The sequence below is a fragment of the Sus scrofa genome, chromosome 6 (genome assembly GCF_054392235.1).
Source record: "Sus scrofa isolate SSC_HxYL_T2T_F1_AM1 chromosome 6, Sscrofa_HxYL_maternal_Yorkshire_Landrace_v2.0, whole genome shotgun sequence".
Taxonomy (NCBI): domain Eukaryota; kingdom Metazoa; phylum Chordata; class Mammalia; order Artiodactyla; family Suidae; genus Sus; species Sus scrofa.
The window spans coordinates 167825386-168041756 of NC_139388.1; the positions used below are offsets into that span (position 1 = coordinate 167825386).

The 216371-nt window shown below is 47.6% G+C and overlaps 1 protein-coding gene, 2 long non-coding RNA genes and 1 pseudogene across 14 annotated transcripts; 2 read left to right on the forward strand and 2 right to left on the reverse strand.

Moving 5' to 3' along the window:
- The first annotated feature begins 11818 nt into the window (after positions 1–11818).
- LOC146402980 (uncharacterized) lies at positions 11819–29769 on the forward strand. Of its 2 annotated transcripts, XR_014805183.1 has the most exons (3): positions 11819–17054; positions 26644–29422; positions 29594–29769. It is a non-coding gene; the product is annotated as an uncharacterized LOC146402980 (long non-coding RNA). The 2 variants fall into 2 exon arrangements; XR_014805184.1 differs by lacking the exon at positions 29594–29769 and having other exon boundaries at positions 12149–17054; positions 26691–27017.
- LOC146402981 (uncharacterized) lies at positions 28921–34755 on the reverse strand. The gene is made up of 2 exons (XR_014805185.1): positions 29576–34755; positions 28921–29404 (listed from the first exon to the last, which is right to left on the reverse strand). It is a non-coding gene; the product is annotated as an uncharacterized LOC146402981 (long non-coding RNA).
- Positions 34756–35494: 739 nt separating this feature from the next.
- On the reverse strand, positions 35495–135888 carry SLC5A9 (solute carrier family 5 member 9). Of its 11 annotated transcripts, XM_084959082.1 has the most exons (22): positions 135116–135888; positions 122094–122322; positions 112692–112794; positions 108157–108232; positions 95973–96094; positions 66269–66358; positions 55396–55657; positions 54308–54634; positions 53970–54188; positions 51732–51803; positions 50131–50235; positions 49667–49831; positions 47525–47630; positions 46625–46705; positions 46113–46318; positions 45798–45933; positions 45067–45174; positions 43658–43808; positions 41691–41859; positions 40059–40274; positions 37758–37917; positions 35495–37021 (listed from the first exon to the last, which is right to left on the reverse strand). In XM_084959082.1, exons 9-22 carry the CDS (start codon positions 54144–54146, stop codon positions 36813–36815), a joined length of 2061 nt encoding a protein of 686 aa, XP_084815208.1. In that variant the 5' UTR covers positions 54147–54188; positions 54308–54634; positions 55396–55657; positions 66269–66358; positions 95973–96094; positions 108157–108232; positions 112692–112794; positions 122094–122322; positions 135116–135888; the 3' UTR covers positions 35495–36812. The 11 variants fall into 11 exon arrangements, 6 of the variants coding, with proteins under 6 accessions (XP_084815208.1, XP_084815204.1, XP_084815206.1 ...); XR_014805181.1 differs by lacking the exons at positions 54308–54634; positions 122094–122322 and adding an exon at positions 101294–101397 and having other exon boundaries at positions 43658–43738; positions 112692–112797; XM_084959078.1 differs by lacking the exons at positions 112692–112794; positions 122094–122322.
- Positions 78750–106004, forward strand: LOC146402982 (putative selection and upkeep of intraepithelial T-cells protein 1 homolog; annotated as a pseudogene).
- Positions 135889–216371: the final 80483 nt, after the last annotated feature.

The following is a 216371-nucleotide window of genomic DNA, read 5'->3' on the forward strand; positions in this document are numbered from 1 at the left end:
GATTTGATGATTATTATTAATATTATTATTAACTCCCCTTTCTTGGTCATGAGCCAAAATATATAGTGTACAAAGATGAATTTCCCACTTTTTCCTCCCTCGGAAAAGGCTATTGATATGTCTTAGTTCATAAGATATAGCTTTCTTTTTAAAGTTTCTATAATCATTCACTCCCTCTTCTCTAAAAAGAACTATACCTAAGTTACCTAAAAGCCTAATGGCTAGAAATAGCAGTGGCCTTGTGTGACCCAAAATGTGAATTGCTGATTTTTAAAATAGAATTATTTGCATGATTTTCTTCTAGAGCCATATCTTTTGGTGCAACCAGAATCAGAAAATAGCCTTTGTTAATAAGTATATAGAAACTCAGAAAGAATAAGAGACTTACATTGTAATTTAATCTCTTTAGAGTTTTCATAGGTATCAAATCGCCTAAGAAAGTAGCATCCTTACTTTAAAGGACGCTTGGAACCATAAAAGGGAGTAAAATATTAGAGTGTAACTCTTTGTGCTGGAAAGATCTGTTGGTTGATAAAATTAGCTTCTCTCCTACCCCCTGAACACACCTGTGAGGCCAGTGATGGTTTTGAAGAGATGAAGAAATAAATTACCTCATATTTCCCAGAGAGTGAGTAGAGGAAAAGCAGAGACTAGGAGATGGTAAACTTGGCTTATCAAGAGTTGACTACAAGGTAAGGTTTTCTTAGGAATTCCATCTTTGGTTAGTTTTATAGGGATGATTTTAAAAGGAAAAATTTGAATTGAACTCTTTACATTGAAGTTAACATATAAAACCGAGTGATTTATTTTTGTAGTAGGAGAAAATATATACTTCTTGTTATCTAATAATACGACTTTTTAAGACTTTTTAACGTCATGGTAAGAGTGTTTTATCTGCCGCGACCTGCGATGTATTGCTACATTAGAAAGCACATCAAAGATAGGGGTCAGGTGTCCTAGGCTTTACTCTCTGGTCCTTCGTTCCCTCGGCTGTCAGTGAAGAGGAAGGAGTAGTTCAGCATTTCCTGAATCGTACTCTGTAGACCTCTGTTCTTAGCGATGCCTTTAAGAATATAGATATAAGTATTTCACTGGTCATGTAGGTTTGGGAAAAGTCTATGCACTGCATTCATGCCCCTCAAACTTAGAGAGTTGTGGTGCTGGTGACAAAGGTGCCAGGGGTACTGCTGATGCTTCAACTAGTTGTAAACTGGAGCTGTCCAGTCAGACTAGGACGCTGCCTCTGATCGACACTAGTGTGTTAGAGGCTGCAAGAAATCCTGGCATATACCTGTGTCACTGTAGCATCTATAGCGAGTCTGACACAGAGTAGGTGCTCATTAAACATTTATTGAATTAACCCAGAATTTCCTGAACTAAATCGAGTGCATAACAGTATTTGCTGTTAAGGCTATCTTTTCTCTCCCGTCCTGCTCCCCCAGCTCTCCACACTCCCTCTCCATTGTCATCTGCAGGTTCGTTTGGTCACAGTTGGGGAGACACTGGCCTCCACAACACTGAGCTGCCCTTTGGCTATAGTGGCGCAGTGGTTAACGAATCCGACTAGGAACCATGAGGTTGCGGGTTCGGTCCCTGCTCTTGCTCAGTGGGTTAACGATCCGGCGTTGCCGTGAGCTGTGGTGTAGGTTGCAGACGCGGCTCGGATCCCGCGTTGCTGTGGCTCTGGCGTAGGCCGGTGGCTACAGCTCCGATTCAACCCCTAGCCTGGGAACCTCCATATGCCGCGGGAGCGGCCCAAGAAATAGCAACAACAACAACAACAACAAAAAGACAGAAAGACAAAAAAAAAAAAAAATCCTATGTTCAGCGAAGCTTCGTATTTTTAGCCCCTTTGGTGGAAACTAATGAAAAGTTCCTCCATTTAAAAGTTGCTTCTTGGTGAAAAGAACAAATATGAACTTCCAAGAAAATATTTGCTATCATAGAAAATCTCCTGCGAGAGTAAGTAGCACATAAATTACGTATTGCACCTGTATCTGCCATTGGCTCTGGTCACAAAGATGGGTCTCAAAGGGCCACTTTAGAATGTGGTATTCTGAAAGACATTTTCCTCCTGATTACATTTGGTATCTTTCTGAAATATCAAGTATTATATTTGATATCTGATGACATATGTGATCAGATGCAAAGTTCCACACACGTAGCATTTTGATAAGAGTCTATTTCTGTTCCCTAAGGGACATGGTCTTTACTGCTGTCCCTGTTACTGCGAATTCTTCTATTGTATTATCTTTCACGAGTAAAACACTTAAATCCTAATTGTTGCCTTTTATCATTGAAAGAAGCAGAAAGGTGCAGTCGTTTATTCCTTTAGCCTTTTTAAAATATTCCCTATAATCTAGCAATAGTTTTTAGACTTAGTATGAAATGGATCTTCTTCTTTTTAATGTAATTTTTCCTTTAAATTAAAAAAAAAACACACTGAGAATTTTAGGAAGGAAAACATTAATTCAGCTAAGAAAAAAGATGAATCAGGTGTTCCCATTGTGGCTAAGCATTAACGAACCTGACTAGTATCCATGAGGCCCCACTCAGTGGGTTAAGGATCCAGCATTGCCGTGAGCTGTGGTGTAGGTTGCAGACACAGTTCAGATCTGGCGTTGCTGTGGCTGTGGCTGTAGGCCTGCAGCTGCAGCTCTGATTTGACCCCTAGCCTGGGAACTTCCGTATGCCACAGGTGCGGCCCTTAAAAGACAAAAAAAAAAAAAAAAAAAAAAAAAGAAAGAAAGAAAGAAAGAAAAGAGAAGAAAAAAAAAAAAAAAGGTGAATCCCTGGACTGAGATTGAGTCCTCCCTGGTTTCACTCCTGGTTACATAACCTTGTTTAAGTCGCTTATCTCTCTTGGAGCCCAGTTTCCTAACCTGTTAAGTAATGAAGGGGTTATTTAAAACGGTCTTTTAATGTTCCAGCAGTTTTATAATTGTATAATTGATCAATGTAGAAGATTAAGAAGTTCTAGGCAGCAGAGTTGTGTTGTGATTTCAAAGATTAAACCCTTGGTTAAAAATCTGGACCAAATAGAAAGTGCTCATTATTGTGCTCACTTTCTCATAACAGCTTTGTTGCGATAACTCACATGCTGTAAGGTTCATCCTTAAGTACGCAATGAGTGGGTTTTGGTGTATTCATAGAGTCGTGCAACCATAACAAGCTGATTATAAAATATTTCATCACTCCAAAAAGAAATCCTGTTCCCATTAGCAATCAGTCCTCATTCCCTTCTCCCCTAGGCTCCTGGCAACCACTGATCTGCTTTTGTTTCTGGGTCTATTCAGGACATTTAACATACAAGGGATCGTATAATATTTGACCTTTGTGTCTGGCTTCTTTCACTTAGCATAATGTTTTCAGGGCTCGTCCATGTTGTAACACATACCAGTACTTCATTTATTATCAAAAAATAATCCACTGTATGGATATATCACATTTTGTTTATCCATTCAGTTAATGGTCACTTTCATTTTTTCCACTTTGGGGATCTTATGAAGAATGCTGGTACGAGGGACATCTGTGTACAGGGTTTTGTGAGGCCATTCCTTTCTTATTTCTCTTGGGGATACACCTAGGAATGGAATTGTTGGGTCATGTGGAAACTCTACGTTTAATATTTTGAAGAACTGCCAAGCTATTTTCCAAAGTGACTCAACCATTTCATAATCGTTATGTTAATTCATATCTTACCTAGGCTATTAGGCTAGTTACACATTCAAGCATGCATTCATCCATTTATCACATACTTACTGAGTGTTAGATGTAGAGTATACAATTTTTAAATGTATCTTCCCACAAGCATGAAGAGTCTACTGAGGGAGACAAACATTTATAGTGGTTTGGTAACTTCTGTGATGGGAGAATGCAAGAATGGGGATAGGGCATGCTAGCCTCATGCAGCAGAACTTGCAAAAGCATGAACATGGGAGCGAGCATGATTGCTCAGGCAACCCCAAGTGCTTTAGCTGGAGATGGCGTGCAAGGATGCAGGTGCTTTGGTGGGATGTAATGAGTGCAGTAAGAGGACCACAAAGGGAACGGCAGGCCCCAGGAGCCTTGGAGGAGGTAGCCTTTGAGCTGGACATTGAAAGACGCGAAGGACTTTTGAGACCAGGAAATCAGGTAGAATAAACTAAATATTGATCAGCTTTTATAAGAGTGGAGGTGGGATTGAGGAAAAGTAATCAGTGAAAAATAAAGATCTAGAACTTATGAGAACTCAAGAATAGAAAATGCATTTTTGAAGTCCGATCAAAATAATAAAGTCAGATCAAAACAAACAAAAGTTCTCTGTTGTTCTTGTCCTGACTTGCCTGTGCCCTGAGATGACTGGATCCCAGGCCATTGTGCTTTTTGCTTATTAGTGAGGCCCTAGTGGTGACAAATGAATTTGAGGGCCACCTTTTAGAAATTAAAAAGATATTCTCCTCCCAGTCCCAGATTTTCTAACTAGCTAGAAAATTAGGTACAAAATGAAGTGAGAGAAAACTCACCGTTTTTGTTATTGAGTTATGAAAGTATTATTTATCTCTGAATAATATACTTTAATTGTGTAATGTTCCTTAGGCAACAAGAACTTGTGACTTTTCATCCATTTAACAAATGTTACTGGAAGTCTACTCTCTTTCAAGCCATCAGCAAGGCACTGAGTGACATCCAGAAATAAACAAAAATCTGACCTAAGTGGGGTTTTTTTGGCGGGGGGGGGGGCTGACATTTACCTATTACAGTGAGAGAAGTACTATAATAGATGATAGAAATGCTATAAGGACAAGAAGCAAGTCCTAATTAGTTCTTAGAGAGAGGGAAGCTAATTGAGATTAGTTGATATTCTGTCTAGCTGACCTAGATAGCATAAGCCTTAGAAAATCACTTATTAGGATTTGTAAAAGTAGGAGGGAAATAGCCCAACCCAGACAGCTAGAGCTTAGATACTGCCAACCTACTTTTTTCTCTAAAGGTTAGGAATATTAAGAAGCCCTTAATTTCTTTACCAAACTACAAGAAAAAAAGTTGTGTTTTAATATATTCAAGAAAGTACATTTTGCTGTATGTCTATAGATCAGCTCCAGAAAAGCACTAAGCATGAGTTAGCAAGATACTTCATCCTGAATGTCAGGAGCTTACCTTGCCTATTGATGGAGGGTCAAAGAGCTATGATACAATATCTATGGATTTCCTCGTTTTCACTCTGTTATGCTCTGTGTAGGCTCTTCTAGAACAGGTGTATTTCTTTACCTTTTCTGTATTCGCAGCGTCACAATCTGTGCTATCTTTATTACAGCACTTGATAAGTGGAAGCGTTGATGGCTTTTTTATGTGTCTTTTTCTACTGGTCTAGGACAAGTTTGCATCTAGAGCACACAGTAGATGTACAATGTTTGTTGAATGATTGCAAGAAAGGAACAATACATGGAGGGCCACTAAAAACAATGCAGTTCGGCTTACCTCTGTTTGAATATAAGACATAAAAAATACCTGACGACACTGTGGTGATCAGCTAGTTGGCCTACACCTGTAGCCAAGAGAGAAAAAAATGAAAATATGAGAGAAAAATCTTAGTTGTACCATGGTTCTCAGGAAGAAATAAATGGTTCCTCAGTTGAAAGAATTTGTATTTCTATAATGAAATCGCTTTTTCAAAAGAGTTCTCATCTATGCAGCTTTGGGCTGGTTCTGCTTTTACACAAGCAGGAGACGAGGGGGAACCGGAACAATAACGAGGAAGTCCAGCAACTTCAGCTGAATTGGGAGCTGTGTATCCCATCTTACTGACAAAGACCAAGGAACAAGAATGGGGATGAGGATCCTGCAGAACACTTCAAGCGCCAGGGGAAGCTCAGTGACAATGTGGAAGCCCCCTGTGTTGGATTTTGTCAATATTAGGTTAAAAGTTCACTGCTCATGAGTCGATCAAGATGCTCGGGTGGGACAGTGGAGCTGACTTCCTCCCACAAACATATCAAAAACTCATCTACGTATGGAACAATTCTCACCAAAAACTAACTGGAAACTGGCAGAGAGGCCCCTGTACAACCAAGTCTGAAAGAAAGACCCATGGGGAATTGGATTGGAAGGAAAGAGAAGGGATCAGATCAGGACCTGTGCCCCTGGGAGGACACTCAGGGGAAAGGGGGAGAATACAGAGACAGAGATTCCCCCCGGGGGGTGAGCAGATGGAGGCACATATTGGGCACCTAGAGCTCCCTGGCTGGTTGGAGGGCTGATGGGACTATCAGGATTGTGTGAAGCCTGGACTCTGCTTGGAAGGACCATGTGTTCTTGCTTACTCCCCAAACCGAGTGGAGAGAGTGACTGAAACAGTGCAAGTGGCTGACTCGTTTCCCACAACTGCCCTGGCGGGCACCCAGCTTGAGTGAGCAAATGCTCCGGCCCCACTTCACATCGCAGCTCCACACTAGAGCAAGGGCTGCTATAACCAAGGAAAGAGCTCAGCCTTGAGACACAGAGGCAGCTCAGACTGGAGGCAGCATCTGAGTGGGACCCTTGCACAGGCAGCATATCAGAAGCAGCCCTGAAATCTGTCAGCATCTGGCCAGCCACAGCTCGTGCCCTGACACACACCCAGGGCACACATGGCCCTGCCTGCTCTGCAGGGCAGCCCCGCATTAGGGTGGGGTGGCAGAGACCGAGGGGAAGCATCAATTATAAGGGACGAAGGAGACTCAGACCTGAGATGGTGTCAAGCAGAGCAGGGCTAACCATTACTGGTGCTTGTACAGTAATGCTTGCACATCCGAAATAGCCCTGACCTCTGTCTATAGCTGGGCTATCACAGTTTGAGCCTGTCACACGTAGAGAGCCTGCATGGGCCCCTCTTGCTCCAGTTCTGCTCTGCTCTGCGGCAAGAGTGCCAGCGCTGGAAGGGGGAGAGTTCACATTTAAGGGGAATAGAGCCAGCTTGGACTTGACCCTCAGGGCTCCTGCCCTAGCAACTTGGGACCTGGTGCTGCCCCAAGTACAGTGTTGATGGCTGCTGAACAGAGGGAGAGCCCCAGCTTACACTTGGCTTCAGCACTAGCTCCTCCTCCTCCAGTCCCACCTGCTATTAAGGTGATAGCTGCCGGCACACCCTAGAGAAAGATGTGACTTGTGTTCATGTCAAATCCAGCTGTCCCACCAAAGCCACTGGGGATACTACAAAGCTGGAGGTATCATGCTTCTTGATTTCAAACTACTATAAAACTACAGGAATTAAAATAGCATGCACAAAAACAGACACATAGATCAATGGAACAGAATAGAGAGCCCAGAAGTAGACAAACACACATGGACAATCTATGACAAAGGAAACAAGAATATGGAATAAAGACTGTCTCTTCAATAAAAAGTGCTGGGAAAACTAGACAGCTACAGCTACATGTAAAAGAATGAGATTAGAACATTCCCTCATGCTATATACAAAATAAACTCAAATCGGATTAAAGACCTAAAAAGACCTGAAATCATAAAACTCCTAGCAGAGAACATAGGCAGAACACCCTTTAACATAAATCGTAGCAGTAATTGTTTGGATCTGTTTCCAAAGGCAAAAGAAGTAAAGGCAAAAATAAATGGGACCTCATTAAACTTAAAAGCTCTTGCACAGCAAAGGAAACTATCCATAAAACAAAAAGACAGCCTACTTACTGAATAGAAAATACTTGCGAATGTCTGATAAGGGGGCGATATCCGATATACATATAAACAACTCATAGAGCTCAACATAAAAAAAAAATAAATGTGCAGAAGACCTGAATAGACATTTTTTTCAGAGAGGCCGCACCGATAGCTAACAGGCACAGAAAAATACCCTCAGCATGCTGATCATCTGGGAAATGCAAATCAGAGCCACAGTGAGATACCATCTCACACCTGTCAGAAGGGCTATCATCAAAAAGTCTATGAAAAAAGAATCTTGGCGAGGGTGTGGAGAAAAGGGAACGAACCCCTGTGCTCTGTCGGTGGGGATGTAAACTGGTGCAACCACTGTGGAAACAGTATGGAGGGATCTCAAAAACCCTAAAAAAAGCACTATCATATGATTCAGCAATTTTACGCCTGCATATGTCCACAGAAGACCAAACACTACTTTGAAAAGATATATGCATCTCAGTGTTCACAGCAGCATTATTTCCAATAGACAAGATATGGAAACAACCTAAATGTCTGTCGACTGATGAATGAATAGTAGACTACAATGGAATATTAGTCATAAAAAAGAATGACATTCTGCCATTTGCACCCGAGTGGATGGACCTCAGGAGCAGCATACTTAGTGAAGTAAGTCAGAGAAAGAAAAACGTTCTATGTTATCACTCATATGTGGAATCTAAAAAATAAAGGAATGTATGTAACAAAACAAATACAGAGAACAAACTAGTGGTTACCAGTGGGAATGGAGAGGGCCAGACAGAGGTAGGAGATCAAGAGGTGCAACGACTATGTATAAAATAGATAAGCAACAAGGATACACTGTACAACACGGGGTTAAAGCCACTGTTTTGTATAATCCATAAAAATCTTGAATTGCTGTGTTGTACACCTGATACGAAGAGAATATTGTAAATCGACTATACTTCAATATAAATAGAGTTTACTGCTGTTTGAAAAAATAGAGTACTCCTATATTAAGATAAAAGAGGCCTCATAATATGATGACCTGCCTGCCTTGTGTTTGTCTGTTACTTGGCTAACCAGTAACATACAGTGTTCAGGTGACTATCCAGCTGCTGAACTGCTACTGCAAGGGGCGATACGTATAGGGTTAGGCACTGGGCCAAGGAAGCAGTTGCCTGTGATGATTTTGCGCACCTTATATTCCAGCGGAGTTGAAATTCTTTCCATGAGATGCAAATTCCTTTGCTCCCAAGAAGAGCCTTACATACATCATGAGTCAAAGAAAGTCACTGCAAAAATACACAAAGCACAGAAGAAGACAGCAAGAAAGGAATAGAGGGGAAAATTAACTATGAAACAGAAAACCAAAAAAAAAAAATTGGCAAAAGTAAATCCTTTCCTATCAATGATTACCTTAAATGTAAATGAATTAAACTTTCCAATCAAAAGGCATAAAGTGGCTGAATGAATAAGAAAGCAAGATCCAACTATATGCCACCTACAAGAGATTCACTTTATATTGAGGACACACAGGCTAAAAGTGAAGGAATGGAAAAACACTATTGCATGCAAATATTAAACAAGAGTGCATAGAGGCCTGTGTTCATATCAGAAAAAGTAGACTTTAAATCTATCACAAGCATTACTACACTTCTGTTGCAGTATAAGTTTACAGAAGCTTAGCTTTCTGAGTTAATATAATTCAGAAACAAAGTGAGAGAAAATCTTTAATACCTTGAACACATAATAGAGTTTAGAATAAGTATGTCCTATTAGAGGCTTCCTTTTATCAGTGAACCCATTCTTCACTGGAGTTTTTGTTTGTGTGTTTGGTTTTTTTTTTTTTTTTGTAAAATTGATGATATATGCAAACAAAATATTGAAGAAGGATTTATGTACATATGTCTTCAGAAAGTTCTATTTCCGGAGATTGACAACAATATTACATGGTAGAAAAAGCACTTTTTCACAACTTTTCTGAACCTCACTTTTTTAACCTCTGAAATCAAATATTAATAAACATCGCCCTCCATTCCTCATAGAAGTATTAGAATTAAGTAGGAAAATAAATGTGGACATTCTTTGACATATGACACTATTCTAATTACTTTTTGAAGTGATCTGGAAGAAGAAATTTGCGACTTGTAAAATACTCCATCTGGCAGAATAGCAATATTGTTGGTTGTAGAGGGTTTTTGTTTGTTTGTTTTGGCTTTTTTTTTTTTTTTTTTTGTCTTTTTGCCATTTCTTGGGCCACTCCCGCGGCATATGGAGATTCCCAGGCTAGGGGTCTAATCGGAGCTGTAGCTGCCAGCCTATGCCAGAGCCACAGCAACGCGGGATCTGAGCCCCGTCTGTGACCTACACCACAGCTCACAGCAACGCCAGATCGTTAACCCACTGAGCAAGGGCAGGGATTGAACCCGCAACCTCATGATTCCCAGTCAGATTCATTAACCACTGCGCCACAGCAGGAACTCCTGTTTTGGCTTTTTAAGGCTGCACCTGCGGCATATGGAGGTTCCCAGGTTAGGGGTCAAATCGGAGGTACAACTGCAGGCCTACACCACAGCCACAGCAATGAAGGATCCGAGCTGCATCTGAGCCCTACACCACAGCTCACTGCAGTGCCAGATCCTTAACCCATTGAGTGAGGTCAGGGATTGAACCCACAATCTCATGGTTCCTAGTCAGATTCATTTCCACTGCGCCACTACGGGAACTCTGTGTTGGTTGTAGAGTTGAACAGACCTTTCTTTCTCTGTGTTCCCTTGGCTCTGTGTTAATGTTTCTGAACTTGTTTTCTCACTTGTAAAATGGAAGATATTTTCATAGGGTTTTTGTGATCATTTGAAAAGTTAATGCAATTTAAATGAACACATATCATTTGGTCTAGCTATTCTATTCCTATTATTTATCCAAAAGAAATGAAATCATGCATCCAAAGACATGTATACAAATGTCATACCAGTGTTATTTGTAATAGCCAAAATTAGCAGTAGCCCAAATGTCCATCAACTTGTGAGTAGGTAAACAAATTGTGGTATATCCATTCAATGGAATACTACTCAGCAATATAAAGGAATAATGTTGATAATGTTGATACGTGTTATAATGTAGGTGAATTTCATCATAATTATGCTGAGTGAAGCCAGTCAAAAATAGAGTACATACTGTATGATACTATTTATGTAAAACTTCAGAAATTGCAATCTGAAGTATTATAATAGAAAGAAGATCTGTGGTTGTGAGGGATGGGGTGAGAGGTGTGGAGAGGAAGAAGGGTGGGATTGAAAAAGGTGGTAAAGATTCTTTTAATGGCACTGGGTATGTTCATTATCTTGATTGAGGTGAGGATTTCCCAGGTGAACATATGTCAAAATTCATCAAATTGTATAATTTAAATATTTAAAGTTTGTTGTGTGTCAATTATATTTCAATTGAGCTGTTGAAAATAAAGACAATAAAATATAGTAGAGAAAAGCATTAATTCATGTGGAACACCTCACACAGTGCATGATGCTTAATAAAGCAAAACTGTAATAACTAAAATTCCAAGTCATTATAATAAGTAGTGTTCTGAAAGATCCTGAGGATCTGATAAGGGGAAAATGAGATAAATGTAACAATTTTCAAAATTACTTTAAGACATGAGACTAAATTACTCTGATTTCTTTGATATGGCTCTGAAAATGACTGGTTATTTAATTTATGTAAGTTGTATAGTATTATGAGAAAAGTCTTCTATACCTGGGTTTGTATTCTGTATCGTGGTGCTATCTGAAGATATTAGACCTTACTTTTTGTTTATAAAATGGGAATGATATCTACCTAGGATGGTTACTGTGAAGCATGTATTAGGTAAGTGATGCTGAGTGACGAGCATTGTACCCGACATACAGTAGAGGCTTCAAATTGGTTTAATACCTTTTCCCTTTCATTAGCTTCATCATTTTGTGCCTAAATCTACCCAGGCATGGACAGCTCCCTTATCATCCATTATTTCTTTTATTTAAAATTCTGTTAACCTTGCAGATAGACGTTTTACATAGATTTCACAAGTGAAACTAAACACATGACTTTAGTCTTTGGGAATATTTTCCGCTTAAACTTTATATGTGACTTCTCTTATTTTTTAAGGTATTATTTTTTAAATAAAAATAAATTTAGTTTGAGGGTGTGTCCTGTAAACAAGTTTTGATCCTAGGAAGTTTATTTCATCCTTTGTTTATTGTGGATTTAGCACAATTATGTTTTGTAAATTAACCATATTCTTTGATTTAGGGGGATATTAGAGGTAGAAGTTAGAGTAAATTACCCCAATTCAATAGAAAAAACCCTGGATCGTCTTAGCCAGATGAACATCCCTGTAGGTCCCAAGCATTTGTAATGAATATGATTGAGCAATCATCTTTTTCTGAAAACTCTCCTGTATGACACTAGTCACAGAAGTATATGTATGTGTGTGTGTGTGTGTGTGCATGCACTTCCATACATACCCACATGCACACAAAACATTTTTAAGTAGACCCATCTCAAGTTCACCAGGTGATTCTTTAGAGGTTTTAAATTAAAAAAATTAATTATAAAGATTTCCTTTAGTGCTATCAACCTAAAATACAAATAAAATAAAAATTAAAATGTATTTGTATATTTTTGGAAATTGTTGACCAGTGAGTGTTATATTTTAGCTATTGCATCTTATAATATGCATATGAATTATTCTCTGTTCAAAAAAAATAGCCTAGTGGTTAAATACATAGCCTCTGGAGCCACACTGCTAGATTCCAATCCTACTTCAACCATTTAATAACTGTGTGACCTTACACAAAATTACCTGATTCCTTTGTGTCTCGGTTTTCTCATCTGTAAAATGAAGATACTAATCTCATGAGGTCATTATGAATGTTAAATCAGTTAACAAACAATGCCTTGCACAGGGTAAGGGCTCTATCAATGGTATTATTTGCTACTGTTTTTATTGTTCCTGATGTGTACCTGACTGATTATCAATTGGACTCCTCTGAAACATGTATATTTTCTGAAACGATGATTTAGTATAGCTGCCTTTCCCCCCGTTTGTAATAATATTCTGTTGCTAAATAAAAAATTGTATTTAAAAGGAATCTGCCACTCAACAAGGACATATTAAAAATGTTTTGCATTATCCTGAAGGACAGAAAAAAACGTGCTATCCTAACTCTCCTTCGTGGCCCAGCAGCTGTTCACTTATGATACATTCCTACAATGATGCCGCATAAAGAATGTGTTTTGGCATAGAAACGGCATAATTTGGAGAGGTTTTTGTTGATAATCTTAAAAACAGCAAACTAATTTCAGTTCCACTGGAAACCCACGGGGGTAATTGTTGTTGCCAAATGAGAGAAAAGTTGCCAACTTTTGAATGGGAAAGTATTTTCAAGTGTTTATGTTGGGAAAATGGAAGAAAAAGAACATTTGACTTTAGCGAATTTTTATCTACCAAACATTTAAAGTCTTGGAAAAACTATTTCCACTAAACTTTTATGATAAATAATAACTTGTGTGTTATATAGCCCATTGCTATTTTTAAGCATTTTTACCTAAGTTATTTTATTGTATTTCTCCATAATATGTTCAAAAATTAGGTTGGGCAGAGGTTATAATCTACACATCTACAAAGGAGAAAACAATTTTGGGTTAAGTGTCTCTTGCAGTTCACACAATAGGAGTATACATGGCTGAATGAGGACTTAAACCCAGATATTGGTATTTTCTTATAAATATCCTATAGCACTCTTTCCTACCATGGCTTGATTTTCCATAAGTATTGGATTTAATATTTGATTTTAAGAGATGATACTTGATTCCCAGTGATTGATCACTTCTGTATTTGGAAGAGGCTTATTTACTGTTACTGAGGTTTTTTGTTTTTTGTTTTTTGTTTTTTGGCTTTTTAGGGCCGCACTCACCGTGTATGGAGGTTCCCAGGTCCAGTCAGAGCTACAGCTGCCAGCCTGCATCACAGGAACCCCAGATCCGAGCGGCGTCTGCCACCTACACCAGAGCTCATGGCACCATGAGATCCTTAACCCACTGAGTGGGGCCAGGGATCGAACCCACAACCTCACGATTCCTAGTCAGATTGTTTCCCCTGCGGCACTCCTATTGCTATTCAGATTTTTAAACTTTGTTTGTGAATAGCTCCAACCATTTGTTTTTTTCAGGATCCCTGCTCTGTCCCCACCTGTTGGCCAGTTCACCTATTTTATTAACACACCTCCACCCCGCCGAACAGCGTGGGAAATTAAACTGGCCAGCTTATAACTTCTTAGCAACTCTACTAGAAAGGGTTAAAGAGTTCCATGGGCTTTAAAGGATTCAGTGATCTAGCTACCACAAATTATTGGAAATTCTCATAATTTGGAAGTACCTTTTCCTTAGGTATAGGGTGCAGAAGAGGAGTATCTGAGACATAGCCGATATTCATCTCATTAGCGGAATACGCGTGACCATGCAGCATCCGTGTCTACAGCTGGTAGAGCTTTTGTTTGTGTTCCAGTTTAGTATTTCCAAATCCTTGCTGGTCAGAATCACTCAGGCAGCAGTTTTAAAAATAGTTTCCTCATCTCAATCTCTGGAGATCCTTATGCAGTAAATTTGACTTGTTTAAAGAGCCTTTAAGAGGTGTTTGTTTTTTTTTTTAAATGGTTGGCTCTTTTAGGATTTATTGAAGTATAGTTGATTTACAGTGTTGTGTGACTTGCTGCTGGACAGCCACGTGATTCAGTTGTGTATATACACACATTCTTTTTCAAAGTCTTTTCCGTTATGCTTTATCACAGGATACTGAATGTAGTTCCCTGGGCTATACAGTAGGACCTCGTTGTTCGTCCATCCCTAACACGTATTTAAGACTTTCTAAGAGCCTCTCTAGCTTTGTTGTGATGTTTGGCCAGGTTGGTGAACCATGGGTCTATCACCTCTTCACGGCTTCCTCTGTATTGAGGAAAATGAAAGTCTTTTTCAGGCGGATTTGATTTTCTCCTTCTTTAAAACATGGCCATTTTGTTAACCTCTTAATCATCGGAATGTTTTTGTGCTGTAGGCACAAAACACCTTGGGCTCTGAGAAGGACAATGGATGGCTCTTGATTTCCATGTAAATTGCATACTTGGAGGTTATCCATGGCTCATCTTCAGATACTAGGTTTTTTATTCCTTCATCTAATCAGTTAACAAGCTCATATATTTACTTATGCATTCATTAAGCAAACATCAAGTGCCTGTTAGGAACCAAATATTGTGAATGGCATTGGGCACATATAAAATAAGACACACCCTGACCTCTGACAAATGCATTATAGTACAGTGTGTTGTAACATGTTAAGTGTTTTGTGGATATGCATACGATATGCGTAAGTGACTGAAGGAGGTGTTTGGGTAGGTATTTTAGGAGCATGGAAGGGGAAGCAACCACGTCTTTAATGAGTGAAGGAAGACGTCACAAAGGAACCAGCCGCTCCTCTTGACGCTGGTGGATGACGATGTCAGAAGAGGAGAGGCAGAGCCTCGCGGACCCGAAAGAGGCCCAGCATCTTCAGAGCCCTGCAAGTCCGGTTGGGGCACGAGGGTATGTGGTGAGACTGCGGCCCGAAATGAGGGTGAAATGCATGTTGCAATTATATCAAGGCCCCTCTTCATATGCCTTATCGCAGAATTTGAATCCTGTCCTCGTACCAAAGTAATAGTAATCATCATAGGGGCTCAAGTAATTCCATTCCATTCTCGTAGTGCCATTAGCTGATATATTTGACATCCCAAAGTTCATCTGGAAGGTCTTTACCAAAGGTGAGAGTTTCGCAGCTCGTGTTTCTCTAGCCATTTTTCGTCTTTCAGCGCATTTATTGAGCACTTGTGTGTCCAAAACTTTGGATGACATAAAAAACTATACACTTCTTAAATGTTCTCACTGAATTTTCAGTCTAACTTATCAGATGACATAAATTCTTGAAAAGACCACAGTAAACTGAGACGGGAATCTGAAATGGCTGAAGTGTCCACGAATAATAAGGGTTCAGAAGAGAGAGAGAATTAGTCATTTATCGAAAAAGCTTTCGTGAGTACAGAGAAGGGACACGGTTCCGTCTGCAGCATGGGTTGGATTGGAAGTGGTGGGAATGGAGAAAAAGTACCTTAAGTGGGAAAAAACTGAGCCGTGGTAAGAAGGTGTGGAAATAAGGGCTCTAACAACGTGTGTTTGGGGACAGAAAGTTGATCACTTGCCTGGAGCTGGAGTTTCCTGTAGAGAAGCACCGACCATAAATAAATAACTGCTTCGAAATGAAATGAAACCTTCAGAAACCCTCGTAAGAAAGGCTATTCCTGAATTGACTCGATCCGTCTTAAAGATCTCACATAAACCTCGAACCTCAGCTGAACTTTAAAGAAATACATATTTCGTAACAGAAGAGTATTTCCTGGCATTAAGATACTTTCAAACACTACAACCATTGCCAGAGATGTTCCAGCTTAAACTCAAGCTGTTTAAATGCATGGGAAAGAGCTGTAGATAGCTTTTTATGTTTGGTTTGGACTTTTTTTTTTCCCCCGAGGAAAGAAAGAGGAAAGTGTACCCATTGGTCCTGTGTACGAAAGAGCACAATTGTCACATCTTCCTGCGCTAGTGATCTGTGTTTCATCCATTGTTTGACCATAACCAGCGAACCTTAAGGTATGATTCCTTCTTGAGTTGGACCAAGAATGCAACTCTGCAGATAAGGGCCGCAACGCAGACATCAAAGGTGGCTATAAAAACATTTTCTGATAAATGTAGAATCATTGCTATTTTACATCAGTTTTTCTAGGAAGATATTTCAACTTGAATTGGTCTTTTAAAATGTTAATTATTTCCTGGTTTTAAAAAGTAATACTGCATAAAAATTGGAAGACATAAAGAACTCAACATGAAAGTTAACACTTAAGATAACTTGCGATATTCTTGCATACCTTATTGCAATAGTCTGTGCATTCTTATGAAGTTACTAGTTTTGGGTTTTGAGGGGGCCATACGCACATCATGTGGAAGTTCCCAGGCCAGGGATCAAGCCCATAACACGGCAGTGACCCAACCTTCTGCAGTAACAACACCAGATCCTTAACCACTGCACCATAAGAGAACTCCAAACGTCATTAGTTTTTTAAGACAAATTTTGTATGTTACTACTTTAATGGTAACATACTCATTTCTTAATTTTTCCAAAATGATGTATAAATATATTTTTAATGATTCTCTAATACTGCACTGATGTACAGTGAAGTAATTTAATCATTCCTCTGTGTCTGGACATTTAGGTTCTTTTCTCATTGTGCGTGTCTACGATATGTTTAAACTGAGCAGAAATGTATTTGCACCAAAGGCAAGTTATAGGATCTGCGTACGCGGTGTACAAGCAGAAGATTCAGAGCGGGTTATAGGATCTGCGTACGCAGTGTACAAGCAGAAGATGCAGAGCGGGTTATAGGATCTGCGTACGCGGTGTACAAGCAGAAGATGCAGAGCAGGTTATAGGATCTGCGTACGCAGTGTACAAGCAGAAGATGCAGAGCGGGTTATAGGATCTGCGTACGCGGTGTACAAGCAGAAGATGGAGAGCAGGTTATAGGATCTGCGTACGCAGTGTACAAGCAGAAGATGCAGAGCGGGTTATAGGATCTGCGTATGCGGTGTACAAGCAGAAGATGGAGAGCAGGTTATAGGATCTGCGTACGCAGTGTACAAGCAGAAGATGCAGAGCGGGTTATAGGATCTGCGTACGCAGTGTACAAGCAGAAGATGCAGAGCGGGTTATAGGATCTGCGTACGCGGTGTACAAGCAGAAGATGGAGAGCAGGTTATAGGATCTGCGTACGCAGTGTACAAGCAGAAGATGCAGAGCGGGTTATAGGATCTGCGTACGCAGTGTACAAGCAGAAGATGCAGAGCGGGTTATAGGATCTGCTTACGCAGTGTACAAGCAGAAGATGCAGAGCAGGTTATAGGATCTGCGTACGCGGCGTACAAGCAGAAGATGGAGAGCGGGTTATAGGATCTGCGTACGCGGCGTACAAGCAGAAGATGGAGAGCAGGTTATAGGATCTGCTTACGCGGTGTACAAGCAGAAGATGGAGAGCGGGTTATAGGATCTGCATACGCAGTGTACAAGCAGAAGATGCAGAGCGGGTTATAGGATCTGCGTATGCGGTGTACAAGCAGAAGATGCAGAGCGGGTTATAGGATCTGCGTACGCAGTGTACAAGCAGAAGATGCAGGGCAGGTTATAGGATCTGCGTACGCGGTGTACAAGCAGAAGATTCAGAGCAGGTTATAGGATCTGCATACGCAGTGTACAAGCAGAAGATGGAGAGCGGGTTATAGGATCTGCGTACGCAGCGTACAAGCAGAAGATGGAGAGCGGGTTATAGGATCTGCGTACGCAGTGTACAAGCAGAAGATGCAGAGCGGGTTATAGGATCTGCATACGCAGCGTACAAGCAGAAGATGCAGAGCGGGTTATAGGATCTGCGTACGCAGTGTACAAGCAGAAGATGCAGAGCGGGTTATAGGATCTGCGTACGCGGTGTACAAGCAGAAGATGCAGAGCGGGTTATAGGATCTGCGTACGCAGTGTACAAGCAGAAGATGCAGAGCGGGTTATAGGATCTGCGTACGCAGTGTACAAGCAGAAGATGGAGAGCGGGTTATAGGATCTGCGTACGCAGTGTACAAGCAGAAGATGCAGAGCGGGTTATAGGATCTGCGTACGCAGTGTACAAGCAGAAGATGCAGAGCGGGTTATAGGATCTGCATACGCAGCGTACAAGCAGAAGATGCAGAGCGGGTTATAGGATCTGCTTATGCAGTGTACAAGCAGAAGATGCAGAGCGGGTTATAGGATCTGCGTGCGCGGTGTACAAGCAGAAGATGGAGAGCAGGTTATAGGATCTGCTTACGCAGCGTACAAGCAGAAGATGCAGAGCGGGTTATAGGATCTGCGTACGCAGTGTACAAGCAGAAGATGCAGAGCGGGTTATAGGATCTGCATACGCAGTGTACAAGCAGAAGATGGAGGGCAGGTTATAGGATCTGCTTATGCAGTGTACAAGCAGAAGATGCAGAGCGGGTTATAGGATCTGCATACGCAGTGTACAAGCAGAAGATGGAGGGCAGGTTATAGGATCTGCATACGCAGCGTACAAGCAGAAGATGCAGAGCGGGTTATAGGATCTGCTTATGCAGTGTACAAGCAGAAGATGCAGAGCGGGTTATAGGATCTGCATACGCAGTGTACAAGCAGAAGATGGAGGGCAGGTTATAGGATCTGCTTACGCAGCGTACAAGCAGAAGATGCAGAGCGGGTTATAGGATCTGCGTACGCAGTGTACAAGCAGAAGATGCAGAGCGGGTTATAGGATCTGCGTGCGCGGTGTACAAGCAGAAGATGGAGAGCAGGTTATAGGATCTGCTTACGCGGTGTACAAGCAGAAGATGCAGAGCGGGTTATAGGATCTGCATACGCAGCGTACAAGCAGAAGATGCAGAGCGGGTTATAGGATCTGCTTATGCAGTGTACAAGCAGAAGATGGAGAGCGGGTTATAGGATCTGCGTACGCGGTGTACAAGCAGAAGATGCAGAGCGGGTTATAGGATCTGCGTACGCAGTGTACAAGCAGAAGATGCAGAGCGGGTTATAGGATCTGCGTACGCAGCGTACAAGCAGAAGATGGAGAGCGGGTTATAGGATCTGCTTACGCAGCGTACAAGCAGAAGATGCAGAGCGGGTTATAGGATCTGCGTACGCGGTGTACAAGCAGAAGATGCAGAGCGGGTTATAGGATCTGCGTACGCAGTGTACAAGCAGAAGATGCAGAGCGGGTTATAGGATCTGCGTACGCAGTGTACAAGCAGAAGATGCAGAGCGGGTTATAGGATCTGCGTACGCGGTGTACAAGCAGAAGATGCAGAGCGGGTTATAGGATCTGCGTACGCAGTGTACAAGCAGAAGATGCAGAGCGGGTTATAGGATCTGCTTACGCAGCGTACAAGCAGAAGATGCAGAGCGGGTTATAGGATCTGCTTATGCAGTGTACAAGCAGAAGATGCAGAGCGGGTTATAGGATCTGCGTGCGCGGTGTACAAGCAGAAGATGGAGAGCAGGTTATAGGATCTGCTTACGCAGTGTACAAGCAGAAGATGGAGAGCGGGTTATAGGATCTGCATACGCAGTGTACAAGCAGAAGATGGAGGGCAGGTTATAGGATCTGCTTACGCAGCGTACAAGCAGAAGATGCAGAGCGGGTTATAGGATCTGCGTACGCAGTGTACAAGCAGAAGATGCAGAGCGGGTTATAGGATCTGCGTGCGCGGTGTACAAGCAGAAGATGGAGAGCAGGTTATAGGATCTGCTTACGCGGTGTACAAGCAGAAGATGCAGAGCGGGTTATAGGATCTGCATACGCAGCGTACAAGCAGAAGATGCAGAGCGGGTTATAGGATCTGCTTATGCAGTGTACAAGCAGAAGATGGAGAGCGGGTTATAGGATCTGCGTACGCGGTGTACAAGCAGAAGATGCAGAGCGGGTTATAGGATCTGCGTACGCAGTGTACAAGCAGAAGATGCAGAGCGGGTTATAGGATCTGCGTACACAGTGTACAAGCAGAAGATGCAGAGCGGGTTATAGGATCTGCGTGCGCGGTGTACAAGCAGAAGATGGAGAGCAGGTTATAGGATCTGCTTACGCGGTGTACAAGCAGAAGATGCAGAGCGGGTTATAGGATCTGCATACGCAGCGTACAAGCAGAAGATGCAGAGCGGGTTATAGGATCTGCTTATGCAGTGTACAAGCAGAAGATGCAGAGCGGGTTATAGGATCTGCGTACGCAGTGTACAAGCAGAAGATGCAGAGCGGGTTATAGGATCTGCGTACGCGGTGTACAAGCAGAAGATGCAGAGCGGGTTATAGGATCTGCGTACGCAGTGTACAAGCAGAAGATGCAGAGCGGGTTATAGGATCTGCGTACGCGGTGTACAAGCAGAAGATGCAGAGCGGGTTATAGGATCTGCGTACGCAGCGTACAAGCAGAAGATGGAGAGCGGGTTATAGGATCTGCGTACGCGGCGTACAAGCAGAAGATGCAGAGCGGGTTATAGGATCTGCGTACACGGTGTATAAGCAGAAGATGCAGAGCGGGTTATAGGATCTGCGTACGCAGTGTACAAGCAGAAGATGGAGAGCGGGTTATAGGATCTGCGTACGCAGTGTACAAGCAGAAGATGCAGAGCGGGTTATAGGATCTGCGTACGCGGTGTACAAGCAGAAGATGCAGAGCGGGTTATAGGATCTGCGTACGCAGTGTACAAGCAGAAGATGCAGAGCGGGTTATAGGATCTGCTTACGCAGCGTACAAGCAGAAGATGCAGAGCGGGTTATAGGATCTGCGTACGCAGTGTACAAGCAGAAGATGGAGAGCGGGTTATAGGATCTGCGTATGCAGTGTACAAGCAGAAGATGCAGGGCAGGTTATAGGATCTGCTTACGCAGTGTACAAGCAGAAGATGGAGAGCGGGTTATAGGATCTGCTTACGCAGTGTACAAGCAGAAGATGCAGGGCAGGTTATAGGATCTGCGTACGCAGTGTACAAGCAGAAGATGCAGGGCAGGTTATAGGATCTGCGTACGCAGTGTACAAGCAGAAGATGCAGGGCAGGTTATAGGATCTGCGTACGCAGTGTACAAGCAGAAGATGCAGAGCGGGTTATAGGATCTGCATACGCAGTGTACAAGCAGAAGATGGAGAGCGGGTTATAGGATCTGCGTACGCGGTGTACAAGCAGAAGATTCAGAGCGGGTTATAGGATCTGCGTATACGGTGTATAAGCAGAAGATGCAGAGCGGGTTATAGGATCTGCTTATGCAGTGTACAAGCAGAAGATGGAGAGCGGGTTATAGGATCTGCGTACGCAGTGTACAAGCAGAAGATGCAGGGCGGGTTATAGGATCTGCGTACGCAGTGTACAAGCAGAAGATGCAGAGCGGGTTATAGGATCTGCGTACGCGGTGTACAAGCAGAAGATGCAGAGCGGGTTATAGGATCTGCATACGCAGCGTACAAGCAGAAGATGCAGAGCGGGTTATAGGATCTGCTTATGCAGTGTACAAGCAGAAGATGGAGAGCGGGTTATAGGATCTGCGTACGCGGTGTACAAGCAGAAGATGCAGAGCGGGTTATAGGATCTGCGTACGCAGTGTACAAGCAGAAGATGCAGAGCGGGTTATAGGATCTGCGTACGCAGCGTACAAGCAGAAGATGGAGAGCGGGTTATAGGATCTGCTTACGCAGCGTACAAGCAGAAGATGCAGAGCGGGTTATAGGATCTGCGTACGCGGTGTACAAGCAGAAGATGCAGAGCGGGTTATAGGATCTGCGTACGCAGTGTACAAGCAGAAGATGCAGAGCGGGTTATAGGATCTGCTTACGCAGTGTACAAGCAGAAGATGCAGAGCGGGTTATAGGATCTGCGTACGCAGTGTACAAGCAGAAGATGGAGAGCGGGTTATAGGATCTGCGTATGCAGTGTACAAGCAGAAGATGCAGGGCAGGTTATAGGATCTGCTTACGCAGTGTACAAGCAGAAGATGCAGAGCGGGTTATAGGATCTGCGTATACGGTGTATAAGCAGAAGATGGAGAGCGGGTTATAGGATCTGCTTACGCAGTGTACAAGCAGAAGATGCAGGGCAGGTTATAGGATCTGCGTACGCAGTGTACAAGCAGAAGATGCAGGGCAGGTTATAGGATCTGCGTACGCAGTGTACAAGCAGAAGATGCAGGGCAGGTTATAGGATCTGCGTACGCAGTGTACAAGCAGAAGATGCAGGGCGGGTTATAGGATCTGCGTATGCAGTGTACAAGCAGAAGATGCAGAGCGGGTTATAGGATCTGCATACGCAGTGTACAAGCAGAAGATGGAGAGCGGGTTATAGGATCTGCGTACGCGGTGTACAAGCAGAAGATTCAGAGCGGGTTATAGGATCTGCGTATACGGTGTATAAGCAGAAGATGCAGAGCGGGTTATAGGATCTGCGTACGCAGTGTACAAGCAGAAGATGCAGGGCAGGTTATAGGATCTGCGTACGCAGTGTACAAGCAGAAGATGCAGGGCAGGTTATAGGATCTGCGTACGCAGTGTACAAGCAGAAGATGCAGGGCAGGTTATAGGATCTGCGTACGCAGTGTACAAGCAGAAGATGCAGAGCGGGTTATAGGATCTGCTTACGCAGTGTACAAGCAGAAGATGCAGAGCGGGTTATAGGATCTGCGTACGCAGTGTACAAGCAGAAGATGGAGAGCGGGTTATAGGATCTGCGTACGCGGTGTACAAGCAGAAGATGGAGAGCAGGTTATAGGATCTGCTTACGCAGTGTACAAGCAGAAGATGCAGAGCGGGTTATAGGATCTGCTTACGCAGTGTACAAGCAGAAGATGCAGAGCGGGTTATAGGATCTGCGTACGCAGTGTACAAGCAGAAGATGCAGAGCGGGTTATAGGATCTGCTTACGCGGTGTACAAGCAGAAGATGCAGAGCGGGTTATAGGATCTGCGTACGCAGTGTACAAGCAGAAGATGCAGAGCGGGTTATAGGATCTGCGTACGCAGCGTACAAGCAGAAGATGGAGAGCGGGTTATAGGATCTGCGTACGCAGCGTACAAGCAGAAGATGGAGAGCAGGTTATAGGATCTGCGTACGCAGCGTACAAGCAGAAGATGGAGAGCGGGTTATAGGATCTGCGTACGCAGCGTACAAGCAGAAGATGCAGGGCAGGTTATAGGATCTGCGTACGCAGCGTACAAGCAGAAGATGCAGAGCGGGTTATAGGATCTGCGTACGCGGTGTACAAGCAGAAGATGCAGAGCGGGTTATAGGATCTGCGTACGCAGTGTACAAGCAGAAGATGCAGAGCGGGTTATAGGATCTGCGTACGCGGTGTACAAGCAGAAGATGCAGAGCGGGTTATAGGATCTGCGTACGCAGCGTACAAGCAGAAGATGGAGAGCGGGTTATAGGATCTGCGTACGCGGCGTACAAGCAGAAGATGCAGAGCGGGTTATAGGATCTGCGTACACGGTGTATAAGCAGAAGATGCAGAGCGGGTTATAGGATCTGCGTACGCAGTGTACAAGCAGAAGATGGAGAGCGGGTTATAGGATCTGCGTACGCAGTGTACAAGCAGAAGATGCAGAGCGGGTTATAGGATCTGCGTACGCGGTGTACAAGCAGAAGATGCAGAGCGGGTTATAGGATCTGCGTACGCAGTGTACAAGCAGAAGATGCAGAGCGGGTTATAGGATCTGCTTACGCAGCGTACAAGCAGAAGATGCAGAGCGGGTTATAGGATCTGCGTACGCAGTGTACAAGCAGAAGATGGAGAGCGGGTTATAGGATCTGCGTATGCAGTGTACAAGCAGAAGATGCAGGGCAGGTTATAGGATCTGCTTACGCAGTGTACAAGCAGAAGATGGAGAGCGGGTTATAGGATCTGCTTACGCAGTGTACAAGCAGAAGATGCAGGGCAGGTTATAGGATCTGCGTACGCAGTGTACAAGCAGAAGATGCAGGGCAGGTTATAGGATCTGCGTACGCAGTGTACAAGCAGAAGATGCAGGGCAGGTTATAGGATCTGCGTACGCAGTGTACAAGCAGAAGATGCAGAGCGGGTTATAGGATCTGCATACGCAGTGTACAAGCAGAAGATGGAGAGCGGGTTATAGGATCTGCGTACGCGGTGTACAAGCAGAAGATTCAGAGCGGGTTATAGGATCTGCGTATACGGTGTATAAGCAGAAGATGCAGAGCGGGTTATAGGATCTGCTTATGCAGTGTACAAGCAGAAGATGGAGAGCGGGTTATAGGATCTGCGTACGCAGTGTACAAGCAGAAGATGCAGGGCGGGTTATAGGATCTGCGTACGCAGTGTACAAGCAGAAGATGCAGAGCGGGTTATAGGATCTGCGTACGCGGTGTACAAGCAGAAGATTCAGAGCGGGTTATAGGATCTGCGTATACGGTGTACAAGCAGAAGATGCAGAGCGGGTTATAGGATCTGGGTACACAGCGTACAAGCAGAAGATGGAGAGCGGGTTATAGGATCTGCGTACGCAGTGTACAAGCAGAAGATGCAGAGCGGGTTATAGGATCTGCGTACGCAGCGTACAAGCAGAAGATGCAGAGCGGGTTATAGGATCTGCGTACGCAGTGTACAAGCAGAAGATGGAGAGCGGGTTATAGGATCTGCGTACGCAGTGTACAAGCAGAAGATGCAGGGCAGGTTAGAGGATCTGCGTACGCAGTGTACAAGCAGAAGATGGAGAGCGGGTTATAGGATCTGCTTACGCAGTGTACAAGCAGAAGATGCAGAGCGGGTTATAGGATCTGCTTACGCAGTGTACAAGCAGAAGATGCAGAGCGGGTTATAGGATCTGCGTACGCAGTGTACAAGCAGAAGATGGAGAGCGGGTTATAGGATCTGCGTACGCAGTGTACAAGCAGAAGATGCAGAGCGGGTTATAGGATCTGCTTACGCAGTGTACCAGCAGAAGATGCAGAGCGGGTTATAGGATCTGCGTACGCAGTGTACAAGCAGAAGATGCAGAGCGGGTTATAGGATCTGCGTACGCAGTGTACAAGCAGAAGATGCAGAGCGGGTTATAGGATCTGCGTACGCAGCGTACAAGCAGAAGATGGAGAGCAGGTTATAGGATCTGCTTACGCAGCGTACAAGCAGAAGATGGAGAGCAGGTTATAGGATCTGCGTACGCAGCGTACAAGCAGAAGATGGAGAGCGGGTTATAGGATCTGCGTACGCAGCGTACAAGCAGAAGATGCAGGGCAGGTTATAGGATCTGCGTACGCAGCGTACAAGCAGAAGATGCAGAGCGGGTTATAGGATCTGCGTACGCGGCGTACAAGCAGAAGATGCAGAGCGGGTTATAGGATCTGCGTACGCAGTGTACAAGCAGAAGATGCAGAGCGGGTTATAGGATCTGCGTACGCGGTGTACAAGCAGAAGATGCAGAGCGGGTTATAGGATCTGCGTACGCAGTGTACAAGCAGAAGATGCAGAGCGGGTTATAGGATCTGCGTACGCAGCGTACAAGCAGAAGATGGAGAGCGGGTTATAGGATCTGCGTACGCAGCGTACAAGCAGAAGATGGAGAGCAGGTTATAGGATCTGCGTACGCAGCGTACAAGCAGAAGATGGAGAGCGGGTTATAGGATCTGCGTACGCAGCGTACAAGCAGAAGATGGAGAGCAGGTTATAGGATCTGCGTACGCAGTGTACAAGCAGAAGATGGAGAGCGGGTTATAGGATCTGCGTACGCAGTGTACAAGCAGAAGATGCAGGGCAGGTTATAGGATCTGCGTACGCAGTGTACAAGCAGAAGATGCAGAGCGGGTTATAGGATCTGCGTACGCGGTGTACAAGCAGAAGATGCAGAGCGGGTTATAGGATCTGCGTATACGGTGTATAAGCAGAAGATGCAGAGCGGGTTATAGGATCTGCATACGCAGTGTACAAGCAGAAGATGCAGAGCGGGTTATAGGATCTGCGTACGCAGTGTACAAGCAGAAGATGCAGAGCGGGTTATAAGATCTGCATACGCAGTGTACAAGCAGAAGATGCAGGGCAGGTTATAGGATCTGCGTATACGGTGTATAAGCAGAAGATGGAGAGCGGGTTATAGGATCTGCTTACGCAGTGTACAAGCAGAAGATGCAGAGCGGGTTATAGGATCTGCGTACGCAGTGTACAAGCAGAAGATGCAGAGCGGGTTATAGGATCTGCGTATACGGTGTATAAGCAGAAGATGGAGAGCGGGTTATAGGATCTGCTTACGCAGTGTACAAGCAGAAGATGCAGAGCGGGTTATAGGATCTGCGTACGCAGTGTACAAGCAGAAGATGGAGAGCGGGTTATAGGATCTGCGTACGCAGTGTACAAGCAGAAGATGCAGAGCGGGTTATAGGATCTGCTTACGCAGTGTACAAGCAGAAGATGCAGGGCGGGTTATAGGATCTGCGTACGCAGTGTACAAGCAGAAGATGCAGAGCGGGTTATAGGATCTGCGTACGCGGTGTACAAGCAGAAGATGCAGAGCAGAAGGATTGTTCTTCCGTCCTTGTTTGTTTGTACCAGAATTCTCTATTGTTTGCATACATTTTAGCCTCTGTGCCATTTTCAGAAGCTTTATTTTTCTCACTTACTTTTTGGTTTGGATAAGACTTAAATATAAAATCCATCTGTGAAGCATATTGTATACTCTCATTGGAGGCTAAAAACCCATTTTTAATTAAAACTTTATCCAGCACTCATGGTTCACTTTGTCCTGTCTTTATTATGAAACACTTCAGCCTTCTCCCTAAAACACATATGTCTTATACATTTCAAGATGTTCCTAGCTGCTCATGCAGAACCAGTTTCTTTATCCTGTTAGCTCACGCCATATGTTCTGGCTGTGCACTTCGCTTCCCTTTCTGGCATTTGTGTGGGCAGCATCTTGTATGTAAGGCAAGTTAGTTTTATTCCTGTCTCTTTCATAAAACTTGTCAGAAGGTAAACCAGCAAACTGGAAACACTGACGGATTCTCCGACATGTTGTTAGGTTATACAGGACGATAAAGATGTAGCCTTCCCTAAGGTCCTAATAATTAATGGATTAATTAATAAGATATGAAGAGAAAATGTGTCTAGTGAGATTTGAAGTCTTCCCAGATACGAGTAGTAATAATTAAGATACTGTGGGTGCTCATTGGCAAGAGCCTGTGTTACATACACTGTAATTCTTGAGTGGTTATTTTTAAACCAAAAGTAAGGATGGCGGTGAGGGGAGAGGAAGCATAAAAATCAGATTTTTTTCAGCCACACACTATCATGCTCTCATCTGAAAGTGTCTTTGCAGGATGGCCCACACCATACAAGTGGTTTTTGAGATAACTGGTCTTACACTTCAAGTTAGGGATAGTCAGAGATAAACTAGCTTAAAAAGCAATGATGCTTCAAGTTGACTCTGAATTGGAAAAAGGATTAGCTCTGACGGCGGCATAGAGCTAGAAAGTTTTCTTTGCCTTTAAAGGGAGCTATCAGTCGGGATAGGCTTTATATTCTTTATTCTTTATAAAGTCCCCAAATAAAAAGAACTCTACCCTTTGAACCCTAATGTGTGGATTCTGAATATCTGAATTTTTCCAATAGTTCTGTTATACTTTAACTAAAATGTTTTCTTAACTATTGACTGAAACATCTAAATTTTTCACATCCTTCCTAACCTCTTTAAAACAAAGGCTACTGGATGTATTTTAATATATATATTTTTTTCTTTTTAGGCCCACACGCATGGCATTTGGAAGTGCCCAGGCTAGGGGTCGAATCGGAGCTGTACCTGCCAGGCTCCACCAGAGCCACAGCAACGTGGGATCTAAGCGACACCTGGGACCTACACCACGGCTCACAGCAAGGCCGGATCCTTAACCCACTGAGTGAGGTGAGGGATCGAACCTACGTCCTCATGAATGCTAGTCGGTTTTGCTACTGCTGAGCCACCACAGGAACTCCCTATTTTAATGCATTCTTGCAGGTTTTGGCTTATGAATCTGAACATCAGTTACCGTATCAGCCAATGTAAATGCAGGGCGATGGAGGTGGAGGAGAATGCTGCGTGCCAGCAGTGACTGCATTTTCAGCATTTATGCTGCTTGAGTGTCAGTCCTTCCCTGGCTGACCGTTCATCTCATTATTCCAGAGTTTCCTTCCTTTTCATATTGTCTGTGTATGATGTAGAGTGGGCTTGGGGACCCGGTTACCAGTTTATGCGCTTGTCTAAAAGAAGACTGCAAGGGTCCTCTTAGAGAGGTTTTAGGTACTGGCCTTTTGTTATTAATTTGGACTGTTACGAGGAGTTTTCATTTGCTTCTTGTTCCGTCTGGGTGGATGATCCTGCTGGGTCCACAGAGTGTAGGTGTTAGTGGAAGTGTTAACAGTCTCTCCAAATCCAGTGTAACAGTTAAGGATAAAATTACTTGGGCCCAAAGTTCTAACGTCATATAAATTTTAATATGAGAGACGCCTAAGTGCATTTGGACCACACTGAGCTTATTTCAGATGATGGTTTACTGTATCATACACCGTCCACCCCCAGATGGACCAGAATGCATGTCTTTAATTCTAGCATCGCAGAACTGATGGTGCAAAAGATTTACCATTAACTCAATACGGACGTGACGGTACATTTTATTTACCCCATGGTGTTTCCTCGCTGAAATGCAAACCTGTCTTCAATGACAACGCAAATGAAAGAGCACAAGCATAGGGCTTTGTGTATTCTGTGCTGCCATCCTGAAATGGGCTAATACATTTTTTATTCCTTCAGTAACATTTCACCTTAATTTCAGTAAAGACATTCAGAAGTGTATAGATTTATACAGTTGATAAAAGATTTCCTCTCACTGGACTAAGACATAGAGAACTACACCTCCCATAGACAACGTTAGTTGGTCAGAGAAGGATTTCTTTGACCTTTATTGAGCAGTTATTTGCTGGGGAAAGCGCCAGGTGCCAAGGAAAGGGGGTCCAGTGATGAGAGGAACCCCATCCCTGCTCCGGGGGAACTTAGAGTCCTAAGGAGAAAGGGACGAGCTAGTGGGTTACACTTCAGCCTGGAAAATCCTATGGTGAGTATAACTGAGACAGTCACGAACTCTAGAGGCTAAAGGAAGAGTGGAAAAGGAGAGGAAGGCGGGTGGGGTGGGTAAAGGGACAAGTGGGTAAAGGGACAGTCACGAACTCTAGAGGCTAAAGGAAGAGTGGAAAAGGAGAGGAAGGCGGGTGGGGTGGGTAAAGGGACAAGTGGGTAAAGGGACAGTCACGAACTCTAGAGGCTAAAGGAAGAGTGGAAAAGGAGAGGAAGGCGGGTGGGGTGGGTAAAGGGACAAGAGGACGTGCCCCTTCCTCGTCTCAAGGAACAAGATAAATACATGTCCCCAACTCAGTGCTGCAAATACTAGCGCTGTATTTGTTACACATTTTTAAATGCTGTGATGAGTCTATCTTGGAAAACCAGAAAATATCCAGGTATGGAGTACTCTGCGGACAAAGGGAAGATGAGGTTAATTCTGCTAGAGGAAGAAGGGGTGCAGGGAAATTTTTATGTGGACTTTCACGGATGCCTGGGATGTGGGGAGGCAGAGATGTGCAAAAGGATAGTAGAGCCAAAGGGAGCCGCTAGAACCAAAAGAAGTCCTGGTAATAGGACACTGTCACTCTGCCCCAGTGAGCTCTTGTGTCTTACAGCAGAGGCGTGGGGTAGTAAGTTAGAGTCCTGGCTTGATTCAATCAGCCTGGTTTGAGTCCTGTTTGTATTATGTGCCGACTATGTGAGTTGGTGGCAAAGTGCTGAATCATTCTATGCCTGCACGACTCCCTTCCTCACCTGAAAAAGAGAAAACAAACCCATCCCAGGGCTGCCATGTTGCCCCAACTGTGGGTGGTGTCATTCACATGGTGCCCAGGGGCCCTATTGTGCCAGGTTGGGAGGACAAAGCAAGACAATACACACTAAACATTTAGCACAGTGGCTGGCACACGGTCCGTGCCCGATTAACTTGAGCTACTGCTAATCAGGCAGCCACAATTTTAAAGAATGAATCCATTTGAAATCCCTTTTATTTATAAAGCCTTATATATCTACAACCTTGTTAATCAATCTATGTATTCTGGAGATTAGTTTAAATACAATGCAGGATATACTTTGCTTAATTTTATGGGGCTTTAAAATATATTGTGACAGAGGTGACCAAAGACCAAAGCAAAACAAACAAAACAAAAAAATAAATCCCTCTGAAAGGTTGCGAGTGAGCAATTATTGTCTTCAGTCTTGGTTCATTTGATTCATGGCAATGCATAAACATCTCAACTATACTGATCATTACGAATAAAACCTATAATCTGTGACCATCCAGTGTTTTCACTGGGGAGTTTTTCTAGCGCAATTTTGTGACCCTGAAATTTAAAGAGGTTTATTTTCTTCTTCCTTCTTTGTACCCAGAAGCAAGTCTGTTTAGAATAGATTAGTTGATTAGAACATCTGACTCAGAAAATAGGACAGACATAAATTTGCCTGAAGATTCAGAAACAGGGCTGGGGGACAGTAATTATTATCAGACTTCGAATGTCAGCAAACACTTGAGGGTTGCAGGAGAGAAAATAAAACACATTAAGCTTTAATGGCTTATGCTGTGGGAATCTTTGGGGCAGCCAGTGTGGAATTACTTGCTGAACACCTGATAGACTTTGTGTTACTCGTCCACTTGGATTAATTGAAAACTGTTAACACTCTATCGTATAAAACAAAAAATTGCCATTTGCTCCTCACCAGTGCATGTGGAGAATCCAGAAGTTAGGGGCTGCCTTTGGGGATCTAGGCAGCGTAGTGTGGGATTACACCAGGTAACGTCGAAGGAGCTGGGTTGGCTGTTTACACCCCTGTCACAGGTGAGATTAGACTCTCAGATGGGAGTTCGGCCAGCAGGGTGTTTATTAGGGAGCACCCTAGGTCCATACCAGTGTAAGGGAGCAGTCTTTGAGCTGTGATGTAGACCTGATAGCAGCCCCACTGGGAGGGGGACAGACGGGGGGCTCTAGAACAAAATGACCCATCAGGGTTTTCTCTCGTTGGGCTGACATGGCTGAAATGGCCGTGTCTTTGTGCGTATTAATCCCTGGATATGGGCTGCCTTCTGAAGGGTGGGATCTCGGGCACAGTGGGTTTGCAGCTGAGGCCGTCCCTGGTGGGGGTGCCTGTTGAAAGCTGCATCTCCACGGAACTGCCAGCCTCTGGGCAACAAGCCCTATCTTTGTCTTCCCCTGCATCTCTGGTCTCGTATAAGATGTGAACCAGATGGTTCCAGAAGCCAGGGAAGGACAGAGTGAGGCTCCACCCTCTCCCAGTTTCCCCCACAAAATAAAGTCTCAAGGAACTCGCTCTCCTGAACTCATTTTATGCCACTGAGCAGTGTCACCCCAACCCCCCAAGAGAAAACAAAAGCAAAGATTGAATACAAGTTCTGTGATGTAGGTTGCATTTTTTCCCAAGCAAGAAATGTTTAAGGGAGTTTTAAATCTCTTCACCAAGCTCCAGATGCACAAACACAAAAAGCTGTAGAGTTTATGTAAGATCACGGTTGAAAAAAAAAGAAAAAATGTGACATTTCTACTTTGGGAGTCCTGGCTAAAGCTGGGATTTAATCTTGAAATATGAAAGTAAACTCTAACGGCCTCAATGTAAGTCTCTAGGATTTATATTTATATATAACTTTTAAAGTTCTCCCAACTTTTCAGCCTGGAGAAAAGGAGAAATTACAGTCATCTTACTTGGGGCTCCAAGTCTAGAGAGACACTAGTTCTAGGTTAATGGAAACCTGACACTGTTTTGCCTGGGCTTCCGGCAGTTTCTACCCCCGTCTAAGGGATGTGATCTCTCCCATCCAGGAACAAAGTTAGGAGTCTCACATATCAAGCTGAGTGCTTTGGGGATCTAAGCGCAATTGCAAATTGCTGTAAGAAACATTTTTTTTCATGGTGTTTTTAAGAACGCCTGTTTGTTTTTAAACATTGTCCTTTCACCATCCAAAGCTGCTGCTTAATGGTATTGTTGCTCATGGCAAATCCATTTCAATTCTCTGAAAACCACTTCTCAGTTTTTCTAGTGGGCTGTTTCCACTCAAGTGCTCATGTGTGACTTGCTGTCCCCGGGCCCCCTCCACTGCCGTTCACCCCTCCGCCTCCCCGCCCCAAGGAAACCACTGTGAAATTGAATCAGAAGCACACGGAGTCAGCATTAGAAGGCTCCCAAACATTCATTTCAACTAATTCGAAACTTTCTACCTCCCTGATTAAAGACGAAGAAACTGAGGCATCTCAAAGCAAGCATCCAAGTTAAGCTAGGCCATGAGGACGGCAAGTCCTTAAATACGCTCTTAGTTTGGTCTCCCCAGAGGTAGCACCTAAAACCAGGGGCAAGGAGGTGATCCCAGGAGACACAGCAGGGGTAGAGGAATGAGACAGGGAAAGGAAGGCAGCTCTTCGGGGTGTGGTAATGAGCACCCTTACTCTGTGAGCAGCTGGGGCTCCCTCTCCTTGAGAATCTCCAGGGATGGGGTGGGACAAGCCTCCGAGTTGTTGCCCTGGAGGGGCAAGGAACCAGTGGTTCCATAGTCACCTACGAACCCTGTTTGTCCTGGGATGAAGGCTGCTCCGGGCCTTCCAGTTCATTCTCTGCAGGAGCCAAGCATTTTTCTGCAGCTGGAGAAAGCCCCCAGCAGACTTGCAGGGTCTTTCAGTGGAAGTCACCCAGCAAACAGGCCTAGGGAATATGGGTGGGACAGTGCCATCAGAGGCTTACGGCAGCCAGACGCTCATTCTCTCCTGTGCCTGGTCAATAACCGTGACTGCTTTAGAGGCGAGAGGCTGAAGACATGAAGGGGGAATGAAATGCAGAGGGTTGGTAGTTGCAGAGGAGTATTATCCCCTTTTTACAGAGCCCAGGATGACCTTTTGCAAATTACCAACTGGGCACAGGTTGTCCCTTTACCTTGTACGACCTCCTAGAAAACTCCTACTCATTCTCCAAAGTCCAGATCCAATAAATTTCTGTGCCGTCTTTCCTGGTACTTCAGGAAGAATGAATGTCTCTCCCACTTTGCTCTGACAGCACAGGTTGCACCAGCTCTAACCTGACTGTGTAGCTTCCTGTGTCCCTGTGTGTCCGTCTCACCTGCTACTACTGGTAGTAAGAGTAGCTAATGTTTAGTGACCTTAATTATGTGCCAGGCACTACTTTAGAAAATGTACATTAACTCATTTAATCCTTTCAACATCTCTATGAAGTACCTGCAATGACCATCTCCGTTTCGCAAAATGAAAACTAAGACAGGGATTAGCAGCTTTCCCAATATCATGTAATTAGCAAGTGCCGTAGCTAAGATTTAGTTCCAGAAAGTCAGGCCTCCGAGTCTCCTGGCACGTGGAAATTCCTGGGCCAGGGACTGATCCTGTGCCACAGCAGCAACGGGAGCCACCACGGGGACAATGCCAGATCCTTAACCTGCTGCACCACACAGAGCTCCCCAAGCCCCTGCTCTTAACCATTGCCCAGAGTAGGCGCTCTTTGGCCGGAGGAGAGAAGGGGGCTCAATGACTGAACCCCGGGGGTGTTTCTGGCAGTTTTGTTGGCGCCTCATGCCAGGCTAGGAAACATTGTCTGTAGGAATCTTCAACAGGTAGGTGACACAGATTTGCATTTTACAAGGATCGCGGTGGCCATCACCGCGGCATGGGGCGGATACAGGAGCAGAGACAGGGAGCACAGATAAGAGACGATGCAGTCGCAAGGTCACAGGGATCCTCCTCCCTCGCCAACCCCTGCTGCCCTCTCCAGCCGCTCCCCCGCGTGGGGGGCTCCTGTCCTAGAGGCGCAGGGGTCCTGCACAAATGCAGCTGGCAGAGGGGCATGTAGTGCAGAAATGCAGCCTGGGCTCTGGCCGCCACCATGAGCCCTGGTGAGGAGGCACACACCCCAAGAGGAGAGGGTGCCTTTTGCTCGCTTGCACAGAGAAGCCATGTGGACTAGCAGTGGCCCTGCCCCATCTTCCCTCCAATCCAGGTATTTAAATATACTTTTTGTTTCCTAATTATGTCCTGATTTTCCCTGCTTCTGTGGGTTTTTTTGTTTCTGTTTTTGTTTTGTCTTTTTAGGGCTGCACCCGTGGCATATGGAGGTTCCACGGCTAGGGCTAGCTAGCTACAGCGCCGGCTTATGCCACAGCCACAGCAACGCCAGATCCATAACCCACCGAGAGAGGCCAGGGATGGAACCCACACCCTCGTGGATACTAGCGGGGTTTGTTAACCTCTGAGCCATGACGGGGACTCCCCTGCTTCTGTGTTTTGATTATTTGATTTCCCCTGAGAAGGATACTCTTTCACTCATTCATTAATTCACTGTTCACTTATTCACAGCACATTATTTTAGCACCGGACATGGGCCGGGACCTTTCTAGGTGGTGGAGACGTTACAATCTAGGGGATGAGATAATTGTTAATAGAGTCATTATACAAAGATGTCACGCTGACACTTAATTTGAAGGTGAGACTATTTATGGGTGCTGGGGACTTCTCTGCTCTGGGATGCAGGTGGCCAAGGTACAGCTGGGACTGGGACACATGGCTCTTACGATGAACATGACTTGTATGCCGAGATGTAAGGGAAGCGTAGGACTTAACCAGGCAAAGAGGGTGGGGAAGCAGAGCGGCCACTCTTCCTGCATTCCTGCTGTTTGATGGCCTTGGGTTAGAGCAGATAGGTCTGGAGCCTGGGAGAAATCTCAGCATAAGAAACCGAAGAGCAACGAGGCCCCCAGGAGACAAAGGAGAGGTGCACCTGAGAAAGCTGCAGGGAGAGGGGGCTGGGGACCACAGCAGGCAGTGGGAGGCTGGGCACAGAGACCCCTGGGAAGTTCTCCTGGCAGGCAGCTGACGGGCTCTGGGAAATAGGGACATTTCATATTTAATTTTCAATTGTGCTTCTGTGGTTTACAGTTTTTCCCTCCCCAAATATTCAGCATAATTGGCTGTACACAAATGCCTTGTGTAGATAACGGGGGGAAAAAAACAGCTGAGTTCCCAGTAAAGGGCCCTGGGGACAGTGAGAAGAGCACAGCCACGTGAGGTGACACAGATGAGGAGAGGTTGGTGGCCACAGAAATGTGGAGGCAGCAGCAACAGGAACTATTATTCATAGACTTAGTTGTATTTAACCCCCCAACAAGAATTTTCTTTGTATTTAATTACGATGAGCGATCAGTAGAAAGTGAGGCTCGAAGGCAGCATTAAAGAGGCTCCCATGAGAACAGCGACGGCCCAGATGGAGAGCTGGGAAAGGAAGGGACATTCTCAAGGTGCCTTTGGCAACGGGACGGGGAGGTGGTCTAGACAACTGAGACTCGGCGTGTAAACTCCAGCTGAAGGAGATTCTTCCTCACTAGCTGGCTCAGGACCCTCCAGTGCAAAGCCTACCAGGACCCTGGAGAAGTGCTCATCCAACATTTACTGTTGCTAAAGCCATGCCTGTTACGTTCTGGGTGCCAAGTCACAACCCTTGGTCCCCGGCCCCCGGCAGGCTCCATCTGATCAAGGAGGAACACCTTACAGCACAGGGATCCGTGGCTACACAGAAGCGGGTCCAGAGGATGCGGGAGAGGGGGTGGGGCCTCCACCCCGTCGTGGGCACGGGGCAGCTTCCTGGGTGGAGAGACACCCAGGCGAGGTGGTGGTGTGTCCTAGGGTAGGTGGTTGCCGGGCAGGCAGAGCAAGAGGTGGGCATGGGCCCAGCTGCGGGGGCTTCTCAACCGGGCGGCTCCTGGCACAGGGCGGCCCGTCTTGATTCCTCTTGACTCCAACAAGTCATGTCTCTCCAGCTGGTCTCCACGTTCCTCAAGGCCTGAGACTTGTGTATTTAGATTTGAGGGGAGAAGAGGCAGATCCGAGAGCGCCCGGCCCTTGTGCTCACCCTCCACCGGGCCCCTCCTGCCTTCTGCTCTGACAGCCCCCACCGCTGAGCCGCCAAGACGAGGACAAGCCCTCCTTGGGCGATTCCGTCTGGAAATCGATGGCCGGGCTCGGGAGCCAGAGAGTGGAGGAGGGAGAAGGCGGGTGGGGAAGGGACACCGGTGAGCAGAGGCACGAGGATTTCTGCAGCTTTCTTGCCTCTTCTTGTAGCTTCTACTTTTTTCACCTCACGATGCTGGTAAAGTAAAACCACCTGAACAGACCCGCCAGGAGGCGGAAGCGGTGTTTTGAGGTAGGCGTGAAAGGTCCTATGGTGGAGAGAGCTGGAGCCAGGGGACCAAGGGCGAGTCCTGCAGTGTGGCCCCCGGAAGGCCCAGGGCCCTCTCTGGGCCTCAAGGCTCCCCCGTCCATGTGCGGCCTGGCTGGGGACCGTACCGGGGTCCTGCAGTCTGGTCTCTGGGGTCTCAGTTTGGACAGCGAGGTGGAGGGAAAGCGTGTCTCTGGCCGGCCAGGCCTGGCTGTCGAGTTTGTCCCGGCTTTGGAGTCACGCAAAGTAGCCCCAGAGGAAGATGTTGACGGCCAGCAGGAGCACGGCGTTGATGTCGCAGACGCTTCTCCAGAGAGGCTGCTCCTCAATGCTGCTCAGCTTCTGCTCCAGGGCGGCCTGCTCGGCGGGGCTCAGCGCTTGTTCCGGGGTCCCCGAGAGCCCACACAGCCAGCCCCAGAGCAGCTGTCCCCAGGACCTGCGTGGGGCTGAGGGGCAGGAGCCAGAGGGGAGGAGAGCCGGGGAGCGGCAAGGCCGGGTTGGAGAAAGGGGATGAGGAGAGAACGGGGGTTGAGGGGGGAGATGGTGGGAAACCCAAGAAGGGAAGGGGGTGCACAGAAGGGGGAGGGGCCAACAGTCAGCCCAGCCTGGTGCCAGCCGCAGGCTGGGCGCCCAGCCCCCAAACCATCCTCCAGCAGGAGCGGCCCCATGGTGCAGGGGGCAGGGCGCTAAGGGAAGGGGGGTGGGGAGGGCAGAGGGTTGGGCAGGGGGTGTGGATAAGGCTGTTCATTCTGTTCAGAGCAAGGAGGGGGGCACAGGCCCCGAATGAGGCGGTGAGGACCCCGGGGCTCAGTATCAGGGTGTATATATATATATGTGTGTGTATAACTGGGTCACTTCGCTGTACAGCAAAAATAGACAGAACAGTGTAAATCAACTATAATAAAATTTTTTAAAAAACATGATGGAGCAGGAAGACCAAAAAATGGAACAAACAAAAGGTCCCCATGCTATGGACCACATTTTTCTCCTACACGTCATCCGTAATGGGGGGGGTCATTCTTGGTTCCCATCTCCCTTACTAGGAGAGGTGATATTTTGGGGACTCCCTTGGAGACCCCAGCCCCTGTGACACCTGCTAGGGCTTTGGGAACCCATGACCTGGGGTCTGACCCCACTGCTTCTAGGAGCTGTGCCCCCCCTCCCCGGGTGCTCTCAGCCTACCTCCAAGCTGCTCCAGGCCCTGGCTGGGGTCGCCTGCCCCTCCAGCTTCTGCAGGGCCCTCGCCGGACGGCACGGCCGCTGTCCCTGCTGTGTTCTCCTGGGCCTCCTTCTCCAGCTCCAAGGAGGGCTGGTGCCGCGTCCACCACGTCAGGCGAGCCAGCTGGAGGGAAAGAAAAGTCTCTGCTCAGGTGCCTTTGGAGGGAAGTCCGGCTGTAGAAAGAGAGCACAGCCTCTGCAGGGGACGCAGAGCAGAGAATGAGGAAGGTGCACAGGGCTGGCGGAGGAGGCCTGGCCCTGAGCCCCGATGGCTCGACGGCTCGTCCTTGGAAAATCTGAACACCCTGCCCGCTCTCCAAGCAAGGCTCGTGAGGGGCTGGAGAAGAGAGCCAGTCAGCCCCGGCCCTGCCCTCACTGGAGCTTGTGATGGGAGAAGCGTGGCTGGACGGGAGGGCAAGCGCCTCACAGCAACGGCCCCTAAAGGCAGGCTGAGGAGCGGATGCCAAAGGGAACTACAGGCGGTGGGGAGTCCACACTGGAGGCAGAGGAAAGAGGCTAAGTTCTGGGCTTCGGAAAGATCTCTCGAGTGAACTGATGGGGTCCAGCCAGGAGCAGGCTGCGGAAGTGATAAGGGACAATGACATTTAAGGGACAGGAAGAAAATCCCCTGAAGATGGGTAGAGAACATACAGTGAGAACGGTGGTGGGAAGTAAATGGGTACATTTACTATAAAAACCAGTAGGGAGCTTCCTCAAGAAATGAAAGGAGAATTACCATGTGATCCAGTCACCCCACTTCCAGATCTATATCCCCAAAACTGAAATTAATCTATCAAAGAGATAGCTGCTACTCCCATGTCCACTGTAGCTTTATTCACAAAAGCCGAGACAAGGAAACATCCTAAGTGCCTGTCAAGGGGTGAATGAATTGAAAAAAAAAAAAATTTTTTTAAATACAGTGAGAGGGAGAGAGGGCTCTAGGGTATAGGAGGTGGGCCGTAGTGTCTGGTTCTCCTCAGAATTCACTTAAGATAATGATGGGGAAGTGACATTGATTTTTCGCAGCAAGATTGTTGGGGATCTTGGTGTGAGCAATGCCAGGGGGACGCCAGCCAGACTGTGGTGGGTTGAGAAGAAGATGAGAACAAAGTGGAGACTGGGGGTGGAGACATTCTTTGCAAAGTTTGCTTCTGAGGATCAGAGAGGGAGACAACGGTACCTAAGGGAGAACAGCAGCCAGGGAGGGGATTTTTAACTGGGAAGGACTTCACCGTGGGAGTGAGACAGAGGACAAAGGGGAAGTTGAAGGGTCAAGCAGCAGGAGGAGATGAGGTCCAGAGCGAGCCTCTGGGGAGGTCAGCCTTTTGGCTCCTCTGCAGATAGCCTGCTTGTTTGTAGGAATTCGTGACACCGAGGGTATTGGTTGGTTTGCGAACTCTAAAGGTAAGGGGTGTTGTTACTTCCACCCAATGTTTCAGGGACCAGCTTCTTGCCTGGGCTCTGTTTCGGGCAGAATACTGGCCCCCCCGCCCAGATTTGTATGTTGAAGTCTTACCGCCCCCCCACCCCGCCCCGCCACCCCAAACTTCAGAATGTAACTGTATTTGGAGCAAGGCTCTTTAAAGAGGCCTTTAGGTTGAATGAGGTCTTGGGAGGAGGCCTGAATCCAGGGCTTAGAAGAGGTGATTAGGGCCCAGGGAGGCCCAGGGGAAAGAACAGGTGAAGACAGGGAGAAGACGGCCCTCTACGAGCCCGGGACAGAGGCTTCAAAGGAAGGGACTCTGTTGACACCTTGACATCTGGCCTCCAGAAGTGCGATGAAATCAGTGTCTGCTGTTCAGGCCCCGAGTCTGCTGCACTTTGTCACGGCAGCCTGAGCAAACGAACGCCCTTTTGCGCTAAAGAAAAAACCCTTTCAAAAGGCGGGGCATCCATGTCTGAGGACTGGCAAATCCATCAGCAAGGGAGGGGTGAGGCTACCAACTGAGCTCAAACTCAGCTAGACAGTTTCTCTGCTCATACACCTGTTTCTTCAAGGTCTGACTCAAAGGGGCCGCCTCCGGGAGCCCCCCCTTTCCCTTCTTCTGGTCTCAGCCTCTCCCTGTGAGCTGGGTCCTTCTGCACTTTCTCCGGGTGGAGTAACTGTTGGTGTTGGGGTCTCCCTCCTCCCCCCATCCCTGCTCCCCAGGGACAGTCACGGGCAGGGACCACTCGTCTTGGTCAGAAAACTCACGGGTGGCGCGTTCCAGGCACCGGGGTCAGGGAGCATTGGTGGGGGGGCTCATCCTCAGCACATGCACTTGCCTTTTCCTCGGGGATGGGGGTCGTGCAGAGGCTGACGGCGACGATGACGAGGGCGGTGAGCCCGCAGAGGAGGAGGGCAAAGTAGAGGTAGTGGAAGTCCTTCAGCACGGCCGGCCTCCGGTCCGCCTCCCCGCAGGCTGGGGCTGGGAAGCAGAACTCCAGGACCATGCGCAGAACCCCCACCGCCAGGCCGAATAGGAGGCCCCAGAAGGCGCCCTGCGGAGAGAAGGCGGACCGGGGATGCAGCCAGGTGGGAGCTCCTGGGACGCGAAAGGCCTGGGTTTGCGTCAGGGTCTGCACATCTGCCCGAGTGGGTGCCCCCTGGCTGCTGAGGCTGAGTCTTGAAGGCAGGCAGGCTGGTGTGTTGGAAACGTCCCGGCTCCAAGTCAGACAAACTAGGCTCCGTGGCAGAGCAGTGGCTCAAGCGGGGACTCGACCTCACTATGTGCAGTAAGGAGCTAATGAATAACGACGAAGCATCGACGCTTATTCAGCCAGAACGGAATCGGCAGGGAAAACCAGGATCTTCCTCCCCAACTTTCTGCTACGATAACTCAGAAGTCAGCCTTCGAGCTCTTCCTTGCCCATTTTTTAAAGAAAATACCTGGCACCTCCCATCTTTTCTTTATGGCACTGCTGGATCCTAACCTTAGACCCGCTCCCCACATAGAAAGGTCGGACAACGTCTACTTTGCAAAATGAGTTACTGGCCAGATTTCAAAAATCCTGGAATGGATAGAAACCTCCGGAATTCCCCTGAGTCCTGCTGTGCACCCTGGTTAGCAGCAGCAGTAGACCCAGCAGAGGCCGGGCTCAGCCGCTCCCGGGGGGCGGGTTTCTGTGGGCTCCTTTGCCGGGACCCTGGGCGGTCACGTGGCCCCCGTGCAGTCGTGTCCGTGACATCTGTCATCGCCCCAAGGTACAGCCAGCAGACCAGGGCCTGCCTTTTCTAGCTGTCCTGGGGAGTGACCAAGGCTCCCGTCCTGGAACCTCCCAGGGTCTGTCGGGTTTCAGGGCAGTTTGATGAATGGAGCAAGGACAGGCGCCCCTGTAAGTTCACACGTTGTTTCATCATCCTCTTTGCTGTTGTTTTGCCAACAGGTGGACCCCTGTAGTGCCAGGGATGGGACAGATGCTATACATCTCCCAGAGTGCCTGGGCTGTCTCTCTCTCTCTCTCTCTCTCTCTCTCTCTCTCTCTCACACACACACACACACACACTGTGCCTCAAAACTCTTCCCTCTCCCATTAAGCCTTCGGGTCTCGGCTCAGATCTCACTTCCTGACCCCCTCCCAGGCATCCCAGGGTCAGCTGCTCCTGCTCTTTGCTCTCCTGACAGCCATCGTGCTTTGCTATTATGGCTGATTGAGTCATCTTTCCTCCCGCTGGCCCAGTGATAGCAGACCCACGTGATGTGTAAACCATTGCCTCCCCAGAGCCTCCAGAATAGGACTGATTGATGTTTGTCGAGTGAATGAATAACTCCAGACCTGATGCTGTGGACGGGGAGATGGAAGCCCGGCGGGGGCAATCTGTGAGCCCAAGGACACAGAGAGAGACCGGCTTAGGGACAGACTAGCTCTCCCGACCCCCTGATGTTCTGGGAGAGACAGGTGCCCTGCTCAACTCACAGGCTCTGTGACCCTCTTGCAGAAGATGGCCAGCAGGAAGAGGGCGGTGATGGGCGGGGCCAGGTAGCTGGTGATGGACTGGATGTAGATGAAGAGCTGCCCGCTGTTGGAGCGTTGGATGACGGGGATCCAGAGGATGCTGATGACGGCCAGGAGCACCACAAACACTCTGCAGGAAGGGAGGGCACCGGGCACTGTGATGGCGGCATGGCATGGCGGGGGGTGGGTGAAGGTGCTGCCCAGGAACCAGGAAGAGGGAAAGGAGGGCTATGAACTGAACTGGAGAATGTTAGAAGCCCAAGAATGCAAATATTCTGGGAGTTTAGACTCCTAAACCCCCAAAATAGCTGAATTACAGAATCCACGAGAGCCAGAATATGAAATGAGATGTCTTTGCGGTCATGAAGCCCACCTGCTCTTCAGGAAGAAGTCCGTACCTTTCTCCTTCACGGCCCACCCCAGTAAATGGCCTCTGGTCTTGGCTCAGGATGCCTTTCGTTCTCTTTCACATCCAAACCCTGTGCGGCTTAGCCCCCTTTGCAGGACAGCTCCAGCCTCCAGAGGCTTCTCTAGGCTCCTCCAGCGCTAACCTTCTTCCCCTTACACTGGCATTTGCTCAGGGGAGGAACCCCACTTTCTCCTCCTGATTCCTCCCGCCCCCCTCCACTTCGCCTGGCTCGGGCTCAAGTCCTCAAGGCTCCTTGTATGATTTTGCAGGTGTGTGAAAAAGTTGAAAAACTTTCCTGAATGTTTTATAGACAATAATGCATATGGCCAGGAGATGGCGCCCAGACCCCGCTGGTTGATGAAAGACGTGGCGCTAAAACTGGGCAGTTACCTGAGCCAAGACAGCAAAGGACTCTGCACACCTGTCCTCTCCTCTCCTTTCCCTCCCACTCTCTCTCTCTCAGGCCCCACTAGAGCAGCAGCTACCAAATGGCTCCATGCCGTTCCCTCCCCAGCCCCTGCCCCTGTGCGATTTGCCCTGCATTCAGATCCTTCCATGGTCAGTCCCTGTGGGCAGCCGGGGCACACAGAGGAGTGGGCAGCAGGAACGCACGAGGCAGCCATGCGCAGAAGGCATAATGATGGAAACGACAGTGAGCGCGAAGGCAGGGAGGCGGAAAAAGGAAGTTATCTGAACTCAAGTACCATCTACCAAAGGGAAGGAGGAACACAGTCCAGAAGCCTGCATGACGGAGCCTTAAATTATGAAGCAAAGACTTCAGAAAGGGCCTCTCCACCTCATGTAAATGAGAAATCCTCAGCCTATGGAGACAAAGAAAAACGAGCCACCCAGGCATATATTGAAAAACATACAATGGATGCCTACGAGATAAAGTTTGAAATTTTCAGCTTCGTGTTCAAAGCTAAGCACCCTTTGAAGACAACCTTCCCATGAACACCTCCACTCATGCAGGTCCCTCACCGCATCACCTGTATCTCTGCCTTTCTCATTAAACTGGTGCAACTCTCAGGGTGGGACCGTAGACGTTGCCCCTGTGTCCCCTGTGCAAAGATGCAGGATGGATGGATGCTTAGGGCGGGTCTGATGGAGTCAATGAATAGTCTTTCTGTTTATCTGGGATGACAGCCAGCCCGTGATGGGCTGGAAGAGATTGGGGGTGAGCTGCCCGCTAACTTCCTCACATCTATACGGTCCAACTTTCACTGGTTAAATGTTCTGTCAGCTTCTCTCATTTACCTACTTGATCAGTTTCAAGGTAAAATCCAACAGGCAAGGGAGAGATTTTATCCTCCTCATTCTGGATGGGAAGGTGTGGTCCAGAGCTGGGGTGGAACTTATCTGAGGTCATAGAGAAACCTGGCCCCGGGACCCAGCTGCTCTCCCTGCCGGGGCAGACCTTGACCCAGCCACATCTCCTGGGGTCACCCAGGGCAGTGGGGAGAGGGGAGAGGGCTCTGCCTATAGGGCAGGGGTGCCCCGGAAGGATGGGCCAGCGCACCTGCCCACCACCATCAGCTCCTGCTCTGTCGCCTTCTTGCGGAAGCGCTGCCACACGTCAATGGTGAACAGGGTGCTGCTGCTGTTGAAGATGGAGGTGAGTGAGCTCATGAGGGCGGCCATGATCACGGCAACCATCAGGCCCCGCAGACCTGGGGGGAGATGAGGTCTCTGTGGACAGCTGGCTGGCTTGGCCCGCACCCATGGAGACTGCAGGGTCCAGCAAAGTCAGGAGGTTAGGGGAGGGGTAGTGAGTGGAGGCACTGAGTGAGGCTCCCACCCAGGACTCCAGGAGACCCATAGATCGAGAGGCTGGGTTTGGCCACGCTCTGCCTCTGCCTTTCTCTGCAGCTTTGGCTGAGTCCTCTGCCCTTCCTGAGCCTTTTCCCTCATCTGCACCATTAAGGGATGAAGACCGGGTGATCTTCAAAGTTCCCTGTAGCCTTGACACCTCAGTCTGAGTTTTAACCCTTGCAGATACTTGGTTCGTGGGGCCTGAAGGAGAGGTGGATGACTTAATAATTGAGTGTGTTTTTCAGTGTTTTGTACCTTTCTCATTGATACCGTGGTGCCAGGCTGAAGCCTCAGCTTGGGAGGCAGAAGCCTTGAGATTTTTTTTAGGTTTTAATTAGTCAATTGATTAATTTTAATCTAATTTTAAAAGGTTATTTTCCACTCAGTTACAACAAGATATTGGCTATATTCCCTGTCTCGGACAATACACATTTGAGCCTATCTTATACCAGCAGTTTGTACCTCCCAGGCCCCTGCGCCTCTCACTGGGAACTATTAGGTTGTTCCCTATAACTTTGAATCTGCTTCTTTTTCGTTACATTCACTAGTTTGTTGTATTTTTTAGATTCCACATGTAAGTGATAGCATATAGTATTTGTCTTTGTCTGACTTCACTTAGTATGATAACCTCTAGGTCCATCCATGTTGCTGCAAATGGGAAAATTGTCATTCTTTTTTATGGCTGAGTAGTATTCCATTGTATAGACATCTATACTAATCTTCTTTATCCATTCATCTGTGGATGGACACTTAGGTTGCTTCCATGTCTTGGCGATTATAAATAATCCTGCTATGAACATTGAGGTGTGTGTATCTTTTCAAATTAGTGTTTTTGTTTTTTTCAGATATGTAGCCAGGAGCGGAATTGCCAGGTCATATGGTAGTCCTATTTTTAGTTTTTTGAGAAACTTCCATACTGTTTTCTACAGTCAGAAGCCCTGGATTTGTTTCCTGGTTCTTCAGGAACTAGGTGTGTGATCTTTGGATCAGACCTGACCCTTTCTGGGCCTGTTTTCCACCTGAAGCTGGGGAGGGTGGGGCCACTGATATCTGAAGTTTATGCTATTCTGATGATGAAGCATCTAGAAACACGACTGCCAACCCCCAGGGACTCACCCACGGGCATGAGACCCATGACCAGCCTGGGGTAGGCGATGTTGGAACACCCCACACGGGCTCCACAGATTCTTTGGCAGACGTCAGGGTCCACACAGCCCACCTCATCTGCAGGAGAAATGAGGCAGTTAGACCAATCATCTCGTGCCTTCTCCAGGGGGCCCCACACCTGCTCTCTGACCCTCCAGGGAAAGCGTTCATTGGGGACTCTGGCAGGGGCCAGCATCTAGAGGGTCAAAGGGCAGAGGTGTTGGGTACTATGATTTAGTGGCCTCTGATATACATCTCAGCCACATACTACTCTGCAAAGCCTGACAGAGTCTTTCGGGGTTTAGGCCTTGTATTTTCATAAAAGGCAAATAGCCTTATAAGGCACCCAAAAGACCTGAATTGGTCTTTGTCTTATAAAGAGAATGCAGGGGGTTATTTTCTTTTTGATTTTTATCTTTTTCGATCATGCCCATGGCATGCAGAAGTTCCCAGGCCAGGGACTGAACCCGTGCCACAGTAGTGATTTGAGCCACAGCAGGGATGACACTGGATCTTTAACCCGCTAGGCCACCAGGGAACTCCTTTTTTTTTTTTTTTTCCAGGAGTTAAAAAATGACAGACACAAATTTCTTCTACCGAAACACAGTCTCTGCCTGGCCCACAAAGCCTCCCGTAACTGCTCCGTGTTCTTAATAGAAAGGTTGGGACCCGCTCTTGCCCGGAAGGAGGCCGGCTCTTACCTGGGTACAGGGCCCGGCTGATCATGCCAGGCATGACGATGAAGAACATGGGCAGGACCTTCAGGTAGCCCCCCAGCACAGAGCCTCCCTTGGCGTGGGACAGACTCTTGGCGGAGAGAGACCTCTGCACAATGACCTGAAAAGGCAGCGCCATCGGAAGCCTGCGCTCAGGCCGGCTCAGCTCAGCACAGGCGAGCCCCGTGTGGCCACGGACGGTTCCCCACACCTGCGCCCACCCCTCCCCAGCCCGCCGCGCAGCCACACACCCGGCTGGCCCGCAGGAGCCACCCCCGTTGGTGGTGGGCCGGGCATCACCTGGTCCGTGCACCAGCACCAGGTGGCCAGCACCGTGAGCCCGAAAATGAGGCCCGGCCACGGGATGTCCCCATTCACAGGGTCCCGGAGCATGTGGAAGGCGTCAGGCCGGGGGAGGTGACAGGTGGTATTGGGAACAGTGACATTAGGGATGGCCTGCTGGTACCGCTGCTCCAGGCCTGGGTACCAGCCCACCTCCTGAAAGCCTATGTGGAGAGACCACGGTGAGTGAAATAGCCCCACTGGGCCTGTCACCCCCCCGCCCCAAGATCCCAGTCGTGTGTGGGTCCCCTGGGCTTGGGGCTGGTATAGGACTTGGGGATGAGAGAGGGATGTGGGGTTCAGGCCCCTGGTGTGCAGGTGAGAATCCTGCTCCTCGGGATCCCTGGCCTGCAAGGGGGGACATGGCTCTGTGCTCTGGAACCTTCTTGTCAAACTACGGAGGTGACAGCCAGACAGATCGGAGAAGAGCTTAGAGAAGAGGGTGGGGTGTAGTCAAGCTGCTTCCTTACCCAGAAACATGAGGACCAGGGCTCCCCCCACCATGATCACCGTTTGCAGGGCGTCTGTGTAGATGACGGCCATGAGGCCCCCTGCGGACCCAAGGAGAGGGCCCGTCAACACCAGCAGGGGGTTCCTGGCGGGGCGCCCGCCCTGGGCTTGGCCGTACGGGGAGACCAGAGAAGACACGGAGCCCTCAGCAGGGGACCTCTGGCTGCTGCTCTGGTCCCTACCTCATGCTCTCTCTGGCCCGCCTGGCAGATGGGCTGGTCACAAGCCCTCAGGGCTCGCTCTTTCTGTCCCCCGCGGCCTCTGGCGGGTGTTCTATGCTGTCCCGAGTTCTTTCCTTTGCTGTCCCATTAGCTCCTCGGGAGACCCCTTCCCCTCAACCCCAACTCAACACCTATTTAAACCGCCCCTCATCTTTCCAGGTGCCCCCACCAGGAGTCAGTCTGCCCTGCGCTGTGACAGGTGCCCAGGCCCGCTTGAGGGGCTCTGGAGGAGGCAGAAGGCAGGCTTGTGGCTCTTGTCTAGAGCAGCCTGTCGCAACTCTCGTCCTGGTGACGGCCCCCCATCCACCACCCTATTCCCTGTTGGGGGTCATTCTCCGCATCTCCTGGCATCTCTCCTCTCCCAGGGTCTCTCCGGCTGCTCTGTTTCCTCCCGTTTCCGCCTTTTCTGACTCCCCTTTCTCTGTGGCACTGAGTCGTTCCTCCTCTCCCTCCGATTCTGCATCTCCGCCTGCCTCTCTCCGTGTCCCTCCTGTTTCTCATCCTCACCCACCTGCCAGTCTTCACTCTGCCCTCTCTGGACCTGTCTCCTCCAGTCCTAGCCTTTGTGTCCCTGTCATCCTCGCCCATCTCAGCCTCTGCTTCCAGAGCCTGCATCCACAGATCTCCCCGCAGCCCTACCTGTGATGGTGTAGACGGCTGTTACCACCAGCAGGATCGCCGTGGAGAGGTAAAGGTTCCAGCCCAGGGCCATCTGGATGAAGAGGGCTCCAGAGAAGAGGTCGGTCTGCAGGGACCGGGGCCCAGGAGTCCAGGTCACCCGAGGCCCCCTGTGTGCCACTAGGGTATGTAACCTTCCCCCTCAACGGTACCAGGGCCCCTCAGCCCTCACAGCATGTGCCACACTCAGAGGATGGGCTTGGTCTTGAGCCACTGAGGAGCCATGGGGGTTGCACAGCAGAGGAGAACCTGGACCTGAGAGCCATGCCACAGACAGGGTCGTGTGCTGGGTGACGGGGCCAAGGGACACACTGAGGACGGGAGGCAGGAGCTGGGGCTGGAGAGGAAGAAGCCCCTGGGGAGAGGCCAGGACCTCAGAGGGTCCCTGACTGCTCCCTGAAGGAGCACGGGCCCACTCAGCTGCCAGATGGGCCCATGGGAACTGATGGGCAGGAGCCCTAGTGCCGAGGACACGGGTCCTGGGTCCCCACGTGCTTGGACTTGTTGGAGGACTTGGGGTCACGGCCTTTGCCCAAGCTGACTTAGGGGTGTTTACAAGCATCGGTGGAACAAGAGACTATACCATTTTGCCAGCCCTGGGCCTAGTGAATGAATGGTTCTTTCAGGGCACACCTGCTGGTCCCTTTCCGTGAGTGTTTTATGACCCATGACAGGGGCTACAGCATGACAGAGTCACAGGAGGCTCAGACTGGGCCCCAGGACCCAAACATTAGTTCCAGCCCCAGAGCTAGTGCTCAGTGTGGACCTGGGCAAGTCATTTGACCTGGGTTTGTCTTCTGAGTTTACGTCAACAGAGGAAGAATAGGCTTTTTCTCACGGCAGCATTCTAGGCAACCTAATGCTCAGTGCTGAATGAAGAATCAATGAACGGGAAGATAAATGAGTGAATGAACTTTACAGTGCGAATTCTTTGGATGGAGGGGCTGCTGTTCACTCAGCAAACATTCATTACCCATCTCTAATTACTGCTCTGCTCAGGGGGGCATGCAATGAAGGGATGTGGAGTCATCCTCCCTTTCTCTTATCCTTCCTCCATCCATCCATCCATCCATCCATCCCCATCCATCCATCCATCCCCATCCATCCATCCATCCCCATCCATCCATCCATCCATCCCCATCCATCCATCATCCATTCCTCCATCCATCCCCATCCATCCATCCATCCCCATCCATCCATCATCCATTCCTCCATCCATCCCCCATCCATCCATCCATCCATTCATCCATCCCCATCCATCCATCCATCCCCCATCCATCCATTCATCCCCCCATCCATCCATCCATCCATCCATCCCCATCCATCCATCCATCCACCCATCCCCCATCCATCCATCCATCCATCCACCCATCCCCCATCCATCCATCCATCCCCCATCCATCCATTCATCCCCCCATCCATCCATCCATCCATCCATCCATTCATCCATCCATCCCCATCCATCCATCCCCATCCATCCATCCATCCCCCATCCATCCATTCATCCCCCCATCCATCCATCCATCCATCCATCCCCATCCATCCATCCATCCACCCATCCCCCATCCATCCATCCATCCATCCACCCATCCCCCATCCATCCATCCATCCATCCATCCATTCATCCATCCATCCCCATCCATCCATCATCCATTCCTCCATCCATCCCCATCCATGTACATGTACACTTGGATCCTCTGGCCCCCAAATCGCTTTTTCAGGTACTGAGGCATTGTGACCACTCCAGCTGCAATGTACATCCATCCCCCATCCATCCACCCATCCCCCATCCATCCATCCATCCATCCATTCCCCATCCATCATCCATCCATCCATCCATCCATCCATCCATCCATCCCCATCCATCCCCCATCCATCCATCCCCCATCCATCCATCCCCATCCATCCATCCATTCATTCATCCATCCATCCATCCCCATCCATCCATCCATCCCCATCCATCCATCCATACCCCATCCATCCATTCCCCCATCCATCCTTTCATCCATCCATCCATCCCCCCATCACCCCATCCATCACCCCATTCCCATCCCCCATCCATCCCATCACCTGGTCCACCCATCCATTGCAGCAGGTACTCACCGAAATCTTGGTGAAGATGTAGAGGATGAGAGAAAGGACAGACATGTACACTTGGATCCTCTGGCCCCCAAATCGCTTCTTCAGGTACTGAGGCATTGTGACCACTCCAGCTGCAATGTACACGGGAACAAAGATCCAGCCGAGGGCCAGAAGCAGCCAGGTTGCCTGGGAGAGTGGGGAGAAGAAGGCGTCCATGTTCTAGATGCAGATGGAGGGGTGGTCTGTGCAGAGGAGAGCCCCGGGCAGGGAGGTAAGGGACCAGGGGACTGGTCTCAGTCCTGCGTGACCTCTGATGAGGTCCTCCAGGCCTTGCTTTACTCGTCTGTAAAACGGGGTCTCAATTCACCATACAGCCTCCCCAAGCACCTCTGAGGTTCCCCTTAGCACTGAGGCCAGGGATGGGGTGGGGTGGGGTGGGTTCAGGTCCCCTTTATCGCTGACGAGTCTTGAGGCCGCTTCCTTACATTCCACTCAAAGCCGCCCACAGCAAGGCCTCCGGCGGCCCCTGTCCCAGCCAGGCCGATGAACAAGCCACTGCCCACATTGCTGGACATCAGAGATGCTCCGATCTGCAAGGCACAAGTGGGGTCAAGGGTCAGGGGTCAGTTTTCATCTGAATCAATCTAGAAGCAGCACTATGAGCTTCAGGAGCTGGGAAGGAGGCAGAGAGAGAACAGGACCTGAACTCAGGAAATGTGAGACCAGAAGGAGGAGCGGAAGTGGGGGAGCAGGTGGCCAGGGGCTCTAGGACCCTGGGCTTAGCCCGCAGCCCTGCCCTTGGAGGAGGGCACTGCCACATTCCTTTCCCATGGGGCGCGTGTCCCCAAGCCCTGAGCCATGTCCATTTGGGGGCACCCCCCCCCGGCCTTGGGCTTCCTGATGCCCGCAGGGAGACCCAGAGCTCCGCTGTCTGCACACGGCCGGGGACCCCTGCTCACTCTCCTGGACGGACCCGAGGAGACTGTCCTGCTTCTGTCCCTCGGACTGACTCATTCCCAGGGCTGTGATCTGGGGGCGGGGGGAGACCAGCTGAGTAGAACAGCCCCCCCCAAGGGGTTTGCTTCCTTCTGTCCCTGCCCCTGTGAGCTGCCAGGCCCTTGGTCCCCCACATCTCTGGCGGGGGGGTGTCTGTCAGGCTGAGGGGGTGAAAGCTCCTTGCGCTCACCCTGTCCCAGGTACACGAATCTTCCAGAGAGCCCTGCAGGCTTCCTGCTTCCTCTGCTCTCCGGGGAGTCTCTTACCAGCAGTGTGCCGGGAGGATGGTGAGAACCCAGATGGGTTCACCCTCACTTTCTGTCACCCAGCACCGTGGCTTCATTAAGGTGACACAGGGTACAAGACTCCACCGCTGGTGGAGTGTGGGAGTGTGCAGGTGCGTGTGGGAGTGTGCAGGTGCGTGCGTGCACACACATGCTGTGTGGGAGGCAGGTGTGCCCCCAGCTTCAGCCGCCCCGGAGCCGATGACTCCACTCTTAGTTTTGAGGCAGGGCTCACCTGCCTCCATCCTAGTTTAAGAAGAGGAAGTTAGCCTTGGACCAAGAGGAACAAGGGGGTGGCCCCGGGGTAGCGGGGAGCCTGGGGTTCACAAAGGCTTCGGGACGATTACTCTACTCGGTGGGGTTTTACCTCTATGGTGTCCCCCATTCACGAGGAACTGCTCTTCAATGTCAGGCTCATGCGTCACCTTCCCAAGAAAACCCTTCCTCATCCCACATCCGCCCTCTGGAGGTCAGAGGCCACCTCCAAGTGCTCACACGCCCAGTGCCTCCACCCAGCTCAGCAGGAGCAGGTGGTTTCTGAGCCTGCCCTGCTCAGCTCTGAGCTTCTCTAGGACGGCACACTCTGGTGGGCTCTGTAGGGCCAGCGTCCAGCCGGGGGCCCACAAGTAAGAGGCCAGTCCCAGGTGTGCGTTTGCAAGATCTCTCAGGGTGTCTCGCGCATCTGGACCAGAAAGAAGGGGCCCAGAGCCAGGAGACCCCTGGGGGGCTGTAGCCTTGGTCCAGATGGGAGAAGGTGAGGAGGAGGCTGGGAGGTGAGAGGAGGGGAGGGGGGAAGGCCAACTCACCGGCCACCAGCTCATGGACCTCCCGGCCAGGAAGTAGCCGCCGACGGTCCCTCGGCTGGCACGAATGGACGACTGGAAAAGAAACGGAGACAGTGAGGATTTCTGGAGCCTCCCCAAGCTCTGCCCTTGGCCCCAGGCTCCCTGCCCTCCGTGCACGTGCCACGGGGATGCGGGGTGGGGACGGGGGCAGAAGGAGTCACCATCTTTCAGTCCCTGTCCTTGGTGAGTCAGCTCCTCCTTGGGGCTCCTTGGGGCTGGTGTGAAGAGCAAAGGAGCCGTCGGGGGTGAAAGGCCCTCATGAAGGCACAGCCCTGAGCACGTGCCCTAGGCCCCTGCCACTGTGCTGCCATGCCCCATCCTGCCCTCTGTCCAAAGGTTGCTTCCGCAAAGGCCACGACCACAAGGAAAGTTTAAAGCTTGTTTTCAACCTTCTTGGATACTCTTTAGCCCAAGGTTAGAAAGCAGGGATTATAGTGTCTACAGAATTATTGAGGTTTCTTTATAGATTTTAACATTTCGAAATATTGTTCTCCATACCTATTGAATCTAATCCTAGGTTAGTATTATACCATAACTGTTGTATATTTAACTTTTATAACATTGTAAAAAATGCATAAGATGACATTATAAACACAAATGTGCTGGGGGCTCTCAAGCTACCATGGCAGGAAGACCCCCTTGGCCCCTGGCCCAGCCAGCCCCTAACTTGGGGCTGGGAGGTCTCTGCTCCCAGGTGTCCGGTGCTGGCCTGAAGTCAGACCCCACACCGCTGGGGCCCAGCCTGGACCCTGGAGCAAACCCTGTCCTGTACTGGGAGGTGTGATCAGGTAGCAGCCTGTTTGAGGAATTTCTCTGAAGCCTGAAGCAGGGGGGGGGGGGCAGAAGAAGTTTCTCTCAAGATGCAGGGGCCGAGTCCAGCACAGCCCATGGGGAAAGATAAATTTGAAGCCCTTATTAAGATGCCCACGGGTGTCTGATGGGGTCTGCAGACAGGAGAAATACCTGGAAGAGGGGAAGGGAAGAGGGAAATTGAACGAAGCTTCTCTTCCCCAAGAGAAAGCCATTGATTAGTCACTAGGTGTGGCCAGTGTGCAGGGCCGGCTGCGGGTCAAGCCTTTGCTTGGACTCCCCTGTGTCATCTGTGGTCCTTAAGGAGAACAGATGAACAGAAAGCATTTTCGTTACAGACGAGGAAATCAGGGCCCCCAGCGGGGAGCAACGTGGCCAAAGTCACGGAGGAGCCGGTGCATTTCATGGCCCTCCGCCTCTCGGGAGCCAGCGAGCCTCTGTCTCCCCATCTCGTCCTCACGCCGGCATGAGAAGCAGGCAGTGTTTATCCCTCTTCACAGATGAGCCGATTGAGGCCCAGAGAGGGTTCGTGACCTTGCCGTAGGCTCCTAAGTGACCCTCCCCTTCGCCGCCCCGGGCTCAGATCACTCTCTGCCTCAAAGTGGAATCTAAAGGTGTTGGCCTGTCCCTCACATGCCACCGAGAGCAGCCATCACTGACCCCAGCAGGCTGTGTGCTGGGCACTGTGCAGGATGCTTAAATGCCTCGCGTTCCTGAATGAACACTCTGTAGGGCAGTCCTTTTTATTTTCACTGTCCAGGTGAGAAAACGGAGGCTCCGTGTGTTCCCAGGACCACGTGGCCCTAAGGGTTGGAGCTGGCATCTGAACACCAGGCTCCCTGACCTCCAAGCCTGGCCCCCTGTCCTGGGCACCAAGATGCCAGTAAACAATGGAGAACAGAAGCACCTTGGCATCTGCCTGGCTCCCTTCCTGTGGGTGCACAGTCCTCGGCAGCTTTAGAGAGCATGGCTCCTTGCCAGGATGCTGTCTAGTGGAGGGTGCGGTGGGGCCAGGAGCCCTGCATTCTCCTGGATCTTGGCAAGCGGAAGAGGGCAGGAAGGGGACTCCTGGAGGCCAGGGGTGGGTGGGGCCGAAGGCAGCAGGTGCCCAGACACAGGGAGGCAGGAGAGGGGGGTCCCAGCCTGGTGTGCCTCTGGCTCGCTGGGTGACCTCAGGCAAGTCACACCCCTCTCTGGGCCTCAGTGGCCCATTTCTAAAGGGAGGGGTTGGGGAGGATGATGCCTGAAGGTCCTCCCGCCTCAGCCCCTGTGCTTCCTGAAGACGCCTTCCTGCTGCGCTCCCTGACCCCAGCTCCACGCCCAGCCACTGATGAGCGCCTCCTCTGCCTCCCCTGCCAGCCCCCCACCCCGCCCCGCGGGCCCACTCACCCAGACCCCCACGGCGATGACGAAGACAAAGTAGACGACCAGCACTGCAATGTCATAGGCGTGCAGGCTGACTCCGGAGCCCAGGGCCGAGCGTGAGGCTGTCGCAGTGCTGCCCGAGTTTCCCGAAGCCCCAGGCCCCATGGCTGCCAGCTCCAGGCTCTTCTGCAGCTCGGGCATCACCAGGCTGGACTTTGAGGCTCTCCTGGCTTCATTCCTTTCCTTTAATGATTAAACAGCTCCGAGGGCCGTGGCCACGGGGGAAGTCCTGAAAGTCTCGGCCCCACGTCTCCCAACTGCTGCCGCCCCCATCCCTGCCCCCTCCCCCTGCACGTGCATACCTACACACGCTCACACGTGGATACACACGCTCACACGTGCACCCTCCACCCCTGAGAGGAGCAGAAGGAAGGGAGCCGAGTCGGGGCATCCTGGACGGGGAAGGACTTCAGAATCAAGGTGTTCAAGCTCCTGCGTGCGTGGAGGGGAGACGGAAGCCCGGGGAGGGGAGGGCGGAGCTGGGCCTGGAGCCAGGGTTTCCCAATGGTCGGATCCGTGCACTCCCCCTTTGCTCTTTTTCACAGCGTAGGAAACCGGCCTGGGCAGAGCCATGGTTTGTGCAAGCACAGAGCAAAGCCAGCATTCCCATGTGCTGGGCCACGCCCCTGCTGTGACAAACAAATGCTCCTGAAAGGGACACGGAGCACCCTGGGCCCAGGGCAGACATCTGCCCCAAATGCCCAATGCACCGAGACGGGGAGTCAGGAGTGGGGGTTCAGGCCCAGGCAGCCCACTTTCAGTTTCAACTGCTCCCTCCCGCAACAGCAGGTGGGTAGGCAGGTCGCTAAGCAATTCTGAGCCCGGTGTCCTCCTCAGTGTGGCCTCACGGGGCCACTGAGGTTGGGATGAGGTCGGGGTGAGTTCCTGAGACCCTGACTGTGAGCTCAGCGGCTACCACAGAGAAGTGACCCCGCCAGCCAAGGGGTCCAGACAGCAGGCCCACAGGTGTGCCTGCTCACACCCTCCTTCTAAGTAGCTGAACTTGGGACACTTCAGTTTTGTGAGTACCTGTTTGCATCCAGCTGCACACGTAGGCCGGGGGCCAGGTCGGAGCTGCAGGTAAGGGGGCCCTGCTGCCTGCTCTCCCTCCAGCATCCTAGGGTTCCAGGCCTGTCCAGTCTGTCCAGAGGGGCCCTCTTTGCCAATAGGCTATGTTCTTCCCTGCCAGGCCATCCCGGGGTCCCAGGAATTTACCCTTAATCAAGAGACGATGAGTGGATAAGCACACCTACTCATAAACCTCAAAGGAGCTGGGACTTCTCACCGGCGGGATTCTCAGGTAAGCTCTGCCTCTTATGCCTCAAGCCATAAATCTCGATAAATCTCTTTATAGAGAAAACTAAATGCAAGCGTCCACTTGGCTACTTACCAGTTGTGTGAGTTCAAACAATCCTGTTTTTTCTCCTTTCCTCTGTCAAGTGGTGTTATAATAATAGTTTCCATGTCATTGGGCGGCAGGGCGTTTACATCAAAATACAGCTTCTAAAGCACTGGGCACCAGTCTTGTCTCACTGGCTTGACGCATCAAAGTTTCTGTCTTGCTTATACCGCCGGACAGCGCCCTGATGCGCGGTGGCGGGGCGGGGGTGGGGGGAGTATAATTCTCTGCATCCTCTCTGGCCAATTGGAATCTGCGAATGAAAAATGTTAAATTATGAGCCCAGTCATCACACACTCCTAGGAGTTATTTCTAGCCAAATAACCAGAGACACAGATACCACAGCTGATGCAAGGGGATATCCACTCTCACCCGTTTGCAAGGACGGGCCCCTCGAGATGACCTAAGTGCTTAATGGTGCGGGGGCGGGGGGTGTAAAGGGGCTGCGTTTCTCCCAACTGCTGTGGTTTATTTCCTTGTGGAAGGAGCTTTTTATATACAGGAGCTTTTTATTCCCGTCTCCTCACTTACTCCTCGCATGCTTTTGTGATAGAAATTTGGGGCGAGAACTGACTGTAGGGTCCTGCAACTTCTTTCCGTCTAAGGAATAGGCAACCCACAGGAGACGTGTTCTCAGTGGGGTTCAGTCTTGAAGTCAGTTTGGCAGTGAGGGCTCCGTCCCTGTGGGCAGAGACTCTCCGTACCTGTAACAAGCAAATGAAACAGCCTAATAGTGGAATTCCTCACCGGGTTATCCAGGCACCCACTCACGTAGGCTAACTTTATCTTACAAAATGATTTACAAAGGTGAAATTGAACGCACCGTCTGCCTTAATCCTTCGTATTATTTCTCAATTAGTTTAGCCGTATTTAAGGGGATGCAATTGCGGTGTCTATCAATCATTCTGAAAGTGTAGTCTCTGCAGCAGTGGCATCAGCATTACCTGGGAACATCTTAAAAATGCAAATTGGACTCTACCCAGATCGACCGAATCAGAAACTCTGTGGGTGGTGCCCAGGGGGTGGTGTTTGAACAAGTTCTCCAGGTGGTACCCATGCATGCGGAATTGGCAAGCACGCATTCTTTGGCACACACACACAATACTGGATGATGAAAATATACTAACATGTAACTAGTAATTGTCTTGGAGAGGTGGGGCTGTAGATGTGTGTGTGTATGTTTCAGTGTTAGTTAATGTTAAATTATCCCATTTTTCAGGTATTTTTGTGGATTTCTTGGCTTATGTTCATCAATAAATCCCATAGGTTGGAGCAGCAATTCTTGCTGTCTTTTGGGGTGAATTATCAGCTTTAAATTTATCACAGCTAGGCAGGGTTAGAGATATTTGTAGTTTAGGAGCATAGATACATGTTTCCATTTAAGAATTTCTTTATTTTTAAATAATTACCAATTTACAGGAAATTGCAAAGATAGAATCGAAAGCAATCAATTTTTGAATATTATCCAGATATCTTGCAACCTCGATCTAACTGCTTATCAATTCCTGGAGTTTCTGTTTTGTTTTGTTTGTTTTGTTTTACAATTCCTGGGGATTTTCTTTATAGAGAATCTCTTCCTATAGGAACAGCCTGTCATGTTTTACTCTTGCTGCAGGCCGATGTTCAGAAATAAAATTTCCTAAGATTTCTCCTAGTTAATATTTTCCTCTTTAGCCTCTGTCTCTTTTTCGCTTATACCTCAGGACAGGGCTCTGGTGATTGTCAAGGAAGTTGTGATGCAGCATAGAGACAGGTAAACATGCCCAAGGGAAGGAAAAAGTTTGTGGGAGGTGAAAAAATTCCCAACTTGGGCCAACCGATAATCAACTAATTTATCTATCCCCAGCCCTGAAAAAGGGGGAGGCATAATCAGTAGAATCATCCCCTGGTTTATATTCAAGGTAAAATGTCATATTACAGTGAAACAGAAAATAAGCCTACAGTTCAACCAATTTTGAAAAATGCACATGTCTGTTAATTGTGCCCTGGGCACGTTTCTATCATTCGAGAGGGTTCTTCTACCCTCTTCTCGTCAACCCCTCCTCTGACTACTATTCTACTATTTTACAGCGTAGATCAGCTTTGCCTGTTGTAGACATGCACACACACGGAGTCGCACTGTGCATATTTTTTGGTGTCTTGCCTCTTTTATTAGCATAATGTTTTGAGATTCACCGACAATGTTGCATGTATCATGCGTTTTTGTTTTTGCTGCCAAATGGTATTCCAAGGTCAGAATACACCACCAGTTTAGCCATTTGCTTGGTGATGGGCACCTGGACTATTTCTAGTTTTTGGCTATTATGAATAAGACCATTATGGACATTCTGATACAAAGAGATTTGTGGATATGATGTCATTTCTCTCGGAGTAGAGTTGTTGTGTCATTGGGTAGATGTGTCCTTTATAAGGAACTGCCAGTCCTTAGACACAACAGCAGTACAGCAGTGTGAGGGGGTTTTTCTGCTATCACAACCCTGCCAACATAGAGTGTTGCCAAGAGTCTAAAGGTCTTGATGAAAAAGTTATTAGTCTTGATAAGCCAACTACCTTTGTTGGTTCACTGTCTTAATTTTAGGAGCAAGGATTTTCTGAAGCACATAGCTAAGTTATTTTTATCTGGCCTCAGTATTCCTTAGCATAGCACAGAAACGTCTTCCCAACCCCTCTATCATTTGGGTCAGGGAGAGGTAATTATATTAATTTCCATTGTTGACAGAGTATTGGGCAGTCTGTCTATCCATCTATCTCTCTATCATGCATTCAAATATGTACACGTAAATGTACGTGTATAAATTATACACTAGAGGAATTGAATCACGAGATTGTTGTGGGAATGGCAAGTTCAAAATCTGTGTGGCAAAAGCCAGCAGCCTGGAGATTCGGGGAAGGGCAGACATCATGAGTCCAAAATCTGCAGGACAGGCCAGCAAACTGGAAACAGAGGCAGGGTTTCTATTTCAGAGCCTTGAGCCAGAATTGCTTCTTCTTTGGGAAACTTCGGTCTTTGTTCTTAAGGTTTTCGATTGATTGACTGAGGCCCACCCACATTGTGGAGGGTATTCTGCTTTTCTTAAGTCTACTGATTTAAACACCAGTCACATCTAAAAATTACCTTCATAGCGGCATATACATTGCTGTTTCACCAAATAATTTGGGGCCAGAGCCTGGCCAAGCTTGCACATATAATTAACCATCCAGATGGACACAGAATCGCTGTTAAATCCTGTTTACTTCTAGCTATAAATAATATTAATCCAAGCATAAATTTATTTTTAAGACTAATCTAGTCATCTTATTAAGAGATTTGTTTCTAACAGGAGTTCTTCTGTAGTGCGGTGGGTTATGGAACTAGCATTGTCGCTGCTGTGGCTCAGGTCACCACCGTGGCATGGGTTTGATCCCTGGCCCGGGAACTTCCACAGGCTGTGGGCATGGCCCGAAAAAATGAAGAGATTTATTTCTAATAAAACTTGACTTTCTATATTTGATATTGTTTATCAAAATTGATAATATATTTACAATGTTTTCTCAACTGTTCTGATAAAAATCATCATAACAAATGAATAAAGGAACATTTTAAAACTTATGGGTGCCAGCATAAAACTGATTTATGATTTCGTTGTAGAAAATGATAATAGGGTTATCAATAAAATATTTTCAAACCTAATGTTTCATATTGATATAAAATCTGGGGAAGCTTTATTTTAAAATGTCAGTACTTACAAAGGTCTGGAAATTATACCTTTTGCAACTATTTTAATAAGTATAAAATTTTAGGTATTAATAAAAATGTTTAAGGGATTACATTGTTACTCAAGTTCTTTTGGAAGATACTGATGCAAAATATTGAAGGTGACAAGGATTAAGCCCCATACTCTCTCCCTAAGGGAAGCCATCATGGTACAAGGAAAAATATACAATGATGTTTGTTAAAAATGTCAGACAGACTTTATTCAGGACCTTCATTATAAGTAGAGGGGCCACTGCAATGGGATGTTACAGAGGAGGAGAGACATGGGGCTCAGATCCAAATGCAGCGTGAGCAACGTGGGGATTCAGTGGGAATTCACAGCCGAGCAGCAGGGGGAAGTCGGCGAAAATCACCAGGACGAAACGTCAGCAGGAAGGGGATCCTGGCTACACCAGCCTAACAGGATTTTTGCGGAATGAAGGCAGGTCGGGGTGAGCAGACGCCACATGGGAGGTGATGGAGGATGAGGATCCTGGTCAGACACTGCGGATACCAGGTATCGAGGCGGGGGATTCTGATTAAACGGATCTCGCAGGGTTCCCGCTAACACTGGATTTTATTAGGGACGTCCACAGATGGGCCTGGGAGAAGGCTCGATCCCCTGACTAAACTCTGATCAAGCACAAGAATCTTCGTCCGTGTCAAGAGACAACATTCTGTCAACAGCTGAGGAGAAAGAGCACTTGTATCTTCTTATCTCTTTTTTTAAAAAAGACCTTCATCGAGGTTTAATTACATGCAAAGCACTGAACATATGGAATGTGTACAATCTGATGAGTTTGAACACATGCAAATTCCTGTGATACCATCACCACAATCAAGGTAGCAGACTATCCAATACTTTCCAGAGGTTCCCTGTGTTCCTTTGTTTTTTTGGGGGGGGTATGTGTGTGTGTGTGTGTGTGTTAAAAACACTTAACATAAGGTCTCTCTATCCTTTGAACAAATTTTGAAGAACACACTTGTACATTGCTCCCTAGGTCCTATGCCGAAGATGTGGAAACAACCCCACCCAAGTTCCCTCAACAAATACCTGGATGAGGAATAAGGGTGCATACATACAACGTAGTCATAACACTTTAACTGGATTATGTTGGTGGAACTTTGTGCAGCCATCTTCCTGCATTGCCATATTTTTTATATTATCAGGAGTTGCTTCATTTGCATCTATTGTTCTAGGGAATCTAGTTTCCTAAGAAAATACTTGACGTTCTTTCCTCTCCACTTCGGGAGATTCCAGCTGAGTAAGTCCGGAAAAGGACCTGGGCCCCTGTACTTTCATGTATACAGAGGCTTGACTCTAAGTCACTGTCTCCATCCCTACGAGGAAAATAAGGAAACACACTCGAAGGCAGAATGTTTTGTTCCTGATCACACGATGGAATTCTAGACACAGATGCTCAGACTCTTGAGGTCTGCGTGGTCTTTCTTATTCTGTAGAGACCTGGGATTCTCCCTAACATCTTTTGGTTAATGCTGTTCACTGCGAATGATATTTTCTATAGTTTTGTGCCAATAGGTTTCGCAAGTGTGAATTTATAACCTGTTTAACAGACTCTATTTTTTCAGTTGCTGGGTAAGCTCCCCTTCTCCTTAGTAAATAAATAGTCTGAGATTTGGATTTCAAAGAAAACTCCTAGATAGACATTATACGTATTAAGTGGGAAAATGTGTGTTGAGTGATATGTTGAGTGTTGTGTGTGTGTGTGTGAGATCCACTGTTGTTACCTACATGATTGTTGGTGGATGGAAGATAAAAAGGGATGTATACCCTGTGGAAACATTTATGAATAAGCAGGGGAGAGATACTTAAGAGTTTTTATTTATTTATTTATTTTTGGCCACCATAGGGAGTTCCCGGGCCAGGGATCAGATCCAAGGCACAGGTGTGACCTCAGCTGCAGGTGTAGCAACACCAGATCCTTAAGCCACTGTGCCCGCTTGGGACCTAACCTGTATCCCAGTGCCCCCAAGATACTGCTGATCTCATTTCAGAACTCCTAAGTGTGATTTTTTTAAAAAGAGGAAGTCAGGTGCTGCGGAAAGAGCACAGAATTGAGTCATACAGACCTTGAATTTTAATCCTGATTCTTCTGTTTACTGGCTGTGTGACCATGGGCACAATACCTAGCAAACAGTAGGGCCTGGGTATATTTGGATGCTGTTATTCTTTTAAAGAGCTTGCAGGATATTTAGGAGGCATGTATGCATTTGAGTGTACGACTTCTCAACTGTATCACACTAACAGTCTCCTGCTATTTATGTAGAAAATAGTCTCTCTAAGAATTTGCCAACCTCATCACATAATCCAACATCTTCACAGTGACAAGTGAGCGTTATCTAAAATTTATAATGATTATAGCTACCATTTATTGGCACTGGCTATTTTTCTGATTCCATGTTATTTCTGACATAAAAATCTTGCTTGGACTTCCTCAGTGGTTTAGTGGGTTAAGGATCTGGTATTGTCACTGCTGTGGCTCTGGTTACTGCTATGGCACGGGTTTGATCCCTGACCCAGGAACTTCTGCTTGCCATGGGTGTGGCCAAAACAAAACAAACCTTTCTGGGGAGACACCATACCGTTTTTCACAGAAGCATTACCATATTACATTCTCATCAACACTGCACAAGAGTTCTAGTAGCTCCACATTCTTGCCAACACTTCTTTCCTGTGTTTTCTTAAATTATTCTTTAAATGTTTATAATAGCTATCCTGATGGGGTGAGGTGGTATCCCATTGCCTTTTTTTTTTTTTTTTTCTTTTTAGGGCCACATCTGCAGCATATGGAAGTTCCCAGGCTAGAGGTCGAATCAGAGCCACAGCTACAGGCCTAGGTCGCAGCCACAGCAACCCCAGATCCAAGCTGCATCTTTGGCCTACACCGCAGCTCACAGCCACGCCAGATCCTTCACCCACTGAGAGAGGCCAGGGATCGAACCTCCATCCTCGTGGACACTATGTCTGGTTCTCAACTTGCTGAGCCACAACAGGCACTACCCCCACTGTGTTTCTGATTTGCATCTTCTTAATGATTAGTGATGTTGAGCATCATTTCACGTGCTTACGGGCTATTCGTGTATCTTCTACGAAGAAGCATCTGTTCAACTTTTTTTGCCACTTTTGAATGGGGTGCGTTTATTTTTTTGTTTGTGAGCTTTAGGTGTTCTTTATATAATCTGGATATTAATCTTTATCCATATATGATCAGCAAATATTTTCTCCCATTACATAGGTTGCCTTTTCATTCTGTTTTGATGTAGTTAAATTTATTTCCCTTTTTGCCTGTGCTTTTGGTTTTATATCCAAATCATTGCCAAGTCCAATATCATGAAAAATTTCCCCGTGTTTTCTTCTAAGAGTTTTCTATTTTCAGCTGTTATACTTAGGCCTTTGACCCATTTTGAGTTACTTTTTTTCCGTACGGTGTAAAGTGAAGGTCTAACTTCGTCACTTTGCATGCGGATATCCATTCCCAGCAGTGTTATTCAAAGGACTCTCTCCATTGAGTGGTCTTGGTGGTCCTTCTGAAGATCATTTAACCCCAGACACGAGGGTTTATTTCTCGGCTCTATTCTATTCATTTGGTCTGAATGTCTATCTTTATGTCAGTATCATATTCTTATGATTGCTCTCGCTTTGTAGTAAGTTTTGAAATCACGAAGTATGAGTCTTTCAGTTTTCTTTTTTCCCCCCAATATTGTTTGGGTTATTCAAAGTACTTTGAAGTTCTATATGAATTTTAGGTGTTTTTTTTTTTTAAATCATTGAATTTTTTCATGCTGTTGTTTTGCTTTGTTTTACTTTTTAGGGCCACACCTGTGGCATATGTACGTTCCCAGGCTAGGGGTCCATTTGGCCCTGCAGCTGCCAACCTACACCACATCTCACAGCAACACTGGAACTTTAACCCACTGATCAAGGCCGGAGATTGAACCCAGGTCCTTATGGATACTAGTTGGGTTCATTACCCCTGAGCCATGATATGGGAACACTTTTTTTTAAAAAAATAGGAATTTCATTGATTCTGTTCCTTCCCTTGGGTAGAATTTACATCTTAATGACATTAAGTCTCTCAATCCATGAACATGGGGTGTGTTTCCATTTATTTATGTCTTTAATTTCTTTCAGAAATGTTTTATGGTTTTCATTGAGCAAATTATTCACTTCCCTGATTCATTCCTGAGTGTTTTTACTTTCTGATACCATTGTAAATCGATTTGTTGTTGTTGTTGTCCTTTTAGGGCCACACCCACGGCATATGGAGGTTCCCAGGCTAGGGGTCTAATCCGAGCGGTAGCCGCCGGCCTACGCCAGAGCCACAGCAACTCCGGATCCTTAACCCCCTGAGCGAGGCCAGGGATCGAACCGCAACCTCATGGTTCCCAGTCAGATTCGTTTCCACCGTGCCACGATGGGAACTCGGGAATATTTTTTTTTAATTTCCTTTTTAGGTTGTTCATTGTTAATGTATAGAAATGGAATGATTTTTCTTTTCTTTTCTTTTTTTTTTTTTTTTTTTGCTTTTTAGGGCTGCACTTGCAGCATATGGAGGTTCCCAGGCTAGGGGTCCAACTGGAGCTACAGCTGCTGGCCTATGCCACAGCCACAGCAACATCAGATCCAAGCCGTGTCTGTGACCTACACCACAGCTCACAGAAACGCTGGATCCTTAAGCTACTGAGCGAGGCCAGGGATTGAACCAGCAACTTCATGGTTCCTAGTCGGATTTGTTTCCACTGCGCCATGATGGGAACTTCCCCAAAATGCAATGATTTTTGTGTGTTGATTTTGCATTCTGCTACTTGGCTGAATTCATTTATCAGTTCAAACAGGGTTTTTTTTGCAGACTCTTTAGAATTTTCTATGTACAGGATTATACACTCTGTGAACAGAGATGATCTTACTTCCTTTCCAATAGGGATGTCTTTTATTTATCTTTCTTGCCTAATTCTGCTGGTCAGAACTTTCGGTGTTAGGCTGCATAGAAGTGGCCAAAATGAACCTCCTGACCTTGTTGCTGATGGTTGAGGAAAGGTTTTCCCTCTTTCACCACTGAGTATGATGTTCCTTCTGGGTTTTCATAAATGGCTTTTATTATGTTGACATAGTTTTTCCTCTGTTCTTAGTTGCTGAGTGTCTTTATCATGTGAGGATTTTGAATTTTGTCATTTTTTGGGGGGGTCTTTTGTCTTTTTCTTTTAGGGCCACACCCATGGCACATGAGGTTCCCAGGCTAGGGGTCCAATCGGAGCTACAGCCACAGGCCTACACTAGAGCCACAGCAAACGTGGGATCCGAGCCATGTCTGCAACCTACACCACAGCTCACGGCAACACCGGATCCTTAACCCCCTGAGCGAGGGCAGGGATTGAACCCGCAACTTCACGGCTCCTAGTCGGATTTGTTTCCACTGCGCCATGACAGAAACTCTGTCCTGTGTTTTTTTTTCTGCATCAGTTGAGATGGGCCTGTGGTTTTCCTCCTTTCATTTTACCAATGTGATATATTATTTTGATCAATTTTTATGTTGAAACATTCTTTCAATCCAGGAATCAATCCTGGTTCATGCTATATAATGCTTTTAATGTGCTACCGAATCCTGTTTGCTGATATTTTGCTGAGGATTTTGCATCAGTGTTCATGGAGGAAACTGGTCCTCGGTTTCCTTTTCTCGCAGCGTCTTTGGTGTCGGTATTAAGGCAGCGTTAATCAGTCTTTGCCTAGCAGTGCAGAGTTTCTCTCTTCACATGCGCTATTTAATAGTCAGAGCATTTTCAAGGGGCTTAATTCGACGATTGTGGAGCTCTTTTCCTTCATAGTTCCCTTCCTTCTGGAGCTTAGCCTTTCATCTTCATGCCACCTGATCCTCCTGAAAGTTTTCATGTCTTCTCAACCGGCTTTTTTGGGTTTTGTGTGTGTTCTCTGCCGACAGTTAAAAAATTTGTCTCCTAGGTGATTGTAGGGCTTGCCTCATTAATTTTATGGTGTTTATTTCCTAAGATTTGTAAGATGTTATTTCACATATTTTTCTTATCACTGCTTATTGATGTTGGGTCCTATCTTTGTTACTTCATCACAGCTGGAATCAGAAGTTTCATCCATTGTTTGAATTTCTCATGCCAAGAAAATAGCAGGTGAGTAAAGTTGCTTCTATCTTAGCAGGAGTAATCTATGCTTATCTTCAGGAAGCGGGAGAGCTAACGTCACACAGAGGAGGTAGGGAAGAAAATGTTTGTTTATAGCATCAGTTAATCTCAGCTGGTCGGGTTGACTGAAGGCTTATCTCCAGAGCTATTTGAGCCTTGGTAAATTAGGTGGAATCTATCAGCCGAAGATATATGACGTTCTGAAACCATGGGTCTGTGCGTTGTTACAGAGCAAGAAGTATCAGGCTGTCTTCACTGCTTAGGAACGATACTTTTATTTAAGATTAGCAGCAGATTGTGGTGGCAGCTGAATGTAGGGGATGTCAGGATTCAAAGATTAAGTCTGGTCACATAGCAAGAAGAGATACATGTGAACAGCTCAGCACGAGACCCCTGCTATAGGGAGATTTGGGGCTTCTTAGCACTAGGGTGCTTCACGGAACAGTCCTGGTGGTTTGAGATCTGAAGACAATGTATACCCTGTGTGATGCACCCTGTGGGTAGACCAAGAAGCCTGTTCCTCAGAGCTGCAACCCCCTCTTAATACTTAACCTTCTTCTGTCATTATTGTACTATGTCCTTTGTAATAAAGCTATTTTTAAGTATAAACTAAGTCTTCTGAGTCATTTCAACAAATATGGAAAGTTCTTAGTATGTAATTTACACAGTTTGGCACTTAGATGATCCATTAGGATTTCACTTGTTGCTCCATTTCTCTGTTTAAGGAACACTTCAGTGATACATTACTTACGTCTAATAAAATATATAGTCAAAGTATAGTTTGATGCATTTTTAGAAACGTCCACAATGTAATCATGCCACATTCAAGAGAGAACCTTTGCATGGCCTCCAAAACCTCCCTCTTGTCCCCTGATGTCCCCTTTGTGAAATATTAACAGCAAATGGGAAAACGCAGCATCCATGGTTTGAGGAGGCCTTGGTGATAAAAATTGTACCTACCTCAGGGACAAGGATCTCAGTCATCATGTGAGTTTAGCTACACAGGTTCACAGAGATGCTGTGACAGGAAGAGCTGAAAGCTTGAGGAATCTAGAGTAAATAGGAGACGAGGGAGAAGGTTAAGGTTAGCCGTGGTCTTAAGATCTGCTGTGAGGTCACCAGGAAAAGACAGCTTGCAGGCGTCTAGATTCGTTTACTCTTCAATGCACACGCAGCAAGCAGTGCACGGGGCGGTGTACAGCTGATGCTCTGGTGGCCCCCAGATCTCCCTTCAAGACTGAGTCACCCACTCCCCAAGTTGCCAAGAGCATCAGTGGTTACGATTTCTTAGCTAAGTGTCTTTATGGGAATTGTGTGCAGCCAAAGCAAGCTCCTCGTCAAAGGTCCTGCATCCCTGTCAGGGAGACGGGCAGCCCGTACTGATGGCTGGCCTGCAGGGTATGAAGGTCTGCACCCCACCTCCCCATCTCTAGCCCCCGTTTCCTGGTAGAAAAACCCTAAGGGACCATTCCTCGCACCCACTTTTGTTGTTGCTCCATTACAGTTCAACAATTCTTCCTGCTAAATCCTGCTTCATTCATTTGCCCATTGGCGTTGATCCCAAGTCTATACCCCGATAAACTTCCCATATGCAGTTCTACATCTTAGAGACAGTTTCTCAGACGCCTCATCTAAGACAGCATTTTATTCTGTGCTTTCCACAAAGGGAAAAATCCCCTAATGTCTAACAAAAAGTGATTACATTTGCTAGTAAGTTAGGTAAATTAAACACAACCTAAATGAATTGAGCAACACCTATAATCATGGATCAGAAGTCTCAATATATCAGTTGTCTTTAATCAAAATCCCGACAGGTTTTTTTAAAACTGAAAATTGTTAGGTGAGTCTAAAGTTGATGTAGGTGAAGGAATAACAACGTTTGAATCCTGTAAAACTCTTTGCTCTGGTCCAGGAACAGATTGATCCGGACAGTTGCATACAATGGAAAAAATATTTACTAAACCTCCAAGTGTTAGAGATGTACTGAGGGAAAAAATCTGGATGGCCCTGGAGGCTCATTTCTTTTCTTTTCTTTTTTTTTTTTTTTTGTCTTTTTACGGCCGCACCTGGGGCACAGGGAAGTTCCCGGGCTAGGGGTCGAATCGGAGCTGTAGCTGCCGGCCACAGCCACAGTCACAGCCACGCAGGATCAGAGCTGTATCTGCGACCTACACCACAGCTCACGGCAAGGCCGGATCCTTAACCCACCGAGCGAGGCCAGGGATCGAACCTGCAACCTCATGGTTCCTAGTCGGATTCATTAACCACTGAGCCACAACAGGGACTCCAGCATCTCTTGATATTTTAGAATTATTCACCTTTCCATCTAAGTTACTTCATTAATCTTTCTGTTTCTGTAAAAGAAGCCATAGTAAAAAGCCAAAAACAAAGAGGTCGGTTGCCTTGTTTGGAGTGTATCAAGGAGGAAAAGAGCTGAGCGTAGGCACAGCAACGCGGGGTGGGGATGGGAGCACCTGGAGGACGGGGAGGCAGCCTTGGGCCTTGGGGCCTGCAGGGGAGGGCGAAGGCCCCGGGGAGGCTTCCTGGGGCCTTCCCACTGAAAAGGCCTGACCCTTGCTGAAGCTCTCAAACGGAAGAACAAATCATGAGCTCCACACCCAACCAACCACGGGCCCCTTGAATGCTAGCACTCCAAAGGTCCTTTCAAATCAATCTGCTCCAAACCAAATTCATCCACGCCCAGCCACCACGTTCCACCCTCATGCATCAAAATTACTCTTCTGCCCTTCAGCCATACCGCAAATCATGTTCTCTACAATCACCTAGCCAGTGGAATGCTGAAATCTGGGAGACATTTTCCAAGTCTTCAGTTTCCTCAATTTCTTCATTTTTATCAGTTTTACATCCCAAATAGATTTCAAATCTTTCCAATTACGCATTGCCTGCTCTGCTACTACTTTAGGTTCCCATCGTACTCCTCCCTGATGATATGTATGTATCATTATATTTTTACGTTAACATATATCCATATGGTCTATGTATTTGAGCATAAATAGACATAATCATGCATATAAGTCGATAAAATCATGCATGCATATACGCTCACTTACACATACACATGCCCTGTGCATGTACACATGATTAGGCTGTGCATGCGTGTTTATATACACACGCATATGGACATATATTTCAATGCATATAAGCACACAGACATAAATATGTACAATAATTTATAAATATATGCACATATATTTGTGCATACATATATTTTTATATACATAGCTATGTATTATAACACACATGTATTATATGAGATTTAAGTATATAGATGTGTGTATGCATATATACACTAAAGTATATATTACAGATATTCCTTGAAATAACAAACTTCATAATTTTGCCTTTGTTTCTCTCTATAGCTCATTTTCCATCATTTTCTCACCATGGCTCCCATTCTAGTCGCAGTAGTAAACTATTCCAAGTTTTCCGCATGGACCTTCCTCTCTCATATCTCTTTCCAGCAGTTGGTCCCTCAACCTGGAAAACCTACTCTGCTCCTTTTCTTAAGTGGGCTAACTGTTCATTTTTTTTCCCAATTCGTTTACTTATGTCTTTTTTTTTTTTTTTTTTGCCTTTTCTAGGGCCACTCCCATGGCATATGGAGGTTCCCAGGCTAGGGGTCCAGTCGGAGCTGTAGCTGCCAGCCTACGCCAGAGCCACAGCAACACAGGTTGCACGTCTGCAACCTACACCACAGCTCACGGCAACGTTGGATCCTTAATCCACTGGGCAAGGTTGGGGATTGAACCCGCAACCTCATGGTTCCTAGTCAGATTCGTTAATCACTGAGCCACGACGGGAACTCCCCTTTTTTTCATTTTATTATTATTATTTTTTAATAGTTATTTCCCCAATACAATTTTTTTTCTACTGTACAGCATGGTGACCCAGTTACACATACATGTACACATTCTATTTTCGCACATTGTCATGCTCCATCCTAAGTGACTAGACATAGTTTCCAGTGCTACATAGCTGGATCTCATTGCTAATCCATTCTAAAGGCAATAGTTTGTATCTATTAACCCCAAGCTCCCCAACCACCCCACTCCCTCCCCCTCCCCCTTGGTCATTTTGTTTTAAGACTCCTCCTGGCCATTGGCATCTCACAGGAGCCTTCCTTGAATGCCTGATCCAAATGTAGCGCCTCTTGTTTGTGCTCAGCATTCAAAACAAACGTCTTTATCACAGCCCTTTTCCTTTGCACGGATGGCATGCAATGTACAAATCAGATCACATGCTGCTGCCTTTCAGAGCAAGTCATGTTAGTGCTTGCGACGTTAGCCCAGTGATGCTGGGTGCATCACCAAAGGTGAACAACCCTCCTACCCACAGGGTGAAACAGCCCGTCTCCTTGGAACTTCCCTCGGAAAGAACCATAAGATCAGGTGGCAAAGCCAGGTGCTCGGAGCGGGGTGGCTCCCGAGAGAAGGGACTTTGGTAGGTAGCTGTCGGATCGCCATCAGACGCCTGCACTGTGGGAACATCAGGTGACTCAGCTGGAGCTCACTTTTGGGGACAACAAAGGGCTGACTTGGGAACCCAGGCTCAAGTAAGTCTAAGATTCAGGGGCACAGTTCTCTCTTCATAGATGGCCTCCCTTCTTCCACCCTCCCTCTTCCTGTCCCGGCATTTCCAGGATCTTGACAGACCTATATTTGAAGATTATGAGACTTCTGAGTTTCCAAAGAATGGGGTGAACTGAGAAGTCTCATTCACCTTCAGGGAAAATCTTTTCTCCATTTTTCTTTGTTGGTCATTTGCAACTCAGTCTGCCGTGTGTGTCACAGCACATGTTGGGCTTAATGTCTGGAGTCTGGCTGGATCAAGAAAATATGATTCTCATGCCTGCTGCTCCCCAGTCACATAGTTGTAGTGTGACAGGTTCCTGTTGTACAAGAATCATTGCAACCCAGGGTTCGGGTTCCTCTTCTCTGATGTGGCTAGCCGAGATTGACAAAAACAGAGATAAAGAGAAATGCCTCCCTGTGCGATAGATAGTTACGGTGAGTTTTAAATTGCCATACTTGCAAAGTCGTTGGCTTTCAAAATGTAACATCAATGACCTTCATAAAAAATGTTTTAACTCAGTCACTCTCGACAGACAAGCAGTGTGTAACAGAAACACTTTAATTTTGCTTAAAAAAAAAAACCCATAATTAACAGAATAGGTGTAGATTAGGCACTATTGTTTCCCTGATACAGGGAAATTGCTGTGATCACACTGGTTTAAAGATGTGCATCTAGAAGTTCCCATCGTGGTGCAGCAGAAACAAACGAATAGGAACCATGAGGTTTCAGGTTTGATCCCTGGCCTCACTCAGTGGGTTAAGGATCTGGTGTTGCCATGAGCTGTGGTGTAGGTTGAAGACGCAGCTCAGATCCCGTGTTGCTGTGGCTGTGGTGTAGGCTGGCACCTGCAGCTCCAATTCAACCCCTAGCCTGGGGCCCTCCATATGCCCCAAGTGCAGCCCTAAAAAGCCAGAAACAAATAAATAAATTAAGAGAGAAGGAGAGAGTAGAGTTGCCAGGTTAGTAAATAAAAATTACGGGATGCCAAATACCGCAGAGAAGATATGTGTACTAAAAATCATCACTCTTTGATATTAAAATATAACCAGGAGTCTCACACCTTATCGGGCCACACGACTTGATGGTTCATGACGGCGTCAAAAAGATGGGGCGAGATGTGTGATTTCTGCAACTTCTTACTCCTGTTACCACGGTTTCAGTCTCATTTCTTATCACGGAAACTATAGGACAATCTTTCTCCAGCTACGTCATTGTTATGCTCCTCCTTCAAAGGATGAAATCAGGGTCAGGTATGAACTTTTCTGCTTCTAAGCGATGCCAATGCCAGCGAAAGCAAGAGGCAAACGAGAGGCACAAGCCCGTTTGACCACGGTTTCGACACTAACACACAGTCATGTAACGAGGACGTGTGCTCTCAGATCCGGCTTGTGGTTGGGAAAAGTGAATGATTTCCAACCAGCACGTCTTCTTGATCGTGTCCTCAGATTTGTGTGAGGTTCCAGGAAGAAGAAACAATGAGAAGACCTAATGCTTGTCCTTGGGAACCAGGACACGTATGAGTGAGACAAATATCTTTCAGAAAAATTTTGCATTTCTTTTTCTCGGAACTGCCTGTTTTATGTCTTTACTCCAGGTCCCCTTTGCACCATTGGTCTTCCCCTCATTGCTTTTTAAGAACTCAAATATCGGGAATTCCTTTTTTATCGGTTATACCTATTTTGCATATTTCTGATCAGTTCAAAATTCAGTCTATTGATGCGTTCATTATATGTTGAATACACAGAGGGTTTTTTTTTATTCTGACTTTTTATTTTGTGAATTATGAAATTTCCCAAGTCCCCCCTTTATTTTGTCCTTCTTTTTATCCTCATTGACTTTTTTAACATTTACTGCTTTATTTTCTAGAGCGGTTTTAGATTTACAGAAAAACTGTGTAGAAAGTACATAGAGTTTCCACGTAACCCCATCCTCCCTTTTTCCCGCGAACCCCTAAAGTTTCCTCTTCTATAAATGTCTTCTATGATGTGGTGCATTTATTGTAATTGATGAACCAATATTGGTAGATTATTATTTTAAAAATGTTTACAATAGGGCTCACATTTTGTGCTGTTAGGTTCTCTGGGTTTTAACAAATTGCTATATAAATGAGCTCAAAAGGCCTCTGTAAATTGGTCCCATGTTGCTTACTTTTTGTGTATGTGTTTTTTTTTTTTTTTTTTTTTGTCTTTTGTCTTTTTCAGGCCACACCCGTGGCATATGGAAGTTATCAGGCTAGGAGTCGCATCGGAGCTGTAGCCACTGGCCTACACCACAGCCACAGCAACGTGGAATTCGAGCCGCATCTGCGACCTACACCACAGCTCACGGGAATACCGGATCTTTAACCCACTGGGCATGGCCTGAGGTCGAACCCGCGTCCTCATGGATGCTAGTGGGGTTCGTTAACCACTGAGCCACGACGGGGACTCCAGTGTTGCTTACTTTTTTGCAACAGGCTGAGACCCTTAGCTCAGAAGCCTGTCAGTGTCATACTCAATTTTTTACACATCCAACAGTTTTAAATATATGCCCAATAAGCATACTTGTAGCTGTGCAATGCCTGTCTGGTTTGTGTGCGCTGTGAAACGGCTCCCAACCTCTGCCAACCATCGGAAAGGTAAAGCCTATGGCTACAGAGACCCTAAGCCACGGCTGCCCTGCAGACCGCTGACTCCCCACTGTCCGCACTGCTAGACACTCACGCCCTCTCCAACCCCTCTCTGCCCAGGAGCTCCCCTGCCTTCCTGCCCTTCTGGATGGTGTTCCCTGCGCCTCCAAACAAATGGCCTCATCCTATGAGGCGTATGCAACCCTGTCAAATTCTGCTCCATTAAAGGCTTGCTGTGTGATACCGCCACCACCTCCACGGGGTCAGACCATTGTCCTCCCTCAGCCCTGAAATCCCTCAAATGACATTCATCCTACAGAGTCATTTTACTGCTCTAAAAATACCCTATACGCCACGTATCCCTCCCTCCCCTGCAGCCCTAGCCACGACTGCTCTTTTCACGGTTTCCATAATTCTGCCTTTTCCAGCATGTCACGCAGTGGGGATCACAGGACGTGACCTTTGCAGACTGGCCTCTTTACTTAGCAGTATTCACTTAAGCTGCTTCCATGTCTCTTCGTGGCTTCGTGGCTCATTTCTTTTTATCATGGAAAAATATTCCACTGTCTGGTGGTGCCCCAGTTTGTTTATTCGTTTATCTAGGGAAGGGCGTCTTGACGGCTTCCAATTTGGGGACCAGTGTGAATAAAGATGCTGGGAACATTTATGCGCAGGTTTTTGCGTGGATGTTGTTTTCAACTCATTTGCGTTGTACCTAGAAGCCTTCCTGCTAGAATATATGCATGGCAAGCACTCATTTAGCTTTGTAAGAGACTGTCCAACCGTTTTCCAAAGTGGCTGTACCATTTTGCATTCCCACCGGCAACGAATGAGAGGTTTTTGTTTTTGTTTTTGTTTTTTTTTTTGGTCTTTTTGCTATTTCTTTGGGGCCGCTCCCACGGCATATGGAGGTTCCCAGGCTAGGGGTCCAATCGGAACTGTAGCCACCAGCCTACGCCAGAGCCACAGCAACGCAGGATCCGAGCCGCGTCTGCGACCTACACCACAGCTCACGGCAACGCCGGATCGTTAACCCACTGAGCAAGGGCAGGGACCGAACCCGCAACCTCATGGTTCCAATTCGGATTCATTAACCACTGTGCCACGGCGGGAACTCCCGAATGAGAGGTTTTGATCCACACCTTTGTCAGTATTTGGTGTGTGTTTGAATTTCAGTCACTCTACTAGGCTTTTGGTGGCATCGCACTGCCTTAATTTGTAATCTCTAATGATGCATGATGTTGCGTTCCTTTGTGTGTGTGTGTGTGTGTGTGTGTGTTTACCTTCCATATATCTTCTGTGGTGATGTGTCTGTTCAGATCTTCTGTCCATTTTTTTAATTGGTTTTTTTTTTTTTTTTAAATTGTTGAGTTCATCCATGCTTTTGCCTTCCACGGTGTCAGTTACCCAAGATCAACCATCATTTGAAAAAATTAAATGGGAAATTTTAGAAATAATTTATAAGTTTTAAATTGCTAGCCATTCTGAGGAGCTTGAGGAAATCTCGCACTGTCCTGCTCTGTCCTGTCCAGGACGTGAGTTATTCCTTTATCCAGCATTTTCTACCCATGAGGCACTTAGTAGACATTTTGGTTATCACCACAACTGTCCCAGGATCTCAGTGCTTGTGCTCTATTAACCCTTATTTTACTTAAAAACGACCCCAAAGCACAAAAAGTAGTAATATTGGCAATTTGGATATTCTCTTACGTGCCTAACTTATAAAATAAAGTCCATCAAAGGTATGTCTGTAGGGGAGAAATCTTAGCATGTATAGTGTTCAGTGCTACCTGTGGTTTCAAGAATCCACTGGCAGTCTTGGATTTTGGATACAAATCCTTTCGCCGATATATTTTTTGCATATATATTTTTTCTCAGCCTGTAGCTTGTCTTTTCTTTCACTTAACAAAATTTTGCTGAGCTTTTTTATTTTAATTCATTAAATTTTAATTTTAATTTTAATTTAATGAATTAATGCTTGATCTGGTAAATCCTTTGTTGACCAGATTACAGTTCAACTTATTTACTTGTTTTTAAGTTGCATAATTCAATAATTTCTTCTATTCATTGCTTCTAGATGGTGTATTTGCTTAGAAAGTTTTCTAGGCCACGATCCAAGATTATGACAGACACTTTTATTATTTATTTTATATTTGCAAATTAATCTACCCAAAATTATTTTTATTATAAGGACTGTGACAGAAATCTAATTTTTCCCCCCCAAAAAAATCCAGCTGTTCTTTCATGTATTAAGTAATCCATCTTTCTATACTGATATCAGATTTCATATTTATCATAAGCTAAATCCTCTACATATTTGAATTTCTAAACAGTTTCATTGAATTCTCTTCCCTTGGGCCAATTTCTGATTTTTTTAAAATGGTAATATTTATATAGCACATGTTAATGTCTTGTATATGGGAGTTCCCATTGTGGCTCAGCAATGTAGGCTGCAGCTGTGGCTCCACTTCAGTCCCTGGCCCAGGAACTTGCATATGCTACAGATGCAACAGTAAAAAAAAAAAAGGAAAGAAAGAAAGAAAAAGAAAAAAATATCTCGTATAGATAATCCAGGGTCAGTACACTTTTTTTTTTTTTTTTTTTTTTTGGTCTTTGTCTTTTGTCTTTTAAGGGCCATACCCACAGCATGTGGAAGTTCCCAGGCTAGGGGTCTAATCGGAGCTGTAGCTGCCGGCCTATGTCAGAGCCACAGCAATGCCACATCCTAGCCACATCTTCGACCTACACCACAGCTCACAGCAACCTGGGATCCTTAATCCACTGAGCGAGGCCAGGGATCAAACCTGCAACCTCATGATTTTAATCGGATTCATTTCTACTGCGCCATAACGGGAAATCCTGTTACACTTTTTTTAAAAAGATTTTTTTTCCATAAAAATTTATAGACATGTTTTGTTCTCTGAAATAGTTTGAAGGTATTTTTATATTGATGATCTCAAATTGCCATGCTAAGTTAATCTTGCCTTACTGTTAGTTAATAGAAAATGCTCTAATATTTTCCATATTTTTAAGAAAGTTTTTTCACTTTTTTCTTTGTTTCCTGTTAAGATTGTTATACTCCTGAACTTTTGTTAAAATAAGCATTATGCAATCTTAAAATGTATCAAATTACACATCTAGTTAGATATATAAACCAGTAAAGAAGAATGGTAAAATGATTTTACCTCACATCATTATTATTTTAAAATGGATAGAGAAGTCCTCTTTGTGGTCCAGTGGTAACAAACCCGACTATTATCCATGAGGACGCGGGTTCCATCTCTGGCCTCCATCAGTGGGTTAAATGATCATGCATTGCTGTGGCTGTGGCATAGGCCAGCTACTACAGCTCTGACTCAACCCCCAGCCTGGGAACTTCCATGTGCCCCGCGTGCAGCCCTGGAAAAAAAAAAAAAAGAAAGACAAAAAAAATTAAAATTGACATAAAATAAATGTGGTAATAAGCTTGTAATTATTGTATTTGTGATTATTTGTTACATAATGCACTTAAAATACACTCAAATATAATCAGTGTTTTGCATCCGTAATTCGAGTTTAATTGTTTAAGAGAATAAAATTAACCTCATTGATAGTGTACAGATAGCTCGAATTATTTTCAGAGACATATACTATAAACATTTGACGAAATGGGAATAAACGATTTATGCTTAAAATAGTATTCCTTTCTGCACACAAAGTAATTTTCAATATTTTAAATATTAATGGATTAGTCGATCCGTTAATTGACACATTGGTACTGAGACTCCTTAGCTCCCAGGGGTGAGAAAACCTAAGCTTGGAAGCTCTTTTCCAAGGGGCAATGTAGCAGGAGGGGCTGGGGGAGACAAGAAGGCCACCGCGTGGACGGAACAGAGAGCCAAGGGTTTCAATGATTTCTCATCCTCCCGTCAATGAGTGGGGGTGGGGTGGGGGTGGGGGGAACAAAAATGAGAGGGTGTGAAACGTCTCCCACTCCCACTTCTTACTCTAGTCAGGGACTAGATGTCAACTTCAAGAGTTTCTGACTCTCTAAACTGAAAACATCTGTAGTAGCCCAGGTGCATCCAGAGGGTGAAACAAAAGATGAACTATCTTAATACTCGGACACCCGTAGGAGGCGGCAGTGGTGGTTGAAGACGTCCTACTGGTGATGCTTTAGAGACATGAGAGCCTTTGTGTTGAACATAAAACTTTGATAAGAAGAAACCAGAGAGACTAGAAGAAATTCAAAAAATTAAAATGTAGGAGTTCCTGTTGTGGTGCAGCAGAAACTAATCCGACTAGGACCACAAGGTTTCACGGGTTCGATCCCTGACCTCGCTCAGTGGGTTAAGGATCTGGTGAGCTGTGGTGTAGGTCGCAGATGTGGCTCAGATTCTGCGTGCCTGTGGCTGTGGCGTAGGCCAGCAGCTGTAGCTCCAATTCGACCCCTAACCTGGGAACCTCCATATGCTGTGGGTGTGGCCCTAAAAAGCCAAAAAAAAAAAAAAAAAATTACACTTGTACTTGGTGAGAATTTTCTATACTTGAAGAAAGGTGCGAATTATCCAATGCAAGAAGCACTACAGTGCTTAAGCCAGAAAAAGGAACATACATTGGTACATAGATTTGGTAGAAAGAGAGTCCAGTTAATCTTAAAAGTTGTCTGAGAGAAAGGCTGTTTATCAATCAAGGAACAACTATCAGAGTAGTAGAGATTTTCTTAACAGCAGCAATGGAAACCATGTGTGATATTTCTTAAGGGAAATAATTGGATGAACTGTAATTCAAGTAAAGTACAAAATGAAGGCGTCTTCAGGAAAAATAAGAGAAGTCATCCTCAAAAAAGGAAGATTAAAATGGATATAATCTCAAAAACTTAATAGTGCCTGCTTAGCACAGAGATGTTTTACTAAATTAGGTAATGTTAGTAAATTGGACAGCTTACTGTAAAAACAAGAATAGTTACCAAATTTTGCTCAAGAAAACTATTTTGCTTTATTTTATTTTATTTATTTATTATTTTGTCCTTTTGCCTTTTCTGGGGCCACTCCTGCGGCATATGGAGGTTCCCAGGCTAGGTTCACCAGCCTACGCCAGAGCCACAGCTACTCGGGACCCAAGCCGCATCTGCCACCTACACCACAGCTCACAGCAATGCCAGATCCTTAACCCACTGAACAAGGCCAGGGATTGAACCCGCAACCTCACGGTTCCTAGTCGGATTCATTAACCACTGCGCCACGACGGGAACTCCAAGAAAACTATTTTATCTCAATGTTCATTTGAGTTTGTAAAAGGGAAAAATCTTATCGAATAACTATCCCCAAACAATTTTGAATCTAAATGTATTGTTGCCCTTTTCAAAATTTTACAGTTAAACTTCATGTTTTATTAGGACCTCGAGATGATAAAGAAAAATATGATGGATTTTAAATGATGTAACACTGACTAGGTAATTCTGACATCACATTCTAACAAACGAATGCTTTAAAAAAGGTAAATTTCACTTATGGGTATAAATTTAAAGTTATTAAATAAAATATTATTAAACCAAATTCAACAACTTGTTTAAAGTAATATCTACAAATTATTATATCATGCTAATGTCCAAATTGCTAAATTTTACTGCTAGAAAAGTTATGAGGTAACACTTTTAATCAACGATCTTAACTAGAAAAAAAATGAATTCTATTAAAGATGTGTTTTATACATTGTCTCCATTATATTTTTCCTCTTCTCATCCACTCTGCTTCCATACTGCTTATTTTCATGCATCCCCCTCTCTCCCTCTTCTTCATTTGTGACTTGGCAACTCATCCTTTGCACAGCCACATTGATTTGTGTCCATTTGTCAATTTTTATGGAAAAAAAAAAAAGTCGAAGTATTGGAACTGTCCTGAAATTATACTTTAGTGAGGGAGAACTATTTGAAACTTTTAAAGGAATGATTCTCTCCATTTATGAACATGGTATATCATTTTTCATTTATTTAATATTTTCATGCCCAGAATATTGCCATGAATATTCGTATAAGTTCTCAATATGTTTTAGCAGCTATTGCAATCCTAGCGGTATCTGAACTTACCTTTAATTTCTTCCCTCTGTTATTGGATGACACAGGTTCTGATGTGAGAAATAGTTCCCTGTGGTGCAAATTTGGGACATTTTTACTTTATATAAATAATTCTGTACTTTAAAGTCTCTCAACATGGATCTGTAATACTGCATAATTACTAAAAATAAATTTGAAATGCGTACATGAAAGAGTGCCTGTCGTGGTTCAACGGTAAAGAACCCGACTAGTATCCATGAGGACCCGGGTTTGATCCCTGGCCCCACTCAGTGGGTTAAGGGTCTGGGGCTGCCGTGAACTGTGGGGTGGGTGGAAGATGTGGCTCAGATGTTGTGTTGCTGTGGCTGTGGCATAGCGCCAATTCTACCCCTAGCTTGGAAGCTTCCACATGCCGTGTGTGTGGCCCTAAAAAAAAAGACAAATAAAATAAAATAAAGTAAAATGCACACATGAATAAAGGCAGATTTTGTTCCTTGTCACATAAAGGTTTATCACACATTAAAGTCTTGTTTCCCCTTCAGTGAGTGTTATGGTATGTGTCTTTCTACTCCAGGGAAAGACAATCTCAACGACTCATTTGGAAGAAATAAATTAATAACTTAGGCAAACTTCTATTTTTCTCTGAGTCTGAGCGAAAAGGAAAGAGCAACGATTGCAAATATCTTTTGGAGAAAGACTGTATTTGCCTGTGCAAATCAGTCAGTCCAATTATTTGATTAAGCACTCAGGGAGCACAGAGACCTTCGTTAAGGGCTGAACCTGGTGGAATAGCTCCTTTTAACTGCTCTTTGCTTTTACATTTCCGTGAAACTTCTTTTTTTTTTTTTTTTTGTCTTTTGAGGGCCCCACCCGAAGCATATGGAGCTTCCCAGGCTAGGGGGTCAAAGTGGAGCTCTAGCTGCTGGCCTACGCCACAGCCACGTGGGATTTGAGTCGCGTCTGTGACCTACACCACAGCTCCCGGCAACACCGGACCCTTAACCCACAGAGCGAGGCCAGGAATCAAACCCGCATCCTCATGGATGCTAGTCTGGTTCGTTAACCACTGAGCCACGATGGGAATTCTGAAACTTCTATCTTGATCCTACTTAAAGAGAAGGAAATAAAAGGGAAATAGTAGAAGTCTCTGGAAAAACATGAAACCAGTAAGGCAGGCTTAGAGGTGGTATTTGGAGGGAATGATAAGGACCCATGGATACCTAGAAAGGTAGGGACCCATCATGTACTTATCTAAATCAAATCAAGGTGTGTCCTGGCGCCGACTCCTACCTTTTGGTTACTGTCTCCCTTCCCAGAGCAGTTCACAGTGAATGGCTTACAGGGGCCAATCTTAGCTCCTTTGGGTGGAGACGTTGAGCTCAGCTGCCAGCTGTCCCCACTACAGAGTGCAGAGCGCATGGAGGCACACTGGTTCCGGAACCTCTACTGACCACCTGTCCACCTGTATCAGCATGGTAGACGTGTATTGAGAAATCATCTCCAGATTTGTGGAGCAGACAGAGCTCCTGAAAGATGCCATGGGAGAGGGTAAGGTGGCCCCCAGGATCCTCAATGTGAACGCTGACGATGACAGGCTGGGTGGTACCACTGTTTCTTCAAAGACGGTGATTTCTAGGAAGAGGCCGTCACAGAAGTGAAGGTCACAGCTAAGGATGGATCCCGCTGAGCCTGCTATGCAGCCATGACTCCATCTGAGGCGGAGTATTAGGCAAACTCTCAGTGTTTCTGACCATTTTCGTATTACAGAGCTTACCAACCAAGTTCAAATTCATGCATTTCGTCTTTCAACAGGGAAGAGTGGAGGATTCCGAAGGCAAATTGTTTCTGCGCGCACATTACCTTCATCAGCAAGAACTGTATGTTTCCCACGTCCAGATATACCCCGTTAGATATAAAGTAGCAACAAATATAAACCATCGACAGAAGCCTTTCAGGATGTTTGCTGTTTTTTCCATTATTTTTGACAACACTTTAGAAAAAGCTGGCTCTATAAACCACCTACATCTTTACAAATTTCTCCTTAGTGGTCATTCTTTTTTTTTTTTTGTCTTTTGTCTTTTGTTGTTGTTGTTGTTGTTGTTATTGTTGCTATTTCTTGGGCCGCTCCCGCGGCATATGGAGGTTCCCAGGCTAGGGGTTGAATCGGAGCTGTAGCCACCGGCCTATGCCAGAGCCACAGCAACGTGGGATCCGAGCCGCGTCTGCAACCTACACTACAGCTCACGGCAACGCCAGATCGTTAACCCACTGAGCAAGGGCAGGGATCGAACCCGCAACCTCATGGTTCCTAGTCGGATTCGTCAACCACTGCACCACGACGGGAACTCCCTTAGTGGTCATTCTTATTCCCATTTCTCCCTGACTCAATTCACAACTACTGATTTGCAGACTCATCTTCCTAAATATATTTCAGAAAGCCTTCATCTGTCATTTTCCATGTCCTCCAATTCTGCCTCAGTGTCCAACTTTCCTGAATAGCAAAGAAATGGTGGGGAGATGGAAGACTTGAAGTAACCCAAAGGGCTTCCAAAATATGAGGGCCCAAGACCAGACTTAGCGTTTTCACTGGATATCGCAACACTCCTCTGTGTTACCTAGAACCAAGCTTCCAGAATGATAGCCACTAACTACATGTGGCTACTTAAATTTACATTTAAATCAAATAAAATTTAAAATTAAAATGAAAGTAAAAATTAAATAAAATGGAAAATGGAGTTATTTAGTCTCCCTGACCATAGCTTAGGCTAATAGTCTCATGTTGCAAAAAGCCACTGTTTCAGCTTGCACAGACACGGAATATTTCCATCATTGCAGAGTTTTTTTTTTTTTTTAAGATAAATTCACATACTTCTTTTATTCATTTATTTATTTATTTATTTATTTATTTATTTTTTTTGTCTTTTGTTGTTGTTGTTGTTGTTGGTGGTGGTGGTGGTGGTGGTATTTCTAAGGCCGCTCCTGCGGCATATGGAGGTTCCCAGGCTAGGGGTCGAATCGGAGCTGTAGCCTCCGGCCTACGCCAGAGCCACAGCAACGTGGGATCCGAGCTGCGTCTGCAACCTATACCACAGCTCACGGCAACGCTGGATCCTTAACCCACTGAGCAGGGCCAGGGATCGAACCCGCAACCTCATGGTTCCTAGTCGGATTCGTTAACCACTGCGCCACTACGGGTACTCCATTGCGGAGATTTTTATCAGGCAAGGCTGCTCTAGAGAAACTCTTTAAATCTCTGCTCATTCTTTCTTTGCTCACACATTAGGCAAGTCTCGCACCCCCAGCATTGTCCTGAGAAGTTTCCAACACGTGTTCCTTTTCTCTAAACTAACATGTACTGCTTTATTTTGATGATAGCAGTGCATTACCTATTTCATGCAGAGCCCATAAGTAAGTTTCAACCAAAGTACATGGACCTTTATGTTGTTTACTGTTCACTAATAAATTATGGCAGCTCTTATGTGACTCATGATGAAGACAGAAGAAAAAACATTAAGCAATAAATTCTATGAGGACTGGGACCTTGATTGTTTGGGTTCGTTATTACTTCCACGGGCCTAGCCCAGTCGCCCAGATTTAGCAAATCATCAATAAATACCTTGACTGACTGAATGAATCAATGAAACAAAGAGGCTTTTCCTCTCCTGACTTTTTTGGACCAGGTGTTGATCTGTGTATCACAACCCTTCAGTCTGGCTTCGCCCGCTTCCCTTTAGATGAGCTCACAGCAGCAACCAGAGCTTCATGGTGCTTGGCCATCCGTACATCTACCAGCATAAGGTTTAAAGTGGAAGAAGGGGGCTTGCCTTTCTCGCTTTTGTTTCCCCTTCCTCTCACCTAAAATATAGCTTTCCCCTTTCTTTCCGACCAGCTACCCGCTTAGAAACGCAGAGCGTTATGCATCCTCCTAATACAAAAGGGCTTTTAATAGAGGGAAATTCAGGAGGTTGGGTCCCACGGCCGGAGATGGAGTGAAGGGACAGTAGGGGAGAGACCATCCCACGTTCATCAAAATCGAATTCACAAGACACAGACAAATTGTTCAACAGGAAGACGACCCTTCTCCTAAGACAGTCCCAGATTGTCACTTGCTGCCTCTGAAACCCTATAACTAGTCAAGAGGAAAGGGCAAGCATTATCCCCTCAGGTGAGTTCTGTGTGTTTGTTCTTCAAATGATGGCCATTGTCATCAAATGTATAAACTAAGGAGAAAAATCAATATACCTCTTCACTTGGTTTCTAGCAGATTATATTCTCTTGGCTTCATTCACCGTCTTGCTTGTTTTCTTTCTTATTCTCTTCTGCTACTTCATCTTTTTCACTCTGCCTTCTTGATATACGGGTTCCCCAGGGTATAGTCTTTGAGTCTTTTTCTCATTTGTGACTTAATTCTATCTCCTGGCTTTATGTAAAATCAGTAAGACAATAACTCTTCAAATGATATCTTCTACCCAGACCTCTCTCCCAAACTCTAGTCTCATCTCTAAACCCACATCTCAATGTGGAAATCTAGTAAATATCCCAAGCCACACAAATAAAAACCTACACTCTTAATCACCTGTGACTTGTGTAATTTATGGCCTTCCCAATCACCCTTCCTACTTTTAGTTCCTTGAAACAAAATCCTTGAAGCTGTCCTTGACTCCCTTCTTTCTCATATTCTCCATCACGTGTGCCAAGAGATAATACTAGCTTTACCTTTAGCATATACCCAGCGTCTCGCCACGTCTGACTGCCTCTGCTGCCGTCCACGTCTGATATACCATCACCCACGATCTGAACGTCGGCAATAGACTCTGAAAAGTCCTTCCTATCTCTTGTTCACTGTGGGGTGTTCTCAACATGTGGGTAGGAGGACCCATCTGAAACCTGAGACGTATGTCACCCTTTGTTCAAGACCCTGCAGTCGCTCCCCGTCATATTCGACGTAAAATCCCCCCCCGCCGAGTCCTGCGTTCTCGTTCCCCTATAACTTATCTGACCGCGTCCCCTAAGGTTCCCTTTGGTCTCCTCCAGTCTCTCACGCAGCTCACCTCGCTGTTCCCCAGCCCCAAGAGAGGTGCTGCTGCCTTGGGGTCTTTCTCTAGTTGCTCCCTCTTCCCGGAATGCAGCCATTCCAATAAGTTCCCTTATCTCCTTCAAGTCTATGGTCCACCCTCACCTTTTAAATAAGGTTGACTTTGACAAACTAGCTTGAAAAAATGCAGCTTCTACCACCCTCTCTACCTGAGAATCCCTATCTCCTTACCCTCTTTCAATTTTTCTTTTCTATATACTAGAATCACTTTTTAACCTACAGTGTAACGTATTTATTATGTTTATTGTCCCTTATGTAGCCCCCTTTCTAAAACAGGAAGGTGGAGATCTTTGTTGTGCGTGCTATACCCCAGATTCTTCAAATATCGTAGGGCACAGAGCAGGTAAGCAATAAATACTCTGTACTTGAATGACTGCAGTCAACAGAAGAAGTGCCTTGGAAACTGTCACATAAAAGCATCTGTATAAGTATTGGCTTAGGTCTGTGAAATTAATGTTGGAGTCAGATGTTGAGAGGGATATTTCAATTCAAGATTATTGTAGTAGGAATAAGTCCCAAACAGGTTTAGTAATTTACTATTTTTTTTAGAACTTCTTTTCTTTCTTTCTTCTTCTTTTTTTTTTTTTAATGGCCACACCTGCAGCATTTGGAAGTTCCCAGGCTGGGGGTCAAATTGGAGCTGCAGCTGCTGGCCTACACCACAGCCACAGCAACACCAGATCTAAGCCACATCTGCACCCTACACTGCAGCTTCAGGCAAGGTGGATCCTTAACCTACTGAGCAAGGCCGGGGATCCAACCCGCATCCTCAAGGACACTATGTTGGATTCTTAACCCACTGAGCCACAACGGGAACTTCCTCGAACATTTTTGTATTTATTCCTCTGGGGAGAAAGACATCACATTCCCAGACAAAATGACAACCGTCTATGCCCAGGATGTGCAAACCAGCAAACCAAAGCAGTCGCTTTTTCGCGTGAATAGGAGAGAAGGAACGTTTATATAAACTTAGGTCTCTAAGTGTGTGCAAGAGGAAGAATGCCAGGCCCAGTGAATGCATTGGCCAAGTCTGCACATATCCTGGTTGCTTAGACAGAAAGACTGAAGGACTGAGGTGGCCTGAGGCTTGGTGGGAAGAACCTAGCTCTGCCTTGGGGAGAACGGGACACAGAATGGATGGGAAGAAATGGGGTCCGCAGCCTCCACTCACCTTTGCCCCAGTCTCAAACCAAATCACGCTTGGCTCAGTCCCACTCCAGACCCTTCGTCACTTTTCATTCACCCAGTTATAACTGGCTCCCCAAACTGCCTTCGGTCTACCAGCCCAGAGTCAGAGGGTCTTGAGTGCGTTGGACGAATCTATTTCAGACAAACTGTTTCCATGGAGCGCAATTTGGAGATTGATTCTGGCCATAATTCTGCTTCTGCTGCTGACCTTTATCAGAGAGCTCAGGCTCAGTCTGCACTTCGGATTGCAAGGCAAGTGGGTTCCAAGGGTGGGAGATGGGGGGCTAAAGCTGCATGACCCTTGATGCCCAAGCCTGTCTGCCTCCGGAAGTTCCACACGCTTGGGTCATACCCAGAGAAAAGAACGAGAAGTTCCTAACTGGCTCATGCTCCCGAGGAGGCACACTGATGGAGGGACGAGAGGGAGGGAAGAACCATGAGCTGCTTTCCTCTGGGCCTGCTCAGCCTCAGCCCGAAACCCACCCCACTCTAGAAACAGCTCTGCTTCTCGTCCCAGTGACCAACCACTCAGCCCTGAGCCTTGAGCTCCTCGGGATCCCCTCGTCCTAAGCCTTAGCCCTATTTTCTGCCTCAGTCCTGTTCTAAATAAATACAAAAGGAGGGCATTAAAACATAACTCTTGCTTTCCTGATGCCTTTCTCCCTAATCTGAAGTCTCTCCATAGAGACGGATGATTAAATCTCTTTTTATTCAGGTGGCTTCCACAGTCAGCTCTCTCCGTGGTCGGGGGAGCCGATACTCTTCACTTCAATATGTGTGATTGTCTCTCTCGTTATCTATTTGCATCACACACAAAAAAAGAGATATGTGGACCAAAAAGAGGAGAACTTCCTCCAAATATGTCTTTTCCCAAGTGCTCCATCTCTGGTAAAGCGTTTAAGCCAAAGAAGAGTCATATTTGTTTGAAATACAGGAACAACCAACTTTGGGCAGATGGCTTTACAAGACTGATACAAAGCAAGGTCTCTTTTAGCTCTTCTCAAAAGGGTTCCTACGTCCACAGATATTTTGCTTCATTTCAGGGTGTGCACGGACACCTGTAACTGATCCGTCTCCTCTTGGACTCGCTTTGAGGGTGAAGTTGAAAAGGTGATTATGAAAGGTTGAGGAAAGCTACACCTGAGCTATTTAAAAAACGCATCTTCGGCTCTATCTAAAAATGAGCTTATCTCCATGGAAACTGTGCATACAGGGCAATGATCATCAAAATATGATAATTTTTATCCTGAGCTTGGATTTATAGCTATAGCCCCAAATCACAAGCTAGAACTGAACTATTCAGAGGCTCTTATTTATTAATTATCTCCTATGAAATAGAGAAAAAAATAGCCCCAGCCCAGACTGAAAATGCTTTTATATCTTACTAAGAAAGCCCACGCCTGGCTCTAGCTTATTAAGCATGTTTGCAGACTAAATACCATGTCCACCAGTGCTGGGGGAAAGAAGTAAGATGCTAGGATAATCACTGGTAAATATTAAATACTAATTATGTACCAAATGGATTTTATGTAGATTAATCCATTTACTCTTGAGTGAATTAAACATTATCAGTGGCAAAATCTGGCCCCCAAAGAAGCTGAATAACAATCCACACAGCTAAGTGATGGTGGTGCCAGGACCCCAACTCAGGCACCTTGACTCTTTAGCCCTTTGTTTCAATAATTATAGTGTGTACTGTTCCTCTACAAAAAGTCATACAAATAAAATAAAAAAGAAAGAGCTATTTAGTCAGAGCTGCCTTGTGAAAAGGAATTGATCTTTGCAGGGAAATATAGCCTGGGCACGTGGTAATTTACAAGCCTTCCACTGGATATAACCAAAAGCCCCAAGGATCGTTTGCAGGTCACTGTCATTGTCAGAGCAGACCTGAAATCCTCAAGAACGAATCTGGGGATTAAAACTTTATTTCTGTTTGCTCTCCCCGGAGGACCTAAAACTGGGCCACCGATTGCAGAGTCCTCTACCCATACTGCTCACGGCTCCTGGTAATTAGGCAGATGCACCCATCCACGAGCCTCGTTTCTAATTGCTACTGACCTTTCTTCTCCTTTCTTCAAATGGGCTTTTCCCTCGAGGACACGGCCTCCTCTATAGGCATCTCATCCAGCAGTCTCCTTCCTTATCCAGGCAAGTTTCTATTTGCCCTGCCTTTCTGGCCTAATTTTTCTGCTTTTTATGGCTGCACCTGCGACATATGGATGTTCCCAGGCTAGGGGTCGAATTGGAGCTGCAGCTGCCGGCCTACATACACCACAGCCACAGCCATGGCAATACTGGATCCTAGCAGCATCTGTGACCTATGCTGCAGCTTGCGGCAACACTGGATCCTTAACCCACTGAAGGAGGCCAGGGATCAAACCTACATCCTCATGGATACTATGTTGGGCTCTTAATCCACTGTGCCACAGTGGAAATGCCCTGATTTTTTTTTTTTCTTCTCTTGAGGTTTATAAATTCAGAAATCACTCATCAATTCATTTAACAAACAGGAATTTCCGGGAAATCCCACAAGTTGTATACATATACACATCCAAGAGGCAATCAGAGGGAGAGGACCAGAAGTGGTCAGATTCTACCCCCAGTGCAATCTGCCTCTTCCCCTCTGCTTCTGTATCTCTTCAAACATCGACTTCTACTGCCTCTCATGGTCTCTGCCTGTTCTCTCAAAATCTCAGAGTTATTAGCCGATGTCACTGAAAAGAAATACACACGGTATAGAAAAATAAGGGAAAGGAGAAAAAGAAAGGGGGAGAAAGGGAGAGAGGAAAGAAGGAGGGGAGGAAGGAAGGGAAGACGTATGCCCTGCATGAGAGCATTTTAACTGTAGCCTTTTTGAGGCTCCTGGGCTTTCTACTAGTTAGTGCCTCAAATTCCAACGACAGGCTCAGTTCTGACTTCACACCTGTGACAGTTCTCTCAGGCAAATGTGGAAAGCCCAAGTGTTTCATCCCAAAGCTGAACTTTTTGCCAGGCTTAGGTGTTTGCTTCTATTTGGATCTCAATGGCAGAATTAAAACCTTAATGTCATCATTTTTCTCTTTCAGAAACGTGTAAGCGTCCACCACGGCTGAATCAGGAACATTTCTGAACCTGAGTCACAGGAGGGCACATATCTTTGAAATCCCCTAACTCATGCCCAACCAGGAAAGCCCCGATTTTATTGTGCAAATATAATGGCCATATGAAATGGAAAGAACTATAGACCTAGTCGTGGGTGAAGAAAAATTTTAATTCCTGATTCTCATGCTCCACCAGTAATCTACAACCCTGAAGTGTCCCATTAAAAATATATGCAAGGTTATGCAAATATGTACTCTTAATCACTAGCAGACTTTCCCCCCTAAATACAATGCAAATCCATCCTGAGTTATTACAGGCAACACAGAAAAGTATTTGTACCCAAGCCGAAGAAGGCCTGTAACCTAGAACCAGAAAGAGTGGGCACTTTGTCCTTTCCTCTTGCACCCATCGACCCTTGGCTCTCTCTGTGCCACCTGTTGAGAGCTGCCAGATGTCAAAGTGGCCAATTAGGACAACGAGGAAACTCCAAGTAATAGTCAAGCTTTTACCCCCTTCCTGTGGGCGTAGAAGAGGCTGGAAAGGACAGAAGCGCTGGCTCCTCACATTTCCATCCCCCCACCCCACCCCCGAACAACACTGGGCAAGGGTCAGATAAAACGCAGCATCGCTTCGGAAATTGCGTCTCACCACAAAGAGCACTGAACCAAAGGCTCCTGCCACTTTTAGACTCAGGAGGGAGGTGGGGTGAGAGACAGAGAAGGGCTGGGAGTGGAAAAATGCCGAGTCCGAGTGGAGAAGAAAGTTTTCAAGACACCCTCTCCCGATAAAAGGAGGTCTCAGCAGAGGCGACTGAAAAGCATCTCAGCTGAGGACCCAATCAGCAGGCCTCCAAAAGGAGGCTCCTGGGCTGGGGGTGCAGGTATGAATATGAGCATGGCTGCTGGGGCTGGGGGACCTAGTCCTCAACTGCCATTGCCCCCAGAAAGTGCCAGGTGCTGGCTGGCACCAAGTCTCTGGTGTGGGGAGGGCAGCCTTCTCTGCGGGGCCTTCCTGGCAAAGCCTTTGTAATTTCCTGTGCTTGGACACAAGGGATCGTATGTAGGAATGTGGCCTGGAGTTAGATCCTCATATCTCCCCAGGGTGGAGAGACATTCCACCCTTTGCGATTAAGCAAATGCAAGGACGAGGGTGTGCATCCTACAATTCAGATTTATGCTTCTTATGTCTAGTTTCTGCCACTATGGAAAAGAGCCCAATCACTGTCCTTGCATCTGTAGCCACAAATTAATAATTGGGGCGGGGGGAGCAGGAAGGAGCCTGTAGTCAATATTCATCCACTCAAAAGTCAGGTTGACCTGCTGACTCAGTGGGATTAAACAAAGAGTTAGAATCAAGAAGCTTTACTGTCTCTCAGAGTGGAGGGGACCAGACTTGTTAAAAAATGTGTCCTATTTTCCGCTACGTGGTGCCTTAAGGTCATTTCTCAGTGCTGCTTCTCTGTTTTCCCACTGGAACTAACCTAAGAGTTGCCTTAATCAAGCAATGATTTTATCAATTATCTTGTTTTCCCAGAGTTATATTTTTAAATATCAAAATCATACATTAATTGATTTGAAAGAGAGATTATACAATGCAGTCAACTGAAAAGGTCCAATTCATTCTACTTATAAAAATGGTGATTTATTTATTTATTTTTTGCATCTCAGGGCTGCACCTGCGGCACATGGAGGTTCCCAAACTAGGGGTCTAATCGAAGCTACTGCTGCCGGCCTACGCCACAGCCACAGCAACACCAGATCCTTAACCCACTGAGCGAGGCCAGGGATTGAACCCACAACCTTATGGTTCCTAGTCGGATTCCTTTCCGCTGAGCCATGACGGGAACTTCTAAAATGGTGATTTACACTCTACTAATAGGTCTCCTATTGCTAATCATAAAAATTTAGAGCAGCGACCGCATGATAGGCCAAAATTGGAAATGGTCAAACTTGACCATATATTGAAATGCTCTATATTAGCTACTAGATTTTTAAATTAAAAAAAAAAAAACCACTTCCCATAAGCAAGTCAATTTTGTTTTACAAAGAAAAAATAATTTTCCCCAATACATTTTCTACAATCTTCCTTAATGTCTTCTCCAGTCCTACCAAGTCTGTGGTAGGGTTTTAGGGTGAATCTCATTGTTTTTTCAGTAACTACTTTCTTTGCCTTTTTCACTGAATGAGCTTAATTCTTCTCCTATGTTGAAAAGTTGATTATTTCAATTCTATGTGTCATGTTTCACATCTTTTTAAGTTCTAGCAGGTTAAGAGGATACATAAGAATATATGAAAAATGTAAAAAGCAAATCCACAGATCCCGGGCAGGTTCTGGTGTGTCTTGTAAGATAAGCATCAGTTTTAGTGTGCAATAGCCTTTTCCAAACAAACACAACATACAGTGATTTATTTTTATCCCAGTTATGAGGCTGCAGGAAAAAAGAGAGATAGATGAAAAAGAAAGAGAGTGAATATATATTATTGGTGATAGTTTCACCACGGTATTCATTGACTTTAGTTGCAAAGAGATACTATGCAAATTAAATCCGACTCCTTTCTAGAATGCCTTTATTCCTTGCAAGCTTCCTTCCAGCAGAGATTTCCTCTCATTGATATAAAGCAGAGAATTCAAGTGAATGACTTCTAACTAAAAGTTGCTTCTCACTGCTTTTCCAAAGACATCTTTGGCGTCTTAGAGGAGACTGATATGTTCCCAAATATATTTTGATTTCAACCACTTGTCTTTAGTAAAATGTGAATTTGCAATACCTTGAGCAAAGTTTATTTCCTTGACAGGTTTCCTACAAATTAATGGATTATAAAAGCATCAGATGACACATCTGGAACAAGGGATAAAAGGCTAAAGAGGATATGTTAAGATCGCCAAAGAAAGTAATGGTAGCCTTACAATTTTATGTAAAGCCAAATAATTGCCTGGTAGAGGGCAAATAAAATATATTTGTACACATAAATTTGCATTTCATTTGCAGCTCTTGTACAGACTATGTTAACTTTCAAAAAAGGATAGAAAAGCAATCAGAAGACAGGAGATAATAAATAAGGGAAATGACTGGAATAAAATCAATAGTCTACATGGGAAACTGGAAATGATTAAATGTCAGTAATTAAATGTTGGATCTATCAGCACTTAAACATGTCCATGGAAATAAAACTATTCTCAAATCTATGATGTTTAGAAGAGACTTAACTAAAGCATAACGACAGAGAAAATTTGAACATACAGGGATGCAAAGACCCAAACTATAAATTTTTACCAAAAGAATATGTGGAAATTTGTCTTACTCTTATGGAAAAAAGATAATTGAAAAGAAAACAGAATAAAAAGGTTATCAACAAAATAAATATAAGAACTATATACCAAAACTTTCTAAAAATTAGTGCATAGCACATAAACACTAATAATGCAGTTTTGACCCTCCTACACTGTTGGCGAGAATATAAATTGGTGTGGCCACTGTGGAGAACAGTATGGAGGTTCCTTAAAAAACTAAAAATAGAGTTACCATATTGTCCAGCAATCCCACGCCTGAGCATATATCCAGAAAAGACAAAAACTAATCTGAAAATGTACATACACCCCACTGTTCATAGCAGCACTATTCATAATAGCCAAGACATGGGAGCCACCTAAGTATCCATCAGCAGGTGAATGGATGGGGGAGGGATGGGATGGACTGGGATTTGGGGGTTAATAGATGCAAACTATTGAATTTGGAGAGGATAAGCAATGAGATCCTGCTGTATGGCACAGGGAACAATATCTAGTCATTTGCAAATGAATATGACGGAGGATAATGTGAGAAAAAGAATGTGTATATATATATAATATATATATATGTATGACTGGGTCACTTTGCTGTGCAGTAGAAATTGACAGAACACTGTAAATCAACTATAATGGAAAAAATACTGGAGTTCCCGTCGTGGCGCAGTGGTTAACGAATCCGACTAGGAACCATGACGTTGCGGGTTCGGTCCCTGCCCTTGCTCAGTGGGTTAACGATCTGGCGTTGCCGTGAGCTGTGGTGTAGGTTGCAGACGCGGCTCGGATCCCACGTTGCTGTGGCTCAGGCGTAGGCCGGTGGCTACAGCTCCGATTCAACCCCTAGCCTGGGAACCTCCATATGCCGGGGGAGCGGCCCAAGAAATAGCAACAACAACAACAACAAAACAACAACAACAACAAAAAGACAAAAGACAAAAAACAAAACAAAAAAAACAAAACAAAAAAAAACTATAATGGAAAAAATAAAAATCTTAAAAAAACAGATGAATGGATAAAGTAATTGATATACACATATAATGGAATACTACTTAGTCATCAAAAGGAATGAAATAATGCCTTTTACAGCAACATGGATAGATCTAGAGATTGTTACACTAAGTGAAGTAAGTCAGAGAAAGAAAAATATATGATATCACATACGTGGAAGCTAAAAGAAATGATACAAATGAACTTATTTACAAAACAGAAACAGACTCACAGACACAGAAAACAAACTATGGTTACTAAAAGGGAAGGGAGAGGGATAAAACAGGAGCTGGAGATTAACAGATGCACACTACTATATATGAAAGAGACAACAAGGTCCAACTGGGAGTTCCTGTTGTGGCTCAGTGGTAATCAGCCCAATTAGTATCCATGAGAATGCAGGCTTGATCCCTGGCCTTGCTCAGTGGGTTAAGGATCCGGCACTGCTATAAGCTGTGGCATAGGTCACAGACGGGGCTTGGATCCAGTGTTGCTGTGGCTGTGGTATAGGCCTCAGCTATAGCTGTTTTGACCACTAGCCCTTCCTTAAAAGCTATGATATTAAACATTTTCAAGTGCTTAAACTTTATTTAATTTTAGTTCTAAAAGTAACTACTACCTTTAGTCCTCATTGCCAATACTTAATGAGACTCATTTTAGACTTTCTGGTTTTCTAACGCTTATTCTTTGGTAAATTCCCCAGGAAAGACTCCTGGAAATAATATTCTCTTTGTAATATCTTGTTTATGCCGTTAGGCAGTACCTTTTTTATATTCCAAAGTTATTTCTTTTTTTCTTTCTTTTCTTTTTTCTTTTTGCTTTTTAGGGCCTCACCCTTGGCATGTGGAAGTTCCCAGGCTAGGGGTAGAATTGGAGCTACAGCTGCCAGCCTATGCCATAGCCACAGCAATGAAGGATCCAAGCTATCTCTGTGACCTACACCACAGCTCAGGGCAACGCCAGATCCTTAACCCACTGAGCAAGGCCAGGAATCAAACCTGCAACCTCATCATTCCTAGTTGGATTTGTTTCTACTGCACCACCACAGGAACTTCCCAAAGTTATTTCTCTTGTTTATAAATCTATGGTTTCTATTTACTTTCCTGAATATCTTAAATTTTTCCACACTATTAACTTCTGGCATAAATGATTATTATTGAAATATCTGATTGTAATTTGATTTTATTTTCCTTTTATGTAACTTGTTTGGCTAAGTGACCAGATAGACATTTTTCTTTTACTTTAATGTCCAATAATTTTAATAGAACGTCTTGCTATTGATTGTTTTGAGTCTGCGTTCTTCTGCATGTGATGCACTTTGTCAATATGTAGCATCAAATCTGTTTTTGTTTTGTTTTTTCATTTTAGGAAAGTTTTCTTGAATTATAAATGTCTACTATTTGTGCTGCTTTCTGGATTTGGCTTTGTATTCCAAGGTCTGCAATTACACATATTTTGAATCTTCTTTGTAGTATTCACTTATTTCTCACACTTCTCCAATCCTTTGCATATCTTTATTTATGAATGGACATTGGCATTTAGTTTTTGTTGATAATGTCTGGCATTTAGTTTTTGTTGATAATGTTTCCCAGTGGATTGTGTTTTAGCTCTCTAGTTTATCTGTTTATGATTTTGGGGGAAAAGAAGATTTATGCTCTAGGTCACATCTTTCCAGAGTTCCCTCTGTGTATGAATATATATGTAAGATAACTTTCTTTGCACCTATAATTATTTAAAATATTTTTAATTTCCAAAAGACTGTAAATTATTTAAAACTTTTAAAAATCAATTTTCAACTAAATCTCAGCGTTATCAAAGAATGTGGGCTGGGTGATACTTATCATTGAAGTTTTTGAACTTCTGTAATTATAGTAGATGATTACTCTTTGCTAATGTTTTATTTATGATTGAAAAGGATGTGAAATTTTTATCATTAGATATTTCTTGCATCTTATTTTCTTGAAACTATATTAGCTTTCTTTTGATTATGACTTAGGTATTATTTTTTCCCTAGCATTTTATAATCAAGCCTATAGTCTTAAGTTGTAGCTAGATGCATTTAAATAGCATATGTGGAAGATACAGAGATAGTATGAGAAAAAGAGTGTATATATATTGGGTCACTACGCTACAGCAGAAATCAATACAACACTATAAATCGACTATACTTTAATAAAATAAAATTTTAGAAATACTATACAGTGGGATTTTTAAAATTTTATTTTTAAAGTTTTATTAGCGGTCTTAGTCCACTTATTGTGATTATGAAAATAGATTGACTTCCACTATCTTATTTTGTGGTTACTATTTTTCTACAAATTCTTGAAGCCACAGCAGTGACTTTCCTCATATCTTTCAGTATATGTTTATGCAGGGAACGGTCTCCGTTTACAGCTTTATGCTGACTCTACTCAAACTCGTGTGAAACTCCAAGGTCTGCCCCACCTCTGGGTCTTGCTCTTCCTCTCAGCCGATCCTAATTTCCAAATAGCTCCACATAGAACCAAAAGTCAACAGGAGACATGAGGGTCAATCCTTCTTTCTCAATATGTTCCTATTAGGAAATCCTGGTTTCTTAATTTTTTTCCCCCTTTTTTTACAGCCACACCCGCAGTATGTGGAAGTTCCCAGGTTAGGGGTTGAATCAGAGCTGCAGCTTCCAGCCTATGCACAGCCACAGCCAATGCGGGATCTGAGCTATGTCTGTGACGTACACCACAGCTCATGGCAATGCTGGATCCTTAACCCACTGAGCCAGGCCAGGGCTTGAACCTGCATCCTCACAGGCACTAGTTGGGTTCTTAACCCTCTGAGCCACAACAGGAACTCCCCGGTTTCTTAATTTTTTACATTTCCTTTCTCTTTCTTCCAGATTTCCAATTCCCACCATATGCTAATTAGATGAAAAGTAGGCTAGAAAACATATTTATATTCATGAGTAGTATAACCATGCTAATATTATTACTATATTCTTCTAGACTAATAATGCATGGCAGAGAACGTGAGTGCTCTGAGGTCTTCCTTCTCTGTCACATTTGAAAGTCTGAGATGTGTTCGTCACTGTCCTGTGAGTCTCTGTCTCAGATAAGTTCAGGCAGGAAACACATCGAATTGGGTTACATTTCCAGGATCTACTTCAAGAGTTTCCGTTGACAAAGTTCTTATTACGACGGAGCGGTAATTTTCCTAGCCGTGTCTCTGTTTATCACTTTCCCCGAGGGAATAGTGTTGATGTGATTAGTGGATGGTAAATACTGAGATTTGAGGATTCAGATTCTATAACCCCCCCCCCCCCAAGCAGCGCTGCCTCTTTTCTATTTCTCGTATCTAGAATTGGAAGAAAAGCTTTTAAAAGAGGCTCAAGTTTAGGTATCCATGACCCACAAGGGGGAAGAAATCCTCTAGAATTAAACACCAAACTTGAGGCAAAATGAGAAAAGGGAAACTTTTGGCAACTAATTGATCACCATCCAGGTCTCCCTCTGCTGCCACCCAGCCTTTGATGGTAACGGCAGACGCCCAGGCTCACCCGCAGGTGTTATTTCACCAGTGAAGAGGGATTTTGGAATTGAGTGGAATGAGCACTTAGCAAGGCGCGAGGTAGACCCCAAGATGCCCTCGTTCTGCTTGCTGACACAGAAGGAAACACATACCTCCAGCTACCAATTTTTTTCTGAGCTTATTTAACCACGTTAAGAGACGTTTCAGGAGTGTAGGCTTAACACTCCAGGGATTCAGGTGCGGCTGTAGGAAACAACCTCCTCAGAGCTCTTACCCCCGCTGCCGCACTTACCTTTCAGGGTCCGAAGTAGGCAAGACATAAGTAGGGTGAAAATATCCTCAGTACAGCCAGGATTGCATACATATCAGACATCCAGGTACGATGCAATGGGAACAGGCCATCTGGAGCAGAGACTGGAAAAGAGAGAAGGTTAAAAAAGTAATTTTTTTTCTTTTTTCTTTTTTTTGTTTTTTGGGGCTGCACTTGGGACATACGGAATTTCCCAGGCTAGGGGTTGAATCAGAACTACAGCTGCCAGCTTACATCACAGCCACAGCAATGCAGGACCCAAGCCGCATTTGCCACCTACACCGCAGCTCACGGCAACGCTGGATCCTTAACCCACTGAGCAAGGCCAGGGATCGAACCCTCATCCTCATGGAGACTCGCCAGGTTCATTTCTGCTGCACCACCACAGGAACCCCAAAAAGCAATAGGTTTTTTTTAAACAAAATTAAATAGAGATGGAAAAAGATGCATAAACAAGACACATAGAGCCCATTTAACAAGGGGAAGAAGGAGTCTTAGCAATGAAAATCTGCCTTCTATCCCTCACCTCTTGTTTACTTGTTTTTTTTCTGAGCCTCGTTTGTGACAGCAACCCCAGGCTTTGTGACAAGATAAGACCTGGTGGTTTGGATGAACCAGAGGGTGCATGCAATTTGGACTGAGCCATGACTGCGACCTGTGAGGCATCACTTCCACTCACTTATCCACAGGCAACTGAGAACACCCTCTCATTTGCTTTTATATTCTTCCCTAGGAGCTGCAGAAGCAAAATATCCCAGAAATGCCATCGAGACAATACAATGGGCCTCTGGGCAGTTGCATAAAGCAAAATTGTTTGTAATGGCAGCTCAGTGCTGGAAGGAAAAATCTGAACACAATGTGCACTGGGTAGGATCATAACACTGAAGGAGCTCCAAGTCAGTCTATTTAAGTCACAAAAGGGGAGTTCCTGTTGTGGTGCAGCGGAAACGAGTCCACCGAGGAACAATGAGGTTGCAGGTTCGATCCCTGGCCTTGTTCAGGGGGTTAAGGATCCAGTGTTGCCGTGAGCGGTGGTGTAGGTTGCAAATGCGGTTTGTGTCCTGCATTGCTGTGGCTGTGGTGTAGGCCTGTGGCTGTAGCTCGGATTCGACCCCTAGCCTGGGAACCTCCATATGCTGTGGGTGCAGCCCTAAAAAGCAAAAGCAAAAAAAAAAAAAAAGCAATAAAATGGACAAACGATGAAAAAGGAGCCATGATTACTAAATTCCAATCTCTAAAAGTCTGCAATAGTGATAAGACCCTAGAAGGACCAACAGAGACGTCAGAGATGATAGTTTTCATGTCATTAATGTCAAATATTGTCACTAAAATGTAAGTCCCATGAGGTCAGGGTCTTTTAAGTTTTTGTGTATTGTTGAATCCCCAGGATTTAGAAATATGCCTGATACATAGTAGGTTCTTAGTAAATATCTGTCAAATGAATTAGAGCTACAAAGATAACATTCAGCTAAAACTGATTCCAAACAATTTTAGATATTTCAGTTGTAAGACAGAATCTTATAAAACACCTATATGTACATTTCAAATATTAAAAGATACAAGCTAAGAAATGTTTGCAGGACAGAAAATGATTAAAGGTCACATGAGGCCTGGTTCATGTCAAAAGTAGTAAATAGACCTGATGGTATTAAAAAAACATAATACCTGAGACCGAGAATACAAAGGAGAGTTTCCACAATGGATTAGACATATCTTAGGATATAACTAATAACCTGGATAACAAATGGGAGGACGTGAACATGGAGAGAAAAACTGGAAAATAAAGACAGAAAGAGACACGTGGGATGGAGTGAAAAGTTCTGATCAATAGTCATCTACAATTGTAAGAGAAGGAGTTCCTGCCGTGGTGCAGCGGAAACAAATCCAACTAGGAACCATGAGGTCGCAGGTTCGATCCCTGGGCTTGCTCAGTGGGTTAAAGATCTGGCGTTGCCATGAACTGGAGTGTAAGGTCACAGATGTGGTTCGCATCCTGAGTGGCTGTGGCTGTGGCTGCGGCTGGCAGCTGTAGCTCCAGTTTGACCCCTAGCTTGGGAACCTCCACATGCTGTGTGTGCGGCCCTAAAAAGCAAAAAAAAAAAAAAAAAAAAAAAAAAGAAAAGAGAGGAAAAAAATGAAAAGAATTACACATTGAGACACATACACATAGGCAAATAAAAACTCTTTTGATCAGGTAGAGAATAAAACTGTTCACATTCAAGAGCTGCAATCAGACTGACAGCAGGTTACTCAATAGAATAGCAGTAGTGGAATTCAAAACAGTCATATAATACATTCAGTGCAATGGAAGAAAACAATTTCCAACCTGAAATTATGTAGCCATTGAAGTAAAGTTGAGGTAAAGGCCACCAGACAGAATGTGTCAGTATTTGTAAAGTCAGACATACAAGAAAGAATAAAAATTAAAAAGTTGTAAATATATGGAAACATATAAATAAACAATGCCATATAAAGAAATCTCCTCAAAGGCTTAATATGCATAGAATTAAAACCCCCAACAACCCCAGTAGGTAACTTAGCAGAGACAGATAATATTCAATTATTCCAGGGTCTTTTTCATTTTCTAAGAGTGTTTAAGGAATTCACTTTAAACTTGATAAGTATACATGTTATAATTTCTAAGAGAACTACTTAAATAATGGAAATACTGTATACTTATATGCTGATTATAAGCGAAAACGGATGGAGCGATCACAATTATAAAAATAAAAAAGGAATTATTAAAAATACCCAATAAAATAAAAGTGACGGCAAGAACGGAAATATTACATAAAAGAGGAAGGTCAAATAAGCATAAAATATTGTTAGAGATTTGAAATATCAGTAAGCAAAAGGGATAAATGATCCATTTAAATGACAATTATTGTCAAGATAGATTAAAAATTAAAATTTAATTATACGACTTTTGCAAGAAGAATATTAAAGCATAAGTATATAGACAGTCTAAATATAAAAGATTTTATAAGATTGAATAAAGGGTTAAAAAAAACACACGATGCAAATACAAATCGAGACAAAATAGAGATTAACACAAGAAACAATTGCTAGCTACACTGTAATGATTAATGTGTCTTTTCTTCACTAATCTTTATCAATTTAAAACATGTACATAGCAAATATGGCGTCTAGCATGTTAAGAAAATTTGACAAAGCTAGATCATTTACATTTAATGTAATTATTGATATGGTTAGACTTGTCTTAAATAAATAAAATCATTTATTTTCTACATTTTACCTATTTCTTTTTTCTCTATTTCTCCTTTTCCCCTATTTCTTATTTCTCTGTTTCTCCTTTCCTGTATCTTGGGGGTACTCTGAACTTTTTAATTTTTTTTTATTATTATTTCTTTTTGTCTTTTGTCTTTTTGAGGGCCACACCTGCAGCACATGGAGGTTCCAGAACCACAGCAATGCCAGATCGGAGCAGCGTCTGCAGCCTACACCATAGCTCACAGCAACGCCGGATCCTTAACCCACTGAGTGAGGCCAGGGATCAAATCCGCAATTTCACGGTTCCTAGTCGGATTCGTTTCTGCTGCGCCATGATGGGGAACTCCTGAACTTTTTATTATTACATTTTAATTTATCTTTTGTGCTTTTTATTCCATCATTTTGTAAAGTTTTCATTCATTTGTTTGGTTTCAGTGGTTGCACTAGGCATTAAGGTAAACATACTTAACTTTCCAGAGCCTACTTAGAATGACGATTTTCCCACTACAATCAGTTCCCTTGCCTGTGGCTTTTTATATCGTAGCTGTCTTATATATTTCATCTATATCTGCATACATTAAAAATCCAATCAGACAATATTGATTTTTGCCTTCCAACATCAAACATATTTTAAAGGAAGGTCCTGAGGTCAGAGCCCTCGTGAGCAGGATTAGTGCTTTTATAAAAGAAACCACAGAAAGCTCTATGGATCCCTTCTGCCATGTTAGGACACAGCAGGATGGTGCCACCTCTGAACCAGGAAGTGAGCCCTCGCCAGACTGTGATCCTGGCACCTTGATCTTGGACACTTCCGCCTCCGGAACTGTGGGAAATAAATTTCTGCTGTTTACAAGCTACCAAAGCTGTGGCATTTTGTTACAGCAGCCTGAATGGACTCAGATATACACCTTGCTGTCCACTTCCTGTGACTGTGCATGTGTCCAGGGCCAAGCGGTAGGACAACATGGAGAGAAGTAGTCAGTGCTTAAGAACTCAAGAAAAGAACATTCTAATAGATTTACCAGATATTTACAATTTCTCCTCTACTCTTTCCTGATTCCTAATGTCCACATTTCCTTCTGGCACTATTTCCCTTCTGTCTAAAGAATTCCCTTTAACAGTGCTTCTCAATAGTTCAAAAATAACTTGAAAATAATGGTTGGTAGATATAAATACATGATAGATGATAGATATATAGATAGATAGATAGATAGAATGATTTAGCAGCATATATACTGCAGTCAGAGAGTGATTTAGGGTATTCAGACCTCCCATACTGGTCTGGAAACAGAATTCCATCTTAGACATTCTTACATATTGCTACTTCCTGGTTGTCCCTGAAGGGGCTGTGCTTTGTGCTTATTTGTTTGTTAAGATTTGAGATATGGGCTTATAATTAGAGATGCAAATAGATGTAATGAGCTTTGTTTGGGGGCAACTCAGAAATATATTTGAAAAAGCCCCAACGAATATTAATGTGACCCTTTATCTTACTTTGATAGTCGTCCTATGCAAATACTTGCCAGTGACTGCAAAATAATGAAACATATTGCTAAATTCTCTGATACCATCATCATAAGGTATATGATATATTATAAGAACCCTGCTAAGCAATGTCTAAATAAATAGGCAGAGGTTTAAACGATGGCTTTCAATGGTCTTGAAACTGAATGGGAAATAGGTAAAATTGTGCGTTTGAATTTTTTCATTAATTTTTCAAAGAAAATCTCTAATCCAAAAATGCTTAGATCATGGCGCAGCGTCAGTCAACCAATAGGTGGCATCAACAATTGGGTTTTTCAATAAGCGTCTGGATGTGATAATTTTGGATGGCATGGCTGTGACACCTGAAGAAATGTATATTTTCCCTTGGTGCACAAGCACATAGGACCATAAGTCTTGGCTGAAATACAGCCATCAGTGGAGCTGAAAATGCTGGGCCTGAAAACCGTTCAGGGAACCGAATCTAAAGCCTCTGAGATGTCGCTAAATCCCAATTCCGTCTCCTGTTGGTGCTGCAAAAGTCAGCCAGCTTTTTTCTAGAGAGATCCCGTTTTTCTAGTCCCATTTACCTCCCTTCCTGAGTTTCAAGTAGATAGGAAAGATGCCAGCAGACACCAGGAAAGGTAAACGATCAAGAGAAATTACAAGAGAACGTATGCTCTCTTCTGCGGATCTGAAAAAGAGTCGACAGAGAAAGCGAATTAGGAAGGTAGGACTTTGGGGATCATTAGAATAACAACAAACTTGCTGGTTACAGGGAACTTTTTAAAGGTCTCATTGCCATAGCTACTCAGATCTATTCAGCTTAGGTCAGAACTCAGGCATAAAAAGCAGGAATCAGGCTGAAGCTTGGGATTACAATCATTTACACTGTGCAGCATGTGCTCAGCCTGGAAATAAGATCTAGAAAGAGTAGGGCCCTGGTCACTAAAACCTTGTGAATGCTGGATGGTCTCAAGTTTATAGAACCATGGAGTTCTGGTGCAGCAGGTTAAGGATCCAGCATCACTGCAGCAGCTCAGGTTGCTGCTGTGGTGCAGGTTCAGTCCCTGGCCTGAGAACTCCCACATGCCACGAGTGTAGACAAAATAAATTAAAAAAAAAAAAAAGTTTATAGAAGCAACAAAGTGGTAGTTTGGGGATGAGTTAGCTAAGAGGACAAAAGTGCCTTGGAAGCCAGGAATTTCACAGCAGTAAGGGCTTTAAGGTATAACGAGTCTCCTCTTTACCAAATCCTGGCTATTTAACTATTTAATCTTTGTTCAAATACTTATATTCTAGGGAGCTTGTTAAGTGTGAGAAAAATCATTCTGAGACCGGACAACTCTTCTTATTGAACCATGATTCCCAATATCAAACAAGAAGAAAAAGATTCCCTTACTGATTCTTATAATGTTTCTAGAGGAAAACGACAAAATTATTGGTTATCCTGAAACGTATTATGCAAGGCACAAACCACTATGAATACTTGGCTTTAGAGTAAGAAGATTCAGAAAGAACCATGCATGTGTTTTCATTTTTGTTTTAGTTCTTTGTTTTGTCCGTTTTTTAAACCCAAAATACCAGCAGATACCAAAAAGAAAGTTCCAGAGGAAGAGTTTTTCCCATTACACTACAAGTAAACTCTATGAGGGCAAAGACGTTTTGGCTTTCCTTACCCCCCCCCCCTACTTCACTGTCAGTATCTAAAACAGTGACCAGGATCTAGGAGGGGTTCAATATATATTTGTTGAATAAATGAATAAGTAAGTCAAGCTGTCTCATACGTCCGCGGCCTCCCCATCACTGTAACACACAAAGAACGGCCTTGATGGCACACGTGCAGAAGAGCGTGATGGCTGGAACAACGTTTGACACCTGAAACTTCCAGGTTTCAATCCTGCCTCTATATTTACAGGTTGTTTGAGCTTAAACAGTTCACTTAAAAACTGCTTAATTTCTTCATTTAAAAAAAAATGATGATAACAAATAGAACCTATCTTTATAGGAATGTCTGGGTACCTTAGAGCTTGAGTGCATATTGTTTTTCACATCTGCTGGCACATGATAAATACCGATTCAAAGTTACAGAGGTCGGATAGGGAACAGACTTGTGGTTACCAAAGGGTAGGGAGAGGGAGCGGGATGGACTGGGAGTTTGGGGTAAGGAGGTGTAAATTATGACACTTAGAATAGAAAAGCAATGTGCCGCACAGGGAATGATGCCCCATCTCTTGGGATAGGACGTGATGGAAGGTGGTATGGAAAAAGAATGACTGGGTCATTTTGTTGTAGAGCAGAAACTGGCACAACACTGTAAATCAACGATACTTCAATTTTTTAAAAAAGTGTAGAGGTCTTTATGAACTGGGCAGAGGGCTGGGCAAGTTGAATTTCATGTTCTTTTTTGGCCTTAGGTCTCCTGAATCTTAGATGTCTCATTTTCATGATAGCTCTCAAAAGGCACCTTCTCTTTGAATTACGTGTATGTCATTATAGATGAAAGAGTCTCCCAAAGTCTCCCGATCCATCTCTTTATCCTTCCAGAATGGCCTAGAATGTAGGACAGCTTCTTTCTCTCAGGAAGTCTAAGGTATTTGGTGTCATAGCCTGTCCCTTTTGTTACTCATCTACTCATGTTAAATATATACTTATGACTCAGTAATTTCACTCCTAGTTTTACCTGCAGAAGAGACGTGAGCCCTAAAGTCCACCAAACAGTATGTTTGAGGATATTCATGGCAGCGTTATTCTTAGTAGCCTCAAACTGAAAATAACCCAAACCTCTGGTCACAGCCTAGACTACTGCAAAGAAACGCAAAAGAACAGACTCTTGCTGTTTGCAACCCGACATAATGAATAATGGTGCGCGATCACATATATTAAATGCATGATTTCACTGATATCAAGGATGAGAGGAGGCAAAATTAACCACGGTGACAGAAGTTAGAGTAAGGGTTACCTCAGCAGGATGGAAGTGGTGTTGATGCGGAAAGGGCAAAATGGAACCCCCTGTGGTGCTAGAACCATTTATTTATTTATTTATTTTATCTTTTTCAGGGCTGCACCCCTGGCACATGGAGGGTCAAGGCTAGGGGTCTAATCAGAGCTGACGGCACCAGCCTACACCACAGCCACAGCAACGCCGGATCCCGAACCCAATGAGCAAGGCCAGGGATGGAACCCGCAACCTCATTGTTCCTAGTTGGATTCATTTACCACTGAGCCACGAAGGGAACTCCAGAAATATCTGATATCTTCATCTGAAGGGTGAGTTCATGGGTGTCCCTGTATGTAAGAATTCACTCTTTAAGATTTGTGCACTCTACTGTGTGGAAGGCATGTCTAGACACAAAAAGAAAAATATTGTTTAAAAATCCAAACTAAAAGTAAATCCCACTAGGCATCCCCATCTGTAATTGGCTTTTTTGAAATTTGCGTCATCACTTTTTTTTTTTTAGGGCCACACTCACAGCCTATGGAAGTTCCCAGGCTAGGGAGTGAACCGGAGCTACAGCTGCCCGCCTACACCACAGCCACAGCGATGGATCTGAGCAGCATCTGCAACCTACACCATAGCTCACAGCCACACTGGATCCCTGACCCACTGAGCAAGGCCAGGGATCAAACCCGCATCTTTATGGATACCAGTCAGATTTGTTTCAGCTGCACCACGAGGGGAACTCCCTGTGTCATCACTTTTTGAGCAAAGAAACGGAATCAGTTTATTTTGGAGAGTGGATAGGTATACAGATAATACATACATACAATTTTAAAAATATTAATGGTATGTTTAGAGTTTTGGCTGCTAGTAGTGATGATGTATTTTGACCCAATCTTCCTGCTAAAGACAACCCAGACGGGAATGAAATCAAAAGCATCTCCTAAGATGTGCTCAAAGGTCTAACAGGATAAAGAGCAATAACAGAACTTGAAGAGGTCAAGGGCTGGAATTCAGGGAGAGTTTGGCCGTCTCTGCCCGTGGCCATCACTTGTCAGGGAGGGTAACTAAGGACCCTGGGTTTCTCGTAGGGAACTTCTGCAAATAAAAAAAAAAAAAAAAGAATTGGAACCCAGAGGCCAAGACAGTCCTTGGCCTTTCCTCTGGAAGCTTTTACTGATTACCTGGAGATAATTTGAAAATAATGAGCCACTTGAAGTTCTCTAGAAGCAGAGAGGGCATTTTATTAAAGGGGTTCTGCACTGGCCAGTGCAGAAACCTCAACACAGAAAGTGATGCTATGGATTAGGATCCTGAGGGGTTCAGACCGAAGCAAGAGTATAAACTACACCAGCTGCAAAAAGAGATTTTCTCTCCAAATTGCTCTATCAATTCAACGAAGTCTAATTGAAATCCCAAAGGATATGAATGTAAGTGTGTGTCTGATTTGACAAGCTGATGCTAACATTTTCACACATAGACTTAATGCTTGCACATGTGTGAAATCACATATGAAGTAATTTAGTTAAATTATGAATTAGAGTTTTGCTTGCATACCAAAAGCTTGAAATCAACCTCTATGTTCCTGTATAGGATATGAGTAAAATGATTCTGAATCATCTGCATGATGAAACATTTTGCAACCATGGAAGGAATAGGAAAAAATTCATATACTGATATGAATTTTCTTGCAGTTCATATTATTAAGTGAAAAAAGCAAGTGGCACAACAATGCACATACTATATTCGCATTTAAAAAGAAGGTACGGCTATATAAATATTTGTATGCTGGTATATACCTGTATGTCCGTATATTTGCATATGCATGAGCACATCCACGTGTATGTTTGTGTAATACTGCGCATGTATATAAATAGGTGACCTATCTAAGGAAGTGGTCCAGAGTAGCACTGCCAAGGAAACATGGAGATGAGTCTTTTCTGTCCTTACCTGCCACCCTCAGATCCATGACGGTTGCTTCATAGGCAACCCCGTCTTTAAAGGAACGGTGGTACTGACCCCCATCAAGAACCCTGAGGTTGTGAATTCTGAGGGTCCTTTGCCCTCTCCCAGGGCATCCTGCAGGAGCACTGTGCGATTCATACACCTGTGAGTGCTCTTTCCAGCGAGCTCATCCCCATCCCTGTTAGAGGTAAATCAGCTGGGAATATCTCTCCCGTTATCAGCCCAGCTCCATGGGATCTGCACGCTGTGGTGGGGACAGCTAGCAGCTGAGCTCAGCACTTCCACTCACCATGACCACCTGGTGGCTCCTAGAGCTGCTCAAGATGAACTGCCCTGTGGAGGACGTCGGAGACCAAGGATTTAGTCCAAAGGCCGCAGAGGGATTCTCCACCTAGACCCCTCTGGGCTGGACCCATTGGCCTTCTTTTCCGCCAGGTCCTTTCTGCCTTCAGAACTTTGCTCTCAGAGAGATCTTCATGCTGACAGCATCCCCCATCTCTCAGACCCTCCTGTCACTGCCTCCATCTCATCTCTCGGGTCCCAGCTTCAATGTCAAGTCCTTAGAGAGAATTTTAATGATCACCCATTTAACATTCTCCCTAATCATACCTAAACATATCTTCATATCAGATATCTCCACCTGGTATTTGAATTCCTGTCTTTATTTTCTCTCGTGGTCCCCTAACATGTAAGTTACGCAACAACAGTCTCTAGTTTATTCTTTTAAAAAATTCTCTTTACTATTCCCAGTGCAGAGAACATGGCCTGAATGCAGCGGGCACTCTGCACTTGATGAAGGCATGCGGACACTTCCACTGTCGAGAGATGCAGTGTGAACCGCTGTTGCTTAGCAATGGCCTTTACTTATCAAACACACCAGATGCCTTTTCAGTATCAGTTTTTGGTGAATTAAAGATGGGCACGGGGGGTTCCCATCATGGCGCAGCGGAAACAAATCCGACTAGGAACCATGAGGTTGTGGGTTCGATCCCTGGCCTCGATCAGTGGGTTAAGGATCCGGCATTGCCATGAGCTGTGGTGTAGGTCGCAGACGCGGCTCAGATCCGGTGCTGCTGTGGCTGCGGTGTAGGCCGGCAGCTGTAGCTCCGATTAGACCCCTAGCCTGGGAACCGCTGCATGCCATGGGTGCAGCCCTAGAAAGACAGAAGACCAAAAAAAAAAAAAAAAAAAAAAAAAAAAAAAAAAAAAAAAAAAAAAAAATGGGCACAGATTTTTGAAGCCCTGCCCCTGAAGAGAAAGAGCTCTCCTCTTAAAACTGTGTGTTCTTAGATTGCTTTTCCCAGTAGAATAGGATAGAAGACAACCTGCAGTGGTTTCTGGGCCTGTCATAAGAAGTGAGTAGCTCTTCTTCCTTTTTTTTTGTGCCATTCTTTCTGAAAGCCGTCGACTGCCATATACAAAGTCGGACTACCCTGAGACCATCAGGACAGAAAGGCCATGTGCTGACATCCAAATTGCCAATCCCAGTGGATCCTAACTTTCCAGCTTACTCCACAAAAGTGCCAGACTTGTGAATAAAGCCACCGTGGGCCCTTTGGATAACCCTGCCCATCAGCTGAATAAACCAAGGGACCTCAGTCTATGTCACGTGAACAGAAGAGTCAAGTAGCTGAGCACTGGCCAGAATTCCCGACCAGTAAGACGTGAGATGGATAAAACGGTCACTTTTAATCATTAATTTGGGGAATAATTTGCTATGATGCTATAGGGAACTATCACACAACTCCTCCTGTAATCTTAGTTTTTCCGACTCTTTTTTTTTTTTTTAATTTTGTCTTTTTAGGGCTGCACTCACTGCACATGGAGGTTCCCAGACTAGAGGTCTAATCAGAGCTATAGCCAAGGGCCCACACCGCAGCCACAGCAGCACCGGATCTGAGCCGCGTCTGTGACCTACACCACAGCTCACGGCAACGCCAGATCCCCAACCCACTGAGCAAGGCCAGGGATCGAACCCTCAACCTCATGGTTCCCAGTCAGATTCGTTTCCGCTGCGCCAGGGCGGGAACTCCAGTTTTTCCAACTCTTGATTACACCAAATGTATTCCTGTCTCTGCCAACAGTGTTTATCCTTTTCACTGGAAGGTATCTGAATTGTCAGATTTAGGGCCTATTGCTCCAAGAAAAATTTGTAGACAGCTCCAGCTCACACCACCTTCTTTTTCATCTGAAGTCCTACTTATCATTCCCATCATTACATAAATAATTGTGGTTTGTTCTTAAATACAAGGGATCCAATTACTCTGATTTACTTCCCGGGGGGAGATGTTAGACAAGCACCTGTCTCTTTTCCTTGGCACATCATTGCAGCACTGAGCAAGGAGGTGGGACCCAGAAAGACACAGAAATTGAAATAACATTATCGAAAGCTGTTTTACCATTCACTTCGGTCCACAAATCTAGACCAAAAAGGGTAGAATCGGAGGATCAGCAGTGAAAACGCTCTCCCATTTCCTTCAGTGCCATTTATCTCCGTTCTTCCTTTATAGATACGAAGCCCCCTGAAAAAGCAATAGATATCCTTACCCGAGGAGAGTACCAGCATCTGTACGAGAACGACCACAGTTTCCAGATACTTAGGAACATGCAGGCTCCGTGACACCTGGAAAATGAAAGAGCAATTGTGGGATCCGGCAATAAGAATCATGGGAACCAGAACAAAAATTGAAATCCTGCCTTTTGAGAGACTTCCCTTTGATACGCAACCAAGCGATGTAGTCAAACCAACAGGTGCCAGGGCCCCCGAGAGTCTGTCTTTTCCTCTTTCTTTCCTGGGCTTTTATGGTGGCTCATTGCCTTCATTAGCCTGCTCTTGCGAAGGGCAGCCGTGATAAACAAGAGCATTGAAAGCGTTCGGAACCCAGCTATGCACATCCCACACCCACTTGGCCCCGTCTGCATCTCGGCTTAAGCCACTTGCTCAATTCAGAGCCCTGGCTGTTCCCTCTAACGTTGCCTCCTATTCTAATGGGAAGACTTGTATGACTTCTCCTGTGGGTGACAAGCCAGCTTCAGCAAAACGTTCTCCAGCTTTGACCCACGTGGGTCTGTGGAATTTCTGGCTCCACACACTACTTCCCACCTTCAAGGGAAACGCCACATCAGGGAGGTGGGATTTAGTGTTCTCAGCAACTGCCTGGAGGGTCTGTGAAAAACTTAGATGTAAGTGTGTGTTAAGTTGGATCAATTATATGTAAGAAATAAGAAGCAGCAAGAAAATCAATGCCTCTCCTTTCTTGCTTTCCCCCTCATTTTCCCACTCACTCTTGCAGCCTAACTTACAATCCCCCTCTACCCTCTAACAAATATTTAGTAAAAAGTTTGGACATAGGCTCTTTTTTTCTAAGGATCTAAACTGGGGGCGGGGGTCGACATTGCTTAAATTTGGAGATACTTATTTATAATGTTAATATTCTGGTTTGAGGGACACGTGTTTGGTTTCATATACGCAACAGTTAAGCAAAGTCTGGTTCATGAAGTTTCTCAAATATGCTGATTAATAAAATGTTCGATTTTACCTGCTGGAAAATGGAGTACTTAAATGCAAAATATTACCTGTGCAATTCTCTCTTGCGATTTGTGTTTTACTATATGAGAATACAAAATAACATGCTAAAGGAGAGAAAAGCTAGGTGAGATGTCTCCTGCAATGGTTTAATGTCCTCATTTAAAAAAAAGGGGGCTTGGAAAGAATTATAATGGTTGGAAGCAATGCCACAGAGTGGAGGTAGATATTTGCAAAACTTCCACTGCTGAAGCTGCTCATAATTAAAAAAAAATATACATATATATTTTCAATTTGAATTATAAAAATTATTTTAAGGCATATATAGTGAAAGAAAAATAGTTAAAGCACCTGGACTATCTTAGCATAGAAAATACTCAGATATCAGTAAAGATAAGAAAAGGCACAGGCCTCATTAAGAATCAGGAAAATGCATATTAAAGCCACAAGGCAATACCACCACAGCCACTAGAATGGGTACAATGAGAAAGGCTGACGATACGAAGTTTCGATGGGGACGTGGTGCACGGTGGTGTAACGTGTACAGGGCAGGCGTCATGTTCCTGGTGGTGAAAGTATAGCAGTAGGATGGTATTTGAAAGCACTTTAGCATCCTCTACTGGAGTTGAAAATAAACATAGTCGATGATCCAGAAATTCTACCTTCGAAGCATAATCAATAGAAATGTAGGCACATATGCACAAGAAACATGTATAATAAACATCATGATAATATTATTGGTGAAAACTCAACTGAAACAGTACAAACATCCTTGACAATAAGCTTAAACATACAACCCAAAACAATATCAACAACCAGCAAGTTCACAAATATAATATTAATAACTGATATTTTTCTTAATCAATTTGTTGAATTCACTTAAAATGTATAACCATTTAGTCATATATTTGAGTTTCTACCACAAAAAAATCATATTTTCTGAATAATACTTATGTTATTTCTTTTTAAATTAGAAAGTCAAGTCTATCCAAAATACTCTGTAGGTTCAATGCACTTTCAGTCGAAATTTTGACTTTTCCTGTTTTTGTTGCTTTGTTTTGTTTTGAAAAAGATGTCTGAAAAATATACACAGAACAGTGATGGGCCAAAAAAGAGCCACGACTCTTCTTCTGAAGAAAAATAATATGAGAACCCCTGAATTAAACAAGATCAAAATTTATTATAAAGCTACCGTAATTGACAGGTTGTGGAGGTAGCATTGATATAGACAGAGAGAGAAATCAACAAAACGGAGACCTCAATAATATACCCAACCGCAAGGAAACCTGATCCCTGATAGGACTGGGACTGCGACTCAGTTTAAAAGAATTACTATTCCGTGAATGGTGCTGAGACAACGGCTCAGGAAAAGCAGAGTCCTGATCTCCACTTCACACCACACACAAATGCCTCCTGGCTGCATCAAAGACACAAATGTGAAAGCCAAGGCTACGCAAACGTCAGATCATTTTATTACAACGTATTTTCTCACGAAACTGGAATATGAACAAACTTCTCGAGTTATGAAGAAAATGACAATGGAAAATGTTAAATTCAACTCCATAAATGTAACAGTGTCTATATATCTAGAGACATCATATATATACATTTTGTTTTGTTTTTCTGTCTTTTTAGGGCCACACCTCCGGCATTTAGAGGTTCACAGGCTAGGGGTCCAGTCAGAGCTGTAGCCACCAGCCTATGCCAGGGCCACAGCAACATGGGATCTGGGCAGCATCTGCAACCTACACCACAGCTCATGGCAATGCTGGATCCTTAACCCACTGAATTCGATCCCTGAGGAGGCCAGGGATTGAACCTGTGTCCTCATGGACGCCAGTTAGGTTCGTTAACCGCTGAGCCACAACAGGTACTCCAATTATTTTTTATTTATTTATTTATTTTTTTGTCTTTGCTATTTCTTGGGCCGCTCCTGCGGCATATGGAAGTTCCCAAGCTAGGGGTCGAATCAGAGCTGCAGCCACTGGCCTGCACCAGAGCCACAGCAACACAGGATCCGAGCCGTGTGTGCAACCTACACCACAGCTCAACGGCAACACTGGATCGTCAACCCACTGAGCAAGGGCAGGGACCGAACCCACAACCTCATGGTTCCTAGTGGATTCATTAACCACTGCGCCACGACAGGAACTCCCTATTTATTTATTTTAGAGACATTGTAAAGAAAGTAAAACAGCAAGTCCTAATAAAGAAGAAGACATTTGCAGCAACGAGAGCTCAAAAGGGTCAGTATGGAAAGTGTATTAATTACCTTATCACACAAATTGCTAGTTGTCTCTTAATAGAGATAATCCTGTCTTTCTTCCGCAGTAAAGACCATCCAGCGTTTAGGCAGGAACTTGACAAACCCAAACAGCACACTCTTCAGATGCCCTGCAGCCGGGCGAGGCTACAGGCCTGCTTTCTGCTCAATGCGGAAGAACCAGGCTGATAAAGAGTATTCCTTCATCCCTAAAGTCAGGAAGTGCACCTGCTCTTCCTCCTCACAGCCAGAGAAAATGCCATCCTATGGCTTTACCTCGGATAGAACTTGCACCTTGAAGTGGAAGCCACGAGCTGAAAATGGAGCAGCAAATAAAAGAGAAGCAGCTTGGGCCCTTAACATCATGAAGCTGCCCTGCCAACTTTGGAAGCTGCTTTGGTCTTCTTTTACCTCATTTTATGATGAAACTTACATGGCTTTTTCTCTTGACTGGGTTGTGGTGACATGGCTGTTGAGGTTATTGTTATTCTTTATGATGCAAATATATTATAAATAATATTTATACGAACTCCATATTTATCATTAAAGTTTTTTTAACAAGATGACAGAGCAAGGGCAAGCATTTCAAGACTGGTAGGCTGGTTTCCCAACATTGTTTAAAGACCTAGATTCCTTGCAGATATTTTTAGTATATCTCACTCACCCTTAGCACACACATGGGCTAAGAATCACTCAAATTATATCTTACACATGTGGGAGATTTATATTCATGATTTACACTTTTGTAAAACTTATATTTATATACATAATTATATATATATAATCAACTCATTAAATTTTTGTTGAAATTCTCAGAGAGTTATTTTAGTTAACCTAGGACTCTACCTAGAAATATAGCAATTAGTTTACTCTATATTTTAGGAATATTTTGAACAGAGGTAATATTTTTTATTATTATTGCCAAGCCAAAGTAATGAGGAGCACATGCCTGCTAGTACTCAGTGCATATATAAGTATTTCTTTTTATTAGCTCCCTTCTAATGAAAGTTGAAAGACGTCTACTCTTTAAATTAATAGAGACCCATGGTACAAACTACTTTTCTTAACCTCTAAAGCGAACTGCTTTTCAAGGAAAGAAGTGAAAAGGAAAAACAACAAGAAAAAGCCAAAACCAACAAATTAACAAGAAAAACAAAACAAAAAACCCCAATCAGAATAAAAAGCACCTAAGGTCAAGAACATTCCTCAGCATTCTATGCAGCTCATATAGCCAGGCAAAGGAGTCATGAAAGAGATGGACCACATAAAAAAATCTCAAGTTTTCCAGTTTACCTGCTCCCAGAAAATAGAGAATGGGTCTCAGAAGGACTTCATGCCCTTCAGGAAGAACCTCGTCCAAAGGTCTCGGAGATCTATGCATCGATCAGCTGGCTTCCTGCTGGCACAGAAACCACCATCAGATGTGCTATCGTCACATAGCAACCAGCAGGGCTTTCTGTAAGAGCCCCAGTGGATGCCCTTGGGCAGCAGTGTATTTTTCCAGCCTAAGATGAACATCCCCTCCCAAGAGAAATCTGAAGGTGGCAGCCCCACCCAGGGTGTAGGACTGTTTGTTCAAACTCATTTTCACCATCAAGATTCAACAGCCGTTCTCATGCAAGCACTAGTTTCAACCTGCCTTGCTCCTCCTTGAAAGTAAAGCAGCATATCATATTTCTGTTGCATCATATGATCTAGAGCATTTAAACTATTTATAATGGAAAAGTAAATCTTAAGAATATTATATCAGAGACTATAGGGATTATAGTCTTTGAAAATGGAAATAGGAAGGATCGGCCTTATCTTGATAAAGGCTATGTCTATAAAAATCTCCATAATAATTATACTTAATGAGAAAAATCTTTCTTTTTATTTTTTTAATTTTTTTAAAAAAATCTTTCTTTTTAAATCTAAATCGTTAAAGGTTTTATCTAACACAATAATAAAATAAAGGTGTCAGTGGAGCACAAGTATGAAAAAGGAAGGAGAAAATAAATGTGAATGATAGGATCATTTATCTGGCAAGTGATAAGAAAACGGACAAATACAAATACATTCTTAAAAAATAGTACTCCTTTCCTCCTTAAACTAATTTAAATGATATATGAGGTCTCTTTGGAATTTTAAGAATTTTTAACAAACTTAATAACTGAATAACATATCACGTTCATGGAGAGGGACAATATTAACATTTTAAATATAAAAACTGTCATCGTAATATTCTACAGACAATAAAATTCTAATACAATCCTAGCAGAATACTGGGAACCATAGGGTACTTTAATCTCAAAATTATGTGGAAGAATTAATGTTTAATAACCAAGATAATCTTCAACAATAAAGAAAAATGTTTTTCAATTCACTCTACCAGATATGAACATACACAGAAAAGCCATAGTCTTAAAAAACACATGCAGAGTGGTACTGGTGCCAAAAACACAAATCCAAAGGAACAGACTACAGAGTTAAGAAAAATAAACGTGGTATGTGATATAAATGGTTTAATGCGGCTCGTTCTCCATTTGTCCCCTCAGATCTGTACTCTCCTTTTCTTTATTGCGTAGGTTACAGAACTGACCCTCACCAAATCAGTCATGCGGGGTCCCTTCCCTTCTGGTCTGTGGGAAGCACAGGTGGGAAACAGAAGGATGGGAAGAGAAAGAGGCCAAAATGCCTCTTTCCTTCCTCCCTTCCTGTTTTGTGGTCACACGTCATTAACAGGCTCACCCCCCGCCTGCAACTGCATTTCCTGCTCACAGCCCATCACCTGTGGCTCTGGATGCCCAGGCTCTGGCAGCCCCTGTCATCCTTTGTCACTGAGGAGTTGAAGAGTGATGAGTTCCCAAGACGGCCAAATCTTGAGGACCTTAGTGGTTCCCTTAATTCTCATCACTCTTGAATAAACATTTTCTTCATTTGATTATCTTCAGAATGTTATCTGAATTTCCCTTATGTTCCCCGCCAAACTCCTGACTGTAACAGGTATAATCACATTATCAGTTGAAAAGTAGGGGTTCCTGGGAAAAACTGGCTCACGCCCAAAAGAAAAAAATACAAATTAAAAACCCAGGATAATATCTTTGTGATGTTAGGGTGCAAAAGATTACCTCATAAGGTCCAAAGTACAAACTGCGTGGGAAAAATTAATTTGACAAATTTAAACATCAGTGCTAAATTAAGAGCATTGTAAACAAAATTAGCAGATGTCTGATATGGGAAGTTTTTTAATTAAACTATAGTCGATTTACAATGTTGTGCCACTTTCTGCTGTACAGCAAAGGGACTCAGTCATACATTTATATACATTCCTTTTTTTATATTATTTTCCATCACAGTTTATCCCAGGAGATTGGATACAGTGCCCTGTGCTATAGAGTAGGACCTTACGTTTGTCCATTCTAAGTATAATAGCGTGCATCTACTAACCCCAAACTCCCAGTCCATCCCAGTCCCTTCCCCCTCCTCCCTGGCAAAAAACAAGCTTGTTCCCTATGTCTGTGAGTCTGTTTCTGTTTTGTAGGTAGGTTCATTTGTGCTGTAGTTTAGATTCCACATATAAGTGATATCATATGGTATTTGTCTTTTTCTGACTTACTTCAGATAATCTCAGTTGCCTTCATGTTGTTGAACATGGCATTATTTTACTCTTTTTTATGGCTGAGTAATATTTCATTATACACACACACACACACACACACCCCACACCTTCTTAATCCATTTGTCTGTCGCTCGATATTTAGGTTGTTTCCATGTCTTGGCTACTGTGAATAGTGATGCAATGAACTTAGGGGTGCATGTATCTTTTTGGAAAATAGTTTTGTCTGGATAGAAACCCAGGAATGGGATTGCTAGATCACATGGTATTTCTTTTCTTTTTTTTCCTTTTTGTCTTTTTTTGTCTTTTTAGGGCCATACCCATGGCACATGGAAGTTCCCAGGCTAGGGGTTGAATCAGAGCTTCAGCTGCTGGCCTACACCACAGCCACAGCAATGGAGCATCTGAGCCATGTCTGTGACCCACACCACAGCTCACAGCAAGGCCAGATCCTTAACCCACTGAGCAGGCCAGTGATTAAACCTGACTCCTCATGGATACTGGTTGGGTTTGTTACTGCTGAGCCACAAGGGGAACTCCTAGTAGTTCTATTTTTCGTTTTCTGAGGAAACTTGGGAAGATATTTTCAAAATCTAATGATCTCAAAGGATTAATACTTAGAGGCATAGGAAAGCCTATAAACTATGGAGGAAAAAAACAGAAAATCTAACAAGTAATTTGTTAAATTACGTAAACAAGAAATTCACAAAGGGTAGAACTGAATATTTAAAACTGCATGAAGAAATTTTTAATCTTTTTAGTAATTAGATAAATATATTCAATATCTTTGGTACACAATAATGGAAAAGAATATGAAAACACATATATATAACTGAATATAATTGAATCACTTTACTGTATACCAGAAACTAACACAGCATTGTAAATTAGCTATCTTTAATGAAAAGAAAAACCAGCTTACATACAAAAAAAAAAAAACTAGATTACACACAGACACAAAGTAAAAACAGAAATGAGATTTTTACATAATCTAGGAATATTCCCCCCACAAAGTAGTTATTAATGAGAATAAGGGAAAGGTACCTTTAAAGTGGAGAGATATGGCAGACATCGTTTTAATCAAGTGATTGAAATTCCTACCAGAAATAGGATAAATCAACATCATGCTCCACCAGACGAAATGCCCTGAGAATAGCATAGCATTAATTATGTGACATTCCAGCCTAAAATAATTAACCTGAGTCTAATCAAGAAGAAACAGCACACAAACCCAAATTGATTAGTGTTCTGTAAAATGACTGTCCTATAATTATAAAAAATATGCAGGTCATTAAAGTGTAGGTAAAACTAAGAAATTTTTCCAGATCTAAGGAGACAAGAAAGAGACCTGAAAACTGGGTATAATGCATAATCTTCAAGTGGATTCTTTTGCTATAAAGAATATTACTGGGATCATTAGTGAAATTTTTATGGATTCTCTGGACATATTAGAGTTCTTTGTACTATTTTTCAAACATTGATGAAAGTTGGAAATTGTTTCCAAGTTTAGTGAGACTGTTAGTTCCATCCCAAAAATTAAAATATTGATAAGCTACAGAATCATAATTTTTTATTTTTTTTAGTTTTTGCTTTTTTGGAGCTGCACCCATGGCATATGGAGGTTCCCAGGCTAGGGGGCGAATCAGAGCTACAGCTGCTGGCCACAGCTACAGCAACGTGGGATCCGAAGTGCATCTGTGACCTACACCACAGCTCATGGCAATGCCAGATCCTTAACCCACTGAGCGAGCCCAGAGATTGAACCTGCAACCTCATGGTTCCTCGTTGGATTTGTTCTGCTGCGCCACAATGGGAACTCTGGAATTATCATTTTTGAAAGCCCCTGAGGAAGGTGAGGACACAAAGAAACCTAATGATTTAAATTCCAGAAAATGAGGAGAACTTCCTAGATGAGAAGGTAACTACATCTTCTTTCACCTCTGGTAGAATTTTTCAGAGGAGGGGTCTACCAGTGGATAGGAGTATGGCAAAATAAGCTCAAGTTTTAACAGTTATATGTGGGCTGTGATGATAGATTAGAGGAGCTCTTGCCACAGAGCAAGTCTGTATAGAACACTTATTATTTCCTTTGGGAATTTAATTAGTGCATGGGAGTGGTATACCAAAGATTGCAGGCAGGGCATAAGAGGTGAGAGAGAGATCTTCCCTGAAGCATGTAGAACATTTTTCAAGTGCAAAGAATTAGCTGCTGAAGATTGAGGGAAAGGTAAAAAAGATAAGAGAAATTCTTCTTAGAGAGTCCTTCATCAATTGTACTGCATTAGCCTTCTAATAGGTGGGGGCAGGGGAAGAAGGCAGAGAAAGATCTCCCAAGAAACAGTACAGGTAAATTATGACAGGAGGGCAAAAAGAAGTCCCCAGTGAACCCAAACTCTGGCAGGTGGACTGCAAAGCCGAGAAAGACCTCTCAAAGATCAAAGGATGACAAGTGGGTTATAAAACATAAAGACATCTTGAGAAACTTGCCCGGCTCCTTTTAAGATAAAGTCCTGATCCCATGCCCAAAGCACTTGAAGCAAGTAGTGCTGCTGAATCCATGACTCCAACTAAATCTGAAACTGTCTGGACACAGTTCAAATGCCAATTAGATTAGTTTAAGTCCCTGATATTAGCAGCCTGAACAAGAAAAAATAAAAAGAACCTATCTTTGAGTAAAATTAACATTTTGTTCTTTGAATTAGCATATTGATATCTGATATACAATCGAAGCTTACAAGATATGAAGAAGCAATAAAATGTGAGACACTGGCAAGAGAGGAAAGAGTCAGGAGAAGAAGATCCAGAGATGGCCCGTATGTTTGATTTGCAACTCAAAATTTTAAAAATAATAATGATAAATATAATAAAAGTTCTAGTTAGAAAGGTAACAAGTATTAATGGGTGGAAAATTTCTTTAGAAACATGGACATATAAAAAAGGGCAAAACCCAACAAATATGATATTGGATAAGAGTTAATTTGAAAAGATTAAGGACAGGACACTGCAGAAAAAGGAACAGGGAATTTGAAGAGAGATCAATAGAAATTCAAACTGAACTTAGACAAACCAGTGAAAAAAGTGGAACAGAGCATTCATGGCAATAACAGAATAAAGGAGAAAAATCATATGATCATCTCAACAGATACAGGAAAAAAAAATCACTTGACCAAACTTAACACATAATAAAAATTCTTGGAGTTCCTGTCATGGCGCAGTGGAAATGAATCCGACAAGGAAGCATGAGGTTGCGGGTTCGATCCCTGGCCTCACTCAGTGGGTTAAGGATCTGGCGTTGCCATAAACTGTGGTGTAGGCCAGTGGAAACAACTCCAGTTAGAACCCTAGCCTGGGAATCTCCATATGCCATGGGTGCAGCCCTAAAAAGACAATAATAACAATAATATTAATGATAAAAACTCTCAACATATGGATACAAGAAAACTTTTTCGAGCTGATAAAGGGAGTCTACAGGAAACCTACAGCTAATGTCACTCTTACTGGTGAAATGTCAAACACTTTTCTGTTAAGATAGGGACTAAATAATGATGCCTGTTCGTACTACCTTTGATCCTTGAACAGCGCAGGTTTAAACTGCACAGGTCCGCTTATACGTGGATTTTTTCCTATGGTAAATACTGTAGTCCTACACTCTCTGCTGCTGATAGAATCTGCAGATGTGGGATTGCAGATGCGGAGGAACTGAATGGAGGAACCGACTATGTTACAGTCAGCCTTTCCATTGCACAGAGGGTGGCACCCTCAACTCCTCCGCTGTTCAAGAGTCAACTGTACTTCCCCCGAACAATGTCCTCGTCCTAGCCGGTACAAGGAGGCAAGAGTCAAGGCGTAAAGATCAGGAAGAAAGAAGTAAAGCTAATTCTGGTCATCGAGGCCATGAGCATGTGCATAGAAAGCCCACGGACTCTTCAAAAGACTAAAGCTCATAAATGAATTTAAGAGGACTATAGGAACTACTACCAATAAACAGCTTAACTCTTATTCCAGACACTATAGTCTCTAATTAGAAAGTTTAATATTAAAAAGTTTTTAATAGCATCAAAAATTAAATACATAGAAATAAAACTAAAAATAAGAGTAGAATTTTTACAATGAAAATTACAAAACATTGCTGAGGGAAATTAAAGAAGACCCACACGAATGGAGAGATATATACATATCGTCTTTACAGACTGAAAGAGCCAATATTACTTACAAGTCCATACATCCAAAGTGTAGGTAGGGACCAACTTTAATTCCAAAATTCAAGCAGGTTTTTGAGGAGGAAACAGAGGTAGTGCTTATATAGAAAATGATCCAGGAAAGTTCAGGACATAGACCACTCAAACAATTTTCTTAAAGAACCAAAGTTGTAGACAACACTATTTGATTTCAAGCTATATTATAAAGCTATAATAATATATATAAATATGTATCATATAAATATATAATAATGTTGTCAAAGGGATTGATGCATATTTTAATAGCTGAATTTTGACAAAGGTTCAAAGAGCAGAAAATTTGGATACATTTCTATACTCCCTATTCTGTTCCATTGATCTATCTGTGTGTATTTACAGCAATAATACATTGTCTTAATTAGTGTAACTTTATATTGGGCTTTGAAATCAGGTTGTACAACTGAGTTTTTCCTTTTCCAAAATCATCATGGAACTATCTATGGATTTGAAGAAAAGGCACACTGTCTTCTACAAATATAACTGTTCTTGAGAGAACCAGCTTCTTCTGGTTTGCTTCTGGACTGTAATAGAGACAAGCAACCTGATAATGAGACATCAGGTGACCATAAAACTCTACCCCGGCTTGTGAACACTTGCTGATAGTCTGGCCAACTAGTCAGAATCTTGGAATGAATCAAATTGGAAGGTTAGTGATGAGCAGTCTTGGAAACTGCATGTATGAATGCACCTCTTACAATGACCACAAAGTATGAGCCCATTTGTGAATTATTTGTGTGTCATCTGAAGTTGTCTGTTGGAGAGGAAGCCGTCAATAATCAAGTGGACATCAATCAACCTCTCTGATGAGCAACACTGCTTAATGGGCTTATATACATGCGTAGGGATGGGTTTTTCTCACCCCATGGCTTTTGCTACTGAAACCACTGATTGCCCAAATATCAACGGCAGGGATTAAACATTAAGCCTCGTATTTGCAACTGCAGCCCTGCATGAAAAACTAATTGATTGTACTGGATCTTGGCCATCATAGGGAAAAGGGCCATTGGTCCTCACTGAATGGAATAATTATCCCTGTATGCGTTTGCCTTTCTTGGCTGAAGTCCTTCTGCCAGCATCACTAAACACAGACTCATAGCAAGTCCGTATTGTCATTAAGGTGTTTCTTTCAAAGTTTCTGATGGAGAAACTAATTTTACAATAAAAGAAGTGCAGTGATGAGCTCCTTCTTACGGAATTGATGAATCTTACATATACTCCTTCACACAGAAGCAGCCGATCTTACAGACCATCAGAGGGGCCTGTTGAAGACTCAGTTATGGTGCCAACTGGAAACGCCAGCTACAAGGCTGCAACGACACCCTATAGGATGCAGCTCTTTAAATATATTGTTCCATGTAAGGGTTCATTGGCTAGAGAGACAAAAGTGGGAGAGGTTTCTGCTACTGTCATACCCAACAATCTGTTCATTGTACTTTCTATTCCCACAGTTTTGAGCTATGCCAGTTTAAAGGTCTTCTCAAAGGAGGAAGGATATCACGAGATGAAGCAATAATTGCCTGGTGATGTGAAAGCTGTAATTGCCATCTGGCCAAGTTGCCCCTTCTATGCCACCCAATCAACGGGCACATAAAAAGGTATCAAAATCAGACTATTAAAGGGAAACAGACACCATCAAGGCAGAGAGGTCTATGTCTGGAATCCAGGGGATTCTCTTAAGCACATCTAATTACTTCAAGGTCAGCCGTAGGTGTTAATTAAAGACCACAGTAGGGAAGGCAAGACAACTACAGACATAGGTGTTTAGGAATAAAGATTGGGGTCTCTCCCAAACTCTGAAGTGAGGGAAAAGAGAATCTGGATTCAGTGGAGGAAAAAGTTATAAACATTACTTATAGCTTTACAGCAAGTTAGTGACATGAGGACTGTAGCAACTACACCTATTTTCTCCCTTGTTGGGAAAGTGCGGTTAGCATCCTCCATAGACCTTCTTCCTTGGGGGCTGGATAAAAGCATAGTTGAAATCCTGGATATCAGAGTTGATTAGAAGGCTTGCTATTCTAAGAAATGTGTCATCTACAGGTCAAACATGAAATTCTATTATATATCTCTCCATGAGTAGAGCATGAATGTGTCCTATATGCAATGGCCTGCCTCAATGACACTTTGGTACATTGGCCTCTGGTCTTTTAAGTTTCTGAAGACGACAGTACCTTAAATCTGAAAGAAATGATTTTATTTATTTATTTATTTATTTATTTATTTTTTGTCTTTTTGCCATTTCTTGGGCCGCTCCCGCGGCACATGGAGGTTCCCAGGCTAGGGGTTGAATCGGAGCTGTAGCCTCCGGCCTACGCCAGAGCCACAGCAACGCGGGATCCGAGCCGCGTCTGCAACCTACATCACAGCTCACGGCAATGCCAGATCATTAACCCACTGAGCAAGGGCAGGGACCGAACCCGCAACCTCATGGTTCCTAGTCGGATTCGTTAACCACTGCGCCACGACGGGAACTCCCTGAAAGAAACGATTTTAAATGACGCTGATCATAAAGAAAAATCAGAATGAATCCTGTCTCAGGGAAGAATGACTGTCCCTCTCTCTTACCCTGAAGGTGGACATATTCCCCCCATACTTCCTGTTCCTTTTAGTGTCTATAACCAAGCTGATACAAGAGAAGGCAAATACGACTTCTGCCTCTGCTTTCCCAGCCTCCAGGTGCCTCTGAACTCATTGTTTATCTTTATGAGTTTCCCCCAAATGAGCCAGTAGCCCATTTCCTTTCATGGAACAGAGCAGAAGATAAAACAGTAAGAAAAAACAGACTAAAGACAATTGCACAATGGAACCTAAATTTTACTAGATCTCATTGCTAGATTGGAAGAGGAAGATTAGACCACTCACCGGTCTATGACTTCATCCATCCAAAATGTTATTAGTTCCTTCCTTCCTCTGTGTTCCCTCTGTAACTGCTGCTGTACAGAAAGAGCAAGAGCAAGGCAGTATTGCATGAGCAACCAGGTCACTCTCAGTGGGTGATTCAAGTGAGCAGCCTCCAGTCAAGTCGTGGCAGGTCACGGCAGCACAAGTATATCCACGTATGAGCCAAAGTCCTAAAGGAAGGACATCCCCTCTGAAACAGCACATTACAAAATTTGATTTGGTGTTTTATTTTGTTAGTCTGGGATAACTCTTCTGCTTCCAGGATTGGACATTCATATCATCAACGATCACTGTTTTCTGAAATTCTTAAAATAACCCTCAGGTGTTGGGTAAAGAGAAGGCGCTCATCAGAGCGGGCACTTGGGCCTGACCCCTTGGCAATTATGGTCAAGCCATTAGGAGAGAGTAGGTATTTTGTTAAGTTAGAATCCAGAGCAAGGATGGGACATGTCATCAGTTACTGAGGGTGGGCGCCACGCTGGCCCGGCAGGGGCTCCCATGATTCACGCTTTAGAGAACCTTAGTAAATAACGTGGCACCTCCAAACACACATTCCCCCCTTTTGGAGCTTGGATTAGTATCCTCCCAGACTCTCCACGGTGACCTATTAGAGATTTCTAAACCCCACCAGATGCTAGACAAGAGCGCCAACGGTCAGAGCCCTGCTGGAAGTCAACTCATGACAAAGCACAGAGGGCGTTTAAGACCAGGTCTTAAGGAGATAAAGGAACAGTTATCATAGGAAAAGGTGTGAGAAAACCTGAGTGTAAAGATGTGGTCAGAAATGACTGTGCTGTCCTTTAAGATCTGGGATAGATGGATCAGTGAGGTCTAGGAAGGCTGATAATGGCAACTCCTCGTCACATATACAGTTGCTGGCTTAGTGGAAGAAGCCAATGAGCTTGTTAGCACTTCCTGTTCCCCCTTCCTCCCCAGCCTGCATCACCCCAGGACCACCTGAAAGGAAACTGGTGTTTGAGGAACAAGTATACTGCCAGGATTTTACGCTAGTCTGAGTTTTGGAAACAGAATCCCTGTGGTAATTAACTTGTGAAAAATTATCTCCAAGCAAACTGAGAAACATATGGGCTAAGGCGGGTCACCAACCAAACACCTTTGCCCCTTCTGACGAGAGAAGGAACGTGTTGGGGCAAGAGGCCAGTAGGTGTTTGGGGAAGTTTTCTCCTCATGAAAATCACAGGAATGGTTTTCTCACGTAGACTTTTTTTTTTTTTTTTTTTCTCACTGAACGATGTAAACTGAGTTTGTAGCAGGTGGACGGGGAGTTTTAAGGAACATCTTTCCTTCTTAACTTAACAAAATGCAGGAGTTCCCGTCGTGGCGCAGTGGTTAACGAATCCGACTAGGAACCATGAGGTTGCGGGTTCGGTCCCTGCCCTTGCTCAGTGGGTTAATGATCTGGCATTGCCGTGAGCTGTGGTGTAGGTTGCAGAGGAGGCTCGGATCCCGCGTTGCTGTGGCTCTGGTGTAGGCCGGCGGCTACAGCTCCGATTGGACCCCTAGCCTGGGTACCTCCATATGCCACGGAAGCGGCCCAAAGAAATAGCAAAAAGACAAAAAAAAAAAAAAAATGCAGGATGTTGCTGTGGTTTGGTAGCCAAGAAGAGTTCAGGTGAAAGTTTTTGGAGGGATGTTGCTGAAATCTTGGCTGCCCCTGTAACACTGGCACGGAATAGAAATACAGAGTTTTGAAGGAAACAGAAAGAGTACGTCTATTTCATTACCAGGCAAAGAGGGAACACAGTAGGCTAATGCCCCAAGGACTGTGTCCCCCGGAGGGGCAGTAAGGAGCCTTAGGGTTCAAGGAGCAGGGCCTGATCAGCTCGTGCATGTTCCTCTGATTGGTGGGTGGTGAGGTAATTGGGAGTCCCAGCATCATCAACCTTCTGGTTCCAACAGACCTGGGGTCTCTGTGCTTGTGGGCAGCGTACAGTTAACCTCTTCTTCATATAGCAAAACCAAAGAGAAAACAAACAAACCAACCAAAAACCCCCAGCAATAGCAACCCCCCTCTGCCCAATCTGCTCTTTGAGGGCTCTTTCAATTGATTTTCTCAACTCCCGGATCCTGGACCCTGCCAGCCTTTTGACTTATATCTGTTCAACTTGCCTCTTCTGAATTAGAGCCTCCCCTCTCCCTGACCGACTCCCAGGATCCCTACTGGGGGAATTCCAAATTCTAATGCCCTCCTGGTCCATGCGATAACCCATACCCACCTGGAGAAGGTGGGTGGGGTAACGGATTAAGTCACACTGGCCTAGGTTATAATCCTGCCTTGTCTTTGCTAATTATGTGCTCCAAGGACTGCAGCAGGCCTTTATTAAAAAATAACATTAATTCTGTTCTCAAAGTGGTATGGTACATCTTACACGGAACTAAATCTCATGTTTATGAAACCAAACTGTCAGACTGCTGAACAAAGGTGAGCGATGAGTTAATTAAATGTGACTGTGAAGGAGTATGAATATTATTTGACATCCCACCTGCATTTATCTGGGACAGTGAAACTTAGGGACCTCAGTCCTGTTCACCATTCAGCAAGAAAAGCTTGATCATCGAAGGCTTTATAGAGGTCAAACATGGTAATTCTGAACAAACATGGAAGAATGGACCGTTTCCTTTTTAAAGAGTTCTTAAAATGTCAAGCTCTTCCTTTTGCAGTTGTATCTTGTTAAAATATTAAATATTTGTCAAAACAGCTGAATCTAGCACATGTCAGAGGAATAGATTTTTTATGCTCATTCCTCCTTTTTGCCTATTCCATTACCTTAGCTGTGTTCCTGTTCCTCTGAAAGCCAGAGAAGGAAGCACTTCTGAATATTCAAGGAGAAAAAGGGAGGGAAGCGTGAGAGACACACCACTTCTCGCCCACGGCACCAACGCGGGTCCCCTTATGGTAGAATCTGATGATGAGGAAGACAATTGATAAACTGGCAGAGCAGGAGTTACAGTTTCCACAAGCTCTCAGCAGACATAACATAGGTGAGATTGTGTGTTATCTTAAGTAAGCCTTCTTCTAGCTGAAATATGTAAGACGAGATTGTGGGTGGGAATTTTTAAGGAGAAGGGCAGAGACTCCATTGCCAGATGTTAGGTTGGACTGAAAGGAGGGTACAAGCAGAGGCCCTTGGAGAGAATCCAGGTCACTTCTGGATGTGACTGAATTGACAATAAAAGGCATGTGACAATAGCATCCCCTGTCCCTTGCACCGCCATTCCATTCTCTAGATGTGCTGCTGGATTCTTGCAGTTCGCACCCCTGCCCTGGCCCTGTCTGGGATCCCATCTTCTCTGGACTGGGATCCTGCCTGGTTCTAACTGGTCCTCATTGAAAATGGAGAGCAGAAAGGGGAGAGGAATTGCCAAGATGGAAGCAAGTCAGTGTCTTTATAGCACTTCTCATCAGAATTCATTTTACTTCTCTCAAGCAGATATAGTTTTGCATCATTTTAAGCAAGCTTCTTGCACTTTTTAAGCCTTTATTTCCTTATTATTAATACGGTAAAAATAAAGTAACTCCCCAACCTCCCTTCCAATCATGATGGTCCTTGGACAGGCCATGCAAGAGAGCTTTGAAAAAAATAAAGCGATGGACATCACGCTGAGTCACTAAACAGAGGGTGATAGTCCTGCCTGTACACAGTAGAAAATCCCAGAGAGCCCCTCCACCTCAGAGGTGTGTCTTTTCTTCCCAGAATCAACCAGAATGTCTGGGGTCTAGAAATCAGCAGCCAGCCAGATTCTATTATGATTTTTATATATATATATATATAATGTGAAGGACATTCATTGAAGTCTGAACTCATAGGAAAGGGATGGAGGAATACCAGTGGAAACAGGAGAGGCTGTCACTTGATGGAAACTCCCAGTCCTTGAAGAGAGCAAGCACAAAACCACAGGAGGACATCCAGACCCTCAGAGGTGCTCAGACAGGTCATTTGGACCTGCTTTGTCCTCCAGAAGACATGGTAACAGATAATGGGCAGTTGTATGGGTGGCAAGAAGGCAGGATCGAGGAGCAATTCTCTTAAAGACTACCAAGCCTTAGACAACCAAAGACTTGCAAACCAGGTAGCTAATGATATACAGTACAAGCAGCCAGAGACCAACTTCCAGGAGAACTGAAAGAGACAGTAGTTTGAGATAAGTGCTGCCTCTCCAATGAGAGCCAAGCAGAAAGCCAAAGCCAAAGCCAAAGGAAACAGGATTCCAGGTGGGGCCAGGGCAAGGACTAGAACTGCAGAAATCAAGCAGGAAATTAAAATAATAGTAAAAAGTAAGAGAAGTAGATGGCACTGTCCATCTCTCCTCGTAGTGACCTGATCTCATTCCTAGCATCACAGAACCAGTCCATAAAGCCCTCTATTCCCTTTAAATTTAGGGGAACTAAAGTCCAGAAGGGCGCAGTGCTATGCAAGGGAACATGGTGAGGCATCACAAGTCAGGTCTGAATATGTGGGACTTGTTAGATTGAATGTGACACCCGGGCTAAGCAGTAAGGTGGACAGACCGCAGACTCCCTAAAGCACTAGGAGGTCTCTACCCTCTCAGCTCCTGATCCGCTTCCTAACATGATAAGATCATCAACAGAATCACTGTCTCAAGAGACAGCAGGTGTGGATAAAGAGCTTGCCTTTGAAATTACAAACCCAGCTATGAACCAGAAGGTTGAAGGGCAGTAGTCATGGGGGCTTTTATTTCTTGGGGAGGATAAAGGAGGCCTTAAGTGAGAGTCTCCCACTTTACCCCACATTGGGGGTTTCTACCACTTAGGAGGCTCCTGAGGTACAAGCCAGTATCTGGAAGTACACAGGAGTCGCAAAACTCTTCTGGCTGCTGCAGAATAGGAACTGGACATGATGGGATGAGACGTGAAATAGACTGAACGTGAGCATGACTGAGATCTCACAACATCCTTGAAGTAGCCTTGAACCCTAACTCGTTCCATATTTGGGAGAAGTCTCCAAACTTCCAAAGGATCAAAATATCCAGGTCACATCTGTTTCCAGCCCCTACATTCAGGCATTCTGCCCCTGATAAGCTTACACATTGACCCCAAAGCAGACATCAGGGGCTTTCAATAATTTCCACAAGAAATCAAATATCCCAAGCATTTGTAATATTCTTTGCTTTACCAATGACTTGCTTGAGGTTCACAGAAGTGTCACGTGGCTTAAGACACAACATGATGCCATTATAAACATCTTTCTCTTCTTTCCCTTTTCCTTTCTGACTCTCTGTCCCACCCACACAAAGAAAACATTTTCATTTCGTCTATTATGTATTATTTTTTCCCCTTTCTCAGAAGTTTTGTCACTAGCTAAAGCCTAAGTTTATTAATATTTGTCCACCTCAATACATTTTAACAAGGCATGGTTTCCCATAAAAGTGGTATCTCTCTGAGGTGAGATGATAAAATCTCAACCAGCAGCAAAAGAGAAAAATATTTCCTACTTACCGACTCTTTTCTGTTCTTAATTATTCTATTCTATCCTATAAATACCAAAATGATATTTATCACTTATACAAACCTTTGATCTGAGCTTGGCTAGGTCAGGTGTAAGAAACTGAAATTGATAAGGAGGGTCAATTCCTGAGCCACTTGGGCACGGATCGGGTGACTCCTGCAAGCTCAGCTAGGTGGAGGTTAATTGCCAAAATACATGATGCTGGTCATAGCCCATTCTTTCTGGAGGCAGAAGACTGCCTACCAGACCAGCTGTCCATCCAAAAATCTGTGACATCCACGCATGACATTGCTCATGTCACAGGGGCAGGTAAGGTTGGGGCATGGATAAAACGCAGATAGTCAGCCTCCAGAGAGCCCAGAAACAAGGGTGGGGGTGTGGAGGCCAAAGCACGGACCCCAACAGAACTTCTGAAAACTTGACAAGGGCTTTGTGCAAGAATAAAGGCTATGGAAAGCAAAAGCACCCTTTTAGTCAATGGAAGCGGCTACCACACAGCCCCAAAGGCTGGGCGGCTTACAAACAATAGAAATTTATTTCTTACAGTCCTGGAGGCTGGAAGTCTGAGATCAGGGGGCCAGTATGGTCAGGGTCTGACACGAGCCCTCTTCCAGATCGCAGACTGCTGGCTTCTCACCGTATCCTCACGTGGTGGAAAGAGGGCGAGGTAGTTTTCGCTGGCCCTTTTTATAAGGGCACTACTGCCATCTGTGAGGGCTCCACTCTCATGACCTGACCACAGCCCAAAGGCCTCGCCTCCTAATATCATCACACTGAGGTTAGGATTTCAATACGAATTTTAGGAGAAATGTAAGCATTCAGTCCATCGCAGGCCCTCAGACAGAACGACATATAATTGGACTTTGCAATATGTCCTTAAGACATGTAAGGATGATAAAAATAGGACCAAAGGGTACAAGATTAGTGTATAAAGCTTCATGTGTTTTGAATTTGATATCTGTGCTGTACAGATACACTTATTACTGTGTATGATTATGAAATGTTTCCCTTTATCTTTACTAATGCTTTTTGCCTTATCGTCTATTTTAACTGATAGCAGAATAGCTACTTTAGCTTTCTTTTGGTTACCTTTTGCACTGGCTCTGTTTATCCATCCTTTAACTTTTAACCCACTTTGTATTTTTATAATGGAAGTGTGTCTCATGTAAGCAGCCTTTTGAGCTTGTTTTCAACCAATATGAAAATATTATTCTTTGATTTGGAATATTCAGTCCCTTTATTATTTAATGTAATTACTAGTATAGTGAAGTTACTACACACTCTCTCGACACCTCATCAAAGGAGATATATAGATGGCAAAGAAGCATGTGAAAAAGTGCTCATTTGTCACTAAGAACCTGTAAATTAAAATAACAATAAAAGACCATTACACAGTTATTAAAATGGCTAAAATCCAAAAAAACTGATAATACTGTATGCTAGTAAGAATGTGGAGCCACAGGAAGTTCATTCATTCCCAACAGAAATGCACTTCAGAAGACAGTTTGGTAGTTTCTTACAAACCTAAACATAGTCCGACCATACAACCTAGCAATTGCTCTCTTAGATATTTGTCTAACTGACTTGACAAGTTATGTCTACACAAAAATCCGTACAGGATTTTTTTTAGCAGGTTTATTTGTAGTTGCCAAAAACTGGAGCAACCAAAATGTTCTTCTGTAGACAAATGGATAAATAAATGACAATATCTATAAGATGAAATATTATTCAGTGATAAAAGGACATGAGCTATCAGGCCACAAAATGACACAAAAGAAACTTAAACCTGTATTGCTAAATGAAAGAAAGATCTGAAAAGCTTATACTGAATGATTTCAATTATGTGACATTCTAGAAAGTGCAAAACTATAAAGACAATAAAATAATCAGCGGTTACCAGGAATCCAGGGGGAACAGAGGAGGGAAATATAAGCGAAGCACAGGGGACTTTTAGGGGAGTGTAATTCCTCTCTGTGATACTCTAGTGGTGGATACATGGCATTATTCATTTGTCAAAAAAGAAAGAAAGAAAGAAAGAAAGAAAGAAAGAAAGGAAGGAAGGAAGGAAGGAAGGAAGGAAGGAAGGAAGGAAGGAAGGAAGCTTTGGATTATAAACCAAACTATGAAATAAATATCCTCGAGCTCATGGGATTCTACAGATAAAGGTCAACATCAACAGTAAGTCGCACTGATAGTATGCACCCCCCATATTATGCGATGAGAATGACACGCCACTTCTGTAGTTCCACACACACAACCCAAACCCATAACCCCAATGTAATCATGAGAAAAGCATAGGACAAATCACAGTTGAGAGACACTTTAAAATCTCTTATCATTACTTTTCAAAATGGTCAATGTAATTGAAAACAAGGAAAGCTTGAGAACTGTCACAGCCAATAGGAGCCTCAGAAGATATGACACCAAGAGTAATTTGCTATACTGGATGGGATCCTGAAACAGAAAAAGAACACTAGGTAAAGACTAAGGAAATATGAAAACATTATGCACTTAAGCTAATGATAGTGTATCAAATCCGTTCACTATGTATAACAAATGTAATACATTGATGTAAGATGTTAATAATAGGGAAGCTGAATATAGAGTAGAGGGGAACTCTGTGCTATCTTTGCAATTTTCCTGTAAACCTAAAACTGTTCTAATAGATTTTCTTTTAAAATAGACCACATACAGCCACTATGGAGAACAGTTTGGAGATACCTTAGAAACCTATACATAGAACTTCCATATGACCCCGCAGTCCCACTCTTGGGCATCTATCCGGACAAAACTCTACTTAAAAGAGACACATGCACCCGCATGTTCATTGCAGCACTATTCACAAGAGCCAGGACATGGAAACAACCCAAATGTCCATCAACAGAGGATTGGATTCGGAAGATGTGGTATCTATACACAATGGAATACTACTCAGCCATAAAAAAGAATGACAATGCCATTTGCAGCAACATGGATGGAGCTAGAGACTCTCATACTGAGTGAAATGAGCCAGAAAGACAAAGACAAATACATATGATATCACTTATAACTGGAATCTAATATCCAGCACAAATGAACATCTCCTCAGAAAAGAAAATCATGGACTTGGAGAAAAGACTTGTGGCTGCCTGATGGGAGGGGGAGGGAGTGGGAGGGATCGGGAGTTTGGGCTTATCAGACACAACTTAGAATAGATTTACAAGGAGATCCTGCTGAATAGCATTGAGAACTTTGTCTAGATACTCATGTTGCAACAGAAGAAAGGGTGGGGGAAAAAATGTAATTGTAATGTATACATGTAAGGATAACCTGACCCCCTTGCTGTACAGTGGGAAAATAAAAAAATTTTAAAAAAAATTAAAAAATAAAATAAAATAAAATAAAATAGACCACAGACCTAAAGACAAAATGGAAAACAATAAAACTCTTGAAGAAAACTTAGGAGATAACCTTCGTAGCCTTGAATCAGACAAAGATTTCTTAGACATGAAACCAAAACAATAATCCCAAAACAACAAATTAATAAATTGGACTTCAACAAAAATTAAACCTTCCCTTCAAAAGACACTGTTAAAAAATGAAAAGACAACTTGCAGACTGGGAGAACTGTGTTTTAAAACCCATACCTAATAAAGGAAGGACGATGTAAGGAATTCTCAAAAATCATTCATAAGGAATCCCAATAAAAACAAATAAAATATTTCAGTAGAAAAACACTGCACCTAATAAGCAATGAAGGGACACTCCACATCATTAGTCATTACAGAAATGTCAAAACCACAAAGGTATACCACCACAAACCAATTAAAATGGCTAAAATTAAAAAGACTGACCATATCTGGGTTTGTCAGGAAAGTGGAGGTTTCACCAACCATTGATGGAAATGTGAAATGGAACAACCATTTGGGGAACTAGTGTAGCAGATTCTTCAAAAGTTAAGCATATACCTATGGCATGATCCAGCCACTGTGCTCCTGGGCTTTCAATCATGAGAAAAACAAAGTATATGTTTATACTAAGACGTACATAAACCAACATTTGTATCTGACTTATTTACCACAGTGAAAAAGTGAGATGAACCCCAAAGTTCATCAACAGGTGACTAGCTACACTGGGGTATGTGCGTATAATATTATACTACTTAGTATTAGAGGAATAAACTGTCGAGACACACAAAAAGAAGGAATTTCAAAATAATTATGCTGAGTGAAGTAAGCCAAACCAAAACAGGGTACTTATTGTATGATTTCATATAAAAAGTTTTGGGAAATTCTCAGCCTTTTTCTCGTCACATATTGCTTCTCCTTCGTTCTCTTATTCCTCCTCTTCTGGGATCCCTGTTAACCCTGTCTTAACCCTATGCCCCAGCACTCAGGCCTTTCACATTCTACTGTGTGTTCTACGTTCTTTATCTCTCTGTGCTTCCGTCTGGATCCTCTGTTTTCTAGTCCTTATCATCTTTTGTGCACTCAGCTGGCTCTGATTGCATTCATGAGTTCTTAATTTCATCCAGGTTTTTTTTTTTTCAGTTTTGAAATCCCCACCTAATTCTTTTCATAAATACCTAATCTCTGTTGCATTTTCCTCCTCCTCATCTAGTTAGCTGTCTTTTCCCTCTCTTTTCTGAAACATATTAATCATAATTATGTCAAAGTCTTTGCTAAATTCAACATCTGCATTGTCCATGAGTCCACGTCTACTGTTCACTTTTTTCTCTTGGTTGTTTGTCCTAAGGTCTCGTTTCTACACATTCCTAGTAATTTTAACTAAGTGCCATATATTATGTATTAAAAAGTGCAGAAGTTGCCATCGGTGTTACGGGGGGGGGGGGGTAATCCTTTCTTCTGCTAGGCAGATACATTCACGGAAGTAATTCACCTTAATCCAGCCAGGTTCTCCTCTTGCCCTCTTCTGTCTCAACCGATTCTAGACAAGTTTGGTTTGCTAATGCATATCTAGAATTTTTGCATCTACTACACTGAATCACATACAATTTTCACTTTCTTCTAGGTTAAAATGGTTAAATACCAGCAATTTCATGCCGTTCAAATTGTAAGACAAGTTACTAGAGGCCCGTTACTCTTCTCTTTTGTACTGAATTTATCAAATTTGATATAAATGTTATATTGGAGTATTTCCAGTTCTTAGTTTTTGATGTATTTATATAAGATGTGCATTTTCCTGTCTTTAAACATTGGGTTAAACGTAGTATTAAAATCACTCGGTTTTGCAATTTACTTTATAGGATGGTAGAAACATTTATAGTTTCTGAAATTCATCATATTCATATTTTTTGCCTCATTTTGTGTTGGTTTGATCCAATTTTTGTGTCTAGAAATTTGTCAATTTCATCTAAACTTTTACTCTTGTTCGTATCACATCTTCTTAAATTTTTAGTGTCTTCAGGAATCTTTCTTTTTATTCAAATTTCATGATTTAATGTGTATTTTTCTAATTTTGATATTTAGGTGATCTATGATTACTCTTTTTTTATTCCTGATGTTAATAATTTGTGTAATCTTGTTTTAAAAATAGATCTGTATAGAAGTTCCTATTGTGGCTCAGTGAGTTAGGAACCTAGCATAGTGTCCGTGAGGATGTGGGTTTGGTCCCTGGTGTAGGCCTGTAGCTGCAGCTCCAATTCAACCCCAAGCCTGGGAACTTCTCATGCCACAGGTGCTGCTCCAGCACAAAATTCAACCAGCCCAGACTGAGCCCCGTTCCACAACTTCTCTTCTTCCAAATTCAAATCCACTCATTCCTCTCATGGCTACAGAATCAAGGAAGAGATAGAACCTCTCTTTCACCAGCCCTCTCCTTACCTCCAGTTCCTGTATCCCTAGTTTGCTGTTTGTTACATCTCTTTGGTGTATTTCAGAATCACTGCTTCTCATGACCTCTCCAAACACATTGCTCATAATTGTGATCTGGACTATGCCTTACCTTTGTCCTGTCCACATGTCTGTGCTTCTAGAGTTTGCTAGATAGGGGCAAACATGTCACTGAAGAAGACAAATACCCTCTGATTCTCACTTGAGACAAAAGAGGTACTTTACCCCAGGCAGGGCTATGCTGGGATCTTATCTTTCTTAGCCTCATAGTCCAAGGCTTGACCCTCTGGGAGGATCCAGAGAGGCTAGGAGTCACACTGGCGTGAAAAAGACTGTTTCCAAAGCATCTGTTTCGTCTGCCTCAAATATGCATCGTACAGGACGCCAGACTGTTCAGTTTCACATCCTTTTTAGGCTGAGAGGAGGTACACATAAGTGGATTAAGAGTAAACACGATGAAAATGTGTCTGTCCTGTTGTATTTTGTTAACCATAAGTGGTCATCCTGACCTAGAGAAACCCAGTTAGATACAAATTTGGACAGATGTTGGCCAGAACCACTGGCTGATTTTTCATTGAAAGCCAAACTGTAAATGCTAAAAAAAATACATGAGTGCCATCTAGAGGTAAAACTAGTACTGCAAGCTCTCTAAAGCACTCTTACAAAGGGGATCACAGATTTGCTCTCAGAGAACCCTCGCTGGCTCATTAAGCAAGTTTTTTCACATCTTGGGTCAACATCTGCCTCCACTTGCCCTGACCACTGCAGGCCACAGTAGCCTCCCTTTCCCGGATTGTTTTCTAGTATATTTTCTTTATCATTAATTTAGTCGAAAGTCAGAACACGTTCAATCCTCCACGAACATTTTTTAAGGTATTCTTTGGGCCAGATTGTGCTCAACCAAGAGACTAATCACTGATCCAGGAGGAGTCTGTCGCTGAGCTGGAGGGGACATTGTGCAGCCATCTCGTCCCCTCGGCGGAAGTACCTTACGCAACATTGCTGAAGTGTGTCCCTTACTCTTGTTGGGACAGGATCCTCTGGAAGAGCAAATGCCCCCCCCCCCCCCAGGACAGGTGGACACTGGCAGGCAGGTCACTACGCAGTGCGAACAATGGGCTTGGAAGTCTGCGAGATGTACTATTGAATCCTAGCTCTGCCACCACTTACCGAAGGTGCAAACTACTGAATCTCGAGCACATTGCTTCTCCGAGAGTTGATTTCCTTGTTTGTTAAATGGAATAATATTCACCTTGTGGTCTTATGGTAAGGATGGGCAATAGTATTTATTATTTACCTAGCTAGGGCTTAGCACAATTCCTGAAACAAAGAAGCTGCTAAGAACATATGAGCTTTGTCACTATAATAATAATAAATTTCCAACTATGATTTTAATTCACCTACCTTGCAAAATTGTTGAAAGGATGAAGTGACCTACCCAGGCATGACAGATGGCCAGGTGAGACAGAATTTAAGATTATTTTCATCAAGAGAAATTGCCAGTGACTCCTATCTGATAATCACTGTAAGTTTTATCACCCTAATGAAGAGTTTTGGTTTTCCTTCGAACACTTCAGAAGCACCTCTTAGTGATTGCAAATGACAGACCACAAAGTACACACTGAGACGCGGGAAACGGAGAACAGGATATTTTGAGACTTACTTCCAAAGACTGTTCTTCGCAAAATTCCTGAGATCTGATGACTTCAGAGAAGGAGCTGCATTTGCAAAGACGGAGGAAACTCCGGGAAGATGAGTGTCTCCTTGACAGATGGAGTGCTCTTGAAAGCACCGCCAAACCCTTTGTGCTACAGGACATTCTGGGAAGTTCTTGTTGTTCTTGGACTTCAAGGAAGGTGACTATTATAGGCAAGTATGTCTTGAACATTCAATAAGAGGTAAAAGCCTTGTAAAACTTTATTGTGCCTCTGACTGGTGCAGGGGGCTGTTCAAGCATTGCATCTGGACCAGGGCAGCCCTCAGTCAATGGTGGTTCTTCGCACTGATAGGAATGTCCCAGGTGGCTTCTTGCTAATCCAAGCCAGAGTGCGTGTCACCTGTCATCTGGCGGCAATCTCACCCGGGTGCCCTTCGCTCCCTTTTTGCAGTGCCCACCCCGTGGCTGGACCAGAGCCCTCTCGGGGTTGAGGGAGAGACTGTAGGGCAGGGGGGCAGGTGGTTGCCAGACACAGACACAGCTCAGAATTCTAAAACATCCTTCGTGTGCTCCCCGCCTTCAGTGCCTGGCTTTCCCCAGCAGGGAGACAGTCGAGAAATGCCTCGAAAAAAATGCTCGCCCTTGGGACCTTTCTAGAAGGAACAACTTGCGGGAAGTGGCGAATCTCAAGAGTAGCTGCCCAAGCTGCATATTGCTTTGCCTTGTCCTCTTCCCCACCGGCGTCCTGCTTCTTGCCCAGTGCGCAGGATACAGAGAACAAACAGGGGAGGGGATGTGACAAAGTCCAGAGGCTTCAGCTCGTCTCTTGAGTGTGTTGGACTTTCTCTCCCGGTGGACTTCCCCTGTTGGCTGCATGAATAATGCACTTTTAAGCACTTGAAACAACCCAGTGTTCACCTTCACAAAATGGCAATTCGAAAGAAAACTGCCATTACTGATGTGCATCTCAACAGTGCAGGCTTCTTTCTAATGCACACTTAATTACATTAGCGGCCTGGGGAGTAAATCATACTGCTGTCGCCTATCACTGGGGTGACCCTATGAGCACAAACATCCAGCTCCATCTTCAGGTTTATGGGCGACAAATATCAGCCCATTGTCCTAATGGGGCAATAACATCATCTGCTACCACACGATACAAATTAAATTTAGTGAAATGCCTTAAAAACAATCTGGGAATTACAGGCAACGAGAGCTTGAGGGGTCCAGAAAAATAACGCACGCCACTCTCAGCCAGGAAGCACATACTGTAATCACCTGGGGGGATTTAAAAAACAGAAATGCAGAGGTCCCACCCCAGACCGAGTGAGTCAGAACCTCTAGGGAGCAGGCCCAGTTATCAGGATCGTTTAAAACTTCCCGGCTCATTAATAAGTGCGGCCTGGAATGAACACCGCTGAATCAGCCCTGGGCGTTTGCAGGCGGAGGCTCCGAGACCTCACAGTGGAGGTGGCTTGTGCAGGGGCTCCGGGGTGGCCAAGAGGGTTCTCTGGACCTTTGTTCATCCCCCTTGGGTTCCTCTTTCCCCGAGGACCCACCCCTGCCTCCAGGTCTCTTTCATCCAATGACTAGTCAGATGTGTCTGCTGCACCGCCCGTGCGCCCGAGAGCGTCACTCCTGCAACAGGCCCTTAGGTCTCGGACCCCGCACACTGCAGCGGTTTTCTCTCACAAGCAGTGTCTTCTGATCAATCCCTCCGCAAGAGGGGGCCAAGCACCTCCACTCTTTTTGGTACAGACTCACAGGTCAGAGGATTCCAGGGGAGGGCGAGCAGATTGCAGGAGGCCAGCTGGAGTCTGGGGGCTGGAGAGAAATGACACCCCAGGACCTTTCCGGAAAGAGGCTACCTCCCCCCCCACACACACCAAGACAGGCAGTGCATGACCCAGAATGCAGCAGGCTTTCTAGCAGGGCCCACCTGGGGCCTTCCTGGTGGACAGGGCCCCTGGGACTGCCCTCTGTGACACAACCACAGAAGCTTGTGCAAGGAGGACTCCACGTGACACGGGTGCAGGTGTGTCTGGGATACAGGAAGTACCTAAAAGCCAGTGGACGCCAGCTTCTCATCTCCCTCCCCGCCCCTTTCTTGTCCTCACCTGCTGTAGACAATGTTCGTCCCCCCCACCCCCCAGTTCATTTGTTCAGACCCTGCCTCCACTGGGATGAGCCTTTGGGGGGCGGTGAGGCCATGAGGGTGGCGTGCATGCTCTTAGGAGAGAGATCTAGAAGAGCTCTCCGAAGACACAGCGAGGGGACAGCCCACCCGTGGTCCAGGAAGCAGACCCTCCCCAGACACCAGTCGGCTCGTGCCTGGATCTTGGAGTCCAGGCTCCAGAGCTGAGAGATTGCTCGTCTAGAGCTCCCTGCCCGCTCGCTGGCCTTTTACTAACAGCCCGCAGGGACCAGGACAATATCCTGTTCTCTTGCCTTTTCCCCACAGGCCAAGCCCACAGGGAAAGCCCGGGGCACAGAGAGCCCACACCTCCGCTGTGAGCAGGAATTCAATGCGTAGCCTCCCCGGAGGGACTGTCCCATAAACTAGACTGCAAACTTCACATTCTCCAATTACGGCGTGCATGATGCTTCAAGTGGCCCTGTCTGTCCCCCACTCCTCTGCCAGGTAATTCCTCCATCAGGGGATCTGCAGCGTCAGGGCTCTGCCCCCACCCACTCCCTGCCTGCCCAGGGCACACACATGAGCAGTCCTTGACCTCCAGAGCCTGCTGACCACCACCAGGTTTGAGCTCACTGCCTCCCAGGGCAGCCCACTGTCAGGAACGCTGGCCCTGTTTTAAGCCAGGGCATGGCTCTCGGCCCCTGCTTCTGCCTTGCGCCCCTCAGAGATCTGAAGCCAGAGACGCAGCCTCCTGTCTTCTCTCCTTTAGGCTTTATTTTTTATTTATTTATTTTTTTTGTCTTTTTGCTATTTCTTGGGCCGCTCCCGCGGCATATGGAGGTTCCCAGGCTAGGGGTCCAATCGGAGCTGTAGCCACTGGCCTATGCCAGAGCCACAGCAACGCGGGATCCGAGCCGCGTCTGCAACCTACACCACAGCTCACGGCAACGCCGGATCGTTAACCCACTGAGCAAGGGCAGGGACCGAACCCGCAACCTCATGGTTCCTAGTCGGATTCGTTAACCACTGCGCCACGACGGGAACTCCTAGGCTTTAACCAATGCACCCCTCCCCTGCCTGATCAAATTTTCACATGTATGGTCTCTGCATCCGAAGACGACTGAGTCAGGGCTGAGGGCAAGGGGACACACACATGCCATGAACACTGGACCCCTGTCACTCTGGCTGAGACTGAGTAAACGTGGGAGTGGCCGGGAGCCTGCTACCTCCCGTTCACCTGTTCTCGGGTTGTTCTCACATGAATAGTGCCAAAGGCCAAGCTCCCTGAGACCGGATGTTTGCAGGTGGGGACTTGGACATAAAGTCAGACCAACTCTACCAGCCCCTCGCCTGGTGCCCCCTCTCCTGGTGCCCCCTCCCCCTCCCTCTTCCCCATGCCTCTCCTCCAAACACGCATTGGTATCTGTTAACCAGCACCCACCGAGCTCAGCCCTCTCGAGCTCATAAACCTTTGATGGAAGGATTCCATCTTCAAGAGTTTTTCCCAGCAAACACAAACCAGTTGCCACGTGAAAAATCATCTGCCATCTCTCAGCCGGGCCAACGGCAGTTAGTCTTGACCAGCAGGTGGAGGGAGGGGCGTGTTCCTCCCAGGACTGTGACAAGGACACAACTCTCGTGCCCTACAGCAGCCCCTGCGCTCCTTTCTCCCAGCTACCAGTATGCATGCACACACACACATGCACGCACACACATGCACGCACACACACACATGCATGCACACACACAGGACTATCCCAGGTCATCCCTGTATCCCCAGCCAAGTGCCTGGTGCCCAGTCCGTTCTCAATAAATGTCTGCTGGGCTGAAAAGAGTCACAGGGAAGCCAGTTCAAGCAGCTTCTTAGTGCAGCAATGAGAAAGATGCGTCCTATCTGGATCTCCTGCTGATCAAACCCTGCATCTAATGATCTAAATGGACCATTTTCAATTGGAAAAACATTTCCCTCCTCCCTTCCTTTCCCACAAATCGCAGACTTCATCTTGAGCTCCAGAGGTATAGCCCCTTATCTCTTGGCTGTAGCCTCTAGGGGAGGGTAGGAGGCGATTCTGCAAGAGGATTCAAGCTGCTTCTCGCCTACTTCTGTGCCCCCGAGAAGCCAGGGAGCCTGGGGAGCCTGTCATCAGCCAGGATGAGAGCCCTTCAGTCCAAGGGGTTCCCCAACCCTGCTGTGACTCTTTTAGCCTGACTCCAGAGTCTGTGCTTGAAACCTCTGTGCCACCAGCCTCCAGCGCTGTCAGCGCAGAGGGCCCCTGTTCTAGAAGCGGCACTGGACAGCCAGGCCTTCAGGGTTGTGCGCTGCAGGAGGAAGTTTCTAGTTTCAAGAGAAGGCCACCGCCGTTGTCAAGAAAACCTCAGAGGCTGCTTGACAGCTAAGGGAATTCATTCATTCCTTCCTAGAAAGGAAGCATTATGGAGTGTGGTCAGAGCCAAGGTCCTAGAGTCAGACAGGACTGGGTTACAACCTTGGCTCTGCCACTAAAAGCCTACATAACTCGGGCAGGTCATTCGAATCCCTTCTCTCTCACTCAGCTAAGTTGAACAATACTTATATCCTTATTCCAAAGAATGTTATGAAAATCAAATGAGATCATGTGTACAATGTAGCCATTTAATCGTCACTAAAGTGTGACAGGAGAGACACTGTTATCCTCACTTTACAGAGCAGGAAACCAAAGCACGTGAAGGGAAGGAAGTTGTCCACGTTTGCCTGTCGCTGGTAGAGGGGACAGAGCATGCAGTTCTGCCTGCCTGGTCGGCCTCTGCCATCTGGGTGCCCAGCCTTGCAGGCCAGGCATCCCTGTGCCCCAGGAAAACCATTCACGGTGCCCTCAGAGACTGTGGCTGCTCCCTTCCCTGGGCTCTTTGCGGCACCAAAACGGCCTGGTCCCTGCTCTCACTCCCTTCCAGGTCTGGGGAGGCCAAAGCCCCACACCCTGCCCGAAACACGTGCCTCAGTAAAGGCTGCCTTGCTTCCAACCACGATGGGCAGAGCCCAACGCCCCTGCTTCCAGAAATGACGTCTGCAGCTCTCTGCTGCTCAGGAGTGAACTGAGACTCCTAGTGCTCAAAGTAGGCCCCTGGGGGCCAGAGATCTCATCCCGGGGGTGCTGGGCAGGCCCCTTGAGAACCCAGCACCCACTCCTCTCTCCGTCTCTCTCATCTCAGGACAGGGGCCTCCTTGACTTCACAGCTCTGGGTCCCCTTTTCTGGAGGACAAGCACTTGTCTGGGATTAGCCATCTCCACACCAAGAACAAAAGACACATGTTTTATGATTCTGACAGATGGCGAGAGCGTAAGCATCACCTTAGATGGTTGTTTAAAATGATCCCCTTGCAAGAGATTCTTACTTGGAAGCGTCTGAGGCCAAGGAAGCTGCAGTTGTAATGGTGGGGACTCCTGACACCAGCCCTGGGGAGCCACTGCTTTAATGCCCCGACTTGGGGTCTTGGGGCCGGACACCAGCCCTTAAAGCTCAGCCAGGACCTCTGACCGAGGTGAAACTGACAAAGCCCAGGCTTCCGTGTCAGAGAAGCGGGGTTCACCTCCAGCTGCACCACTTTCTCGCTCTGCTGTCTGGGTCCAATGACTTAACATCTGGGAAGCTCAGTTACACCGTCCCTGGGTCCCCTCCCTCGCGCCGACTTTTAGAGTTACCATGAGGATTCAGTGAGGCATTGCATGTTAACTGAATGGGCCAGAGCTGGTGAGATCAGACTCCCCCAGTCTCCGCTTGCAGCTCCACGACAGAGCTGTCACCCTGTGTCTCTGGCTTAGAATGTCACGGCCTGTCTGTCCTCTCCCAGTGGGCTGTGAACCCTGTGAAGACAGAGCTTGTGATCAAACCCTCTCTCTATTTCCAGGGCCTGAGGCAGAGCCCAGCACACAGGAGGGTCTCTGTAAGCGGCAGGAAGTATTAAAATAGAGAGAGAAGATTTTCCATGTGTTTCTCCACTGCTAAGCCCTCAGTCAGTTCATGCAAGAATAACAAAAGCTACCAATATTTATCCAGCAACGTCTTAGTATCAGATGCTGGGCTGGGGGCTACGACACCTAGTCCTTAATCCTTACAAAATCCCCAAGGGCATCAGTTACTAACCATGATTGCCAAGCCTCTTTTCTTTCTTTCTTTCTCTCTCTCTCTCTTTTTTTTTTTTTGTTTTGTTTTGTTTTGTTTTGTTTTGTTTTGTCTTTTTAGGGCCAAACCTGCAGCACATGGAAGGTCCCAAGCTAGGAGCTGAATTGGAGCTATAGCTGCCAGCCTACACCACAGCCACAGCAACTCCGGATCCTTAGCCCCCTGAGCTGGGCCAGGGATCAAACCCTCATCCTCATGGATGCTAGTCGGGTTCTTAACCTGCTGAGCCACAATAGGAATTCTTCTTTGTTTAAACTTCAGAGGTGACTAGGGTTCAAAAAGATAAGCTATCTTGCCCAGGGTCACACAGTTCGTGAAAGCCGGGGTCAGGACTAGAACCAAACCCATCTAACCCTAAAGCTTATGTCTTCCTTGCAAGAGCCTCCCTGACACCACCAAGAAACAACTCTTGGCCCACAGCTCCTTCTCCACCCCCAGGACTCATGAAGGTCCCTGTAAAAGGCACACCGAAGCCCGGAGAACCCCGGAGCCTGCCATGTGCCCTCATGCCCATCCGATACATACGCGTCCAAAACTCCTAAAATCATAGCCTTATTTAGCGTTTCTCCAAATCTAGCTCGGAGGCAGCTCCATAACTCTTGGCCAGGAATATTATTTCAAATAACTCATGCGGACAGCTGAGTAACCAAGAGGAGAGATAGACGGGTCCCGGAGCACCCCTTTGTAATAGATCATAACCCCCCACTCCCGCACCCTCCCCCAAGCTGCCTGGACAGACGAGGTCAATGATTAATTATGCTAAGATAAACAGAGTTAATTTTCTTCCTGGATAAAACTAATTACAACTGTGTTTGTTTTGGTAGGACACGGAATTACTGTCCCCAGTGACAAATCTTCCTAATTGAAAAGAGTGTTTATTTTAAAGGGGTGGGGGCTGGGGTCACTAAACAATAGTTAGCTAGTGTTTTCCCCATTTTTCATTTGAAGAGGGACAGTGATTAGGTGTTGACCTCAAAAGAACAAGCAAAATCTTTCTCTGGGTCCCCCTCCCTCAGGCCTGGTGGAGAGCCTGGGGAAAAACATTTGGCAATTTGGTGGAGGTTTCCTGGAAGTCACGGCTGGTGGTTGACCTGCTCTTAGTCAATGGTGGCTGCAGTCAGGGTGGAACCCTCTTTGGCAACCCGGTGAGGGGCACAAGTGTTTTGAATCCCACTGCCCACCAACATCAACTGTGGGAAAACAGGTGTCCCACTCAGATAAATTCTTCTGGCCTCAGGCTGGTCAGATGCAGTGCTGAGGCACCACAAAGAAAGGAGAGAGAGAAACATGGGGGTTCCCTTGCTGCTCAGTGGGTTAAGGATCTCGAGCTGTCACTGTAGCAGCACAGGTTGCTGCCCTGGTGCACGTTCAATCCCTGGCCCAGGGATTTCCCACTTGCCGTGGATATGGCCAAAAAGAAGAAAAGAAGAGAGAAACAGGAGTCCCAGCTCCCAAGGCATCCATGACCAAATGAGGGGCCTGGAAGTAGTTGTGAGATGCTGCAGCAGCAGCGGGGTTAGGCCTGGAGAAGAGGGGGGTGTGGAAGGGGAAGAGCCATCACCAGAGGGACCAGCATTGAGCAAAGGTGTGTGTGTGTCTGGTGTGTTGGGAGAGCTGTAAACCATTCCGTGAGCTGAAGTAGATGACTCCCCAAACTCACGTGTTGAAACCCTAACCCAGCAGAAGAGACTGGAACAATACGGATACTTGGTAGTTGATATTTGGATTCTGACAAGTAGTGCCACTTTGCTAGGGCTGCAGTACCAAAGTACCACAAATTAGGTGGGTGAGACAACAGAAATTTGTTGTCTCCCATTCTGGAGGCTGGAAGTCCACTGTCAAGGTGCTGGCAGGGCCGTGTTCACTCCATAGGGCCCAGGGAGAGTCCTTTCTAGATTTTTCCAGCTCCCCATGCTCACTCCGTAGGGCCTGGGCATGGGGGAGGGTGTCCTTCCTGGAGTCCTCCAGCCCCCGGTAGCAGCTGCAGGTCATCTTGATGCCAATCTCTGCTTCCATCTTCACTTGGCCATCCTCCCTCTGTGTCTGTGTCCAAGTGTCCCTTTTTATAAGGACACTGGCCCTATTAGATAAGGGGCCCCTTCCTCCTCTGATAGGACCTCATCTTAACACGTTTAACTTCATCACATTTTAACTATCCTGCTTCCAAAGAAGGTTGCATTCTGAGTTGCCAGAATCTCAACACAGCTTTGGGGGCACATGACTCAACTCTTAATGCAGGTTCCAAAGCCAGCTTCAGGAGCAGGAAGCTTACCCTGCAGGCAGAAGGGAGACCCCGGAGAGCTGTAAGTGATGGAGTGAGGTTTTGCGCGTTCGTTTTTGAGACAAGGTCTCTGGATCCTGTGTGGAGGACAGATGGGTGAACGTGACCAAAGATTGGAAGACCAGTCAGGTAAAAGCTGTCCTGATATCGCGGGTGACTCCCAACCTCACATGAAGTTTGACAGGAGCCGAAAAGATGAGATGCTGAGAGAAGAATCTGTGACACGGGGAGTTAGAGCGCCAAGATTTTAGGATTGGAAGCCCATCCTGATTCCTGGGATGTTGGAGGAGAAGCAGGGGGAGTCACGAATGACTTCCAGGTTTCTGACGGAGCCCTGGAGCTCAAGGAGGAAGAGCCGGCGGGGAGGGACATTGTCTTGTCTTCCACGAGCTGTACTGCAAGGAGTCAGAATTCCTGAGCATCAGGTTTGCGTGCCCAGGAAGGCCTTGGCTCAAGAGTGGGGAATAATTCGCCCTAGGCTGCTGCACATATCCCAAACAAATCCTAAAAGCAGAAACCCCAAAGAGCACATTGTTTCCAAGTAGCAACATCCCAGAACAAACTCAAGAGGAAGATTTATAAGAACAAAAAAGATCCACCACCCAACAAGGTAAAAGTCGCTATTTCTGGCCTCTAATCAAAGATTACCAAGCATACCACAAAGCAGGAAAACACAGTCCCTAATAAGGAGAACAAGCAACCGATCAAAAATAGTCTAAGAACTGAGACGGACGTTAAAATTAGCAGACCAAATTTTCAAAATAATTGTTATGACTGTATTACATGTATTCAGAACATCGAGACATGAAAGGTATCAAAAAGACTTAAATAGAACTTCTAGATATGAAAACTAAATCTCTGATGAAAAATATGCTAGATGGAATTTAGGGTATGCTAAACAGGACAGAAGAAAAGATTAGTTAACGTGAAGACAAAACAGTAAAAAGAAACAAGAACAAACTAAACATAAAGTAATAAGAAATAAAATACTAACGTTCAGTGTGGAAAATGGTAAAATAGAACACACTAAGACAATGGGGAAAAAAATCAATGAAACCAGAGTTCCCTTGTGGCACAACAGGTTAAGGATCTGGCGTTGTCACTACAGCAGCTCGAGTCCCTGCTGTGGTGTGTGTTCAGTCTCTGGCCTGGGAAATTCCACATGCAACAGATGCAACCAAAAAACAAATAAATAAATAAATAAAATAAATTCAATGCAACCAAAAGCTGGTTCTTTGAGAGGGTCAATAAGATGGATTAATCTTCCAGCCCAGCTTGATCAGGAAAAAAAAAAGAAGAACAAAATTATGAAATCAGGAATGAAAGAGGTAACATCATTACAAATTCCACAGTTTTTTTTTTAATAGGAGAATATGATGAGCAACTTTATGCCTATAAATCTGACACTTCAGCTGGAATGGACCAATTCCTTAAAAGATATAAACTACCGAAGCTTAATCAAGAAGAAATAGATAACGTTAATAGCTCTGTATCTATTAAAGAAATAGGATTTGTAGCTTAAAAACACTCCCACAAGGAAAACCCTAGGCCAGATGGCTTCATTAGTGAATTCTACCAAATATCGAGGGAAGAAACGGTACCAGTTCTACACAAACTCTTCCAGAAAATTGAAGCGGAGGGTTACCTCCCAACCCATTATTTGATGGGGGATTTGCTAGGACCCTGAAACAAGATAATGGCATTGCCAACCAGGAAGACTACACACCAATGTCTTTCAAAAACAGCAGAAAAATTCTAAAGAGTTCTAAACAAATTCTAAACAAAATTTCAGCAAATCGAATCCAACAATATATTAAAAAAATAATACGTCGTGGTCAAGCAGAATTTTTCCAAGGACTACAGGGTAGGGTTCACGTTCAAAATCAATGCAAGTTTTGGAGATCTCTTGCACAACAATGGGGGTATAATTAACATTTTGAATGGTTAAGATGGTAAATTTTATGTCATGTGTTTTTTTTTTATCTTGATTAGACATTTTTAAAATTAGTGCAATTCACCATATTAACAAACCAAAAAACAAACAAACAAATGATCATCTTAATAGATACTGAAAAATCGTTTAATAAAACCCAATGTCCTATAGAAAACAAACTAGTGGTTCCCACTGGGGCGAGGTGGGCGGGGGGCAGAATAGGGGAGGGTTTTAAGAAGTACAGACTATTAGGTATAAAATAAGCTACAAATCCCATATATATTGTACAACACGAGGGACCTAGTAAATACTTTGTAATAACTCAAAATGGAGTTTAATCTTTGAATCACGATATTGCACACCTGTAACTAACATATCATATATCAACTATATTTCGATTAAAAAAAATCCAACATGCTTGTAAAATCCAACCAATCTGGATAATGACTTTCAACAAACTAGGTATAGAAGGAAACTTTCTCAATCTGAAAAGAAGTATCTTTAGAAAAATCTACACCTAACATTTTACTTAATGGTAAGAATTTTAAAATTTCCTTTCTAATATCAGAAATAAGAAAGAGATATCCACTCTGACCACTTTTTTTCTACATTATGCAATACAATAATTCAAGGAAAAATAAAAAGAATTAAAATTGAAAAGGAATAAATAAAATTATTCTGAATCTCAGGTAATGAGTGACTAGAGAGACATTCTAGTTGGTTGTGCAAAAAATCAACCACAACTGATAAGCAAGCAAGATTGCATGATATAAGATCCGTACACAGAAATCAGTTGTGTTTCTAAGTGCTACCAAAAGCTATTCGAAATAAAATCTTTACAACACTTACAAAATGAAACATTATAAAACTTTACAAAAGTCTTAAAAATACTAAATAATTCAGAATAGATCTGCCAAAAGATATGAAAGGCCTGTACACTGAAAACTGCAAAGCATCACTGAGAGAAAGTAAAGATGGACCTGAGTAAATGAAGATGTACCTTGTTCGTGGGTCAGAAGAATCGTCATAGCTAAAGTGTCAATTATTTTATGTAACGTCAAACTGGTCTATAGATTCATGAAATCCCAATCAAAATCCCAGAAACTTTTTTGCATAAGTTACAAGTTGATTCTAGAATTCATGTGCAAATGCAAAGGACCTAGGATAAGCAAAACAGCTTTGAAAAAGGAGAGTGCTGGGAGGATAACTCTACCTGATTTCAAGACTTACTAGTAAAAGTTCCAGTTATCGAAGGTGGAGCATTGGAATCCAAATAGGCATTCGGGTCAGTGGAACAGAATAAGGAGTCTAGAAACAGATCCACACATATGTAAGACAACTCATTTTTGACAAAGATGTAAAGGCAATTCAGTGGAGAAAGAAGTCTTTCCAACAAATGTTAGGACAATTGGAAATGCATAAGCAAAAATTAAAAGGGGGGGGGGTTCAACCCATAACTCATACCACATACAAAAACTAACTCAAAATGCATCATAGGGAGTTCCCATCATGGTGCAGTGGAAACGAATCCGACTAGGAACCATGAGGTTGCAGGTTTGATCCCTGGCCTTGCTCAGTGGGTTAAGGATCCGGCATTGCTGTGAACTGTGGTGTGGGTTGCAGACATGGCTCGGATCTGGCATTGCTGTGGCTGTGGCGTATGCTGGCAACTACAGCTCCGATTAGACCCTTATCCTGGGCACCTCCGTATGCCGCGGGTGTGGCGCTAAAAAGGCAAAAGGCATTCTAGACCTAAAGGTAGATCATAAAGCTATATTTCTAGGAGAAATATAGGAGAGAGTCTCTGTGACCTTAGGATAGGCAATGCTTTTTAGATTCAACATCAAAGTATAACCCATAAAAGAAAATTTGGATAAGTTAAAAATTTTTTCAAAATTTAAAAGTTCTGCACCTCAAAAGACACTCTTAAGGGAAAGAAAAGACCAGCTGCAGAGCCTGAATGAAAATATTTGTAGAGCATATACTTGATAAGAGACTTGTATCCAAAATTCTATAAACTCTCAAAACTCAGAACAAAAGAAAGCAGACCACCCACTTTTTAAAAATGGGCAAAATATGTGAAAAGATGTTTCCCCACAGAAGATGTGTGGATGCCAAATAGACACATGAAAAGGTGGCCCTCCCCCTGACATTTTAAAGACCATACCCGTGTCTGAAAATGGCTGTAATTTAGAGACTGACCATGCTGGGCGTTGGCAAGGACCCCGAGGAACTGGAACTCCCACGTGCTGCTGGTGGGGGTGGAAAAATGGTCCGACCACTTCAGAAAACTGTGTGATGGTTTCTTCAAGTGGACAGCCACCATTTGATCCAGCCATTCCACGGATGCTAGATGAAGGCATGCCTCCCCAGAGCCTGGTATGTGAGCGGACACAGCAGCTCTGTTGGTAGCAGCCCCCAACTGGAAACCACCCAAAGTTCCACAGACCAGGGAACGGATCAGTAAATTGTTGTATATACATACAATGGAATGCTGCTCAGCAACAAAGAAGAATGAGCTAGGGATACACACAGCAACATGGGGGAACCTCAAAATATTTATGCTGCGTGAAAGAAGCCAGACAAAAAGAAGTGGGTATGGTGTGATTCCGCTTAGATAAAACCCTAGCGAATGCAAACTGATGGTAACAGAATGCAGTTTGATGGTGGCCTGGGGAGACTGGGGGTGGGAGACAAGGAGGGGAGAAATTTACAGAGGGGCAAACGCTCACAAAGGAAGACGGGGGAGCTGAATCTGCTCACTAGCTTCATTGTGGCGGTGGTGTCAACACTTGGGAAGTTGTACACTGGACGTATGCACGGTAGTCAATTATGCCTCAATCAAGCTCTTTTTAATTTTTCTAATTACTTTGTTTTTTCTTTTTACGGCTGCACCCATGGCATTTGGAGGTTCCAGGCTAGGGGTCAAATTGGAGCTGCAGCCGCAGACCCATGCTACAGCCACAGCAATGCCAGATCCGAGCCACATGTCTGACCAGCGCTGCAGCCTGCAGCAACCCTGGATACTGAACCCACTGAGTGAGGCCAGGGATTGAACCCGCATCCTCACAGACATGATGTCAGGTTCTTAACCTGCTGAGCTACGATGGGAACTCCCAAAGCCCCTTTTTAGAAACAAGTATCAATCTCTGGTTTATGCGTACCCTCAAATTCTAGTGGACAGCAGTCAAGCTTTTTCTAGAACCTTCTCTCTGGTTCTGCTGTGCTCTCCCAGCAGGTCTGGGAAGTGACTGTAGATTCAGGACCAGCGAGCATCTAACCAGGGGGGTGAACGCCCAGGCTCCTCTTCTTGTGGGCACTCCCAGTCTCCAAGGGCCCCTTCTCTTGGAGCCTCCTCTCTCACTTAGATCAAGTTAGGGGAGGACGTAACCCTCCATGAACACTGCACGTCCCATGATGATTATGACAAATTTCCCTTTCTCTCTGGGCCCGTCTCCTTGTGCAGGCTTGAGGGTGGGGTGCTGCAAAGCTGCATGGAAGACTGGGTTTGGCTGGGATATTTGCTTACCTGGGAAGGAAGTATCTGATCCCAATTGTTAGCAGCTGCAGGGCAATCTCTTGCTCAGATTTAAAAAAAAAAAAAAAATGCGGATAAGCTGGATGGAGGGAGGCTCACTGTGTCCCAGGCTGGAGAGGAAGGAGGAGGTGCCTAAGTGGGGAGTGGGGAGGCGGGGGCAGCCATGGGTCCAGAAAGCTGCAGGCTGCATATGGAGCTAAGTCAACACGTCCTTAATGGCATCTCTCTTGGGGGGATGAAGACTCAGGTCAGCCAGATCTTGAAGCCGGCAGTTTCGTGTCTTCCCCCACATGCTTCCCCCCTCTGGCCTTCCTCCTTTCAGCACTTGGCGTTGCTGAGTAAGGAGAACAGACAACTCTTTTACATCTAAGGTTTTTCCACTGTGTGTTTTGCTGGCACACGATTGTTTAGCCCTGGCTAAAAACAACTTAAATCATATACAGGTATACCTTGGAGAGAGTGCGGGTTTGTTCCAGACCACCCAATAAAGCGAGTCCCGTGAAGTTTTTGGTTTTCTAGGACGTGTAAAATGTATATTCACATTATACTGTGGTCCTTTAAGTCTGCAATAGTATTGTGTCTTAAAAAAAGCAATGTATATATTTGAATTAAACATCTTGTGTGGTTTCAACGTGCTCCCCATCACCTGAGCCATCAGCAAGGCATCATAGTCGTATTAAAGATTACCAGTCACAAGAGCACCCCAACAAATATAACAATAATGAAAAAGCCTGAAATATTGCAAGAATTAACAAAAGGTGCTACAAAGACACGACGTCAGCCAGTGTTATTGGGACGATGGAGCTGACAGCTTGCTCGGTGGAGGGTTGTCGCCACAAACCTTCACGTGGTAAAAAGCGCCATAACTGCAAAGCTCTGTCCAGCGACATACAACAGAACAAGGTATTCCTGTGCAGGTCTTGTCAATCGGAGCGGGTTTTAATGATGCCTGCTGTATGCTGAGGCCTAGTCTGGATGAGAGAGAGGAAGAGTGAGGAGAAAAACCCTGGTAAGGACCCCATAGAAACCTCTAGATGGTTTTCCTTCTGAGCTGTATCTAGAGTCTATCCTTTAAGCTCCATGCCAACAGACTGACCTCTCACTTCTCACCTGAGCTGATATTCTCTGCCTCTTCCTTGAGGCTCTTGAGCAGACCTTGCAAGAATGCCTAAGACTCTGCCTCCCAGGCAGGCTGGGGGGAATTTCACACACGGATCTGCCAGGAAGCATTTCTCGGGGCTCCCGCCTTTGCCCAAACGGGCCACATCCATCACGACTGAGCCTTCCTTGTGAGGACGTGAGGATAAGGGCCTGGTTATTTATGGCAACCTCCTGAGGACGTTCCTCTGCCAACCGGGCTCCCCAGAAGAGTGTATGGTCATTAAAAGCCCCGTGTCTGCGGTGCCCTTCCTTCACAAGCAAGATCTTATTCCTCACGTGGAGACCAATTCCAAGGAAGCGGGGAGAAGGGCCAAGAGAAGGACATTCAAGGGGCAGACAAGCTTCCACGGAACTGAGTGCTGTTAAGAAGGTCACCTTGCCAAGGGCACTGCAAGGACCCTAAGAGAGGGAATATCCAAGGCTGCAAGGATGGGGAGGCGGGCCTGAAACCAGAGTCCCCGCTCTCAGTCAAGCATCCTTTTTGGCAGTCGCTGAATTTTCGAAGAAAATCTCTGAGTAACAGAGATTTCTCAGAATTCTGCTTTTAGGAAACCCGGATATTGAGACTACTTCTTACAAACGCCTTCCTTCTCCTCGTGGAGAACTGAGTTTTCTGATGAGGATGAAATTTCACTTTCTGGAGTCGGGTACCCCCCAGTTTTCTTCTGAGTGGGCAAAAAAGGAGTCACTTCGCAGAATGCATGTAAGGACAGAGCAGGAGAAACCATCACAGCAACCCGTGGGAGATGAATTTTATTACCCGCATGCTGTAGCTTGGCAAACCGAGGACCAAAGAGTTAAAGCAGTTTGCCTTAATCCTTATTGAATTCATGGCTGAGTCAATCTGAAGGATTTCAGAAGTAAAAGTGAATACAGAGACCAAACAGGATCTTTACTGGCCAGAGGTGGAGGCAGATGTGTCTCATGGCAGGTCCCGGAAAGATGCTCAGCTGGCCTTCTCGCCTTCTTCCCGGCCATCAGGCTTCCACACTCCCAGCCTCCTCCCCTGTTGGGTGTGGTCGTGTGACTTAGTTCTAGCCAGTGGACTGCGGGCAGATCTGATCCATCACTTCCAGGCAAGACTCATAAACACTTCCCACATGTAATTCTCAACTTCTCCCTCTCTTTCTTCATCGGCTGGCACAATGTCCCAACAGAATTTTTAACCTCAGCCCTACTGGCATCTATAGCTAGGCAATTCTTTGTCAAGGGGCCTTCCTGTGCATGGTAGAACATTCAGAAGCATCTTTGATCTCTACGCATGAGATCCCAAGAGCATCTGCACTTGCCAAGGTGGCAGCCAAAATATCTCCAGATGCTTCCAGAGGTCCTCTGAAGAGCAAAATCATCCACAGTTGGGAACCACTGCTCTGTGTGATGCCAAAGCCACACAAAGGAAGGAACTTGGATGTGGAATGACTGCAGGGAGCGGAGCACCCATCCGACATTCATCAGCAGGAGCAAGAAAGTACCTTTTCCTGCATAAAGTCACTGCAACTTAGGAGCTGATTGTTCCCTGACTAATATGGTGCTGCTAAATAGTCCCCATAAAAAGACGGATTTACCCAACAAGGCAGGGTGCCCTTGACCAGGGGCCATCCCTGCCTACCTGGGCCAGGCCCCGGAGGACAGCTGACAGTCACTCCCAAGAGATAGACATCTCCCAGGATAAAGAAAACGCCAGCGCTGAGCTCTCCACGCCTAGAACGTCTGCCCAACGTCACCCATCAGAAAAGGCACGTCTCATCTCATCCGCAGGGACAGAGAAATCTGAAATGTGCTTGGTAGAAAAGCCTTCTCCTCGAAAACCCCCTGCTCATGAAACCAGGAGGCAATGCTCCGGGGAACCCAGAGTTTGCTGTCTTTTTCTGGCATGAGAAGATCCATTCCTTACAAAAGATGGCCTGGATTCTGTTCAGCACAAGACACAGCTTCTGTTCTAATTTTCTCACCAGGTGCTTTATCTTATGTTGTTGTTGAAGTGAAGGTTCAGGCTTTGGCCAGGGTCAAGGGTTGCTCTGTCCCAGGCTGAGGCTTCACTTTGTGATCCAGGTCCAGGTTCGGACCAACAGGGGCAGAACCAGGACTTTGACAGAAAGACAGAAGGCGCTAGAGCGGAGTACAATGCACCGCCTTGCCCTGAATTAACGGATGAATTCTGTCTAGAGCTCCCATCACACAATGCATTTCCTTTCCTCATTGGCCTTTATAGCTCCATCACTAAAGAGCCCATGATATACCACCTGCTTCCCTAAAGCTGTCAAAGGAACGCAGTGAGGGACCTCGGTCCAGGAGCAGCAGACCCGTGGGAAGGAAATAATTGGCAGGAAGTCAAAAAACTCGGATTTGTGTCCAGATCTGATCTGTCACGAACTGATGGGTTCAAACTGGACACATCACTTTCCTTCCTGAGCCCCCTCTTTCCCCCACATGTGGTAAGAACACTGGGTCGGGTACCTCTTACAACGCTCCTGTTAACTGCACTGAGAGGCATCCCACGGAGACCCTGTCTACACCTCTATTGTGAATAGTGGCGGTGTGGGCTGCCTTTTCCTCCCCCATCTCTCGTGTGCCCAGATCAAGCCTTAGAGATTGATCTGGGCACACGAGATTGCAAGAGCCCCCAAGAGGTCTTCATTAGCCCAGCCCCTCCCCAGAGCCCCATGTATCCCACTCCCAGAGAGACTGCATTAGATACATGCCTAGAGCCCTTCCGAGTTATGCCACCCGAGAATTCTGGGATCCTAAGAGTCTCACAGTCTATATCATTACTCTTCCAGATCCTCATCTACATATATGAGAACCTAAAATTCTAGAAGCCTAGGAATCTTAACTTCTAAATCATTAAGAGCCTAGAATTCTGAGTATAACTTGAATTTCTCCATGAAATAAACGAGGTTATAGAATAGTGATAACTCAGATTCTTCACTGGCTCCCACCCCCATGTGCCCCAGATTCTTCACAGGTCACACACGGGTCCTCCTCATGACACACCTGGTCAGCTAGCAGGCAGCACCTTCTGTGCCCCTTACTGGGCCACCGAGGAAACGGAAATGTGAGGGACACAGAAGAAAGGGAGTAGGTTGCCCTTCCCACCGTCCAGCCGGGTCTACCTGATACGACCAAGCACGACTAGGTCAGCCCCACCCACTCACACACCTGATGAGTGAGGCATGTTCAGCCTCAGTGGTACGTGGAGGCCTGGACGCCACATACTCATCATTCAGTGTGATAGTCCCTCGTCTTCCCAAGTTTCCAAGAGCTTCAGAAGTCTACGTTTCTCAGCACTGACAGCCTGAAGGTTCTTGGATATTAGGAGTCTAGGCTTAAAATGGTTTTTTTTTAAGATCCTGAAATAGATGATTTTAAGAGAGCGGAAGGGGTTAAAGTATCTCCCACCTGCTCTGGGGGGCTCTGGGGTGAAGGAAGGCAGCGAGGCCTTAGCCAGGTCCCCACAAGGGTGTGGGAGGCAGTGACAGGCTTCAGGTGTCCACACAGCGATCAGGAAAGGCAGACGCAGACGCAGGATGGAAGCGAGTGCGGTCGAGTGCCTGGAGGGGTCCCGCCAACACCCTAGGGGGCTTCCCGGACCCTTGGCAGCTGCTGGAAACCAATTTAACAGCTTCGGATCAAACGTGCTATTTATTTTAGAAGCAACTATGGGTAGCAAAATAAAACTGAGAATGTGTGTCCGTGAGCAGGCCCCAGAGGTACTCGAGCTGCCTGTGGGGGCGTACATTTGGGAAGTTCTCCTCCCCCAGAGGAGGGTGGACCCCCAGCCTCCCACAGGCCTGATCCCAGCCCCACATCTCCCAGGGTTTGGAGTCTTGGAGGTTTGATGCCTCCCTGACTTGGCTGCAGACCCCTCTGGCTGTGGTGAGTGGAAGGAAGGCAGGGTGGGCTTCAGAGCCCAAGTGACCGAGGCCTGTGTCAGCAAACCGAGGCCTGACCCGAATCCCAGGGTTCATCAGAAGCCCAGGGGGCCTGCAGAAATTCCTGGCCCAACCATGTTGGAGCCAGGAGCTCCCCCCACAGCCAGAAGCCGTGAGGTCCCAGCTTAGAGAAAATTGAGGGCAGAAAGAATTCTCTGTGCTCAGCAGGGCTGGGCCTGCAATAGAAATAACCCCAGGATACCGTCTAGTGCTATGGGGACGTTTTGACAAATGTTTTCGATCAGCTTTCCAATCCATCAGCTGGTTTTGCTAAGCATTTACTACGGCCTGTCACCACTGGGGACAGGAAGCTCTCTGGTTCTGGAAAGCCTCACACAGCCCAGGGCCTCAAGATGAAGCGCCACCCCACAGACGGGTCTTCCAGGCTGTTATGGTCCCACCCCAGCCCCTTTGTAGTCTCACATCTGGCCCTCTCCACGGTGAACCCTAATATCCCACACGGCACCGGCACACCTGTCTGCAGTCCCTGCTCCCCCAGCGGGAACATCCTCGCCCTCAGGACCAGCTCACATGTCTCTTCCGACCCTGTGACTCCTGCCCCAGTGCCCCACATTCTCAGATACCCTTCGCCTGAGTCCCTAAAGCACATGCCTATTGTGTTCCATTTAAATGTCTGTCTCCCAGGAGTTCCCGTCACGGCTCAGTGGTTAACACACCCGGCTAGCATCCATGAGGACTCGGGTTCAATCCCTGGCCTTGCTCAGTGGGTTAAGGTTCTGGCATTGCCTTGAGCTGTGGTGCAATTTGCAGACGTGGCTCGGAACCCGCGGTGCTGGGGCTGTAGTATAGGCCGGCAGCTGTAGCTCTGATTCGACCCCTAGCCTGAGAACCTTCATAAGCTGCAGGTGTGGCCCCAACAAAGACAAAGACCAACAACAACAACAAAAGAAGTGTGTCTCCCGGAGTTCCCTGGTGGCTCAGTAGGTTAAGGATCCAGTGTTGTCACTCCTGTGGCTCGGGTCACTGCTGTTCTCTCCCTGGCCCAGGAACTTCCGAATGCCTCGGACGTGGCCAAAAAAAAATGTCAGTCTCCGCATACACTGCACCGTCTCTCATATCCGCATCCCCAGCCCCTCACTCGCCTGGAACAATATTTTATTTAGGATCCTTGCGGACATGGAGGAGTGGGAGGTGCGGGCAAAGCACGACTGAATAAAGTGGAGGAATCTGTGCAGATTCAATGAAAGCAAAGTGACATCTAACTGGACAGCAGGAGTGAGGTGAGCATGGGGTATGAGGACAGACGGTGCCAGGCTTTCGATCCCAGAGAGACACCTGGGCTCTTCCTGCTAGTTTCTCCCTCTACTCATGGGATGATCATACACAGTTTAACGTTCTTTTTTTTTTTTTTTTGTCCTTTTAGGGCCGCTCCTGCGGCATATGGAGGTGCCCAGGCTAGGGGTCGAATCAGAGCCATAGCCGCCGGCCTATGCCAGAGCCATAGCAAAGCGGGATCCGAGCCTCGTCTGCGACCTACACCACAGCTCACGGCAACGCCGGATCCTTAACCTGCTGAGCAAGGCCAGGGATCAAACCTGCAACCTCATAGTTCCCAGTCGGATTCATTAACCACTGCGCCACGACAGGAATGCCGACAGTTTATGTTCTTAACCCCAATGTGTCCTCTGTAAAATGGGGGTGGTGTTGAGGATTAACTGAGTTAATGCATGTAAACTATTTAGGACAGCGCCTGGAGCAGCCAAAGGGTTAAACATGATTAACTTGCTCGGGAGAAATAGGAACAGGAGGAAGAGCAGTGAAGGCGCTGTAGCATCACGGTCCACGGTAGGAGGAAATCAGAAGGTCTTGCTGGGCAGGGGGAAATAGGCAACAGGGGTTGGCGTCTAGTGGAAAGTGGACAAAGGTCAAGTGCACTGCATGGACAAAGGTCAAGTGCACTGCGGAGCCACCGAGTGAGGGCAGAGCTCTCAGTGTGCTAAGAAGGGCTCGGGCTGTCTGTCCTGTGACACCGTCTGTTTAGGACGTGATTCCTGGTCAGTCCCAGTCCTGAGACTCTCTCTCTCTCTCTCTCTCTCTCTCTCTCTCTCTCTCTCTCTCCATCGCCCCTCTGTCTCTCCCTCCCCCTCCCTCGATGTGAGCAGAAGTGTTTATTTCCCTTAACTCTCCTTTCCTTCGGTTTATCTTTCACTTCTCCACCCCTCTCTTCTACCTGAAGAGGATGGCTAACTGCAGAGGGAACCCCAGATAGGGACTCAGAAGCCCTGGGTTCCAGCCCCAGCCTTGCCTGTCATTTCTGATGGACCCCGGGCGAGCCCCTGCCCCGCCCTGAACCTAAGGGCTTCTTCTTAACAGTCTGAGCTGCATGTCACATGAAAGTCCTTTCATCTGAACGTCTGTGCCTCTCAGCAGCAATGTCCTCAGCGTGGAAACTCCTCTGCACCCACAGGACTCACGCAGAGAACTTTCTTTCATTCATCATGAAGCCAGTATCTGTTGAGCACAGACAATAGTCAGGCATGGCATCAGACACTGGGGATCACGGGGTGCCCAAGCCAAAAGTCCCTGCCCTTAAGGAGCTCATATTTTGAGAGGGTCTGGAGGAAGAGCAGATGCTAAACTCATTGCTTCGCCATCATGGACCCCTTAAGAGGGGAGAAACGTGCCATGTCCTGGATGCCTCCTGCGGGCCAGGTACCAGAGTCCAGGACATTTGGGGTGACCCTCCCCGTCACTTTAGGAAGTAGTTATTGTCCTTCCCACATTAAAGGTGAGGGGCCCAAGGCCAGGAGCCATTCCGTCTCTCGGTCAATGTCACCCAGCCAGATGTGGTGATGAGTCCAGTACACCCAGGGTCCTCCCCAAATGAGCAGTTGCCTCTGCCCAGGTCACTCCTGAACTCTGAGACCAGAGCACAGCCACCGGGAGAGTGAACCCCAGGTCCTGCTTCCTAGGGAGGCCCCCAAGGCCACGCTTCCAAACTGGGGAAGGCTTCGCGGGACGTCTATTCCTCACACGGCCCCAGCTCCCTCCCCCATCCCACTGTCTCGGCAGAGAGAGAGCTGCAGAGAGAGCTGTGAGATTTGTAGCTGCTTTCTGCCCTCCTGGCCCATACCCCTATAAAATAGCAAGCAGCCTCTAAGATAGGGGAAAAAGGGGGAGAAAGACTGAAAAATAAACACTGATGAAGATTAAAAATGACTAGTGAGTCTTGGGGATTTACGTCTCATAAAGTGAGATGGTCGAGGAGGCCAGACAGGGAGCAGACAGCCCTGACGCCTCTGCCTGGTGGATAATTTATCCCAGAAAGTAGAGGCCTCTGTTTGGACTCCCACAGGCCGGGATGGTTCTCTGGGTCCCCCCACCCCCACCCCGCGCCCCGCCCCCAGCCCACTGTCAAGGAGACTCGAGCTGAGTCAGACGTTTTGTGTGCCCAGATCAAACCTACATATTCGATATTTTTTCCATCCTTTTCACATCTCTGATCTTGTCTGAAGATCAGTTTACCCTCCCGGCAAGGCAGGCAGGATGGGGACCCTTGTCTGAACTGGGCGGATGAGAACCTTAAAGCTGGCAGAGGCTGATTCATCCAGCATCTCCCGGCGGGTCCACACTCTGAACCCGGCCACCGCTGGTTGGCATGACGGCCCCTCTAGGTACACATTTCCTTTCCTTCTCCTTCTCCTGCCTCGATTCCTCGCCCCTTCTCAAGGGAACTCTGTTCAGCCAATGAATCCATTCAACTAGACTCTGCTGAGTATTTACCGCTGCAAACACAGAGATGCGTAGGCTTGAAGCAGATGCTAGTACCCAATGAACCCTTTTTAAATACACGGTGTTGCTAATGCTGTTAGCAGAGGGTATCTCTCCAAACTAACAGAAGAACTGAAAAAGCAGGGGGAAAAAATTGTTAGAGAGGAGCCGGGAAGAGGGAATCAATGTTGGGGTCAAGTATAAGAGAGCTTTCCAGAGCAAATTCCCTGGGCCTCAGGAAGGATTTTTATCCTGGAGGACTTCCCACCAAATGAGTTCACAGGTTGGAACATGTCTTAAGATTAATGAGAAGCTGACAGTCACCCTGGATTTTAATGCTGATGCTGGGGCTCTCCTTTGCTCTCTCTGGTGATGGGCTGCCAAACATTATGCTGGGAGTTCCCTGGTGGCCTAATGTTTAAGAATCTGGCATTGTCACTGCTGTGGTGCAGGTCACTGCTATGGCATAGGTTCAATCCCTGGCCTAGGAACTTCTGCATGTCGTGGGCATGCCCCCCCCAAAAAAAAACCTATTATGCTATCCCCCAGCTGCCACAGAGGTAAAGCCTCAGTCTCCATTGCAGAATGGAAAGAAGTCAGGTTTTAAAACCCCAGTTTTCAATCCCAACCAGTGTATGCTTGAGAGTTAGTTTCCTGGCCTCTTTGAAACTGGTTTATTGTCCATTGAATGGAGATAGCAATATCTATCTCAAAGTTTGGCCTTGGAAAAAAAAAATGGAGGGGGAATCTTCAAATTTAACTACATTAGTTCAGACTTCATGGGAGGCCCCCAGATAATGGATAACACATCTCCAAGTGAAGGGCAGGACCACCAAGCAAGGGCTGCAAAAGGTGGTGTTGAAAACTGTCTTTGTGGTTCTTTGCTGACCACCCAGCTCTGGCACATAAAAGAGGTGGGCGGGGCCAAGCACTGAGCCGGGGGGTTTCTGGAAGGAGCTTGAGTACGTTGTGCATCTTGGTGTACGCCTCCCTGCCTTCACGCCTGACGAAAGTGGTTTTAATGGGAGCGTTGGAGAGCCTGAGGTTTTCCTCTCCTGGGGAGACCCGTGGATGGCATCTGACCCCCGCTGCTCAAGCTAAAGGGCAGAGGCTGGCAGACCAGCTCTTCTAACGGCAGAGGGAAGGGAGGTGGGCGAGCCGTGTTCTCAGAGTTGACCAAGCGGAGGACCCCCGAGTGTCCTTTCTGAACCGGATCTGGACCAAATGAGAGGGAGATGGGCTATGTCAGCTAGACCCTGTCAGCGGGCAACGTAGAGGGAGGAAAGGCTTCACCGGAAAGAGGCTAGTGGCTCAGCAGATTGAGGATCTGGCGTCATCACTGCCGCAGCTTGGGGTGCTGCTGTGGCGTGGGTTTGAGCCCTGGCCCCGCACGTCCATGCGCAGTGGGCGTGGCCAAACGCATAAACAGAAAGAGGCAGGTGGTGCTGGCAGATGCCTAGGGGCTGGAAGGAGTCAGGAGCAGCCGCTGGAATGGAAATGCGTATAGCCACATCAAGGCATCACCTGCATGGGGAGGGAGATGGAGCTTCCTCAAAGACCCCAGAGAAACACCCCGGGAGAGAACAAGCAAGGTTAAATGCCCACCAAGCCCTCAAGTCCATATTAGTCGGGTAAGAATTTGCGGTCCCCTCCTTCCTTCTCTCTGACCCTCCATCCCTGATAAGGGAGGGATCCAGAATCCACGCTGGCTAACAAGATGACGAAGGAGAAGGGATGCTTTAGGAAGAAAGAAGCAGAGAAGAAACTGACCCTTCTTTTCACTGCAGGAGACTGGCTGCCACAGTTCCAGATCTGAGAGGGAAAGTGTTAGCTTTAAACGAAGTTGGAGGTTTAGTACCATTACTGCTATTGCTAAATAGTAGAAATAGTAGGGCGTTGGATATATGATACGTTAACTCTTGAGCAGAGATGATATTTTGGGAGTAAAGATAAACGGTCATGGCATCCGTTCAAGTTTTCATCCAGTGGGAAAAGGAGATTCAGCCCTGCAGAACGACTCATTAAGCTTGTCTCTCTCTCTCTCTCTCTTTTTTTTTTTTTTAGGGCTACACCCTTGACATATGGAGGCTCCCAGGCCAGGGGTCCAGCTGGAGTTACAGCTGCTGGCCTAGGCCAGAGCCACAGCAACGTGGGATCCGAGCCACATCTGCGACCTACCCCACAGCTCACGGCAACGCCAGATCCTTAACCCACTGAGCGAGGCCAGGGATCGAACCCACAACCTCATGGTTCCTAGTTGGATTTGTAAACCACTGAGCCACGACGGGAACTCCAAAGTTGTGTCTTGATTCTACGTCCACGCGTCTCATTTGTTCAATGGAACTGTTACTTGACATGACACACATCCTCCTTTGCGCACACGTGTGTTTGCTTCTGCCGTGTCTGTGGGCCCGGCTGAGCAGCCGTGAGCAAGGTCATGCTCCTGAGGCATCTCTGAGAAGCTTATGAACCTACACTCCATTCCAGGGGGAAGGACGGGAGGCGGAGATCCGGCCTTCACTCTTGGTGAACATGTAGCTCATGGGATTGGAACATCCTTAGGAATGTCGGAGGGAGGGACAGAGACCCGAGAGGAGCTAGAGCTTCCCAAATCCCTTGTGGAGCCACTGAGGGAGCCTGTCCCCCTACCCATTCCCCCTCCTCTTAGAAATCTGAGACAGAGTGGGATCAAGGGCTCAGTCGGCTAATCCGATGGTATCTACCGTTTACTGAGCACTTAGTATGTGTCAGGCTCCTTGTGTATGCCAGCCCTGATTCTCACGATAACGTGCCACAGTAGAGATATTGATGGCATTTGCACAGATGAGGAAACGGAGACCCATACAGCGAAGTGACTTGTCCAGAGTCCACATGGCCACTGTGGGGCTAATCTTTTGTGGATTCAAACAGACCGGCCTGACTCCAAAGTTAGAGATCTTGTTCCCCTGCTTTACCGCCTCTCCCAAAGGAGGCTGGGGTCAGGACAGAGAGGTTCCAGCAGGGCTACTATCAGGTCTGGGTCCTTGGAGCCCAAAGGGAGGCCCCAGCTGTCCCACAGCGCCATCGCTGTGGGAAAGAACTGGTCCAGACTGACCCCCACAAACTCACCAGCCATCCCAAAGCCAAGACAAGTGGAGGAGCCTTGCACTTGGCCAGTTCCTTCCAAGGACCAAAAAGTGACGCACATTTTTTAAAATCATAAAACGGTGTGAAGCCTTTTTTAATGAGTTGGCAAATTATAGAGCCGGGCGCCTTACCCTGTTCTCTAAAGTAGATACTAGCTTTGTTCATTTGTTCCTTTTGCAAGTTCAGTTGGTTCTCTGTGAGGGTCGGGTGTGTGGGCATGTGGTAGGTGCTCATTACACTTGGCAGGAATCCTGGCCGGGGTGAGCAAGGAGAGCTACTTTTAGATTTTACTTCTGATGGTGAACTTGGCCTCCATCGCTCCCCGCTGAAACCCAACTCTTTGCAGGCGGAAACAGGGGATTTTGGAAAAGATAAGGAAAGAAATAAATTTGAGAGGGAAACAGCGGAAGGATAAATAATCCTCTTAAAACAGTCACCGGGAGACGCGATGGAGAGAGTCCTGGATGGGGGGTGGCGTGGGTTCGGGTCCCGGTCACTGATTCTGTGGCCTTCTGACCTTGGGCAGACGGCTGCCCTCTCGGGATCTCTGTCTTCCTGTCTGTGACACGAGGGGATAATTCCTGCTCCGAGACCCCCACTCAGACCTGCCGAGAGGATGGCGTGGGCTGTCATCCGACCGAATGATTAGACCTTTACAAAGCACCATCCACGTAGAAAGCTATGGGAATCACTGTCACCTCGTGTCGCCGGAGCCAAACTCCACACCAGCCAGGGAGCCTTCAGGGTGGCGTGTGAAAAAACAATCTCCCATGGCTGAACTCAGGGAAGGGAGCCTGAAGGGGACCCACGGTATGGGGCGTGGGTGGACGTGAGTGTGTGCGCGTGTGTAGTGCAGGTCGGCCTGTGCCTGTGCCCCTGAGGGTGCCCGTGGGAGGGCTTGTGCGTGTGGGTGTGGAGCCCTGTGTCGGGATTGGGGGTGGGATGGATCCACGTACCCATTCACCCCGCAGAGCAGTTCCAAGGATTTGCCAGGCGCTCTGCTCTAGGTGCTGAGCTTCAGCAACGAATGAGACCGAGCCGTCCCTGCATGTGTGGGAGAGTGATCGGCCACTGTAGGGGGGCGTATTTCCGTGTGTATGTGAAGATGTGTGTGTAAAAACACACGTCCGTGTACATGAGGACGTGTGTGCTTGTGTGAGTCTGCATGGGACCATTTTGTGCCAGGGCCCGAGCTTGGCACCCTGTGCGCGTGACTTCATTCCAGCCCTCCAACGACCTTTTCTCCGTCTTTCAGACGAGAATGAGGCTCAGAGGGGTTGCATAAGTGACCGAGAGAACACGGCTGGTTCAGCCTGTGCTTGAACACGAGCCATCTGATTCCAGCACCCATCAGCACACGCCGGCACTTCCTCTCAAAGTCAGGACAAATGTGTTTGCCACGTAGCTTAGGAGGAAGTGAATATGAGAACTCCCATTGCTACAGCGTTCGCGAGTTTCGAATGCGGGCCTGTTCAAAGAACTTGTGTCATAGGCGGGGGTGACAGGCTCATGCTGGGGATGAAAGGGCCCCACTCCTAGTCATCAGGAGCCACATCCAGCAGGTCAGACTGGGCTTCCAGCGTCCTGGTCCCTGCTTCCTCCGGAGGCAGAGCAACTGTGATCTCCGGTGGGTTCCCAAGGACAAGCACAGGGGGCTGGGAGACGTCAGGACCGTGGGACACCTCGTCCCAGTAACTTCATGGTGAGGCTCAGGCAAGACCTTGTTGGCACGGGTCCTTCCAGCCTCCGGGATGCCACGCCCTCACATCAGTGACACAGCGTGTTTTCCTTTGGAGACAGAGATGCTGGACCCTTGGCGTCAGGGCCAGCCTGGCTTCCATGAACAAGTGCAGGCACTGAGCCTTCCCACGTCTCACACAGGCCGGCCCGTCACCAAGCCCATCCTGTCTAATGCAGACAAGACAGACATCCTCCCACCAGAGGCTGAAATCTAGAATCTGTCTTGTTGTCCTAAGTCTGGTATCAGGCTTATCTGCCCCAACGCTCTGCCCCTGCTACTCTTTCTAGATATTTCCTGTCCTCACCTCCATTCCCATGTCCTCGAGTTGCTTCCTGAAGTCCTTCTATAAACCAGGCAGAACATCCAGAATCCGACTTGCAGGACCACCAAACACTTCCTTGTGACTCCCACCACTGGCCCTGGTCAGAGGCCCCAGATGAGGCATCGGACAGATGTGCCTTGGACACCCCACCTCCTCCTGAACTTTGAACTCCAAGACTGGTCATGGTGACCTGCGGCCATGCCAGCTCCAACGTTTTCCTTGCCTTAGCTGCCAAGACCCTACATGCCTTTGGTCGAGCTTACCCAACGTACCACACTGATTTCAGAAATCACTGAAACCAGCCGATTTCTTCGGACTTTTTTGGCCCCAGAGTCGCTAACCTCACTCCACCCTAATCCCTGAAACGAATTCCTGGCCCCAACTTGAAAGCCTTTCAGACCAAGTGAAAGTTATCTTCTGCCCCAAGTGTGTTGACATCGAGACACCATGGGTACTTCCTTCCTGACCAGAAATGCCATCAGCGAGTCCAGTAAGTGCCTGGCTCACTGCCTTCGTCAAGGTCTCCCCAGCACCCCCTCCCACAAACACAGTTGTCAGAAAACACACCCAAGAAAATTGTCAGGAAGAAACAAGTCGCCTGAGTCATATACTGTTCCCTGGAACCTAGCCAGCTAGATGCCGGCCACGCAGACGCTGGGAAAATATTTATGTGGGTCCTGATGGATGCTTGGCTAGGAAAGACTGCCTGCTGTCATCCTTTCTTCCTGCTGATAAGGCAAAGCTGCTCATGTCAGGCAGCTCTTAGAAGGGCCCGGCAGGACCTGGCACCTGATCAGAGTGAGGGTGATGGCTGGAGCACTCGGTTCCAGTCCCGTCTCTGCCACCAACTCGTTCGTCTCTTCCCAGGGCCAGAGCTCCTCCATCTGTAACGTCACGGCGTTACCGGATGACCTTGGTGTCTCTGATCCTATGAGATTGTGACTCAGACAGAATCTGATCTCTTTTCCAGATCTGCCATTATGATGCCATTGGCTCATCACAGAGCTATTTTTCTTGGCATCCTGGAAACGTTCCTGAAATTCCAACATCCTAGAATGTCTCTTTCCACTGATCCACGTTCTATAACCAGATGGGAGAACTCCATCTGGAGAAGGAAGATCTGAGCCTAAAATGAGAGAGTGAAATGCAAGAGGGGAAATTGAGTTCAAGCAGTGTCCGTCCTGCACCCGGCATTCGCAAAGCTTGAGGGTGAGCCCGCTGGGACAGCAAAGTGTCCCCACGTCTTATTCTTTAAGCCACACTGAGCTCCAGTCCTATCTTCCAAGGACTGGCAATAAGGGCGTGTGGGGCGGCCTGCCAAGCTCGTCTTATTCCCGAATTGACCCTCGTGTTTCTTCCTGCCCGTAAGCTCCAGGCCCCCGTCTGCCACCCGCCTCAGCTCTGCAGTTCTGTCCTTGTCCCAGATCCTCGTGGGCTCCTCACTGGGAGGGGTTTCGGCCCCCCCAGCCCCTTCCTTCCTGCAGATGTCCTGACCCCACAGGTCCGTCTCGAATTGCCGCATCTATAGCTGCTTCCTCTGAAGACTCACACACGGTCACAAAGTCACAGTTACAGGGACAGGACAAAGGTTCGGGCCCTCCAGAGTTCCTCCGCTGCGGCTCCACCGGGGCTCCTGACATCTCCTCTGAGCTGTTCCATGACCTCTCAAGACCCCCTGCCTGCCTCGGTTTCCCTGAGTGGGGAGCGCCCTGGGCCTTCCTCTCTGCTCAGACCCGCCCGCCTCGAGGACGTTTCCCTGTGCCGGTCTGAAGGGACAGTCTGGTGGCTGTGCTGGCCACTGAGAGACTGGAGCGCAGGAGACTTCTCGGCTGAGGGAGCCCGCTCCGTGGCTGTCTCCAGGAAAGTGCGCAGGACAGGCCGCCGTGGTGGGCCTGGCATCCCTCCCATTGACCTGGTCTGAAGAAGCCTCCTCGCGGATTCTGCTTTTCTCCATTCAGCACTGTGAGTGTTAATTCTGTGCTGGACACTGTGCAAGGTGTGAGTGAGGGGACGTGCACAGGCAGACACAGCCCTGCACCCTCCCCCGGCCCCAGGGACCTGGGATCCAGAGCCTAGAACTTGACCGGACCAGCCTCTCGGCCTCCACCACTGCATCCTCTCATCACAACTCCTGCCGCATCACCTGCCTGGAATCACGGCATCAGAGGAGGTCAGAGCCAGACGGGCCCTTCCAAAGCAACCTAAGAAACTTTAGACCATCTCTGAAGCCAGTAGGAATGGAGCTGTGGAGACGAAGCCATGGCCGATGAGGAGCTGGAGAGCCCGGGCAGGGCCGGGAGCCCCATAGCAAGACACGCGTCCTGAGTCTCAGGGCAGGAAGTTCTACTCTTCAGTGTAGACGCTTCTTCTAACCCTCCCCAGAAGCCAAAGAGGCGGGCCTTGTTCACATCTTCACTGTTCAGACAAGGATGCGGACGGAGAAGCTCCAAACAACGCACAAGAGGTTCCACACTTTGAAGAACCCGGGCTCAGAGCTGTTAAAAAAAAACCATGCTGAGGAAACAACAGCCAGGGGTGTCACTGCTGTCACGAGCTGTCAGGAGAAGGCCAGTCCTCCCAGGCAAGGTGAATTTTCATATGTCTTACTCATTCGAGACGAAAAAGAGCTGAGACCAAGACAACACACCACAGCGTGGTTTCAGTGGAAGCTAGAAGGTGCTGTCGAATCCAGCAGAAGCAAAACCTACCTTCTGTAACAGGGAATCAGGAAGGCTGCTCGGGAGAGGAGACAGCTAAGCAGGGCCTCAAAAGACGAGCGGGAATTCACCAAGAGAAAAGGGGCCAAGCTACGTGGTGTCAAAGGTCAGTTTTCTGCGTCCGGGGGGGAGGGGGGCAGTGGATGGATGGAAAAATGTAGGTGAGGTAGCTGAGAAGGAAGCCAGAGGCTACAAGCTGAGGGGCCTGGGCCCGAGGCGAGAGGGTCCCGGCTTTATATGCAAATAAAAGTTTCCAAGCAGAGAAGCAACCCCTTGTCTGTTGAAGAAGACTCTGGGGTGAAAGAATCAATGCATCCCAGGGAGAGGAGCCCCTCGTGCTAACAATGACAGGGACAGCTCCTGCGTGAGTATCACTCTGACAAATCTCAAAATGAAACCTTCATACAGGGAGTTCCCGTCCTGGCTCAGAGACCCAGCTCGTACCCATGAGGACGCCGGTTCGATCCCTGGCCTCGCTCAGTGGGTTAAGAATCCAGCATTGCCACGAGCTGTGGTGTAGGTTGCAGACGCGGCTGGGACCTGGCGTGGTTGTGGCTGTGGTGTAGGCCGGCGGCAGCGGTAACTCCGATTTGACCCCTCGCCCAGGAACTCGCATATGCGCAGCCCTAAAAAGCAATAAACAAACAAACAAACGTGCATGCAAATTAATTTGTTCCTCGCGTCCATCCTGTGAAGTAGGTATCCTCCCAGAAGGGGAGCCAGGCCCAGCGTCACGCAGATCCGGCCCTCTGACCAGGGCAGTCCATCAGGGGGCATCTCCCTGCACAGACCGGCGGCCAGTGAGCCCACGGAGTCTGGATTCCCATCCCTGGTTAGGCTCTGGACTAGCCGTTCTCTGCAGCTCATCTGACTTTGATACAAAATTCTGAGACTCCAGGGCAGGCTGGCTGCCTCATGGGACTGCTGCTCTGAGCCGTGGGTGGTCAGGAATGTTTGGGGCCTTCCTGGGCCTTGTGGTCCAGGCCCGAGTGCCTGGGTTAATGATCCATCTCTGGGCGCAGAGCAAGCCGAGGCCCTGACACCCGGTGCCCGGGGCATCGATTCGACTTTACACTCTGAGTTGCTTTCATCGGAGCCTCTCCGGGTGGGTGGGGGCCTAAGGATTCACCTCGTCTGAGCCCCACCCACATCACGAGGAAGCTGGGGAGGAGAGAGAGAGTCTCGGAGCAGGTCCCTATCAGCCGTGGGAGGGCCCCCCCACAAAGAAAACCAGGGCCTGGCTGCTCAGCACAGCACCCCGTCCTGCCGGCCGACCCCGTAGTCCCCCTGGAGTTGCGCAGCAGGTGGCTTGGGTCTCCTCTTGGAGATTCACGACCTTTTAATGGGGAAGTAACGTTAGGATTCCGATCCTCACTGTCCACGTGGGGCTCAGAGAAAGGCAAGGGACTGGCCAAGGGCAAAGGGGCCAGGATTAGAACTCAGGTCTCTGCTTCCTGCCGGGCAGCCTGCCAACGCAGGACGCTGTCTCTTGCAAGGATGTTTGGACCCTCGTGGGCCCTTGAAGTAAGAGAGGATAGGCGTGTGCTTGAGTTTCTCTTTTATACGAGGAATCATTACAGAGCGGACTTTTTATTCATTCTTGCAGCGGTCCATCAAATACCTGCTGAATCCCTAGTCTGTTCCAGCCTCTGTGCCAGCTGCTGAGGACAGTGGACCGTAGCCTCTGACACCGAGGAGCCTGAAGCTGGAGTAGAGGGAGAGGTGGGGTGGGTGGCACGGGAGAGCCAGGCATGCAACGACGACGTTTGGAAGGCCCCCCTGCCTTTCGCTAAATCTGGCTGACAGTACAGAGCGCGTGGGGCCCAAGATCCTGGGGAGAACAAAGTCAAGTCCACCCGGAGGCGTGAACACAGGGAGGGATGGGGCTTGGAAGGGATGATAACTGAGAAATGGCAGCTTAAAGGAGGGCTCGGATTGGTTGAGCATCTCCTATGTGCCAGGCACCGCTAGGCTCTGTGAAGCGGCCTCTGCTCTCGCCCCACTGGGCCCCTATGGTTAAAATCCAAATTCCTTAGCCTAGCACGGCGGGACCCTCTGGGACTCATGCCAGCCGACCTTCATGGCCTTGTGGCCTCCCCTTCCCCCTCCAATACTTTGCACTTGTCCCACTGAGCCACTCAATGTCCTTTAAATATGCCATAATACTGTCCCCAAATTTATGTATCTTTTAAAACAAAATGCTAAGACACACACGCTTTAATGCAAATAATACCAATGGTGCCAGGAAGAAAGTAAACATTTCTCCTCTATCCCTTCCTACCCGTGACCCCCCAAATCCCATTCTCCAGAGATAAACCCTAAACACTTGGGTAGATCTCCTTCCAGATTCTTTTAAAACCACTTAGGTCCTAACACACCACCTTTTGCAAACTCTTTCCTGTCCTTCAAGATGCATTGCGGATGCTTAATTCCCTCCTCCGAGAAGCTCTCAGGGCCCAAGGGCAGAATTAGGCACTCAGGGCTTACAACAAACAGAGCATTCGCTGCCTATACTGAAATCATCTGTTCGCATGGTGGGCCTCCGACAGGTCAAGTGTGAGACTGCAGTCTGAGAGGACAATCTCCATGAGGACAGGCCTGTGACAGCCTTAGTCCCCACTGTGTTCACAATGTCTTGCACATAGTAGGCACTCGTTATGTATCTATAGAATATATGGTGGACGGACGGATGGATGGATGGATGGATGGATGGACGGATAGATGGGTGGGTGGATGGATGGGTGGATGGATGGATGGATGGATGGATGGATGGTATGCTCTGCAGGATACACATAAGGGGATATGATTGGCATTACGGAGTGGAAAGGACCTCAGCTGAGGATGAAGGACCTGGATTCCTATCCTGACTCTGCCTTATACCTGCTACTCAGCTTTCTCGAAGTTCCTCGCCCTCCCTAAACTTCAATTTTTCTACCTGAAATGGCATAGGACAGCTGGGTCGTTCCCAGAAACCTCCCAATGGATGCTCCAGAATGTTCAGCTGGCCCTGGCCCAGCACCTCTATTTCACACCTCTATAATTACCCACCTGCATGCCTTTTATTATAGAGATTGAGGTGGGGGTGGGGCCCATTAAATAAAAGGAAAAAGGAAATTGCTGGCTTGACGCAAAGACATTGTTGGCATTAACTAGATTAACTTCTGAAATGAAAAGCCCACAAAAGCAAAACCAAAACAGAGAAGGAGGCATGCCTTCCGCTGGGGGCTTCATGGTCCCCTGCTTCGGCCTGCCTGACCCCCACGCCTCCCAGTCCTTCCTCCCTGGGGAGGTGGCAGAAGCCACTTTCCTGCCTTCATGTGGGAAAATGGCTCTGGGCACGGAGCCCCAGACCAGGACCCAGGAGCGCCTCAAGGAGGCCCCAGTCTGTAGGACAGGTAGGCGGGCAAATCGCCACTGAATGAGGGCTGTGGACGAAGAAGCCAAGGACCAAGGGGCCCAGGGTCCAGGGCTCAGCGAAGAAACACCCTCCCTGAATGACGAGCAGGTGGGAAAGGTGTTCCAGGGAGGAGACCCAGACCCCTGGGCGGGGAAGCAACCCCAGGCAGCCCAGGGCGGTCCCGCGTGGCTGAACCACAGAGAGAAAGGGGACATTATTCCACTTAGGGGTCCCGTCCGGTAAGAACAAGCCCTAGAGCAGCCTGGGCAGGGGACTGACGTACAGAATCCGTGCCAAGCCGGGGATGCCAGCCTGCAAGAGCACCTGTGAGACAGCAGTGGGAGGGAACAGCTGCCACGCTCAACGTTGGCTCCCGCTGGTGCAGAGGCCATAGGCAGTGATGATCAGACTGAGGCACTTTCTCACTCAGCTCACTGCGTTTCTAGCCACGGGCACCTACGGGGCAGCAACTTGATGCCTAGCCAACTGTCCGGTCTCACCGGGAGAGAACCAATCCTTGCAAGCATCGCAGAGCACATGAGACAAAGCCTCCTCCCTGAATAAACCTGGATTCTTCTACTGCAGAGGGTCTGCCAAGGTGAGCCAGAGAAAGGAAGTAGATGGAGAAGAAACACCGTGGGGTCCATGCCTCCTATAAATCAGATACTTTACACACACTTTCATCCTCAAACGAGTCTAGACAGAGGTATTCTTTTCTTGACTTGATAGACAACAGAGCTGAGGCTGACAGAGGCTTACCCACTTCTCATAGCGAGTGAGAGTCAGAGCTTGATATGGCACTGAGATCTTCGCAGCTCCGAATCTTGGCATTCTCTCTGTGCACACAGCTCTCTAGACCCTGTCCTGACCATAAGAAGCGTCCAGTCTGTTTATGCCGTGGATCCAGTGATGTCACACTAGCTTGTTAACCTTTGACGAGAAATCATGAATCTTGGAGTTCCCTGATGGCCTAGGGGTTAAGGACCTGGCATTGTCCCTGCGATGGCTTGGGTCACTGCTGTGGTGCAGGTTCAATCCCTGACCTAGGAATTTCTGCATGCTATGGGCACAGCCCCCAAAATAAAGGAAAGAAAGAAAGAAAGAAGGAAAAAATAAAAACCATGAATCCTGTAACTCCTCTGAGCTGCTGGACCCCAGAACTGTCAAACCCATAGACCAGTGAGGATTTTAAACACAACTGCTGCGTCTAGCTCCCCAGGGGCGTTGTGACGGCCTCCTTCTGAGAAGTGACAGAATCCACAGCCCAGGACAGAGGAATTCTTCTAGGCGGGAGGCCGGGGCAGCACCCCTCAAACCCTGTCCAGCTGCACACGAGCCCACACCTGGGCCCACAGACCACCAACACTCCCGTGGGTCAGTCCTGGCCAGGATCACCAGATGCCAGACGAGGTCACTGGGTATTAATCATTGCCAAGAGGGAAGTTAAAGTGAAAGCCGGTTCATTAAAGATTAAGCTTCCTCTCCACGGCCCTCAGGGGAGATGGAGGTCCTGTTCCGAGAGGCCCCTCCTGCCCAAGTCCTCCCGGAAAGCTTGCGACGAGGAGCAGAGGGCCTGGGTTCCAGTCTCGGCTTGCTCTCAACCTGCTGGAGTGCGGGTGGGGGGCTTCCCCCCTCTGAGCTCCCTAGTCCTCCTTTGACACGTGGAGAAAACTCCATCGTATGTGCTGCCCTAAGAATAACCCATAGGCTTGTGCTCTCTCCAGCTACGACAGTTCTGTACTCCCAGGCAGTCCAGGGCAAGTTCACCCACTGTGGACAATCTTTGTCACCACGGGAAGTTGGCAGTGAGTCGCAGCTCCACCATGACACCTGGGGTGCAGGGACTCACCTGCCTCCTCCTTGCCCCCCACACTAGCCTGATGTATCTCGGGCACCAGACCATGCCCTCTGTACTCTCCAGACACCGACCGAGTTGTATCTGGAGCGAGTTCCTCTGAGCCCAAGGATCCACAAGAACAAAAGCTCCCCATTGCGCCAATTCCTGGTAGCTCCGCCAGGATCATCCATCCCAATGGGATCTGCCAAACCAAAGTGTGTTTTTGGTTTTTTTGGTTGTTTGTTTTGTTTTTTTGTCTTTTTGCCTTTTCTAGGGCCGCTCCTGCGGCATATGGAGGTTCCCAGGCTAGGGGTCGAATCGGAGCTGTAGCCACTGGCCTAGGCCACAGCCACAGCAACACGGGATCCAAGCCACGTCTGCAAACTATGCCACAGCTCACCGCAACGCTGGATCCTTAACCCACTGAGCGAAGCCAGGGATCGAACCCGCAACCTCATGGTTCCCAGTCGGATTTGTTAACCACTGCGCCACGACGGGAACTCCCCCTAAAGCAAAGTTTTGCATGGGACTTGACAATTTTGATCCCATACCAAAGCAATGACGCAACATATAATGACCAATCGATGAACGGACACCTAACCTTCTGTTCTCTAAGCAAGGCACTGTGATGGTGCCAGGGCTCCGATGCTGGTGCCAAATGGCAATGGCACCATATGCACCTGGTCTTCAACTAGAAGGTTCCACTGAGGTGAGACCTCTGAGGACAATCGTAGTGACCCATGACAGATGTTAGAGTATCAGGGAAATAAGAGAGACAGCTGGCGTTGGCCACGGATGCTTTCCTCTCTTGCTGTTGCTCTTAGCCAGGCTCTCCATCAAATGGTCCAATGGCTTTTCTGTCTGTAGGTGGCAGCACGGGTCCCTTTCACTCCCCAAGGGGGACCATGGGTTTCCTTTGAGAACACGTGCTCCAGAGAACACAGTAGAGCGAGCATAAAACCAGAGGAACACATATCCTCACCCCTTTCATCTGGGAGATGAACAAAATTCCCAAAGCCTCACTCTCCTTGTAAAATCGCGCCTCCAGGATTCTAGCAAAATACCACAGAGCCACCGCAAAGAGTCCACGAAACTCAAGGGGATTCCGCAGAGGTCCGTCAGGGTCCACAGAACCCAGCTGGAACTCCTGAGCCGGAGGACGGCAGACAGACGGGCTGCAGGCAGCAAGCTGCCCCGGGTCTGCTTCGCATCAGCCTGGCGTGTCTCTCGCGGGGGCTGATTCCTCAGCGCTCTCTACCTGCGGGCAGGTTGCGGAGCTGGTTGCCTGCACGGGGCTGGCCACCCTTGCGCCGGGCCCTCCTGCCACCCCTGCCACCCCTTTACAGAGAGGAATCAGTGAATCGAAAAGGTTAACGTCCCAGCCCATCCAACCATCCCTCGCACAAGAGGGGAAACGGAGTGGAAGCCTCGTGGTCGGTGTCACGTGGAAGGTCACTGGCAGCAGGGCAGGTCCCCGTGCTCACCCTCGAGCGAAGAGCTGACCGAAGCAGTATGACCGAGCCATGGAAATGGGGGGAGGAGGACAGACATGGGGCCCTGGGCTCGGGACCCATCCCACACCTCCTCTAAGAAAGTCCTGGGGAGAGGCTCAAGGAGCGCCCCTCAGATCCAGTGCCAGCTCTGCCCTCAACAAGCTGTGTGGCCTCAGGCAAGTCCCTTCACCTTTCTGAGCATCCACAACCTCTCCAAGCAGGTGGTGAGTATCTAATGAGATAGTGGTGAGCAAAAAAAAAAAGCTTTTAAAAATATAAAGCTCTTCTGGAGGTATTATTACTAATTATTATTATTATTATCATCGTCATCTTTCTCAGTTATTAATGACCTGTTACCTGCTAGGGATCTGTCATCCAGGAATTTCTCTAAGCCCTTCTTGAACCTGTTTATATTTCTAGTCAGCAGCACCTCCCTTGCTTTTGATCCCCAGCCCCCAGCCCAGGGGGCCACAGGCAAAGGCCTCTACCCAAGGGCCTTGCCCAGTCTCTTTTGTGGTTCCGTCACCACCAACTGGCTTCAGTGCAGTACAGCCTCACTTCCTCCCCCAAACCCCATTTGTCTGCCCTGATCCGTGTTAGGGATCTCAGGAGGAAAGAGAGGAAGAGACAGGCCTTGCCTTCTCAATCATCCCCCATAAGCCCTGCACGCCCGGGGAGCGGGGGGACCTAGGAGGCCCTCTTAAAGGCCTGTGCTTGAGCTGAGAACAAGGTGCAGACCCCACAGCCCCAGAGCCCATCCACGGACCAGGGCACCACCTGCTTTCGAAGCCTGGTTTCCTCTTTGCAGCAGGGGCGAAGGACTGGGACTCCATTCTCAAGCCAGAAACACACATCAAGCTCAACCAACGTTGATTCCTACTCTGGGATGAGCTATGCAGATTTCAAGTCGAATCCGACATGGTGTGGTCCCAAGCCTCCGGAAGTTCATGGTCTGACCTGGGAGACCAAGGCACCATCACCGGAAGTTCATGGTCTGACCTGGGGGACCAAGGCACCATCACCCTGCCAGGCAAGGTTAGCCGGAAGTCGGAATGGAGGAAAGCAGTCGGGGGAGGGGCAATCAGGAAAGGCTTAGTAAGGAAGGGACGCTTGACTTGGGTACTAAGGGATGGAGAGGTTCTTCCGGGAGAGAAGGCGGTGAGCAGAAGGGAAGAATGTCCGGAGCGGGGCGCGTGTCCACAGCGTGCAGGGAGTGGGATGCGCAGCTAGAGAACGGGGCGGGGGGGGGGGGGTCCACCCGGATGACACGGACCAACGCTCTCATCTCCTGATCTACAGAAAACAGTCTTACTGGGAGTTCCCTTTCTGGCTCAGCAAGTTACAAACCCGACTAGCATCCATGAGGATGTGGGTTCGATCCCTGGCCTCGCTCAGAGGGTTAGGGATCTGGTGTTGCCGTGAGCTGTGGTGTAGGTCGAAGATGCGGCTCGGATCCTGTGTTGCTGTGGCTGTGGCGTAGGCCAGCAGCTGCAGCTCTGATTCGATGCCTAGCCTGGGAACTTCCATATGTCATGGGTGTGGCCCTAAAAAGCAAATAAGAAGAAAGAAAGACAGAAAAAGAAAGGAAAAGAAAAGAAGAAAAAGGAGAGACCAAGGAATTGAAGTTCTGACCCCCAAAGAGAGCTCCCTGCCTCCCCTGAGGTAAGGCCTTGGCATGCCTTGGGTTACAGAGGCTGCGGAAGCTGGGCATCAGTGTTGGCATGCCTTGGGTTACAGAGGCTGTGGAAGCTGGGCATCAGTGTATTCTCAACCCCAGATCAGTGTCGCGTCTCTGCTGACATTAGTGGTCTCGGAACATTCCCTTTGAGAAGGGCGTCTCAAAGGTGTCCCTAGCTACCCCTTTCCCTGTGTACCCCTTAAGGGCAGGTGAGGAAACTGGGGAAAGAAGCCCCTTCCTCACCCAGACCCCCTGCCCCTCCTCTCCCCTCTGCTCACAGGATGCAGGAAAGCTCCCCCAGTCCAGCTGGAAGAAAGCTCCAGACGCATTCAAGGTAATTGTAACAGTAGCATTTGTAGGCAAATTATATTCCATGAGCTAATTAGCAAGGGATCGGGGCCCTCAGCCTTAATTAATATCTCGTCCCTAACAACTTAATCCTGGGTGAGATCATAGCAAGGATCCCAAATGCCGAAATTCTTTCCTCCAACAAATCACCTATGTAAATACATATATTTTAATAGCAGCAATTATAAAGTTCTCTGCCAACTTATGGGGCTGTTTAACATTCCTGGATGGAGGCCACAGTTTTTTCCCGTCTCCTCCCTCCCCACAACCCAGGCATAATGAATAGTAACTCTTTCGTGGCTCTGCGTTCCATTTAACCCGTATCTCCTACCCAATGGGTCTTCGTGGGGAGTTAATAAGCAGTCCAGGAGGAGGCCCGAGGAGGTCCACGAACCTGATCGTTAACTGCAAGGCCTAATCAGCATCTGCTTCCCACCCAGAGTCCCCCACAGTCACACAGCCCTGGTCCCCCCGTAATGGATGGAAAATCGGCGATTTCCTGACAGTTAGCAACCAATTTCCCACCAATTAGAAGAGACGGTGGTCCCTAGAGAAGCCGGATGGGTCCATCGCACGGAGCTGGGACTGGGGGAGAGACGGGCCCAGCAGTGCCAGGGAAGCAAAGCCTGGCAGCTCGCTCCCTCCTGGCTCAGCCTCCGCGTGTCTTAGTGGAAGGAAACTTTGGGGAGCAGAGGCTGCCCTGGCACGACCCTCAGAGCTCTTCTCCCCCCGGAGACCCCAATACACAATAACCCCCTTACCTCTCCTCCAGGGCCAGCTGCCACGGGCTTCTGCTGGGCGCCTGTCCCCCGTGTCCAGGACAACTGGGGCATCCCTCCAAGGCCGTTGGTGTGGAGGTTTCAGGAGAGCATAAGCTCTGGAGTTGAGCAGGTGGAGTTGAGCAGGTGGGCCTTAAAATCCTGAATGTGTCTCTTTTCAGTTGTATGGGACTTTGGACCAAATATCTAAATTCTCTGGGCCTCAGTGTCCTCCTTTGTAACGGGGCCAGTCAGAGCACCTGCCTGATGGGATAATTATGAGGATTACACGAAACAATGAGTAAATCCCTTGGCATCACGCATCGTAATGTTCAATAAATAGGTGCTATTCTTCTTCTTCCAATTATTCTGTTGATAATTATTCTGTTGCTCCATCGCCGACGTGGGGCGGGGAGGGCGCCAAGCCCTTAGGGCTGGACCATTGGAGGTCGCGCAGGGGTCCTTGCGGGCTGTGGTGAGAGGTGGGTCTCGGCCCTCTCCCTGGGCCTCCAGGTCCTCTGGCCTTGGCCGGCGGGTGAGCTGGGGACCCCGGGTGCAGGCTGAGGGGTCCTGTCCTGCAAAGCTGCAGAGCCCTCCTGTGGCCGCCCATGGGCTGGGCTCAGGCCCCACCTCCGAGACCGAAGGGCAGTGGTCCTTGGGTCACAGTCCTTGGGACCCGGCCACCGTTCACTGGTCTAAGGAGCCTGAGGGCTGGCTGGGTCCTGGTCCTGGGCACCTTGCTCCCTCAGGGACAGCGGGACCCAGAGGGCACCACCAGCTGAGATCGGCCTTTTCAGCCAGACCTGGGCACGGGCAGGAGGACCCGGACTGGGTGCTGGACAAACGCTCACGGGCAGGGTGACCCGCCAGGGCCCAGACCTCAGAGGGTGAAAGTCAAAGGCTGGGACCTTGAACAGGTAAGAGGAGGGGTAACGGTGTCCACGTCGCTTCGCTTATGGGGTTTGCTGGCATTGAAACCTGCAAGGAGGCATGGAGACAGATTTTAACACCTCCCCTTCCCCTTCTTATGTTACGTCTTTAGATAAAAAGTTGCAACGCAGAGAGTAACATTTTTTTTTGATGGAGAGTTACAGGCACATTGTGACCTGAGTGTGACCTGACCGTGACCTGACCTACGTGCACAGCTGCAAGAACAAAGGATCCGAGAGCAAAGAAGTTGGCAACAACTAGCCACACCCCTCCCTCACCTTTCCTGTAAAAGGGCTCTGCTGACAGCCTTCGAAGAGTTCGTGTTTTTAAGCCATAAGCCACCTGTCTCCTTGAGCGGCCCTGCGACAAACCCTTTCCTGCTCCAGACTCAAGTGTTTGGGCATCGTTTGGCCTCACTGTGTGTCAGGCACACAGACTTGCGCTCCGTGCAACCTGAGACACTTCTGGGAGGGATGGGACCCTATTAATAATTACATGGGACAATAGACATAAACCAGGACCATCCCAGGCATGTCAGGACAGGTGGATGGATGTGCTGTCTCAAAGGTATAGATGCTTATTTTAGAGACGGGGACGTGGAGGCATTTGGAAGATAAGCAAGATGCCCACGTTACATCTCTCTTAAGAGCAGAGGCTCAAACCAAGCGTCCAACTCTAATCATCTGGACACAAATAAGATTCAAGATGAAACAGGATGTTTCCTAAGAGAAGAAGGGGAGGCATATCTGCAGGCTGGAAGGTGACGTAGGAAGGGAAGCAGCCAAGGGGGGGGTTACTGCTGGGTGGGGAGGCACGCCAGCCGGGCAGTGGGCATTCTGCAGCAACAGGGAAAAGGAGGGGACGGGGTGAGCAAACAGGTGCTGGCAGGGAAGGCAGTGGGGAGCTGGAGTCCACGTTAGAGAAGTGGCCAAAGACGCAGGCGAGGGCTGATCAAGGAGGCCGGCTTGCAGGGAATAAGGAAGAAAGAGTCTCTGCCTCCTTCACATGCTCAGTGCCCGCTCTCCATTCTTGGGACCTCGTCGCCCCAGAGCCTGCGATGAGCCTCAGATTCTCTCCTTTTCCTTCGGTCTCCCTGCCTCTTTCAAAGCAGCCCTGAGCCTCAGGACCCCCATCAGAGGAGCGAGGGGCTCCAGAGCTTCCTGCCCCCTTCTGGGGACCCATGTTGTAGGATTTCTCCAGATTGGGGTGGGGGTGGGGGCATGTCCTGGCCAGGGTCGCTTGGCAAAGCTGGGGCTCAAACAGCCTTCTCTTCTCTCAGGCTTGGCTTGTTTCTCAGACCCCCAGTGTTCATTCCTGCTTCCCCCACTGACCCTGTTCTAGGTACTCCCATCACCTCCAGCTCCTCGTCCAGATAACCCAGTGTCGTGACGTTGCCGTGACGTTGCTTTTTCCCAAAGGAAGTTCCTGGGGGTCCAGAGCTGCTGATCTGGCACCTCAGGTGGTCACTGGATTCCAAGCTCTGGCGTTGGGAGGGAGGTGGTCTCACGTCCATTCTGGGAGAGACTCCAGAGGCTGCTCCCGACCTGGAGGCTCAGGCTGGGCAGGTAGGGCTCCTGCCAGTGGAGAAGGAGCCCTCCACCCGCAAGGGCCAGGCTGGAGGAGTGCTCAGCGGTGCCTCTGCCCCCAGCACCTCCTCCAGCTGCACAAGCAGCTCAGCCTCGAGCTAGCCCAGCCTTCCTCAACCCTCAGAAGTAAGTCCCTGCACCACAGTCTGCCCAGTCCCACTCCCCCAGCTCCCAGCTCAGGGACGGCGCGGTGCCAGCATGTGGCTGACGGCAGTCCCGCTCTAATCTCACCCCTCCGGGCCCCTCCACAACGTTGCCAGAAGGATTGTTCTAACACATCTCATCACCCACTCAGGGGCTCCTCATCCCTGGCAGGAGCATCTTCATGTAGAGCTGCAGGGCCTCTGATCTAGGCTCTGCCCACCTCCCCAGCTTTACCTCCCACCGGTCTCCTCGCCCTCACCCAGGCGCCTTCATGCAGTCATTTATCCATCCATCCAGGACGTGTTGAAGGCTTCCTTCTTGCTAAGCTCTCTGCCGGGTGCTGAGAATCACTCCTAGAATGATTCTAACACCCGATTCCGACATGGGGGGCGAGGCAGGTGGCTTCCCACAGCACCAGGCTCTTCTCCACCCCCAGCCGGGCGTCCTACAGTCACATTCAGTTCTGACAATTCCTGCCTGGGGACAGCAGCATCCTCCACGAGGGAAGGGCTCAGTCCCCCCAAGACGCCCCTGCACCTCAGGCCAATAGCAGGTCCAGGTGGTCACCTGGGCTTCGAACCGTCTGTCTATAAACGAGGTTCCCACGCCTCCCACCTCGGGTTCAATTCATGTGCTGGAGCGGCTCACAGAACTCAGGAGACCCGTTTGCTCACTAGATTACGGTTTATTTTAAAGGACATTGAAGGACAGGAATCAACAGCCAGACGGAGCGATACACAGGGCAAGGTCAGCTTCTCTGTCCCCATGGAGTTTGGGACATGGCAAAATAAATTTGTCCCCCTTCCCAGTTTCTGTTTCTCTGGGCCTACATTTTTCATTATTTCATCACCCACGTCCCCACCCCTCTGCCTGCTGCTGGACCTTAGCACACCTGTGCGTACGTAGTAGGAAAAGATGCTTCTTCCTCTGGTTGGACACAGCCCCTTGCCAAGGTGTGAGTCTTACGAGCAGAGCCCTGGCTGGATCTGGGCCCCAACTGCTGCCTGTTCAGGACACGCCCGGACAGTCCTATCATTATGCCCAACCCCCACCAACATGCCCTGCCAGTTACATTTGGGGGAAAGCCTCTCACCTCGAAGTCACACGAATATCAGGGGATAATGCGCCTTCTACCAGTAGACTGTTTACGTCTTCTAAAAAGAAACGGGAGGGGTTGTGAAGCAATCGTGGGACTCGTGGACATCCTGAACACCTGTGGGACGTGGTGTGGGACAGGGACGTGTCCAGGCTGCTGCCCTTGCCGCCCTTGGAGGGGTGGTTTTCCCGGTGAGAGCCGGGCCAGTGTCCCACTGGAAGGACTTTCCTCTCTTTTCCCTCGTTGGCCTTCATGTTCTCAGTTCCTGAGCTCCAGCCTCAAATTCCCTCCCCCTTCTATACGTTTGCACCCACAAAGGCCTGCACATGCACACCCCCACACAGGCTCGCTTCTGTAACTATTCACTGAAATGAGTTCTGTGTCGAGCTCCTGAGAAGCTCAACTTGCCAGAAAAAGCCTGATCCTGGGCCACATTGAAAGATGATGGAGAGTCACTTTGAAATGTATAGAAATTTTGGATGACTATGCTTTGTATCAGAAATTAACATGGGGTTGTATGTCCATCACGCTTCAAAAACAAACAAACTCATAGAAAAAGAGATCAGACCTGTGGCTACCAGAATCGGGACCTGGGGAAGACGTGATGAGATGAAGGCAGTGAAAACGTACCTACCTCCAGCTATAAGATAAGTAAGTACTAGGGATGCAAAGTCCAACAGGATAAAGATAATAACATCGCTGTGTGCGGTTCATGCACGTTGTTGAGAGAGTAAATCTAAGAGTTCTCCACACGGAAAAGATATCTTTTATCTGTTTCTTGAATGTTTTATCTACATGAGATGACGGATGTTAAACCTATTACGGTAAGCAGGTCATGATGTATGTAAGTCAAAACATTATTCTGCACACCGGAAGCTTATACAGGGCTGTAGGTCAATTATACCTCATGGAGTATAATCTATAAAAACACTGAATCACAGAGTTCTTGTTGTGGCACAGCGGAAACGAATCTAACTAGTACCTACGAAGATGCAGGTTCGATCCCTGGCCTCAACAGTGGGTTAAGGATCCAGCATCGCCATGAGCTATGGTGCAGATCGCAGACACGGCCCAGATCCGGCGTGGCTGAGGCTGTGGCTGTGGCATAGGCTGGTAGCTGTAGCTGTGATTTGCCCCCTAGCCTGGGAACTTCCATATGCTGTGGGTATGGCCCTGAAAAAAAAAAAAAAGAAAAGAGAGAGAGAGAAAAAAAAAACCCTGAAAAATAGCAAGTGTTGGGGAAGATGTGGAGAAATTAGAACCCGTTAGTGAGAATGTAAAATGATACAACTACTGTGTTTCTCTAAAAATTTTTTTAAAAAAGTGAAAATACTGAATCACTATATTGTACATCTGAACCTAATATAATGTTGTACATCACTTACACTTCAATGTCTTAAAAAAAGGAAATAAAAAATAGAATGACGGAAGTAGATTTTATAAATACATTGGAAGAGCATGCATCATTAATACACTTTCGATAGAGCAATCCGTTGTCCTAATGGAGGGACAGAGGATGGATGGATGACCAGATGCCTAATGGAGCAAATCCAGCAAAATATTCACACTTGTGCATCTAGTAGGTGATGTATGTGTTTATAATCCTTTCATCTTGTACGTTTGAAATTTTTCTTAGAAAAACATTGGGGCAAAATATATGAGTATATTAGCTGAAAAACAAAACTAATTGTTTTAAAACCTGGAAAAAATTATGTCTCAATACAACTGGGAGAAAACTGTATACCAATAAAAAGGTAGTGGAGGGTACCAGAGTCCCTTTGAGCCCTGCCACGGCCAAGTTCCCCTGGTGTTCACCCTGGGGTGCGGTCAGATCAAGGCAGCCTATCAGTGACACAATGGAGAGCCTTGTTCTAAGAGGAGGCAGCTGGGAGAAGAGCAGGTGTGGGTAAACCAGATGTCTCCACCTCTTCCACTCTCTCAGGTCTCTCCTGGGATAAGGAAGCAGATGCATTCAGGTGGCCCCGAAAGAACTAGGACCAACGGGGCTGACAAAGCAGGCAGACATATATTCGGTATTAACATCCCGGGAGATAAAATGCGGAAGTTGTGAACTCGTGGTCATGGTGATGTGAGAGCAGATCCTGGATGACCAGAGTCAGGCTGACCTCAAAAGACCTCGAAATGTGAATATCGTTTTGTTCTATAGTCTAGGATTCTGTGAATCTAAGACACTACGTTGCTACTTAACTACATAATCTTGGAGGTTTTAAACTCAGTGACTCAAAAATGCCAAGATTTTATTATTCCTTGACTCTAGAACCTGAGAAATTTGGAACAGTAAATCTATGAGACAGAGTCATTTGTGTGGATTCTTTTTTTTTATTACTCAATGAATGTATTACATTTATAGTTGTGCAATGATCACCACAATCCAATTTTATAGGATTTCCATCCCACACCCCCAGGGCATCCCCACACCCCCTGAACTGTCTTCTTTGGAAACCATAAGTTTTTCAAAGTCTGAGTCAGTATCTGTTCTGCAAAGTTCTTTGTGTCCTTTTTTCAGATTCTACATATCAGTGATAGCATTTGATGCTGGTGTCTCATTGTCTGACTGATTTCACTTAGCATGATAATTTCTAGGTCCATCCATGTTGCTAAAAATGCCAGTATTTCATTCCTTTTAATGGCTGAGTAATATTCCACTGTGTATACGTACCACATCTTCTTGATCCACTCCTCTGTTGATGGACATTTAGGTGGTTTCCATGTCTTGACTGTTTTTATAGAGTGCTGCAATGAACATCAGAGTACATGTGTCTTTTTCAAGCCATGGTTTTCTCTGGATAGATGCCCAGGAGTGGGACTGCTGGATCAAATGGTAGTTCTATTTTTAGTTTTCCGAGGAATCTCCATACCGTTTTCCATAGTGGTTGCACCAATTTACTTTCCCACCAACAGTATGATAGGGTTCTTTTTTCTCCACACCCTCTCCAGCACTTACTGTTTGTAGACTTTTTGACGATGGCCATTCTGGCTGGTGTAAGGTGGTGCCTCATAGTGTTTTTGATTTGCATTTCTCTAATAATGAGTGATTTGAATATCTTTTCATGTGTTTTTTTTGGCCGCCCGTATGTCTTCTTTGGAGAACTGTCTGTTTAGATCTGCCCATTTTTTGATGGGGTTGTTGTTTTTTTGTTTTTTGTTTTTTGTTTTTGTTTTTGTTTTTGTTTTTGGTATTGAGCTGTAGGAGGTGTTTATAAATTTTGGAGATTAATCTCTTATCAGTCACTTCATTTGCAGATATTTTCTCCCCTTCTGTGGGTTGTCTTTTCGTTTTGTTTAGGGTTTCCTTTGCTGTGCAGAAACTTTTCAGTTTAATTAGGTCCCATTTGTTTATTTTTGTTTTTATCATCATTACTCTAGGAGGTGGATCTGAGAAGATGTTGCTGTTGTTTATGCTGGAGAGTGTTTGGCCTATGTTTTCCTCTAAGAGTTTTATAGTGTCTGGTCTTCTATCTAGGTCTTTAATCCATTTGGAGTTGATTTTTGTGTATGGTGTTAGGGAGTGTTCTAATTTCATTCTTTTCCATGTGGCTGTCCAGTTTTCCCAGCGCCACTTATTGAACAAGCTGTCCTTTCTCCATTGTATATTCTTGCCTCCTTTATCATAGATGAGTTGGCTGTAGGTGCGTGGGTTTAATCCTGGGCTTTCTATCCTGTTCCATGTGTGTGGATTCTTTGAAAGATGTGTTGAACATATGCTTTGTGCCAAGTATTCTTTTGGGTGTTTGCGTATCTTATTTTAATCCTCAAAATGTGCCTATATGTTATGTACATGTATTATCCCTTTTTTTTTTCCAGATGAGAAAACTGAGGCACAGAGAGGTTAAGTGCCTTACCCAACATCACACAAGTAGCAATATAGTGGTCCTATAATTGAAAACTAGAGTCTATATTCTCTCTCTCTGGCCACAGTTGCAGCATATGGAAGCTCCCAGGACAGGGGCTGAATTGGAGCTACAGTCACAGCCAAGGAAACACCAGATTCTTAACCCACTGAGTGAGACCAGGGAACCCACATCCTCTCAGTGACAGCATCAGGTCCTTAACCCACTGAGCCACAAGGGGAACTCCCATAGTCTATGTTCTTGACGGCTGCCCTAGGTTGCCTCCCTGCGTTATATGCAGGAGGATGGAGGGGCCCTGACCCAGCCCAGGGCTGAGTTAAAAGTCCTCTGGAGATTCCTGCTTAGCCGGATTCTACTGGCCCATCTGAGTCCCAGCCCTGGGCTGGGGGAGCGGTGGCTTGTTCTTCCCCTTCCCACCTTTCCAGGGACTATCCCCTCCCTTATCTCAGGTCCTGAATTCCCCAGGCAAAGCCAGCCACATTCTTCGGGCTGGCGTCCAAGTTTATTTAAGAAGGGGAAAATGTTATTATGGAAATTACAAGAGCTTTACGAAACAGAGCGTCGCTATATCAATCCAGGACCACAAGAATGCGCATCAACTTAATAGCTTCCTGTTGGGAGCCTTTCAAGCTACGCCTGAAGCTGGCAGGCAACGGGGCACGGGAGTGAGGCCAAGTGACTGGGTGACACTGCCGCCCGCCCCTGCCTATGGGATGAGTGGCACAGCCTAGGCAGGGGACCACGGGGGACCGCCCTCCGCCAGCCTCCTCACGCCTGCAACCCTGAGCAAGGCTGCAGCTTGGGTTCCCATTAGGCGGTGGCGGCAGAGTGTGTGTCTCTGGGTGGTGGGCAGGGAGGAGGCTGGGGCTTCTCTGTCCGCCCACTCCATTCCATACCCACAGCCTAACTCAAGCGCAGACCTTCTCAGACCCAAAGCGGAGGGTCTGGATCTAGGTCCCTGATAAGGACAGGGCTTTAAGAAAGTGACGGCTTTCTTTAACTCCTAAGCCTAAGGAGAGAAAAAGCCAGGTCTTAACTCTTTTTATCTTTTTTTTAAGAAAGAAGAAAAGAAAACCATTAAAGCAAAATTCCTGGGCCTGGGAGCAGCCAAGAGTCTGGCACGTGTCTCCTCCTGGGTAATTATCTGGCATTTAGCACCTCTCTTCCCAGCACTTGTAATTAGCAGGGAAATTAAGATGCTGTCATCCTACCTCCCAGTTTCTCTCTGCCATGCCCAGAGGCCCGGGGAGAGGCCCAGATGGAGGAGGGATCAGTGCAGCAAGAACTGAGACTAGACCTCGAGGAGGGCTGAGAAGGGACATTTGACAGGAGAGCAGTGGTGGGTCCTTGGGGTTACTTCCTGCCGCCTCCAGCCACAGCCCTGTCTCTGAATTCCTGGAGCGAGTGCAGGCTGGACCACACCCCCCCCCTCCAGATGCTGTGCTGGCTCTGATGGAAGAGCTATGTTCAGTGGGTTCCGCTGCTTTGGCCAAAATCTTTGCAGAGGCTCTTTGATGCCCACCTCTGTCTTGGACCCTGAGGACAGGAATGAGTCAGACCCACTAGACCGTAGATACGCCTCAGGGAAAAGAACATAATACCAGGTCCAAAGAGATGAGAGCTGAGGGAGGCAGGACCAGCTGTGTAATTTGGAGGGGCCGAGCGAAAACACGAATTATTGAGATTCTGAATAATTTCAAGACAGCAACTGCAGAAGATTAAACCAAGCAGGAGGCTCTAAGTGTGGTCTCCTCTAAGCAACTGCACAAGCTGAACACCCACGAGGCCAGCCCAGGAAGAATTCTTAGAGGGTGCGGTATTTGTATTGATCTGATTCAAGAAGTGAGCTTTGTTTAACAGGAAAATGTCCTTTGTCTCATCCTTCTGAGCACAGTTGATGCACCCTCCTCCAGGAAGCCTTTCCTACTAGCCCCTGCCGAGTTAGGCTCTCACGGCCCTGCTCCTCTGTCCCCTCCAACTCTGCTTCTGGAGACACCTAACCTATTTCGGTCCATTACAAATGGCCTGTCTGTGGATCTGCCTCTCCCACGTGCTCCCCCAGGGCAGGTCTGTGCCTTATTCTTGTCCGCTTTCCTCGTGCCGAGGAATGCCTGGATAAAGGAGGTAGGCTGGGGAATGAAGGAATGCACACCCCCAGAGGGAGCAACTGGGGTGAAGACCTCCTTTGATTGCGCTTAGGGAATATGAGAGAGAATCTTTAGCCGTAGGGCCAAAAAGAGAAATTGAGATTGGATCAGATAGGCCCTCAGGGACAAGCCACGGGAAGGGTTTGAGCTTCTGCAGGGAGACCCAGCTGCTCTAGAGAGGGGCGGGCATGGAAGACGGGCTGGGGGCAGGGGGAGGCGCAGTGAGCCGGGCAGGGAGAGCAGTCGGGAAGCCAAAGGGCAGGGTGGCCTGGACCAGATAACAGCCCTGGGAATGGAGAGGGGGAAGAGCTGGGTGTGAGTGCCGAAGCCCCAGCCTCCCTGGTGGCAGCAACACTGGGTCACCAGCCAGCTATTCCAATTATTCATAGAAATCAATCTCGTTCGGTGGAGTCTCAGATAAAACCCGTGCACGGTAATGGATGGGGAGCTTAGAGCCAGGAGATAAGAGAAGGCCCAGGGGGTGGGGGGATCAGGTGGGGCTTTGCAGGAGGGGGAGGAATGGTGAGAGGTTATCAAAACATCCCTCAAATAGCAAAGGCTCAGAGTGGTCTGCCCAGCTGTGACTGTGGGGGGGACACTTGGGCCCGTACTCGGGCCTGGGACACCCAGGCCTAGTGGTCCTTGGGCATTGAAACTGGATCTGTCTTGCCACCCTGAGATTATGCACGAGGTCTGGCGGTTTCTCCCAGAGGGCAAGGGGCGAGGGCGTGGAACAGGCAGGTCCCCTCTGAAGTCCAGTTCTGTCCCGGCTTTCTGAGATCCCGAGTCCATGAAGCACCACTGCGGCATTTGTCTGCAGCATCAGGAAATGGATGGTCTGTTCCCCAGCACTGGGCAGGTGCTGCGGGAGACACTGACACAGCTGGGCACCGAGCCTGTGTCCCCTTCAGCCTCAGTCCCTCCACGAGTGCTGGAAAGGGGTACTGAACAAACCTCTCTTCCCGAGACAGGAAAGAGAATGGGGGGGGGGGAGAGAGGTTTGCCCAGGGGGAGCCAAGGACAGTGAGAGATGCCGGGGGCTCCCTGAGCAGGGAGGGCCCTGGAGAATCAGCGCTCAAAGTGCGACGTCGAGAGAAACACTAATAATAAGTAACTGATCCTTGCGGAGCAACCGCCACTGGGCCGGGCACTGTCCTGGGAGCTTTATCTGAATCAAGCGGTGCCATCCGCACTTGGCAGAAGAGGAAACCAAGGCACTGAGCCGAAGAAAACTTTCCCAAAGTTCCCACAGTGGGAAGGTGGAGCCAGGCATTTGAACCCAGGCGGTCAAGCTCCATTTGATCTCTGCTTTGCACAATCGTCCCTTTGCAAAGAACTCGCTGTGTTCCAGACACCAATTTCCCTCGGCCCCCGGGAGGGGTTATCATCCCCACTGTACAGAGGGAGAAGCGGAGGCTCACACAGGGCTTGGCTCACCCCATTTCAGGGCGGTGGCAGGGCTGGGAATGCAACCCCTCGGCTCCTTGGGCCTTGCTCACCCGCTCTGGGCTCTGCAGGACAGGATGGCAGGGGAGCCCAAGGGGCATCTCCAGGGTTGGGCAGAGCCCGAGCCCCCCAACCCCCTTCAGACAGCTTTTCCTCACAGCTGCGGGGCGGAGGCTGGCCCCAGGGGCCCATCTGCCGACACTCAGGCCTGGGAGGAGATAGCATTTTTTATCTCTGCTGAGAGTTCAAGAGTTTATTCCCACCCGGGGCAGTGGGGAGCCTGGTGCCCATTCTTGGAGGGTGTCCGGTGACAGGATGGAGGGGGCCACTTCCTCCCCTCCCCCTCCGCACCCACCTCCGCCAGAGGCCAGCAGGAAAGAGTTGGGACAGCGCCCCTGGACACAGGCTCTGGGTTGGTGGAAAGAAAGGGTGGGCAGCCCAGGGCCGGCACTGAGGGTCAGCAGCTGCCGTAGGAAGGGCAGAGCTCTGGGCTCAGGCAGCCGGGGACGTGGGTGCGGCCCGGCTCCACCGCCTTCTCCCCCTGGGACCTCAGACTCGGTGCTTCCTGCTCGGAGCCTCCGTGTCCTCCCGTGAAAGCGGGATGCACGCTTCTATCCCAGAGAGTGAGCGTCAGGGTTAAAACAGGGAACTGGCGTCCTTCAGCCACCTGGCTCACTGCCTGGCCAACAGCTGGGGCTCCAAGATGACACCTCCTTTCCCGCTGGCACAACATGGATTGGACTCTAGTTACTGAAACAAAGTCTGAGCCAGGGCCCCAGAGACAGAGCCTACGAGATCACCCCCTCCTCAGGGCTCCTCCAGGCCCCCTAAACCCTGCGGAGGGTGGAGCAGGCTTTTCGTCCTGCTTTCAGGACCTCTAGGGGCCTGGGCTACCTGTCTCCAGGCCTTATGTCCTGCCTCCGGCCCGCAGGTGACTCACAACCCTTGGGCAAAGCAGGCCCCATCTTCCTTCCCCAGGGCCCAGGTCACTCCCTGCCTCCTCTCTGAAGCCACCCCTGTCCCCGAGGGAGAATGAATCACGGCCTCCACTCTGCTGCCACAGCTCCGAGCTTACTCTGCTTCGTGCTCCAGGTACCACTCCATGGATCTGCCTCCCACCGGCCCTGTGAGCTCCTACAGGACAGCCCTGGGGGTCCTGTCTTCTTAGCACGTCCTGGGTGGAAAACGTATGTATGATCAGTAAATGTTCTGTAGTTGATTGGTTAACTCAGAGAATATTCTAGAACAGGAGCATCTCAGAGCTGGCAGGCCCTCTAGTCACATGGCCTTGTTTTCCAGAGGAGAGGCCTGGGCATGGAGGCCTTTGGGATACACAGAGGGAAGGACAGTCCCCCGGCCGCACAGGGAGGTGACAGCAGAGGAGGCACTGGGAGGCAGGTCCCCACAGTGGAATACGGTGCAGGGTTGTGAGGTCTGCTTCACCGCTGGATAGACAAAGACCTAGAGGTGGCTCTCCACTGTTCCCCGGGAAGATTCCAGCTTGGGATGGGGACCCTCTTAGTCCCTTTGCGCGGTGGTCCCGGTCAGCCTGCCCCACCTCCCTTCTGCTTGCACCTGACTTGCTGTTCTCTCTGCCGGGAACACCTGCCTCTTTCCTTGGCTAAATCCTATGATCGTTCAGGTATCTGCGTAGACATCACTTCTTCAGAAAAGGCTCCCTCGTCACCCCGGATCCCCTCTCTTTGGCTCCCGGCGACCCCATCTGCCATACGAGGCTGTGATTGTTTACGTGTGGCTCACCTAGTCAGAGGCTGCTAAGCTCGTACCCCAAGTACAAGAAAGGAACGCATGTAAATGAATGAATGAATGAATGAAAGAACGCAGTAGAAGGACTGGAACTCTGAGCCACAGGCAGCCGTGCCACTGATCCCAAGTTAACCGCAGGGCCCGGGCGGGGGAAGGCACGGAGTGGGCAGGAGGCGGAGGACACCCTGGTGGAGGCAGACCTGAGGGTGCTGGCAGGGGAGGTGTTGTGTTTCCCAGAACCCAGGAAACAACATCCAGGATTGACCGGAGCCCTTCGGTTTGGTTTTTTTTTTTTTTTTTTCTTTTGGTCTAGTGACCTTTGTTATTTCTGGCAAAATTCTGAATCACTGAGGAAGCATTCGGGAGGGGAAAAAACCCTTGAAAAAAAAAAAAATCAGCCTGAGCGAGGCTTCCCCATCCCGGGGGCCGGTCCCCTGGCTGGCCTGGTGGAGCCTGCTCTGGCAAGCTGGCTGGCAGGGCCTGGGGACTTGGCCAGCTGGAGAAGGGGAGGCCAGCCCGAGCGCGGGACTGCGCGTGCAAAGGCGTGCCGGCCACACAAGCATGACCGTGAAAACTATGAGTGAAGACTTCGGGGAGAGGGAGAGCTGAGCCTGGGGGGGAGCAGGGTTTACATTAAAAGACCCGGAGCCCTAGGCTGAGAACCTCGGGCTTCCCATGAGTCCACTGCCCTCCTCCCACCCAGCCCCCACCTCAGAGCTTACAGTGGGGGGGCGGGGCGGGGGGGTAGAAGGCAGGTGCTTTTGGCTGCTGTCAAGAAGGACCTAGAGAGAAGCAAGATGGAAGAATCAGGGATTCCAGATGCAAGGTTCATGAGGGGATCCCAGCCAGAGAACACGACTGGAGGGTGAGGCTAAGAGAGGGGGAAGCTGATGACCAGGGCCGATGGCCACGTGGCTGGTGAAAGCATTTACAACACTGGGAAGCAGAGAAGAGGCAGGGTTGGGAGGTGGGAGTCTGGTGAGAGGTCACGTCGGGGCTGTCCTGTAGGATCTGGAGTCTGAGGATCAGGACAGGGTTCTGATCGTGAGATATATTTGAGAATAAACAGTGTGTAGGTGATACTCTTGGAGGCGGATAAGGCCCACTACAGGAGAAGGCATTATTACCATGGAATTTTTTTTGTCTTTTTTTTTTTTTTTTTTTTGGCTTTTCTAGGGCTGCACCTACGGCATATGGAGGTTCCCAGGCTAAGGGTTCAATTGGAGCTACAGCTGCTGGCCTACACCACAGCCACAGCAATGCAGGATCTGAGCCACGTCTGCAACCTACACCACAGCTCACGGCAACGCCGGACTCTTAACCCACTGAGCGAGGCCAGGGATCAAACCCGCAACCTCATGGTTCCTGGTCGGAGTCATTAACCACTGAGCCACGATGGGAACGCCTACCGCGAAACTTTGAGTCCAGATCCAACTTTACTTTCGGAAGTTTGCCTTGTGGATTGGCTGGGTGATGCCAGAGACAAAGGAGGCCAGGTCTCGGTAACCAACTACAGCTCCGGTAACTAAAACACCAGGTTTCTCTGCTGCAGGCTAGGCTTACACGGACTAAGGGAGGCAGAGCTCTTTAGCTCCCCATGACCCAAGTGCTGATTTCTTATTTGTCACGATGGGTGGTGGGTGGATAAGATCCATTTCCAAAGCTGCATGTATGATGCCCACACAATTCCATGTTAGTTCCTCTGTTATTGTGGTGCTAGGATGGGATAATAATTGATGAGACAATCAAATTGCTTAAAAGAGGCAGTGGACTTGCAAAACCAAATGATTCAGAATCGAGTTCATAGGAACCAAGGTCCTGTGGGTTCCACCTCCTCAGAGCCTCACAAATCCATCCATTTATCTCCATTCCTGTTTCTACCTACGCAGCCCGTCTGTCATCATCCTAAATCCGGCTCACCGAACCAGACTCCGACTCGTCTCCAGGCTCCCCGCTCCCGTGCATCTTCCGCATAGCATCTCTCACATCTCCCCGATCGCAGATGCAACCGCATCCCTCCAGCTAAAACCCCTCCCTGGCTCCCACTGCCTCCAGGATAAGGTTCAGCCTCCTCCACGTTTGTGGCCCCAGATCCTGCCTGATCCTGGCCCTCTCTCTCCAGCCTCCCTCGCATGCCCCTCACTCCCCTCCCCAACTCCCACTTCTTGCTCTTCATCAGTCCTTCACAGGCAAGAAACAGCCACTGCAGGGCTCAAAGCCTCACTCTCCCTCTATGATAGGCTTTCTCGGGCATTGCTCTTTCTCCTCGGGACAGGCCAGTTTCCTCCCTGCCTTCCCTTAGTCTAGCAAATTCTTGTTTAAACTTCCGAATTTTTGTTTGGCCTACCACATCTGGGTACCAGCCTCCGCCCCCATCCCACCATGCTCCCGTGGCCCTCTGTGGACTCCTGCCAGAGAATGGACTGCCTTGTACCACAATGCTTGCCTCTTTCTCCCCAGGTCGGACAGGTGCCCTCCTTCCTTCTGCTTCCCCCCTCCATCCCTTCTTCCTTCCTTCCTTCCTTTCTTGTCTTTTTCCAAGTTTGCTAAGGCTTTATTGGCAAATCTTTTAGGAAGGAAAGATTAATCCTACTGCTTCAAAGTCCACGGGATGAAGAGCCATGTCCAGGGACACAAGGGGTGCTGAAGGGGACGGCTGCTTTGTTTCCCTGTCATACATAGATTCCGGCAAAGGCACAAGTCTTGTAGTCCCCACTTCTCCAGACTTAAACCGTAGGCTGACGTCTTCCCCAGCTCTTTTTACTGAATCACTGCTATGAACGATGTTCCTGCCACCTTGAATGCAGACATCCCCTCATATCGTGCTCGACTTAGATTCTGCTGGATGGGTCTCCCCAGGCATCCCTCTCCCTGTCTATACCACATTCAGCCCCTCCAGACCATGGCCACAGCAGGGCCCTGAGTCCATGCGCTTCTCCAGCCTCGAGGGGAGTGGGTGGCCATTCAGGTCAGCGTTGTGCTGCTTTCGAGGCCCTCGGAGGCCTGAAGGAACTTCCGTGCCCATGAGGCAGAATCCCTTCTGCTGGAAACACTTGATGGTCTCGTCCCACCTGGCCAAGCTGCCTGCCCTTCAGTGGGCAGGCAATGAAGGTGTGGTCCCTGTAGGCTGTGGTCCCAGAAGCCGGGACCCTAACTCTAACCCTAAACCTGACCCTAGGTGGGTGGGTGGTGGATTCTCCATGGAACCCGTCTTATTCACGGCTCCACCTCAGGGCCCAGCACAGAACCTGGCATCTGGTAGCTGACTTTTTTAAATGTTACTAATAGTTAAAAAGATCTTTGGAGAACTTAGGCAGGGTTTCGGAATGTTTGGACCAATCTCAGTGAGAGTCGGGGAGAGCCGTGCCTTCTTCCCATATCCTCCCATGGAGCCTGCCTTGCCCAGACCCCAGCCGCACAGGACGCACAGATGCTCCCTGTCCCTCGGCTCGGACAGAGGCCACCGTGCACTGCCGGCTGCCACCCTCTGTCCACACAGGCTGGGGAGGCCAGCAGGCCTGGCTGGGCCCACCCCATGCAGGATGCTGAGGGCCGGCTTCACTTCGTCCGCAGACCAGAGGAGGGTCTGGGCTGTCCCACCCCCTCTGCGCCGCTGGACTGGCCCCCGCTGGGCCCCAAGCCAGAGCGAGAAGAAGGTACAGTCACTCTCCATTTCCCACAAATTGACCCTCGGTTCCTATTGCAGAAAAAAACAAAGCACCTTCCACTCTTGAGATGCCAGGACCCCGTAGTGTCTCAGAGCTTCAGGGACCCTAAGAGAGCACCCGGGCTAACCTCCCTGTTCTCTGCTCCCTGCGCGGGGTGCAAATGCGGAACCCCAGGTACAGAGCTGGGGCGCAGTTTGAGCAGGCCCCCGGTGGGGGTCCATGAGCTGGGGCCATGCACCCAGGTCTCCCGCTTCCCACTTCATATCCTGTCCAGCCCCCAAGCGGAATAAACACCTAGAATGTCCATCTGTGCAGGCACACCTCCCGTGACAGGGAGCTGGGTGCCTCTGGGCAAAATCTAGAGAGCCCGCGAGGTGGAAAGAACCGTCCTGAATGCCGAGTCCTCACGGGACCCTGGGGCCTGGAAAGCATACAGGCAGCCCTCCTTTCTGCAAAAAAAAAAAAAAAAAAAAAAAAAAGGCGTGGGTTGGGGCAGGAGGGCGATGGGGATACCCCCGGACTACATTTTCCAGAGGACTTGGGGGGGTGGGTGTCACAGGTCAGGAGCTTGGAGTTTGGCAGGTGAGGTGTGCTATGGGGCAGCCTGTAAACGCCGCCGGCAGAACCCCTGGCCCCTCCCCTGTGACACCCGCAGCTCTTCCCTAATGTGACGGCGAAATTCCCAGGGCAATTACACTGTTGCAGAGAAAGGACAAACGTGGGGAGGGGGTCTCGTGGTTTGATGCGGCGTGGAGGGGGGTGCCTCTTGTGCGCAGGGGCAGAGAAGCAGGACAGAAAACTGTACAACAGCTGAGGTTCGGAGCAAGTTGTCCCCCAATCTCCCAGGAGCACGAAGTGCCCAGTGGCTTGGGGGTAGGACAGAGCTTGTCTGTGCCTTTTGTTCTTTTTTCCCTCATTTGACAAGGATTTATTGAAGGCCAACCATGGGCATTAGGCACTGGGAACACTCTTAGTTCCAGACCAGATGTGGCATCTTGGATGCTCTGCCCTATATGTTTAGCTAATGGCTCTTAAATGGGTGTCCCATCTCCCCAAAGAGTTTGCAAGTCCCCTAAGGGCTGGAGCTTTTATGTGCCTTCCTCTGCTGTCACATGCCCCTCACGTGGCATCTCTAGTGATCAGCTTAGGAATTCATGAGAAGGGACAATTTCCTCAGCCACGTCCCTGACCAGTCATTTAATCCGTTAAACAAACACGGCAATGGCCCGACGGCGATGTACTCTCAAGCCCTGGACCCAAAAGGGCTCGCTCGTCTCTCAATGTCATCAAATCTATTCTTCTGCCTCCAGACCAGGGTGAAACCTGGGCCAGAGCAGGAGGAGGGGCTGGTACAGGGTAAGGACAAAAATCTGGGGGGCTGGAGAGGTGGGCATGAGCCGGGCTCCGCGGTAGTCCCTGTGCGACGTCTGCGGGTAGCAGTTTGGAAACCCCTTCTTTCATTCAACCCTCTCCACAACCCATGAGTTAGGCAGGGTGGTTCTATCGTCCCTGTTTTATGGAGGAGGATGCTGAGGCTCGGAGAAGTCAGGTGGCTGGCCCGAGGTCACCACCGAGCTGCTACGCCGTGGAGCCAGGGTTTGAGGCCAGGTCTGTCTGGTCCCGGAGGTCCCCTGTCCCCGCCGTGTGCTGTGCCCTGGGGTGCACCTTCCAGATGCCTGTGTGTTGTCTCCCACTGACAGGAGCGCCAGCGCTGAGCTGATTCATGGACTGGCCCCGGCCTCCCTCTTCCCCTGCCTGATGGGCGTGCCGGCTCTCCCACCCCCGCACCCCTGGCCAGGGACCAAGGAGAGCACCAGACGGCAGGATGGGGCCTGGGGGGCAGACGAGGGAGACAGAGCAGAGGCAGGCGGGACAGTGTCAGAGCATCCATCGCCAGGGCCAGGTCCCCCTGGGATCTCAGAGGCTGTCTGATCTGCCCGGGAACCAAGTTCTCCTCCAGAAGTCAGCCGCCTGACAACATGTCAGTCAGGGCCCCAGGAGAGCTCCTTCCCAGGCCCCCTCGGCCTTGGGGCCTGCTGGGACCCAAGCAATGGGCCAAGCATAGCTGGGCTCTGACGCGGAAGAGAGGCAGCCCCTCGGACGCCAGCAACAGAGGGACTCACGTCCGAGGAGGCGCCAGATTTGTCTGCAGCTTTGGGGGCTGGCCCTCGGAGCCCTTTGTCCCAACCCTAGATTCCTTAAGTTCCTCAGCAAAGCTTCGATGAGGTTAACTGGGTTTAAGAAGTGTGACTTCTGGTCACGCGTGAGTCCCGTCCCTGGGCTTCACCCTCAGCACAGGGCGAGAGGGATCTCACGTCCTCGCCTCCTGGGTTGGCTTGCTTAGCTGGACCTGCGGGGCCACCACTCTTCCTGCCCTGTCACATCCTGTCGGCCCCAGAGCACCTGGGACCAGGAAGAAAGGAGGCAGGAAGGGACCCCAGGCCAACAGCGCCAGGTCATGCAGCCGAGGTGGAATCAGAGAGAAGAGTGACTGTACCAATCACAGACTCTGCCTGAGCGAGGTGCTTCCGACCCGCTTCCATCTCAGCAAACGTGCACCAATGCCTGCTCAGTGCCAGCGCCGCACTGGGCCCCTGGTCACAGACATAATCTAGCTCCAGAAGAGTTTCTAGACTGTGGGGACATTGGCTGCGTGCGACAACAAATCATTAAAAGTCAGGTGATAACTGCTCTGGGAGGTACTGAGGGAGCCCAGGGCAGAAGGAAGCCCAATGCAAGAGGCAAATTAGTCCGTACAAAGAGCTTGGACCCCGGACGCAGGCAGAATGCAGGTGACATCCTGCCATCGTACCCGACTTCGCGAAGTCCCGGTGATTTATCTATCGATTGAGGTGCTAATATTACCCATCTCATGGTGAAGTAGCTAATACAATGCCTTGTAGGAGATCAGGTGAAAGCCTGGATGGCTTCACGGAGGAGGTAGTGCTTAAAGGACAAAGGGCAGCAGGAGGGCATCTGACCACTCAGGAAAGACTGAAAGACTTCAGAATCCGTCCAGGCAGCACCTCTTCTGAGCAGTTGGCCCCATTCCCCCCTGGCTGGGGGGCATTGCCCTTGTCTGTCTCCGCCTTGAGACTGTCAATTTTTCCAGGGCAGGGGTCCCTGTGGCTCACATGGCATCCACTGTGCCTGCTGCCAATGGCAATCTGTGAATATTGTCAGAGTCGTTCATGAATGGCTCTGCAAAGTGAGAAAACGGATAGAGGAGACATAGGCGGGAGCCAGCATTTTCAGCCCCCACCGCACGTCAGGCTTTAGGCTGGTTACTCATGTGTATGAACAGGTTTCGTTCTCCCTGAGAATAAAGCAGATGGATTCCTATGCGTTTTCTTCTCTCCATTGTACAGATAAGGAAATGAGGCTCATAGCGGCCCCCGGAGCTCAGGCAGCTGCAGTCTAGCAGCCCAGGACTCTGCCTCCCGTGTCCCGTTCATGGGTCTGCAGGCCCCATTTCATCATTCTGGGCTGCTTCCAAGTTGGCCTAAGGATATTTGGCCAGAGCTTTCCGACCCAGAGGGCAGCCCCTCCCCACCCATCCTCTCCCCCCACCCCAGCTGTGCAAACAGACTCCAGCTGGAAGGTTCCAAGGAGGACTGGGGGGAGGGTCTGGCAGGTTTGACAGGTCAGAGTGAGCTGGGCTTTCCCCGGGAAAGCCAAGGCGGCCTAGAATGCATCCTTCTGCAGGCTCGGGGGAGGAGTGTTCCTGGCTGGCTGACTCCAGGTGCTGTGATCTCAGCCCCCAGGGCGATGCTAAAAATCATTCCGCCCACTTCCCCGCTCCAAGTGCAATGGGGACCCTCCCTGGCCAGCCCTGCCCTGACTGGACAAGCCCCCAGGTGCCCGTGACCTCAGAGGTCACCTGCCTCCCACGGTGCTCCTTCCCCTCCCCCATGCCCTTGGGTGCTGCGGGAGGGAGGAACTGAATTCGAGGACACCACGGGCTTGCTCCCCCTCTCCCCCACCCCCATCGCGCCTTTCTTTCCAGCCTCTCCGGGCCCCACAGTCTCACCTTTGCATTAGCTTCACTTCCCCCTTTGCTCCCTCCAGGGCACATACAAGGCCAGATGTTGTCCTAGGGTCCTGTCCCCAGTTCTGCAGCAACCCCAGGCAGACAGAGGGACCTCCCTGCAAAGAGCACAGGACCAGGCACCCACTGTCTGACATCCACAGTCAGAACTTCCAGCCTGACTTTTCCTTAGTTGAGTGATTTTGTTTCCAAAAGACCAGATAATCCACTTCTGGGAGGCAACAGGCACAAAGACTGATACATTCACACAAAGACCAACCCAGGCCACCACACAGACACCTGGCAGTGGAAGGCTCGTGCTCCCCATCCACCCTTGCCCTTGGCTCTCAGACAGGCCGACACAGTCTCGCAGGTACCAACCACCCAGAGAGTCGGGATCCACCCTGCCCGAGGGCTGACACCACCAGAAAGGGGGGGGGGGGTTCCCCGCTACACTCTCCCCCGAGGCTGCCCACAAACTTGCCCCTTTGAGATCAGCCCTGGAGTCAGGGAAAGAGCATCTGCAGAGGGACTTCCCAGCTCAAGATAACACACCCATCCCTCCTACGGGGAGTGCGTGGGAAGCAGCCAGGCCAAGGCAGACCTGGGAATTCACAAAGACTCCACCGCTTGGAGACACCGAATGCTCACCTACCCCCCTGGGGAGGGGGGATGGGGTGGTGAAGGAACCAGAGTCTGGCGTCAGAAGACACTGGCCTTGTCACTTCCTTGCTTCTGTCTCACTACGGTTCAACAGATGTTTCTTGCACACCAGTCGTGTCTGGGCCATGTTCACACGAGTTGTTTCGTTTAGTTCAGTTCTCTATGCTGTAAATGTACGATCTGGGACCTAGCACATGTGTCACTTGCTTCAGGTGTATGGCCGCTGCCTCCACTTGCGCATATGTAAAATGGGTTTATAGCCGAATCCACCTCATGGGGTGTTGTGAGGATAAACAAATTAATTTATGTGGTGTTCTTGGAGCCACGCCTGGTACAAAGTGAGTAGTCAGTAATATTACTGATGGCTGAAGTCCTTGTCATAAATTCTGTTCAAGGAAAGAGCAGAAATTCAAACCTTACTTTTCCCCCACCTCTCACGCCAAGATTCTTTTGCAACTTGTTAGTTCATAAATATCTCCAACAAACATTCACTGGGCATCAACTCTATGCAGGGGCAGCTCCAGGTCTGGTGTTCAAAGCCCCCGGTCAAGGGGTCAGCTCCCTCTTCCTCGCCCGTTTCCCTTGCCTCCCTGGAGCAAAGGCTCTCCCAGGCCACGCTGAACAACGGTCATTTCTCCCACTGAGCTACCTCCGTTCTCCTGCTTCCAGGGCCATGCGTAGACCTAAGACTTTCAGTCTTGTTTCTGTGGCTCTGGAGTTCCAGGACGTGTACGTGTTTGTTGAAAGAAACCTTAAGATCCAGAGACCTAGGAGACATCAGCTGGCTTTCAAGTCAGACCTATGGCCCCACATCCCAACTCTGCCACTTTGTTTGTGCAACCTTGACCAAGTTACTTATTTCCCTGAACCCAAGTGTTCTTATCTGAAAAGGGTGCGAAATAACCCTCATCCGGATTTTATTAAATCAAAGGCTGCAGAGAGAGTAGTCTTCCCCTCAAGTTTTCGATTCATATATAGACTACATTAAGTGACACGATTTTCTCAATAAAACTTTTCCCTGTAAGTTCTTCATGAACTTTTATGCCCACTATATCTTAACCATACTGAAATCCACTTTAAGAAGACATAATCTTCAGCCAAGATATTTGCTCATTTTGAATTTCATCTCGAAGTGGTTCATGACATGTTCCGAGCATCTCAGATTCGAGGGGCGTGACCCCGGAACCTCATTGAGAATTCTACTCCATCTCGGCTTCAGCATGTAGCTGCAACCCCCTCCGTCTGTCAAGGTCCGCCTCTAAGATGAATTACAACGTGGTGTCATCGTCTGCATATTGTAAGTTCCTTGGGGACAGAGGCTGGGTCTGATTCACGGCCCGGAGTCTAAGGAGGCATCCGATAAATCTTTGAATGGACCACCATCCGCTTCAGCCGTCCGTCCTTCCAGCCTCCAATCAGCCACTCATCAACTCTGTCTAAGGTGGGCAATTCCCCCTTCAAAGATGAAAGCCTCCAATTTCTTTGGCCCCCAGCGTTCCTTCCTCTTCTGGGAGCCTTCCAGCCAGGTCCGTCACTCTCCCTGGGATCCTCCGTCTTCTTAATCTTGACTTCTAGTGCAGCCTCTTCCATACCCATCCAGGCAGTCCTCACACCTCCATGCAGGTGGAAGTTGGGGCTGGCACCTCCGAAGGAACAAGGTCCCATGGGCCACAGCTGGATGTCTTTAAGGACATCTGGATGTACCATCAGTTGCTCTCTCAGCCTTTCAAGCCCCAGGGTGCCAAATCTGAGCCTAGGCAGATAAGGAAGTTTGATTTTCATGTGCACATTTGGTGTGTTGGGGGGGAAGGGGAGGCTGGAGGAGGGCCGGATCTCACTTAGCCCAGAAAGCCCTGCTTATCTACAAGTCCTTTGAAGCGGGGGCTCTAGGAGACTGGCAGCCAGAGGGGAGCCTTTGCTCCACACCCAAGTCCCCAGCATCCCTTAGCTGGGGAGACTGGGCCCCGTCCTGGAATGATTCTGGAATCTCAGACTCTCGCAAATCATTCACTCAGCAAGCACTTCAGAACGTAGCAAGGGCTGGGCCCTGTGCTAAAGGCTGAGGAGGCTGAGAAGAATCAGACCCACGTGCTTATTTGCGACTACTAATGCTTTCAAACTGCTCTCCACCCAAGAAGGGACGCAGACACAGAGATACAGTGCACTGGAGGGCTTCCCATCTGAGGTCCTGCTTTGCAATCTGGTGCCTATATTTGATGCTGAAGCTCCCTCTACGACGTCGGAGCAATGGAGGAGGTCTCAGGCCCCCGCTCTGACACCCCCCAAGGTGGTGGAAACCGCCCCACTCTTTCCTCTTCCCTGCCCTGCCGCCAGGGCCGGGTTAGAACACGGGAGGCTCTGGCGAACAGATTGTGCTGCCTCCCTCTGAGCTGAAACCTGCCCTTGCGCTTCTCCCACGGGTCCTAACTCTGACCTCTGGGGGGCTGCCACTGGAACCTCACTGGCCACACCTGTCCCAGGACAGCCCTGGAGAGAACTGGAGGCAATGTCAGCTTCCCACAAAGCTCAGATCCTAAAGGATGTTTTGCTGCAGAAAGGCCATGCTGGCAGCAGTGAGCAGGAGGTATGCGAGAGCTGTGGGCTGGTGCCCAGCAACAGGCCAGGTGAGAGATGCTTGACCTCAGGCAGGTGGGTCCAGGTTGGAATGATCCAGCAGCCACTGGAAGGGAGGACCAAGGGGAGGTGCTGGGCTGCAGGAGAGGAGAGGCTGACTTAGCAGCTGGCCAGAGGGAGCGCCCGCCTAATGAGGGAGCCGTAATCCCTCTCTCAGACGAACAGGGAGATAAGACCAGCAAAAATGAGAAAGCAGAAAACAGGAGCAGCTTTCCAGCTCCCGGCCCCCTTGGTCCCTCCCGCCAGATGTGCTCCCCTCCCCCAGCCCCTCCCTCCTCAAGTGCGGATTCTCAGGCTGCTCAAGTCCCTGCCTTAGCAGCCGGAGGACAAAGGTGGAGGCTGGCTCAACTCTGTCCTATCCCCAAGCCACCTCTCCCTGTCGCTCGCCCAGGTCCTAAACATGGCAAAGTCTTGGTAAATGGGCACTGAATAAAGCCTTGCGTTGGTTTGTGCTGGGTGGAGCCGGTGCAGAAGCTGTGTGTCTGGGAGCAGGAGTCAACCAGCTTTAGGCTGGGAGATCCCGACCTTCCCCTTGGCTCTGCCATGCACCCAAGATCCCCTTGGAGCAAGCCTTTTTTTTTTTCCCCCATGGGACTCAGTGTCTCCATCCAAGAGGACCACACAAGACAACTCGGAGACCTACCGAGCCATAAAATGCCCCATGAGCGTCCAGGACGCCCCCTCCACGTTCAGTTGGCACATCCTACGCCCCCTGTCAGGGACACCTGAGAAGGCCACACCCCCTTTTCCCCAGGGCACCCGCCAGACTATTTCTGAACCCTGGGAACCAAAGGGGGAACATGTCCAACTGTGAGCTCGGCCAAATGGAGCCAAGTCACCTTTGCTATTTAAAACCTCTCCCTGGGCAGAGGCCGTCTGGTGAGGCTGGGAGGGCAGCAAACCCCACTCCTGTAGGAGTCCGCTGTGCGATGACTCTAAATTCCGCAGGCTTAAGAGATCTCCAACACCAGCTCCCACTGCCCTTTCCCCTAATGCTCCCCGAGGCCACTTGGCTGATGGAATGTTCTGCCCACCCTCTCAGGGGCCCAGGCAGGATCATCACTCTCTCAGGGGACACGCTGCTGGCTGTCGTGTTTCCCAGAACTAATCCGTGCGGACAACCCCTGGCCCTGGCATTTCGAAGAGGCCGAGTTCTGCAGAACAGAAAGCCTGCCTCCTCGGGGATCAGAGGGTAGCCGAGGATAAAGCAGCCAAGGCTATAGCGACAACGGAGGATGGGCGGTGGGGTCCCGCGTCACCAGCTTTGGGGTCCCAGCATGTTCAAGCCTGAAGAGACCTTCAAGATAGTGTGTCACGTCCCCCCACCCCTGCTGCCCCCATGGTACAAACAGAAAAGTGAGGCTCAGAGAGGGCAGAGGACTGACCAAAGTCACATCACATGTCTGTGGTGAGGTTAGGACTCAGGTCCAGGATTCGGTTATTTGTTTACCCCATAATTTTTTTTTTTTTAAAGCATCTCCCAAGTTCCAAGGCTGGACACTGGGAATACTGAGATAAATTTCCATTCACTTAACAAACACGCATATAAAACTACGTGCCAGACACTGTTCTAAGCGCTTTATAAACACAATCTCATTTAATCCTCCCAAGAACCCTGAAAGTGGGTTTTTCTAGCTCCAGTTTATAAACAAGAAGGCTGAAACGCCAACAGATGCAGGAACGTTCCCAGGGTCACAGAGCTACTAAAATGTGACTACCTAAGGTTCGAACCGGGTCTGACCTGTTTTCCTTCCTCTGCTCCACGTGGTTTGGTTGGAGGTGAGAAAAGGTAAGTCCACGTGACGTGCTATGCTGGCAGTGGGGGCCCCGGGCAGAGGGGTCTGGGCGGGCCAGCTCTGAGCACAGCAGGTCCACACACAGCTGGGAAGATGATTCCAACAAGGAGCCCCAGCGTGGCCACACTGCCGTCTCCAGGGAAGCCCCTTCATTTTGCTTTCCATGCGCTCTGCGACCCCAAGGCTGTGCAAAGCAGCAGCAGCCCAGCCCTCACCTGCACTGGGGACTGTCAGCCCCGGGGGGAGCTCTGCCCTTCAGCCAGGTAAGGAGCCCCCAGGTGAGAGGTAATGCACACCAGCTGCCGTGCCAGCCCCTCCGGTCCTGTAAGATCATGCCGTGGGCAGCCTGCGGGTCATGTGTCTGGACAGTCAGGCAGAGAATAGGGCTTGGCATCTTGGGAGAAGGTTCCTGAATTCCTTCCACCTTCAGCAATGGAAACTAAGCTGGCAGAGAATTTCCTCTAATTACAGGGAAGTAAGGAGAACTGAACCAGAGCACCTCACGGCTGAACTCTCCTGCCGGGTCTCTCCAGCACATTCCGCCCCCATCTCTCCAGTGAGAAACCCCAGAGCACCGCCTCTGTGCCAGCTCCCAGCTCCTGGTGGGGCCCTGGGCACAACGCGGCGCCCCCGCCCACTGGGAGCACCCATCTCACTGAGCAGCAAACAGTGGACCATCGAGAGGAAGCTGCGGGGGCGGAGGCCAGGGGAGCCTGGGAAGCCGGAAGCCCAGGGCCAAGGTCAGCGGAGACTTGGGGCAGAGCGGATGCAGGAATCCTCTTCCTCCCTGCTGTCCACACTGCAGAGCCCAGCTGAAACACCCCCTCCTTCAGGACATCTGGGTCCTTCAGGACACGCTGAGCTGCACTCATTCAACCGATACTGCTTGAGGCGAGAAGGGCGAAGCAGCCACGCCCTGCAGTTTAAGGCTGCTCCCTTCCAAGAGGGCTCTTTGGACACATTTTGGCCAGCAACCCATCTTAGAGGGCATGTGTATGTGTGTGTGTGTGTTCTCGCTCTTAAGAATGTTCCCAAGTTTCTTTCAAGAAGTAGCCAAGTTTCATGATTAAGAACCTAGCCTCTGGAATCAGATGTTCTCATTGGAACACTGAGTCCATCTCTGCGTAATCCTGAGCAAGCTAATTCGCCTCTTAAGGGGTCTGTTTGTCACATTCAAACAAGAGTTACTGGAGAAGGCTGTGTGGATTAGATGAACCCAAGGCAATTTCTTAGCCCAGCTCCTGGCTGTTGGTGTCTTCATGAACAAGAATGGTCTCTACTGCCAGTCCCAGTGGCCCACGTGTCAGAGAGTCCCTGTGCTTAGCAGGTACTTTGCAAATGCTTCAGGCTTGACTGCTCTTTGGCAAAGAATGGACGGTAGGTATATGTGGCCTTTTAAAATGTGGAGAAAATATTTGTGACGTGAAATTTGCCATGTGAGCCATTTTTAAGTGTATAGTTCAATGGCCTCATGTTGTAGGATGCGCCTGAATATTTTCCTTTTTGAGGACAAATAACATCCCGTCATACGGACATGTCACAATTTGTTTATCCATTCATCAGCTGAAAGACAGGTGGGCTGCTTCTGGCTATTGTGGATAGTGTTGCAATAAGCACCGGCTGCAAGTGTTCAAGTCCCTGCTTTGGGGTCTTTGGGGTCTATTGTGACAAGAGGAACAACTGGATCATTCAGTTACTTGTATGTTGCATTTTTTTGAGGAACCACCACACTCTTTCCCACAGCAGCTGCACCATCTTGCCTTCCCACCAGCAAGGCCACATGTCTTGAAGGAAGAGTTAAAAGGGTGTGAGATGGACCCCCAGGGTACCTGGCACCTCCTGCCGAGACTCCCCTCAAAGCAATGGAAGCAGGGTGGTGACAAACTGTGCCAAGCCCAGAGGAGGTGCTGCCAGCGCGGAGGGGAGATGGCGTGGAAGGCCCAGGGTGTGGGGTCTGGGGAGAAGCCCCTGGAGGGGTGATGGCTGCCCCAGTGTGTCCCCCACTCTGCCCGGGGGCAGAGCGGGCAGCCAGGGTGGAGTTGAGTCAGGGTGTTCCAAAGAGACTAGACCCATCTCAATATGAGGAAGGCTTTCCAGCGTGTGGGTGGGGAGTTCTCCATCCCTGGAGGTATGCAAGGAGCCACTGGAGTCCTTCTGAACAGGAGGCTGCAAGACACTGGAGATGAGGCTGAGAGCCTCTGGGAGCTGGTAGAGCTGCGTGTTCTCAACATTGGTGACTTTAAAAGTCTGTGGCTATATACCTTCTTTTTCTCACATTATCCCCCACCGTGTTCCATCACAAGTGATGAGATATAGTTCCCTGTGCTGTACAGCAGGATCTCATACAGCAGAAATCGACACAACATTGTAAATCAACTATACGTTCAATTTAATTTTTTTTTTTTGAAAGTCTGTGGCTGGATTCCATTTGAGCCCATTTGCAGGCAAAGTCTCTATAGCTTGCTATTCCTGCCCCTCCGAGACCCTGTATCAGCACAGACAAGGTTCGGTCCCAGCAGGGGTGAGCCTCACTTCCATTCGCTGATGAGGATGTTATGTGACACCCCAGGTTCCTTTTCAATTAGAACTAACACCGCGTGCGTGCAAACCGCGGCTGTAGGGAAACAGTGCGAAGGTGAGAGAAGGAAAAGGGCCTTCTTAGCTGGCCTTCCTGGGCCTCCAACGTCTGCCCCCACCCCCAGGCTCTCGCCTAGGCACAGAGCTGACCTTGCGTCTTCCGCTCTCAGCCTCCCTCCCCGCTGTTCTCTCTCTGGCTTCTTCTATCCTTCTGACCCTTCAGCTTATGCTCCTGGCTGGACCCACTTCCTGGGACACCATCTCCACATCGCTCCACCTGCACACATCCTGCCGTCTTGTTAGGGCTCATCCGGGTTTCTCTTCCTAGAGGAAACCTACAGGGATCTCTTTCTTCCATTAGGCCCTGTCTGCGGGGTGCAGGCCCTCAGAGGTGTTTATTATTAACCACCCACTCGGCACCTGGGCTGCTTTATACGCTGGCGATGCATCCATAAAGCCAAGACCATCCCGGATAGAGCATCCCTGAGGTCCATCTACGGCGGTGGGAGGCACAGGGGATAAACGCAGAAACAAGTACATAGCATCACTTCATACAGGGATGGCTGCAGCAAAGACAACCAGCAGAGGATACAAAGGAGGCTCCTTTGGATAGAACAGCCAGGGAAGACCTCTCTAGGAGGGGATTTGTGAGCCAAGACTGAATTATGAAAAGAACCAGCCCTGAGCGAGGATCAGGGGCAGGAGAGCCTTCCAGGCACATCCAAAGGCAAACGTTCCCGAAGAATCTCCGTATGTTCAAGGAACGAGAAGGGGCTCGCTGTGGCAGGAACGCAGAGAAAAGGCGGAGAGTAGATGCGACCACAGAGAGACAGGCAAGGGAGACGGCGGCAACGAGGGTGAGGTTTACGGTGGGGGTTGTGGGGGGACCTAGAGCACAGAAGTGATCGGATCTGATGTGTGATGGACAAAACATCACCCCGGCTGCTGCCCGGAGAACGACTTGCCATGGGAGTAGACCGGAAGCAGGGAGACCAGTGGGGAGCCTCCCCGAGGAGACCAGGAAAGGGCTGAGGGTGGCATGGAGCTGGGAGTGGACCGCCCATGCAGAGGGTGCCAAGGGTCAGGTTTGAGATAGGCTTTGAAGCTACAACTGCCTGGGGACTGGGAGAAGGAAGAGCAGATGGAGAAGTGTCACCTTCTTTGTGGGGTTGTTGGGTCAGAGAGAAGGATGAAGAGTCCTCCAGATAGATAGAGACAAGAACATTCCAGGCCATGGTTTTAAAAGAGTCAGAGGTGATTTCAGAACAATGGCTGTGAATGGTATGTATTGAGTTTCCAAAGAGGACACGTGAGAAATAGGACAGATACATCCATAACGATATTTAGGATCACAGGAAGAAGGGCTTAGGCTCCATTTCTTGCAGGTAATAGGGAGCTATTGAAGGTGCTAGCAAATAAGAATTGCTCAGTATATGTTTACATAAGGACCACCTGTAGGAGCCCCAGAATCAAGGTGCTAAAGATGCTTTCACAGGGGAGTTCCCATTGTGGTGCAGTGGAAACCAACCCGACTAGTCTCCGTGAGGATGCGGGTTCGATCCCTGGCCTCACTCAGTGGATGAAGGATCTGGTGTTGCCATGAGCTGTGGGGTAGGCTCAAGTCCCTCTTGCTGTGGCTGTGGCGTAAGCCGGCAGCTGCAGCTCTGATTCGCCCCTTAGCCTGGGAAATGCCATAAGCCGCAAGTGCGGCCCTAAACAACAACAACAAAAATGCTTGCACGCTGTTTCATGGAATCCTGTAGCCTTTAGAACCACTGTGGTGTTTGGCAACTGTAGACTCTTGCCTCTCCATGCCAAAGCCAGCCTTTGCCCAGGTTCAGCTCCATTCTAGGACGTCGTCTGCCTGTGAGTTCTTTGAGCATCCAGACACCTGGGGCACAGAGCCAGGGGGACAGAGGCAGGATGACAAGCATCTCGGTGTGCATCCCAGCCAGGCTTCACTGACCTTACGCCCCACAGGCCACGCCCAGCATTATGCACAGATGCGATAAGGCCAATCCATGTGCCTGCGGCATTTTTTCCAGCCAATGTGAACAGAAGCTTCTGGACACAAGTCCTCATGGACATGTATCACTCAAGCTTCCCCAAGATTTGAGACAAACACCGATTGTTCCCTGTAGCCATGGCTCCGTCTCCTAGAAGCTGTTTGACACCAGGCCAACTCCTTGCTCTGGGCCTCAGTTTCCCGGCTGGGAACATGAGAAGATTGGTCTGAGTGATCAAGGGGTCCTCAAGCTCGGGCCCACCCCCCGCCCCCCGACCTGCTTACACCGCTCCCTTCCTGCTCAGAATGTCTGCGTGTTCGCCCTTCAGGCGGAGGAACAAAGGCACCGTGTTTGGACAGAGCCTGGTCCACAGGCGGTCTCAGCCTCAGGAGGCCCAGGGGCCCCGTTGGATTCCACTGAGAGGAAAGCAGAATTCTGTAAGGTCTGCTGTGCCCGTGCCTTCTGGAAAGTGCTTGCCAAGCCTGACTTCCCAGCCCACACGCTGGAGCAAGCTGCCCTCCCTTTGAAACCTAAGAAAGTTGCAGGAACAGCCATTTACCTGTCACATGGTTTTCATAATTTCCCTGGCACCTTCGCTAATCATTGAAGCGGGTTTTGGCGGCGGCAGGGGGGTGAGCTCCGGGTCTGACGCGGACGTGCTGGACTGCAGCTCGTTTGGAGGAAGAGAAGCTCCCACCGGGCCCTCCTGAGGGTGCCCAGCCGCAGGGGCTGCTCATGAATATCTGGGGGTCCTGCTGACGTCCAGGAGGCAAGCTGAGTGGCAGGAGGGGAAACGGATGACGCCTTGCAGAGGGGAGTCAGTACGTGTCTGCGAGGCCAGCCCGTGGGGCGTGAGGACGGGTGGAGAATAGTGGCGGGGTGAGAAGAAGCTGAGCAGCTCAGGACTGGACAGGGAGGCAAAGCACCTGACAGGTCTGTGTACTCCTGAAAACTGCGCCTTTTCACCCCTTCTCTCAACAGAGATCACTGCTGTGCCAGGCACATCCAAGTCCTTTTCTGCCCACAAGTACGGAGATGTGCCTTGTGGTTCCAACAGTAGGCACTCGGAAGGGGAGAGAAGCGTGGCCTTGGGTGATGACCAGGAAGGCTTTCTGGAGGTGGTGACATGCCAGACAAACAAGGAAGGGCACAAAGAGGAATGACGGCTCCAGAAAGAGCTTGGACTTTGAACCCAATGGACCCGGTTTCAAAGCTGACTCGGAGCGTGTTTTCTCACCAGTAAATTGGGGACTCGAAGACAGTGTAGGAGAGTACATGAGTTGAGGAGGAAGTAACGCCTGGTTCAGAGGGATGTCTGTTGGTGGGCGCAGGTCAGGGGTCGGGGGTGGCACAGAGTCGGGGGGAGAGAGTCTCCGGTACTGCTGCCTCCTCAGCTTTCAGTGGACCCCTCCCACCCCTCCCTGTGGCCAAGGTCAGAGAGATAGGGTCTGAGCCAGCACCCCAGGTCCTGGTGGCCTGCTTGCCCTGCGCTTCCTGAGGGCGTCTGTAGAACAGGCTTCTGTGGACCCGGGAAATTTCCACAAGCCAGGAGGGCCCCACTCTGAGGCTCACACCTCTGGAACTTGAGAGGCTGGCCAAGTTCAGGCTGTGGGAGGGGAAGGCAAGTGCTGTGTCGGCTGGATTTGGTGGGGAAATGGGCCTCCAGGGTGGAAAAGAAAAATAAAGGAAAGGATTCCTGCTGGAGCTTGCTTGCAGAGAGAGAGGCGGTTCTACAGCCTCCCCCTCCTGCCTCCCCTGCTCCAGGCCTCTGCTGGAGAACTAGCTTCAGAGTCTGGCCCGGCAAAGACCACCTCCACCAGGAAGCCCACTTGGATGGCCGGGTCCCCGACTCTGTGAATTTGAGTGTGGCTTTACCCTCATAGGCCGAGTCCTTGTCACACACGCTGTTTGGTACGGTTCATATGTGACTCCGACTGTATACTTCCACTAGAAGAGCAAGAGGGAGAGGAGAAAACGCACAGCTACTGAGCCCCTACTGTATACCTCACCCTGGGCTGTGTCTTTTGTATGCCACCTCACTTATACCTTCCAATAGCCCTCCAAGGTAAGGACTACTCTGTACTGCACAGATGTGACATTTTTCGGTTGGAAGAGGTGTCAGTACAAGGGAGGGGACCCCATGTTCATGGGCCCCTGAATCTTCTTAAGCTCCTCTCCACCAGAACACCGGCCTCTGGGGGAAGAAGTACACGCCGTGGTGAAAGGAGCCTGGGAAATGCTGCTCCTTAAGCATCCCTCTTGAGTCTCCCAACCCCCAGGAGTAGACTCAAGGCTCTGAGAAGTTCTGCAGAGAAGAGACCTAACTTACTTTACCGAGTCCAGCACGCCCTGAGTGACACTTCATCATCTTATAGCTGTGCACACCTCCCAAGGCCCCCAGGCACACACTTTGGGATGCGCTGTCCAGAAAGCAAAGACCACCAAAGACAGCATGCTCAGGAGCAAGCTCTGAGGAACTCGTGGTGGGCTGCAAAGGCTGAACTAGACGTGGGGGTGGGGGGTAGGGGACTCAGCTGGTGGGAGGGAGCATCGGGGGTGTGGGGGGGTCTAGAGGGGATCCCCAGCCCCAGCTGAAACACAGCACTCTTAGCACCTGAACTGCTAACATCTTTGACCACAAATGTCTGTCTTTAAAGCTGGAAGCCTAGGATGACGGTACCCGTGCTCTCAGCCATTGCAGGCAGGGGGCGGCAGCCGAAGTGAGTCTGTCTCTGCTGCCTTAAGGAAACGGCAAAATGCAGCCCAAGGGACCCCAGCGGGGTGTCAGTCGGGCAACAGTAGATCTAACCAGTGCCCCCACATCCCACGCATGACCCTGCCACACCCCCTTGCCCTCCTTCCTGCTCATCTCCATCTCGCCCGTGTCCACCATGCAGCGCATCAGTCTCGACGACGACGGCGGTGACGACCCCATGCGCTGCGTCTTCTCTGGAATCAGGACGTCCCAATCCAATTTTCCCTCCCAGATGAGGTGCTGGAGTCTTCCGAGATGTCAGTCAACATCAGGACCTGGAATCTTAGAACCAAGGTCAGGCAAAGGAGTGGTCCTGCCGAATTCTGCCAAGGCTGAGTGCACCCGGGGTCCTCCATGCCGGACAGTGACAGTGGCTGGCATGTCCTCCTGTGGACAGCCCAGGTGGGAGGCTCCTGGGAACTGTCAGGTGCGGCGCAGGTGAAGGAAAGAGTCGAGGACATTTATGGATGGGACTGCCTTCGAAACCTCCAGTCGTACCTCACTAGTCTGGAGCAGTGCTTCTCAAACTAGCAGCCTCAGCATCACTGGGGAAGATGTTAGAAATGCAAATTCTTGCACACCACCCTTCCTGGACCAACTGAGTCAGAAGCTCAGAATGGAACCCAGGCAAACATTTTAATAAGGCCTCCTGGTGAGGCTGACGCACGCTAAATTCTGAGAAAACGGCTGCCTGCCCTGCAATTACTCCTATTGTAATAACTGCTCCTGGGGAAAACCAGTGTGATTCTCCCCTGCGGTAGAAAGCGGCTCAGAGAGGGCAATTGTTCCATCTGAGGACCCACAGCAGATGAGCTGCAGAGCCAGGGCTCCCAGCTCCAGGCATTTGCACGCTTCCTGGCAGCTGGATAGAGCTGCGTGCCCAAGGTCCTAAGACTGCTGCTTGCCGGGCCCCCAGAGACGGCCTTAATTGGCTCATTAATCGCAGTGATTAGAAGAAATGGAGAAGCCTTTGTCTGTGAGGTCCCCGGGCTGGGACAGAAGCTCTTGCAGGGAGCTTGCTGTGGCTAATTAAAGCTGAGCGGTGTTCCCGTCACGAGCCCAGAGTGTTAATGGCTTCAAGCGAGAAAAATTAAGCTTCCATTTCCATTCAGGGGCCATGGATAGAAGCAGCAGAATACAGAGGAGAAAGGGCCTCGGAAAGGCGCAGAGCCCTGGGCGCTCTTCTGAAGCAAGTGTCCCAAGAGAAGCTGCCGGCCTTGGGGGCCTGGGCGGGGGTCCCAGATTCCCACAGTGGCAACCCTGGTCTGTCATCATCTCAATTCTTTTGTTTTGTGGGGTTTGAGCCTATCAGCCACTGGCCTCTGACCGCACCTGCTCGGTGTGTGCATTGGAAGCAGCGAGGGAGGGCGAGGCGACAGTTCTGGTGGTAACAGGATCTCAGGGGCTGCGAAGGTTCTGGTCCCCAAAGTCACACCCACTACAGCTCTCAGGGCTGGAACCCCGACCGCTTGATCAACCAGCCACCTTTCTAAGTGCCAGATACAAGCGGAGAGCTGGGCATCATCTCCTATGAGGGCCTCGGGAAGCCTGCAAAGATGTTCCAAGCACGTGTGTACAGGTACCGGACTTGCCCAAAGTCAGAGCTGATTCGAAATCTCCTGTTCTTAAACCCGCAAGATGCCAAATCTTCCTGATCCTGAAACTTCCTTTCTTGGGGCCCGGGGTCCTTCCAAGCTGCACATGCTAACGTGACCCCATCTTCCCCTTGTCAGGGGGGCCTGGGACCCTTGGTCCCTTCTTATCCTTCTCCCCACCACCCCCTCCAGCTCAGGGGGCGGATGACTAAGGGCAGAACCTTTCCTGAAGACACTTTGTGGTTGTCGGGTTAACGGATCAAACTAGACCATAGCTGGAAGATATAAGCACAGAATGCTATTTCTGAACCAGAAATCAAGCCATGCGATCTGAAAAATGGTCTGTTCTCCTCTGGTTATTTCTCTGAAAAGTGTGATCAAAAGCAATCGAATTATAGAAAGTCTGCGAGTGCATATAACCTTTAGTGAAAATACTATTACATAAACATGAGTACAAAGCTCAGCCCCAAATGGATATTTCAGTTCAGAGAAGACCCAGGTAGCTTAAACAAGAACTATCTCAGGACACCCCGCGGGTGGTAAGTGTGCTCCCCAGAACCCCATCTTTGCACCTTTGAGGAGTCCAGGGCTTTGCCTTCTTCAAGACCCAAGTCGATGCCTCCTCCTCTGGGAGCTGCCCCCGCCCCCAACGCTAATCCCTTCTTCTCAGGGGCTACTCCCCGCTCAGTTCCCTGCTACCCTCTCTTTAATAGCTTATCCAAAGTCAAATGTAGGCCTGCCCAACCCTTTCCCCCACCAGGGCCCAGGCTGAGTGAATGAATGAAGAAAGGACCATTCTGGGAGATGGAACGCTGTTTTCTTGGGTTGGATCCATCTCTTGCTCCCTGCATCCCCCAGGGCTTAGGATCTTTCTGGGGTCCTTCAGCATGGTGGTAATGACATAACCCCCTCCTGCCCCCCACCCCCACCCCAGAAGTGGGGAACGGTGCCCCAGAGACCCAAGAAAGGGCTCACTGAAAGAATGAATGATCAAGACAACAAAGACCTCGCATCTAAACAAATTGCCTCGGAAATGTTCCTTCCTTGGCAGAGAAAGGGTTAACCTCTATGTGTGAGTCTGTGGTCCCCAGCCCAGCCCCCTCCCAGCAACCTAAATCAAATGAGAAGAAGGTCTAGGCCAGAGGGTAGGGCTGGGGCGGGGCCAAGCTGGGAGCTCTGGCAGCTGGGGGGAGCGGGGCCAAATGACCACAGTTACTTGGGACCCCTCCACACGGATGGGGTGGGGCGTGCCCAGCTCCCCCACCTGCTCAGCCGCTCACAGCTCGCCGTGGTGTGCCAGGTTCCTCGAAGGTCTGTGAGTCTTTGGGCTGGCCATAGAGGTCAGCCTGGCAGAGAAGAAAAAACACACGGAGAAGCCCCGGCTCCCTCCCTGAGGTTGCGGCCCCCTTCACATGCCCCCTTCCCATAAAATAAGGCAACAATAACGATGCCACCTCCAGGTGTCATTGAACTATGGAGCAGGATGGCCAATGGGGTGGGCACTGTGAACCGCTCTAGGGGACAGACTGCTGGTGGCACCTTGCCCATCATGGCCTCCCTGAAGCTGGAAAGAGGTGTGCTGAACGTGGAGATGAAAACAGACCAAACGGTGCTCCCTGCCCTCGCCACCTGGCTTTCTTCCTCTTCCTGCCATGATAGAAGCAGCTGGGTGCGGCACAAGAGAGAGAGGGGGCTCCAACCATGAACAAGGACGACGGGGGACGCTTCCTGAGACTCACTCCCCGCCGAGCCCGGGGCTGCGAGACACATGCACACGCATCGCTTCATTAATTTCACAGCCAATCTTCAGAGACGGGGTTAACTCCGTGGAAAAGATGGGAAAATTGAGACCAGAGAGACTCAAAGCCACTGGGTCTCAAATTTCAAGGCTGAGCCAGACTTGAAACCCAGGACTTACTGACCCCACACTCTCCTGCTGCCTCCCCCAAACCACAGCCATCCATCCTGGCTCCATCCCGGCCATGCACTTGTTCTGTTTCGTTGGGCAATTGCTTCCTGCTGTGCCTGTGAAAGTCCTACCCACCCTTTATGTGGCTTCTTCCTCAGCTACAGTTGCTGGGTCATGTGCCCCCACGATCACCTCAAACGGTGACAACTGGGACTGCTATTTCTGCTCTAGTTGGAATCAAGGCAGGAGCATAGGGGTTGAGGTCTGCTTTCTGCCGGAAAGGGTTAGAGGAGCCTGGGCCTCTCCTCCCAGATTGGGATCTTGGGGGGAACAGAGCCTGTATTCTGTTCAGCTCTATGCTCTCCTGTACCACCTGGCCACACAGCCTAGTTCAGAGTCTTCGTGCAAAAGAGGGAAGATACATCTAGTCAAGTGTCCCTTCTCCAGGGCCATTTTCTCACTAGATGCTGGATGAGTTGGACTAGATTAGTGGTCCCAAAAGGCCAGGGTGGATGCCCTACACATTCCCCCTCCCCCTGCCCACTGCCTTTCTGACCTCATCTCCTATGTTCCAGCAACACTGGTCTCCTTGCTCATCCTTCAAGGCAACAGTCAGCCCTGCCTCAGGGCCTTTGCACGTGCTGTTTTCCCCACCTGCAATGGTTTTTCTCCAGATTTCCCCATAGCTCCTTCCTTTAGCTTTGCTGTGCCACCCTCCCCTGTCAGCATTCTCTGGGACGTGGTTTGAGGTAACTAAGCCTCAGGCTCAACCCCAGCCCTTTTTCCTCCTCTACCCTCCACCGAGCGTGTATCCTCCCTTCCGCTGCGTGGAGCTCTGCTGGAATCTGATCATAGCATCCCTTCGGCGTTTCTGCTCAGCTTGGTGCATGCTCTCCTCTCCTCCTCTCCAGTGCTGGGAACCTACCCTCCAAGGCGCGGCTGACACCACCGCTCTTCCCTCTACCCCCGACCCCTGCCAGGTCAGAGTCCCTGATGCCCTTCTCTGTACTCAGAGGCACCTCACAGACCTTTGGTAGAGAATTTACCATACTATCTTGCTGTCGGTTTTTCAGACGTGCATCCTTCTCTGCAGACTGTGACTTCGAAGAGGGCAGCAGCAGAGTCAGATGCATGGTCACTCCCAGGGCCCAGCACAGCACTCGGCACACGGGTGGGGCTTCCTAAATTCCGAGCACATGACAGATGCACGAGTGACTGTGAGGCTGCTCAAGCCCATGCGTGCTTAGCAAAGTCGCAGCTTGTAAAGTTGGCATAATTTGCCTTCCAACCGACCCACCATTTCCCGGCTTCATCTCAGCACGGCTGATCACGAATTGTTATCCAGCTCCAGTCTGCTCTTAGCCCACAGCCTGACAAGCGACCTCCTAACCACTTGTTGGTGAGTGACTCAGCCTAGCAGGGAAGACCTCTCTTTTTAGAGGGCCTCGCTCTGTTTCCAGGGGAATCCAAGCTTTCTGCCTCAAAGGTGCCAGACATCAAAGCAGCCCGTAGGAGCTCTTGCATTCATGGAAGGACTTTCTCTTACCTCCTGTAAGTCAGGTGACAGGCGCTGAGCTCACCACACCACAGGATGCGATGAGATCTACCTCCGATGGTGCTCCGAGCAGAAAGGAAAAACCACACACACGCAACGGGACATCTCCATAGGTTGGCGTGAACTATCAGAGGTCACTGGGAGCAGCCAATGGACGGAGACACCAGAGGGCTCAGGACACTTGCTAAGGTCACTGTGCCCTCGTGGAACTCAGCCCTTTCAGTGGGGGGTTCTCACCCTGCATCCTCCTCCTCTCACCCCTCTCCTGCCAGAGAACGGCTGGACTTCCTCTTAACGACAGTTCTGATTTAGGTCGGCTGGGCCCAATTAGCGCCAAGCTCTCCCGGGCTGCCAAGTGCCCCACCGGCCAGCAGCCCAGGCCTGTCTGGCAGGACATATTTGGATGATGAAGCCATGCTGCATGCTAAACCCGGCGCAGGAAAGAGCAGCCCCACTTGGATGCCCACCAAAGGCTGCCAGGCTTGGCTCCTGTCCACGGGTTGGGCAACAAGGCTGTCTGGCAGGGGCTGAGGGCAGCGCTTCCCAGGCAAGAGGGGTGAGGCTGGCCGGGCAGAGCACACGCCGCGGCAGGATGCTCTCCCTGGGCTTGGCCGGGCCAGCACGTGTGGGTGGAGACAGAGCCTTGAGCCGGGAGACCAGCATGCAGACCCAGGTCCTCCCCCGGTGCCTCCGGCACACTGTTCATCCTGCCTCAACTCCTCTCCTGCAAGGCGGGAAGGGTCTCCTCACCTGCCTCAGGAAACACAGGAGGAACATACGAGATGGCAAGAAAAGTGCTCGTTGCCTTTAAGCCTCCGTTTCCTCATCCATCAAATGGGATGAGCATGGTACCTCCCTCCCAGAGCTGCAGTGAGGATTCACAGGTGGTGCCAGGCACAGACAGGGGCTGACCCGGCCCCCCTTGGGTGATGAGGATTCCACTGGGCAGCCAGGCTGCCTCTCCCATTCTGAGTTTTCTAATACGCCCTCTTCCCATGGCTTGGGGTGAAAATCAAATTCAGAAACTGAGGCTCCGAAAGTGGCTTGTGTTAAGTTGGCACAACGAAGAACTGGGAGGTTTGGCTTCTGAGGTTCCATCTGTGTGGCAGTGAAGTCCATGCTCCATGTCCAGGACCAGCATCAGACCCCGCTTTTGGCGGCGAGTGTGCAGCTCAGAGCTGGCCTGGAGAGGCCAGATGTCCAGCCCCGGCTGCATCCCCAGATCAGCCCCGTTGTGCTGAGGACAGCACTTCTGAAGAGCACTTGTAGGCGACGAGACTAAGACAGAAAGAAGGCAGGACCCGCCTGAGCACCTCGTGAGGGACATGCAGGCCCTGGCCCAATGACCTCGGCTCCGGGCTCTGTCTTGGGGCTCCACCCCCCTACGCCTGGCCACACGGGGCCACTCTGGTGACAACCTCCTTCGTAGGTCGTCCTAGGTTCGCCTTGCGGTACAAAGTGGAAGCTCCGACTGGGAGAAAGACACGTGGATTTTTAACATCAATTCTGACTTTTATGAGACTTTGGGTAAGTGCTTTAAATGTGGGGGCTTCTGAGCCTCCCTTCTGGGAGACAGCAGCAAACTGAAGGGTGCGGGTGCCTTTCTCACAGGAGGATTTGGGGCGGGGGTGGGGGTGGGGACAGACTCCACCCGCTTTGTGCTTCATTCTGTTTCTGCAACATCTCTTAAAAAAGAAAGCAAACAATCCCGCCTTCACCTGTTCATGTCTCTGGGATGCCCAGCAGGGGAAGTGCACACAGGACGGCCGTGGCGCCCAGATGAGTCTGCCGCTCTCCACCTCCGCTTGGGGGAGGACACGTCAGGGCTCTCGCCAAGAGCCTGGGACTCCCGGGAAGTAAACGCACGTCAGAGCAAGAGGGGAGCCGACGGACGTCAGTCAGCTCAGAGGGACAGGAGAGGTGTTTGGACCTTTAGGCAGAGTATCAGCTCATCTGGAGAAAGTTATGGGCTGCTCAATCCCAGTCTGGTCTAGACACATTACAAGCTGCCCATGAAATGCCGTCCACTTCTATCCCGAACCTGCTACCATCCCCTGCCACCCTCTTCTCCTGAGGAGCTCCGGGCATCCGGATTGGTTCTAATTTCAACCCCCCCCCCCACAGCCCCCACCCCAGCACTGAAGGCGCTCAATAAAAGCTCCAACCATGATCCTCAGCCCTGGCGGATCGGGGCCCCAAGTGGACTCTGTAAAAAGACGTGATCGCTGGGAGCCAGTTCTGTTGTGAGCAGGTGGCTAGACGCACGTCCAAAGCAGCGCCAGGATTCCAGGAAGGACGGTCAGCTCGGCTGTGATTCATCCCAGCCACAGAGCCTCTGGGAGCGACCCTTGATAAGCGAGTGTGGGGTGGCATGTATGAACTTCTAGAACAGGAACACCAAGAGACACCCTCACCTCATCAACTTGTAAAGGACCACGTGTCTGTTTATTAATCCGCAGATGGTGTCTTTCCCGCCTCCCATCACCCAGCTGCTGGCGTGGGGAACCCAGAGGAGCCGAGGCAGAAGGAAGAGATGTGTGAGAAGGAAACGAACACTAGTTTACAAAAAAATGTTAGTCACTGGATGGGGGCAAAAAAAAAATGGTCCAAGACAAAACACATTTAACCCTTGGAGTTGTCAGAGAATGATTACACTAATTATTTCCTAATTCTACAGAAGTTTCTCACTTTCCTAGACTTGAATTTCATATTCACCACAGCCTCAGCAAATAAGACTTATTACACCCATTTTAGAGATGAAGAAATTGAGGCCATGAGCAATGAGTTCCTTGCTCCC

Excerpts from the sequence above, each read along its gene's own strand:
- SLC5A9 (XM_084959079.1), bottom strand. The coding sequence starts at position 54,146 with ATGCCCGAGCTGCAGAAGAGCCTGGAGCTGGCAGCCATGGGGCCTGGG. Across the intron at positions 46,319-46,624 it reads CCTGGTCCTCATGTTTCTGG|GCTTTCAGGAGGTGGGCTGG; the intron begins GTAAGGAAGCAG and ends CTCTCCACATAG. Across the intron at positions 41,860-43,657 it reads GAGCTGATGGTGGTGGGCAG|AGTGTTTGTGGTGCTCCTGG; the intron begins GTGCGCTGGCCC and ends CCCTTCCTGCAG.